Source organism: Pelecanus crispus, chromosome 1 (assembly GCF_030463565.1).
Source record: "Pelecanus crispus isolate bPelCri1 chromosome 1, bPelCri1.pri, whole genome shotgun sequence".
In the NCBI taxonomy this organism is placed as follows: domain Eukaryota; kingdom Metazoa; phylum Chordata; class Aves; order Pelecaniformes; family Pelecanidae; genus Pelecanus; species Pelecanus crispus.
The window spans coordinates 194,211,514-194,499,871 of NC_134643.1; the positions used below are offsets into that span (position 1 = coordinate 194,211,514).

Here is a 288,358-nt window from a genome sequence, read left to right on the forward strand (position 1 = left end):
GGCAGGACACATGCTTTATGCACAGCTGAGGAGCTACAGTCCATGAATATTCTTCAGAAAGCCTGGCTCTTCAACAGGATAGCAATTACACAACACAGTAAAATGAAGCAGCTCCAGCTGTAAATCACGGTTATTAGTGTGTGTTCTGGGATTTGCGTCATGAGAGACAAGAAGTAAACTGAAGTTAGATTGTCTGAAAGCACAGAAATGCTGCCAGTGGTTCCAGCTCTTCCCTGCTCTGGAAGGGAAAAGGACTCATCTGACAGCACCACCAGGAGATTTACTGGGTTTGGCTCTGGGTAACACAGAGCTGAAGTTACTGCCGGCTGCGGTTTTGATTTCTAACACCGCAGCGTATTGCAGGTAGAAGCATTTTGAGCTTGTTTCAGCACACAGGGCCTGATCCTCTCATCCGTGCAAAGGTCCTTCAGCAGTAGGGTCCCTCCTGCTTCACATCCCCCAGCACAAGAAGGAAGCCCAGGCACCGCTGCCCTTTGCAGAAGCCCAATGTCTTAGCAGAGATCAGAACAGTATTGCTTACAAGTGGCAAATAATGCATAACTAATCCATTAGCCCCTAAACACAGTGCTAAAGGTCGGAGTCGCAATGCACCCAGTGAAACACGAGTGGTGTAAATTTGCAGCAATACTGAGTAACTAGTTGCTGTAGGTTTAGAGCAGAATAAATCACTGAATCACAGGCAGTCCCACTGAGAAAGAGCTGAGAAGCTCTCTGACGTCTCCCCCTTCCCTTGAAGGAATAAACTATACTCACGCTATTCTACTGAGCCTCTTTTTTATGCTGCGGTCTTGAAAGTATGCATCTAGAAATATAAATGCTGTGGTAAGTCTCAGGAAAAATGCATATATTCATAGAACCCTCTATTAAAGCTACAAGTTTTGAAGTAGAGATTTATGATGGCGTAATCTGAAAAAATAAAGAAAAAGAGATAAATGAATGTGAACATTGTTTATGAAGGGAAAACAGAGAATGAGAAAGATGCCAAGAGCTAATGCTTTCCGCATTGACCCTGCTGAAAGCACAGTCCTACCAAATGCCCTAAAACCCACCTGCCTGCATGCTATCCATAGGCACCTTGGCAAGAGGCTGCCTGCACTGCTGCGCTGTCCCCCTATGGCATTTTTAGTGTCTGCCAGCCCAAAGGTCTGCGCCGACACCCTGGGGTGGGGGCAGAGGGGAACACTGAGTCCCGCTCTCACCAGGACCAGCTCAGCAGATTATTATTTTTTTTTTTTAATTAAGGTATGTTTTAGTATGGTCTGGCCAACAGTTGCTTCTACATTTCAGGAAAGTCTGACTGCAGGGAGGGTTGTGGGGCTGAAAGGGGAGGTCAGATCTGCATCTCTCCCCTTTGCCCTCACCCACCCTTGTGTTTCCACCCCTGCCTGCCGTGAGGAAGGGGACAGCCCTCAGGACACCCTGCAGCTTCCTCTTCCTCCCTCCGTAACCTCCCTACCGTGCCAGGGTTTTTCGTGCAGGGGTTTGGTTTTCACCTGCTGGGTGAAAGGGAAAACACGGGAGGAGAGCAACAAAAATGGGATCAACAAAGAAACAGGAGGAAATGGTAAAACAGCACCTGACAGCCACAGCAGGTCCCCAGAAAAGCTTCCCCTCCGTAAAAGCCCAGACGGGCATCTCAGGACAGGCTTACCTCTCTGGGCAAGAGCACCCAGAAGAGCAGGAGAGGAAAGCCCCCGCCGAGGGGCAGGCAGAGACACGCTGGTGGGGAAGCGCCCAGGACACCCTCTTGGTCCCCAGTTGCCCTGAGGGTCGGTGGACCTCTTCCCCTTGTTGTCCCCCTGTCCCGTTGTCCCCCTGTCCCGTTGTCCCCCTGTTCTCTCCGGCCACTGCTGTCACTTTTCCCAGGGCCGTAGCAATGGGGCAGACAGGGAGATGGGGGCTCCTGCCAGCTTGCAACCCTTCCTGGAAATTTTGGCAGGGCTGCGGGAGCCTGGCGCCGGGCTTGGGGGATAGAGGGTACAGGGATTTGCCATGATGGAGGATGTGTGAGACTGCATCTGGAGAGGTTGGGACTGCCTGGCTTGCTGGAAGCAGGATGCCAATTTGTGAGCTTGTCGCAGGGAAGGATTGGTACCAGCAGCACCTGAGGCATCTTGCCCCAGGAAAGCCCTGAGAGAAGGCAGGTGAATTGCCCTTGTGTGTTTCTCCACAAGGAGAGCTTGGGCATCTCACACTTGGACCCATCCATCTCAGTCATAGTGGACAGTTTCCACCCAAGGGCTCCCTCGCTGGTGATTTTTTCGCCATGTGCTGCATCTCGAGCCCTCTCTGGCATGAGCTGCCCCCATGGTCCCCAGCACACCATCATCCTCGCCCTGTCTGGCTGCTGGTGCTGGGGTGTGGAGTGAATTAGCAACCCCTGCTGGCCTTAAAAAAGGGCTCTCCATCTTGGTGCTTTTTAGGTCTTTATATATATATATGCCTTTCCCTCCCCCCATGCAGAGGTGAAATAAGGTTGCTTCTTATTCTGGCAGCTGAGTGTCTGAGCTGAAAGGGCTTGGGGTCCTGGAGAAGTTGCAAAGGCCAATGATTCAGGCAAAAAACCGCTTCTTTATTTCATTCAGAGATTTCTTGAAAGAAAAGCCAGGTTTAAAGGGAGCACTTGCTAAAGTCCAGCTGCACCGGTGTTGTCAGGAAGGTTGCGGCCCCGTATCTGCTGTCTCTAGCTGTGTTTTACCCTTTGCAGCCAGTTCCTTTGAACCCCTCCTTGAGACTCTGTGGGATATTTTCCACACCAGCCACCATGCTTGTGGTGGGCCCAGGGGATGACCTTACAATATGCACAAAGAGGAATTCACCTTGTGCTTGGCGGTGTCTTGGTGGTGTTTTTTTTTTTGTTTTAAAGGGAACAAATGACAATAGATGAAACAAAACAAAATGTGACAAGGTCAGTGGCCGCGCAACCAGGCTGCCTGCAGAGCCCTCTGCTTTATGTGCCCTTCAGCTCGATGCCGCAGCCTGGTTTTCCTCTTTTGCGGGACTGGCAGTAAATATTGAACCAAAATGTCAGTGGGTTTGACCTTCGCATGTGGTCTGAGAGGTTACAATGGATAAGTTGGTGGCTGGAGGGCCAGTGGTGCTGGAGGAGCTTTCCCTCTCCCAGCTCCTGCTGCAAAGGGTGGGGAGAAATTGCCAGATGATGGTCAAAGACATGATGCCTGGGGCCAGGGGCTCACCCCCTTGCCTGGATAGCCATCATTTAGATTTTCACCTTGTGCCCCCAGAATTTCCCTAAGGGCACCCAAATGTGGAAGTTTCTCATGCAATGGTGCTGTGAGGTGGGGGCTGGGGCATGGCTTCCCACTGCAAAACAAAAAGTGTTTTTGTGGAGGCAGCGGGCATTCCCAAGTGTGCAGTAATTTAAATCAAAATCATGTATTGTACAGTACATACCTCTAATATACTATAGCTTTTATAATTGACTTAAATTTCTCACTAGGAAAAAGTCAATTCTTGCATTGCAGGGCAGCCAGAGGAAAGAATGCTTTAGTATGCTCAGCAAACAGGGACCTATTTTTAATCCAAAGGCCCTCTGTTAGTTCTTACCTATTTAATGTAAAAGCAGGATTTACTACACATACAACTTAATCCCCTTTTTATATTTGCACAGAGATCCCGGAGCATGTGTATGAACAGTTTTTGAGATAAGAGAGGGAAGGCCTTGGGAGTCAAAGTCATTATTTTTGCATGAAGTATTTAATGCTAAACATAAATATTGAGAGGACTGAATTCCCATGCACTTGCAGACTTCACTCTTGTGCTCCTGAGGATTTTTGCTTTACATCCAATTATTAAGAGCATGGTTGTAAGTGAATGAAAAAAAATTACAGGAAGCCTTTAGAGCAAAGACACTTAGCAGGCTTCATTTTCCAGTTAAAAGGAGAGACAGGTTATAGACAAAACAGAACCAAAGGTGGTATACTTCTCATCTCCCTCAAAAGAGCGTGGCTAAGGACTGGATGTGCCAGGCAGTAGAAACCCAGCCCTAGGAAAGGACTTTCTCCAGTGATGACCTCGAAGGGGATTGAAGCCAGCGTTCCTGTGGTGCACATTCATCAACGCCGCTCATTGTAATTCGCATGATTTATGTTCTCACAATCATGATTAGGTGGCAGAAAAAAATGATCTACATGCAGGTTGACTTCAGAAAGTGACATTCTTTGTCCAAATCCAATCAAGCCCCGCGGCAGGCAGTCCTTTTGATTTAGCATTAATTTTAATACGTGTGGCTCTGAAAAAAATCCTCCTGGCTTTGGAAACCTCGGAGATGAAAAGACTATTGGGTAAGTGCTGGGAAGAAGATTATCTCTGAGAGCTGTCGTCCCTTCCTCCAGAGGCAGTTTTGCTGGAGTGAAGAACCGGATGCTGCACTGGCATGGCATTGTTTTAAAAAAACTTAGTCAAAGGCAAGTTGGTGGGGAAATTTACTTCTCCAGACATAAAAGCGGTTCCAGAGGAGCTCCACCAGAATGGCTCATAGAGTTGTGGGCTCAAAAGTGCGATGCAGCGAAGAGCGGACTTTTGCCTTACTGGGGGCAACGTGATCTGTTTAATTTTGTTCTTTTGCTTCTAATGGCTGTAATAAGACTGGCAAAATGCATCTACCTTTGGATGTAAAATCCCTGATTCACTTGATGTCACTGTGACTTCAGTGGGCCAAGATTTTATACTGAAGCCTCCTGCTGCTGCTACTCAAAGCTTTCCAAGGTAGTCAAATAACAGCTTTGTTCTTGACTGCTGACAACTGGGCTCTTCGTTGCAAATCAAAGAACAGAAATGGGCAAACTGCACGGGTATCAGTCTGATTCTCACTCCTAAACTGGGGCAAAACAGGAGCGTAGAAACCCGGGCAGCATCTCTCCCACATATCTTTCTGCATTGCCTTGTTATATCAAACTTCAAAAGCAAATCTTGACCAGCACTAATGAGCAAGAACAGTCTGTGGCCAATCATTCAGGCAAACACCTCAAGGGATTGGGGAGGAGGAAATCAGAATAAATGTGTTACTTACCTACTTCAGGCTGAGAGAAGGAATTTGAACCCAAAACTTGAGTTGGGTTCAATCAGACAAATGAACAAGAGCGTTTTTATTAGCATGCTACATACCGAAATTAAAGAACTGTTCTCTCCTAATAACTTTTTTGAAACCATTAACCAGTCACACTACGCTGGTGACAGCTCTTTCCTATGTTCTTGAGTGGTTCCCCCGCCCTACAATTTTTCTTCTGTGAACAGAAAGCTGTAGTGCTGATTGCAAAGGACAGATACCTAATTATAGGGCTTGTTATTAGTAGAGTCTGGGAAATAAAAAGTCTGCAGTTCATATAGTGTAGAGAATGACGAAGCATCTTAAATCACTAATGTGACTCAAAATGGGGTCTATCAGAATTTGCACATTTTACCCCCATGAAATCTGTGGGAAAGCCTATTTGCAGCAAGATTTGGAATGCTTTGCACTTGTTTTTCTTGACTTTTGCTGAAGCTAAACTTTGAATGTTTTCTTGATGTCTTTATCCCATCGGTCTGTCAGTCAGGATCACAATGCCCTTCATGGAAACCTATCAGCGCATTCCATAATCCAGTGTTTAATAGAAGTCTTGAAGGAAGACAATGTTTGACAACACCTCAAAGGCTGCACTCAGGCACATCCCAGCAAGTTTCTGGGACGCGTTGTCCCTTTGCTACCCTTGGTGCATGCTCATGGGTGATCACAGCATCGCAGGCTTGTTGTCCTCATGTGTGGCTGACGGGGAATGACCTTGGGAAGGGACTGTAGTGGGGCTGTTACCAGTCGGCACACACATCTGTCCCTGCTAACAGTCTGCTTTATAGTTGCATTCAAACCAGATATATCGTTTAGACTAAAACAGGGGGAGAGAGCGAGAAAAGAAAGCATCCAACAGTAAAGAAGTGAGGGGAAACAGGCACTTATTTCTATGTTGCTGAAGGCTTCGTAAAGATAACAAGCCATTAAACTTTATAACCAAGGTCTCAGGGTAGTACTGGGTTGGTTTTTTATGCTGCAGTTGCCTGCGCAAGTTTTGGGCTGCTTTTGACTCATCTCCTCCCCTCCTGTATTTTCCTCCCTTCCCCCTGCCCATTTCTGTGAGATGTTCAGTCCTTTGAATAAATTGCAGCTATTCATTTCTCATGGGCTTATTGTCAAGTCCAGCACCTGTCTCTTAAGGACAGTCCATCAGACTGAGATCACCTCATTTGGTGAGGGTGTAAAGCACATCTGGGCTTGTCTCTTCTCAGTGGATGTTCCTAGAAATCTTCTGTGCTAGTACTCACTCGGTTAACGAGCACTGTGTCTTTACAGCCTGAAATACCTGACTCCAGAGTCCCTGTTATGTGACACATGGTATGCATGGAGATGAAACTGTGGATTTTTTCTGAGATTTTAATTTGGACACAGATATAGAGGAAAGGGTTGTTTCTAATTCCAGATTGTTCAATTTTCACAAGAGAAAATATAGATCCTCCAACCTTTCTTCCTTCTCACACCCTCTTTTGGGACTATTTTATCTTAAGCTAATTCTAAACTTTGGTGAAACCCCAGAAGAGACACAGCTCATAATCAGCAAGTGATGACTTGTGAGACATAGAGGTATCAAATGTGAAAGGAAAAAAATGAAGAAAAATAAGCAGAAAGAAGAACGATACATTCTTGGAACAGGATGAAAGGAATCAGCCTTTAACATAATGTGCAAAGGAGTAAGAGAGCAACTTAGGTTAGAAGGATGTTGCAGCTGAACCCACCTAAATATTTGGAAATCTTGGTCCTTGTAAGTTTTGTGGGAAACCCAGGGCAGTGTCCCAGAAGAGCAATAATGTGATCTTGATGTTGCTAATGAGCTGGTGGCTGTGGGATTCTGAAGCAGCTGCAAATGATATAAAAAGTTTACCAGGGAAATTGAAGATGGGAAAAGAGCTGTTAGTGGAGAGACTGACAGAATTATGTTTCAAGGATTCTGGTTCTCCTTGACATAACATGTCAAAAGCTGGAAATATCCAGGCATGGGCTGTAAACAGTTTTGACAAGCTGATTGATGTGGACATTAACCGAAGTTACGACATAAAAGATATGATCCTGCAAGTGCTTATTTTTCCCCATGAAAATGATTACCACAAGCACTTTATGCAGTGACATGTATGTGAACTTGTACCTGTGGTTTCTCAGACACACTACAAAAAGATGGCAGCATAATGAAGTGCCACTATATCTATCATTTATTTTATATGTATATGCAAGTGACAAGTATCTTTTTAATAAACTACATGGTCAGACCAGATTTTAGTTCAACTCTTGTTACCACATCTGGCTTTTTTTACTTAGGAAGTTTTTCAGTGACTGTCATTTGGAAAAAAAAAAAAAAAAAAAAAAAAAAGTTGTGTGATGTTCCTTCTCAGGTACTGGTGTTTTATATGCATGATTTGGAGGAAATGCTGCTTCATATTTCTGTGAATGTCTGTACTTCCAGTGCTATGTATTTTTCCCCCCTAAGAACACAGGTATCCCACAGAAGTTTCACTTGATATTAGCATTCCCCTATATCTCAGAAGCAGTTTCTTTAGCAGGCCTCCCAGGAGATCTGCAGCTCAGCCCTAGCCATCACCCAAGTATTGCCTATGTTTTGGTGGCAGTTGTGCATCAGAAATGGCATGTTTCAACAATGGGGCAAGCAATTTCTGGTTTCATTTGCTCAAACATATTTATTGCCTGCAAATTTTTGCCTTTAAACAGCACTGCCTGGGGTTTCCTCAAAGGAGGAAATGTGAGGGTTATATGTAGGTGTAAATAGAGGTGGTTGGAGGTGATTTCTAAGGGCTCAGTGTTTGGCAGGGTGAAGCTGGTGCAAAGAGAAAGAAAAGGAGATAGTGGCAGGTAACAGAACTGATAGGACTGTAAGGGCTGCTAATAATCCGTCTGGCCAGAAGAGCTGGAGGTAGCTAGCTGTCTAGTTGTCTCTGCTTTTCTCTGCTGAAGCAGAGTTTCATGAAGTAGGTGCTCATAGTGTGGTCTTTTACTCCATACATAACAAGGAAGCACATTCTGGGAAGAAAATTACAGAGCAAAAGTAAATATGACAAAAAAAAGACAAATAATTAGGCAGATGTCTCATTATTTGTAGGAGAGCATCTGCTGTCATCAGAAAGAAACTTTCTGTCTCCCAGGGGTGAGAAAGAAATTTGACCTCTATAAATATCCAGAATCCAGATGGCAAATAAAAAGAACCCCTCTTTTTTATTTTTTAAACTGTCTTTATTTTTAGCAAGTTTTATGATTGTTGAAGGCTGGGGGTTAGCAAGGCTGAACCTAGTCAATGAGACTATGGAGTACAACAGATAACAGTATCTTTGATCAATCAGGCAAAGCAGATAAAGATGCACTGCAAAAAAATTGGCCTGAGTGCCACAGAAATATCTTTTTTCTGTCATTCACCAGTTCTTGGGATAAGACTTGTAGAAATTAATCAACATTGGGGTGGAAGGTGAGTGAGATATGGGCTGATGACATGTACCTTGTCTGTAAGCTTACGACAGGCTTTGGTTCAGTCATTTCAGATGAGGCTTCCCAGGTCACTGGAGTGCCCCGTTCTGCCTCAAAAAGGCGGTGTTGGGGTGCTGTCTTCTTATTAGTGTCAGGTAGAAATCTTTGCTCGAAATAGGACGACAGTCTCCAGGTACCTTGTTAGATACAGAAGATGTGACAATCACAGCAGCAAATAATACAAAGCATTTCATGGCTGAGGAAAGACGTTGCTGTCTCATAAAAAAGGGTTTGCAGAGATTCTGCAGCCAGGGCAACTATTCTTTTCTATGCAGTTCAAACTTGTGAATAAACATGCAAGCAGACACACATTTAGAGGACTAGTTGTGCAGCTTTCCACAAGCTACAGACTAATAACAACTTGGCTTTAGACAGGAACTACTGACCTGTTGTCTTTCTATTATAAGTATGGAAACCAGTGTCCTTGGCATTTGTCCATTCAGCAGTGAGCACCATGGTACTTGGTCCGTGATAACCTGCAATGCACTGGCAAGTATAAACAGTATATCACATTCCTGATACTCTGTCTATGCATAAAGTGACTTTGGTAAGACAGGAAGAATAATGTCAGCACAATGTGTAACCTCAGTATTTGTATTATGCAAAATGGTGTTTCATTTAATGGGTTGACTGCCACATACTGTATGTTTATCTTGTACAGAAAGTCCAGGTGGCTTATGGTTTCTCCCACAATGCTCAGGGGTTAAATACCATGCAAAATATTTTAATGGGCATCACGTATTTCTGCCACCTCATCCCTGCTTACAGTTTGAAAGAGATGAGTCTTTTCCCCAAGCAGAAGAGGCTTAGCTTCGCTTCTTGCACAGCTAGCACTGCTCAGACCAGGAGTGATGACTGGTGGTGTCTGAGATGGCTGGCAGCTCAGTCACATAACATGACTTATGTTGTAGGAGACACCTTGCAGAAGACAGTATCCCTTACACTGTAAAACAGAGATTCAAAGCTTATGCATACATAAGTGAGCCTGTTGGACAGCACACATGTTATGGTGTTCTGCACCCCAGGGCCACCATATCAGAAACCTTGCACAAGGGGTGGTTGCCATTGCTTGAGTGCACTGGAGAAGAGCTGATGTAAAAAAGCCACTGTATGGGAACCAAGGACATGTGAAAGCTAGTAGCACACAGCTAATGTGCAACTGCTTGGTCACAGAGCCTTACACTTGGGCCCAGAAGGGTTGCCTCCAATACTCCTCCCATCAGTTGTGGTAGCAATCTGCCTGCAGTTCATGTTTAGCAGTGCAGGATGGGGTTACAGCTGTGTTTGAGGAGTGTCTTTCCCCATCTTGTCACATGCCTTGACCCACTTAAGCCTTTTTCTCAGACTTTGCTCACTGAATCGTTGACATTACAGTAATGTGAACATCTTCAGGGAATTTGTCCTTTCACCTAGCTGAGATCTGTGCTTTAACTGAGATCTGTGCTTTTTTTCCTTTTGGATGGTGTCGTGGTTTAGTCCCAGCCAGCAACTAAGCACCACACAGCCACTCGCTCACTCCCCCTACCCCGATGGGATGGGGGAGAGAATAGGAGGAGTAAGAGTGAGAAACACTCCTGCGTTGAGATAAGAACAGTTTAATAATTGAAATAAAGTAAAATGGTAATGATAATAATATAATAATGATAATAACAATAATAATATACAAAGCAAGTGATGCACAATGCAATTGCTCACCACCCGCCGACCGATACCCAGACAGTTCCCGAGCAGCGATCGCTGCTCCCCGGCCAGCCCCCCCAGTTTATATACTGAGCATGACGTCACATGGTATGGAATAGCCCTTTGGGCAGTGTGGATCAACTCTTCTGGCTGTGCCCCCTCCCAGTTTCTTGTGCCCCTGGCAGAGCATGGGAAGCTGAAAAGTCCTTGACTAGCATAAGCAGTACTTAGCGACAACTAAAAACATCAGCGTGTTATCAACATTCTTCTCCTACTAAATCCAAAACACAGCACTGTGCCTGCTACTAGGAAGAAAATTAACTCTATCCCAGCCGAAACCAGGACAGATGGCTAAGAGTGAAAGCGCTACATCAAGTAAGGAACAACAGTAATAAAAAGTAGCGTAATGTTTTTTAAAGCCCAGTAACTCCTTACTTGCTCTTGCTGAGATAAACCTTAGTATGAAGCTTATGCCACTGATGGGACTGTTCAGCTGAGCGAGGCAAAGCAGCAGGGACATTATAATTAATAATGCTTAGCAGGAAACAAGTTATTGTGCTTGGGGCAAGAAGGGTGAAAACTGTTCTCTATTATTTTTGAAGAGTTAATTGGTAGTAGGCAAAGATTTGCTGTGTTGAGCCAGCAGGTGCTGCTTTATGACTACGTTAATGTTAATGATATCCTCTGGACACGTATGAAGACAGTTTAACCTATTTCTTTCTCATTGCATTTCTCTGAGGGGATGTGTGCTCTGGTTCCAGTTATTTTTCGAATGCCACCACAGAGCACTTGGACAGACAGTGACCCTGAATTTGCACAGATGTCTGCAGGTAGTTTTATAAGACCAGGTAACTTTTGTAACCTCCAATCACCCCAGGACAGACTTTGCTGACTAAAAGTTGAGGGAAATGGGTAAAAGGGGCTGTTTCTCTGGCATAAAAATATTCCTAGGGGTTGCATAACATTTCTGCAAATGCCCGTTTAACTGTGCCTAGGTGTACTGAACAGTAGTACCTGGGATCCAACTGTTTATTCTCTTCTTTTATTACTGAAACGTCTCTTCTTTTGGCATACCATGAAATTACTCTGGCAGCAATGTAAACCCTGAGATGAACAGGTGCTAAAATTGTGTTCCTCTAAGCAAAGCGTGCTGTGGCCCATCAAAGTATGATACATGCTAGAAAAGGTAAACCAGTGGCTCCACAGAGCTTGAAATGGTCTCGTTTCCCTTTCTCCTCTATATTCCTTTTTTTTTTCTGTGCTTTTTGTATATCTAGTTTGGCAAACCTGCACTGTCCAGCAATAGGCTTCAGACACCCTTCAAGCTGTTTACATTTTTAATAAGATACTTGGTTTGTGCAAGCCCATCAGCTCCAGTCAAAGCCTGGGTGCAACTGTAGCAGGCAAAAATGCTGTGGAAGGACAGTCCTTGGAGCTGGGTGTGGAGCTGTTTGCAAAACTCAGGTGACAAAGCTACTATCTGAGAAACCCACCGGGTAGGGAGTGTTTCTGAAAGCCAAGCCTGATTTTTAATAAGATTACCAGATGGGTCCTGTGCCCTGTTAGAAGTCTGCCCCCACAGATCTAATGATAACAAAATGGGAGAACAAACCTTGCATGCCTGTAAAGATCGAGGGAGTTGTATGCAGCAGTTTGCCCATTAGAGCATGGGTGCAGCTCCAAGCAAGCTATTTCACAGTTTCCTGAAGGATGAAACATGGGTATTGGTGTATGCAATTTTAGGGAGACAGGCCAAAATATGAGGCAGCAAGGGGTGGTACATGGAGTTAAGCGCAGAAGTTGATTAACGAGGCAGGGAGGGAAAAGAGTGAAATCATAGGAAGTAAAGTGGGAACCTACATACTCATCCTTTTTGGAAATGGCATCTCGAGGATGCAACACTGTTTTGTGAGCTATAGGAATAAGAGAAAGAAACCAGGAGCAGCAGTGACTGGGGAAGACAAAGAAGAAGACGTGCAGAGTAGCTGATGGAGCTGGGCTGTGGTGACGACCTACTAGGAAACCCTGTCCATCCCACAGATCCAAACCTAGTGTTTTGGGGTCTCTAGGCTCCTTGGTAGTCAGCACATACCTGTGAAACCCACTGACAATACAACTATCTCCTTGTGGCATACATGTCTCCCTATTGGATGGCTTTGTGTACAAAACAGTAACTTGGTATTATTGCTATTGCAAATACACCCTATTTAATTCAAATTGTGGAGATGTTACCAGTCCTGCTGGTGACACGGGTAGAGATCAATGTGGTTGTATACAATAAAATTTTCTTGGTTCATCTCTTTAAAAATGTCAGAAAATGCACATGCACAAAGACATGTCAATTGAACATTAAGGCTGTAAAGTCAAACAGTTAAGAGACAGGAATGCCTGAGCTTGACAGTATTTCTAAATGAGAGATGTCTTTCTTCCCTGGTAGGTTTCCTCTGTGCTCTGCCGTTTAATCATCTGGGTTAGCATCTGAATGTTTTTTTTACATTGTTTTCATGATTCTTCATGTAGCATTGTTTATAGCATGCCATCTAGTAAATCCTAATGGGATACTAATTTTTTAAGACCTTAACATCTTCTTTACAGCTTTTAAAATAAAATGAAATGGCTAGATTTCAGTTAAACAGATCCTTATTAAAGCAGGAGCTAGTCTGATAATGACTTAAATTGGTGCTACGTGGCTATCACATGTTATTTGATAAGCATTCCATTACAATTAAGATGTGGCTAATAGACAATTAATATACAGGATTACGCACTTAGCTAATTAGATGATCTTTTTTTTGTTAGATTAGAATGTACAGGACCCCATAAATCACTATTAGAGATTGTTTAATAAGCCTGAACCCTCAATTTTCTCCCTGTCAATCAGGAATGGAGCCGCTGACTTTTTGTCTCACCCAGCGAGGCTTCTTGTCACATGGAGGAACTGCTGCTTTCAAAATGAGATGAAACACCCTCGACTGGCAAACCTCATACCCATTCGCAGGACATCGCAGCTCAAGTCTGTGCTCTCTTGGTCTGCTCTGCTTGTTGAGACCTCAGCTCCTGCCCTTGCACATGAAATGGGATGTTCCTTGGTGTTTCCCCCATCCCCACACCTTTTGCAGTCTCTTGCTTAATGCCTGTGAGGGAGGGGGATTTTGCACATGGCTTTTTGTAACCCCTGTGAAGAAGGTTCTTATTTTTAACATGAGTCTTTCAGTTCTACCAAGCTGTCCTGATTTAGGTGTCCCAGGCCATGTAGCAGTCATTGCCTTGGCAGCACCTTCCCTTGCAGGGTGCACGTGTGAGCCAAGCTGAGCTGGAATGCTCTGCTGGGGTGTGAGGCTCTGCTTTAACCACCTAATTGAGGAGGTTAACCACTGCAGACTCCTCTGTGGTCAGTGCAGGGAGAGACACCTACATCTTTAGGAGGTGGCACGCCGTGTCTGCCAATGCTGTGGGCCTGGGAAGACTCACCTCCAAACTGTAGACACCTACTTTGAGATGTCTACATGTGCCTACAGGACAGTGAAGCATTTAAGCTCTCCTGCAGTCAGCAGAGGCCTAATCAGTGCAGTAATGAGGGCTGGAGCATCACTTGACTGATGAGCCACCAAGGGCTCACGTCTGGTGCCTATTGCTGTTTGGGGTTTGTGGGTATCAGAGACCAGGGCCAGCAGATTTGGCACAGCCTGGTGGCAGGCCTGCCTCTCGGAGTGGCCCCTGGAGTCCATGCGGGATACCCCACGGTCACACATGGCACATTGAGGCGACCATACCCATCTAATTTGTCCCGGTGGAGGGGAAGGCCAAAGAGCTCCTTTGGGTGCAATGTCAGCTCTACCCCTCCATGGCCCTTAGTGAGCGTGCCTCCCCCCTCACAACAAAAACAAGGGCACCTATGATTATTGCTGCTAGTATTTCCCCAGCAATAAACAACTAATGGGCTTTTTCAGCAACACAGACTGCTCTGTAAAGTTTGGTCAAACAGAAGTAGGAGAGTGATGCAGTAATTGCGCTGTGAGTATTTTGTTGGCAAGGCTCACAAGCAGTGCATCACAGAGACACAACACAAAGGAATAGCGTTGACAGGCAATGGCTTAGAGTTGACCAAGAGACTGCACATGGTTTTGATATGGTTTTTAAAATATTCATGGCTGAAGTAGAATGAAAGCAAGGTGGGAATGAGATCTAAGGTGAAACAGCACAAAGCCTGACATCTCTGTAAGATGTCACTTACTAGCAAAAGTCAAATGTTTTGCTTCAGCTTGTAAATGCTGTCTGTATTACAATTGTGGGGGTAAGTAAGAGTGGTACATAGGGCTTCTTTGCTGTAGTGCTCTTCATGTTCAAAGCACTTTACAAGTAAGAATTAATTTCTCTTGACAGCTTGCATCAGAAAGTCAGTATCCCAAACTCACTGACAACCTGAGGAGATGGAGGTGTGGAAACAGGTGACTTGTCCAATGTCTAAACTGAAATTAGGACCAGAGGCAAGGTATAGAAGTAGATATTTCCACCTCTCATTCCAGCTCTCAGCTGACCCAACCATCCTGGCCGCTGTTGACATGGGTATGCAGAGTCTGGTATTTTGCACAGCATTGCACATGTGAGGGTTACGCCGAGGCACACTGGCAGCAGCACTGTCATGCTGTACCTGGAAGGACAATTAGTTCGAATAGATGGTGACATAGGCATATGTTCCTCAAGACATTTAGCTGTCTGAAAAAAACCTGTTCTGGAGGTTTTCATTACTGATTTTCACACTGCTGGCCAAGTGCACTCATCTCTTCCTGGGCAGAATACAATGCTGAGATATCACCACCTCTTCCTCCAGAGACTTCACTGCCTCAAAAACTGAGAAAACAACATTTTTACTCCCTTTCTAGTTACTGAGGTCAGGAGATGATTCAAGATCACTCAGATATGCAAGAATCCTTTTAGTGACTCAGTGGGATTTGCATCCAGGCTTAATGCCCTGGAGAACAGTGGATGAGTGTGCAGTGAGACCAGCTTGCACTGACACGAACAGAGGCTGGCGTTTCAGAAGCACAGATGTGTTTGGGGTGGTAGAAAGTGGCAGTGGATGCATTCAGTTTTATCAAATAAAGATTTGGGAATATAACACGGTTATAAAAAGAGAAAAAGACAGAAGATGCTCCAAATTCAAAGAAACATTATGCTTTTACTAAAAAAAATGCCTAGATTATTTTGATTGCAGGCACTTTAACAGGTCTTCTAAAGCCAAAAGCAAAGAAAGGAAAGGGCTGAAATTTACTGTACGTACATCTCACTATTCCCAATGGGAAGGAGGCTGGTATGGGGTCTCCAGGGTCCTTCCTGCAAGATCTTCATGGCAGCAGTTCAGAACTTGCTCTCCCCGCCGCTTCCAACCCATCACTGGATGGTGACCTCTTGCACCCCAGCATGGAGCTGAGTTTCCAAACCGGAGAATATTATATGAGGGTGTGTGGAATCATCCATTCTCTCCCACTGGAACCTTTCCAGAACCAGATAATCTCTGAGAAGGACAGCAAGGTCAGCTGAACAGCCTGGTGTAAGGTGTGCAGGTAGGACAGGGAATATGGCTTTGGTTCCAATTAATATTTAATTCTTTGTATAGTGAAACAGTTTCACCTGGAGAAACTGAGTAGTCTGAAGCTGTGGACAAAGCACTCAGCTGGGAAGTTAGTTCAAACCCTTCTTACAGAGCAGGGGTTACTTGTCACTTGGCAGGAAGGGGAACACACTCAGCATTATTTCTGCCTTTGTAATCTTGTGAATGACATCTCAGTCCTTTTGAGAGTCCAGCTCCGAAATCAGTGTAGCTGCTATCTGCAGGGAGCTGTTGCAGGATTTCCAATTCTGATGTGCACGTATACACATCTGATGATATTCACTAAATTTGACCCAAATACATTAGTATTTGAAGTCATTATTTTCAGCAAATAAATGACTTGCCAGAAGAATTTTATCCAACTTTAAGGAAAATATTGCGTAAGAAAAGGTGAAGGTACACTGATAACTTACTTCTCAACAGCTCTGGATTAAGCAGGCTTTGTCTGCTGATCAGTCCTATGCTGCACTTATCTCTGTTAACTCAGTTTCCAATTGGCTCTTAGACCTTAAAATGTTCATCAAAGGTCTGTTTCAGTGGTCCCCAGCCTCAGTTCTTCAGAAGTTCAGATCAGCCATTTCAGTCACCTCTTCTGAAAATCAGTTGCACCTGGGTAGCACCCTTAAATTCCCATCTGACAGCAAGCCAAGCACAAGTACCCTATGATAAAATCTTTTCCTTTCTCTTTTGAGGACACTTTCCTGCTTTCCTGTGCAGAATCCTGGAGCTTGAATAAAGGAGAATGCTCCCTGGGGAGTTGCCATAGTAACCTGTGATGTTTTTTGTTGTCTAAGATTAAATATAAGCAAAAGAGAAATTACAGAGAAGAATTTTATACCTGAGTTTATCATCTTTGTATAACACCAAAGCTGAACTGTACCTCCAACTTCCTAAAGCAATAACAGTCACCTTGAGACTGATGTCAAGTTGGTAATTTTCACTGGACAAGAAATTAACTGCTGTATTTATTATTCAAGAACCCTGATTAGAAAAAAAAATTCCACATCTGAAAGATGTAGCACATAAGAAAGAGAATGAGACCATTAGAAATGTAAAGACACGGAAGTGGGAATAGCTGCTACAAATAATATCTAAACTCGCAATGCATGAATGCCCGGCGCATTCTATTTTCTTTTTAATAGGGTTCAGTGATAGTCTGGTCTTAAAATTACAGTCAAAGAAAAACTCCAAACCCATGTTGTCCTTGGAAAATAACTTCAGGTCTCATAGCGCATGCAAGGAAGTGCTTTTTTAATATATCAATATAAGTTCAGCAACAAACATAACTTGAAGATTCAGAATAAAAACAAAATTTGTTTTAAGAGGGTGTGACGGAGGAAGAATCCACCCAAATTGTTCTAAGTTACGAGCATCAAAGGCAGATCGGGAAGTCTGGGATCAGGAAAGGGCATGAGAGCTGAGCTACCAGAAAGGTAATTTCCATGAGAAAGAACCAAAAAGCGCAATGCTGGGAAAAATCAAAGACAATCCTTGGAGGCCAGCGGGGAAGGAGCACAGAAGTGGGTTATGCAAGGAGGGTGTACAGGAGCTCCCAGCCTCCCCTGGGCAGGGGGGTGGGTGGGTGGCGTAGTTCTGGGGCGGGTCCCCCCCAGCGCTTGCATCACAGTCGGTCCCCTCTGTCTCCCGCTGCCCCCGGACACCCCGGCAGCAGCAGGACCTCAGACTGGGCTGCTTGGCAGGGGCACGGGGAGAGGGAAGACCACGGTCCCCAGCGAGCAGGTGAGCACATGCCAGGGTGTATTTTAGCGTCGCCGAATTATCCAGCCTGGCTCAATTTCATGTGGCTTCCCCCCAGCCAGCTGCCCTGCTCGCCCACCCCAGCTGCCCAGCATTTCCCAGGATTATTTAGTTCAGAGATGGGGGGAAAATGATGTGGGAGGTGGGAGAACTTGAAACATCTCTCTGAAGCCTGGGTCGATGTCTCCCCTGCAGTGCAAAAGAGCTGACAGAGCCGCTGTCAAGTTTAATTGTCCCCAAGATAATGTCATTCAATGCCGTATATATTATACATTTCTGTTTATCCTGAAAACATGCCATCTGAACACTTTAAATATAAGTGACTTTAACAACTCTAGCTGCTTGCCTACGATACGCAGTGATAGCGGCTTATGATGCCGGATGTTTTCTGACTCTCCTCTGGACACTTTAGGGGTCTGTTCCCCCTGTGGCAGATTTACCTCCCCACCTTGGGGCTGTTGGTGAAAACAACCGGACTGGGCACCCTGAGGCAACGGGACGGGTCGGAAAGGCTGAGGGGGAGAGGGTACAAGGAAGGGAGCGATATATGGCTCTGAACATGGTGTGAGTGGAAATGAAAACCTCCAAAACCGAGAGTTCTGTGGGAAATCCCTTTTAGCAGAGGAACAATATTATGAAAACTCAAGTCTGATGTGAGGTAAACCAGCTGGTGATGTGGAAGACAACACTGGAAGTCAGGCAGAGACCCCATTGCAATAAAATCAAGCGTTACTGCAAACAGACTTATATTGCAATTGCCCTCTCCTGCATTAAGGGATTTTGGATTTTAAATGCAACCAATAATTCTCTGAGCATTTGGACAAGCTTGGGAAGGGGGTGAAGGAAGCATCTATGGATGCTTGCTCTCAGAAGTAACCTGGAGGAGCCCAAAGATGCAGTGCTGTGTGGTAGAGATGGCAGGGAAAGGGGGAACAGCAGTTTTTGGAAAGGAAAGGGCAAAAATAGGACAGGGGGTGCACAATGTGATGGCAGAGCTGTAGGGTATGAGGAGCTTGTGTGCGGTTGTCACCCCGTGCCTAATGTTCGGGGCAGAGACATGGGAGCAAAATTCATGAAGTTAAAACTCTCCTCACCGATGGAAAGGCAGAACTGGGTTTCCCAAGGGACAGGACGGCAGCTGGGGGACCTCAGTGGGGGAGAGGGGTAGATCTGGGTGAAATTTGACAGCCAACTTCTTTTTTTGGTTTTTTTTTTTTGTTTGTTTGTTTTTTTTAACTAGAAAAAGGTGCATTTGTGCTGTTAGAAACACTGTGCAGAAACCCTAAGAATTCCAACAATTTGGTTATAAAAAATAGTTCAAACTCAGTTCAAATGACTTCATTGTGAAAATCACACAAATTTAGTTTTGATAAAAATTGCAGAAAATAAGATATTCTTTGGCACAAACCATTTTTTTTTAGTTTTGTTGTTGTTGTTCATGACTGAAATCCTTCATTTGGCCAGGTTTACTCATGACTAGGTGATTTAAGCCACAACATTTCAGGTAGAGGGAAGGAGGGAAGAGTGTTGAGCAGATAAGTCTGAGGTTTCTGTGGCTGAAATGAGAAGCATTGGAGGTATGGCCCCGCAGTATGGATTTTAAAGAGATGGGTTTTCTGGTGATGTGAAAAAGAGGCAGACGGACTGTAGGAAAGAGATGAGCAATCACTATTGCAAGGCTAGAAAGCAAGAAAAATAATGGAGCTATCAAAGGATATAAAGAAAAGAGTGATGGGAGAAATGAGAAGGAAAGATGGAGAATTATCTATGGGTTGTGACAGTTTTTGGGCCATGGTGATGGGAACTTGCCAGAAAAACACACAAAGAGTGACAGAACTCACCGGGTCCTGATATCCAAGGGCTGTGGTTTGGAGTTTTAATTATTTGTGCATATTGTATCACTTGCTGCTCTTCTTATTCACAGTTCTGTGGATTTTAAGATCAAAAAGCACAACTGCCACTGCATTTTTCTGGTGTCCTATTAACACAGACTACTGAGCACCAACAAGAAAAAGCTGCTCTCAAGGCCAATTTTTCACTGTGAGCCTTTAAAAATGTTTTATTTTGAAAACTTGGTTTCAGCCCCATAACAATTTTTAATTCATTTGTCTGTCAGTCATTTGGAAACAGGCTATTCTGAGGTGCAAGATATTCTTACATTTTACTCCCTTACATGTCTGTAAAAATGAGGTAGAGAGATAAGAGTCCAGGTTTTTATACCAAAGCCTGTGGTGCTGCCATAGAGCTGTTTATCTACCAATGCTAATTTTCTCAGCTTCTGTAAATGATGTTTCTGGTATATTCTTACCTTTCAGAGTCAAAGAGGCAACATGGTCGACTGTGGGAACTGACTTATTTGCTTGTTCCTGTTGTCCAATGTACTTTAATTCTGACCTTGAATTTTGGCAGTAACGCTGTGCATTTGTGTTCCCTGTTCTTTCAGTTGTGATCAAGCTTCTCCAGCCCCGCTGCGTCATCTACTCCTTGCCAGTGGACAGTGGCCTCTTGCAAAATTCCTGGAAGAAGTCTTTTCACACAGCTCTCACTCAATTTACTAAAGAAAGGCCATGTCTGGTTTCGATCTGACAAACCAGAGCATGCAGTGTACAGAGCCTGAGATAGACTATATCGCCCCACGGATGAAACTGAGGGATGAGATGTTTGTCTTTATTGATGGTAAATGGGTGAATGAGATCTACTGCCAGCCACCCTTTGCTTCCCACAGGAAACTCTTTAGCAAGAAGGCACAGAATGAGTGGAGCATCTGGGAGGAGAACAGAGCACTCTGGGAGGAAAACCAAGTCCTCCGGATGGAAAACAGGATGCTCTGGGAGGAAAACAAGGCTCTACAATGTCTCCAGTCACCGAACAAAGCTATCCAGGTTATTTACACTGATGCCATTCAGCAAAGCCTCCAGAAGGAAAATAAGCCGTTCCCATTCTTCCAAGAGAGGAAGATAGGCTTTCAGGTCAGCCCAGGCAACAAAGCTCTCCAGGCAGTCCAGGAAAAGAATAGAGTCTTAGAGGATTTCCAGCAAGAGAATAACATAGTCCCCATCATCTGGAAACACCAAAAAGCTGTCACAGTCCATGAAGAGAGCAAAGATGCCAGCTCAGACCTTCAGAAGGACACCGATGCCATCACAGCTGTGGAAGAAGGTAACCCTGGCCCAGCCCCCCAGCAGGAACATGAAGATAAAAAGAAGAGCACCACTCCAACCCAGAATAAGAGCAACTCTGCCCCAAGCACACCGGGCGAGTATGAAATCCTCCAGGGCCTTCAGGACTTATACGAATTCCTCCACTTCTTCCTGAAAGCGAACCATCTCCTTGGGGAGAAACAGGGCTATCACCTTCTCTACGATGTGAACAGATCCTCCCAAGAAGATTACAATAAATTGAAGCTGCAGCTGAATGCTGTGAAAAATACTGTGTCAGACATTACAACTCAAATGGAAATGTTGGAAAAGGAGCTGATTGCCATCACTTCCCCAATGTATGAAGAAGCAGGACAGAAGCTGGCAACTGAGCATCAGCTTGGAGAGATGTGAAACTCAGTGCTAAGACCATTTCCTGGAAAGCTTCTCTCCTTGTTTCAGGGAACCTAATAAAATCCCAGTAGAGCCTGAAGACATCTGAGGAACATTGTGTTATTCTGAAACTTTCTTACATTACTTAGATGTATTTCACTTTCTGATTACACACTGTCGGTGACTGTCATGAATTTGCCTAGTGTCAGGAAAACATGTTTTTCAGCATTTTTTTTTGAAGTTTCTGATAATAAGGCCTAGATTTTCAAATGATAATTCATGCTTTTCACACTTAATTCGAGGTACCTTATGTTGGCCATACTTTTCAGAGGGATGGGCACTTCCTGAAAATGAGGATCCCAGCTGTGAGCTGAATTTGGATCCCCAGTGGTCCCTTTCTTTCTTATGGCTAGCGAAGTTCAATGGCTGAACTGTGTCCTGCCATGCACCAGCCAACCCCCTCTCATATAGGGTAAGCAGTGGATCAGGGAAAATGCAGCCTCCCAGAGGAGGCAGGCCCATGAAAGACAATGGGACACAGAAAAATACACTGTATGTGCCATATATATATTTTTTTTCTTGTTTCCTTTTCCCAGTCCCACATTCCCACTTAAATTGTTGTCTCTTTCCCTTGTTTAAAGCTGTTCCTCAGAATAAAATCCATCTCTTGCCTCAGAGTATAACAGGACCATAAAACAAACATCACCCACCAGAACAGCATGTCCCCTTCTGCCTTGGTTATCTGTAAATTACCTTCATCATTTTGTACCTTAATTAGGCTTAATTCTTCTCAAATGGCCTTGTTTTGGTACACTTGAATAATCCTACTGATTCCAAGTGAGATTATTATTTGCTGATAAATGGCACTTCTAGGATGCAGTGTGTATAGGAAAGGCTGCTTAGTGTCTTATTTATAGCTCACTGCTAAAAGGAAAATTCCTGCAGACTTTGGTGGCCTTTTTGAACCAGCTCTTCTTTGTGGCCAGGAGTTAAGCATGTCTTTGTCTGCAAACAATCACGTATAGTTACGGAGCTAACATCTCTCTAGCCTGGAGGAGCATTGATATTTCTAGCGGGTATCACAGGGCAAGGGAAAGGGAAAATGCCCTGCCCCTGTGCATCAGAAGACCCTGGGCAGCTTTGTAAGTCTGAGCTGTCTTTCTGAAATCTTCCATTGGACTTGCAGACTTGAAAGCAGGATCACACATACCACAAGAACTTACTGTCACATGCTGAGGACTGGGCTGGGGTAAGCATGCTGCGTGGCTAAGCCCCGATACCCTCACCAGCCCTGCTCCATCACCCAGTGGGTCCCCGTTGGCCAGACCACTGCAGACAGGTGGGGAAGGGCTGACCTCCTCTGCGCCTTGGTCCTGCTGCTGCTTCTCTTAGGATTTTTTGCATCCTGTCCTTGCAGTGCCTTTTTCTTTGAATGTCTGATGATTTCCCTCCTTTGTTTTAAACCGTTGATAACTGATATCAGCTCAGCAGTTCCCTCGCCATGTGCTTTCTTCAGCTTTGCTTTTGTGTCTTGCACGGTTTAGCAGCCACCATACTGTCTGGCATACAGACCGGCTGATGGGACACCTGCAGTTCACCATTAAGCTGCTTTCAGCAGAACTGGCCCGTTGACTGACAGCTCAAAAATTCAGGCCTTGTCTCAGGGATACGGCCCCAGCGAAAATGAAAGGAGGTCAGGGGTATGCCCTCACTTGTGATGGAGGGGGAGAGAAAGGAAAGAGTTGTCACACTCATGTGGGTGCTCAGGCTGTGGGGTCACTATTTCTGGGGAGAGCTGCCTGTTTCTGCACCATTGCTGAACTGTCGCATGCAATCGTAGGCTGGGAGGGGTGGACAAGAAGACTACCGTGAGAAACGTGGGTCCCAGCTCATAGTCCAAGGGCATACTCGCAGCCCTCTGCTACAAAGTGCTGATGAATAAAGGAGGATCCCTCCTCCCACACATCATGCTGGGGCCACAGGAGTGAATGGAGCAGGCAGCAGGGCCACATCTCCTGCACAGAGCAATGAGGCCCCTCTTGATTTCTTGAACAGTCAGATAAGGCAGGTTTTCAGCGGCTCCATAGCAAGCAAGTAGGTTGCCAAAAGTGGCATTCTGTGGCTGTCCCATGGCTTAAGCTGGTACTTGGATGCATATCTGCTCACACCATGAATGGACACGCCAGTCTCAAGTGACCTGTTGACACAGGAGATGGAGAGCCTGTTGATATGCTCACGTTTAAAAAATCTGGTCTCAATTGTGTGGCCAGAGTGTCTGGAAATGCATTTTCCTCTCTGTCTTGGACATCCCTGATGCAGTGCAATTTGTTGCAACGTTTCAGGCAGAATACTGGAGAGTCTTTAGGTAATCTAACAAGACAGGCACAAGGAGACTTCTGCAGAGCAATTGTAGGAGCATTATTGTAAAGCAAAGGAAAGGTTATGGTGAGGTTCACCTCTTTGCAACAGGACCCAAGAAGCAGATTGTCACTCTAGTTTATAGGTCTCTAAGTGATTTGGCACCAAATTACCTAAAGGATGAATTATCTTTCACCTTGTATTTCACTCAGACAACACCAGGCCAAATACCAGCAATGACTGTTTACTTCAGAGGCTTAAAGTAACAGGCTTTTTCTTCTGCTGTTAGGGCTTCAAGATGCTGAGGCAAATCTTGAGGTAAAGGGCTGGCCCTCAGGGATGCAGGGGCAGGGAGGCCTGTGAGTGTAAGGACCAGGCGGGAAGAAGAGGGCCTGGAGCAATGGCCATTAATAGAAGGATGTGCAGACAGCAAGTTGCTCTTGCTTAATGACAGGATTATAACTATATATAGATAAATACATCAGCCCTGTGCTGGGGAACATGTTCATGCTTCTGTGCCTTCGACACTCTCCTTTTCTCCTAGCTGTCTCTCTCCCTCACTGTGTTTTAATGCAATATTTGTTAAGAGGCAGGAGGGGTTCTATGGACACCCTAATGCCAAGTGCTGGAGGGGAGTAGTGGTAGTGACAAGCTTTGGTGGTGTGTTTGTATTTTAACAAAGTGTTTTGTATCCTGTTAGAAGAAATAAATCCCTCCTTTGCCAGTGGTCAGGGCACTGACACCTGCCATGTCCCTGTATATGGGCAGGAAAGACACACGGATGTGCAGCTTTCCACCAGGTGCTTGGGAGGAGTCATCTCACCTAACATCAGGTGTCCAGGAAAGGACATCCAGATCTCAGCTAGTCACCCTGAGCTTCCTTTCTAGCCTGCAGGAAGAAATTAACACCCTCAGGCTGCAATTTATCTGACTTCTCTTAGACATCTATTTTAGGATGTTCTTAGTCACCAGCTGGAGTCACCTGTTTCTCTCTGTCGCCTCTATAATTGCTTTTGGGGGCAATTAGCTCCAATTTAGACGTTCAGTTTGGAGCTCTCTGAGTTAGAGGGGTCATATCCTGCTCTCTGATTGAGGAGCTTGGCAGTCCCGAACCGAGGGGGTGCTTCACCAGGTGGTGAAGTGGCAGAAGCTTGGGAGCATGTGCTGCTGGTCCTGGTCCCTGGCTTTGCTTTCTGTGAGATGCCTTCATTAAGCAGCTGACTCAGATCTCTCCATTGTGTGGGGAAATTATTACTTTGTGAATAAAATTGAGTTAGTTTGGGCAGAGCTTAACTGTCAGGAACACATGTATGATCCTCAGGGGAACACGCTACTTCTCCTGAATGCTAACAATGTTCCTGGAGGGAATTATGTTTTGTGAGCCCTTTGTGCTTTGATTGCTGCTTTGGATCTTTGATCTTCCTAGTTATAAAAAGTCTATACCTGGTGTATGTTTTTTGGCATGTCTCATAGAGAAGTTGAATTGGCACGTGCCTTAAAGGTTTCTCAAGTCTGTCATGTGCTGAGATAACAATGCCCGTAATGACTGCCCAGCACTTAATGTTGCAGAGGACTGTGTGATAAGCAAACTCTCATAATCCCAGAAGGTACCAAATCTCCAGTCTGTGCTTATTTGGTTACAAACCAGACAGAGTTGGTGACAACAGTGGAGGATCACTTCCTGGTGACAGGAGAAAGGTGAGAGATGACGAGTATTGCTTGATTTACCTGACTATTGCTCAATCTGTTACTCAATGTTGAAGTCACAGACAGTGAGATTTGACTGAGTTGCCTGCAGAGTGCCACAGGACCGCATGGGGACAGTCCCAAGCACTGCCCATTCTCTGCTTTGCTCCACGCTGCCAGCGAGTGGCATTAAACACTTCAGTGGGGGCCATCACAGCATCCTACAGGTCTCCATCCAGAGTGGGTGCTGGTGAGGAGGGCTGGGCTCACAGCTTTTGCAGCCTATTTAAAGTACAAATGGAGGAAAAATGCAGCAGCAAGTATTTACAGGAACAACTTGTTAATTACCATAATATTTGGGCAGGTTTGGGAAAAATTGGAGTAACCTTAATTTTTTTTTCTAGCCTGCTCACTGATTTACAAGTCCCTTGAAACTGATAGCTATTCTGGTTTGAAATGGATGGGTGTCAGTCTTATGGTGCATAATTTACCTTTTGCAGAGAGACAAACTTTCTGTCTCTCTCCTTCTTATTGTTGCTGATTAGCTCCTTATTTTTGCACTACTCATTTGTCAGTACTATTTTTGGAAAGCTGGGTTTTTGGCAAGGTCACCGTCAGCCTCTTGCTCCCCTGTAAATTGGATTATTGCCTGTAGCTGGGCTCTGTGCAAATGCTGACTTCCCTGTTCTCATTTCTTATTAAGCAGTCTAATACAGCTGGTTTTGTACTGTCTTCGTATAACACCCACCCTGGCCTTTTGTGCTTGTCTTAGCAGCCCCACTGCATGCTCCCTAAATTGCAATTTAGGATTTTTTTCGAAGTGTTTTGAGCTTCCTTGAGCCTTGGCTTGTTCCTGTTAACTGCTGAAAACTCTTTTTGCCAGAGTTTTGCTTGTGATTTCATGAAGTCAGGGATGTGCTTCAGAAGCTGTGGTACTGACCAAAACCCACGGTCTCCATGGTGGTGCAGGCTGTTTGTTGGAGTTCTCAGCAGCCCAGTCTGGTCTTCCCAGTGTTGGTCCCAGTTCAGCACAGAATTTAGCTGTAAGTGTACTTTGAAATGCAGGTTATGGTGGAAGTCATTCACTCAACCTTTGTGCTGGAACAGGACTAGTCATCTTTTTTTGACATTCAAACCTGAGCGCAGACTACTCACAATATTCATGCAGTGAGGTGCAAAGAAGCCCGGGGGGAGCAACTCCTCAGATAGGGTGCACAAAGAAATTGTAACCTACGGAGCCTGTGGGCTGGTTTTAAACCAGACAGATTTAAAACACTGCCACATTTTCCAAAGTGGTATTCATCCCACCTAGGTGGAGGCGCTTAAATGAAAGCAGTAACTGAGGCCCATGGCCACCTAAGGTGGCTTCTGCAACTGATGGAGGAAGCCACGCTTGCCAGAGAGACCCTCTCCAGGGGTGCAGGTCTTTCCCCGCTGGCTGCAGAGAGCCTGGAATGGCCAAGGTAAGGTGGGAAGAGCCCAGGCCTGAGTGATGGTCACATCCCTTAATGTACCCTGAAGGATACCAAAGGAAAGGGAGATGGGGAAGCCGTAAGTGACTTGGCAGCGGTCACTTGTCTCACTCTCCTGTAGGCAAAAAGGAAAAGCTCATTTCCTGAACCCGACATCAGCTCCCTAGCCTGATCCTGGCAGTTCAGAGCCTTTCACCCAGCCTCGGGGTTAGGGATTTAGCCACCAAGCAAGTTTTCAGCATTGCATCTGAGGGTTCTGTCCTGTGCTCCTTGAAGCCCATGGCAAAACTCCAGCTGAGCTGAGCACCAGCAGGACAGAGGACCGCAGTTAGTTCACTCAAATAGCACAACCAACTCACCAAACTCATTGTAAATATATACATTTTAGCTTTTCAGCCTTTCTATGCCTCTGGGTTAATAGTTCTTTTTGTTGTTTTGGGTGCAAAAGGTAAAATTGCAGAATTTTCAAATTATCTGAAAACTATAATTGACAGAAATGTTTTCTAAATGCAAATTGAACATCTTCCTTTTGATTGTGGGCTATGCCAAAGCTCTAACATACATCTTTGATCTTATGGCAGTGTCTGGAGAAACTATGGGATTCTAATACAGAATAATAGATTCTCATCAAGACTTCTAGCTTTAGGAAATTGTTTAATCTCCATTCTCAGTGGCTGTTTCTTTGATGCAGCTGTGGCTGAAGGGTCCCAAGTGCTGGGAAAAACAGCTCACCAGCTCAGAACAAAGCTGATTATGTAAATTGTGCATTAAGATTCAGCTTCGATTTAATTTTATTCTGTAAATAAATATCCCATTAACATCCATCTGTTAAAAGTCAGGTAAAACATTTTCAAAACCTCCATTTCTATGGCAGATGTGACTGTACCATAAATAGTGACGGGGTGGTGGCATGAGGATGTCAAAGTAGAAAGCGCAAAGCACATTTTAAGAAGCAAGGAAGATGATAACATTTAATTATAAAAAAAGGCACCTTGTCTGATTGTTTGAGACAGACAGTGCTTCCATTTGTGTTGTACTGTTTGCATTATGTGAAATGCTTTCTCTGATCACTGTCTCCGAGATCACTAAGAATTATAGCTCATTAATTCACTTTAAATACAAAACATTACTGAATGATGTCCAAGCCTTTTGCTTAATATCTTTTTATTTCAACAACTTACTTGTGAGTAGTCATCTTCCCTTGGTCTAGCTGGTACTCCACTGCCAAAGATGTAAAAGATTATACTGATCAGGAAGAGAATGATGAACCCTGTCAGGTTTTCTAAATTACTCTTCAAAGAGTACGAAAAGGTTCAAGTGCTTTTAACCCATAGCTATTTTTAACTATTTTAAATAATCAGAGATTTCATGGGCACTGCAAAAGAGCACTCGAGAAAGAAGCAGGTAGGGGATTGGAGCAGATTTCACTTATACTGGGAGTATAAAACTGTGTGTCTCTGTCAGCTGGAGATCAGAAACAGGTTCCTTATACATTCTTTAACATCCTGAAGGAGGAATTGTAACAGTGCTAATTTAATTCCATAAAGAGAATGGAAAAGTTCTTTTCTGTGGGACACGCTGTAGGGAACGGTCAGAGGTAGTGCATTGCTGTATGCCTCCAAGGCGGAACAAGCAAGGAGAAATTACAATTCTTCAAGGTCCTATCAGACCTGAATGCAACCTTCCAGTGCTCTGCTATTCCACCTAAGCTCCTTGTTTATAGGAAATATGCACCATATGTGCAAACCTTTACTGCTCGGTGGAAGCTAGCCTTAGGCATAAAATTACATGCCTCTAAATACCTAATTGTTGGTACAACTAAATACCATATGCCATGCTAAAGCTGACAGTCTAATTCCCAGTAAAACCAGTGTGCGTTAATGCTGCACTGAAACCTTTTCACGAGAGCAAATAAAAGCAGAGTCTGGCACCAAGTTTCAAGAATGGTTTACTGCTCAATTTAAATGTGTTTGCAAATCCGAGACGGCTCACTGGTTCTCCAGGTATCAGCTATCACAAGCTGTGTCCTCATTCCTGTCCAATTTTCCAAAGAAAGTGTGAGGTCATGGGGACTGTAGATACAACTGAAGAATAATATTGCTGATATTACAGGCTCTCCCCATGCATCGGTATGCAGCAAGTCTGTTTTGACTGTACATTTTCTCAGCTAGCTTAGGCTTTCATCTTCAACTGGATTTTCTGGTGTTGTGTGGGTGTTGGGCAAGGAATAGAGGGCCATGCAGCTTTGGTCACCTCCCACGTCCCCAGCTGTCACAGGTGCACTCAGATTAGAAAAGGGAGGTTATCCCACCCTACCAGGACAGAGCCAGAGCTCTGATGGGGCAAGAGTGACCTCTGAGGAGGACATGGTAGGAAGGGACCCTGAGCTTTGCTGTACTCAGCATTGCTACCCTGCCCATTGCTGGTGAGGCTATCAAGGCCAGTATAGATCCCTCCTTGAATATCTGCCCGTCCCTTCCCTTCTCCCCCATGGGAACTGGTTCTTCTCCTACCACACCTATAGGTGTGTCTTGGACAGAAGTGTCTTCTTCATCACTTGTCCTCTAATACTCCCAAGGCTGCAAAGATACCAGCTGTCTGGGTAAGCTGGACTGTAATAGGGGAAGGTGGTTTGAACATTGCTGCTGCAAGCAAAGCTTTGCTCAGGTGCAGTCTGAGAGACCCTGAGGGGTTTTTTGGCTCTAACACCACGTGTGAAATACAACACACAAACACAACCCTCCTCAAGAAGGTTGAACACCTCATCTGTAACATTATTCAGGCTGATGTGCTCTGCTAAAGTGGCGAGGGGGGGGGGAAGCAGCAAGTGACTGGAGCATTAGACTGACCAAGACTGCCCAAGAAAGTACTATTTTGTGGCATGGACATCAGCTATTCTGTAAGTGGAAAGCTCAGACTCCTCCTAGGAATAAACACAGATAGAGCATGGATGCACACAGTCCATGGAGTTGTTCTTCTCCAGGCAAATAAACAGCCACAAACAAAGCATGTGTTGCATGATCTGTACTCTTTTACAACATATAATCAAGGTTTCATCTGGTCTGGTTTTCACAAGATTCAGATGCAAAACTTAAATTAGTCTTCAAAAAAAAATTTGTATTTCTCTACTCTTGACAGCCCATGTCACAGATTTGCTCTGCCCCTCTGCCCATGATGCGACACCGCAGTTATCCATTTCCTCACCACATTCCTAATCTCTCCTCAAATCCTTACCCATTCTTGTCTCCTAAACCCCAAGAGCCTTACCTGAGACAAGTTACTGTAAGTCATATAACACACATGTTGAAATTGATACTTTTCTGACGGATGAGGTTCCTGGGGACCCTTGGGTGTGTGACTGCTTTTGCTGGTATCTAAAACCGGGCTTGGATTTCAAGCCCAAAACTGGTTTCAGGAAATTACTTGAATGCAGGACTGATCAGGGCTATTTCTGTTCCATTTATTTACTTTTGGCAGGGAAGAAAAGTCTTGCCATAGCTGATGCATTTTCCATCTTGCAGCAGGCAGAGAACAGTAGGACTCTTGGGGCTGGGTGGGCTTGGTGAATGCCCCCTTCACTCTGTGCTTGCAAAGGGACATTTCCGATTCATTACGTGTTGCCTATCCAGAATGAAAATCTTTTAAAAAGAGGATTTTTAGAAGACACATGTTATTCTAATCAGATGCCTCTGTGATCTTTGCAGCAGAGAGGCCAGGGATTGTTGGCAAGCTTTATTGGGTATGACTTAAATGCATTAGATTAGAAAGCACTCAATTTAGCTGGTTGTTTTTCCTCATTTGTTTGGCTACTCCAACCACCTCCCCCTCCCGCTCCTTTATTGTGATGGAGATGCTGTGAGGCTGGCATGCAGAAAAGACTACATGTCAGCGTATTCAGGGTCCTAAAGGCGAGATGCATCTATGATTGCATAGCACAATGATGAACAGAATTCCAGGGCTTCCTAATTAACCTATCTAATTTATCTTCCCACCATATGGTAAATCGGAAGTTAAATACAAGAGAGGAGTAATTCAAGGCCTCATTTTCAGAAGGTCAGCCCTGCAATTTGCACAGACTCTTTCCACCTGAGATAGAAACGCAAGCTCAGATAAAACTGATGCCACCTCCAGCTATTTGCTGGGGTAAAGGGGAGTGGGGAGAGAGGCAAGTGGCAAGTACACAGGGAAGTGTTTTGCAAGTGCAAACATGGAGGTGCAATTTTTACAGGTGAAAAATGTCATCAGGCAAAAGGGAGGGCAGGCTTTGCCCCATTTGAAAATGTTTCCTCTGAATAATCTAGCTTCAAGATTTCTACCACTGCAGCTTGGGGCTAACCTGTAAGGTGAGTGCAGCTACAGGGCTGTTGCTCCAACACAGTGGGACTTGATGTAGCTGTAGTTCAGAAGTGCATAGTGGTAAGAGAGCTGTGCTACGCTAGTAAGACCTGCCTTCTCCTTTTAAACCTCTTTCTTAGGTCTTAGCAGGACAGACTTGCTCAGACATGGAGATGTACTAATTTCTCTGCATAGATGTTTAGGAGAGCCATGTATGGCTGAAGTCCTTTGTGGTCACCTGTACCCAGCTAAGTTCTCCATTGAAAGGGAGATATCGTGTTAGAAAAGTTGGTGTTTTGAGACCCCGTATAGATTGCAAGGAGTCTTTCCTCCTGAAGGCAAAAGGCATATAAGTTCTGGCCCTGCAAGAAGCAGTTTGCGGGGTGTGTGAGGGCTGGTAGATTTAGGCGAAGGACCTGATGACCAAGGCTTGCAACCTCCTGGGGTATCAGCCATCAGTCCTTAATCCTTTACCTCATCCACTCCCTCCTTTGAGACCCCCAAGCCTCCCACCATAACAGCACCCAGTAACAGCTCTATGCTGCTCCACTTCTTTGCTGGAGGGGAACACACAGAGAAAGGAGGCAAAGGAAGGGAGAGGGACGGGGAGGGAGCCGTGGGCCATCCCGAGGACTTGCTCCCAGCCTGGTGGCTATGACAGAGGGGCAGGCAGCAACCCCTTGCTCTGGGAGACACGGGGTGAAGGCAGAGAACAAAAGGCAGCTGCCTGGTAATTCTTTTTAAAGTGGTTTAACAAAAGATATCCCCAGTCACAGAGTCTCCAGGAAAGGGATTTAAACACATGCAAAACAGTCTGAAGGCCTGCCCATCTTACCCTAGGGCTTGACGTGCCCTGGAATTAGGCCAGGTTCCTTGGCAACTGTTTCTTGGTCTGCAGAAAGTGACTTAACCGCCCGCTGCACCCAGCCTTGGAGAAATGAGTCTTGGGACTTGGGCTGCAACACCGCAGCCTCACCCAGAGCTCAAGCGTCGCTTGGGATGACCTTGTTTACTGGTGGACTGTTCATCTACGGCTATGGTTTTTCTTTCTGCCTGGCCCCTGGCCCTCCTGCTATTAAGCTAACCAGTATGTGCGCCCAGTAAATACCCCAGGAAACACTATGGTCAGAGATGTCCCAGTCATTCGGGGAGACAGGAGCCCTCTTGCTTCTTTAGCACCACAACTGTGCTGCAACAGACTGAGGTATCACTAACACAAGCAGTGACAGGGGAAACAAGGCACTTGTGCAAATATACATATCAGAGGTAAAATGAAGGTGAAGAGGCACAGTTCATGCCTGGTTAATTCTTTTTCTGGATCAGCTATTTCCAACATAATTCCAGTTCCATATATATATAAAATATATATATAAGCCATACATACACGTGTGTATGTGCGCGCACACACACTCACATACACACACACAGAGGTGCATATATATATATGGAATTCATTACAATTCATTTCCAGTTCCTTTAAAGGTGTCCAGGAATAAACAAATAATGCCCACTCGCAAGACAGGTTTCATGGATATTTACAAAGGATAACTCAGGTATGCAGCAATAAGGTTGGTGATGGACAGTCTTGAAAACACAGTCCCAATAATACTTACACGGCACTTTGAAGCTTCACAGTGAGCTGAAGACACAAATAAATCCCGTGAACTGAACAGCTTGGTAGCGCTACCTGCCTCTTTCAAATGGATTACAAAGGAAAAAATGCCACCATTATCAGCAACCAGCTTCATTTTTTCACTGAAGAAAGAAGTCAATGACTTGAGCTCAAAGCAGAAAATGTGGGGTTTTCAAGTTTTAAGGAAAAAATAAGCTTACCCTTGAGGAAGGCTGTGGGGACCCATCACGGCCACTGTGAAGGTGTCCAGCATGGGAGCAGGGGGTTTCCTCTCTGCTGCCTGCACAGGGGACCTGTGGCAGCACCCCACAAGTGCTTATTTCCTTGGTTCTAAAGGAAGCCACAGTAATTGGCTTAGATGTAAACATCTACATTTTAAACCATAAAGCTGGGTGAGAGAGATCTGTTTCCTTGTGCTACAAGATTTGCTGCTGCGAAGTGCAGCTTTCTGCATAAAGAAAAGCTAACGACAGCAAAAGATTGAAGAGGTTCCACACTATCATTTGTTTCCCTTCTCTATAGGAAGAGATAGCTTTAGCACAGACAAATTTTTCCATCCTGAAAATGTTTACAAACCGTTCTACTAATAATCCATTGAGTATTTGAATGCATGTTTAAGTACTCTGCTGAATTAGGACCTGAAGCAAACAAGTTCAGTCTACAGCAAATTCAGCTGGTGAAATGAAAGAAAAAAGAAAAACAAAAAGCAACTAATCTATTTTTGTGTTGTCTGTGACAACGACTAAAATGAAACCCTGTAGGATTACATTTCGTGAAATTACAACTCGCAGGAGAGGTAGCAAGAAAATGGTCGTAAGTCAGTGACACATATTGCTTGATCCCTTTTGGCTCCATGTACACTGGCAGGCAAGAGCTCTGCACAGCCCCACAACTTCCATATGCTTCTGGGACTGATGCTACTGCTGATGCTGAAAAGTGTTTCTGCATGATCCATGTTTGCAGTGTTATTTCCTAATACGCAGTTTGCTTTTAGGTAGAATCTGTTGAGAAATTAAGTTGCGAGCAACCAAGCTTGAAGCAATACTGCAAACGGCACTAAAGGTTCCTTGCAATACGGTACACCTTTCAGAGCAATATACTCTGGTTTAAAGGGCAGGTGACAAACAATATCTTCGCTGAGTTTTTCCCTTCTGCTTTAGCAGCTCTGAGAAATTATAACATCTCTTGCACTCCTTTCCTCTCAGAATAGAACTTTAATTTTAAATTTCATAGTATGCTGGAAAGAAAACAAACAAAAGCAAATGACAGAATAAATCTACCGGGGAAAAGAAAACGATGGAGAGTCACTCCAGTGACTTCCAAAAGTTAGAGGTGTCCACTTGATTGCATGGGTATTATAGTTTTCAAGTGGTCAGAGCTACCTTGCTTTATTACTGTTCAGGCATGAAGGTTTGGCTTCCAGTTTTCACTTTAACCTTTCTAAACCCAGAATTTAAAAAAAAAAAAACAAACCACATAGAAAAAAGAAAAGCTCAGGTAATAGCACACTTCCCGAACTTTGGCCTGCCAAAACATACACCCCACATTGGTGGCTCACACACCATTCATCTGAGCGAGCGTTAACAGTGAGGACAGAGCACTGAACATAACATTAGCAAATCATTTCAGTCTGACAGGGCTTAAGTTTACTTCTGCTGCAAAGCATGACCAGTGCTAAAAAAGAGGGCACTGTAAGCAACACCCCTTTGGATATCCTCACGTCTTGTTTTCTCACTGGCAACCTTGGAAAGCAACTGAATATCCTCCTGAAATGCATGCTATAGCTCAGCAAGGAGTTTTGAGCTCAGTGTGAGAATACTGAGTGAAATTAAACAGCCCTGAATTCTGTCAAGGAGGTCAGACTAGACAACTAATTCCTTTCTGGCCCCAAAATTTATAGAATCATAGAATCATAGAATCATTTAGGTTGGAAAAGACCTTTAAGATCATCCAGTCCAACCATTAACCTACACTACCAAGTCCACACTAAACCAATTAAGTGTAGACTAGACTAAACCATGTCCCAAAGTGCCACGTCTACCCGTTTTCTGAATGCTTCCAGGGATGGTGACTCCACCACCTCTCTGGGCAGCCTGTTCCAATGCTTGACCACCCTTTCCGTGAAGAAATTTTTCCTAATATCCAATCTAAACCTCCCCTGGCGCAGCTTGAGCCCATTTCCTCTTGTCCTATCGCTAACTACTTGGGAGAAGAGACCGACACCCACCTCACCACAACCTCCCCTCAGGTAGTTGTAGAGAGCGATAAGGTCACCCCTCAGCCTCCTCTTCTCCAGGCTAAACAACCCTAGGTCCCTCAGCTGCTCCTCATAATGCCTGTGCTCCTTATGAATTTTGGCACCAGGAGCTTTAAGCCAGAAGGAAGTCTTTATCACAGGGGATTTCTCCGCTGGCTTACCACCATTGATCCGGACCTTTTGTGGGGGACCAGACACTATTTGCCTAATAGAGAGTGGCAGAAGTTATCTCTTTAAAACAGCTGCAGGACTGGGAGATGGTGAGAGGGTATTCTAGATGTCAGACTCCAGGAACAGCAAGAAATGTCTCCTTTGAGGCTGTGTCTTTAAGATGCATATGGATTTAACCAAGTTACTCAGATACTGCTTCTCAGACAGTGATTTATGTGGGGTTCAAGGAGATGTGATCCAAGCAGAGGATCACAGTGATGCTGTCTCTGTTGGACAAGAGAGAAATCTTCCTTGCCTGAGTGTCCTCTCTACCACCAAGGTGTGATAACGCCGGCTCAAGCTACCTAAGCTGAAACTGCAGTGTGGAAATCATCAGCATTTCTCTTGCAGTATGCAACTGCAGCTTGGAAAACAGCATCACTCTTGCTCTTTCCTCAGGCCCCTGGGAATGTCTGATGCCGTCAGTGAAGAGTGATGTAGGTATATACAACTTCACCTTAGGAGGGACGGATCTTGGAAGGACTGACCATGTCTGTCTGGATTCACAGGGTATGTTTGCAGGGAAAATCTCAAGCTCAGATGTGGTCACCATTATTCCCACTGATGGCAAATAGGCCCCTTCAAGGTGTGGGACCTCTCCTAGAGCAGAGGTCCAAAAGAGGTCAGATGGGTTCAATGCTAAATGTGCCCATTTCTCCCCACAGACAGGGATGGGAGTTGAGAGTGGGCTGTTCAGGTGGAGACAACTGCTCTGTTGGCACCCCAAGCTAGGTGAGACAAATCCTTGGCCCTTCTTCCCCAATTAGCACCATCCCATCCCTCCAGATCAGCTTCACTGATAGAAAGCTATAATGGCCCGCCCATGTCAGCATGCCACAGAGGTGGGTGAGAGCATCGGTCACTTCCTAGCAAAGAGGAAACATCTAAAAGTTGTGCATGAGTACATGCATGTGCAATAATGAGATCCCATGTATTATTTGGTTTATACTGAGTGCTTAATTGGGTGCACGTGCTCCTGGAAGACAAGGTGCACTAAGTCAAGAGCCTCAGCTCCAGCTCCAAAGAAGGAGGGTAGGTGACTCCAAGGATAGACTGAGAGAGCCGAGATGTGAGATGATGACTAGCAGCCAGTGGCCAAAGTATGTCCGAGAGCCTTCCCCGCTCTTCAGAAGAAAGGAGGTGGACGGGCTCTAGCCTCTCATCCAGGCAGAGGGTAAAATTCTGAACCATGTTTCTTTTCCAGGACAGTCACAGCTGTGTCCTGTAATGCATCATTTGCTGGCCTCATGTGCACACCTCACAAGTTCATCCCAGCAAAGACAAAGCTACTCAGGCTAGTCAAATCAAGGAAATAATAATTACTTGTAAAATTACTGCAAGCTGATTTTCTCATTAAAATTTCATTAATGTCTTTTTTTTCCCTGACTGTGCTAAATCCCATACTTTTAAAAGCATCTCATTCTATTATACTTCCATTAACACTAGCCACCATATTAATAGCTTGAAAACACAGGCTGGTACATTTGTGCTGCTAATGAGCACCGCCCTCCCCTTCTCAAAACATATTTATGTCATGCAAAATAAATATTACGGCTAATGCTTTGCATTCCTCCCATGGATGTGTTTTAAAGACATCAGCAGGGTTCCTAGTTGATCTCAAAGGTCTCATCCGTGTTTGGTTTGGAAACAAAATGACACCTAGTTATTATTGTCTCCATCCGAGCACGGTCAGAGCCCAGCTGACAAAAGAAAAGTGTCACATTAATGCTGGCTGCTACTTTGTCATCTTCTCTGGGCTTTGAGAAGGGTTGTTTTGCAGGCAGAGGCTTGTCCTGGTGCCCCTCAGCAGGGCTTGCTGGGCGCTCCGGTGGCATGGGTTTCTGCAGTGGGTACCCTGCCCCGTGGTGGCTGCGCTTCTCCAGGAGGGTTTCTCTGCTCCATCCATCCTCCAAAACTGGTCTTTTCCTGCTGAAAACCAGCAGCCCTGTATGGATGCACTGCTGAGCACAGCAGCTCGAAAAGTTGAGGGAGGGAAATTAGTCAAGGATGTGTCTCGCAATGACAAGGAACCGTTGGCACCTGTGGGAGCTGGAAAAAGCTCCTCTACACTCTTTGGTCCTTCCCTGTTGGTTGTGCAAAGAAGGCGTGCACTCCTGCCTCTGCTCTGCCTTGGGTGTTAGCCAGAAAAAAATGCAGTGGGGGCATACAGGAGTGAAGGATGGTGGGAGGACGCCGGAGGGGAGAGGAGTGTTTCACCACGTGTTGATGTTGAGCATCTTCTGAACACCTATGCCACTGGCTGCCGCCTGTGTCCCCATGCCCGGAGGACATCAGCCATCACAGGCCCTGGCTGTGGGGTGCAGGCTCCTTGACTCAAAACACATAAATGCATCCCTCCGGCATGCTGCCGAGAAAGCAGCCTTCATGGCCCATCCCGCTGACGTTAAAGGCAGCTTTTAGGGACGCAAAGAGTTGGCTGGATCAAGAGACTCAGGGAGATCAGGATCACCCCTGCTGTGCGCAGATCACGCAGAAAATAATCCCATTAAAAAAAGAGCTCCTAATGACCAGAGGAGTGTGCGAGGCCCAAGGAGGCAGAATGGCTCTCCCAGGCAGCATGCCCACTTGCTGTAGATTCACACCGGTGTAGGTGGGAGGAGGAGCTGACAGATTGCTTCAGTGTCTTGCAAAACGGCATTTAACCCCCAAGGGCTGGAAAAGGCCCCCTTCACTCAGCCTCCCTGGTCGTGTAGGTAGGCTTAGCGTGCTAATAAAGCAATCAGAGCACAGAGGCAGCCTGCTCTGCTATGCCAGTTACTGTGCAAGCCACAGTGTTTACTTTCTTATGCTTTCTTAATTAGGGGGAGAGAAAAAGCAATATCCATGCACACCGTCTCCTGGGAGGAGATTGAATTTTAACACGTAACTTAAGGAAATGATAGAGTTATCTTTTTTCTGGACCCAGGCTAATCTCACCTTTCCACAGGGGGGGATTAGGGTTAGGCTTGTAGGATTTGCAGTTTTAATCAGAGAAGCCTCGACAACTTTCATTGTCTGCTCCAGATTACTCTGGCCTCTCCATATCCTCCTATCCATGTGAATAATGAGGAGCCACAGACTGAATCCTATCTTACTGATACTGCCGGACTTTTATGGCTTTATGGAAATCGGCAGTAACTTAGGCTGCTGCCTCTCTTTTCAGAGAAAAATGAAGGTTTTGTTGGCATTGGGCTCTCGCCCCATTCCCCTCAATGACCCAAAGGATTTAGAGAATTTAATGAACTTTTTTCTACTGATGGTGGGGGCAGCAGGTCCAGTCCTGCCTGACTTAAGTGATGGTTGATAGATGGCCCAAAGCAACAGCAGGAGAGGAGAGGAGAGGAGAGGAGAGGAGAGGAGAGGAGAGGAGAGGAGAGGAGAGGAGAGGAGAGGAGAGGAGAGGAGAGGAGAGGAGAGGAGAGGAGAGGAGAGGAGCTCTCCAGTGAAGTCTAACTCTCTGACCTCACCATGGGTTTAAGCTCACAACCTCAGAGAGCCCAAAGGTTTAAGGGGAAAAAAAAGGCATTCTTCAGGACTGGATGATTCAAGAAATTAATGAATGATTATAGAGGCTTTGTTTTGTTTTGCCTACAAAGTAATATTGTTAGTAGATGCCAATATATTTTGGCAAACCACTATTTATTTACACAAGATGGAAATGGAATCTTATTCCGTATATTGAACAAACACACCTGGCATTTTCCTGGCTCAGAAATCCCATTCTGGTGAGTTCTGTGACCAAAAAAATCTCATCTCTCTCTTTGCACAGCCAACCTACCACTGCTCCACTCACTGCTGCCAGTGCCCTCACAGGGCAAATATAAGGGATCAGCTCTTCCTTGTGCAATCAGAAAACCCCATGACCCACATTAACCAGCAATGACCAGACCTTGAGGTGAAGATAATTTTCTTGATTGAGGAGCTAACACAGTGTTCACCTGCCCAACAACAGAAAGAAGCTTAGTTTTAATTTCAGCTGGGATGTCTGGGAAGAAAACATACTTAAGAGAATTGCAGACAACTTTTCTTTTTCTTAATTAAAAATGTATTTTTTTGCTAGCTTCTATTTTTTTTTTTCCCTGAAGAAGATATTTTGTGGTCATATATTGATTTTGACCATGTTTTCCCATTATGCTTCAGTGAAGTTTGAGGCAGACTGTCTGGTTATATCCTTGAGGGAGGGAAACAAAGGGGGAGAAATACAGAAAGACCTGAAAGCCCTGACCTTTTCAATCTTCCAAAGGACCTTTTCAATCTGTTTTGACATAATCCCCTGCTGTGAAAACCATCAGAAGCCATGGGATTTCTTGTAATGAGAAAATTAAAGCAGATTTCAGAACTTCAAAAACTCTCGTGACACCAAAGTGAATTGCCACCCTCCAGCCATCCCTCATGCCTTGTACAGCCAGGTGCTTCCACCTGACTTACAGCTGGTCCTGAGTCATAGCTTGCCTGCTGGCCACCACTTATCCCTCTCATCCTCATGAAATGAGTACTTTAGCTTACATTTAGCAGGTCTGTCCCAAAGATGACAATAAGCAGCCCCAGAAGAGGGCTGAAGAGAGGAGGTAAGGGCTTCCTCTGCCTGGGAAGTAGAATGTATGTGTGGGAAAGAGCCTGGCTTGGGCGTCCTGGAGGCAGGACATACACAGATGTGCAGCAGGACCCAACAGCTGGGGACAGTCCTGGGTCCGGTTTTCTAGATGTAGACATGGTAAAAAAACCTACCCTCTCACCTTGGAGTGGGTGTGAGGGTCCCTGATGTCCCACATGAGGACCTCCTACTTGCTAGGGAAAATGGCCCTGAATGATTTCTCAGGAGCAGCAGTGATCCAGAAAGAGGGAAAGCATGTGCACAGAAGGTTTTCTAAGTAAAAAAAAAAATTAATTACTCCCTCAGCATTAGTGTATTTATATGGATTGCACACAGATGTGCTTATGTTTGGGGTTGGATACTCTCAGCCTAGGGATACCAGGATCTCCATCCACTGGTGCATGGGGCTGCTCTGTATTCCCTGAGGTGTCCTGATATGGCCAAAAAGGGCCCTAAGAAGCTGGCATTGTAGTTCCTGGGAGAAAAAACAAAATTTGCACAAGACTCTCTTGTAGTTGTGCAAATTGTTTTGCATTAATCTCAGTCATGTCAGTGATCCTGGCAGGGTGATAACTGGCCTTTTTCCAATTTCTCCTGTGTTGCTTGATGTAGGACTGAGCAGCTTTCAGTCAAAGCTGATATTTTTATAAATAAATCTGGAAGCAAACTGAGTTTACATTCAGTCTCTTTGTCTATAATGCAGTTTTCATTGATGCAATAAGTTTGCAGAATGAATTTCTTCTGAGAGTCTTTATTATATTTGCTAACAAGAGCAAGGCTATTCCACGGGAGCATTTCTACCATAGTATTTTAAATACAGAGATGTTTTAATCTCTCAGCTGCTCTCATTAAACTTGGTGGCTTAAAAAAACGTGACTCCATGTGGACAGTTGCAGGCATGAAGAATATATTATTTTTCAGAAATACTCATATCCTTCCTGGATCCACCCTTGTTTTGCCTGTAGCTCTGGGAAAACCACTTCTGCTTTTTTACAGATATCTGCAGCCTCCTGCATTACTCTGTCACTTCCAGAAAATAGGATTTCTCACCTACAGATGGTGAGGAGAGAGGAGGATAGCCGTGAACATTAGGTTGAAATTACTTGTCAAGTTTGATCAATTCATAGAAAGACAAAAATCCCTTTTGAAAAGGCACAGTTGATTTTTGAAGATTAGTAGCAGTGTCCTCGCAGCTCTGTTGTTTGGGTAAATTATACAAGGGTGCAGTTTATTACCTAAATGAAAGATACATTTGCATGTAGATGGTACATAAATTATTTCATTCTGTGCTGGACGGTGCAATAAACAACCCCACCCCTATACACACACGCACAGAAATGCAGACACATTCACCTACCCGGGACTTATGAGACAAGGGGTGGTTCTTTTCGTTGTGTTTTCTTTTTCCTTTTATTGCCTTGTAAGTATTATTATTTGACAAAGCACTAGGGAAGGAGTACATGAGTCTATTAAGGATAACAAAGCTCCATTATGACCCAAAACTCAAGAAAGTAGACAATAAATCTTTCATAATGTGGAATAGCTGGTCCCTAGCTCTTCAAGCAAAGGAGGAGTTGATCTCAAAATGAACACTAATCTGAATCCTGCTGTTCTTGTGGTGACTTCTTGTTGCAGCAATTTCTTCTTACAATTTAGTCATGTCATGATGCATTAATTACCATCTGTGTGGTTCTGTTTAATGGGAGCATTAAGAGACAATACCTGTTTTGTTCCCTCCCGGTGTAGTATTTATAGGACACAAGTGTGCGTGTGCCAGAAAACAGCTCCTGATCTGCTGCATGCTTTATGGTCCACCGATGTAGGCTGTTAACAGGCAGGCAGCTGGCTGTCTCCGACAAGAAAAAAAGATATGTTTCATAAACACTTTTAGCTTCCTGCTCTGATTTTCAGCCTGGTTTCCTTCAGAGATGTGGTTTACACAGCCCTGAGCCATACAATGTCCTCATCGTGCCCGAACTACTGGGCAATTTTGCCTGGGTGCACCAGAGCGACAGCCTCACCACCAGCGGCTGTATCCAAGGCTGGATTTTGGTTCTGCTGTGCCCGTGCTCCTCACAGATGCGAGCAAGCCCTTCTCTCCACCCCATCTCTCTCCCAGGGTGGTGAGATGTCTCATGCACAGGGAAAGTCCGTGTGTCAGCTGCATGAGCAGCCGGGGCATCAGGCATCCCGTGAAAGCAAGTGTCCTGGGCTAGCCTGGAGATGCCAGGTGGGTTTCAGGAGGAGAGGTGACCAAGCAGAAGACAGGGAGCTCCCAGTGGTGCCTGCAATGGAGGAGAGGCTACTTCACGCATGCACTCCCTGGGGACAGTGTAGAGTCTGGGAAAGGGCCGTGAGGCTGCAGAAGTGTCCCAGGCTTGTGGAAAGGTCCAGCTGGAGCTTGCAGTCCATCTGTTGCACAAGGCACATGTCTAAACTTTGGGGTGGAATAAAAAAAGTGTGGATACTTCAGCCCCCAGAACATACAAATTGGGAAAAATCAAAGTATTTCTCTGTAAGAAAAATCCCGAACCCCATCTTGGGCTGTGTGGAAATCCACCTGAAATGTTATGAAAGCCCTCTCTGACCCACTTTGTTTGCTGATCACGTGCAAGCAGCCTTGGGAAAAATAAAGCAGCTCTTGCTTCTAGTTGTTTTCCCCTTTGTCCATTAACATTTCATTTTTGCAAGATTAAGGAGAAAAAATTGAAGACCCGAACAGCCTCGTGTTTCTGAACACTCTGCAGCAGCAAAAAGAAACAAAATGAAACAACCCCTTAAATTATTGCGTTTTCAAAAAGAATCATCATCTCGTCGTACAGACGGTATGCACCAGGCCCTCATTAGCATCCTGGGCTATTTTTAGCCCCTGTTCTTGCTGCGCATGAAATTTGGCTATATTAAAGGAAGTACTGCACTGCCTTCCCCAAACACGATTTCGGTCCACAAAAAGCACTCTGACCTTTCCTGCCTTGGGTTTGAAGGCACAACTGCCTTCTCTACAAACTCACAACCACTCCGCAACCACTGGGGTATTTGTTCATGTGGAAGTGGAGGAAAATCACCTGCCAGATCTCCCTCTTCCATCATCAGCTTTTTTTTTTTTTTTTTTGTCTGCCCTGAAGAAACTTGTTAATCCTGAAAGAGGTGGAGTCCTCCTCTTTAGACCTTGTTGAAATAGAGTCTAGGATTGTGCTGGCAGGCCAGAGAAAGCAAGGACAAAAGAAATTAAATTCTCTGTTTGCTGCTAAACTGGAGACCAATGCTAACCCACAGCCCAGGATCCTCCTTTGGTAACCTTTTGTTATTGCCAGCTGGTAAATGAATGAACTACCCGGGGAATTTTAGGATACAACAGGAGTGCAAACACAAGGCACCCTTCACTTCTAGCCTGCAGTACTTGGGGTAGGTTTCACTCTAGTTTTCCTGAAGATTTGAGCCCCCAGCAAAGAGCGGAGGTTGATGTGAGCAATGTAATGACCTTATTCCTTTCCTGCCAAAGTAGGTGTCTAAACAGCTGAAAGGGGTTACATCCTCGAAGTGCCCTACCTCCACCCTCTACAAGGGAAACTATGGGTGACCTGTGTAGACCCAGGTACTTATCTTCCAGGTGTCTAAAATCAGAGAGGACAGCATCCATGCTTCATGTCCAAGGGGAGAAGATGGTTCCTGTAGTCCCTTCAAGTCTGCTTTAATTTACACATATGGCAGGGAATTTCAGGTGCCTCCACTCTGGATCAGATACAGTTTTCTTTCACTGTTTTGCTGAATTATTTAACACTACCTCCGTGTCCCTCATAGCTAGGTTCCAGAGGAATGAGTGGTAATGAGGCAGTAATTTGTATGAGAGACAACAGGTCAGCTGAAGGTACCCTGCTCTGAGAAGAGGGTGGAGGTTGCTCCAATAAACTATGAATATTCATCTTGCACATCTGGTCAGTTTTGATTGATCAGCTCTTTCCAAGGCAATTTCTATCAAGCTTCATGAGTGCCTGAAACAGGTTTTGGCAATAAGAAAGCAAAGAAAAAGATTGATGTTAAAAGGAATTGACAGGCAATAGGGTTAGAGATACTGGCCAATTCTGATCTTGCAAATAACCCACCTGAAAGGAAAGAATTAATCTGTGAAGTTCCTTGACAACTTACGGGGTAGTGCTAAAGTCAATTCCCTGTTAACTGTCCAGAAGAAAAAAACAACACCCAAAGCCTGCAAGCAATGACGAGCAGCCTTGTGTTGTTTCCGTGTACTCAAATGACAGAAAGATTAGAAAACGCCAAGAACCCCTTTTTTTGTTTCCCCACATGACCAGCTTTGGGCTAGACACAGGACCAAAGCTCTGATTCCCACGTGGGTTTTCAAGCTCCCGCCACCAAACACAGGCAGTGCTGAATCCAGCTCACAAGAGTAATTGGGGACAGCCCAAGCTGGGAATAGTGGGACCTGTGTTTTGCCTTTGGTGATGGTGACACTTTTCTTTTCAAACTGGTTGTGACTGTAGAAGATTAAAGGTAGGCAATAATGAATTGTAAGGCAAGCTTTTGCAGGCAGTGCACTTTGGCAATTGTTCTTTTCTTCCTAATATTTCATTTCTACCCTCTCATGATGCACTACCCTCTTCATAAAAGTAGCCTTCCAACACAAGCAGGTGATACAAGCTGAGAATGCCAAATAGGATTCAACAGCGTTTTTCATGGCAGACATTGTGAAATGTTTTAGACACCAATAGAAGGGTTTATTGCTGCTCTTTCATGTAACACATCATCATAAGGATTTCTAGAAAATTATGTACATTGATCCAGATTAAGAAATTCTCTCTGAGGCATCATTGCATGTTAAAGCAGAGCACTTCATACAATGTAATATATTAACTCAGTGTAAAATATCTGGGGGAACACACTGGAATATGAATGCTAACAAATACAGGTATATGTCAAAAAAACATATAGAAGAAAACACTGCTTAGGATTTGTACAGTAAATTTCTTACCCATTCCTATGCCACTTTACTTAAATTCCAATCTGGCATACCTCACCTGGGTTCAGTCAGGTTATCCATGCTTATCTTCAAGTCTGTGCTTAGTCCTTCCCTGTACATTGAAATGCTTAAGCATATGCATAGATCTCCTGACTGAAGTCCTAGGAAAAAATTGCTATGCATTGGTCCTTAAATGAAGCAGCTGCTTTAGGAGCTTTGCCATCGTACGGCTCTCAAGTGGCACAGCCATGTACTGCTCATCCAAAAAAGAACAGTTTCAGTTTCTCAAAGGATTAATTTTCTAGAGGCATTAGCAGAGTGATACTGCTTGAATTTTAAGAGAAAAATGGGCTTTTGAAGATACTGTCATTAAAGCTCGCAGATGGACACACCTCAGCATCTTGGAGGTTAAGCTAAGCATTGGGATTAAGTGACCTGAACTGTAATTAAATCATGGAGTAGTCACGTTCCAGAAACCCCTATTCTTCTTCATAGTCCTCTGCTGAGCTTCACGGGTGCCCACCTTGCCAGCCCAGCTCCAACCACTCCTTATTGCACTTTTTGATGCTTCTTTCTAACTAACTGAAACTGGAAGGCTATCTCACAGTCTCTTGCTGGTTTTCTGCCTGCTGTGCGCTTTCCAATGCCCTGTGCTAGTTTGCCTTAGGGTTAAATGTGTCTATCCTGGGAAATGACACTGTGTCATGACATGTGGCATCTAACACAAGGCTGAAGAGACAGCCAGGATCCCCAAACCCTTTGGGAATATGAAGCCTTGTGCAATTATGTTGACATAACATAGAAGTGGTTTGAGTTAACTTTTTCAGCTGGGAGTTTTTAAAAGAATTAATGTGAGGGGCTTTAAGCACTGCAAGGGGATGGGATTGCTAACTGCAGAGTAATAAAGATAGTTTTGTGGGGTGTTTGGGCTGGAAGCAAGGCTGCTTGCCAGGGAAGGAGACTGCTCTGGGTGACAAGGGGACAGCCAGCTCTTCTGCCTTGGGGGTGGCGACCCCATCCCCATGACGGTGTTTAAGCTGGGGCTGCAGCCTGAAGACTATGGTCCAAGGGACTGAGCACCATTCTCAGCATCATGCACCACCATGACCACAATCAAAATCTCCCCCAGACAAAGTGATATGAATGCGTTCATCACTGCTGGATGACAAGAGAGCAGTAAGCCACAGGCATTTTAGTGACAATGAAAATGCTTCCTAGCATCACCACTGTTATTTCTGCCTTTCCCTAGAGGACTTGAGACCAAACATTTGTGTGGCTGAAGACTCAGGAGGACCTCTCCTGATCACAGCCTCACGTGGGAGCTAGCCAAAAGCACCGTCTAACTACACAGCCCTTTTCCAACACACTCACACTTTACAACAAAGTCCCCAAGCCAGCTCGGTTAGCGCTTCTCTGATCAGAGACAACTGCCATTGAGTCTTTTAACATGCAATTACACTTTGAAAGGTCACTCTGTGAAAATGGTGCCATGAGGCTCCATGTTTATTGACTCCCTTACCCGGGCAATTTGCTCAGTTTACATGTAAAGAATAAATGCTGTTCTTGGCTGCTGCCCAGCCCAACAGGTCTGAAAGCCAAGCTGTGTCAGCTTTCTGCCAGGGCATTATCACCAAAAGTAAAGGTTGCTCCAGAAAACCTCTTGACCTGTAGCCCAGGAGTGTTTTTTTCCTGTCACATTTACATTTGGGCTCTTTGTCATAATCCTCCTTATCAGCATCCCCATGTCTTCGTGTTTTCAGCTGCTGATGAACTCCACCACTCCTTGTATCTGAGTTAGATTTTGGTGCCATTTTGCCCCACTGTCAATTTTCACTTGCAGCGTAGCTCCTAACTTAGCTGTGATGGTTCAGACCTGTCTCTAGAACTGACTCCTGCTCAAGGCAATCAGGAGAGGAAAATGGGGTTTATCATGTTAGACAGTATACCAGCCTTGTAGAAGGCTGCAATCTGTAGGGTTAATTTAGCTCCATGATGGGCAGCTCACCCACCATGGGCTGAGCAAGTGACTTAACCTCATAAAGTAGTGGGACTATTATGGCAGGATGGCTTCTGATGCTTGTGCTGGCTCACCTGTAGTTGCATCATGGACCTCACAGCAATGCAGTGTGAACGTAACTGCTTTACAGATCTAGGGCTGGAAAGGATCATTCTGATTTTGTGGCTGAATAATGCAGATGGGGTTTCTGCAGCAAGCCTGCACCTGGGGAGCATCATCAAGTCTGGAGAAGAGCTACACTGTGCCTACACAGAAAAGCAGTCATGTCAGTCACTGAAGAACTGAGAGCCCAAAGTGTGGACCATTTGACCTGATAGACATTGAGTCTGAATGGGAAGTGCAACCATCACTGCACAGGCAAACTTCATGAGCCATGGTAGGGCTTTCACTTAGGTTGTAACTTGAGTGAAGATGGAGTGCATTTTGCAGAAAGAAATCCTCTGTTTCTCTCTGGATGGGAGGATCGCTGAAGTTAAGGCTTATATTCAAAGACTTCTCAGCATTTGGATCTGTGCTGTTTGGAGTTTCTCTCTATGCACAGCAATGGGCCCTCCAGGATGGACACCCCCGTGATGCTTCTGTGCTGGCCTCAGTGGCCTGGACACCTGCATGGCCGGTGACTCAGCTCGGGTTCCTCCAGGTTTCCAGCTGAGAGAATAAGAGCAATCAGGATCAATCAGGAGACATGGGTGAGATGCGATCCAGCACAGACAGTATGATTAAGTGTTGGCTCTCAGTACACTAAGGGAATATCTCATGCAGAAATGTTTTTTCGACATGACTTCTCAGTGTATACATAACCACCAGTCAACACGTCAGTCCTCCATAGCAAGCTGTAGGGCCGGTGAGTTTGCCATAACCCACAGCCTGGCTGTCAACATCAGCTGGTACAGACGTACACTGCTGGAGGGCCCAGGTTTAATCTCCACCACTTTTCAACGTGGGAGTTATCACACACAATCGCTGTACAACAGCAACAACAATTTACAGGCTGTCAGGAATGCAGCCAGTCCTCCTCAGACCTGGGGCTGTCCCTGTCTTTTGCCAATCCAGCAAAGGAGCCCTGTGGAGCCTTACCCAGAGGAGGCTGGATAAATCTCCTTGGCAGCTCTCACACTGGTCACACCATTCAGTGGATATTTATACTCTCTTTTTTGAAGTCCCAGTTAAGTATTTCTTTGCAAAAACTCTGGAAGTGACAGAGCAGGGGCTGTGACGTGCTGAAGTTCAACCCTCTCTACCTACTGAAATCCTTTTCCAAGGACACATGTCACAAGAAACCACTGCCCAGAGGTGACAGCAATATATTTCTGCTTCACTCAGGACTCTCCTAGCTAATTTTTTTAGTTCAGCATTTCTTTGAGTAATCAGGGTAGCCCTGAGACTGTCACTCTTCTGGACATCTTCTTCCACATCTCAATAAGACAAAAGCACAGACATCACCTGAAGCTCATTTTGAGCAATGACCCCTTTCAGTATCAGCTGCTACTTTTAAAGATGTTATCAGCCCTAAAAGGCCTCCCTGCATTATTATTTTATGTTAGTATATTATACTATTATTCATTTATATTACTGTAGTTCCCAGAGACCTTTCTGTGGATCAGGACCCTACTGTGGAAGGTGCAGTAGCACCTAGCCATGTTTTGTAACCTACTGGCACCTTCAGAAGCCAGAGAGGAACCCGTATCCTGAAATAGGAGCCATCTGATGGAGATATGAATAGGCCTAATGTTTCTGTGCAAGATCCTGTTTTAATTCTCAAATCTAAGGGAGGGAAACACATCAATTTTGGCTGCTGTTGGACTGAACATCTCTAGAACTGGTGGTATCCAGTTCTGTGGTCCAGCCATTTGCCACCATTTATTAGGAGAGACCCAAACTGATCCCTGCGGGTGTATCTAGTGCTCATTCTGTGAAGGGCAGAGGCAAAGATGTAGGGCTTGCCTGCATCCCTCCCATGCACACACACTGATGAGCCTAGCAGAGCCTCAGTGGAGCCTCGCTGTCTCATGCCCGAAAACCATCTTGGCCTAAAAGTCAATATTAGTAGATTTTGAGAGAACAGTCTTAAAGTCATCAAAGGCTTCAAACCAGCTGCCTGACAGCTGTTATCTTCAATAGTTGAAGCAGAGACTGTAACATGAAGAAAGTGTCTACGTAGGTTGTGCTTGCAACTCTGGATTCACCCTGAACAGGTAGGAGATGTAGCGCTTTCCCCACAGTCTGCTGGCCAGGCAGACTGGTCTGAAAAGAAAGATCCTTTCCAGGCTTGTTTCATACATGACAGTGTTTACTTTACTTTAAAGTGGTCTTCCTTAGTACAGAAAGGAAGAATATCTGGGTGTCTCTTGAAGTCAAGCCAATAGGACCTGACTGGCAGGGAAGTGACTCTTGCTATGCAGACATCCAGTCTGCGGCAATAAGGAAAGTGCTTTTAAGATCACCTGAAAACTCTGCCCCAAATCTCATGTTTGCATTTGAGTAAGTTTATTTCTTTGTCTAAAAGCTCTGATTTTTCAGCCTGCACCACATGGACGTTGAAGCAGTTAATCACTGTTGCAATGAAAGTTCAAAGCCATTTATCTTCAATAAGGTTACTTGATGCAATTTCTAACAGCAAGAACCCCTCAGTCCTGGGGCTTTCTACAAGATTAAGTGATGTATTCAGATAGGCAATGTCTCAGGACGATTTTCAGTACCTGGAAGATATAAAGCTCATTCTCGAAGGACAGCAGGCTTTGCAATTGGTGTTCCCATTTGCCTCCCACTAAGGTTTGTTAGGCTCTTTTTTGGAGCCTGGCATCCCTTTGCGAAAGTACTGTGAGAACAGCCGTCTTTGCAATGAATGTTAGTCCTCATCCTTCTCTTGAAGATGATCACTGCCTGCTAATCCTTCACAAGCATGTTCTGGAGGGGCAGAGCCCAAAGGGGGATGAAAAAGCTATGCATTAGTCTATTGCCTTTGTGGAGAGAGAAAGAATGAGTGATCATAGTCCTAACCAAGGGTATGAGGTATAGGTTTAATTTGATGTTCTGCCAAAGATTTTTTTCAGAAAATACTTGCCTACCTTGGTGAGAGTCATACAAGTGAAAGACAGCAAAACTGTGAGGTGCCAGGGCTTGGAGGAACCACAGGCAGCTGCAGGTAGCTGGGTACCCACCAAACCCAGACAAGCTGTGGGGCAGGAGAGCAGCTGGGTGTCTGCACTCACCATGCAGTGTCGGGGCCATCTGCATGCAGACCCACAGTGCCAAGGGCTGATCCTCTCATCTGCACTGCTCCAGGGACAAGGATCCCAGCAGAGGAGAGACCTTTTTGCTGGATGGAAGGTGCTGATGTGAAGTGACACGTCTCTGCACAGAGCCTCAGCTCCCTGCTGGTTTGCTATTCTCAGGAGTTTTGATCATTTCCCTGACAGCCCCTGCTGTGACCTCACTCTGAGTGGTTTCCGTTGAGTAATATTTTCATCTGGAGGTTGAGCTCTGCTCTCAGTTGTATGTACCTCCTGTGTGTACCTCCTGAGCCTGCAGGCGCTGCCCTGTGCTACCCTGCTGTAAAACCCCCTCGTTTTCTGCAGGGTCATCTCTGCAGAAGATGAATCATCTTTTTTTGTGAATAGTTTTAGTGATGATATGTATGGCAGAGTACAATCTTTGTTTCCCGCCCTTTGCCCAGCTGGTATGAGCATGCAGAGTTAATTGGATTTAAAAAAAAAAAAAAAAGGATTAAAAACTTATGCTTCTGTCTGAACAGTTCACAAGCTGCAGCTCCTCTGTGTGAGAAGGCGTTTCTGATCCAGCTGAGCAGAAGTGCATCTCTGTGTCTGTTCTGATGAACCCTTCTCTCATCAAGGTGTTTTTCAGGTGTGTTATGAGCTAGAAAAGCAGACCAATCACCTACACTACAGTACTGTCAATCAGGCTTCATTCCTCTGGTGCCCAAAGGACAGAGCTATCCAGCAGTACCAGGCAATTTATTGTAAACTATTCATTTTTTTATAACCCTTTAATAGTCCAGAATTTACCATCCCTCCTTTCTTCAGTAGCTTACTGGCCTGTATTCATGGTATGAAATGTAGGATGGTATGAAATGTAGGATGTGATATCAGAGTCCAGTGGAAAGAGAACTACTGCCCTACTTCTCAGCAGGTCCTCCGGCTGGCACTGGCACAGCAAGATCCTTTGTCATCTTCAAGATGATGAGACTCGGGATGCTTCAACTGATTTATAAAGAGTCATGGATGTATGATGTGAGCTTAATTCATAATGGGGTTGAGCTGAAAGCACTAATGCTGTTTTACTGCAGACCTGACATTAACATTCACACTGTGTCTGATGGATAGTGCAGAAGAACCAAAGTAGGTTTTCTAGTGGGTCTGGTAACAATCCATCTGGCTGAGCCTGATGAAATTATTGTTGCAATTTACTAATCTGGGCACAAGAAAATCCACCCATGAACACAGATGTGTAAAAACTCTAACCCCCCCCCCCCCTCCCAAACCCATTTTATCTATGTAAAAAAAATTAAAACAAAATAAAGAGGGAACACTGCTCTCAAGTAGGTAGGAAAACAGAATTTTGCAACACCTGCCTAGCAGTTTTGCAAGACCTCATTTTCTCCTGCACCAAAATAAGGGTACTTCCTTACTTCACAGAGTAAGTTCTTCACATTTTTGAAGGAGTGAGTGGATATAATATGTTATAAAAGTGCAAAATATTAGAGTACAAAATGAATTCTAGAAGCCCCAAATTCAGCCCAAATTTGTTAAGCCAGGCTACAACTGCCTTTCAGCCATGAGTAGAGAGCTGTAAAAAGTGCTATATTATGGGCACTGAAAGAGTGCATGTAAACTGAATTTCATTGTTGATCCTGCTTGCCAACATTTTAGGATTTATGTCCCATCATGCAGAATATTTGCTTCACCTTTGCTTTATGGCAGTGAAGGGTTGCTCATAGGCTTTGAATTATGATGGAATTAGAATGTCTTTCATGGTGGAAAGTCCTTAAATATACCCTTTAACATTTTAGTTTTATGTTGAGATGCTTATGAAGGCTGGATTTAGGTACCATATCACCTTTCTCCCCAAAATGTGGCCTCCTTTTCTGTACTGGGAGTTTTACTGGGCAGATTTTCATCAGTACTCCAATGTATCTGGATTTCTGAAAGCCCTGCCAGAGCTGGGACTTTGCAGCTGTGGAGAGAGCCAAGTGAGGAGGATTCTTGGTTGGCTGCAAAGAGCAGTGAGAAAGATTTGAGCAATGGCACCCAAGAGGCAGAGCAGGAGGAGGCAAGCAGCACCATGGGCTCTGCAAGCTGGAGGGGGAAGCCCAGGTTGAGAGCTTGGGAGTGGGCTGAGAAGGGTGGCCACCAGATGAGGACTGGGAAGGAAATAGAAAGGCTGAACTTTTGGTGTGGTCATGAGAAATCCCTGGGAGAAGGACATGTGGGATGTGACGAGGTCTGTGTTGGGGAGGTCAGATTTCCACTGTGCCTCCTGCCTCATCAAAACCAGAAAACCAGGATGCTGGCAAGGGATGGAAATGCCCATCCTGGAGAACTGCTGCTGTCACACTCATCCTGCCAGAAATACACTGATCTTTTGACGAGGGGCATGCCCAAAAATACCAACAGCACATTCTTAATTTCAGTAGATATTTCAAGAACAAAAGGTGCCAACTAGCAAAATTAAATAGTCTGAAACAAGTGAATACCCAAGGAATATTCCTTCCCCTAGAACTCGTTGTGATCAAACTACAAAAGCAGCATTACATAGGTCTCTACCACAGTGTACAAAGACCTCAGGAAGTTTAAGCAAGACGAACTGTTTATATTGGGGTTTTATTGCTTTTGCTTTGTTTTAATTCAGCAGCAGAATATTTGCCTGAGGAGCTGGAGAAGCCAGTTAGAGTCCACAAAAATGCCAATGATTTCTTTATTGCCATCATTTAGGGAAAGGGCAGCAGTTGCTGGTTCTGAATATTTAACATCACAGGAAAAAAGCAAGCCACTCTGAAGCCTGTGTGTTCCAGCAAAGCACTGCAAACCAGTGTGCCCCCTTGTCCCCCAAATTCTGAGGTGGGAGAGCCGTAAAGGTATGCCCCAGCTTACTCTTACAGGGACTGAGACTTCTTCAGACCTCAGCTTGCACGGTCATGAGTAGCCTGTTGAGATCCTGGCTCCTCTTTGAGCAGTGACCTGCTATGAAAGCTCAGGTAAGGAGACGAGGTGCACCTGCAACTCAGAAGGCATTACCTGCATAGCATTCATCTCAGGAAAATTGCGATTTGTTTTACTTCACGCGTTGTTTATAATAATTCCCAGGAGAGCAGCAGGTGGGAGACATTAGCATCAGAGCTTTTCCCTACCCAAAGCTAGCTACAGCAAGATGCCTTCTGAAATGCTGAAGGACTGTATTTAGCTCGCTTCCTCCCTTCCTTTGTTTTCCAAGGGACTCAAGCAAACAGCCTCAATCTCTCCAGCTACTAACTGACACAACCCACCAGATGTTTCTCAAAAAAGCATTCAGGAGCAAGCCAGACCACAGCCACACATGGACAGAAGGGAAACAGGAAAAGACAATTTCCCATACTTCTTGTGTGTCACACTCACTGTAGAGCCCCTTCCTTCAACACGTCGGCCGCTGTGGTGGGATTTCACTGCTGTTGTTGGCTATGGAGGAAACACACCTGCCTGCAGATGGGACTGAGGCCAGGAGATGGCCAGCACCTGCCTCTGACTCTCCCCAAGAAGCCATCCAAGGGAGAAGCTCTTAGAGAAGCCCATTTCTTCTTGTGACCATCACCATCTGTGAAACACCCTCAGCAGAAAGAAAGGGACCATCATCACCCCCAAGTATTTGGGGGGAGGGGGGGGAGGGGAAGGTTATTTTTAAAGGAGAACATTTCAAATCCCTAGCCAATTTGCAAACAGATATTCCAGCTGCATTGTCTTTAATCAATATTTAGCAGCACATGTTGTGGATCTTACTGGCACAGAATTCAATAGCAAGATCAGTACACAATTTAGGACCTTCCTGATACTTTATTTTCTGAAAATCTCTTTTTGAATGCTTAAGGAAACAGCAGCTAAAAAGGTCAATGCCCCGATAGCTGGCTATGGTTATATCCATCCTGAAGTCAGACCATATAGCAAGCTTCTCACTGCCCATCATGATACAAGAGTGAGATTTAACCACGCTCACAGTGACCACCCACTAGCTGTCATCCCCGATTTAATGCAGAATGAGGCTTCCGAGACCCCAGGTCAGTGGAGGTGGTGAATTTTTCTTCTGAAACTTTCATTGTCTGGATGGTGAATGTTGCTTTCTCAGAAGCTGAAGGGAGCTCTGAAACTGCAAGCTCCCTGGGGCTTGGTTGTGACCACAGTGTAAGAGTAAAATCACTGTTGCTAGCATGGAAACCTGGGTGCTCTTGTCCCTTAGTGGAATACTTTACCTTTTACCAGGCACAGGGGCCTCTTTAGTACCAGGCAATTAGGCAGACAATGAAGGAAACACATTTGCATAGCATGCTCATGCCACAGGTTTGAACCACCCTGGCTGCATTTTCCAGGAGAAAGTGTTGTTTCCAGTGTTGCTGGAGAGTGCCAATAAATTGATTAGCCTCTTTAAAATTTCTCATAAAATTGTATTAACAAAACGGTAAATACATTACACAGAGACCGTAACCACAGGATGTTTACATAATGCCCACTGTGGACGAGTACTAAATACCATAAAAGACCTGAGACCCCCCCGAGAAGTCCGCAAGTTCTGGCTCTCACAAGGCAGCTAGAGCACCATTGTTTCTCCTCCTCCTCTTCTTCCTCTTCCCCCTCACATTTCAGCTTCAGCGTTGTGAACTTTGCTGGTGGTTATTGCGATTCCTATCGCTAGGCTTCCGTTGTCGGAAAAGAGCTGAGCCAGGGAAGTGTTCAGCACAAGGCAATCCCCATCAGAAATGACAGAGTCAACACACTCCAGTACCGACCTGGGGGTCGCCTCCCACTTAAGGCGCCTCTGGTTCCTGTTGAGCTCAAGCCGGTAGGTGAAGTTGTCGGCTTGGGTCGGCGTGCCGATCAGCATCATCGTAGCGAAGAACTGGGGGTGGCCTTCATACTTCTCCTGCTTCCTGAGGACCAGCAAAAACTGGTGGCCAAGGCAAGAGTGCATGATGATCCAGTCCGTGGGTGCGGGCAGGTGCATGTCCGTGGCCAGGAAGACAATCTCTGCCCCCTGAAGGATGTTGATGCGGTGGGTCTGCCTCAGGTGGGACACCACCACCTCCAGGTGCCCTTCCCATGGGCAGGAGAAGAGTGGGCACGTGCAGGGAACCAGCTGGGGGTCATGTACTGCTTCGTGGTGATGGCAGGGAGGAAGGATGCCTTGCTCCACGGACGTCTGTGCAGCTGCACAGCGGGTTGGTGCATACTACGAGAAGAGAGAAATTACACGTGATAGCAGGTGGACCAGGAACCAGTGCAGATACACAAGGTGCAGACCCCCTAGACACCAGCCACCTAATACCCCACCTAAAAGAGCACCGGTGGGAACACCAGGAACTCAGCACTGCTGAAATCAGCCTGAGATCAGGGGCAATCCAGGCTTGGAGCTGCACAGCAAAAGGTGCTGGCAGTTGCCTTGTTCTCCAGGAGAAGAGAGAAACTATTTGAGCCATGATAAGTCACTTCAAATGAAAGTGATGTATGTGTTTAAATAGCAATTTCATTAGTTTGGGGGGAAAAATCTGATTAAAAAAAAAAAAAAGCCCAACAAAGCAAGGACAGCATGGGGCGCTTTATATAGTTTAGGCTCTTGCAGCTCTGAACAAGGGAATGAAATATGTATGGCTTTATTATTCTTTAATGAAACACACCGGCAAAAACAGGCATTTCTCCTGAAACAGTATGCTTTATAACACCCATAATTTGTGAAATAAAAGTCAGTTTTTATTGTATATGATACCTTCATTTTTTTTTGTCAATGTATTTGTGCTTAATTGATGTGCTTACCTCCATAAATCTTAAATGGCTCTCAAAGGTGGATGGATGGGAAATTAACAGCATTTTTTTACTAAAGGAAATTTGGATTAAGGTAAGGCAGCTAGCTGAAAACGCAGAAGCTCTTGCAGAATAATTCCACATGAGGACTAGGAAGCAAACTGCTCTGCCTCTGTCAAGTGGATGTTGTTGAAGAGAAATGAGTAAGTCTTATTCAAGCAAAAGTGTAGCCACATGTAAAGCTATTCAGGAAGAGTAATGGCTCTCTGCAATAATTCTGTGGGTAGACAAACCCTAAGGCACAGGCATGCCAGTCATGATTCATCCTACCTAATTTTAAGCATTTACTTCAGCCACCTGAGATGGAAACCCGGTTACCTTGGACTGCCTCTGCAGTCAAGAGGGGGAGGCAGCCCTTCCCAGTGGCAGATTCAGATCTTAGCTGGAGGAATTCACCTCCTAAAAGTGGCACCTGCTGCTGCCAGAGTGACTAAGGCTGAGATCCAATCTCTCTGGTTGTACCTAAATTTTAGATGCTTAAACATAGAAGGAAAATGTCTCCCTCTGAACTCCTTTGGAGATGCTTATAAGGACTAAAAGAATTAAAAGTACATATATATATATATATATAAGTACATTTTGCTTTAACATGTTTTAGAAAGATTCATGGATACTGCTCCATGTCTCCTCGTTTTAACATGTGTACCCAAAATTACAGGAACAACAGTATGGTTCTAAGATCTAACAGTTGTTCTCCTCCATGCCACATCCAAGTCATAGCAGAATTGGGCTTTGTTCAACTATTTTTGAGCAGACATTTGCTTTAACCAGGGATAAGCATAGTCCTGTATAATGGGTGCCAGATACGTTGCAAACGGTGCGTTGTCTCATCTCTCTGTGGGTACTGTGATGCCTTTCATTACAGCCTTGTTGTGAGAGTAAGAGTTCTTACTGCATACAGTCTTTCCCCCTAGAACTTGCACTTCTGCTTTGCAGGATGTTTTGGAAGGCAATCTCTTCGGTCAACTGTCCCAACTCTCAGATGATCAGGGCTTCCTTTCCAACCTGGATGACAAAGTCCTGGATCTCCGTTCAGGATTTCCATTTTCTCAGTAGCTGCCAAGGGATGTGACGGGCAGAGCAGGGTTGTGATCTCTGCTGCTGCGTAGTGCATGGCTCTTCCCAAGACACTGGGTGTCAAAGGAAGATGTTTCTTCTTCCTCTGACATTTGAGATGAAGAATAATTGACTATTTAAGCCCTATTATTGAACCTTGCAGCTTTTTCTTGGGAGAATTATTACTTCCACAGTACTGTTCTACTTTTTCCTTCCTCATTTTCTATTTGTTTTGCTGTATAAAATTCAAGAATATAAACTTTCCAACAAGATAATGAATTGAGGTCAGATAAATGACTGTCATTGTCTGGGAAATAAAACAGGTCATTATAAACTAATCGAGGTTTGTGGCTTTAGCTGCCTGCTTATCATGGTGGGATTGCTGGAGAGGACTGGTTCACACTTAATTCTACATTAATTTTTGCATCCCATTAGGATGAAAGTTATGGTTAATTTAAACTCTTTTGGTGAAGGAGGCTACTGCAATGGCAGATCGTAAAAGCCTTTTAAAAAATCCCTGAAATGCTAATTGCCTCATAAAATGAATTCTAATCTCCCAATCTAATACAGTGGGTGTGAGCAATTACTTTCTCTCACCAAACTGTTAATGCAACATTAGTGATTATACTAATTAAAACTAATGAACTCATTCTCACATGCTGATAAACCTCTCAACCACTCGACAAGTTCCAGCCTTCTATCAGTTTTATTTAACTCCTCTTTAGGAAGATGAATCTTAAATTAACCTCTTGAATAACATTCAAAATTAGGTTTTGAAATGTGAAGCTTTATAGACTGTGTATAATTCCTCTCCAAAGATTACCAGAGTCAGAGAAACCATTTCCACCGAGGATGTAATTGAATTTAGAAATGCATTCTCCTAATTTGATAAGCATGGAGAGCAATGGTAGCTCATCCATCTAAACTGTATCCAAGGTAAGAAAATACAAGTATCTCCAAAAATCACTTTATGATGAGCACATTTCTATGGCTCAGGAACTGGGAAAATAAATCACAATGAGCAATTTATTCAATGTATCTTTCTTCTTTCCTTCATTTGTGATTTTGTGTGTGTGTGCGCGCAAATAATTGAGAATTCCCTTTCACATCTCATATTTTTGAAACATTTCCGTCAATCACTTCAGCAAAGGATTTTTGGTCTGACTTTGTTCAGTTCAGGTTTACTGAAAATTCTGGAAATCCAGCACAAACCATATGATCTATTTTTATTCTCTGACTAGGTAAGAATCATCCTCAAAAATCCAGTTTCTGAATTATTCAACATTCCTGTTTCTAAATTCTAAATTTTGTAATATTCTGAAAGAAACATTTAAAAATTCCCTGTTTCTGTGAAAAGAGGTCTCACAGAAAACTATTATTTTACTTTTACTTTTGAGGTATGAGTGTAGCTATTGGGGTGTCTGTGCCCTTGTTAGTCTTTCATATGGCTGTGAATAGAACCTCTAAAATTGAAATGCAAAACAGGCATATAATGGTCACCTTGGGTGCATTTAAATGGTTGAATAAATATTTATGAACATTTTTTTCCATGTTTAATCTGCTCCAGTATTTACTTTCCGTCATTTATTGCCCAATTACCTAATAAAATCAGGTTTATTATATTGTTGTGTCAGTCCAGTATTATTCTCAATTATCTTTTAGCCTGTTGGCCAATTTCAGTCAAATTTAACTGTGTGACAGAAGTCTCAAAGGTTTTAGTTTTCAACCAGTTTTGTGAGAAGAAGCAGCAAGGTAGAGAAGTATGACCCTTTCATGGCTCCAGGGAGGAACAGCTTGCCACATGGGCAATATTACAGTGTCAGACAGGAGAGAACCTAAACAACTGCAGCTTGATCCCAAATGTATTATAGAAACCAGAGAACCCACATGAGACAATGTCTTTCTGAACAGGAGAAAAGGCTTCAGCCAGAGTGCTCCTCATTAGATGTCAGATAATCCCATCATGAGACACCAAACCGCAGGAAACCAGGCTCTGCTGCTCACAGAAAAAATTCTTTTTAATGATGCAGCTTATTACAGTGTAATTCTCTTTAAGAACAAGTCATTTGGCAAAGAGCAATTTATAAACACACCGTGTTTTTCTTACGGAAAAAAGAAAAAAAGGTTATATTTGGACCCAGGGGACAGAGCTTCTGGGTCCTGCTCTGGCCTTTCGTATTGGGTTTGCATGGCAAGGTTTTGGGAGCAAGGGGGGCTATAAGGGGGGCTTCTGTGAGAAGCTGCTAGAAGCTTTCCCTATGTTGGATAGAGCCAATGCCAGCTGGCTCCAAGACGGACCTGCTGCTGGCCAAGGCCAAGCCCATCAACAATGGTGGTAGTGCCTCTGGGATAACATATTTAAGAAGGGGGAAAAAACCCAAAGGGACACAAAAAACTGCAGCTGGAGTGAGGAGTGAGAACATGTGAGAGGAACAACCCTGCAGACCCCAAGGTCGGTGCAGAAGGAGGGGCAGGAGGTGCTCCAGGCACCGGAGCAGAGATTCCCCTGCAGCCCCTGGTGCAGCCCATGGTGAGGCAGCTGTGCCCCTGCACCCATGGATGCCCACGGGGGAGCAGAGATCCACCTGCACCCGGGGAGGAGCCCACGCCGGAGCAGGGGGATGTGCCCGAAGGAGGCTGTGACCCCGTGGGAAGCCCACGCTGGAGCAGGCTCCTGGCAGGACCTGTGGACCCGTGGGGAGAGGAGCCCACGCTGGAGCAGGTTTGCTGGCAGGGCTTGGGACCCCGTGGGGGACCCACGCTGGAGCAGTCTGCTCCTGAAGGGCTGCACCCCATGGAAGGGACCCATGCTGGAACGGTTCATGAAGAACTGCAGCCCATGGGAAGGACCCACGTTGGAGAAGTTCATGGAGGACTGTCTCCCGTGGGAGGGACCCCACGCTGGAGCAGAGGAAGAGTGTGAGGAGTCCTCCCCAGAGGAGGAAGGAGCGACAGAGACAATGTGTGATGAACTGACTGCAACCCCCATTGCCCGTCCTCCTGTGCTGCTCTGGGGGAGGAGGTAGAGAAAATCAGGAGTGAAGTTGAGGCTGGGAAGAAGGGAGGGGTGGGGGGAAGGTGTTTTAAGATTTAGTTTTTATTTCTTGTTATCCTACTCTGATTTGACTGGTAATAAATTAAACTGATTTCCCCAAGTCGAGTCTGTTTTGCCCATGATGATAATTGCTGAGTGATCTTGCCCTGTCCCTATCTCCACCCAGGAGGTTTTTTTCCATCTCATTTTCTCCCCGCCTGTCCAGCTGAAGAGGGAAGTGATAAGAGTGGCTTGGTGGCACCTGGCATCCAGCCAAGGTCAACCCACCACAGCTTTCTACAGACTTTCTGCTAAAAATACAACAAACTGCTCTAGGTGTGACTCATCTGTTCTAGCTTTGATGTTTGAGGAGTAGGTGGTTAAATCTGAAGAACATCAGCTCCTTTTACAGCCCATGCAGAGCCCTGGAGTGCAATTCACTTCGTCGCAAGAGATGCTGAAGGAACATCCCCCCCCCCAGACACTGCTCTCTACACGCAGCCAGCACCAAACCCATCCGTGGGGCAGACCCACAGAGGTTTTACTGGTTTCTAGATGAGGAGCAGAGGGGCACCCCTATTTCAGTCAGGAGAGAGTTGTACCACTATGGGCTTCTCCTGCTGCACTGGAGACAACACAGTCCGTGGAGAGAGAAATGGATGCCTGTTCACACGAGGGTGTAAATCCACGTCTCCCAACCACCATTACACTTCCAGTCACCAGTGACTTGATAGAAAATCCAGGGAAAGGTTGAAGAGTAGATCCAAGAGGTAGAGATCTCCAAGATCTCCAAAAGGTAGAGAAGACGCAAGTGTATCTCTGAGTCTGCAGCTGCAAAGCTGAGGCCCCCAAGCAGGAGAGAGGGCTTTGGTATTGCCACTCATGCTCTGGGGGAACTTTTCTATTTTAGCTAGCAAAGACTTTAGGTCAGCTATGGTAAAATTAGTGGAAACAGGGGCAGCAACCCACGCTGCACTGCTGCTGGCTGAGTTCTCAGCCCTGTGGGGTGCTGGCACCAGCCCTGCTTCTCTGCTGCACATCGGCACAGCTTCAAATGGGAGACCAAAGGTGGCTGCTGCCCTGAGCAGCCAAATGCCTTGCAATTAAAGTCCTAACTTGCAAATGGGGAATTTGCTCACTGCAGACCCCTCAGGGTGAGGGAGGGTTGAATCCAGTCCTCCCACCCCCTAGGAGAGGACCCGGACCCTGATGATCTGAAGTAAAAGGAGGGTGAGTAGCACTGCTGCATTGTAGAAGAATAAACCCAGCTCAAGTCTTCAGAGTGAAGGTTAAATATCACCTTTCTGCACTTTCCAGTGTTTCCCAGTGTTATACTGGGAGCCTGGATGCCTCATTCATACTTGTACTTACAGTAATGCACATAACGCACAAAAAAATCAGCCTTTTACATGCTCATGAACAGTGCAGCGTGAGCTGAGAATATCCCAAGGAGTGAGGGCAAGGACTCATTTTCTGCCCAGTCAATAAGGGTTTCTGACAGCAAAGCAGATGCTGTGAATAATCACCCTTTTCCAGACATTTCACATCTATATAACTGTGGTTTACCCAGTGATCACACACAACTTTGCAAACACTCATTAATTCACCCATGGGCCGGGTGGGCTATTTGCTTGGGGAAGTCGATGGTGTAGTCCGACAGCCATCACAGTAGCGCTTCTGGGCAGGGTCGCACAGAAAATGGCAGAGATGAAAATAAAGCCATTGGACACGCCAGCCAACCTGAACCAGCAGAGAGTGCTCCCTCTTTTCCCCGGTCCAGCTTTAGCCCACCCTGAGACACTGCAACCTAATCCTCCTCCTGAGAGGGAACCTCTCTCTGCACCTTCTGTGGATCCAGGCTCTTTCCTCCTCAGCCACAGCTTTCCTGGCTGGATTACAGGAGACTTGGCAGGAGCCGTGCATGTTCACGGCAGCCGTGACCTTCGGTGGGAGCCAGGGGTTGAGAGGGGCTGTGCTCACACCCCCTGTTACAAACCCACCACTTGTGCCAACCTGCTTTCTGCTACGGCTGACTCTACTCCGAGATCCAGTTTCCTATCGTGTATAACTCTGTAAAACTTGCATTGTTTGGGATAATACCTGATTCAGGCTGACTTTAAAATATATATTAAAATATATATATATGCAGTTACGCAAACACACACGTATTTATATATAGACTCATAACACTTGCAGGTCTGTTTAAAATATTTCTTAGTGGGAAAAAAATGCAGTGGGGAAAAACACATTGTTTTGTCCAGCTTAAACCATTCTGGTACCTTTTTTATTTTAAAACATTCTCTGTGGGTGGGACTTGGGGGATGGAAGCCTATGCATTTTGACTAGGAGCTTATTTTTGCTGTCCTTGTGAAAAGAGTCCCAAATTTGAGACTGCATATTTTTTTAAAAACTGTCTCTAGGATTTAGTTTTATCATGTTTTTTTTTTTTCTATGAGGCTCATTGCTGTGTCTGTGCCTGTTTGTGCATCACAGGCGTCTGTCAGCTATGAAGTTGAGCTAAGGTACAACGGCAGTATTGTTTTCCTGTTTAGGGTCAAGGAATTTAGGTACAGAGAGATTAATGATCCAAATGTATTGACCATATTTTGTTGCCCAGCTTATATAACACAATATCTGGTTTTTTCATAGTAGAATTGCCTCATAGTGCGCTTAATATTTTCAAAATCCAGCCTCAGTTGACCTCAGATGCAGCTACAAGTGATCAAACTATCCGCAAATCAGGTCTAAGGTTTTAGGTTGAGCCGCTTGGGAGCAGAGATCATCTGACTGGGAGCTATCCATGAACAGCTTGCTGTAAATGACCCTCCAGTATCATACACAGCTTTCTAGGCAGAGGCATGAACGGAGTCCAGCTCTCCAGGGCAATGTGGTCTTCCTCCCAGCTACAGGACCTCCTTGCTAACCTGCCATCACTTATCTCCTCCATCACCCTACGTATGGCAAGGGACAACAAGGGATGCAGTCACTCTGTAGGTAGGTGAGCAAACTGGAAACATGCCATGAGAACTTAGTGGCTTTTTGGCTTTGACCTAAAGATTTCTGCAGGCAAGGAGGGACCCGGGCCTGCAGCTTTGGGATCTTTGAGTGAGAGCTCCATGGCAACTTTCAGGGTTTCTGTTGAAACAAATTGTTTTTTTCTTTGCCTGTAAAATGTGCCATTTATTCGGTTTTCTTACTGTCTTCCTGCTCTTCCCTAGCTTCTCAGGGTCTGATTGCTTCTTCTCATCTGTATGGAAACTGCCTCCAATATTTTTATAATTCTCAGCTTCTTTCTGCCTCATAAAAGCTTTGCCACCCACAGACATCCACCTCCACGTTACTTACACCCACCACACAGGGACAGATGCTCAAAAGAACTATAAAGGTGACATGAAGAAACTAGTGAGTCTTTTAATCCTGGTCTTCATTTAATTTCTTTTCTGCTATTTTTTAGTATGCTAATGAGATTTTGTAAATCTCTCAGATGAAAGAAAAGAGAAGGAAAGGAAAAAAACCCCTCAACCTATTTTGTCAAAAGCTGTACTTCCATATCTGAAATTAAGAAGTCCAAGCCAAGGCTTATGTTGGGGATTTATTAAAAATTTTAATTACACAAAATCCTATTCATTATAAATGCATCAGTTGAATTTCTTAAGTACTGAATATTAGTTGCAGCTTTTGCAGTGGAAGGATTTGTTTTCCCTACTATCATATGGCAGCAAGAAGACAACTTCAAGCTCATTTTGTTAATCTCAGTTTGCAACATAATCAGGCGTGACTTGGTGACACAGTGCATGGGATGTGTTAACGGCTGTCCTCATGCTAATTACACACCTCTGAGTTTGCAGAGAAAATGCCGCTTTAGTACATGTCCACACTGGAGCACCACACTTCTCTGTATTAGAGGACCCCGAATTTTAGATGAAGCCACATATTTTTAGAGGTATTTTGGAAAAAATAAATTTGTGTTTGTGATAGATGTAACAAAAATCTATAACAGCATTTAAAATATATCCCAGGTGGAAAGAAAGACATTATTCTCAAATTAAACCCCTTTGCTTGCTTTTCAAAAATCAGCATTTTCAACATAAACTGTCATGCAGTCTTGAAGTGCAAGCAAAAAATATGAAGAAACTTGACATTCTTCAATATATTGAAAACAATGTAATTATAATGAAATATAAACTGTATCCATACTAAAGCATTTCAGTCTCATAGATGCTTTCTGAGAGACATCTAGGTGTAGACACTGGCAGGGTAGAGCAAGGTCATGCTCTCCAGCTCTATTGTTTTAAAACAAAATTTGATGAACCATTCCCAGCCCATGTGGGAGGACACCAAAACTTCCCCTGTTTCAGGCTGAAGGGAGATGCACCACCTCGCTGACCCTCAGCCAAAGCTGCAAATGGGTCATTGTTGTGGTTTAACCCCAGTCAGCAACTAAGCACCACACAGGCACTCGCTCACCCTCCCATCCCCTGCTGGGATGGGGGAGAGAATTGGAAAAAAAAGTAAAACCCCTGGGTTGAGGTAAAGGCACTTTAATAGGTCAGCAGAGGAAGAGAATGTAAGAATAATGATAAAAGAATATACAAAGCAAGTGATGCACAATGCAATTGCTCACCACCCACAGACTGATGCCCAGCCAGTCCCTGAGCAGCGATCGCTGCTCCCTGGCCAACCCCCCCCAGTTTCTATACTGAGCATGACGTCATATGGTATGGAATAGCCCTTTGGCCAGTTTGGGTCAGCTGTCCTGGCTCTGCCCCCTCCCAGCTTCCTGTGCACCTGGCAGAGCATGGGAAGCTGAAAAGTCCTCAACTAGCATAAGCAGCACTTAGCAACAACTAGAACACCAGTCTGTTATCAACATTATTCTCAAACTAAATCCAAAACACAGCACTGTACCAGCTACTAGGAAGAAAATTAACTCTATCCCAGCTGAATGGACACTCAGACAAATGATCCCAGCTTAGCTGCTGTGTCTGCTGGATCTTACTTTGTGGCTAACCTGAGATCACTTTCTGTGCTTTCTTTGAGGGATAAAATACGTTGAGTAGACACAAGCAAAACTATGCACGCAGGCAATTCCTGTGGAGCATCTGGCACAGTTATTTGCTAGCCAAAATAAATGAAAAGCATGGAGATGAAATGGATGAAATGGAAGCATCTGGACCAGTGGATGTCTGGCAGGTTGGCAAGTCGATCTACATAACCGGCTCTGGGGTAATTGCCCGGTGTCTGCTCCAAGGGCTTAATCAAGGATGAATCTTAGCTTTAAGATCTGTAACAACAGAAAAAAGGCATCCTGGCTTCGAGTGAAGACAGTATGAGACCATGACTGTGGCAGCGCATAGGACCAGGCACGCTCACAGTGTCCAGAGCATCCTTGTTCAGTGCAGATTTACCCTGCACCCGTGCTCAAGCTTGTTGTCTTTCTGCTCTCTGTTACTTGGCTTTGGGACCCCCTGACAGAAACAATGGCTTCCTGGAAATTTTGAAGGGCTTTTAAAACTAAGGGGAACAATAGAAGACAATGAACTGCTCCTGTTCCTCAAGGGGAAGCCCACAAGGGTGCTCTTGCCAGTACCATTTAATCCCTTTGCAGAGGCACTGAAGCAAGGAGCTGAACTAAGGCTGTTTTGTTTGTGCAGGAGCCTGTGACCATGGAGGGAGTGGAGACAGACTCTGCCTCCACCACAGGGAGCTTCTCTGAAACGCAGATGGCTACTGGGGACAAATCCAGACCCCGGATCCTGAGTTACAGTTACCATCAGCAGCAGAGGTGGAAAGGGCAGGCAGCTGCAGGTCAGAAACATGGGCTTCCTCCTCTGCTGGTAGTTCAGAGATAATCTGATTATTTGCCTCTCCATTTCAGTTCTGAGGGACCCTGAACCTCCTCCTGGCAGACTGCCCACTCTTGCAGAGGGGCTTTAGGCACTATGGATACAGAAGAAGCCAGGCTGGAGAGAGGGACGTGTCCTCAGGACCTGATTTACTACTTGAATTCCCTTTGCTGCATTTTAGGACTGGGTACAATGCAGTGACATTAAACTGTAGTATAGAGTACTTGATGTTGCATTGCAACTGCTGAGGCACTGGGGCATGGAGAAGTTTACCTTCTTCTCCTTGGACCAGGAGATGTTATACCTTGTTAAAGCAAGGGTGATGCCTCTAAACACCATCCCCTTTGGCCACACAGGGAAAGCATTGGAAGCCAAGGCACAGGCTTTCAGCTTTTGCTCCAGAAGGGCGGTGTGTAACCACTGTTTATCGCCAGATCGCTCATGAGGAAATGTTGGTTGTGGCTCTGGGTGATGTAGTGAATGGCCTGCATATGTAAAAAGAGATAATCCAAAATGTAGAATTATCTGAAGATTCACTTCATCCTTTATCCACTTTGTATTTTGTATAAAGCCTGTTAACAATGTGCAAAACCATTATAGGCTTTAATTAAAAGCAAAGTGATAAAGTAGTTCCAGGCTGCATCTGTTCTGCCTGATAGGGGAGGCAGAGTTCACAAAAGCCCTGTGTCTGACCTGTTGATTTTATGTTTTACATTCACACTGAGGAAGAAATTGATATGGAAAAGGAAAAAAAAAAAAAAAGAAGAAATTATTGCCCACTGTGCTCATAAACTTTCCAGTTCAGACTGGCTCTAATAACTCATCATCCAATATTCATTTACAAGTTACTACAGTAACAGCATGTCTCCAAGAGGAGCAGATTTGCTGGTGTCATCTGAGATAATTAGACCAAATCCACCCTGAGACAATCGAAATGCTTCCCTTCCATCAGGCAACCTCCAACTATCACAATTATATGACATTTAAATTTACTAACTGCTCTTCCAGGAACACACCCCAGGAGTGCCAAAGGACGGCACAAACATTACTGGTCTGCTGGAAGGAGAGAAGGGATGAGGTGGTGATTGTTAAGCAAGGACACAACCTCTCTTGTTGGGACCCACGTCTCCAATCCCATCCACATACACCTCCTGGGCAAGGATTTGCTCCGTGGTCTATGTCACATTGCTCTTGCAGCTGTCACGGGATAATAAGCAATTAAGCCTATGTCAGGCAGGTCACAGCTGAGTTCAGATCCTGGGCTGGGGCCACATAGGTGGAGCAGGGAGGGAGCAGAGGACACCCAGTGCTGTTGACACTGGCTCCCTGTCCTGTCTCATAGGTTGTGCCCATACCTACATCTCTGTAACAACTACTGAGCAACGTATCAGCCATAAGATACTCCTCATTTTTGGTTAGGACTTTCTCCTGAGAACTGTGTCTGGTGGAATGCAAGAGTGGCTTAAAATCATGTCTTTCTCCCTCCTGCTGAGGCACCGCTGGTACTGGCGACTGACGGGCATCTCAAACCTATCCACAATGGCCTGGTGTGGTGGAGGTCATGCTCAGGTTTCAGGAGCATTAGGAAGAGAAGAGGGGAAAACAAATTGTGCCGGCCTCAGAATAACTCTTCTTTCCCCCACACATCCCTGTCCCTTCTACACTGGTGACCTAGCCCTGAGCTTTCAGCTTGCCCTTGCTCTGCATACCTGCAACATGAGTGCGGCGTTGAATGAAAAAGTCTCCCTGTTACAAGACAAGACAAAATTCATCATTATTCCACTGTCAGCTGAAAGTGTGTATTGAGTTTGTGCAGTCAGTCTTAAGAAAGGGAAAAAGTCACAAAGTAATCCAGAAAACCAATGCGAGCCATTAGCTGTGGGCATGAAAAACAAACTGCAAGTCTGGGGAAATTTTTTTAGTTTGTGTAATGTATGCTGCTGCTTCATTGATATATTCTTTGCAGTAAGGAAAGGGACATTTCTGTGGGAACATTTGGCTTGTGTCACAAATACTTCTTTTAATTTTGTGCAAATCATAGCCTGTTCCTTCTTCTTCCTCCCCCTCAAATTCTCAAAGAATAGTTCTTCCAGAAGTTTTCTTCATATGGGGAGGATGCAGGTGAAAAGAAAGAACAGAAAGGGAGGTTCAGCTTAGCCAGAGAAGACAATGTTCCACCTACAGCAAGAAAATTATCTCTGTTAATAGAGTGAAATTTTAAAGGGTTTTGTTGAAGGAAAAAAAAAAAACCAACAAAAAACCTTGTAAGTTAACATTCATGGTTATGGAAAGGTACTGTATTGACAGCCCTCAAGTTTGCAGTGCTCTGTCTGCAGAAGGAGCAGAGCACAGAGAACAACAGCGTTCATTTTTAACCCAGCCTGCCCTGTCAAAATGCCTCAGATCTGAGACAAAGAAGAGGAGGAGAGGTCAAGTCAGTCTCCACGCTGCCCCTCCTGCGGCATTGCCCTTTTGGGGAGGGAATCCCCTGGTATCCCCTAGCCCACCGGCACTTCTGCTCTGACCTCATGTGCTACCAGCAAGAAGGATCATAGAATCACAGAATGGTTGGGTTGGAAGGGACCTTAAAGATCATCTAGTCCAACCCCCCTGCCATGGGCAGGGACATCTGTCTTTAGATCAGGTTGCTCAAAGCCCCATCCAACCTGACCTTGAACACTACCAGTGGTGGGGCATCCACAACTTCTCTGGGAAACCTGTGCCAGTGTCTCACCATCCTCATCATAAAAAATGTCTTCCTTATGTCCAATCTAAACCTACCCTCTTTCAGTTTAAAAATATTGCCCCTTTTCCTTTCACTACAGGCCCTGGTAAAAAAAAAAATCTCTCCGTCTTTCTTATAATCCCCCTTTATATATTGAAAGACTGCAATCAGGTCTCCTCAGGGCCTTCTCTTCTCCAGGCTGAACATCCCCAACTCTCTCAGTCTTTCTTCACAAGAGAGGTGTTCCATCCTTCTGACCATTTTCATGTCCCACCTCTGGACCTGCTCCAACAGGTCAATGTCTGTTTTGTGCTGGGACCCCAGAGCTGGACGCAGTACTCCAGGTAGGGTCTCACCAGAGTGGAGTAGAGGGGGAGCATCACCTCCCTCGCCCTGCTGTCCACACTTCTTTTGATGCAGCCCAAGATATGGTTGGCTTTCTGGGCTGCAAGCTCACATTGCCAGCTCATGTCCAATTTTCCATCCACCAGGATCCCTAAGTTCTTCTCTGTAGGGCTGCTCTCGACCCATTCATCTCCCAGTCTGTACTGATATTGGGGTTTCCCTGACCCAGGTGCAGGACCTTGCACTTGGCCTTGTTGAACCTCATGAGGTTCACACAGGCTCACTTCTCCAGCTTGTTTGGATGATATCTCGTCCTTCTGGCACATCAACTGCACCACTCAGCTTGGTGTCATCTGCAAACTTGCTGAGGGTGCACTCAATCCCACTACCTATGTCATTGATGAAGATATTAAATAGTATTACTCCCAGTACAGACCATTAAGGGAGACCACTCGTTACTGGTTTCCACTTGGATATTGAGCCTTTGGATGCTGCCATCTAGTCAATTCCTTACCGATCTAACAGACCATCCATCCAACCCATCTCTCTCCAATTTAGAGGCAAGAATATTGTGGGGAACTCTATCAAAGGCCTTAGAGAAGTCCAGGTAGATGATATTCATAGGTGTTCCCTTGTCCACTGATGCAGTCAATCCACTGTAGAAGGCCACTAAATTAGAGAGGCATGAGTCATTCTTGGTGAAGCCATGTTGGCTGTCTGTTATCACATTCCTGTCTTCCATATGTTTTGATGTCTTCCAGGAGGATCTGGTCCATGATCTTACCAGGCACTGAGGTGAGGCTGACTGGTCGGATGTCACCAGGGGATGACAATGTTGTTCATGGGGAAACCATGAACAATCCAGAAGCTAGAGACCCATCACCCAGCAGAGCTGTAGCTCCTGGAGTCTAGTTATTTTTAAAGTCAGGGAGGTCCTTGCTGGAAATCTATTGGTATAGGCTGATAGGCTGTGCAGCTCTGTCTGCAGCATCACAGGCTCTTCCTATTGTCTCTGGTCTGTCTGGCTCTCCATCCTAAAATTTCCTATTTCAGTGGAAGTGTAGCATTGGAGAAAGGGGAGGCAGAGGTGGCACATTTCTTATTCAAAGCCATTCTTGCACTTTAATGTCCCCCTTCACACCCTCACTTGTCTTGTGGGAAGGTTTTATGTTTTAACTTCAGCCAGGTCCTCCCCATGCAGGCAGCTTAATACAGTTCTTATAAACTTGTCTGGCTGTACAATATTCCATACCTTGCACATCATAAAAGTGAATAATTGTACAACTATTCTAATATACTTATGGGTTTTGAGGATTTGAGAATGGGGTGGATTTTTTAATATATTTTCAGCTTTCTATAGAGAGCTTTTTATAGAGCTTTCTGTGTGACATGTTATTGAACAAGATGACAGACCACTCATTTCATCACTTCAAAGGTATTTCAGCCTTTCTTTCCCAAAACAAACCTCTCTCCTTCTTCCCAAAGGGCTGCCAGGGCTGGAGGGAGGAAGTGTGGTGGCTTGGGGGTGGGACACTGAGGGAAGGTCTGCTCCTCGTCTCTCACACTGCAATGTTGCCTACCTCCTCCGAGGCCAGTGTGCATGTGTGCAAAAGAGGGCACGGCTGCACTGCCCAGGGCTCAAGCCGCTGAGCTCCTGGCTGCAGTCCCAGCTCCCTGTCAGGTTGTGACCCTGAGGTGAACAGCATGGCTTTGCTGCAAGGAACTGCACACCCCTGTGACAACCTGAGTCAGTTGGGATGGGCATTACATGCACTTCTGGTTTTGTGTAGGGCTAGGAGAGCTCTGGGCAGACCTCTGGGACCAGGCTTAACAAGGAAGAATGGCTGTGGTGTTTTGTGCAGCCTGTCAGGCCAAAAGCATGAATCCCATGTGTAGTTACTGCAAGAGAGACACTCACACTCCCAAGAGGAGCTACTCAAATGTTTCTGAGACTTCACAGGCAGCTACTTGCTCAGTGAAGGCTGTTAGGCACCTTCCTGCCCCTATCAACATAGCTTCCATCAGTCTTTAAAACCCTTAATTTCCCTCCTTTCCACCCTATGAGCATGCAGTGATGGCTCACCCTGCAATTCCCATATCCACAGAGAGTTTATGCTAACTTGGAATAACATCCTTTTAGACCCACAGGGCTTGCAAAACCTTCAAGGAAGGATACCATTACTTACCAAAAGAAACACCTGTGACAAACAACCAGAAAAATTTTGGGTGAGATTTGTCTCACCTAAATGTATAGGTCTAAAAGATAGACATGTTCAAATCTGGGCTACTCACCTGAAGATCCCTTAGTAATGGAGATAAGATGTACCTCCACAGAGCAATTTTCATCCCTATCTTGAACATCCCCATCTTCAGGGAAAGATGAAATTACCGTGCAGCACCTACAGGAGATGTTCACTTCTTTTCCGTGGCTAGAAGTGGAGCTGGGGTCACTGGCCCAGAATTGGACATCAGGCTTTAGAAGTTTCACCACGTTCAGTATAGCAGGACAGTCACAAGTCGGAGTAACAAAGGGTGTCAGGAGACAGCTGCTGTGACTGTTTAATGGGTGATTATGAGCTGCCTATTTGCCTAATGCAGAAAATCCCTTGAGCTGACACATATTCTTCCCAGCTAAGGGCTGGTCATCCTAATTTTCAGGCCTCTAGATTTAACAGTGAAATAAGACTAATTTACAGCTCTTGCCATTAGGAGGACAAATTTTCATCTCCGTCCTTCGGGTGAGAGGCACTATAACAAATGAATGATTACTGACCCATGATACCTATTAGAGATTGCAGTTGGGTCATCTCTTTTGTTGTTTTAACACAAGAAATTAAGAGCCCTAGCAGGGCTGTCACAAAAATTGAATTGATAATGAGATGAACACTGCCTTTACCAGAGGCTCTTTCTAGAATTACATGCGGGAAAAGCTCAGAGATGAGAGGACCTTGAGCCATGGGCCTGAATCACAGATCCCAGCAGGACTTTCAGCTTGCACTGGCTTCTTCCCATTGCTACCTGGAACTGCAATTTAGCTGCCACACGTTGGACTTCATACAGACAAAGGAGCAGTTAGCCATGCACTTGCTTGGCCATTTTCCCTCCACTGCTGCCTGCAGCTAAATTGCCCACCAAAGAGGTTTTGAATCAAAAGGGGGTCAGTGGACAAGACAGTTTGCTCCCAACAGCAGCTGCTGTGGCAGACTCCTGTGCGCTTAGACTGATGCTGACTGCAGAGAGGTCCCTGCTGCCAGGTAACAAAGCTGGTCTCCTTCAAAAGCATCCTCAGTGCTTTCAAGTTTTAGGGGAAATACTGAAGAATGTCATGGATAACCTGACTCTGAGCCATGTGAAGGCAAATTTAGATGCTAGCAGTCCTGCAGAGTCTCAAGGTCAAGACATACATATTTGGCTTCTGCTCAGACCCTCCTGCCCCTAGAGTGAGTGGGCTGTACATCACGCACGTGTAGCTCAGCACCACAGCACCTGTCCCAGTCTGAGACTGTGCTCCAGCTGCACCCTGGACCCTCGGATCTGCCAACCATCTCTGATCTAGCAGCATTGCTCCTCCCTGCAACCTACACTGACACATCGAGAATTTCCCATCGTGCGACATAGTGCCCTGCCATTGTCTCATGTATTGAAGGAAAGAAAACTGTAAGAATTGACTGCCACTTAACTACTAGTCAGTCATCAGTTGACTAGTTGTTCCTTTTTCTGATCTAACATAAGGTGGAAAACTGTCCTGTTGCCCTTAGTTCATAGAGGTCTATTTAGCGCATCCACAGGCAGAGAAAGTACTCAGAGCAGTACCCTACCCTTACTTTGTGGAGTTGGGTTATATCTTTCCTCTCCACACTGGGGTTTCAGCTTAGCACTGGATGGAAGGAAAACAGAGCTATAACTCTTTCTTCTACAGCAGACCAGACTGTCCTGTTTTCATGGGCTCAGGAAAACAAAAACAGTAGCCTCTGCAAGGTTGTGGTGTGACGCTATATGGCAAGACCCGCTTCAGATTGAGACCATAGCCCAGAAGTTAAATGATCAATGAAGGACTTAATATCTTCACTGCTCTCCTCCCTCCACAGCCACTTAGGCCAGTGTACTCCAGCACAGAACAGGGCTGTATGAACACAACTCCTCCACCACTGCAAACCAGAGCAGACCCAGTACTCACCAGCTTAGGATGCAGATCATTAATGTCACCCATGTTTTGGGTCTTGCCCAAAGTGCCCAGTGCTGGTAAGAGCAGCTAACTTCAGGGCAGGCATTGGGGAACCTGTTTCCACAGAAAGTGCAGACGCAGTTACAGTGGGAAACTTCCCACTCCCTTTCCATTGCTGCAGTCCCAACTCATTCATCACAAATGCTGTTTCCCCAGAGCTGCTTTGTCTCTCTGGTGGACTTGAGGTTGTGAGGTCAGCATTGCAAAGTTGGACCTGAAAGTTACATCTCCATTTTGCTTCCCACGTGATCTTTCTCCTCATTTATTCCTGCTGCCTGTTTTACATGAAGATCTGCTTTAGTTTTTGGGCTTGCTCCAGCACCATTTGCTAAAATTATATCAAGTATTGATTGCTAACAGATATATTACAGGGGCAATGCTATTGAGGATACATTAAGTAAATGGAGGAACAGGCCCATGCTGCTTTCTTCCTTTCACTCTGTTGCTATTTATCAGAATGGCAATCATCATCATCAGAGCTGTACAGGATCTGAATCAGCCATGGCTGGTCAGAGATCATCCAAATTAATAGGTTACGGAGAAGACTCAGTGTTGTATTAAATAGCTGTGGGCCCGGTACTGCCTGTAGTTACACAGATGATCTTATGAAATGAGAATGGTTCAAGGAAAAAACCTTGTGATTCAAGAACCTCGACATTGTGGTGGTCTGTCATACTGCTCCTTGTTTCATTTTCACTTATTATCGCTCAATATTTTATTTCCTTCTGTACTTAGAAAGGTGCCAAGCACTGGTGACAGTGATGGCTGGCTAGTATTTTTCAAGCCATGCAACCAAGGCAGTGAAGTAGAAGGAACAGTAAGAGAACAGAAAAGGGGAAACACAGTCACAACTCCAGGTGATGAACATCAGGGTGACACTGTCAGAAGATGAAAGTGAATGTTTCTGGATGAGAAATTGAGGTTAAAAAGAATTTTAAGCAGCAAATTTACACTAAGATATGGAGCAAGGTAAACTACAACTCTTTCTTAACAGTCAGATGTGAAAATGAACATCAGTGACACCAGTATCAACCTAAACTGAATTGCAAATTCCCTTTTGCTGGAGTTCCTTGCTACTGGCTTTGCACAGGTGACTGTAGTTGAAGGAATGCAGGCTGAAAAAATCAGAGAAGCCTGTATATGAAATAACATCAGGATTAAGTTAAACCATCTGAAGCTGTAGAGTGGCACAGTTATAGCTAAACTTCCTTCCCAGTTCAGTCTGTCATTGTCCTGATTCTGGCATAGCTTGGCTATTTCTCTCTCCACTGCCTGTAAGGGGTGTTTTCAGCTCCTACACTCAGCTGAGACAAATCCCACCCTGCTCCTGTCCTGCTTTGGCTCCTGAGCTTCCTGGTCACCCTCAGCCCTTTGATTCTGTCTCTTCCTGATCCATCTTCCTGGCCCTACACTGGCTTGTCCTCATGTTGCCTCTTGTTGTCCCCATATCCTTCTTCAGATTAGTGCTTTTATGAATTTAGGCTCTCCTAATAACATCTCTGCTCTTCCCTGAACTGTGCCCTAACTGAGCCACGAGACAGGACCATCAACAACCCACTCTAACCCTAGACTGCTTTCAGGATCTCAGCTAGCCAGCTGGAGTACCTCCATGCCCTTTCTTTTCTGTGTGAAGATGTACCTTGACACCAACCCTCTAGCTGAAAAACTCTGTAACACCTGGTCCCTCATGTGAAAGACTCCATGCAGCAAAGCAAGCATCCCTCTTTTCACTATGACTTGCAGCCTTTAAAGGACAATGATGTACAGGTCTTATGTGCAAGGCATAAAATGCTAAACAAAGGAGGTCTAGGGACACATCTCTGGTTCCAAGCTCAGGTGACACAACCTGGCTTAGAGACAGACGTTCGTTGAAGGGAGACAGGGCAGCCTGAAACCATTCCAAGGAACAAGTGGTGCAGGTGGTCAAGGTCCAAACCTCAAACCCAGACCTCATCTCTAATTTATCAGCCTTTATACAGGTCAATAAAACAGGCCAGGACCCATTCCCTGGCCCTGAAGACAAGTAGTACAGCTTGTGTCTGTGGTTCAACTCACCTCTCACACAGGGTGGCCTCTGCATTGTGCCTGGTGGGAACAGTCCCTGGTCTTTCCGAGCCCATCAAGGAGAGGGTTTGCTGGCACAGGGAAAATCCAGGGAGAGTGCTGGCCATCACACAGCATGGATGATTGCAAGTTGGTGCTGTGGCCTTGGCCTGCTGCGGCTTGGTGGATACAGCTGTACCCGAATTTCCTATGCCCAGAGGTGGCTCAGCTTGCACAGGAGGGAGGCAGAAATTCACATCAGGGGAATCCATGTGCTGCTTCCCAAGCCCTTGAAGGTTAATGGCTGCATAAAGACTGTCAGCCTTCAGGGACATCTTTTGGCACCTTCCCTAAGCACTCGGTCATTTGGAAGAGAAAATAATAAGTGCTTTCCTGTGGAGGGCTTTTTCTTTTGGCATCTTATGTCAAGATGCAGTTACATGTCAGGTACGTGTTTGTTTTCATAAGGCACTATGTAAAAAACATCTCTTCCTTCAAGCACACATTGTGTCAGCAGCTTTTTTAGACCGATTTCAACTCCTCAGCCATACCGCAACTCTTCTATGGCTAGAAGAGGGCATTCAGGCTTTACCTTCCCTGTCAGCTGAAGAGTCACACTGCTCTGCAAAGTGCCCTTGAAATCAATGTGGTTGCTATATTAGAAATACTTAGCACATAAATTGTAGGACATGGAGGCAGTGCATGTTACAAGGCATGATAAGTGTGCAGTGAACCTGCTGTACAAGCTCATTTCAAAATCTAGCACAGACTCCTTGCTCTCCCGCCTGCTTGGTTCAGGGCTTTAAGGGAGAGTGTGCTTGGGACAGTCTGTGCCTAAGCCCATCCAAACTCCAGTCAGCTGGAAATGGGGCTGAGCTTTCTCACACGTTGTATTTTTTTTATGCTGATATACCCACATTGCAGGTTTGATGGTAAAATGAGCTTTCCCACCTAATTTGTGCACTTTCGCCTGAATCTCAGCACGTTACTAGTTGGGCAGTGGTTAAAGAACAATAAAACAGGAATGGAAGTGGCATACCCACATTTCAGTAGGTGCCTCCACAGGGCTTGATTGTGTACACATTGATAAATAATTATAAATGGGCACCTTATCCTGGAATAGTGAGACAGCAAGGGAAAGAATGGGATCTGTGCAAGTTTTCATGTGCCTGGGCATTTGAAAGCCAAGAAGACCATGGTAAAGATGCACCCAGAAGGTGTTTTTGTTTCCAAGCCCACCAAAGAGAGCTATATCTATGCATGTAACAATTAAAGGCATATCTTCCATGTTTGCAAACCTGAGCCGATAAAGACAAGCTCGTTTACCAGGGAAAGTCTTTCTCTGTGAAAAACCTAGAGGCTCTTTAGATGTGCCAAATTGATTTCTTTGTCTTCAAGTACGAATATCAATTAAGCTGAGGTTATGTCCTAGCTTAAAAGCAGGGTGAGATTTATGTGAACAATCAGTTTCAGTTACAGGGAATTAATCTTAAGTGTATAGTACGGGCATAGGAGTGCGTTGCTTTGCTTTTATGTAATTTGTTTCCTGATACTGGAACAAGGATCTCTCAAGTAAATTTGGCTTCTCATTATACATCCAAATCCCATCAGCACAACTACAGACACCTGGCAAAGGGTCACATTCAGTTGAACATGCTCAGCTGTATGCAGGTGACATCATGTTTCAGTGAAGGCACCTCAAGGTTTTGTAGACATTGCTGGTAGAGGACCCGTGGCTCCAGGGAGAAAGCAGGTGCTGAGCGGCCAGAACAGGTCTCGCTTGCACTGGAGCAGTGCATTTCTCACTTGGCTGCTTTACTGTACTACCACTCTCGTTGTTTCTGCTATTATTATTTGTCTGACACTGAGCATAACAGGTACCTTGAAAAAGGACTGTACAGAAAGGGTGAACCACTATAAACCCAAATTCTTAGCTGAACAAAGCCAGTACAGCTCCACTGCAGCTGTTGCACCTCCACTATGAAGCTGGGCTGCTAGAAGCAGGGAGACACATGGACAGCAGAGGCTTTCACAATTTGTGTGCTGATGTGAGGGAAGATAAATTTAGGATCCAGTCCTAGTTTTTGTAGATTGTGTTTTACAGCAGACAGTCAATAGCTAAAAAAAAACCCAGGCTGCAGTTCACTGTTTCCACGAGACATGGGTATGGAGTCATATTTCTTCTACCCCAAGATGTTTGTGGGTTTGCATGATGACCTCACTTCAACAGAAACAGCAGAGGGCGATCCTTGCCCTGATCCCTTCCACCATTAGGGCACTCCTGTGGGAAGTAGAAGATGCGGCTCTCACCCCATGGGAGAGGCTTCTCACTTCCAGGCTGCTCTGCAAGCAGTGAATGAAATGTAGACTGAAAGCTGCTGCCAGGGAGTGGTGTCTTCTCCTGCCCTCCATGTTGTCAGTCTGTGTTGCGTACACTCACAAATTAAATACAGGATCTAGTCCCTTGGGGAGCATGGGAATGCCTGATTTTGCACCCAGAGAGGTACAAGTGGGAGACTCTGAGCTGAGCAAGATGGTGTCCTAAGATGTCAGCCCTTTGGGGTGAGGACACACACTATGAACATTACCACATTTTCAGTGCCAGCTTTGGTGTACAGGGGCTCTTATGGTGTCTAAGTGATCAGGTGAATCTTTTGGAGTTAGAGACCAAATAGCATCTAATTGTATTTTAGGAGCTGGATCTTGCCCTGAGTCCCCAAGAGGTCATGTTCATGGACAGGTAAAGCAAATATCACAATTTGCCCCTACACTGGCTAAGGCACCATCCATCATGGGAACTTATCCATCCCCTACATACTGGGGGACCACTGAAAACCTTGGGTATCTCAGTCTATTGACTGCAGAAGAGTTGTTCCGCTCTGTGACACCACACTCGAGCTTGCACCAAATGGGTCTCATAGAGCTAGCTGAGAAAAAGGGGACAACTTGAATGAAGATTTTGGGAAAATGCATTCAAAACGAGGGGCCAGGTACTGGAGGTCTCTACTATGCCAATGGGAGCTGAGCCTAGTGGTGGCTGTGGCTGCAGAAGAGGGTGGGAAGAATGAAACTAGACTTGGCCAGATTAGAGGTTCAGTCTGAAATGCTTGCACAGGGGTTCCCTAGATGTGGAGCATGTGATATTGGTGGGCTGCAAGCCTGGCATGGTGCCAGGACCTATCAGTCCTAATATTCATCCTCACCAGCACTACTGATCTTGGTGTCTCGTAAAAAATCGCTTATGGATCTGCGCATCCATAAATTGCTTATGCCTTGATACACTTGTATCCTCCACTCTTCCTACAGATGTAGCTCTCTGTGGTCCAGGAATCCAGTGCCTGGCTCTGGTTCAGCCCAGCTACATAGCCTTGGCTCAGACCGCTGAGGAAGAGCTGGCAGAAAGTCTGTAAGAGCAGGGACTCATGAGATGAGAAAGGTGAAAAGGCAAACAGAGGTAGGATTGCTGAGATGGGGATAGGGAACAACTCAAGGATTCAAGACGAAAAAGAGCAACATGGGAAGATATAAAATCCGAGATGGCAACACAGAGAGTTGGAAACTGAAAACTCAGCAGCACTGAGGACCTCTACAAGTGCAGTAGAAACCAGCCCTTCGCCACCTGATGGCTGACTGCCTGGCCAGTGGGGACTCTTCAGGTGTCTTACTGGGGACACTGAGCATACTAATGCTTAGCCTGGTAGCACATTAAATCCCAGCTATCTCTTGTCTGTGTCAACCAATATATAACCGTGTTATACTTCAAAGCTGTGTATATCCTGCTTACAGAATCTCTTTGTGCATAGCAAAAGGTGCCTGAACAAAGTGACCTAGAAATGGAGGGTTACAGTTTCCTCTCTCCAGCATAGAAAGCCAGCGTGACCAATAGAAGAAAATCCGGTTTCTTTGTTCTTGGTCTCCCTTTTAATCTTCATCATCCCTCCAGCTAATGAAAATGAAACACTTGCAATGTGATTTGTTAGTGTTGGGGGTTACCACAAAAGCATAGGGGTAAAAAAATGCGGCCAGAGTTGTATTTCCACTCGTACACAAGTGGAAAGTGATGTATGTAGTATGTCATCGTGTTAACTATTTTTAAGGACAAAAATTCAGATTTCAGTAAGAGTCACAGAACAAAACACCTTTGAAAGTGTGGACTATTTAGGTAGTGGAAGGTGACAGGCTGCTGGGCTGGAGTATCTATGATCTCAAAAAGAGAAATCTGGTTAAAGTAGTATGCTCTGTGCTTCAGAGTTTTGAGATCACTGAAAGGTTTCAAAAACAACTCAAAGAAAAAGTGTGATTCTTCTTACCTAACATCACAGGTTCACAGGCATCTGCATATGATCTAGTCAATATAGGCTCTCCTAATAGTCAAAGTAGATAGATAGTCCTCTGGGGTCACCTCATCTGCTTTTGCATCTACTCTAGGCATGCCTATTACCCTCCACAGGGTAAAATGGGATCCTCCATTTAGTCAGGTATCTTCTGTATTTGGCACCAGAAAGGAGCACTGTGCATGAAGGAAGGAGTCACTGAGGGTGTGGAATGAAATCAAAATAAGGAGCACTGGGTCTGTCTGGGATGGAGTTAACTTTCTCCACAGCAGCCCATATGGTGCTGGACTTTGGATTTGTGACCAGAACAGTGTTGATAACACATAGATGTTTTAGTTATTGCTAAACAGTTCTTGCTCAGCATCGAGGTCTCTATTTCTCACTCTGCCCCTCCAACAAGTTGACAGGGGGTGGGTGAGAGTTTTGGAGGGGATAGATGACCCCAACCGATCAAAGAGATATTCCACAACATCATGCTCTTCAATAAATTGGGGGGTAGTCTTCCCAAAGTAGTCTTTGCTGGACATTGGTCTGCTGATAGAAGGTGGCAAGTGACTGCATTTGCATCACTTGTTCTTTGTTTTCTCTTTTTCCTTCACTTAGTAAACTGTCTTTATATTGACTCGTGAGTTTTTCTCACTATTGCTCCCCCGATTCTTTCTCCCATCCTGCTGCTGTGGAGTGAGCAAGCTGCTGGTGGGTGCTTAGTTGCTGAACAGGGTTAACCCACCACAAAGGGCAAAAGGGCAAGAATTGTTAGTGAAGATTGAAAGGAAAGGAAACCAGAAAATGGATGTTTGCGTGCAATAAACCAAACTCCATAGTCCCCTGGCAGCATTGCTGAAAGAAATGGGAATGGCACTTCCAGGGCCCTGGTGCCACAGAACAGGCAAGGAGCCACAGCCTGAAAGTAGCCATTTTTCTGGAAGTTTGTAACACCTGGTTGCATCAGACTTGAAGCAACGTTCCCACTTTGTATGAGGTCTTGGCAGTATTACTATTGTAATCCTGAAAATCCTGTTTGAACAATGCCAACTGCGGGGGCACCCACACTTAACAGTTTTGCAAACAAAGCTGAAACATGACCCAAAGCTAAGACCAAAAAAGCTGAAAGTGGAAAAATTTGAAATACTGAGAAAGACACATTTGGAAACAAACTTGTGTTTGTGCCGTATATGGAAAAGATAGTCCACAGCACTGAGCAACCTCTGCACTCAATCCATCAGCATGGAAAGACCTTGCAATACAACACTGAGACAAGGCAGAAGTGACAAACATCAGATGACCTGGTCCCTCCATCCATTGCCATGACACAGAGAAAACGCATGGTATGTAAAGAGCCCAAATGATAGCAGCAACCCCAGACTTATGCTAGAAACACCTATAGGAAAAAGACTGTAGGAAACATTCATCCGCAGAGTTTCAAGAGCTGATGTACATCACACAACACTTGTCTTCAGTGGAAGAACCACAGGAGCAACAAGCAGTGCGGTGCACTGGCAGCTGGAAGTGCCAGGGTAATTTTGTGGTTTGCATCAGGACGACCAGAAAATAAGTGCATAAGAAATGAGAGGTCAGGGCAGCACATTGGCATGAGGCCAAGACCGGCACGCTAGCTTTGTCAGAGACTTCCCCGAAGGAAATGGGCTGAGCCAGTAGCGAAGCTGGTGAAGGGTCTGGAGCACAGGTCTTATGAGGAGTGGCTGAGGGAACTGAGGTTGTTTAGCCTGGAGAAAAGGAGGCTCAGGGGAGACCTTATCACCCTCTACAACTACCTGAAAGGAGGTTGTAGCAAGGTGGGTGTCCATCTCTTTTCCCAAGTAACAAGTGATAGGACAAGAGGAAATGGCCACAAGTTGCACCAGGGGAGGTTTAGATTGGATATTAGGAAAAATTTCTTCACCAAAAGGGTTATCAAGCATTGAAACAGGCTGTCCAAGGAAGTGGTTGAGTCCCCATCTCTGGAGGCATTTAAAAGATGTGTAGATGTGGTGCTTAAGGACATGGTTTAGTGGTGGCAGGGTTAGGATATGGTTGGACTCGATGACCTTAAAGGTCTTTTCCAACCTAAAAGATTCTATGACTCTGTAAGACTGGAAGTGTGGTCTTCAGCCCCTGCAGATGAAGGTTAACTCAACCTGTGGTAGCCTGTTTACATCTCAGGTGTAATGGCAAAGGCAGTGGCTGAGCAGCTGCCTACTGCCAGGGGTGAAGAAGGGGGCTGTAGGCATACAATAACACCATCTTTTTAAAATTAGTTCTTTCTTGACCTCTGATGGAGAACTACAGTGGAGGAAAGTGGTAATTTATACCCCGTGGCCAGACGAGAGTGCACACATGAAAGCTCAGTGGTGTTTGTCTCCACCCAGACCTGCTCTGGGTGAATGCAGAAGAGAAGTGATCTTCTCTTTAACCTTTCCATACACGTCCGTGGTGTGAGGCCATCCCAAAATGCAGCGCAGATGTGGCCCAACTGCAGGCATATTCAGCATCACTTATATCATGTGTCTCTCCTCTGATGGGCATCATCCTACAGCTCTGCCCTTCCTTCCCTGCTGCTCCTGCCCCGCTCTGGTGGCACATAGCTCTGTGTCGTGGTTTAGCCCCAGCCAGCAGCTAAGCACCAGGCAGCCGCTCGCTCACTCCCCCTGCCCCAGTGGGATGGGGGAGAGAATCGGAGGAGTAAGAGTGAGAAACACTCCTGGGTTGAGATAACAACAGTTTAATAATTGAAATAAAATAAAGTAAAATAGTAGTAGTAATAATAACAATATAATAATAATAGTAATAATAATATACAAAGCAAGTGATGCACAATGCAATTGCTCACCACCCGCCGACCAATACCCAGACAGTTCCCAAGCAGTGATTGCTGCCCCCCCAGCCAACTTCCCCCAGTTTATATACTGAGCATGACGTCATATGGTATGGAATAGCCCTTTGGTCAGTTTGGGTCAACTATTCTGGCTGTGCCCCCTCCCAGCTTCTTGTGCACCTGGCAGAGCATGGGAAGCTGAAAAGTCCTTGACTAGCATAAGCAGTACTCAGCAACAACTAAAACATCAGCTTGTTATCAACATTCTTCTCCTACTAAATCCAAAACACAGCACAATGCCTGCTACTAGGAAGAAAATTAACCCCATCCCAGCTGAAACCAGGACACTCTGAAACCAGCATGATGCCCACAGCCCACTCCAACCCTCTGGTCTGCAACTTGCTGCCCATGATGCTCCCCATGCTGACAGCCAAATCTTGGCCCACCAGCCAACGCTGCAGCAACATGTCTTTAGGGCTTCCTCCCTGCCTCAGTTACTATTATTATTTCACAAGAGCTCCTGATGGTTTGGGAGCATCCTGGTACTTTCTGACCTTAAGCTAAACATCCCTATGACTGTATTAATGTGTTCTTGTCTGGTTGTGTATGATATGAAATGCTTAGGAGGTCTGGCAGCCAAACATGTTGCATCAATAGTTTGGCAGCTTGCTGCCCGATGCATTGGGTTTCCTGTGGTCCTCCACCACACTGAGGGGAAGCTGTGTGATAAATCAGATATGATGAACCCAGCCTGATCTGGTACAACCACAGCGACCAGGTTTGGGAATCTCTTTTTGTATAAAGTGCACTTATGGAAACATGGCAGCCTGTTGCTTCCAGATAAATGCAAATAAAGAAGGAATGACTAAAGTGGGTTGCTCTTCCCTGCCTTTGAACGTGATGAAGGACACCATATTAACAAGTCTCCTAGCTGCCACGATAACATTTCTGAGCATGGAGCCAGCACTAGCACCCTCAGTGTCTCCTTTCCCTACCTCCTCTGAGACAAATTGACCCTGCCTAAGTAAGAAAGGACTTTCCTAATCACATTAGGATCAACTTAGATGGCAGAGAGGGTAACAAAATTAGAGCTTTTAAACCATTATCTCTTCTTCATGAACATCTGCGTTGATACAAGCCAGCTATGGCTGATCTCATTATAGCTTTAAAAACAAAATATGTGATGGAGAGCTGTTCCATAGCTGTAAGAAAACCATCAGTCTTTTTGTAAGAGGCAAGAAAGGGCTCAAGCCCAGAGTAGTTACATTCTGTTTCTTAATTTTAAAATATAAAATGATCTCCAATTCCGCAAATCTTTTCCTAGGCCCCATATGCAAACTAATATACACACATATACCTAGTCAGGTAGTGTGCCTATAATTTCATATTATATGTGTCATGCCATAGTGTTTTAAACCTGTTGTCTGTATCCTGTCTGATGTAATAATTTATTGTAATATTTCACATAACCAGAGTTGATATATTGTATGGAGAAGGCAGGGAGCGTGTCTGATCTCTTGCTATGACAGCAATAACTGAAGTGATATGGTTATTGTACTCGGAGAGAAACATGAACTCTGCAGAAAAACTGGACTGGATGAAATAGGGGATAGGACTGGATTTTGGCTAATGCAAAGTAGACACCTACATGGCAGAGGATACAGTGGTCAGGAGTTTTAATGTGCAACATGTTTTTCTTACAAGCAATAAATAGGAACTGTTCACATATTTCTTAACATAAATCAGGAAAAAATAGGATGTTTTGTTGACTTATTCAAAGTATAATTTACTGTGGAAAAACACTGTCCTTTTATTTATATATTTACATACATACACAAAACCAAGAAGGTCAAAAATCAAACGAAAATATTACGAATTGCATTACATCAGACAGATGGGCCCAAAACACAAAGCCAGTGTCTGGAGCTGGGTATGTTCAGTGCAGAGGGATATACGGCTATGTCCAGCAAAAGAAGATCAAGTAGCGAACCGAAGCACTGGAGGTCTGATCATCCACATACCCGAATTATCAACTCACTCCCTGCCTCTGTTTGCACCACTCCAGCTACACCTCTCCAACGTGAAATTGCTATAGCAAGAGATAACCCTAACCAGTTGAAGAAGTCATTGGCATTTAGCTTCAGGCAAGAGATTGCTTCCCATCCCTCTTTCATTCAGCAGTATAGACATAACCCACCAATCTTGGACTTTGATACTGTACTTTCTCTGTGCAAACATCACTTCTGCAGTGCATTTATATTGATGTGGATAAATGCACATGTGCATGCACACACACACATACATCTTCTTCGTTGCTCCAATTTGGCAGAAACCTGAGCCTAATTTGGAAATGTCACAGCTCAAATATAATCCCCCAAAAGAGTTTGCAATGCAGATCACTTCAGCAATCTGGTTCACAGCACATCCCCAAAAATGGTAATATTGGTAAGAGACTGAAATGAGAGAGCAGAAACTTTTAAAGCCAGCCTCACCACTGAGGTCTGTTATGAAACTACCGTCCCCATCTACAGACGTTGCATTGCTACCTGGCTTTTGACCTCATTAAATACCAGATAATTAATCTCCAAATACTAGATTTTCACTCTGCCCCAAGACATTTCAACAGGTTTTCTTAGCAGTGGCCCTGAAATGATGATTTCCTGCTCTCAGTGCTGAACATGCTGTGCCAAGCAGTTTAATGCATGTCCATTAATAGTGGACCACTCTGTTTTATTAAGGGGAAGAAAAAGACAGGAGAAAAGTACAAGCCCTGCACTATCATCAGTTTTGCAGTGAATCCAAGAGATCAGAAAAATGCAGATTCAACCACTTGAGCTCAGTCGTGCGCCTCTCCTGCCCTGGGGTTGTCACCTGCCCTGCAGGGAGATGGCCATACCCGTCCAAAGGGAAGGGACCAAAACCCAGCCCCCCCTTTTTGGCATTGAAACCACCTCCCACTTCCACTCTCCATTCTCCAGTTCTGGTTCAAGGTTTCTCAAGGAAACGAGCACAATGCACTCCCCATTATGAAATAGGGTCATAAAACTTTGTTGTAATTTAGTCCTAAGTAAGTTCTACTACAGATTTAATTCAATCAAGACTTCCCTCTTCCTCTTAAATAATCAGCAGAAGGCATTTGCTGTAGGTGTCCCCTCTGTGACCATCACTGTCAGAGGCATAGCTGGAAGGCAGCGTCCTGTGGGTGATGCCCAGGCACTGCCTTCAGGGACAAACAGAAGGCATCTTGCATGAAATTTGCACTTTTGCCCCTGGAGACCCAATAATGTCTTCATTTTTTCTATGATTTGGATCACAAGTTTAATGTAATCTTGAGACGATGCAGCACAGATGTGAAAGTAACTTTCTTAATTTATTTTCTAAACTGTTGTGGCTGGCACAACAGCCCTATCAGGAGCTGAAATGTCCTTACAAAGATCCTGTGAACTGGGGTTCATGTACTTTGAGGTGAGACAGGGAATAGTGTCTGTCCTTCAATGGGCACCTTTTCTGGACTATAAATGCTATCAGCTGACATTTACTTTTCTTTTTTTTTTTTAGCACTGTATTTCTGTTTGTTGTATGTGTCAGGTGCCTGGACTGATTATCTCTGGAAACAACATAATAATAGCTTTCTGTAACTTCAAAATCAAACGTTTTTTGATCAACTTCAAAAAAAGCCCCTTCTTTCTGCTGATGGGAGGTGTGAACCTGTAAGTGCTGAGCCCCTGAGACTTTTCCTGACTTCAGAAGAGGTTTCATCTCTCCTTCCACAGAATTACTGAGAACGCCTCCTTAATGAAAAGAAAGGACACTGGGGCTTTCTCCTTTCTGTGTTGCAGACCTTGCTTTAACCTTAGAAAGGCCTTGGTTTTTCCAGCTCTAAAACATAGGTGACGGTATTTATAGGCAGACTGGGAGTTTCTACTTCAGGAACATTTTATGAAAGCCTGGCTGTGTGCCAAAGACAAGCATGATATTTTCCAGACCAATGCACCATGGCCTCTCTACGGCAGAAAAAAAAAAAAAAAAAGTACAAGAAGATCGAGTCCCCTGTTTCGATATTTAATTAGAACAGAAGTGGGGCATTAAGGCATTGTAACACTGCCAGGCTGGTACCCCCAAGGCTGAGGGAGCGGAAAGCCCACAGCTGATGTCCCTGATGTGGGATGACCAAGGCTGCTTCAGGAACCTGCAGAAGCAGATGCTCTGCAGGGAGAGCGCTGTCTGTCTGCTCCTGGATGGGGAAACCAGCTGGATGGGTCAGGATGTGACTGGGGGAAAAGTTAAGGAGTAATCTGGCAAAATGGGGCAGGGGGAGGGTGCTGCAGCTACTGTGGGAAAGCAGTGGAGAGAGCTGGGGCTCTGCTGTGGGGGGGTAAGTGGTGTGTGCAGACATTGCTGGCTTTTACAGGGTGCTGAAGCACCAGTCAGTAGTTTTGCAAGCTGGGGTGACTTTCACGAAGCCTCAGAGGGCATGAAGTGCTGATCCAGCAGTCGAGATGAGCTGTAACCGCACCTGCAAAAGCTGGGAGAGAGAGGAGCACAGGGGAAAGCCACCGTGGAGGGAACAGGCAGATGCGGTCAGCAACGAGGGAATGCAAGGTTATCGCAAAACTATCCTGAAGAAAGGGAGTCTCACCGAATTGATACAAACCTCTAGTGTCAATCAGCTGTAATTGATTTTTCTGGGGTTATTTCATTGCCTCCCCTCCAACCCCCAGCAAAGCTACTCTGGTTTTTTGCAACAGACACAGTGTTTCTGTGGGGATATCAAAGTTCTCCTGAGCAGGAGGGAAGGAATACTTAATTTCCAGGCTTTTCTGTGAGATCTCGAGTTGCTGCTATTTTGTCAACATTCAGGAAAAAGAAAACACTGAACAGGCCTTTCCCAGGTTCCCCAAAGCCCTTGTGAGGTAATCAAATGTAGTCTTTTTTTTCTGTCGACAGTACCTTTTCTAAATATATCATATTTTGCCCATGGAAGTGTGATCTCTATCAATGGAAGTCATTGTGTCCAAACTAGAGGTCTTTCTAAAAGATATCAGGGAGCTGAAGTTATGGCCTTAAGTTCCTGAGAAAGGATCTTGGCTTTGGATTTGTGCAGCTGGCCTGGTTAAGTTACCATAAGAGCATCTTCTAGCTTTAAAGGATGTGAATTTATGTCTGGGAGGCAAGAAAATTTCACTGTTCCCTCACCAAAGTTTCACCCTGTGTTATATCAGCAATGTTTCAAAATGGGATCCCTCCTTTCCCCTGCCCTTCCCGCTGGCTTCCCAGGCTCCCCCTGGACACTTGTCCTCAGTGATGGATGAACATGCTGTGAGTATGCAAAGTCAGTGACAAGCAGTGGAAGATCCTCAGCCTTGCGACTTGCTCTTCATTTAGGCCAAAGAAGACACAAATGTGATGCCCTGCGGTTCCTGGGGTTGGTGGCTAAGAGGCAGCTCAGTGATCCCAGGGGATGGTGGTGCAACCCTCATTTAAGGGACCGGCACTGCACTTCCCAGGAGGACTACGTCCGTGAGCACGATACAGAAATGGAAGAGCCATTTAATTTGTGAGATTCCCATCTTGTCCGGGGAGCTACAGCAGAAGGAACTCTTGAAGGATCTCACTGTTACTAGGTCCTGACAGACACAAATTCCCTTCCCAATTAATATTTGCTAGTGTGTATATATTGCTTAATCTAGATCTGATGCACAGAAACGTGTTGTTCATGGTAACAATTTCCTCTCCCTTCATGACGACAGGCCAGGAGCTTTATGAAAGTCTTTGGTACCTGCTGTGTCTACAGAAGGGTTGATTTATGATTCGCTTAATTAACGTTGTTCTATTGCATATTGATTTTCTGTGTGGTTAATAGTTTAACTTAAAAATGATGTGAAGGCCATAACTACATTAAGCCTGTATGAACAGCAAAACACCCCGACATAAAGCAAAAAATTGTTGCTGACCTGCAGCTGGTGCATCCTCTCTCTGAGAACCTGTTTAAGCATCATAGCTAACACATTCTCTGAAATAATTTTTCTCAGAGGTGAGCTCATAAGCAAGCTAATTAAATACGAAATTGGTTATTGTGGGTGCATTTACTGGGCATGAAAAAGTGATGCATGTCTGACATTTCCCTCTGTAAATATACTTTAAATAAGTCATTGGTAGTTAATTACCATACTGTAAAATTAAGGCAAATAGATGTATTTTGGATGCATTAAGGCAGCTGCTTTATGATAATTAAATAACATCAATGGGTTATGCTTAGATAAAAATTCTGGAAAATCGGGAGCATCACATCACGGTATGGCATTTATTGCTTCCCCAGGCATAGTTTCTGGATTAGAGGAGGTGCAGAGGATATGTCTACATTAGGGATGAGGGCAGCACAGAGCAGGAAGGAGGGGGCCAATTTGCAGCAAGATGTTGTATTTTGAGGACGACGTGTCCACACCCCCTGTTTCCTGGCCATGAAGTTTGGGGCAGCTGCCAATGCTACGTGTACACCACAGGCCGCTTCCCACCAGGGTAGCGCCCATGCATGAGCTGCAGGGCACAGCTCGACGCTTGGGACCTCGGGGGGCCCTGCACCCCTGCTGCTCTGGTCCAGAGGAGGATTGACACCTTTGAGCACATACATTTCTTCCCTTCTTCAGCTTTGGGACTGGGTTTGAGCGGCAAGCCCACCAGAAAGGCAAGCTTCCTCCTCTTGCTCCTCTCTTTGCTTTGCAACAAAAGCAGCTGCCCAAGGTTGATGGGATTTGTGCCTTTTTGGAGATTTGGCCACGACACTGTATTGTGTCCAAGATGCAATTCAGCAGGTCCCATGTGCCTGGCCAGCACATGAGCGGCCTCAGCTTTGTCTTGTATGCTGGGAATGAAGATAATGCACAAAAAGAAATATTTAGCACTGTAACAGCCTCAGTACTCATTTCCTGTCGTGACAGGTATGTGGAAAATTAAGGTCCCTGGCAGGACAAGGGAGCATCTTGCCTTTGACAGCGTAGTACTGTACATCTACTATTGCCTTCCATGCCCCTCCATTCTTGTTTTACCCTGTCCTCAGGCAGTGCACAGTACCTCCTTGAATTTTCTGCCAGTTAAGAACCTCCTGAAGATCATTGAGCTGCAACTTTTTTTATTTGCTGCATGGCATTAGGACATTTTATTTTCTATGAGAATTACCCCCCGCCCCCCGGAATTAAACCCCTGAGACTGGCTGGCTGTACTGCAGACACTGCGATTTCCGCTTCTGCTTCAGCTCTGGGAACTCATTGTACTTGGGACTGAACGAGGCGCAGTCTAATTGCTCTTGTGCATGGGGAACCGCCAAGAAAACCCAAAGTGATGAAAAGCGTTTTTGTTTGTTTATCAGTGAAGACAAAGCTGGTGAATACTCCCACACATTTATTTTTTATTGGGTCATTGGTGTGGCGAAGCCTAGATGACTTGTGATTGACCTCCCGAGGGTTTTGCCTTTGCTAGGGAAAAGCACAGAGGTTGCTGCACTGACACACACCTTTCCAAAGCAGTACCTTCAACCTTCACCTAGGTGGCTGAATTTTACTTTGGTTAGAAGCTGAAAGTAAAAGGTGCCTGCTCTGCCATCTTTGTTAGGGAAAAAGTCAAGACGTTGGTGCAGATCTGCCCCACAACCCCAATGCATGATGACAAGGGAGGTTAGGGGGGCTGCACGTGCCTTGTGGTGTCTACCTCAGACCATCGTCTTCTGTCTACCTCCATCTCATCCCGCGGTCCCAGGTGGAGCAGGCATCCCTCCGCTTCCCTTCTGAAGGCAGGCGGGGACAGCGTGCTGCGTAATGCTGAGGTGGCGTGATTGCTTCATTCCCTCTCAGTGGTGGCTGCATATTAACTGTGGATTAATGAGCCCTCTAAGTATTACTTAACGCTCCTAAAATCCTTTATATTTTCTACTTAGAGTAAAATCATCATTAAGGGATTAAAGTAAAAAAAAATAATAAACTTAGCTGGCTACAATTAAGCTTCAGCATCCTCATTTTCAGTCTTAGATATTTACGGCCTGACTGTGAGATGGAAAGAGCATATCCCCCCAAGCCTCATTGATACCAAAAAGATCGTCGGCTTCCCAGTGTTTTTGGCAACAGGACCAGTTTTGCAGATGGGTCCCTCACACACAGCTTAACCTACAGCAGGAGATGTGACTACTTTGGCCTCCATCCCAAACCACCCAACTGATGTCAGAGAACATTGTCCCCCACCTCATTTACAGAGAGAGAAACCAAAGGCACAGGTGCCTGCAGAGCATCCCAGCTAGCTGATCCCCGCCGCGGCTCCAGCAGCGCAATGGGCTGCTGCAGCACGTGGATGTGCCCGTCAGGTTTGGAGGTGGATAAACCATAACGCCTTGGTAGGATGCTGCAGCGAACAGATCCTGTCTCCTGCAGGGCTTATTAGTTCAGGCACAGCACCTGCCTAATGCACCTATTTATTCACTAGGCTCAGCCTGGCTCATATCCAGCCTCTGCTGCATCCCTGCTCCATCTTTTATCGCACCCCAGCTCCCGGGGTGTGCGGGGCAGGAGACGGGCAGCCTGCCAGCGCTGTTGGTGAGCTCAAAGGCTGTGTTTGTACATGGAGGGGAAAAGTAGTTTGGGGTACGGAGGTGAGCACAGCAAACTCTCTGTCACCGTTAGTTGTAGCCTGGGCTCAGAGCATTGGGTCAGTCATCACTGAGTGCTCTCCAGGGAGCTCAACCTGATTTTGCCCATGAACTCAGGAACAGACGCTCACTGGATGGGTCTTGGGGAAGTCTGGTGACCCCCACCAAGAAGTAGGGTTGTTCCCCACCAGGGACACAAATTACCCACAAAAGTGGACTTAGGCTGCAGGACTTCTTGACCATGGAGGGCTGGACTAGGTTCTTGCTCATCTTTCAATGCTCAGCTATTTGCAAACACCAGGTGGCACAGGTCTTACCGGAGTGCCTGAGCTGTAATTACGGGTCAGCCAGGACTGGAGCTGGTTGTAACGCACTGCATGACTTGCCTTGTAGAGAGCATCAAGGTCCTTTTCCATGAAAAACAACTCAGAAGCTACTTGATCTGTAAGTTTCTTCTATGTTGTAAAAGTCAAGAAGCAAAAGTTACTTTTCCAAAAAATGCTGAAAGGCTGCTTTCAGCATCAATTAATTTTCCCTATGAGTGAGTAAAGAAAAGGTCTTCCCTTCCCCAACATCTGCTTCATCAGACTGAGTTCTCATGCTAGAGGCTGTTGATTGGCCTCTGGCAAATTAAAGTTGCTTTAGTTAAAGCAGCAAATAGGCAAAATACCCAGACGCAGCCTGGATTTATCTGTGAACTGGGATGTTTTTTTCTAATCACTGGCTTACTATTAAAAAATCATTAAAAGCTTAAAAATTATTAAGAGATACCTCACCAGTAAGCTCGTGTTTAGCTGCAACACTAAATTATCTCCAGTTGCCTTGTGAAACTCCTGGAGATTAAACTGGCTTCAGATCTGTTTTCTGATAGTGCCTTCATCTTTTACCAACAGCCTGAAAGAAAATTCAGTCTTTATAATCAGTTATTTAGAAACCAGTGGTTATGTTTGTGCAACCTTGCATGACCTTAACATTTTTGAGTCTCTTTTTTGAAATATTTTCTATGGCAGAAGAAACCTAGTAAAAGGGGTTTTTTTTGTTTTTAAAGGTGTACTTTTTCCCATATGATTTAGACCCTTTAGATTCCAGGCAGGAATTGTAATTGGATGAAAGATTCCAGTTTGGGTGTAAGCGGGAAACCAGAGGAAGTGATGGTGAGTTTCTGCAAGCATTTGTGTCTGGTTTCCTGCCACACTTTAAATCTTGACCTGGGCATAGCCATGAATTATCTGCAAGTAAACAAAGCCCTGTTTATAAGGAACATGCTCTTGCTGCATTGTTGCCTTCTTCGAGTTTGAGTTCTGCCGAGGTTGGCATGTGGCTGTGGAAAACATGCCTTTTTACCCATTCCCAAAAGCACAGATAATGAGAGGTCTAAAACTGGGTACATGTCTTGAGTTAAATATTTATATGGGATACTGCTTGACTCAACAGGGGTAAAGAGGTCTCAAAAAAACATTTGCCAGAATGATGGCAGAGAGGAAACTATTGCAACTATTTTGTAGGGCCACATCACAACTATTCTGTAGGAATGTGAGGAGAGAAAATGAAATGTGAACATCTCCCCCAAGCCAACAAACCTTAAAAACCAGCAAAACATTCTTCAAGGACCAATGCCTCAGGCTTCTGTCAGATATCCCCTGGTGAAGCTTGCTGCAGTGGCCTAGGAAATTCCTGATCCCAGTGCCTGCATGGCCACTGCTGGGAGTCACGTTCCCAGAGCCAAGACAGCACAAGGGAACATGTACCTGCATTTCAGCTGCCTCTTCAGTCTGACATACTAATGCAAATTCTTTTAATAAACCCACAAAGGCTTATGAAATGGGTTGGGCGTGGCATGAGGACCAAGCTTTATCTCCCCCTCTGCTGCCCCTGCACCAGGGAAATGACAGTTTTTAAGGGACCAACAAAGTCATGTGGGATGGCAATATTTTAAGCTGCCCCAACAAAATACAGCTCACCCGCAGACTTCCATACTGCAAACCATGAGCTGGCCTAAAAATGCTGGGTAAATCAGGATTTCCTCACCTCTAGTGATGCTATCTCATCCTAAGTCACCAAAATCTGTGCAGCACCTCTGGCTTTCACTGATCAAAGATAAACAGATACAGGCTCTATCAAGCCTGGGAGCAGACCCAGAATCCAGGCAGGGAACAGGAGCAACACTAAGTAAGCAGCCCCTCTGCTTTGTACCTCTTTGCACAGCTAATTAACACATCTTGCATGCCAAAAAGTGGGTCTGAATCATTAGGGATCACGTCGTAGGGGGAAAGTAATCATGAAGCAGTTAACTGAATAAACCCAGGGAAAGTTTGTTCTGCTGGCAGTCATCCTGTAAGGAGAATGAAAGGCAGATTTGTCCAACTGGATTACTTGTTCCACGTGACTTGCTCCACGCTATTTGCTCCACTCAGTGCTCTTCAGGAACATGTTTACCCTTGTGCCATTGTGCAAAGTCTTTTCCGATAGATGTTGAACAATCTGTCCTCTCCCCTCTAGTTTGTTTTGTATTGCTTGTAATTACCAATAAGGGTGCTTATCCCAAAACACATTTTGAAGTATGTCTTAGTCTCTTTTGCCATTCCTCATCTGCCACAGTGACCTCCTTTCCAATCTAGACTGATTTAGCTGGTAATATCCCTGGGCTTTGGACTACCATAAGGATTTGCATTTCTGATGAGTTTAAATTACCAGATACTTGCTTAACTGGTATAGCTCCATACTTTTTCACTGGTGTCAGTCTCCTGTGCTGATCTTTGGATTCCTGAGTGTGTCCCACATGTCTGTCTGTCTGCTGCCTTCACTCTTTTCAGATATGTCTTTCAGATATGACTCTGGCTTGGTCATTGTTGTTGCAAACGTTTGATGATTGCTCTTGAGACCCTTATACTGCTGCACCCCTCATTGCACACCAAGCTCTGTTTTTATGTAGGATTGCAAGGTCAGAACAATTCAGGTGAGAAAGGACCTCTGGGCATTGTGTTGTCCAGCCGCTGCTCAAAGGACAGTCAACTGCAAAGATAGGTCAGATTGCTCAGGGTCATAGAATCATAGAATCGTTTAGGTTGGAAAAGACCTTTAAGATCATCAAGTCTAACTGTTAACCTAGTGCTACTAAGTCCACCACTAAACCATGTCCTTAAGCACCACATCTACACATCTTTTAAATACCTCCAGGGATGGGCACTCAACCACTTCCTTGGGCAGCCTGTTTCAATGCTTGACAGCCCTTTCCATGAAGAAATTTTTCCTAATATCCAATCTAAACCTCCCCTGGTGTAACTTGAGGCCATTTCCTTTTGTTCTATCACTTGTTACTTGGGAAAAGAGATGGACACCCACCTTGCTACAACCTCCTTTCAGGTAGTTGTAGAGAGCGATAAGGTCTCATCAAGTTTTTGAAATCTCCAAGGATGCAGATGGCAGAGCCTCCCTGGGCAGCCTGTGCTAGTGCCTCACCACTCCCATGAGAAGGACTTTTTGCCTCATATCTAGTCAAAATATCCCTTGTTTTGGCTTATGTCTGGTCCTTCCTATTCTTCCAGTGTGCGTCTCTGGGAAGAGTCTGGCTCTATTTTCTCTATACAATCCTATTAGTTAATCGTAGGCAGCAATTCCTTTCTCTTCTCCAGGCTGAGCAAGCACAACCCTCTGCCTCTCCTCTTCCATCCTTTGCTCCATCCTCCTGACCAGCTTGGTGCCCCTCACTGGGCTTGCTCCTCTGTGTCAATGCTCTCCATGTGGTGGGGAGCCCCAAACTGGACTCAATACTTTGGATGTGGTCTCACAAGTGCTGAGCAGAGGGTAATAATCATTCACCCGGACCTGCTGGTTCCACTGCTGCTAACACAGCCCAGGATGAGATTGTCCTTTGCCACAAGGGCACATTGCTGGCTCACTTTCAGCTTGTCCACCAGGACACCCAAGGCCTTTTCTGCAAAGTTTCTTGCTATTCACTCAGCCTCCAGCCCACACTGTTGCACGGGGTTATCCTGTCCCTGATACATGACCATACATTTACCTTTGTCCCTCTGTCTTGCCTAGCAATGGTGACAGCACCCATGGTCTATTTGCTTGCTTTGCCTGAAATTCTCTGTTGTCAATCAGTCCAAAAAGTTATTCCCTACTTTTTTCTTGATGGGAAGTTCCTTCTAGTAGAAATAAATTGAGAGCTCTCACCCTGCAGTTATGTTGCCAGACCTTTTTTGCTGTATCTGAAATCTCCCTCAAAACTTGCTTTTTGGACCTGGGAAGAAGATTGTCTTACCTGAACCTGTGTCAAACAGTAGTGAATATAATACTTGGTGTTACTGTGCCCAAACTTTCTGGCTTTATCTTAAAAAGACAATTATTCTGATTGGGCTTTCTTTTGCATAAGTCAGAGGAACTGTAGGGTATTGGTGGGGTTCATTTCATCTAACTTCAGCTAGATGAAAATGATATGTCCATCCCAAGCAGGTCTTCTGGCTTCCTTGATCATCGGTGGTAAGAAAGGCAGTCTTCCTCTGAGGACAATTCATCTCACTGATCCTAGACTCAAAAAGATGTTGCATCTCAGAGATGTCCTCAGCTCTCAGGTAGTACAGGTAAGGAACTCATAGTACTGCCCCACAAGCAAAGCCTGGCCCCACTGGTCTGTAGTGTGCCTTTTCATACTATGGGGGTCCAACTAGCAGAGATAACACATCCCTGTGTGCAACCAGGCATCCTCATCTGAGCAGACGTGGCAATACAGCAGCGAGACATCCAGGCACAATTCCCTGTTAAAAAGGAAGATGTCTTCAATCCACCCTGCACTCTTCAAAAGAGATGGATCAGTTTGCTGGACTCCAGCAGGTTTTTCATATGGTCTTTTGCTGGATCAAGTTTGATAATTTTTAGAATAAGTATGTCTGAATAAGGGTCTGATCCTATAAAACATACATATTTTTGAATCTGTGCACATGCTTGACACTGAACCCCTGAGTGGTATTGCTGAGTTCAGGGCATTACCATGCTCACTGCACTTGCTGCCATCCTGCCATTTCCATTTCAGCCTCTCATTCCTGCAAAGCCTGATGGTGACCTTAACCGCCCCCTTACCCCAGCTGCCTTATGTAATCTTTGTGTGGTGGTTATTTACTCCATTTTCACACTTATTACTTTGCTTATTTTCCACACAGCAGATCCTGAGTGGAAGAACATTTTCATCCTCTGCTGATGTGGTTTTCTGCTCCATAGCAGCCGCCTCCTTGCTCATGTATAGTATTTGCTTTCTGCACAAGGGGACGTTACTGATTCATGTTTTTCTGTCTCATTTATGCTCCATTTCTCTGTTTCTCTTTCCATTCCAGCTGGCACTTGATACGAGAGAGTGTGTGTTCTTGTGTTTAAGATATTCACAAGGACCTGTGTCTCTTTTCCACCACACATTTCCCAGGAGTTGATAGGCAATTTGCCAACCACACTGGAGCTTAATATTTCCATGTATAAAATACCAGTAACATCACTAAAGCTGTGCAGATGATTTATTTTTTACTGGGGAGGCCACTCTGGCAGGAAAAGGGATTTCATTGCGGATCAGCTCAGAATGAATTGCTTTAGAAGAAAAGACTAGAACTGAAAGCACTACATCTGGTATGGAAATAACTGATTAATTCCTTTCCAAAGTTGTTTCAAGCATTTCTACCTTTTAAAAAAAAGTACACCAAAATAAACACAGAAAGTACTCAGAGGTCTCTGCCATTCTGCCCCAGTGACACTTTCATGTCGTTGTTGAGACTAAAGGGGAGAGCTAAAGATAAATCCATTAATGTTACATAAGATGCTCAGAAATGTCTCTAAATAAATAAAAGGGCTTCAGATTGTACACTGTGTATGTGTCAGGCAATTCACTGGTTGTGCCAGGACATTCTTGTCTCTTTGGAGGAGAACTCTGTGGGAGAGCTGAGCAGGAGTCATTCAGGTGGCTATTAGCAGCAGGTCACCCAGAGCAATTTTCAGGACATATCCATGCACCACTGAAATTTTGCCGTTCAGCACAGCCCTCAATAATCCCTGGGGGTAAAAGCTTCGTGGGAGGTTGTGAAAACCAGCTGAGGCCACTGCCCTGCTCAGCTCTGCAGCATGGAAGCAGAAGGGATGTCTCCCTACTTCGGCAGTGCACACACCAGACTGTCAGCTTAAATCCCTCCTGAAAGTGGATTTGCACCACCACACCAAAGTAGAGGGAAGCTACTCTCTTTTGCCAGCACTGGTGAATGGATTGTGATTTGTGGTTCACTGAGCTGGGTGAACAACAGGCACCCGTGGCACCCCCAGCCAGACCTGCCTGCTCAAACCCTGATCCAGTGCACAATAGCAATTAGGTTTTGCAGCCATGTAAGACACTTGGCTTCCTCGCCAGCTGCACCAGCAAGTGGTGACAGCAGCATTTCACTGGTTTTTGTAGCTTTCCTCATCTTGCTGGTGACCGTCTTAAAGCAGGACTTCATCTGTCAGTAGGTAAATTGGTAGCACCGAACAAGCTGAGGATTGAATGATTGTGATTTCTTCTGAAAGATCTTAGAGGAAAACAAGAGATCCAAAGTTGCAGTGAAATTAACATCACTAATTTCAGCGGGAGTTAAAAAAGGCCAAAATTAGGTTATTGAATGACAGATGAGGAGAATCTTTTGCTTTAAGACCTTGGTATAGCAAGGAATGGGAAGGATGAGGAGGAACAATAGTGCAGAAGAAAAGGTACTTAACAAAAAGAGACAAGCTATGGAAAGAAAAAAAAATAATGCAGTCTGATAAGGTGTGTAATGTCTCAACATCCATGCTTTCTGTTTCCAAATAAAATGTGTACATTTGTGGTCTGGGAAGTTGCTCCCACTTCCAGAAGGACCTAAGTGGAGATCTCAGGCCCAGGCTCTCCCCAGCTCCATCAGAAGCTGGACACAGTTTGGCTGAATGTGGTGGCTCAGCTCTGCTCGCCTCTGTTGCAAAAATCACACCAAAAGCAGGCTCAGCATATTACCTAAATCTTGTTCAGCTCTCCAAAACAATTCTCTCCGTTTTGGTGGCGCGTGCACCTCCTGGCACCCACTTCCAGTAGCTCCAAGGAGGACCACAGGCTCTACACTGTGCCGTGCCATGCCATGTGTGCCAATGCCAATGCCACCAAGAGGTGCTGAGGGCAGCCCATCACAGTCATCGCTCCCATGGTCATTGCTCCCATGGTCATTGCTCCCACCACCCCGGGGGAGCCGCGGTCCTCGCCACCCCAGCGTCCTGCAGCCAGAAGAGCGTGGCTTTGTCTCCCATGCTCCTCGTTACCTCGCTCCGTCCCCAGTAAAGCTGGGTAAAGACTGTCTCCCTCATACTCCCCCCCCGAAATTATAGCAGAATTCACAGTTTTTCCCTCTTCTGCACCAGGCTGAGAGATGCTGGTTGCCCATTGTGATGGGAAGGCTCTGGGGGTGCCGGGGGTGACACCCAAAGTCTCAGCCCTGAGGCAGGCAGGACAAGGATTAGGGTCTTTCTACGGTGTAGGAAGCGCCGAAACGCTGGGGAGAGAGGGCACAGCTGCAGCAGCTCCTTTCCCTCACTTTACTGGAGCTCACAGGATCTGCTGTGCTTCCTTTAAACTCGATTTCTTGGATTACTTAAGAACCTCAGATTGTTTCTGGGGAAATAAAGGAAGTTTCTAAGTGTGCCCAGCTAGGTGCGCTGGGAGGTCTTTGATACCGGGAGAACATCTTAATTATTAAACAAGTCTGAAATTCTGACTTTGAGGCAAAATTCATGATGCGTGGGAACCTGGCCTCAGACTTTTTAACATCTGAGCCTTGCAGGACCATGCTCTGTGCTTGGCTTCTCTACCGAGGCAAGCAGCAACGTGTGCTAATTAATGCCAGTTGTAGGAATGTCCAGATGTGACTTACATCCGCTGGGAAGCAGACTGAGACCTCACCACTCATTTCACATAATCAAGGCTTATATTAAAACATCCCTCTTTCCTCCGCACCCCATGTGTTAACCAGAGCAATTGCTTTGGGGCAGTATTTCTCCTGAGGGATGTATCTGGGCTGTTATGTCTAACCCAAAGGGCTGCACTGAGAAATTCTTGATATACTGAGGTGTATCAGAGTGGGTGGATTAGAAAGCGATATGTGGTGGTGTCTGATGGCTACTCCTCACCCCTGCTGTCAAACACCCTGTCAAGGGGAGAGGCATTTCTCTAGTATTATAATAATGGCACCATCTCCCATTGAAACGTCTGACTCGAAATGTCCTTCAACCAGGTCAGATTTATTATTGAAATTCACGCTCAAAATCAAACACGGGTAGGAAAGGACTTGATGCTTACCCACTCTATCCCATCTCCAGAGCTGTAGCATGACAGGCAGTGCCAGTTAACAGCAATAATTAATTTTCCACAGTGGGTTTGGGGCGGGAGAAGGGGAGAAAGAAGGCAGAGCATATTAACACAGAAACCTCTGAGTTGGTGGCTCTTCCCCTCCCTCTCCCTCCACCAAGGAGATGCTGTAATTGTTACTCTGGGAGACCACGCTGGAGCTCGGAGCTGCCCTGCTTTGCGGTGCGCTTGGAGCAAAGACCATGCCATGATCCCATGGGTTGTGCAGGTGCATGGGTCTGCGAGCTCAAGGTTAACGGGTTATGGGAGAGGGGAGCTCCCGGGACCAGGAGGCAGCAGTGGTGGATGGAGAGCCCCTGGGGAGAGCTGCAGGAGCATGCTCTGCCTCGCCTCTGCAGAGCACCATTACGGTCAAGTCTGCAGGCAGCTGTGGACACACAGACAGAGGCTCCTGGGGTCTTTTGTGGTCAACCTGGTTTCCTGTTTTGCCCGCTGAAACCCCTTCAAACAGAGGCAGGGCTGAAGGAGGGGTGGCAAAGCAACACTGCTTGCTGCCATCTGCATCCCTACAAAAGGATTTGACGGTCTGAGGTGCCCAGTGTTCATGCAGCCTGGGCCCACAGCTGAGACAGGAGCCAGGTGCCTTGCCAGGAACCTGGGTTTGTAGGTAGCAAGGGGGTTTGCAGCCCCTCTCGCCATGGCCGTTGCAATCCTGCTGGACATTGGGGCCAAACGCCACTTGGGCTTCCAAATTACAGCCCTGCACTGGAGATTTGAGGGTGCCTGGGCTGAGACTGTGACTGAGGGTGTCTGGGAGTTGTTAGCAGCAGGTTTCAGAGTCCCTCTCCTCCTTTATACCAAATAAATAAATAAATCTTGTGGGGGTATAATGCACTTTAATCCTGCCGGGGATGAAGCGGATTACAATGCTATTTGGCTGGCCACTGTGTGCGGAGCCAACCTGTTATAACAGGATTCAAATCCCTTCCCTAACTCAGAGCAGATTTGCTTGTTGCTTTAAAAAATAGCTAGAAGACATCTTGGCCCCATAAACCATGCTATGACCCTTTTTGAATATAAGATTGAACTATTTATGCCCTCCTTTAAATATGCTTCTTTTTGTAATTCAATGAGATCCTTGAAGTCCTACAGAGATGGAGATGGGTGGTTTTTACAGAACATTGTAAACACACTTTTTTACTCTTTACAAGAGCATTTTTCGCACTCTCCAAAGAGTTAAAGTTGCATGTAAAAAGCTAGTAACTCCTTGAATAAAGAAGATCTGTTTTACCCAGCCATACACAGCACCTCGCAAGGCATCAGTGCCGGGCTGGGCTGTGATTGCACTGCAGTCCCCTGCCATGTACGGCTGCTTTTTGGGGCAGGGACCAATGCTAACTAAGGAGCGAGGACACAGCCACCCACCTTTTCCTTCTCCCCGGTGTGCAGCTAGCAGTGCTAACTGGGGGGAATTGCTATTAACAGGGGGAAAATGCAGAGGAATTCACTGAGCCTCATCTCAGCAGGGACCAACGAGCCCTGCTTGTTTCTTCCACGCACACAGAGCACCTTAAAACTTTTCCTGCATGCTGAGGCCTGCAGCCAGCAGCATGAGCCGTGCTCCTTTAATTAATATGTCCTTGGAGAGAGCAGCCACATAGCTGGGGAGCTCTGTTGGCTGGCCATGCTTCTCCAAGGGGAGACGTCAGGGCAACCATACGCTTGAAGGAAGACAGGTTACAAGGTAATGCATATAATAAGTTCGAGAATGAAGGTGACCTGTAGAAGTGCGGTAAATATGGGATTTTTCTATGCTCGGCAAGTGAATTTTGATTCCAGCATAGCACCACATTGTAAGGTGCTGCTGCCACGCCTGGGAAAGCTCATGGACAGACAAAGAGCAGAAAGGGGTAAGAAGGACTAAAAGGTTCCAAAACAACCCCCACCCCGATTCATACTCCTGCCAAACAGGCAAACCGGAGGTTGGCAGTTGCAAAATTGTCTTTCCTTGTTTAGAGCTGCCTGTGTCAGCCTGTTGTGCACAGGGAAGATAGCAACAGATCAACAGAGGTGTCTGTGCTGACACTCTTACCGTCTTCTGCTTTAAGATACACTGAGTCGCTCATCAGCCTTCCCAGTTAATGAGCCTTTCGGGTTTCTTTCTAAGCATGTGCTTCTCTGCCAACCTCCGTACCTCTCCTAAAGGAAGATGGGCTCTGGTCGTGGTCAGAGGTCCAGGCTGTGATTGCGGTGACAACATGCTGATATAACTTGACTGGAGGCCCCCCTTGGTCTAGCTATGGGTCTGTGACAGCAGAAGCTGGTGTAACCTTTCCCTGGAGGGTACCAGGGCTCCCCTGCCCTCTGCTGCTCACCGAGTGCTTTACATGATGCCAAATCTCTGACACACGTATGTGGTCACCAACCATGGGTCCTCGGGTTTGGCTGGATCCCACCACCATCCCTGAGCACTCCCCTGGATGGAAGGGGTGAGAGTGGAGGTCCTGCTGCGGTTTGACTTTAATGGAGTTACACACATTGGCGCTGATTGAGGACCTGACCTATGTGAGGGATGTCAACGTGTGTAATCACACCAGAATATGATGCCTGTCATTTATCATTTGCACCAGTCAGCTGAGAGCCCCCTCACCTGGGTGCTGTGGAGATACAAAAGAAAATAATCCCTTTGCAAAGAGCTTACAATTTTGGAGTAAGCACAAACATTTAAGCCTTGAAAGGAAGGGAGACAAATGACATTGCTCCTAGCCCTTGTTTCCTAGCAGGCTTGTATTCATCGACCGCGAACGTTAATACAGTTTTCACTCTACTTGTCAATTGATAAGATAGATTTGGGGGCTGTCAACAAAATGTTATAGTTGAAATGACCCAGCTAGAAATAATAGACTATGAAACATCAAAGTAGTCATAATACTGTAAACCACCACAGAGGAATATGCTCAGCCCTTTCATTTTTAATGGTCCCTCAGGTGTTGTTTGGTGTACGGGACAGTTTGGGGGGGGGGCTTTCCCTGTCCCAGCTTTAGAAGTCTCTGCACCACGTTGCTGGAGTGAGCAACCACAACCTCCCTGTGCATCCCCAGGGGAACAATGGACACCCTGAGAAGCAGGTTCAGGTGGCCTGTCTTTGATACCAGTTTTTGGACAAGGCTCCTCACTGGCTGGAGGTCACCACCTCTCCACCGCCAGGTAAGAGCAGGTGGGGTGAGATGTCTTGCTCAGAGACAGCTGGCGTTGGCCCACAAGCTCTTACCACTCACTGGTGCTGGTGGGTGGGCGCTGGTAGTGCCGTGCTGGGCACACAGGAGTCCAACCCACCTGTCTCTTCTGGGTGCTGGCTCAAAGCAGTGGTGCATTCCTTACAGAGCTGGCAGGAAACCAAACCCAATGCCTTGAGAGCGGATCACTGCTAAAGCTTGATGTATTTACCTAGCTGGATGTGAGCTGGGTAACTCGGGAGCACCTTCAAAGCATATTTCACTCCCGAGTCAGAGGGTTTTTTTCAGAGAAGGGAGGTTTCTTGTCAGCTAGTCCCATCTACCTGGTGTCTCAACAGGCTCATGTGGGGAAACACATGCCATTGGCTTCCCACTGCAATCCTATCGCAGCAGCAACTCCCACTCAGGTCAAGATGATTCTCATTGGGGCTTCACTGACATGTGGGACCTTTTCCTAGAGGTTCCCATTTGTTTCCAAGAGAGTTTTGCATCCCGTGCCTACTTTCAAGAGCTGCCAAGGCAGTACCAAGATTGCTTGTCTCTCTGCTAGGCTTTGGGTCTGATCAGTGAAGAACTTGGCCATGGGGGATTTTAATACACTGAAATGCCCTATGTGTTTAACAGAGAGGAACAGAAACATCAACTTTTTTTGGTATGCTCAAAGGTAAAATGCTGTAGCTCCTACAACAGCAAATCTGCAACTCAAGAGGACCTGAACTGATAAATTCAGGTCCAGTCCTAGATGCCAGTGGAGCAGTCAGTGAGCACCCCTCTGTGTGGTTATGGGACCTCATCAGACAGAGCCATTGGCACTGAAATTGTATTGTGACCTTCAATAACCTTTCTTCTGCTCAGTTTTTTTTTTTTTTTAATAATTAAAATTATAGATTAAAGCAGCAGCAGACAGTCACATAAAAGGGGTCGAGCACAGAAGCATTCACTTACAAAATCTCCCCATGCTCTTAGGAACGCGGCTATTTCTTCTATCCATTTGGATGGCCAGATCTTTTCAGATAATGACAGGGCTGCAGGTTTTTTAAATAGCTTGTGTCAGCGGAGGAGCGCGATGCTGGGAGAGGCGAGCCCACACCCGAGCAGTCCGTCCCCTGGGAGCACCTGCCCCAGCCAGCGCTGTTCGATGGGCTGAGCACAGCCTTGTAGAAAAATCCACCCAGAGCTGCCACCCTGCTAGAAACAACCTCTCCCTGCTGAAATGCAGCCTGAGACTGGAAATATAACTCTGGGAAATCTGCCTTTTTTGTAGGGGGATGCTGCTCTGAAGAGGAATTTACCCCATCCGCCGACCTCCCAGGGGAAAGATGCTCCCTGCAACCCCTCGGAGTTCCTCGTGGGAACCCCAGCAGAGCCAAAGATAAGTTGTCCTGAATTAATTTAATTTCTGAGCTTGTGTCGGGCTAGTGGAGCAGCATCACAAGTCAGGTCCACAAGGACATCCCGCAAAACAAGAATCACTTCATTAAAGTTGGTCATCCACTACTCTGATAAAGTAATTAAAGCCTCCCAGGCGCTTTCTCCCCCTGCTGCTCCTTCTCTAGATACAAACATCAGGGCTCTGGCATAGACGGAGCTGTTGACACTTTGTCAGTGAAAATCCAGAAGCATGTGAGTAAGAGAAATTTTTTATGGGGACTATAAATAGTTTTGCATTAAGGTAAATGTATTCTCCTGCCTAAAATAGATTCACCTTGTAAATGGCTTAAGGACACTTTCAGCACCGGAAGAATGCCTTCAGACTCCCCTCAGGAGACAGAAACCGTCTTTTTCTGCAAAAAAGCAGACAAGACCAGCAGCCGGAGACCCCTGCGCTGCTGCCCCCCCCTCTTCCCACTCCTCACTGCTGGGCAGCAGCCGGCTTTGCTTGGGTGTCAGCCTGGGAGACCACCCAGCGTCCTTCCACCAAAAAAGGAGGTTAATTCATCCAACTAACTTTTCCAATAATTTCCTCCAGAGACTTGCAACACACGTGCTTATTGCATGGGTGAAAGGGATGAGGAAACTTTGGGGAGGGGGAGCGGTGACTTCCCACGATCGCTTGGAGCAGCGGGTTGCTTCCCCATCGCTCCGAAGGGAATCATGCAGCCAGACAATGCAAACATCCTCTCTACCAGGGCTGCAATGTGTTAACAGCACTCTCCCCTTGCTGCCACAGCATCGTTTCATTCCCTGTGGAGAAACACTGTCGGGGGAGGGGAGGACAACAAGATGTCAGAAGAGAAAAAAAATATTTTTAACTTACCTTTAGGCTGTGCGTTGGGTTGACGACGCAGACAAGTTGCCCGGCGGCTGAGAAAACCCTCTTTGCCTTGTAGTGCTGAAACCGCAGGTGAATAAGATCTAACACAGCCCCAAAGCACTGGGTGAAGAAAAGCATCACAACTTTTGGCGTTGCTGCTGCTGCTGCTGCTGCTGCTGCTGGCGGTGGGCAGGGGAAGCAGCGAGGGAGCCCCTGAGTCCTTGAGCCCGGGGAGGGAGTGCAGTCGGCGAGAGCTACGCTCTGGCACGGCTTAGCGTGCCTTCATATTCATCATCAAAATAAGACGGGAAGAGGCTTGCAGCAGCGGGGCGGCCAATGGAAAGGACAGAAATGTTATCCTTGAGGTCCGGAGACAGCCAATAACGAATGCCTCCCCTCCAGAAACTCCCTGATGAATTGAGCCTGGTGGAGAATGTATTATTGAACATTACCATACATCAGCACATTGCATTTATCTTGTGATTACAGCCAGTCATACGTAAGGCTGTGGAGATATGCAGGCAAAATCGATTGCTTAACGTCTCCATTTATTAATTGCCTTAATTTAACAAAAGAGAGCTCAGATACCAAAGCTAAATATAAGGCGCAGGGAAGAAGCCCACCAGTGAAACTGTTAGCAAGTAGCAAAAATAGATTAAGTAGACTATGTTTTACTGAGGGAGAAAAATCAAATGTGCAAAGAGAGTTACAGTTCCTTGCAGGGGTTAAGCAGAAGTAGAGCTTGCTATATAAATAGATTCACGTCTGTGCATTTGCAAGCTTTGATTTGGATTTTCACCACTCTGAAGTTTTCTAAATTTTATATTCTGCTACTTCACAAGGGTCCCAGCACACAAATAACATTTCCCCCCACCACTAAAAATAGGAGAGGTCAGGTCTCAGGTCTGGTGTAACTTGGAATAACTCCATTTAAAGTCAACGATGTTTTCCTGATTTACACTTGCTGGTGGATCAGGTCCGTTGGACACAAAACATGGTAATTACTGGATGCTGGAACTATCAGAGCATAAAAAGGCACAGAGCATGCTTCTAAAAATAATGAAATACATGATGCATGAGAGCACACACAGAGAGAAACTTGCACTGAGGGAAAAGTGGCTTCTAAATCAACAGAATAATTAAACATGCAGAAGGCTTTTGCTTGTCATTCATCTGCATATCGGTGGGCAGGAAATTACTAATTAGCCATTAGATCGTCCTGGGCATTAAAAAGGAATTAGGGAAGTGCAAGGAAAATAACATGCTTTTGCGTATTATTACCAGTGCGTATCTCTGTTGGTGGGCAGGGATCCTTTTCGAGCCATTGAGTCTCATTAAACTTGAGTCCCCATAACCGGGTTTTCTGGGAGGTGAGTGCGCCGAAGCAGCCAAGGGAATCAGAAAGCACATTCATTTCATGGGACAATCCTGTGTGATATGTTGCTCTGCTTGTTAATAAATCAAAGAGGGTTAATTTAATTAGCTCTCTGCCAGAACTTCCTATCAGGGTACTATTTAGGCTTGCTAGCTAAGTACTCAGATGGCTTATTTAGCCTCGGTAATCCTTTTTCCCTTCAAAGCAGAACAGATAAAAGTAGCTTTCCTTTCTTTTTTTTTTTTTTTTTTTGCTTCTTTTTAAACATGAGCCCCGTGCTGGGGGTGAGGCTGCTGCTTCAGGACAGAGCAGCTCCTGTACAGCGCGGGCTTCAGCACCGGGACTGGATTGCCACAACTGCCTTTTCCTAAAGCAATACTGCAACGCTGGCTCTGCCAGACTGCGGAGAGCCTGTGCATAAAAAAAATACAAGAGGAGGCCTGAGTAGATAAATAAGTGGGAAATTGTGAATGCTGGAACAGCTGACGACACTCCCCACACACACACAAAAAACATTAACGATGGGAGGAATATGTATCTCTCAGTTCTTAACATTTGCTTGTAAATGAGAACAGGAGATAATTTTTTCAGCGCTGAGAGACACTTTGAGAATATTTTCAGACAGACTTGAGGACAAGTGAGTGAATTGATTTGCTTAAATGTATCCTCTTCTCTGTTCCCAAAGTAACTGTGAGCATCCAGCTATTTATTATTTATTTCTTCCTGATTTGTAGTTGGTAGCTGCACAAACACTTCATACCAACAAATTTCAGTCTGCAAGTTATCAGTGCATGCATTCAGCCATCAAAGCCTTAAATGAGCAAAAGGTCCTTGCTATTTACCTTGGTTATCACCACCTAAATCCCCTGGGATTACTTCTGTTTGACTGATTGACTCAACTGAATGCCTAGGCTTGGGGGGCATGACCACGTTAGTGGGCAGCAGAGATGGCACCTCTCATCCGTGCCATCCAGCCAGCCTCAGGGCTCTGGCAGTGCCGTGGTCCGGCCCCCCTGAGACCCAGCTGTCTTCCTGGTGGGGCAGGAGAAGTGCCCATGATCCCACAGGAGCACAAGGATGTCTTCAACCTAAATATACATCTCGGCCACCAGGCTGGTGTACAAAAAGCGTTGTCGTTTTTGCAAAGAAAAGACCACCTTCAAGGGTGGGCAAGGGACCTTTTCTGTGCCCAAATCCCCGTATGCATCTGTGCCCATCTTGCTTTCTACATGTGATCTTCTGAGGAGCACCTCCCCACCAGCAGTATTTGTGGAAAAGGACTAAAATGAGTGCTCAGTGCCTCTGAAGGTAACTCCTGCTCAGTGCATTGGTTCACATTCATGGCGACACTTTTTGAAAATATTTTATTGCCCATGTTGTTCATGTCCCAAGACCCACACACAGCACCCACTTACTGCATTTCAACATATGACTTAGCACCGGCTTGACAAGGGACCCTACATCTGCCGAGCCAGTGGACTTGGTAGTGTTAGGTTAATGGTTGGACTTGATGATCTTAAAGGTCTTTTCCAACCTAAACAATTCTATGATTCTATGAAAAGCTCAGCAGCGTGGTCTGGTGTGTGGGTGTGGATCCAGGTCTGTCTTCTGCTTTTGCACACAGGGGCTCTCAACCAGCGTAACTATTAATTTGAATTCGTGGTGGTCTCATCCACGCTTGGAGACGCAAGGTCTGCTGCCCTACCTGGCCTCAAACCATGGAGCGGTCCCTCAGTTGTGTTATTTAGCTGTATGGATACAGCCAGAGAGAGAAGGAACAAGTTCACGTGCAAGGGGCACTTGATGAATGCCATTTAACTGCTGGTTGCAAATTTCTGGTGACTGTAGATGTTATTTCCAACATAGTTAATTCTGTAACATGCAAGTGTGATGTGGCAAAAGGCCATAGGCTAAATCTTCATTAGGATCCAGATTTTACCAAATTAGCAGCTCTAGTGGCATCCCCATAATACACATGGGATTATAATGCTCTAACAGCTCAGCTGCTGGTGCGGCTGCATCAGGTTAGCATGATAATAGGATCAGCTAGACATAAAAACTGGCTGCAGCGGTGCTAGCTTTCCAGTTTGCCTGCTTTGCTTTCGGTTCGAGCTGCCAAGGTGAAAGGGAAACGCTCGTGGGCAACCGCAGGTGTCAAGGCACCGTGCGACTTGGCAGGACAACAGCCTGGGAGATGCATCGCTCAGTCCAAACCCAACATTAAATTGCAGGGCTTGGGTTTCAATTGGTTTTCTTTATCTTTCTGACTGGGCGCTTTTGGAGGTGACCTTCCTACATGCTGCTCTCTCTCCCTTCCTGCTCCACCAGACACCACAGTGAATCCAAGCCCCTTCTCGTCCCTGCTTGCATAAACCTGGGGGAGCGCGTCTCGCTGACATCCGTGGGATGACTCCCATGCAGATGGCACCAGGCTGCCCTCCGTTACTGACAGCCATAGGGGAAGCCTAACCTGCCCCGGACAGCACTGGCACTAGTCTTTGTCCCAAGGACGGGAGAGGCAGATGCTGTTCAGGCCATCATTAGTATCCATTCAATCAGCTTTTTGGCCTGCTTGTGTGGCCCCATTACTGACTACTGGTAGGATTTCTGGCAGTGCTGGCTAATGCGGGACGTATTCTGTCTCCACTACTTGTATTTCCCTGCACCCTGGGGCAGGGAAGGACCCTTTTTACACCCTCAACCCTGTCTTCTAGGGATGCTAGTTGGCTATTTAAACAGGTCCCTGCCACCTTCTAGCCAAGGTGTGAGTCCATTTTCTGCCTGGCTAGGGGCTGGAGGAGCAGGATCCATGCCAACCAGGTACTTCTGTGAGTGCCTACATCTGAGTGCATCAGCTCAGCTCCTTTTGTAGTCTTGGGGGGAATGGGGGACGCTGAGGATGGCCAGGACATCAGGCAGTTTTCTACATCCTTTGGATGCAAATTTAATGTATGAAGCTTCATCTGCTCTCCTGGGTCTCACGGCAGGTTTTGAGGAGGTGTCTGCACTGTTGGTTATCATTTTCCTCTGTTGTCCACCACACTTTTTAACCAAGAATATAAGGAAAGTCTCACTAACTCAGTGCAATGGTCCCTCCAGCCTAGCACCCTGTCCACAGCAGTGACTACAAGAGATGGCATTTCGAGTCGGCTCGTAGGCAGGGGCCACCACCTGCTGTCCATTCTCCTGGTATTCCTTCAGCACCTACAGCTGTCATATTGGGGCATTGGAGGGCACATCCCTAAGGAAGCAGAGCCAGCAATTTGTAAAACTGGGAGGAGTGTTGTAGCCCTCTAACCTGCCCCCTGTAAAGCACATGTCGCTTCATATCAACTGCTTTGTGTTTTGGTTGGAGCCCATCCTTTCCAAAAAGCCTGGCTTTGAAGTTTCCCACAAAGGAGACCAGTGGCACCTCCTGGTAAGTTGTTCCAAAGGTTATTTATCTTCACCACTAGCATTTTTTTATATTTCCAGTCGGAATTATTTTCCGGCATAAGCTTCTGCCTGCAGCAAGTCATTGTGCTTTCCCTTGCTGAGCTGGGGCAGCCTGTGCCATCACAGACCTTCTCCATGTAAAGACACAGTTTTTGCCTAAAACCTCCTTCAGCAAATCAAATAGATAGATCGTGTTTCCTTTGCAAAGCACCTTTCTTGCCCAGGATCAGGTCACTCTTGCAGCTTCTCTAAGTATTTTCTCTACCTCCCTCTCACCTCTTCTTGAGCCTGATCTGCTCCTCTTTGCTGATGAGTGCAGAAGCAAAATGACCCATTTGGCTCACAGCATCACCGTGCACTGGTTACAGGTGTGACACATCCACTTCTTCGGGTCCCTGTTCCCACACCTCCTCTTTGCTTGCAGGGCAGATTTCCCATCTCTTCAGCACAGCCATGTGGGAGCCAGAGCTGCCTGTAGGCAGGGAGGAGACCACAAACCTCCCTGGAAAATGCATGCAGGTAGTCCCTCCTCTCATCTTCTCTGGTGTCTACAGTCATCAGAGGTGAGAACATCAGTGAATCTTTTTTCCTCTTTTAAAACATGATCTGTTTTCTCAAAAGCAAAGTTCTGTCAAAATTTGTTGGTTTTACAAAAGTACTTTATTTGTGGTGAATTATTTTGCCAAATATGTTTTCAAAAATCCATTTTCACTCCATGCAGTGATATAAAGAATAGATGCACTGGAATTGTACGGATGCTTTAAGCAGAAACTGATCTTAAACATCTCAAGAGTTTTTATTTTATCAAAAGGACAGCTTTTATTGGGCAAGAACTATCAAAAGCAGTCTTTAAAGCAGTTAAATAAAGTGCCAATTAAGATATCAGTGATAAATGTCACAGATAATCTTACAAAACTAGGGAGAAAATGGAATTTGCTGAACTGGAACCACTTTCACAATTCTGAGCTTCTTCCCAACATTTCCTCAGCGCTGCCTTCCTCCTCCCTCTGAGCAGCTCACCTTCAGCTGTGCATGGTCATCATCCTCGGAGCTACTTTGCAACGCTGCACATCCAACACCATCACCGGAATAACTGGGGATACACACGGCCATCATTCACATGTTTGGGCCATGTGTCCCCCATCTGTCACAGGTCAAAAGTCATTTCTGCACCCCCTGGCCACCTGCAGAGCATCGTCAATGCACAGCTGCTGAGCTGGGCTTTTCCTGCTAATCTGCCTTCAGCAGAAACTTACATTTCCCTCTGGTATTGAAGGACTCTAATAAGGCAAGAGGTGTTTTTCTTTTCCTCCTTCCAAAGCCATCCTTCTTACATTAATATTAGCAGTACATGAGTTTTCTAGTTGCTGGGTCAAGAGGGGAATTCTTCATTTCTCCTTGGGGGACATTTGCTGCCTAGGGAAAAAGGTTGCTGCCTTCACCTTCTTAATTTTGTCCCTTCACACCACTGCGTTTGGTATGCTGTCCCTTCCTCTGCTTACTTATTAACGGGAGACTTTATGGCAATATCTCATGCCACTTATCTCTGCAAATGTTATACCCAAGAGAGCATCTCCTTTAACTTTCACCAGCAAGCCAGCAGCTCAATAAAGACACTTTACATTTTCATGCTGTTATTAGATAAAGTAACTGCCATAATTTCCTATTCATAGTGGCTGCCTGGTGTCCACATTACCATAAGGACGTATTGCTTTCAATTGCCAGCCTAACGCAGTGCCCAGCAGAGAGTCCTGCTGCCCTGGTCCATACCAACATGGGATGTGGATGGACCGTAGCTGCCTCGGTCGCCTTGTGTCAGAGAGAAAAAGCACCAGGTGCCAGTAGTGATGGATGGAGTAGGCTCATTTTCCTGCCATCAGCCTGGGCAGCAGCTTGTTCAGAGGCAGCCTTTAACTCTGAGCAGGTTTTAAGGGCCAGAGAGTTTCTCATTTGCCACGGAGCCCACCTGAGAGGCTGTCTATGGTCATGCTCTGTGGGCTGGTGTTTTGCTCCCAGAGCTGCACTCAGCCGGGGGAAGTAGCAGTCAGCAAATCAGTCTGGCGGCAGCGCTGGTGTCACCCTTTAATCTTCTTACTGTGCTCTCAGCTCCAGTGCTGATTTGTAATCAGGATGCTGGGGGCCTCCCTAGGAGCTTGCTAGAGTCACGATGGGTTTTTTTTTTTGGTCCAACTGCTTTCAAACAGGTGCAGAGACACATGCACAGAGTCGTGTGAAGGACAGGCAGGTAGCAGGGACAAGACAGACTTGCTGTGCTCATGTCAAAGTGTGAGCAGCTTCTGGGAGTGCGGATGAGCCCTGCTGAACCAGGTCATGCTGCTTCTGCCTCCCCCCGTTGGAGGAGGAGGACCTGGGCAAAGAAGAGGTGGAGGGCTGCATCCAAACAACCCAGCAAGACAGACTGAAGTCCCTGCTCTTCTGCATCACAAGAATGATAAATAATTCAGGCTTGCTTCAGAGCTTTGGATCCTACATCCACATTTTCCTGAACTTGGACTTTTCTGTCTTCAAAATCTGGCTGAGGCAGATTCAGGAGGTGTTCATCAAGGATTTTCCAGCCATTGGAGGTGGCACACATCTTCCTCTAGCAGATGTCTATGCCTGAGTTAGCCAGCTGTGCCTCCTGAGATAGTGGGGAGAAGCAGCTCTGGGGCATCTCAGGTTAAAGGAGATATCTAAAATGGGTCAGATGACTCACCACCTAAAAGTACCAAATCATCTCCACTGATTGTACACCTGTGACTCTCACAGATGTAGCACCACATTCCTTTGTAACCAGGTGAGATGAATCCCAAGCCCAGCAACATGGGCTTTGCCACACAAGCAGCAGCTCCAGTGCATGGCATCCTGCAATCCCACAGAAGCCCCCACATATCCCACCTGGACAGTGGGTGCCATGGCAGGGGCTGCTTCAGTGAGGACCTGCTTGTCACCGGCACTGCTAAGCCAGCACTGCAGGAGGGCCAGCCCTGGCCATGACTGGGGGAGTAGCCTCTGCAAGGGCTTGTGCTGCTGTAGGGGTACGTGCACAGCCCACACTGCTCTCCCTGGCCACAGCATCCCCCTGGCCTGGCCCTAGGGAAAGCCCCAGAGCCCAGGTGACTCCGAATTAGTCTGAGTACATACCAGTGCAAGAGCCTCTGTGTCCCCTCCAGTCCCCACCCTGCTTTGGACAGTGGAGCTCCCCATTGCCAGGCAGACCCCTCACCAACACAGACATGGGCTGGGAATGGTTGGGCAAGCACCAACTAGGTCTAAATTTCAGACCCCTTTTCTAAATTTCTAAACCCTTTTCATGAGATTCTCTGGGACAGAGCACAGCAGTAGCCTCCCATGTGGTCCTGGTGAGCCCAGGGGCCACCACCACTACCTGAAGGTCTCACCAGCTCCTGCCATCTAAAGGCTTGCAGATCCCACTGATGACCACAGGCTGGGTGGGACATGTAGCCTTTCCAAATCTGTATTTACTCATTTGAAAAACATGCCTGACAATGCCAGTGTTGCTGAGGTATTGCTGCGAAGCTCAATTAGCTAATGGCACAGAGATTCAGAGAACGGCGTGGATGGGAGGCAGTACTCAGTGCCAAGTGCTGTTAAGATGATTACCACATCCTAGTGTATCACCAGAGGCACCCATCCCTCATGAGCTGCACCCTGTAACACCTTGCCTGGACCATGTCCTTTCACATCTGTACATGCACCAAAGGCATCCTGGCAGCTGGTGGAATTTTTTCAGCCCACAGACAGCTAAGGTTGAACAGACAGCTAGGTCAGAGAAGGTGCAGGGACTCATCTGCCCAGAAAGTGTGCACAAAAACGATTGTTCAACAAGAAGGGCCTCACCTGGAGCACCAAATCTTCTTCCCATGTTCACATGTGGTGCTCCCATGACACAGGTGACATTTGTAGACAGGTATCCAAGAGCAGAATTTCACTCTTAGACCATTTATTTCACTATCAGGATCTTCTCAGGAGGAAAAACCAGAGGTGGCTAGTCCTCCCTAAAACGAATTTTTGGGTTTCAGCTTAATATGCCCTCGCAATTATGCTGATGTCAGCAGAGATGAAGCAGACCGATGCCTGCCATCGCCAGATGGCCAGTGCAGTGAAAGCCACCCAGCTCTTTCTGGGCTACGTCCTGCAGCGACTATTTCTTTCTCTGCACCTGGACTAGCATCTCATGAGCTAGAGTTAGGTGGTGACGTCCAGGACCCACATCACATCTGTCTTGCCTTGATTAACGTGGCAAATACCAAGGTGAGAAATGATGGGGAGGGTTGTCAAAGTATGACCTCTTTTTACCTCCTCTTTGCATCACAGCTGTGCCATGCTTCAGACATGGTTGGAGTCACGGACAGGGCAGAGGATGTTGGTAGAGCAGTGAAGAGGGACAGGGGGAGAGGGGCAGGAGGTGAGAGTTAGGGGGCCAGAATATGTGCCTATAGATAATCCACCACCCTTGTGTGGTAGAAGGAGATATACCTGGAGTTATTAACCTTGGTTATAAACCCTTAATTCACTATTTCCTTGGAGCAAGACGGAGCAACTCCCCTTCATGCTGGTGGGCATGTCACCCCACCGGGTCCCTCTGGGCAGGTGGTTTCTCACCAGTATAGGTTTTCAACAGCACTTGAAATAAATTTAAAATATGCGGCACTGGAAATGACAACAACCAAATAAATATTTGCAGCCATCGCACTCTTGGTTTCCCTGGGGAGACCAGTTTTAATACTGAGAGTGTTGGCTCTGTTTTGGGGCACAGCCACAGGACAGACCTTATTGCTTTTCTTCCTGCCTTTGTAAATTTAACTAAATTAATTTGATTTATATAGCCAATAAACGGGCGCTTCTGTCCCCTGCTCTCAGACACAATTGTCAAATGGACTGTTCCTGCAGCCACCTTTCCACCAATAATAACAATGTCTTTTAGTTGAAAATAATCATTTAAAGGGGCAACTGTCCTAATTGCCTAATGTCTTAATTCCGGGTCTGTTTTCCAGAGAATAACTAATGTTTTTCATAACGAGATCAGTTACCATCTCTGGGGATACAACCACCTTCTTCCTGGAATGCTTTTCATGCCGGAGGACACGCATTGAAACCGAGAGCGATATTGTCAGAGAAAATCCCAGCTGACGCTACACGTTTCTGACTGTGATACAGCTCACTCCCGAGAGGCAAGTAGAGCCTGACCTCAGAACAGCCAGCAGAGATCAAGGCTGCAAGCTCCCAGCCTGGGATTTAGCTCTGCTACTTTACGCTGAAGGGAAAACTCCCAGAGCCTGCTCTCCAAGAAGATTTTTCTGGCAAAGTGAGTGTTTTGAGTTAAACGTCTCAATGTGAAAATATCCCTCTGCTGGCAGTAATAGCTGAGGGAGAGTTCCCAGGGTGATTTGTGTGTAACAGCACTGGGACTAAAACTGCATGCGTTGCTAATCACTGCACATCAAAGAGTCAGGCAGTAATTTAAAGCTTGATTTCTTTTGGGGGGGGGGCTCAGTGTTTCAATTTCTATTTGGCATTTCTTACCGAAAAAATCTGAGCCTTCAGGAAAACTGAGCATCCAGATAGCTCAACACGAAACTTAAAAGCAGGTTATCAAGACCATCCTGACTATATCTTGACCCATTACTAGAAAATAAAGAACTCCTGTGGATATTTTGCCGGCGATTAGCTAGTGGGCAGCAAACTGCTCCTCCCCAAGCCCTTCCACCACTGCCACCTACTCACCGAGCTATCGCCCTCAATCATGGAAAGCCCCACTGAACAGATGAGCCCTGACCTGTGGCCTCGAGGCCATCGTGCTCCAGCTTGGGGGGTCTCAAGAGGTTTCCTTCCACTACGCATGCTGCTTTACATTTTAAACGGCAATTTATAAAACCACGATACAGCTAACACTGAAAACCCAACTTGTTTGAAAGCAATCCCTGCCATGCAGCGTGACAATGGCAGGCCTCAGCATTTGTCTTCTCTTTTTTTTTTAATGTAAAGATACCAAATGATCAGCTGACTCTCCTGGTGTTATTTCACCTCTCTGTATGAAGCAAGCCCATCAGAAACACTTTTCTTAATTACTCAGCAATCCCACTGAGATTCATTTATCTCCGGGGTTAAAATATGCCAGGCATTTAAAGTGCAAACCAAATGATTATATTAAAAGTTTGCCAGAAGGACTATCAGCATTTTATGTGTGTAACATCCCTGTTCAAATGATTCAGAAAGGTGGCTGTGATATATTCCATTTAATTATTTCTTTTGATGGTTTTATAAATGTGCTCTCTACGATCTACAAGCAGTGTACATCTCGATTATATATGACATGTTTGTTTTTAACTAAAAGCAAATCAATAAAGAGACTCCACTTTTTATTTAATGTTGCTATTGGATGGCTGCTCACAATAAAAAACCCACAAATATTAGTTGAATCATAAAAATCCAAACAGGGTACTTAACAAAACATAAAAAATAGATGCCACCCTTTGTTTTGGAATTAGATTATAAACCATGCCCCTGCCTCTGAAATGCAAAGCAGCAGTGCTGGAGGATAAGGCATGAAGCAGCACCTTCACCCCTCCGCCTCCCGGAATGGTGGCTTTGAATCAAAGCTTGAGAGGAGCCATCCTGCCTCAGAGAACACCTACCCCCTGCCCTGGCCCCACAGCCCATCACAAGAAAGGAGGAGCTGTGAAAAATTGCAGTCTCAAATTTGAGATCAGGAATTTTTTTGCATTTTTTTAGATCTGACCCTCATTCAGCCCCTGATCCAGTGTGCAGCCTGGGGGTTGCCACCTCGATGGGATTTCTGCTGTGCTTGCTGAGGGTGAGATGCTCCAATGCACGATGCATTCCAATGCATTTAGCATTGGGTGCTAAATTTCCCTCTTGGAAAGAAAAAAAAAAGCACATTTTGGTTCCTCTGAAACACTGCTGGAGGCTTGGCCACCCTGTGTCTCTTGTTCCTTTGATCCCTGGCTGAGCCTATACGGGGCCCCTTGGCAAGAGGGCAGAGGTGCGGGCTTGGGGACAGCAGCAGCCATGACATGGGGCATGTACCTGCAGCAAGATTGGGCACAGAGAGGGTCTGGGTGCTCCAGGGTGAGGCAGGGGTGGGGAGCACCCATGGCACCCCAATATCAGCTGTAGGGGCACTCACAGCCCACATAGGTGTCCTCAAGCCCCTTAGGGAGTCCAGCCTTTCCCAGCTGATGCGTTTTCCTGACGTGGTTTTCACTGTCACAGACCCGTTTGCCTCCCAAGCCTAGCCTTGGAGCGGTGATTACTTGCCTCCCATGGCATGTCTGGAAGTGGCCACATCCATGGATGAGATGGGCTCCTCCACCTCAAAGGTCAGGGCAAGGACAATGGTGAAGGAGGAAAACAACACCCAGATGAATACACACTTAGCAGTTATCGCTAATATTACTGGTTTTCATCATGAGAAAGGTGAGCAAAGAAAAGGATTCAAATGGCTTTTGCTTCTTGTACATCTGTTTTTTCCACCATTTGCCGATACCTTCAATTAATTTCTCCTGGAGTAGAGAAAGCCCTTCTAGATCATTTTCCAAGGCTTTGTAATTAATGTAAGCGGAGCCCTGAGGGGTGTTTGATTCGTGTTAGAGTGTCAGTCTCATTTACGGTTAATTTGGGATGGATCCACTCCACTTTGCTTTGCTGGACTGTAGCATGGAGTCAGATCTGTTTATGAGATGCACTTTATTACTAGCAGAGGTACCCTCAGGGCACCACATCAATTTACAAGTACTTAGTTGCTGCTTTCTCTTAACCCTCTGACTGCCGGCATATTTGCATTTTGTAAGCTAAATAAACAGTATTCGGTGGCTGATTGGGGCAAATAGCCATTTCTTTAGCTAGTGGATCCGAACTAACAGGATGGGAGTAAGGCAGCCACCCATATCCTAGTAATCCCGTCATTGCCCCATGGTATTTCAGCTGAGGATTCCTGGGATCTTTATGTGACAGTGCAGGGGACAGAAAGGGCATGGAGGTGGGTGGGTAATGAGTATGAGAGCCTCCCTCTGCAGATGGACACAGGGGTTGAGTGACCCATCGCTGCCTGCACAAAAAGTCTGGGCAGTGCCTGGAAGAGAGCTTGGAAGAAAGCCCACGTGTCCCGAATTTCAGAGCTCTGCTCCCCTTCCCAGATCCAGCCTTCTCCTGCTTCCTAGATTCAGAAGTAAATGGGGAATCGTTTAGGTGGTTTCACCCGGACACTAGAGCACCACGAAATCCTGCTGGGTCTCCGGGACATTTAAACGATGCTGTGAGGCTTCCGTGGGGGCTGAGCCGGGGACTGCTGACCCTTTGACCAGGTCACCGTCCCTGTCGGTGGCAGGGAGGCAGAGGGGCCTTTGGGGGAAAGGAGGCAAAATAAACAGAAACGAAAGAGTGTAAAAAAGGAGCTCAGGCTCAGGTGTGACTCGATCTGCTAGAGTGGAGAAGAAAATTGTCCCTGATGTTTTCCAGTGAAAAACAGCTTTTCCACTCAATAAACATTTTCAAGAACATGTTACTTCAAATGATTTCTTCATGATCTGAAAAGTTTTCATTGCCAAGAAACTCCCAAATGTTTCCATTTTTCAAACTCTGGGTTTCTCATGGAGAAACTTGAAAAAACATCAGCACTGACAACAAAAGTCCCTAATTCCATAGGGGAAAGAAAATCCCCATCAGCTCTGGCTGCAGTCTAGAAACAACTCTGCAGATAGGACCGAGGAACAATTTCCCATCCTATTTGCTCACTTCACTGGCAAGGAAAACTTTTCCCTTGCTTAGGGCTGCAGAGCAGGCTTCCTCCTACATCCTCACCAGAGGGAGTAAAGGTTACACCATGTAACACAGGGCAGAGGTGATCACTCAGTGTCCCTACGTCAAGGTTAGTCTTCTAGACTCTTAAAAGAAAATAATGTGAGAGGAGAGGAATGGACCCCCATTGTAGCAGCTTTTGAGCCATTTTTCTGCTCCAATCACCCTTCAATGAAAGTTGGGGCAGGAAAAGCCCAGAAGAGAGGGGCAGTAAAACAGGGATCTATAGAAAATGATAACAGAGAGAGCATGTCAAGAGGGTTTAAATAGACAGCTTACATCAGACAGAGAAGTAAATGCTGTTAACAGAAAGCATTTTAAAGCCTATGGTAAATGACAACTATGTTCCTTTGTGCCTTATTATTAAATCGTGTTGGATTAATCTGGCATTAAGCGGTATTTCTGTCTCTTTCCTCTGTCACACAGATGCATCATCCCTGTGAAGAACCTGCCGTGATATGTTTCACATGAGCTTCAACCAGCAGTGTGGGATCAGCTTCTGTTTGCAGAGGTTAGAAGTGGATTCCTCTTCCCTACTGCTCTCATCGACTGTTTTTCTAGATATTACATGGAAAAAAAGAAGTTTGCAAAACCAGGGCATTGAGTGTTCAGATTCAGCTTGGCTGGTTCTGTTCTTCCTAATCAAAATCTGACTATCTTGGAGAAATTTTCTCCTTGTGAAAATTGTAGTGTACTGTCACCAGACAAAATTGTGATGTTCCGCCTTGGAGAAGACAGTAATGAAGAGGAAACCCTCCAGAACACATGTTCTCAGGCGCTCTGGGATGTCTTGGGAAATAAGGAGTGACGGGACTCAGCTACACACAGAAACAAACAGATCCTTTAAAAAAGTCCACTTCTATTACAGCCGCACTGAAGAGTGAAAGGAACAGCCCTGAGGGCTGTGTTGCTCCTGTGGAAGCGGCTCTAGGCCTGTCAATGAAAAGTGATGGGTTCTCTGCAAGATTTTTCCACCTATCTCAGGTCATTTGGACAAGTTTCAATTATTTTCTTCTGGACTTCAAAGCTGAACTAAAACAAAATGTTAAAATAGCAGCAATTCCTGGAAATTCTCCTGAGCTTTCTGGTATGGTCCTAGTAACATGTATCGGGAAGCAGAGAATGACTACATAAAGCATTTGGCATTGATTGAATATATAGATTGGTGATGTCTCAACTTCTGTTTTAATCTTCCCATTACCTATGGCATTTTTTACAGGGAAAGCCTTATTATTTAGAAAACAATTTCTATCAGCCTTCAAACAGATGAGAAGCTGCAGCATCTTAATGGAAGGTAAATGACTGGTGCTTTCACAGCCAGAGCCTCTCCCTGGTCTGATGGAAAGGTTAACCATTTAGCACCTCCTCAGTCGGAACAGCGTTTTCCAAGCGAATGAGAATTTGGCAGAATTTGTCACAGTGTATTCGATAGTGGGACAAGCTTCTCCACATCTGCTGTGAGGGGTAGTTACTCCATGCCAAAGTGGGCTACATTTTGAGCAGCGGGGAAATCCTATATGGGGAGAGCATCTGGCAGGGGAACGACTTGCAGGGACACGTGCGTCGGTGGGCCACCCCATCTACCAGTGCCGATGGCCCCGGTTCTGGTGACAGCCACCCCTCAGCTGCCAGATGGGGTCTTTTGGCCACTGGAGTAATTCGGGTGATCTGTCCCCACCTCCTTCCCCTGAAGCAAATGAGCAATTTCACTTGAGCACCAAAATCGGATTCCAGCTGAGGTGTCTAGGTGGGGAAGGCAATTGCTTTAATCCATTAAGCTACTTTAGCTCCCCGTTTTTATCTGAAACTCACAGACAGAAAGTGTCACTGGGAACTTGATGGACTTAATTACTTAGTGCAATCAGCATTCCCGGGTGCAAATTGGGGTTTCTTGGTTACCTTGCTTTAGAGGGAAATGACCAAAAAGAAAAGGCTCTATTACAACCTTGGATACACCATTTTGGAACCAAATCCTCATCAGACAATCTGTGCCAGCCAAAAAGCAACTCAGAAGAGGATGGGGACAGGAGTGGTGTGGGGTGTTTGATCTGAAAATGGCTGCAAGCCTGAAGCCCGTCTGTTTTTAAAAGCCAAGCAAATCCAACATAAACACTAAAAAGCTTGGAGCCAGTTAAATCAGTCAGACTGCCAGCAGATGCTGGTGTGACATGCTGATTTTCCTGTCTCTCGTTGTTATTTGGCAAACCACAGAGGCTTCCCATACCTCCACACTGAATCCACCTGTCACAGTTCCATAATTTAAGGTGCGCACCAACATCACAGCGTTTGGATGACTGCAAGCAGCATGATGCATAATGAAAGTAATTTTTTGCAAGAGGCTTTTAAAGCCCCCCCCCCAGCTATTATTGTGCTTAGATTTTGGCAAGGGGGAACTCTTTTGACAAGGGGGAACTCTTTTGACAAGGGGGAATGCTAAAACCCACCTCCAGCTCTGCCTGTGGGTGGGCAGCAGACACGAGGCTCAGACGATCCCCCTCCATCCTGCATCCTTGTGCTGCTGCAGACCCGAATTTCCACAGGACAGTTACAGAGGGACTAGGAATAATTTGGGAAAGGATGTGGAGCTGGCAGCAAACGTGGGAGCAGGTCCCCAGGCTCTCAAGTGAAACTGCTGCAGCAGAGGGACCCTGTCCCCAGGGCTGAGCCTCAGGACGCCTCATCCCCACGCCAGGCCCCTCCTCAAAGGCGTCTTGAAACCTTGACCAGGTGTCCCAGAGCCCTCATGTCACACCCCCACCACACCAGCCAGCTTGACACAAAACCTAAAATGCTTCATTACCCTTCACGAGGTTATTAAAGGCAATGAAATGGGGGACTCTGGGAGGTGAAGGCTACTTCCAGTGTCACTAAATCAGGGAGGGGTGTAACAGCTGAACAACGTGCCCTCTTACAAAGCTTTGAAAGTCAAAGGCAGAGACACCGGGAAGATTTATTGCTATATTGGACTTTATAATCCACCTAGGCATTTTCTTCCATAAGGGGTCCCTTCTCTGTTTTGCTCTCACACCCTGACCAGGTGCCAGGTGCCCAGTTTCCCCGCTTCATTCCCTGGATCAGGAGATGACTGCCCTTTGGTAGCTTCACCCCTGCCTGTGTTTTAATGGGGAACAATGTTCAGCCCCTTATGTCCGCTGAATCCGTCTCAGAACAGTGGTCATTACCCAGAGTTTCCCTTCATCCATCCCGCCTGACTTCTTTTTCCTTATGCACTCAATCCTGGGCAGGGGGTGGTTCTTACTTTTTTTTACCCTCTCATTCTTTTTCCCCTGCAAGCTGCCAATTTCTGGATTTTCTGGCCCTTGTCTCACCTGAGGGTCAGGGCGACAGTCACCAGCCTAGGACTTAGCAGGCTGGCAGAAGGGACAGACCAGTGGTGCGCTGGGGGAGAGACCACAGCCGCCTGCAGAACAATTTCCTCACTTATATAGCCCTGAGTCCAGCTCCAGGCCTGAGTTCAGCACAGCGTTCCCTGTGTTTCTCTCATCACCCACAAAAAAGGTCTCCAACTGTTTCCTAACCCCATGGCCGTTACAGTTGTCCCCCCAAAACTGAGACGTACTGTGATTGAAAGGGGTTTTATTCCGCAGCCCAGCCTCTGCTCCCCGGACCCAGGGCACTGCTGGCTGATGGTTAATGGTAATAGCAGCGTGGATGAGGACCGGGAGTACATTGAAGGCCCCCTTGAAAACAGGGGAAACAGATGTTCGGAAGGCTCACACTCCTCATCGTTAACTTCAGAATGTAAATGCCTGCTAATTCCTCATTTTATTGCCCAGCCTCACACTCAATGTCAGAGCGAACAGTCCTGCAGGGATGCTCCATACATCAGCTCTGAAGGGCACGGCAGTGGTGGAAACGTACCTAAATAGGAGAGGGGAAAGGGGGTGGGGGACCGCTGTTGCAGCTGGTGGGCTGTGGTTGGGAACAAGAGGGTCTCCTGAGCAACTGTGAGAATATGAAATATCAGGGTCTGACAGCAGAGGAGGGAAGGGGGAGCCCTGTCCCGGACAAACAGGACTACCGGAGTTGAAGATTATCCTTAGCTGGATTCCTGACCAGTTTTGGTGTTTAGATTTTTTTTCAGTAAAAAGTCACAACATGTTTTTGTTTGAGAAGGACCTTGTGAAAGACAGTTCCCTGAATCCAACATGACTTTTCTGGGAGCTGGGTCTGTCCTGGAGAGCAAATGATTTTTCTCTGTGTAGAGGGAAGATTTTCAGTACCTGATGAACAGAGGTCTAATAATATCTGTTCTGTCATTTTCTCACTCTCTCGCTTCTTTTTTCAGACATTTATTCATACTCTTTCCCCTTGCTTTTCCATTTCAGCTTTCCTTCCCTCTCTTCCCAAGCATTGTCACTGTTCAGCACCAGCTGACAGTGCTCAGGACCACAGATGTGGTGGTGAGCTGGGGGGGATGGGGTTTTGCAGTCTCTGACCTTGTCACTTAGACACTCCATGCTGAAGCTCACACTCCCTCAGGATCTAACTCCTTCTGGACAGGAAGGATCCTGCAAGAGGAGCATTCATAAGGAGATTTGACTGAGGACAACACATGAACAAGTTAGTGGTGTTGCGCCTAGGAGGTTCCAGCACTTACTGCAGCAGCTCAGCTGGCCTCTATTGCAGCAAGAGGGACCAGGCATTGCTCATGGAAGACGGTGTAATGGAAAGCAAGAGCCTAGAAGACATAGGACATGCAATGGGGTCCTCCAGCCTGCAGCATGGAGGAGTGGTTTACTGGACCTTGATGCACAGCAGAGAGCACTGCTGATAATATTAAAGCTGGATTTACAATGCAAAGGCTTAACTAGTGAGCTGTATTTCCATGCAAATGGATTTCTATGAATGCATGTATGGAAAAACAGCAGCATGGATGAGTGGAGCAGAGCTGAGGCAGGCAGCGTGAGCAATTTACTGTGTTAGTTGGGAGATCAGTGGAAACTCCTCTCATGTTCTCTTAATGTCTAGAGTTTCGCTTAATAACCAGAGAAAACATGCGTATTTATTCTAACCTTTAACTGTGCATATGAAGTATAGGTCAAATATGTACTTGAAGACAGCATGACCACAGTGGTATTCCTTGGGGATCTCAGTAATAAAAAGGCACCTAAAAGTTTTCCACTGAACAGGCCGCTGTATATCATCATGGACACTTGTCCACACTTGAAGTGTGACACTTTAATAACTATGAAGCAACTGGAAATAATAATTGAGAAGATGGCTGCCTAGAGCAATATTAATTATCTGTAGCAAATACATCAAGCCAATACGCTGTTGTACACATAAGATTAGCTTCGGCTAGTACATTAAAAGGTCAACATGAAACGAGGGGTGGGAAAACAACATCTCTGATTTGTGGACGTATGCTGTAGACAGTCAGGAATGAGGCATTCCAGCCCTCATCCCAATGTTTATAAAAGCACAGGGGTATGTTATTCTAATGAATCACTTCCAATTTATGAATTCCAACTCATACTCGCCAAACACAAATTGCGTGCACAGGTACAAAGACTATTTTTGATTAGCAGCCAAGACCGGTGCCTGAAAAGGCCACAGACACAAAGGGACTCTGCAGCTGTGCCTACAACCACGATAACATCTTGGCTGGGAACAAATCTCCATTATCCTTGAAGAATAAAAAATGCACAGTAATCAGGCAAAGGAGATGTCCAAAGTACGGTTAATTTTGGTGGGGCATATTGATCATTTTGCAGTAGTAATGAAGTGAGGCAATATTTAGAGGTCTCCAAGGGTATGCTTATCAAGAAGGTTTTGCCTTGGTGCTTCAATGTGATGCATTAGAGACGTGGACAACATAGAGAAACCAGTCAACAGACCACTAAATGATGATCTATACTATGACCACATCCCTTAAGTGCAAGACTCTCATCAATATTCAAGCGTGTATAGCAAAAGACCATAAAATAAACCTGTAAGATGTCAAAGGCTAGTCACAGAGGAGTCAGGCAAATAAGGACTTCACCTCGTCTAGACACGCCCAGGCTTTTGGTGAGAAGTGGGGGTGTGCAGTATATTAAGCCTGAAGCCAGCAAGAATTCAGACAAGATAAAACCCTAACATCAAAAATATGGGTATGCATGAATGCCTTTTTGTCATATTGCTACTTCCATTTCATAAATGCTTCACCTAGTCTTTTTGAGATCGTTTCATACAAAATAAACGTAATCACACATTGAGTATAATATTCTGATCATGGGATGCAGGTATACACAGAGTCAAGACCTCCGAGTTGGGTGTAAGGATGGAAGTTGGTCTCAGGAGGGACAGGGACTGGCGTGGAAGTGACTGTAGTGACAGACCAATATCCCTTCTGAATTACTAACACCAGACATTCAAGGGCGAACTATTCCTTTCCAACCTTTCTTTTTCTGGAATCTTTCTCTTCTCCCAAAAGATGTAACATGTACGTTAAAAGGGAGTTGAAGACAGTAGGTAACTTCTCGTGCGGGGAATTATAACACCTTTCGAAACGAAGGTTTAATATTAAGTATGGGCACCTTGCTTCATGGCTAAGACCTGAGCACTCACTACTAAAAATGCCATGAAGCACAAGGGCAATCTGGTCACTGCCTTTCACTGTTGCATCAAATTGTATCAAGCATAAAGTTTATTCAACTCATTAATATGAAGAGATTTTTGATCTTGTTTGTCTTTTTAGGGTAAGCAGATGACATCAGAGTTTGCTTCAGATTCTGCCTTCCCGATCAGCGTAACCTGCCTACTACAGATAAGTGTGACAAGTTTAATTTATGCCACAACCGAACAGTGATGAAAAACGTTGAATCTAAATAACATTTGCAATATAGCTTTCTTACCAGAAGAGGAAAGAGCACGGTAATTCATATATGCACATACACTCACTCATACACACACAGCCACTGAATCTTACGACATTATTGATGAAGATGTTTGGCTTTGTTATTTTTAATGCCTAAAATATCTTCTTTGTTGGATGGCTAACTTTAATGTCATATTGGTCTCAGATTTCCCCCTGAGGGAACCTGCAATCTGTATTAACAACCCAATTCAACAGAGAGGCCCATTTAACACTCTTATTAGCTCAGTACGAAGATTAATTAAGCAATAATCTCTTCCAAACAGCTCCTCATCAGTGGTTAATAACATGTTTGTTAGTTAACTTCCTAAGGCTAGATCTGTGATGGGGAATGTTCTAGTGAGCTGGTTAACTGTTTTAGCAATTGTTAAAGGTTTTATTACCGATATAAATTGTACTTCACGATTTGTAACAGGAGCAGTGTTCATAAAGAGTTATCTGCAAAAAAGCAGATTTAACCACGTAGATAGAAAGCCAGTCATTTAACCAGCGGGGGTCTAAGACTCAATTAGAAAGAAGGCCATGCTGAAGATAGCTATATCTTTACAATGGTCTTCATGATATTCTTTACAATGTAATTTTAAATGCATCTAAGACTTCTGTTGGTTTTTTTAATGTTTTTATTTACAACAGCATTCTATTGCCATCTAATAACCCTTCCAGGATTCCTTTTTCAGAAAGCGCACGTGGATCTGGCAGCCCACAAGCAGCAGCACATGCCAGCAGTGGAGGGGAAGAATGGGCCAGGGGCGACAGCTAAGAAATAATTGGGATCCGGCTATATATTACCCTGCCCACCACTAATCCAGGTCAAAAGCTGTGTAAAAGTTAATATTTGCAAGGCTGGAAAGAAGTTTTCCCAGCTCTTGATCAGTAAGTAGTGTGTGATGAATTGCAAAGCTACCTGAGTCTTGCAGAAGGGAGAGGAAAAAACCCAACAATTCAATTTAGTTTAGGCTTACACTGATTTCTCCTCCATCCCTTTATGGGATGGTGTCAGTATTTATCAGATTAAAGTATGTTACTATGTCTCCAGATAAAATATCTCTTTTGGAGCTGGAGGCCTTGTGCTTTTATGCTGTGCTTGAAAACAATGACTTCATGTAAATCCTCCTAAAGACGAATCTTCCAAAGAGTCACCTCTGCCCACGGGCTCTGCCTGAGGTGGGATCAGCCACAGGGCAGTGGCCAACAAGCTGATACTCTTCGCTGGGGCTGCCGCCGCTCCCGCGCACAGCCAGGAGCACCACGCTGAGCCCACGGAACCCTCCATGGTATGGAGGCCACCATGGAGGCACCCAACTCCGGACACGCTTCTGCATGACGGCAGAAACTCTGCTGCTTGTTTTAATGTAAGTTTAAGGCAGATGGCTGCCCACTCTTTGCTCTGTCCTGTGGCCAGACACACAAATTACCCCCTGAAAACTGTAGCAAAAAGGTATATATGTATTTCAGTAACAATCAGAGACAAATGCCAAGGAAACTTCTGCTCTTTAGCTAATATTCCTTTTTTGATACACAAATCAATGCCACAGTGTTTAGGTACTTTTAGAGCAACGCAAAATATTTCTAAAGAAAAAGAAAACCCCACCTGATAAATCCTTCTCTGTTGTTCTCAAGTGAAGAGCTGAAAATCAATTTCTACGGTTCAGAAGCAAGCAGGGAAGGAAAACATCTTTCCAGATATTGGATTTATCACTTTGGTAGTATATCAATTTAATAATGTCATTCTCTTCGCAGTTCATATTGGTTTATACAGGTGAAAATTAGAATTGAATCTCCCATACATAAATGTGATCTTTCCTTTCTATCCAGATGTGCATGGCTGAACTGAGGCTGGAACTGATACATGCCTGTTGCCAGCAAGAAAAAAGACTAACTCTGAATTTCTCTCTCCAGTTTCCTTATTTATTAACTACCCAGTACATTTTATTACAGGCTCCAGCAATTTAATGTAAAATCAGGCCAGTTTATGCTCCTATGGTATTTGAGCAGTATTGAATTGCTTTTCCTGAAACGGTGCTTAAGCGGGACCCTAATTTGAGTGTTTCCTTATGAACGAACCTTGTGGTTACACAGGTTACTCCTGTGATGACTTTTCCAAGTAGATGGTGTTGCCATTGGTCCTGCATTCCAGGAAAAGGCTCATGTGCCCATTCAAACATGTACAATGAACAGAACAGCTCTGTTTTTCACAGGTTTAGAAACGCTTTAAAAGCCGTGTTTATCAGTCTTTTTTTTAAGCTTCAGATCTGCTAATGTTCCATGCTTCCACCTGGGTCAGAGGATGCCGTGATTTACGCTAAGCTGTCATCAGACAGCACTCCCCATTTTTTATGTATAGTTATGAATGCGGCGTTAACTAGATCAAACAACAAGATAGAATCGTGCATCACACACTGCACGCGCTTTAGAGTCTACTGATGAATAGGCGAGGCCATCTTTGTAATTTGTGCACTAAGAAAGAAAAAAAAAAGTGGGTTAGATTATAGCAATAAAAATGGAAATTAAAAGGATGAATACAGCAAATAGATTATGCTATCATTCCAGAGCAGACAGCGGAGAAGTCATGGTTGCCCATTTATGTTTTGACAGTTCATGCATCAGATGAGATTTGCAAAGAGGGGTACCACTGCTCAGGGAAAGGGGAGAACAGAATAGTTGCTGCTAAGCGGGAATTTAACAGTGCATTTATTATCTGGGCAACTTGCTTTTGGATAAGCTGGCAACAAAACCTTTTGCATAAAAAAAAAAAAAAATCCAGATTATGCAGGAAAAATGCTGCAGTCGGGTATGTTATCTGTCAATTTATCTCTCTCTTAGAGTGGTCTTAACCAGACACCTCAAAGGAAAATTCAAAAGCCATCAGATAGGATCTCCTCATTTCTACCAGAGTTAGACACAGGCTGATGTAGCCTTCTCAGCAGGTCTCCAGAGGTGAGCAGTTTAAGCCCACACATACAACACCCTGCAAGATTCAAACATGCCCAGGATGATTCCTGAGCGCGGGAACGTGACTGACTGAGTCTGAATGATTGCGTGACTGAACCTGGCCCGTCCTAGCCTGAATTCTCCCCACACAAATCCCCTGTGTGATTTGGCAGCTGGGTCAGGGGCTTTTCCCAACAGGCAGTCATCCCCTTTCAGGAGCTAGGACAGCTTGGTCACACAGAAACAAACTGCTGGGTACCAGGCGCTCACAATGCCTGAGAGCCTTCCTCACTGTGTATAAATTCATATAATATAAGCTGTTACAGACACAGTCTCGGTTTACCGCCCAGGAACAACTATATGTACTTGCAGCGTGCTCAATCCTTTTGGAAATCTTGCTCAGTATTAGCTTCTGCAATGTCCTACAGCTTGAACTCTAAGCCTAATTACGCACTGTGAGGAAAACAAGAATTTCCATTTTATTACTCAATTTTGCCACTCTTTAATTTTACTGAATTACAACTTAGCTCTGTCACAAGGAGCAGGAAAAAAGTATCTTCTGCCCTCCTTTTTCTGGACCATCGTTTCATGTATTTTAATCATTACTACTATTCCTGCTTTCCTTTCTAAAGACACGGTCCCAAGAATTTTAGTAACTTTGATATGAGATCTTCTGTGCCTTCCCTGAGTTCTCACCCGTTTTGCAGTAAGCTTTCTTGCATTAGGACCCTACTCAGAGTGCAGTTTCTACCTTTGCATACATCATCTTTTCTGTGTATTCTTCTATTTTTGGCTTTACACACGCCTCTCTACATCAGGTTGAAGCTTTCCATGAACTTCTGGCACCGATGTTGCTAACTTAATGGCACTATAAGGTATAGAAGTTGATTAAATTTTCCCCTTCACTGATGTGTCAACTTGCACATCTTGATGCTGACTTACAGAAGGACTTGAAATGAACCAAATGAATGGGCCACATGGCAGAAAACGCATCTCCTTGGGTTTTTCTCCAGTTTTAACTGTGATTTGCAAATTTTCTAATCTTCCTTCTCAGTCAACTCCTTTCCAAATCACAAACGTACAGGGAGGTCACCCACTGTGAGCTATTTGTGATGAGATGTGATCGTTTAATCCTCCGTTTTACCTTCTGTTTCCCAGCTAATTTTTAATTCATGTCATTTCTTTATCCTTCACTTGCTACAGCTTAATGTTTGCTAGTAACCTTGTGCGAGACATTTCAAAAATCCTGTGAAACCTCTTGCAAACACATTTTCTGTGAGCATGCAAGAGACAGACACGGGAATCATGCCTAAGATAGAGGCAACTGCAGGTTTCATGCCGACACAAAGCACCTTTGCAACTCGGAGAGAAGGTAAATCTTGTGCGCACCTATTCAGGTCCTTAGGGGGTTTCAAGTATCCATCTTAAAGGTACATATGGGCAGCTTAGGCTCACCCATTCTTTTGTGGACCTTCTTCAGGTTTTTTCTCCCCTTTTCTCACTTTCCCAGTTTTTTAGAAGACAGCAATCATAACCCATGCTTCTCCTCACTTTCAGGGCTCCCTGTGTCTGTAGGTTGAATCCAACTTCTGCAAGCATAGGGGAGCAGACCAGGAGAGACCAGGCGAGGATTCACAGGTACTACAGAGAGTAGCAAAACCACTCCTCTCCCTGCTGGAAACACCCATCCGGAGCCATGTTAGGGCTATACTGCCAGTTTCCAGAGCTCTTTCACCAGGGCATTGTGCGCTCACTAAGTGTGCACACTTAGATATTTCCATCTCCATCATTCTGATGAGCGAGCTCCTGGCTTGTAGACATGCGAAATCTCACTCCCAGGCTGACAACTACAACTTACACACTCAGTTCTGTCCCAGTTCTGTTTCTACTACTCCCTTCCTCAAGTACTTTCCACACGGCGCCCCAAGCACCCCTCTTATACATAATATATTCAAACAGCAAACTTAATCATGAAGTAGATGGAAAAGAGCATTTTCCCTTGCCCCCAAAGCTGCAAGCTGTCTTAAAATCCCCATCCACTACCTATTACTTCAGTCATCCCTCTTGTTTAGGAATTGCATGTTTGCAGCCAACACAACCCTTTCACATGTGAACACACACTTAAAATCTGGCAGCCCATTGCTTTGTATCTCAGCAGTTTGTTCTAGACACTTCAGTCTTTAAAAATAATACCTCAACTTCATTACTAAGGGAAAAGCAAGCCTGTGGTAGGTGTATCCCTGACAGTGAAAGCTGATATCAAGAAATTAAACTTCCCCAGAATGTACTTATCTTCCCTCTTTCATCTATTGATCCCTACTGATAGGGCAGAGGCTATGAAACTGGCTGTTCTTTATAAAAGACTGTCTTCTTCAAAAAACTTTAGCTATTTACTTTTTGAATGCTATTTTAGCACTTCTCTCCACGTACGTTTGGACTCCTTTATTGATTTTGATGGGACAAATTCCCAAAATCTTAAGAGCTCAGTTTGGTGTAAGAAACCCCTTGCATCTTGATGCTTGGCCATATTGCTTTACTTCCAAGTTTAGGGCTTAGTTTAGAGCTGCTTATTATTATTGTAAGAGTACATTTACCATTCTCAAGTGTGGTGGGTTGACCCTGGCTGGATGCCAAGTGCCCGCCAAAGCCGCTCTGTCACTCCCCTTCTCAGCTGCACAGGGGAGAGAAAATACAACAAAAAGCTTGCGGGTTGAGATAAGGACAGGGTGAGATCACTCAGCAATTATCATCATGGGCAAAACAGACTCGACTTGGAGAAAATCAGTTTAATTTATTACCAGTCAAATCAGAGTAGGGCAATGAGAAATAAAACCAAATCTTAAAACACCTTCACCCTACCCCTCCCTTCTTCCTGGCCTCAACTTCACTCCCCATTTTCTCTCCCTCCTCCCCACCAAGTGGTGCAGGGGGACAGGGAATGGGGGTTGCGGTCAGTTCATTGTGCGTCGTCTCTGTCGCTCCTTCCTCCTCTGGGGAGGACTCCTCACACTCTTCCCCTGCTCCAGCATGGGGTCCCTCCCACGGGAGACAGTCCTCCAAGAACATCTCCAACGTGGGTCCTTCCCACGCGCTGCAGTTCTTCATGAACCGTTCCAGCATGGGTCCCTTCCACGGGGTGCAGCCCTTCAGGAGCAGACTGCTCCAGCGTGGGTCCCCCACGGGGTCCCAAGCCCTGCCAGCAAACCTGCTCCAGCATGGGCTCCTCTCTCCACGGCTCCACAGGTCCTGCCAGGAGCCTGCTCCAGCGTGGGCTTCCCACGGGGTCACAGCCTCCTTTGGGCACATCCCCCTGCTCCGGCGTGGGCTCCTCCCCGGGTGCAGGTGGATCTCTGCTCCCCCGTGGGCATCCATGGGTGCAGGGGCACAGCTGCCTCACCATGGGCTGCACCAGGGGCTGCAGGGGAATCTCTGCTCCGGTGCCTGGAGCGCCTCCTGCCCCTCCTTCTGCACTGACCTTGGGGGCTGCAGGGTTGTTCCTCTCACATGTTCTCACTCCTCACTCCAGCTGCAGTTTTGTGTCCCGTTGGGGTTTCCCCCCTTCTTAAATATGTCATCACAGAGGCACTACCACCATTGCTGATGGGCTCGGCCTTGGCCAGCAGCTGGCTGGCATTGGCTCTGTTGGACATAGGGGAAGCTTCTAGCAGCTGCTCACAGAAGCCACCCCTGTAGTCCCCCCTGCTCCCAAAACCTTGCCATGCAAACCCAATACATCAAGCTGTCTCCTGACATTGCATTAGAAAAATAATTCCTCTACTGCACTGCCCACAAAACCTTACCTACTATATAATGTGTGTGCCAAGACCAAGCATTTGGTAACATCTTCTTTGGTTTCCCCTTAGCATTATGGTGAAGACCTGTGTAGTAAAAACAACTGTTTGCACAAAGACCCTCTGAAAAGCAGTCGGACCATTGCTACAAAACAAAGAATGTTCCTGAACTCTTTAAGCTGGTAGCATCTGTTTGAATTGCACATATATTGGTGTGCCCTGCCTGGTACAGGCAGAGCAGCTCCAGCCAGGCTGCTCTCTGCTGAAGGACATCACCACAGCGGAAAAGGGAGAACAACTACGTCAAGGCAATTCAAACAAAAGCCTTAATTTAGTAAAATTGTCTGAACTCTAACACTGTCTTTGAGTACACTGTGCAGATGGCCCACTGTCAAAATCTGTATCTCACTCCGCTAGCTGAAGCGGTAATAGCTTGAAAGTACTGTTTGAGATAATGAACATGACAACATCCCAAGATACAGGTCACAGCCCCATTTGTGTCTCGAGGCTCTAAAAATCTGCCGTCTGTGAATCTGTTACGGCTGCAAGAGCTGGGCATAGTGTTTCACCTGGGTGAAAGCCTGCCTCATCCTACCGGCGCACACGGCAGCTTGTTTCTTCTGCGGCTCCACGTTCCAGACTGCACCTCGGGGATGCTTAAAACTAATTTATCATCCAACTAGGCACAGCATGGGCTTAGCAGCAGAAAGGGCTGACATCTCTACTTTGGTACAGGGACCGCTTTAAAGTTGCTGCCACAGATTAAAAGGAGAAACCGAGCAGCGATAGAAGCTTCTCCACATTTTCAGACTTGGAGCCTGAGCACACAGGGGCATCCGAGGCACGCGTTCAGCCCTGTCCTCACACCGCTGCCTTGAAACGTTACAGGCTCCTGTGTACCACCGCGGAGCCTTGCCAGATGAGAAGTGGACTAAAAGTCTTCCATTCTCCTCTTTCTCTCCTAGCTTGATTTTGTGTGGAAAAATACAGAGAAAGGAAGAGATAGGATAAAAGGGCTCGAAGACCACATCAGAAAAGTGATTACCGACACATGGAAGGGGATGGAAGGTCCTGAAGCAAGTTCACCAATTCAAACAAGTTTCACACCTTTTTTTTTTTTTTCCCCAAAATTGGCATGTAGGCAAATCTCCTTTTCCTAAAGTTAAAGTTATTGTAAAAGTACCTGAAGACAGCTTTGTAACTTATGTTCCCTGTCAGAGAGAATACCTGCAAAACTAAACACTATTTTATGTTAAAATGAAGACAAAAAAATATACCTACACAGGAACTTCACGCTTACTGGGCTCTACCTGTGCACTAACTCCTGCCAGGTGAGAGAGGAATTGCTTGAAAAACCTTAGTGCTGCCCACAGAAACAGGCGTGTTTTCTGCCAGAACCATAATGCACTCCTGCACTCATAAACACTGCAAATCAACTCAAACCAAAAGTGTGTCAGAGGCAATTTCAGCACCTTTTCTGTATAATTCCAACAGCAGTAAAGTCAGCACTGGCTTTGACCTTCAATGGCACGCCAGCACTTCATGAGATACTCATAGTAGCTCATCAAGCCTATTTTATTTTGCATTTTCTAAGGTAATGTGAAATATTCTTCTGCAAACTAAGTGCATATACACACCTTGACTGCTTTACAGGAAGAGTGTTTAAAGTAAGCACAGTGTAATTAAATGCCACACAGTGAATCTATTTTGTGTACTGCAGTCTTAGACAAGGCTGTTTCTAGCTATCAAACATTTTTATGTCTTTTACAGACAGAGATTAAAATAGGCTTTAACATAATTGGAAGCAATGATCTAATACTTTCAGCTTAAAGGCAGCATTATTGTAGCTATAAAATAGGTGAGAACACATTTAAATGCCGAACAGAACAGGTTTGTTAACTCTTGCTCAGGTTAAAAGTACTAGCGTGTTTAAAAGACACACTTATTTTTTTATAAGCCTATATAAAATCACCAATGTAATTAAAAATAATAGTCACCGAGTCCCTTAAAAATGTTCAACAAGTGAAAAACTTAGGAAGATAAAGTTTTGCCTGGATCACAGAGTTTAATAAGAATCAAACAAATGGTAGAAATTTCTCATGTCATTTATATTTGATACAAGTACATATACACTAGCGTGTGGGCACTTACAAAAATATAAATAACCCCCCCTCACATTTTCTTTAACAGCAATTCTTTAAACGTAGCATAAGAACATTTTACTGAATGCTTATGTACTAGGCATTATAGGAAAGCAGTATAGTAAGAAAGCTTTGTATTTGAACTGAATTACTATTCATATTGAGGCCTTTGCTTGAAGCCAATACAACTGCCAGTAATCACACTAGATGCGAGACAGGCCTGCTGTTAAACTGCACAGTCAACATCCCACCTCAGTGTGCTGGTTCCAAGCGGAGAAAAAGGATAAGAAACTAATATAAACTACCTGTCAGAAAATTTAGTGGATCATAACTCATTTTCAACATGAATGAGAACAATGAAAACAAGTCACTTTGCAGCAACCCAGTATCAAGGTTAAAACTATGGATTTCTTTCCCACTCTCTATGAGCAGCATTCAAAGGAACAGTTCAGGTTTAAACCCAGGAAAAGTAGAGAGGTGTATACAGAGACTTAGCCTGAAGTTTTAGAAGTCTCAGTTTCACATGGAGGCCTCCAAAGACTACCTAAACATACCTGACTGGTACAATCCAAAGATCCCACATAAGATTTTAACTTCTCAAGCTGAAAACAGTTCTTACAGCTTGACAAGTCTGTGATCAGGCCCCTGAAATCTGTAGCACTCAGTAAAACAACACTGCTCCCTGCCTTTATTGCTAACATCCAAAACCTCCTGAAACTCAGCAAGTGTTAAATACCCTCAGGTTGCTGCATGGGATTGATCTGCCCTGATACTTAACAATGTAAAACACATGCGCTAGTCCTCCTTTTGTAAGCAGCAGGCATTTCTAAAATGCTGTTAGTCTCATAAATAAAGGCACCTAAAATGGGTCATAAATCACTTCCTGGAAGTTTTTTTACTTCTTTTCATCAACAAGAAGGGGAGCCTTAAGTGACCAGACTAGATTTTTTTTTTTTTTGTCCAGAAATTATCAGAGGAAACCTACGCTAAAGATGGATAAAAGCTAGTGTTTTGTACAAATCCAGATCCACACCAGAGGCTGCTGTGATAAGAAAGGGATTTGGAAAGTGGAGGTAGGCAGACTCCCAGGAAGCAAGCTATTTCAGAAATTCTGGACGTGTACTGAAGGACCAGGGTGGTGGTGGAAAAAAACATTTATAATGAGGAAAAAGATACGCAGACAGTTTTCTTCAGTTTAATATCAGGTGGTGTTATAAACTGCTAAAACCAGACATCTTCACATTATTACACTTGATGCACCATAAAACAGGCTTATGTTACAGTGTAAGATTCAGTATTATAAAACTTGCAGAGAACTTCACACAGAAGTCTTTATTTTTTACCCCTTTTATTCACATCCAAACCCAACAATTCTTATCTGTGTACAAACGGAGTATTTTCTTCCATCTTCTACAGCTGCTTTCCAACCAACCAGTTCTAAACATCAATACCAACACTGGCAGTGGGACATCAACTAGGAAGTGCCACCACGGTCATTGGCTCAAGACACACACACTTCTTGCTGGATAGCTGGCTGGGGAATTTTACTATCTTCTGTCTTCTCCTGCCCAGGAACTTGGCACACAGTCTTTCGTTTGAATAACCGTAGACTCAACCGTAACAAGTCACTGTCCATTGCTGCAGAATTTGTGTAAGTTTGTTTTGTTGCACCCTGTTGAAATTAAAAACGAAAAATAAAAAAAGAACGAACTGAAAACAGTGGCTTTTAACATGCAAGCTGAGAAATTAACCTCAAGTACTCTCAATAATTAGAGGTTTAATCATACATATTCACTAGAAAAGACTTTGAGAATTAATGATTTTTCTATTAGCATGCAAGATCATAAAACCTACTGTAGTGCAAAAAAACTGGCTAAAATACTTTTTTCTTTCAATTTTAACTTGGAAGAACAGAATCTTACAATTCTTATAAAAGTACATGGAATCTTGAGCAGGAGAATTATTCAACAATTGTCTTTGAAATTGTATTTTAACCAATTATTTTTGTTATGTATTCTCTAAATACATCTCCAGAATTCAAACCCCAAAATGAGAAACACCACCTACCTCTAGTCTCCATCTTAAGTTAATCTCTCATCCTAAGCAAAAAACAAACACCCTCACCCTACAACCTCCTTAAAGTCTGTTCTCTATTATTTAAAGGACTAGGTCTACTCCAGAACAAACACAAAAATTATCTCCCTAGAGAAATGCTTTGCATAGCGGAATCTATGTTTCCACATTTTGCCCAAGCACTGTAAATAAACCACTTGCCTTTTCATTCTTCATTAGCTGCTTACGAATTGCAGAATCCCTTCGAAAGCACAGTGCTTTACAGCAAGGACCCAGATTACTGAGAAGACCTGCTCTCTCTTCTTTTCGTAGAAGTGCAGCCATGTTCAAGGCCCCCAGTTCATGTTCAAAAAGGCTTTCTGCATCTAGAAAGAATTGATATTTGCAGAGATCAACATATACATGGTATTTATGAACAGCAATATACAGTAGTATGAAAGTCCTTAAAGTTTTACTATTTGTATTTCTGCCTTCTAAACAATGTCAAGGTTTGGGAAAAAAAAAAGAAGGATATTGCAGTTTATAAAAGGAAAAAAACTAATAAATCCTTCACCATTTAAAGGGAAGGGCAGGTACCCTTGTATGTAGCTTCAGCACTGGAAAGCAATATTGAGACAGCAATCACTGAGAGGCCTAAAAATCAAGCAACAGCTCTGGGACAGAAGAGGGGGTATCGTTTATGGTCAGACATGTGTGATGAAACATGTTTACTACTAGCGATAATCAGGAAGTGGTCTGTTTCACTTCTCCGCAAGACATCAGATAACTGTACCAGTGTCAACACAGGGTCTGTATGGCTATGCAGAAGCGAAATATGACGACGTAGATAATTCTTTTATCCACAGGGGATGAACCTGGAGAACAAGTCAACACATGCTAATGAACCACCCCCTCCTACTGGCTCATCTAAAACATTTCTAATAGCACTAAGAGTGGCAGGACTAGTCCTTGAATATATTTATCAGAAGAAACAGTGTGCAGTTAGAACACCTTAACCACTTTAACAAAAGATGGATCCTGAGGTGAGTCTTGTTCCACAAGTCTGTTTCTACGAGATGCAGACAGAGACAAAAAGAGTGCACATGGCTAGACCACAGTTCATTGATTTATAACCCTTCTATAATAAATAGGAAGATGATGATATAATTTGGGGGGAAGCCCCCCACCCAGTAAAGTATGTAGCTAAGTCCAATCCAGCCGTCTCTACATAGTAAAACACTGGGTGTTTAGCAGAGAATCTAACACCTAACCAGAGACACCAGCAAACCTGGGGAAAATTTAGCAGCTAAAAGCAAAGACTGCTAGCGTAGTTTGGCAGAATGCACACAGAAGAGAACAAAGATGCATTTTTAAACCACTCAGAGAATTTGGACGAAGCTAAGTAAGACTAGCTTTTAAACAAGGTGAAAAGAAACAAAAAAGTTACATGAGATCAAGGGCAGGTTAAAGAGAACTGCACTGAAGTCATCAAGACAACCTCAATGGACAATCAACAACACAAATAAGTGACAAGACACAAAAAGGGCGCTGGTAGCACCGACAGCTTGTAGAGTGCCTTGGTGCCAGACGCTGAGCACATCTGGCAACTAAGCACGTCCATATCCTTAACAGAAACAATTCCATATAATAGATAGAGGGTAAGGCAGCTACAAATCTCGATTCCATCACATACTACAGATTTTTGTTTCCAAAGAAAATTAATTAAAAAAAAGAAAAAAAAATCCCTGAAACAAGCTATCATTTCCTTCTTCCCTGCATTTCAGTGTACTACCAGAAACTTTTCATCCACAAAGAAGGGAACACCAGACTCAGGAATAAAACAGGGAAACAAATTATACCACCATGAAGAATTCCAATGTGAAAACACTACGTTTTCACTGTGATGAGCACTGAATATCTAGCTTACATTCTTTCACTTTTCAGGGCACCATATTGTGCCTTAGTTTAGAGTATATATGTGCTGTGGCTGTGTAATCACTACACAAGGAACCTTCACCTAGCAGATTTCAGAGGAAATGCACATGCTTGAAAGCCTACTGACAGTTCTACATGTAGCAACTCTGACGCTGAGGGACTGTGCACACCAAAGGAAAATCAGCGGAGACACTTCAATCCCCTGTCCTCTCCAGAGCAAAGTTCTGCTCAATCCAAGTACGCTTAAGACCGCCCAGAGGCAGTGCTGGAGAGCCTCCTATTATCACTGTGGACTTTCTGTCTATTTCTAGAGAAGCATGCAAGGACTGCTGAGGTTATTTCAGGTATCACTTTAAATAGCCAGGTGGAGTGATTCTACACCGCAGTTCCTGTTGCAGAGAATCCCTGGTAAGAAGCGTTGAAGTATACAGCAAAATTCAAGCTTACAGGGAGACAGACATAGTTCATACCTTTACTATATCAGACAGTTTGCAAACTCAGGAAGACTCAATATTATATCAATTACATTGGTTATGCAAATTCTTAAGCATAAGAGGATTTTTTTTTAAACTAGAAGAAAGCGAATACTGCATAGGAAGAGCTGCAAATACTGCAGTGGGATGTTTACAGTACTTACTAATACCAAGTACACACCTCAGATTATACTATGATGCATTAAAAATGTTTGCATTTAATTTGACTTTAAAAAAGTAGAAACAGTAGCAACAGCCCACTATTAACAGTTACAAAATTTAAATTGCTCAAGCAAGCAGTGACATTCATGTAGATTAACAAAACTGCATAAAGAATAATGTTGCAAAGAATTAAAAAGTATTGTTTCAAATTAAGAACTAGAATTTACAGGGGGGGCAGGGAAAAATCAGAAAAATCTGCTATTCCCTAAAAACAGGCACTCCACAGATACTATTATTTATAAGCCATCATTTTCTCACATTTAGATCCTGGAATAACTTCCACGGAGATCTTACAGAAAGCAAATGTTTCATAGTCCTAAAAAAACAATTCTACCATGCAAGTTGTCACAAGCAGCTCAACTGGTTCCTGGGATGCCAAAGAGGGAAAATCAACATTCTCTCTCATGGAAAAGCCCTGCTTATAATACAGTTCTGTAGCGAACAGCTCTGGTACAGTTCATGTCCATCCCATCTATCATGCCTGTCTTACACCACACACTTTGTCCAAATGCCAGACCTGTGTATTATTTAATTTCCCACTTCTAGCAGAAACATAATATACAAATTTCACCTCGCTCCTTCATTCTGACCCCAAAACTCCTATGTATGCATTCTGGAGAGGGTCTCAGAAGGAAAAATAAGAGGACATGCAGAGGACCTTCAGAGAAAATAAGAAATCTTATTTCTTTGTCACAATATTACTGCTAATTCACTGCAGAAGATATTTAGCTCTCAAAAAAACTGCTGACGCACTTTAGGCTAGGAAAACATGAATGGTCTCACAAAAAGAATGTTCCACTAGGATGAAAAATTTTGTTTAGTCTATTATTCAAGACCTCCTCACCACTGTTGGAATTAAACCATCAATTTGACTGACATGCAGATGTACCACATTCCTGTAATTTCCACACAATACTCACTATACACTTTCTATGGTTTTGAAACCTAAAATAATGAACTAACGCACATTTCATAAGGACTTTCACTAAGTACAAAAGACATTTTAATCCCTGCAGAAACAATTACCTTTAGGTTTTTCTAACGCTCTCTGGCAAGTCTCTTTAATTTTGGTGAAGAGTTCTGGTCCTGCCAAGCGCTTGGAAATGCCAACTCTCAACATAACGGCACCTGGTGTGAACTTTAAGAGCGCAGCCCCAGGCTCCCGTGGTTCTTTTGGCTGCTTTGGCATAAGACTGGACCAATCTACATCTATAACATCCACAGGATCTGCAAAAACATTGACAGAGAATGAGTTATCACATCATCATCCCTTACCACAGTTGATTAATTTCACATGCTGTGTGCATCCCTGTCTCCTAAAAGCAATATATATTAGATAAACATTTTTCTGCAGTTCTCAAAGCCAGATCCTTGGATGCTTCAGGTAAGAATGTCAAAAAATCACTTAGATTGGTGGAAAAAAGGAGCATAAAAATATAAAGCTTCTTGGATTAAAAAGAACACCCCTGATATTCTGCTTCATTTTTATTGCAACCCCTTTGTGGAAGGCTGCTTGGACCCTGCTTAGCCAGCAGATTTGGACACATCACTTACCCATTCACAAAAGTCACAGTACAACTAAACGTGCTATGACAGATCCAAATTAAATGCTTAAGAAGCTAGTATTTCATCTCTGGATGCTGGATATTTTTTTTCAAAGGAGAGATACACTATTTATTGAAAAACCATACAACTGTGTTTGTCTAGTACTTTTATCATAGAAAATATGAACACTGATCATATAGCCTGGATGACCCAACTGAACTTACGACAAGTACAAGATTCCATGCTTCCCAGTGCATTTGGGAAGCATTCAAGCATGGACAAAATCTGTTCATAAAAATATCGGTTCCAAATAATGATCAAAATCAAACGGGATAAATGAAAACATGTTTACAAAAAACAAAAAGCTTACCCTTCTAGCTATATAAAACAAAATAAATATCACTTCACAATACAGCTCTCGGTAGTCTTTACTTACCTCTATATTTCTCAGGCTTACTTGACTATTACAGAACAAATGAGAAATACTGAAGAGCATATAAATTGCATTCCTAATTCAGAAATACTGTCAACATCGCAATAGCATTATATGCTAACTGACCTAATCTTTATATTCAAATAATCATAAAGGGGTTTTGCTATACTTTTACCAGGCATCTTCTCATCCTCCTGTTGATCCTCCCGCTTTTCAGCATCACCTGCCAGAATTTCATCCAGTTCATCATCACTGATTGGCTCGTATTCTCCTGCACCAGACCCCAGTGACTGTACATCATCGATCTTTGCTTCATCTTCTCCTCCTGCAGAGACAGATATATACTGTAGCTTTAAAGCAACCATTCTTGTTTCCTAAACACACTTTAAGCAGCCTGAAAACAAAGAGGTTCAGCAAACTAAAATGGTAGCTTCTGGGGACAAGTATACTCAATATGAAAGCAGGTATTAACTCATGGAAACAGAAGTTATTTCTCCCATACATAATGTGGCAATTTGAATTTTACATATCTCAGTCATTTTTTTTGGTGCAGTATTAGTCAAACTGCACACAGAAGGCTGTATTCAGAAGAAACATATGTTGATTATCTGATATCTGATATGTAGTTAATGATACAAATCTCAGTTAGTGCCACAAAGCCTTTCAGATACTTTTGCACATGAATCCAAACTCAGGATTCAGTCCAAAGGCTCTACAAGAGAAAGAAGTAACAAAACCCCAAAATACAAGATGGTGCAAGATATCCCGAATGAAGGAATTATTCACAGAGTTTTAGACTCTTTGTGGAAGTCACAAGAAGAGCTTTTAGAAAGCCATGCCAAACTTCTTCAGCTGTTGTTACACTCCTATCCATCCACATACTATATGCATATACAAATACCTGTGCTGTATGTGTAAACATGTTCCTTAAAACCTGTAAACATAAGACACTCAAACATTGCATTCTGCAGTTCATGAGAGGAACATCTGAAGTTATTCTCTCACCTCCAAGACTGACAGATCAATATATATATACAGACACATATACAGACACACATACATACATATAAATACATACACTATTCAAGCATTCAGAAACCCTATTGCTCTAAACTCAGGCTTTCTTACAGTTCTCCGCCATGGTACTTGCAATGAATTGCGCCATAGAAACTAGACAGAATTTACAGGGGTGCTCCCCTGTGGATGATTATTCTAGTATTTTCCAGCTCCTTTATCCAGAAGGGAGACCGCCTCTGTTTTAAGTTGCCCCCATTTTCTTTTCTTTTTTTTTTTTCTTGCTTGCCTTTCTAAAAGCAAGGGGAAGAAGAAAAAAAAAAAAAATCACCTCAACTAACCTAAAAATCAGCATGGAAAAAGCAAGTAAAAGACATGCTAGCAGAGTATAGATTAAATACTCGGTGCATTGGGGGAAGCATATAGCATCTTGGGCATTATTTAAGCCCATTCCTAGAACACACACATTAGGGTTCCAGACATTACAATAATTCAGTAGTTATATCCTCACGCATTTTGTTAGACAACATACTACAGTAATTTGTCCAAGTAAATACCAGATACCCCCTTAACATCATCAGATTTGGAAACTGTATTTAGTTTTCTACAAAGATTTTCCTTTTAAAAAGGAAAATAAGGCGATCTCTACTAGATTTCATTTTGTGTCATATGATTTTAAATATTTAAATGCCTGTATGATACATCATCTGCCTCCACACTGATCTACCAGATACACTAGCTCACCATAACTACGTGCTTGGATAGCACAGATGAACCATTAAAAAAAACATTGCTGTATGAAGCAATTAAAAATAGTAATAATGCATAGTTCTCAATACACAAGTAAAAAAGATTACTTTCTCAATTTTGAATTTCAAATCAAAGTTCAATAATTTCTAGATTATAATCTGATGACTACCTTTACTGCTTTTTCACACAAATGTACTTTTATATTAATTCTGCATTAAAAACACGACACACTAGTCAGCTAAAAGGAGCAACGTAAACAGGAATAATAACGTAGTGAAAGACAACAAAGTACACTAAAGCTTCGAATATCATAAACATGCTATTTATAGTATGCTTTAATAAAATGGAATGCCATCTAATATTTTACAGAAGACCTTTTTCTAAAAAAATGCTACTAAATATACCATAACTTCCTACAGATCATAGAATCATAGAATCGTTTAGGTTGGAAAAGACCTTTAAGATCATCCAGTCCAACCATTAACCTACACTACCAAGTCCACACTAAACCAATCAAGGGTAGACTAGACTAAACCATGTCCCGAAGATTATAATATTCAGAGAATTTAGAACACAACCTTCGAAAAAAACACAAAAGAATACACATTAAAACACTTACAAGAAGTCTGCTGAAAGGCTAGACCTAAGAACACATTTAACATCTACAGCCTGTTCAGTTACAGGTGCTTTCGGAAACAGATAATGTACCTAGGAATAACCTTTCACCAACTCTTTTCTGAAGTTGCCACACTGTACTCTTGATTTATTGCACCATTCCTTCCTCTAGCTTAAAAATCGCTGAATTCTGTCCATTACAGCAAGACAGAACAGACTTTCCCATGCTCACTTCAAATACTATCTTTGACAAGTGCTTCCACTCCACAGATAATCTCCTTAAATGGAACTTTCTCAACTGTACCAGTCAACCCTAATGACCACTTTGCGAGTAATCAGGTAAAAGATGTAAGTAGTAATAAATATTCTTCATCATCCTCTCCAGACAACATTTGATTTAATGGCCCAAATTAACAACGAACACTACAGATAATTCTTATTAAGAATTCAAATATGATGAGACAATGTCCTCTTATCTTGTGTTAAACTACGAAAGCTTAATTCATTTGTTTCTCTCTCTGCTTCTGAAGACTATGGACTTTAGGCCTTACCATCCCAAACATCCAAAATTTCCAAATCCTACAATACCTTTTTTCCTCTCAACAGATTTTAGAGAAGAAAACTCCTGCAAATCACCAAAGACACCCCAACTTACTGAACATAACCATAACGTACACCAGTTACTCTGGATTTAGACTCTTGCTTCTTTAACATTGTTGATAAACATTGTAAGTACTTCCCAAACTCCCTCCCTATCCATACAAAGCTCAAGCTGTCTAATCCAGTGTTTGTCCCTTTATTTATTTATTTATAATCCTAAGCACATTTTCCCCAGTACCATTAGGGCCAGCAAATTGAAGCCACATTTAATAACATTACCTTGGGAACGCCGTTTTTGGACTGTTGTGCCAAGCCATACATATGTTTTACCTACTAATCAGACAATCATTTCTATGATAATTGGGCTCTGCAGAAAAAAATCCCACAGAACAGTTCCAATTCAACATTCATGTTTTTCACTCGTTACCTGTCACTTCCAAACTGAGAAATAAATCTTACAATGATCTAACAAGGCAATCAAATGTTGGTGTTATTCTTTAGCAAACTACCTATTCAGAAATGTTACACCTTGGCGAAATTATACCTCAGATCATTTACATTTCTTTGCCTCAAGACTTTAATAAACAACACTAACATTAACACAATTTACACTAAGAAGATGCTCACCAGAATTCTCTCTTATTGTGTCTGCTTCCACAATAGAGAAGCTGGAGCCAATACACCTTTCAGTAGAAAATTATTCTAATATAGCTCAGTTCAGCACTACACTAAAAGGGAAAGAATAAAATATTTGACAGTCCAGGTTCTCTCCCAGAATATCTCACCTTCTAAACTCTCTACCTTTTCGGTGTCATTCCCGTCTTCAAAACTTTGTAAAGGTCCTAAATCTTTGTCTGTTCGTTCCTTCTCAGAAGCCACTGAATCGCGACAAACACCATCGAATTCCTTTTCGTGATCTCTGTCCAGTTTCGTTTCACTGTGTTTTGTTGATTCTTTTTGAGAGGAGATGTCAAGAGTTCTGTCTCTCTCTCTTTCAGCAGTATCAGGTAGTTGTCTGTCTCTCTCTCTGTCCAGCTCCCGTCTTTTCTCCCTCTCCCTCTCTCGTTCTCTGAGTCTCTCTCGTTCCCTGCTCCTCGGCCAGTCTTTGTCAACATCTCGGTCCCAGTCTCTCTGTCTTCCCTCTCTCCTGTCTCTCTCTCGTTCTCGATCATGTTCATGTCGATCTCGCTCCTGAAGCCTTTCCCTGCTGTCAAAGGACCCAGATCTCGAATGGACCTGACGATCTGATTCAGGAGAACTTCTTCTTGAACTGTGGCTTCTTGAATCTTGACGATCTGAATGAAATATTTTAAATATATGCATGACTACAGCACATAAATGTAATGCCATTTTACTAGACCAAAGCATTTTAAAGATTCAGGTATGAAAATGTTCTTCTCAAAAGCATCACCTTCAAATTAATAATGCCTTCAGATTGCCTATAGATTTAACCTTAAAACATAAGGTACTTCTCCCACTCCCCAAAAAGATTTTTAGTGGCTACTTTCTACTATGACAAAAGCCAAACTGAAGGTACATCATTTTAACTCAGAAATTTGAGGGGGGAAGAAGAACCTTTATCTCAAAATTCAAAATTTTCAAAACATGTCTTCTAAAAACTAGGAATGCCTTGGCTAGCAAATGATGAATTCAGAAAACTAATTTCAGGCATGTAACCATGGGGAGAACAGAGAGCTGAAGTGCTTTAGGAGGAAGATATTTTTCTACTGATGCTGTTTAAATTTTAATACATTTTACCCATTTTTTTTTCCCAGGAACTACACAAAATAAAACAAGTCAATTGTGATTATTTTGATTTGCAACAAACATGATTTCCATATGCATTAAAAGTATGCCTAACAGGAACCATGACAGATTTACCTCAGTGAAAATAGCTCCTGAGATGATAATGGATCTCTCTCCTAGAGAGAAGAGACATTTTCATTTTGCACAGATTTCAGAATTACCATATCAAAATGAATGCTAATAATGAATTTAAGAACATTATTTAGATGATAAAACCACCTCAACATTCTGTTAGCACAAGCATTTTCTCTTTGTACAAGTTTTTTGTCCTACAAATTACTTCATTCCCCAGGCAGCATGAACTATATCTGACTGAATGTTTTGGTGTAAACGAAGTGGTAATCCTTCCCGCTGAGGATCAGCTTTTCAAATATGGTAACACTTGCAGGAATCTTAATTCACTCTGGTTTTACAGTGAGTGGCAGAGAGCACCTCCCTCTCCCTTCACACTAATTACAAATGCAAAGAGTATACAGACATGTAAGAATTATTTGGAATTTGTACCTTCGCACCTTTATAGAGAATGATAGGCCAGTCTCATTAAAATATGTCTTATTACCTGAAGATGTGCTGCGACTGGGTTCCCCTCGTTTCAACTGATCAATTCTGGACTTCCGCTCTCCAGTGATTTCTAAGCTTTTCTTCTCCCTGTCCCTGTCTCTAGAGCTACTGTGCAGGATCCTCTTCCGTCCAGTCTGGTCATCTCCACTGCGATGAGCTGACTCATTGGAAGGGGATCTAAGTCTACTTGAGGCATGGCTCCGATTGCTACCAAGGCTGCTGCTGCGCTTCTGATCCATGGGTTTACGGTGTGGTCCATCGTCTATAGTAACATGAGGGACTTCCACTTTTTCACCCCTCGTCCTGTGACTTTTTCTATGGGAGTCCTCAGTGCTTCTTTCTGGAACAACAATGTCACCGCGTTCAGGAACATCTTCATCTGACCAGTCACTAAATGTTGTATCTTCTCTTTTTGGGGGGACTTCTGCCACAGCTTTCTCAGGTGGTGCTTCAACCAATTCTTCTTTTGTTACAGGGGGAGTTCTTGGGCCTTTCTTCTTTTTATGATGTGGAACAATTTCTTCATCGGAAACTTCAGAATCACCCTTGGACCTCTTCCGCTTTTTCTCTACATTTTTCTTTTTTTGACCTTTCTTGGGTGAAAAGACCTGGCTTTCCTCAGTTGTTGATTCATTAGCATACCTTTCCACCCCACTGTCATCATCTTTCTTCTTCTTTGTGGCCTTTTTCTGTACTTTAGACTTCTTCTTACTGTCATCATGCATTCTATCAGAAGCATCTCTTTCTTCAGAAGGACGGTGTCCAAGATTTTCCTGAACCCTGGACCGGGAGCCTTCTGAAGCATCTGGCTGCTCTCTTTGCTTATCTGCTGAAGAAACCCTCTCTTTAAACTCTGGTTCTTCATAACGCCGGGAGCTTTCCTTTCTGTCCGATTTTCGCTCTTCTTCTTTCCAGCGACTCTGCCGCTCTTCTGTAACGTGAGAGGGACTCAGTGACCGGGATTCCTGTGGCCGCACAACCTGGCTCAGAAGTCTGTGCTTTTCATCTACAAAATGGGAAAAAGGATGTACTTGTATTGTTTAGGAAGGAGAACAGGTGAACATTTGGTATCTTGTGCATGCCAAAAAGTGCCAATCAAAACACATAATTCATTATTTCAGTTACATCTCAAGTTCTGCTGCTGCTGCAGCAGCAACAGACTATTTCCATTTTGGTAAACATGCACCTTAAACAACAGATGTGGAAGTCACTATCACCTGGCAGACGTAACATATAGTGACAAAATGAAGACAAAAAGACAAACATATAGATTAAGAACAATGATGTTGCTCATAAAAATAAGGGGAGAAGGACACATAAAAGCTTCCCCATGTTTTTTCTATTTAAGATTGCAAATTATTTTTCATAGGCAGAGGGTAAGCTGGATCCCACTGCAGAGATAGCCAACTCCTACTTACTTTTATCCTCTCCACTGTTGTAAGCATCACTATCAGGAGAGTGCTCACGGCGACGTTTCGGTGATGGACGAGGACTTGGACTACTTTCATTTCTGTGACGCTTCCTTCAAAACAAACATGTACAGTCAAATTTCTTCAGGATTCTTTAAAGAAAACATTCAGTTATTGAGTTTATCATCAATACAGTCCCTGAAGTCTAAACACTTCATAGAGAAGACAATACATCTAAGGATGCCAGGAAGTTTTGTAGTTTTCTAAGCTGTTATTCCATAACTTCAAATATGATCAGTTTTCTGATCATACTGTAAGATACCTTAAACTAAAACTCTAACATTTAAGACAACTATCTTTTTAGCAAAAAGTTATGAACGACTATTAAGGTCAATTTTTTCCCTGTGGCAATGGATCCTTGCAGCGGGTTGACCGCAGCTGGCAGCTAAGCCCCTACCTAGACACTTGCTCACTTCTCCCCCAGTGGAATGGGGGAGAGCCCATACTAGATGATTTATAGGAATCCAATTCTCTCACACAAAAGCAACTAATTACTGCCAAGCAAAGCAACCATTCAGGGCAACACTGTTTTGCTTATTATTGATGGAACAACAAGAATTTTATTGTACTAAATGAAAAAAAAGAAAAAGAGTCAGTGCTACACACTTAAAGGAAGCACCACACACTTAACTTGGGATATTGTTCACACCTTCACTGGTAGCCTTCTGGTATTGAAAATTTAGTAGTGCAAAGGGTAATGTACGTTCCACAGAAATTTAATGAATAAAGGTATGAACCCTGACCTAGTTAGCTGTTATCTGACTTTCCAGGCTTCAAAAGATACCACAGTCCGCTATTTTACTTCCAAGAATGCCGGCATCATTAAAGACAAGGCCACGCAAGTATACTTAGTCAGATATGGTCTGACTCAATTGTTAGTTTCTGAGCAGTTCCACAACTCTGCGCTAACAAAGCATCAGATTAACTTCACTAGCCCAGTACTGATTTTGGGGCCACCAGTATGTGCCACACAGATGCAGGGTAGACAGGGCTCAAGACCACACCTCTGCATAAACAGGGTATCTTCCCCCTTATGATACTCCCCTACTTACAAACTTACTGAAATCAACAGTAAAAGACTGCCTTTTTTTTCTTTTTCTTTTTTTTTTTTTTAACCAAAGTAACATTCAAATCAACTCACTTGGATTTTCTTTCCTCATGGACATCTCTTGAACTTCTTTCTTCTCGGATATCTTCTCTCTTATCCCTGCGGTCTTCCCTTCCTTTTTCTTTGTCATCCCAGTCTCTCTGGCGGTCTCTTTCTTTATCCCTGTCCCGACCTCTCTCCCTTTCTCGTTCCCGCTCTCGATCTCTTTCACGCTCTCGCTCCCTTTCTCGTTCCTCCCGCTCTCGCTCTCGCTCCTTCTCCCTCTCCCTCTCTCGTTCCCTTTCCCTGTCATGGTCCCTGTCTCGGTCACGCTCGCGGTCCCTGTCTTTGTCCCGCTCTCTCTCCCTCTCCCTCTCCCTCTCCCGAGCACGATCTCGTTCCAACTCTCTTTCCTTCTCCCTCTCTCTTTCCCGGTCTCGCTCTCTCTCCCTCTCTCGGTCCCTCTCCCTTTCTCGCTCTCTCTCCCGGGCCCTTTCATCTCTCCTATCATCAGACCGATCTACCCTTCGCTCTTCTCTTCTTTCATCCCGCTCGAGGTCATCGCTTCGTCCTTGATGTCGTACCGGGGAGCTTGCTCTCTGATCTGTGAAGAGAGGCAGGTTTGACTAGGAAGTGCTAAAGGGACATACACCACTTCTACTACACTGATAAAAATCCAAGAGCTTTTGCTTTCAAAATCTAGATATCGGTTTGCATTAAATGAAAAGCAACTCCCTGCAGAAACTTGGAAATTCTCTTTGGGGAAGGAAAAATACAAAAAGCAACTAACTTTGAAAGATTTTTTCAATATTTAGGCAGTGGGCTTTCCTTATTTTAGCCAAAAGTTACTACAAAAATTTTATTTTCTACCAGACTTTTCTGAATGGCTTCAAAAGATAATTATACACCTCACAGCCTAGCTATTACTATTGCATTACTCAATGATTCAAAATCTGGTACAAGGTCTTGAAAAAGCTCTGAATGACATACATATGAAAATGAAATGTTAAGACTTCTGTACGAAAATTTTACTTCCTAAAGCTATTAAGCGTCACGGGCTTTACAAGAACGCACACCATTTATAATACATAGTAAAACTTACTGCAAAGAGAGAAATACTAACCTGCCTTATCACAGAAGAGATCCCTGCACAGAAATACACAACCAAATCCATAAGAAAGGGAGAGGCAAGGATGCAATACAGCAAGCGGAACTACTGGCAGTTTCCATATGTATTCACTACAGAGCCTTACAGTTTTAAAAGCTGAGTTTTTCAATGTTCAGACAGTAAGTTTATATAGAAAATGACTGATCCAGAAGGACAGTGAAACCTGATTTATCTAACAATATTTACTCCCCACAGACTTAGCTGCATAGTTAGTTATATTTTTGATATTTTAAAAAATATTTCTATAAATTTTGACCACTTTATAACAACTTCTTTGCTGATGTTAGTAGTATTTGAATCACAACAAATCAATAAAACTATTTTTCTGCAATATATATTAAAAGCACTATACAAAGGAGAAAAAAATGGCACAGAGGTTGGTATTTTTCGGTCCATTACTCTGAGGCTGAGTGCGCACTTTGCTGTAAATTGAGACAATGTCCACCAGGGGTGAGCAGGGAGAGTTTGAGCAGGACTAAATCAATAAGACATGCATTTCCATCAGTTTAATCTATTTTCATCTCCAAGTGAATTAACAATGACTTAATGCTCCCCTGTTACCAGGTAAAATTAAAAGCAAACTTGAGTGACGTTTCTGCCACAGATGTAACACTTCTTTTTTAAAAAGGCAAATCATCAGTCCATGCAGTTGGTTCCATGAAAAGGTTTCACACTCTTTTAAAGGTGCCTATAACATTAGTATGCATGATAAATCATGTTATAAGTATTAGATTTTATACAGAAGTTCTATAACTCCTGTTTGTTATGTCAGTTTTGGTGACAAAACATCTACATGAAACGCTTACATGAATCAAGATACTGGAAGTGTATTAGACAATTAAACATGGATAGTCAGCACTTCTTACGTGAGTTTATTATTTGAAGTGCTGTTCCGGTGGTTGTTTGGAACACCTACATATTTGCCTTAACTGAACAAAGCCCAAATTTCCAAGCTTACATTTTAAAATCACACTAAAAAGATTCCTTACATATCATAGAACAAAGTATCTACCAAAATCTATTTCCATTTTTCCCTGAATGACAAATGTTAAAACTGTAGTCTAATTATGGAAACTACGTCTTGAGTTGTAACTCTGAGGAGGATTTACTATTACAAAAAGCAATCTAAATTTTTAAGGGAGAAACAACAAATCTTATCTCCATTCAAGCTCTTTACATTTTTCCCCCCAAAGGGAAACACAAGCCATTCAAAGCAACTTCCCTTCTAGAAATTTATCTTGTTGTGATGACACATTTTTACTTCTAAGGGTTGTCTTTCCCTATTATTTTTTTAATGTTTTTCTTAATTTATTAAGAACTCTGCATGATATGAAAAGCACAAACTACATTATAATATATCTAGGATTTATTGGGGGTGGGGAGTTGGAAGAGATAAAAGCTAGTCTGCAAAAGCCAACCCCCAGGACACATTCAGACCACAGGATTTTTCAGCTGACAAGAAAAAGGAAGCCTGGAGATTAGGTTTGTTGAAATCCTGCCTTGAAGATGAGACAGAATCTAAAGCAGAACCTGTCACAAGAACAAGCAATAATAGATACATTTCAATGGACCAAAAAGCACCTCACAAAGTACCATACAAAACACCTCTTAGAAAAACTGAAGTTAAACAACAGCTAGAACATATCTGTCACTTCCAAATCAAAACTCAAGATGGGGGGTGGGGAGAAGACCCCACTGTAATTTTGTATTTATTCTTCACAGCTCCTCATTTCATATCCATGCTGTTTTCATTTGCCTGACTCCTCCTGTTCTCTTAATTGGTGAGCAATATAAATATTTTCCGGAGTGGAAGTTGGTGCTAAGTTCCTTAGATACAACACAGTACTCTTTCAGGTGCAGAAGTGTGACATCTTGCATGCTATGTCTACAAGAACAGTCTTGCATACTCTTTCTGGGACCACTGGTACCTGTACCAACACTTACTAGGCAATTATTATTGACCACAACAAAGCATTCATCAATATTTAATTCCCCAAGCAATAAATTTTTTAATTAATCATAAATTTACAGTCACTTGCTTAAGTTGTCACTCAGTCAGTCTAGTAGTCAGGCCTTCCCCAAAACACCCCTCACATAATTTACAATGCAAAAGTACTATGTTTCTATACAGACAAACAGAACCAGTAATGAAATGTAGTCATGACTAAACTTACACGCATATGTACGTGAAGTGGAGGAGGTGGCGAACAGGAGGAGGAAAAAATGTTTTACATTGAAGTTGTACAACGAAATCTCTTGAAGAAGTTTAGCTTGTTTAAAGACTACTTGGATGAAGAAAATCAGAACATGCCAAAATCTAGCCATAGGAAGGGAGAAAGGGCATAGCATTCATGCATATGCTGCCAATGAGAGATCATACAACAAAAATTAACTTACATCAAGGATAGGACTAGTGTCAGTGTGCTGTCTCAAATGAGTTATTTATAAATTAATATTATGGGGGCAGAAAAAGGGAAAAAAAAGGAGAGAGAAACAAACATGCACATTTGACTACACATGTATGTCTAAAAATATACATTAAAATACCTCTTTCTCTGTTGTCACGCCTGTCCCGGTCACCATGCCTTCTTTCAAAGGAGGAATCCCTTGCTTGTTCTCGACTGTCATAGCGATCCCGATCAGTGTAGCTACTCCTTGATTCCCAGCTGTCATGGTAGTTTCCACTACTGCTGTGACCATCAACCTGGGATCCTCTAGTCCCCCGACTCCCTAATAGAGATGTTTCAATATAAAAGATGAGTTCCCACATGTAAGGAAATCCACTGATATTTTATACCAACTAAAGTGGGAACTTCTAATAAACTTGAGTTAACTGTTCATGGAGACAGAAATGGTAGTGTCAAAATCTACTTAACCAACAACTCTCAAATGTCACGTTTTAATTGTTAAGCTATTATTTTCAAACTGCAAACTCAAGACTTTCTAAAACCACCATTCCCTGGTGGCAGCATGAGGTCTCCTGACTAGGAATATAAGAGTCCAAAAACCAGTTCATATTTGTTCTGAGAAGGATGTAAACTTATAGACAGTGCAGCAGGACTAAGCATAGAAAGTAGAGATCATTTTTCCTGTAAAAATTGTATGGCATCTTCCTAATGAAAATGTCACAATAAGCCTGAGAAAGCCAAAACATATTTACTATAGATGATTAGAAGGTGATAAGTGAAGCTGTTCTACAAAGTATGTCAGGCTTTCAAAAATACTGCCAAAGGTTAAAATCCCACTCTGTTTGGTCAATCAAGAAGTGCAGGGTGGGGAGGTGAAAGATAGTTTTCAGGTACCTAAGACACCCAGTTGCTTTTGAGAGAAAACAAAAAACCTGCTGCCCAGTACTTTGAAACACACTGCCCCGTACAAATCTTCCACTACACATCAGCCTCTTATTTATGTTTGTAGCCCATGGGAAAACCTAGGGTTGCAGAAACATTAAATAGAGTGGCGTAAGGGCTAGGGTTTGTTTTAAAATGGGATGACAGAATACCAATGTTATGTCACTTTAAAGAATGGAGAACACAAGTGCTGTAAAATTTAAGCAACTGCTCTAGTTTAGCAACAATAGAATTGACCATAGCTTTAAAAGCATGAACTATTTGGCAGCACTTCCACATCGAATATCAAACAAGATAGTATGAATGTCAATATTCAATCTCCAATGATGGGGACACTTATTATTTTTTTAAATCACGCAATACCCTTGTCAGATAATTCTGGACCTCTGCCTCGACTTCTGCCAGTTCTATCACTTCTGCTCTCATTTCTGGAGTCACTTCTGGAGTCATTCCTTGTTTCAGCACGAGAGCTCTCCTCTCTGCCATGGGATCTTCCATAGCTGCGCGAGTCCTCCTGATACTGGTCATCCTTTTTATGGGCATCGCGACTCTCTCTGTCTCTGTAGTCATGGGAATCTCGAGTGGAGCGTGAGTCTCTCTGATCACGACTATCTTTGGTGTCTCTGCTATAATCCCTCGTATCTCTGGAGTCTCGAGTGTCTCTGGATTCCCTTGGCTCCCTCCGATCTCTGTTGTCTCTTGTCTCCCTCCGATCTCTTCCATCACGAGACTCTCTGTCATCTCTGTGATCCCTGGAGGTACTCTGCTCCTGGTCATAATCACGATCATCTCTTGTTTCTCTTTCTTTTTCCCTTTTCCCTCTCGTTTCTGTAAAATGTTTAAAAGAATGTTATATACCTAGCTTAATCAGAGCAAGCAAAAATTTAGCACACAACACTAAAATAATACAGTCAAAACATACTTATGACATATGCACAGAAAATCAAAATTAATACCCAAGTAGGACAAGATCATATTGGGTATCTACCTATACATTCAGTAAGCTTTAAAGATCTTTTCATGAATTTGAACCTGTACTTTACAAATATTTACCTGTTCAAAAGACAGTAAGTATAATAAAAATAAATTTCAAACATATTAGAGAGCAAGCAAACTTCAATAATTTTAAGGTAGAATCATTTCTCCTCCAATCATAGATTCCTTTTTTCTTTCCCCCCACACACATATTTTCAGGAAATTTGTGCTATATTTAGACCACTTGCTTTTAAGACCTCAATGCTCTGCTAAAGTGTTGGTTTTTTTGTTTTGGGTTGTTTTTTTTTTTTAAATTACATATTTATAATGTTACTGCTACAGGAAGGCAAGTTTACAGCCAGTCTAGAAAAAGCTGACACATGTACTCTTCATAATCTGTCTCTTGAGAGAAACAGCATGTTTGCCCATCACAAATTGCTCAAACAGCTTTACAAATTTCCAGAGGGAATGACTTTGTTTCTTTGCACACATCTCACTTAATATCAATTAAAAAGACAATAGACAGAGCAATTAGTGAGGACTGGGTTAGCATTTGGGCACCTCAGAGAAAAGAATAATAGTTACTTACAGGTATCCTGCTGTCACTCAGCTGATCTACTAGTATATACCTGATACCAAGAGAAGATCACTTACCTACTGACATAACCCTTGCATTACACAAGAAACACCTAGACAGATGTCTACAGGATCTTTAAAATCAGCTAAGCCTACATAAGCAGTCCTATCAAGAATACTCCATTGCACAGTCCCTGAAAACAGCACCAGCAGCACAGGAGCGATAATACAGCTAGTGTTTTCTTCACCCCCTAGCCATTGGGATAGGTGCAAACAATGCTACAATTTGAAAACCAAGTTTCAGAACGAAATTTACAGACAAATGAAAATTATTCTGAAGTGCTATTTTTTATTCATACCATCCCGCCTTTCGTGGCGCCTATCATGAGACTGTGAAGTCCGATCACGATCATGTCTTCCCTTTTCTCTTCCAGGAGATCGGTGTCTCGAAGGGCTTCGCTTCCTCTGAGGAGGAGAGGAAGAGTGTGGGGGATAGGGAGAAGATGATCGCCTTGCAGGCGGGGAAGCTGTCCTTTGATAGGATGGAGAAGGAGTTCTTTTGCGGTGTGGGGAAGGAGAATGTCTTTGAACAGAGGAGCCTGACTGTGACGAAGAGGAGTGATGCCTGGAAGATATGGGAGAATGATGCTGACCTGATGGGGAAGCAGACCTGCAAAGAAGAGTTAGAATAGGCACACATGTAATAACTTGATATGAAAGGTTCTCACCATACCCTAAAAAAGTGATTAAAATAATTTGTGCATTCTCTACCCTCTGTCTGCTGAAAATAAGTGCTTTTTCTAGAAAACATCAAACTAGTCTTCCCTTAAGGGTACCAGGATATCCTTTCAAAGTATCCTTATCTTTAAATGGCTATAGTTTATTTAATATCCAAGAAAAAGTTGTCCAATCAGAATTATATTACACAGCTAACAGAATGCTTTTTTTGGGGAAGGGAGGGCGGAGTCAGAAAAAAACATGATCTTCTCCCCCACCCCCAAACCAAGAACAATTGTTTTCCTCAATATAGAATGCTTTTTGGAGTTCATGGTAAAATTAGGAGAAAACTTTTACACAGTGTTATCTAAGGGGAATTTTTCTTCTTGTTTCCAAAAGCATTCAGCTTTTTAGAAAGCAACAGTGTATCCTTCTTGTGCACTTTTAACTTCTTTTATTACAAGCATTGATCTTTAAACAATTTTTAGGCCTATATCCTGAAAACCCATATGCATATCTACTTAAAATTTTAGCAAACATGAATGTTTACACAAACAGGGAAAATGCATATCTAATGGAATAAGAAAAAGTATACAAAGTGTCTCTCATCTTCAAAATCCCATCACTTAACTAAAGATCATTTACACAACAGTAAACAAATTTCCTCATAATACGTTATCTCATGCACAGTCTAACATGGACAAAAACACACTTCAAGACTTTGAGCTCAGTAGTGGGTTTTTTTCCCCCGTTATCAGCATCAAAGCAACTTGCAAGTATCTTTTCTCATGAAATATGCATTGCCCTTAACTCCCAATTCCCTTCCACTCCACAAAATTCCAGAGACTCCAAAGAGGAGAGCAGGAGTCAGAAAAACCACACATGGACAATACATCTTCAAAAATCCCACTTAATTTTAAGTAATTTAGTTCCTGTTTTTGAATGTCCATATACAGTGTTGGTGACTTCAAATAAACATCCAGATCATAGAGATGAAGCTCTCAGTTTCAGGTGACTCACAAATGAGGGACTACTTTACCAAAGGCAGTAGTACCTCCCTGCAAGCTTCTGCAATAGCCCAGCAGTTGGTAAAGATATATATGTAACACAGCTTTTGCTGAATATCGTGCAAACGTCACAAGAAATTCTTCTCAGTGAGACAGCTGATGTAAGTTGGGCTCTGAAGAGAATGAGCACTGGAATAATTCAGGTTAGCAGGCTTACAGCTTGTCATGACACTATCCAAGAGCCAATGCACAGTTGCCCAGCCAATGCTACTCAGCAGTGAATCTCCTGGCTAAGGCTTCTTAAAGACCAAGACTCTGCAGGTAAAAAGATTCTCCTCATGTCAAGAACACAGAGCAATGATTCAGCTTCCAAAGAGCAAAGCTTTGGGAACAGAATGCAAAGTGAAATCACTGGCAACCTAAGGCAGGAACTCAAGTCTGTAAGGAAGTCCTTTTTGGTTAAAAGACAACATGCTGGAAATCTTTTAATATCAGCACTTCATCCTTCCTTCCAGTCAATGTCAGTGACTCAAGAAAACTCCCATGGAGTAGTATGCTGATTACCATAGGACCAATCTCATGAAGATGGTGGTTTTACAGCCAAATTCCACTACAGAACCAGATATATTCACTAAATGAAGCATCTTGACTTGATTGTTGAGGCACTTCAGACTTGTCAATTAAGAGAAGTCAAACAAAGTTTTTGCAGGACAGGCTGAAACGATGCTTGAACTCAGCCACTTCATCTCTACTACATATACCCAGAAAAGTGGCAGAAAGAAAGAAAAATATATAAAACCAGCCTTTGGAAGACGCTTAACTAGGACACTCTGAAGAACAGGCTGCATGTATTTTTTCAATTTAATTCACACTGTGTCTGTAAGCTGGTATGCTCAGATATTGCCAGGCCTGGAGACTATCCTACCGAGATGTGTTTATGATGGTCAATGCTAGAGAATATTTGGACACCTCAACTATAGACTAAGATTCTGTATCTCCTTGTCTGAAGACCTAAAAGTGCATAGGATCCAGCTGATGCGCTTCTGATGTGGCTTAGGGGTGCCTGTAATTTCTATACACAGTCTGACCTCCAGGATACTTATGTGTAGCTTCTTTCATCTGGAAAATTAAGAAGCCTCAAGGTCCCTCCCCTTGTGCATGCTACCAGTAAACATTCCTCATGGATGGCAGGACAGAGGAAACTCATTTCCTCTGTCTCCATGGACATATACTCATGCTGGCTGCAGCTTTCCATCACAAGAGGGAAGGTCTGACCAACAACTGCTCCTGAGGAAACAAGTAGCCTGCGTGCCTTTAAGATGACAATTTGTACACATTATCACATACAAATGAAACAGATGGGAATTAGTAGTAAAATTTCCAAAGTACTCAAAGTAAAATTCTGTCAGGGTCAAAATGACTGACAGCATCTAATATAATGTCATGACTTACCATCTTTAAACTAAGACTGTGTTTACTTTTCACCATGAAACCATTGTTATGAAACACAGGATTACGAAAATTGTCTTGCATGGAAGGCTATCAATGGTTTGGAGACAAACAGAACATTTCAAATATCCTTCTCTGCTTCGAACAGAAGGCCCATTTATCTTCCCTGCTTAACATTCCCTTGCACAACACTCAATACGTCTGCACAGAACCCCAAAGCAGGCAGTGACGAGCAAAATATTGGAGTAGGTTAGAAAAAGTGGGGAAAAGGGTACTGCAAAGGTATTTTTCAATTGCATTACTACTGCCAGCTGCAGGGGGAACAGACTGCTCTACTCCCTTCCCTATAAACAATCCAATTTAAAGAAAATGTCCATCAGTGACATCTAGCTTAATACAATACATTGTTCCAGCTGAACTGAGCCATCACAGCAGCAAAAGAGCTTGCTTATGACTCTTAGGATTGCTGAATGCATGGGGTTTATTTTGCTTGTTTTATCAGCATGCACATATATATGACATCTGGTGTCTTTCCCCACCCTTCATCAGAAGTGCAGAAAATAAGTATGCTTCCCTCTCCATTATACAAACATAGGACTGCAGTAGTATTTAGCACTGCCATTGTAAACCTAAGCTTACAGACTCCTTCAGACCAAAATAAGAAGCCTCCTACTTTGTTTTTAATGGGTTGTAAAAGACTTTTTTCCTAAGGCCCCTAGAACTAGCAGGATGGTATCTTCCCTGAAGCTTCCTGCAAGAAGGGTCTCTGAAATTGTCCTCATATTGTACTGTTTAGCCAGTTGTGCTTGCTTTTCAGGAAAGATGTGTAGAGCCAGGATCTGTGTATCACTTTACCCATTTTAGAATGGAGAAACTCTGCTCCTTCCCCATCTCCAAGATAGAAGACTTCTCACATTTTCTACTTTTTAAGAAGGGGGAAGGTGAGGAAGGAAAAAAAGAAGTTCCCAAAGGGTCATAGACTATGTCTCGTATCAGACTTCTGAAGTTCTGAAGCCAAAACATTTGAGAGGAACTGACAAATGGAAGCCTGCACCATGACTTCTGTTCTTGACATGAGAGGTACTCTCAATGTAGTAACTTGGCCAACAAAAAGAAAAAAGTCTCAGAGCCCAAGTGTTTGAGGCACACACATACTCACAACAGACACATACAAACAAGCAGTCAAACCAACAGAGGAAGTTTCTGAACTAGAACTATCCATGGAAATAAAATCTATGCAATTGACCTCCCACCTGCGAGAGGGTGAGAAGTTATGTTTGTGAGTGGTTGACTTGGCTGGAGCTCGGGAGGTTTGTCTTCGCCTTGCAGCAGGCGGTGAATACTCCCTGGAAGGGGAAGAATTACTGCCAGAATGATCTGCAGGACTAGGAGAACGCTTCTGTCTATGGGAGCTTTCAGAGGGATCCCTGGGAAACATAAAAAGCAGCTTGCTTAACAAGTATAATATGGCATTAGTACATTTCTAAGTAATTACAAACAACTCCAAGACAGAACCTGTGCTTACAAGATCAGGAACTATCTTATAGAATCATTTGTTCTATTTATAATTTCATATCCAAAATTACCTTAAGCTAGCAAAATCAAGAATGCAAGATATGCACCAAATTTCTTGCTAATCACTGGACTGTAAAATACAAAACTAGAATATGAAAAAACAAAAAATATATTCTTGTAATTTTATCCAATATTTCATGTGGTGGTGAAACAGAATTCCTCTCAATGGAGAATTATCTTGCTACCCTATTTAAAAATCTCTGTAATGTCAGAACTATTTAAGAAGCCTCAAGCTCACAGACATTTTCAAATACTAATTACGGTTGCAAATGAATGAGAGAGATCTGTAAGAACCTTCAAGTATTTAACTTACTGTACATCATGAAGATTTGACATTTCTTTCTTAATTTTTATTATTTAGGGAAATGTCCTAGTTTTGGCTGGGATAGAGTTAATTTTCTTCCTAGTAGCAGGCATAGTGCTGTGTTTTGGATTTAGTAGGAGAAGAATGCTGATAGCAACAACTAAAACATCAGTGTGTTAAGTACTGCTTATGCTAGTCAAGGACTTTTCAGCTTCCCATGCTCTGCCAGGTGCACAAGAACCTGGGAGGGGGCACAGCCAGAAGAGTTGATCCAAACTGGCAAAGGGCTATTCCATACCATATGACGTCATGCTCAGTATATAAACTGGGGGGGGTTGGCTGGGGAGCAGGGATCGCTGCTCAGGGACTGGCTGGGTATCGGTCAGCGGGTGGTGAGCAATTGCATTGTGCATCACTTGCTTTGTGTATTATTATTAATTATTATATTGTTATTATTATCATTACCATTTTACTTTATTTCAATTATTAAACTGTTCTTATCTCAACCCAGGAGTGTTTCTCACTCTTACTCCTCCAATTCTCTCCCCCATCCCACTGGGGTAGGGAGAGTGAGCGAGCGGCTGCGTGGTGCTTAGTTGCTGGCTGGGGCTAAACCACAACAGGAAAAAAAGACAAAAATCCAACACTTAAATAAAAGGCTGTAGTCACCACAGCAATACCTGATTATAGTACAACGATAAGCCAAGTAATCTCTTGATCCTTTCAGCAATATCTAGAATGTTCTTTCACATTGCTTACAAACTCCTTCCAGTAATGGAGAGTGCAAGCACAAAGGAAATAATATATTTTAAAGTAAGAATGGTGTAATTTATTTAATCAATTAAAAATACACAATTCACTGGTCTTCCACTCCTCAGTCTTTGCTATGCCAGTTACAAAGTAAACACTTATGAACATGTACCCTATTTTCATCAACAGAATACAGGACTTAAAAATGGAGATGTATTTTTTAACTTAAATGGACACCTATGCTTCAGAAAATAACGGGAATAGTCATATTAGTCTGGCGGGGGGCGGGGGGAAGAGAGAGATAAAAAAGTGAAGTAATCCTAAAATTGCAGTAGTCTTTGACTACTTCAGAAATACTTTTAACCTGATGAAGATTAGGGAAGTTTAAACATGCCACTGCCAATTTAGAAAGATATTAGTCCTCTAAGATTTCAGAAGAGCAGGCAAGCGGACAAGTGAACAACTGTGATAAAGAATTGCTCCATTGGTGAAGGTCCAACTTCCTGAAAAGTACTCAATCTTTTAAAAGGGTATTTTACAAACTAAGTTATGTAATTATAACTTAACAATCTGTTAGTTATAGTCTATCAATCTATCCGTATTACTCATTAAATATTTTAAGTGCGTTCTGGAAAGGTTGTTGGCAAAGCAGGTAGAAATCCCTTATTATTCAGTGTTTTATAAAAGATAACTTTAAAAGCGAGGTTACATTAATGTTAAAAGCTAATAATACAATATAACTTACCTCTGTTTCTCTTTTTTCTCCTTGTGCCTTTCAAAGTCACGCCCTCTCTCTTTCACCTCCCTTGCTTTTTCTTCTGAACGTTCTTTTGCTTTATGTTTTTCTTTGTGTTTTTTCCCCAGGGGAGTTTCCTCTTGCACTGGAGGAGGAGGACTAGGGGTACGAGGACCTTTCTTTTTACTCTGGTTACTTTTAGAACTCCTAGAGATAAATTAACAGGGGGGGAAAATGAAGGACTGCCAACTACTTCAAATGATGACTTCTCAGATGTTGGCAGGAAAGCTATAATGTTACGGGCCTTGAAGCTTTTAGGATAGGATTCACCACTCCATTAGCAAGCAGTGTTCAATAACTGTACTTGACTGAAGGGTGAATGCAGATGGTAAAAATTCACATTGAGGTCTTCCATTTATAACCTGTATTTCTGAAGCAAGTGAACAGAAATAGGAATTGCTCCCATTCAGACAGAACCCATTTTCAAAGTTAAAATGCCATTGCATGAACAGCACACATCAGAGGACCAGGACTACAGAGTTCTGGTCTGTTTATCTTGTCTGTTTAGGCTCCCACTTCTGCAATGCAATACCCCAATCACAAGCACAAAATGACTTGAACAACTCGTGTCTTTGATTTAATGTTGACTACTTCAGGCAGGATAAAGCATCCAAATGTTTTTGAATATGCAACTCACAATATGAAATAGTATATATTTTTCCACATAAACTACCACTGACATAAACCCTATTAAACTAGGTAGGACTGCACACTGAATGTCAGTAGCATACTAGCCCACACTGTACATTCTCGTAGCAGAAACGACATTGTTTTGTCCTTTTGTTTTGTTCTTTTAAAGGTGATTTTTGCTTAGCAAATACAGATGTGTCTGCTTACACTGCTGCAGTAATTTCTTTCCTATCTCAAAGCTGCAAACAGTGATTCAAAAGGTCCTCCAGCCAGCAAGAACTTAGAAACAGGTTTTCGAGACTGACTTTTTGTGGCAAGGCGCCCAGTTTGAACTTCCTGTGATTTTCACATACCTTTGTCCTTACTTCCCCCCCGCTTCTTTTCCCCTCCTCTATTCTGAGAAATTACCTGCCTTGAAAGTGAAACATTATTTCCCAAACAGCAATATGCAATACCAACAAAATGTGCAGTTGGTCAAATTTTAAACATTTCACTTCAGTCTAGAGGAGCTATTTCACAGGCTGCAGCATCTCAAATGAAACTGCTTCCCACTTTTTAATGGTTTATATTTTCTCATCACCTCCCAGAGACTCTAGACATTCAAAAAGACCTGCTTGTAAACCACAAAATTAATCAACTGACAACTAGACGTATATAACAATTTTCTGCATAAGATGATTCACAGTGCACAGTTTAGAGACCTTCCCCTGAAGTTATATAATCAAAAGTCCTGAAAGCAAGGAAAATGAAAACATATTAATTATGAAAACCCCAGTAACCAAAATCAGCATGGTTCTCTGTTCTCACTTTCTCGCAAGATGCATCTACATACTGACCTCTGCTGATCCAAAAGCGGGGAAGATACAGCAGATGCTTTCTTATCTTTCTTACTAGCTGAAGAAGATGATTTTGGACTGGATCTTCGTTTTGGAGATTTGCTAGACTTTCTTGGTGATGGCGATGGTGATAATTTAGATCTAACCACCTCTGGAGAAATCTTGAGGAAAAGAATATATTAACCGATAAGATACGGATGCCCAAAAGCTTACCTCTATGCTGATATACGTGTCAAATATGTAAGTTCAGTAACAGTCTACATCTGAGATCTTAACCATGTATACATCTACCTCAAATAAACTAACCACATTGTTTTCAAAGAATAGCATAAAAGGAAGACGACAGGAAAAGGGTGGGGGAAGAGAAGATGATGCACTCTGTAATACATTATAAAAACTGTAACTAGAAGTTTAAAATCAGTACATTTCCAATTAGCACTCAAGTTTGTCGGAAAAACAAAGACCTTCTTTCAGGCTTTTGGTTTTTTTTTTAAATCTTCCCCAAAATTTTACAGTTTCTAACACTTACAGCTTTGTCCCTATCACTCTATTTTACTCTGCTACTACAAGACATGTTGGAAAACGAGCTTGGCAAATGCCTTGTGTTTTCTTCTACATGTCTTCTCCATTAAAGGTCTTATTAGTTTTATATCATTAAAATGCATTAAATCCTACTCATTTAATAGTCAACTTCATAAAGCAGAAAACTTGGTTATGGTGCTGGATGATTGACCAGATACTCACAACTAATATCCAAGTCACATACTAAGTTATACATGTGCCAGTTATTTACTACCATGTAACACAATAGTGCATTTGTAGCCCAGGAAGCTCAAGTCTTCCAGGAAACAATTAGAAGCCTATGAAGTGGCTGACTTATTTTTTTAATTTCATATTTACGTAATACAAACCTCTTTTTTAATGACTATTTCCTCTCGTTTCTCCATGTTTTCCTGTTCCAGCTTCATGAGTTCTCTCTGAATCTTTTGGCGCTTCATTTCCAAAGACAGCTCATGGTCATAATCATAATTAACATCTCCATTATCTGAGTCTTTATTTAAAAAAAAAGTAAATAGATTAGTAAACAATTACATATGAAATAAATAATAATATTTAACATACTGGATGCCAAGCATAAATATTTCCATGACTTAAGCACTGCATGAACAGATCAATGAAGCTAAGCCAAATCTCTTCTCCAATTATGTCTGTAAACCTGAAATAACTCCAGTTAGTTCCATACAACCTGCAGTTAAATTCTTAAACTTCATTTAAAAAAAAAAAAACAACCAAAAAACCACCCCCCCCACCACCACCTTAACTTCTTTCAGAGACTTGCATCAATTACTAAGCTGAGGCAGCACAGGAAGCCCAGTAAACCATTTATTTATATTTAAATAACAAAAAAAATTAAAGGAGTGTGTCTTCACAAAGACCAAAAACATGTAGAGCACTACTTAATTGGGAAATCTCGCATGAAACAGATTTAAATAGAGATGCATGATACTAGAGGATTTTGTTTAATAGAGTATCCCACAAATCAATTGATACACTTATTTAATTACATCTACAAATTGATTTTAAAATAAAAAGTCGGCATGACCTCTTTTTCTGGATAAATGCACACTTCAGGAGTTTATTTCTGTTTTTAAAACATTATTACTGTTTGGTTTTCACATCAGAAAAGGTCTAATTTCTTGCACTTTTTCATTAAGTCATGGCTAGTTAATATCATATGCTTCAAGCCGAAAATTAAAGCAGTTTTACTCACTCTGTTTACATTTCTTATTTTGTTTGTGGCTATTTAAGTCTAATGCTCAGAAAGCACATTAGAAAAATAACTGTCAGAGAAAGATGACTTCATTAAAAAGTCATTAGCTTTTCACTCCCCTTCCTACACACAGGAACTATATAAAAGGTTTTTCAATAACTAAAGTCAGTCTACAAATTCCCTCCATGTGTCATGAATGCATTGGAACAGCTTACAGAGAGGTGCAGTTCCTAACAGCATAGGTTCTTTACCAGTCCATCCGTCTGCTTCAATAGCACTCATTAGAGCTTAACAGACAGCAATTCCACTTCATCCACATAACTGTGATCAATGCTATTTTGAAAAAATCGTAATTCTCAAGCTGAAAGCCTCAGTTTCTAAAACTTAAGACATTCATACTATATATTTATATAGAACTTGAGTTTTTTATGTTCCGAATTTTTTTGACTTAAGATTCTATTTCCGTGCATACGTGTCATAGGTCAATGTTTCTTAACTCATGCTGAAAACAAAATTTAGAGAGGAGTGAAAATACATTATGGCTACTTTTCTATTCATGTATTGTGCTTAAGACACAGCAAACCAACATTTGCAACACTTATAGCACATACTATAGAAAAGCTACCTACTTAATGGAATTTATAGAGGTGCTCCATCCCACAACCAACTTGTAGTATACTTTATTGCAAACACATTCATCACATCTGAATTCACTCAGAATGGATCAGGATTCCCATCTTCTCTTGCAATATTGTAACTACTTCTGAAACACTGACACTTACAAAACTACAAAAACACCACAGTTCATTAGAAGCTGCCATAATTTCAGGTGAACCTGGACTCTAACAACAGCAAAATTCAGGAGAGAGAGGAGAAAACAGACAGTCTTTTCCTCAACTGTCTGCATATTAAATGGATAAGTATTATCAACAAGGAGGACGAAATCACCTTTTAACCATTAAAAAAAAAAAAAAAAAAAAGAAAACCACAAACAAAAAGCCCCACCCAAACAAAAACGACTACAGAATGTAATGCAAGACTCTTACCACTCTTTGAGTGTATTCAGAACCTAAATAGTTCACTGATTGCTACCTTCAGCTGTTGTTATACTCATTCTAATGGAGCCCTTGTTAATGAGACAGTTCACACCATTACAAATCATGCAACAAAAACCTGCTGACTTTTGAATTCAAAGGAGTTTCTTTCTCTCCTCAGACTGACCAGTTTCAAAATTACTTTGGGTATAACTTGGATTCAACTAGTGGTCTAAACGTGAAAGGTTCAGTCACTGAGTAGCCTATGGCCAAGTTCCTTGTGTCTGAGGAGTCAAAAAAGAAAAAAGAAAAAAAAGCATATGTTTTTAAAATAAGTTGGTTTTACCACTGTAGCAGTCCAACTCAGTTTGCTTCTTTGCTCTCCTCCAAAAATAAACATTAATGGCTACTGCATAAAAGTATTCTGCTTAGAGACCAAATCTTTAAGCATTCTGCTTTGCATATAGCCCAGTAATCTTGCAATTCTTTGAGCTGTAGGGGGACCATTAGTTTAATTATACTTACCTTCTCTATTTGTTTCCCAGTCCCCATTTTCCTCTTCACTTTCTGGTGTTCTCTCCTTTGTAATTTTGATATCCTCCTTTTCTCTATGTCTTCCTCGTGAAGACTCTTTCTATAAAGGGAAAAAGGCTTCATTAGAGTAAACAATTTTATTTTAAAAGAAGCCTGAAGAAGCAGGTATATTTTACATAGTATTTTGGCTGTTTCTTTTTTATAGTACAGAAAGCATTTTCCCCTTTAGCCTGTTGAACAAATACCTTCTTAAGTAAGCAAAGACTCCACAGGCAACATGTTCTAACACAATTTCAGATAATCAGTATGCAAATAGCAGATGGGGAAAGAGAAGAAAGGATTCATAAAATAAGAAGGTTTAAAGGCAGGGCAAGAATCGAGCACGTATCAGAGAATAAAGTTTAAAACAGGAACTGAAAGAACAAGTCAGGTTCTTAAGACCAGAAGTTTAATGAACATTTAATGAGTGTAATTTTAACAGCTTGAGTAAGAGTTCTCAGCTGTAAGAAAGAATATTTACATGCAAGGCAGATGAGCCTCAGAAGCTGAATCATTTAACTCTCCAGAGGACAAAGAATGGCGGGGCGGGGGGGGGGGGTGGTGGAGATAATAAAAAAAACAGAGTCCCTTGGCTGGCAGAAGGAAGGGGAAAAAAGTCTAAAGCAACACACTGGAATCAAGTTTTGTTGATAGCTTTATATTTGAACTTTCACTGGCCCTGAGTTATTAGACAAGTCCAACTATTGCAGTAGCACCCATTTTGCATGTGGCAGATGGTCCTGTGGACACCTGAGGAAGCCAGAGACTATTCTTACAGAGAAGACGACTATTTCAAAAGGCAACTGAACCTGGGCTGCTCTTCTCCCCCTGCTAAATTCCAGTAGTAAAGCTTCATAGTTGCGTCATTGCCTCTGCTGAACTGACATTCTCTAAACAATCTACCCGGGCTCAAGTGGAGTACAGGACAAATTTTTTTCACTATTTGCAAAAAAAGAACATTCAAGCTTAGAAGTATCTCAGGTTAATTTATTAAGTAGGAAATCAGAAAGAGCAAATAATGAAAGTCTGTCCCATATCCCTTTTGTTCTCACCTCCCATAGTGCCTTCTTTTGTCTTTGGGGGATTCTTCAGTGTTGATATGTAGGAACCTTTGTTTTTATGCCAAGAAAAGGAGATGCCTGAGAATTTTACTAGCTATTCCTTATTGGGACTTAGATCTTGACTTAATTGAAATGCTTAACATCACCTTAGAAATACAGTAAGGAAATAACATAACATTGTGGATAGTCACTCCCAAGCGAGTAAACTTCAACTATTCCTTTTTATTCACTAACAATGTTAAAATCTTATCTCTAGTTTAATGATGTAAACGATGACAGAACAAGCACTGCATTTATTTTACCTAGTGAACTAAAACAGACGCTTCAACACACAGTTATCTTCACGCCTCTCATCGCGATGCATTCAGTGTATCATATTCAAAGCCTTAGAAGGTTTGGAAAACACTGACCGGTCGCTACATAACATGAAGGAACTTCACATTAAAGAACTAATTTGTGTCATGCTTAATTTAAAGCAGCTTGTAGAATAAGGAAAAAGTTATTTTTTTTCTCCGTTTCATGACAGGATCTCTAAAATGATGCACAAGATCCTAACCTATCAATTCGTGTTGGTTGCTGACATCAACTGCAGACAAGTCTACATCAACTACGCCATCATCACAACATGTACTAAAGGCATTTCAGTCTAAGAGCAAGAATTGTACTACACTCCAAAGCAAGTTACTTTAAAAGAAAGTTACTCTGATGAGATCTGAAAATCTGTAACTTTATCAACAAGCCTGTCCTGCAACCATGCTTTTTCTTAGAGTATCTTAATTTTTCTAGACTGCCCTCCTTGAAGGCTGCATCTGTTCTATTAAACTGTGTACTTCTGCTATATACTCCAACTAATTCCTACGCTATAAACAAACAGTAAACATAATTTCTTAAATACAAATACTAGTTTCTATTAATTCAACACTAGTTGTTACTAGCAAACTGAAATACGCATGTTAGGACATCCTCTATATACTGATTTCAAAAAACTTCTCAAAAGCCAATTCCCCAAACAACTCGTCAGCAAGAGAGCATGCAGATAAGTCAGAATGTTTCAAGACCAATTTAATAACCCATGTTAAAAATACTACACAACCTATATGTATCTCGCCTACATCTCGAAACTTAAAACCAAACACAAGCATCTTGAAACAGCCTGTATTTTCTCCTTTCAGTGGAGAGATTCAGTAGTGGCACAATCATACTTCTACTGAAGAACTGAGAATAAAAGCATCTATGAAAGGAATTTTATTGAATTACTGAATATAGGGGAACGGAATAGACAGATTTTATGCAAGCATGCTATTTTACAAGTCAGGACAACTTGATCCAAGCCCGTTCATACACTAAATGACTTCAGTTTAGTTGTCAGGAAAAAAGATTCTGGTAACACTGTATCTTGAAAAACAAATTTCAGTTCAGAAATTGAGTATGTTTTCCTGGGGGACACAAATAAAAAATGTAAGTTACAATGGTTTAGAACACATTTGAATTTTCTCATCAAAAAGTCTTCAACATATTCCTTTTATTGTACTTGTTCCACTTACAAAGCATTTAATTCTGTCATACTGTGGGGAATAAATACTTCCTTCATATCCTTATAGACCGTCTTGTACTTTACATACTTTTTTTCATGTCTCCCTTAACAAGCCAAAAATAAAGTCAGTCAAGCTCCTAAAGGCCAATAGCATGTCTTTCACTTGTACTTGAAGATGCTGTATCCACTTCAGCCACACCTGTAAATTATTTCTCTTCAGACTCTGAAAAAATGCCATTTACTAGATGAGAAACAATAAACTTAAATAATTATATTATTATGTACTAAAAAAATTGCAGATTGTCCTCAGAGTAAACAACAACTTAGTAGACTTTGTCTACGCTGTTTTCAGGTATGTGCTCACAGTTAAACTATTTACATGTGTTGGATAGATGATTACAGTTTAATGTTGACATTCAGGAGAAATACTACTTAAGAAAGGGGGGGGGAAAAAAAAAAAAAAGACATTATGGCTGAATTCTGTGAGATTTTATTTAATTTAATGTCTACTTAAGTTGAAGTTCCACACCCCAAAACATATGATCAGCACTCTACAGCACAAGACTTGACATCTACTTGAATGAATTTCCCACTAGAGCCAGAAGAGTTTGGCCAAGCATGAAAGGACTCATCCAGTCTGCAAAACATGCTTCTAGCCAAGAAGTGTTATTTCACCAGCACCGATGGAGATAATATTTATAAGACTCTTAGAACCTACAATTCTTACAAGGCAGAAGCTTCAGCTTCAGCCTTACCAACACATGTACATGCAGCAGCAATATAAACTAATTCAAAAGCACAGATTCCTTTAAATCTAGAATAAGCTATCATGTATTACAGCTAGAATCTTTTGGGCAAGCACAGTACTTTTTTGCTCTAGGTATAATACTTTTATAGTGTAAACTACTACCACACTACACAAACATACAAGAAAATGAATCTGAAGCTTCCCTGAAATGGACAGGTATTGTTTCCATTTCAGAGATGGAAGACAATGCTGACTTCCATTCCAGTGGAGATATTCAATAGCCACAGTGACAAAAAGCACAGTTATGAAGCATGTGATACACATTCCTTACGAAAACCTTTCCTAAATGTACATTAAGTTCTTCCCACTGTTTCTCCCAAATCACACACATCTCCCAGGTATTACTTCAGGTAATACGTCATATACTCCAATGTAACTGTCTTCTCATAATATGGAGAAAAATTCAACATAAAAATTTCCAACTAAATACTGTAACGGCAGGAGCCTTATCTAATTATTTGTATAATAATTGATACACTAACATACAGTGCTGAAATAATTCCGAACACAAATCGAGAGACACAGAAACAACCGAGTTCAATGTAGTTGTCCACGTAACACAGTATATTGTCTCTGAAAATAACAGTACAAGACATGAAGAAATAATAAAGGATATATTCTATAAGCTGTCCATACAGGAAGTTTCTTCCTAAATGCATACAGATTGTACTAGTTATCTTATATCTCCAAAGAACAAGAAATCTCTTCTAAAAAGATTTTATACTAGTTATACTGTCTCAACTTCTTGTGGAACCTATTCAGGTTTTTGACTGTATCTTCTGGCAATCAGGTAGAATTGTCGTACATAACACAAATAGCATTTCCCCTTGTCATTTTCAAATTTGCCACTCTTTCTACTGGGATAAAGTATGAATATGACGCATCTAATTTACATTCTCTCAACCATACATTATATGCGTTCGCCACATGTCCTTTCTTCTCTCCAGTCCTTCTCGCCTCCTTGCCCACTTCAAAAAGACCTTTGACTGTACTTTCTTGCATACAGGTGATCACAACCAAACAGCATTTCAAATAAAACTGGACCATGAATTTCTACAGCATAATAATGATCATTTTCTATTCCATTTTTATGTACCTGAGTGTTTGCTTCTGCAACTGTGACTGCACTTTGAACAGATGGTTTCATTGAGCTGTCCACAATAACTTATTTTTCTACTGGATGGTTTCAGTTACTTTTAAAATATTAATTCAGGATTTTTTGTTTTAGATACTTTCTTCATTATGCATTACCTTGCACTTGCCAACACCAAGTTTCATCTGCCATTGTACTGCCAAAAACTATCTTTCCCCAACCCCTTTGTATGGCATTCCTCAGACTTTAGTCATCTCAACTACCATTTTTATAACTTCTGCAAAGTTTGACACTTGGGATGTCCAACATTTTTTCCACATTCTTAAAAAGTTACAGCTCTTTAGATCAAGCACCCTAGCATCCTCTGTAACTTCATCATTTGAAATTAAATTTTCCCCTTAGCTGGCTTCTAAACCTGACAATATTATACCTGCTATTCTTTGACTATTGATATGCCTCAAAAGCCTTGTTTCAAAAGAAGCTATTTAAGGTTTTACCTGTATCAGACAGTTTTCTCTTAGCCACTACTCTCTAGTAGTGGCTAAGTAATTGAAGTTTCAGGCTAGTATACTGGTGAAGCACAAATTTTGTCTGCAGGAACAGTGCTGCTTTTTTTTTTTTTTTAAAAACATAAGTATGAAACTTTTTATGGAACAAGCTACTTTTCAGTATTTCAAAACAAAGTTAAGGTTTCTTATCCAGCTCCTCTATTATCCCAAAAACTTTAATAAGAGATGGAAATGTCAGATATTAGATCTCCACCATAACAGTAGCTCTAACGATGGAGCAAGATTTTTGCTAGTAGTTCAGTCACTTCAGTCTTCTGTTCTTTTAGATATTCTGGTTCTTTGCAATGCAACTCTTGACTCCTGTCCCTCTTCATCTATTTGTTCCACAATATTTTCTTTGGATATCCTGTATTTTGAGAGTTGCCTCCATGCAACTAATACAAAAGCTCAGTGGTTTTTTTAGCCTTCTGTTTTATGAGATTGAAGCAGAGGATTTTTTTCTATGTGCTGTGCTTATCCTGTAAATAATTCTTTGGTACTTTAACAGACCTACTAATTCTCCGATTCCTTTTGATTCCTGCTTCCAGTACACCTTTACTCGGGGGTTTAGTTGTTTAAGAGTATTTTATTATTACATTAACGGAACACTATAAAAAGCAGGGTTAACTAACCAAAAGTAAGAATTACATCAAAATTAGAGTTGTACCAGGAGAGAAGTTACAGTAAATTTTTAATAATGGTTGGAAAAAATACTTTTCCCACCAACCGTGTACTCGATAACTGAACAGTTTATTCAAACTATTAGAAAATAAAAGAAACACATTTAAGTAGAAGAGTAAAAAGACTGAAAGTTTATACAAATTAACAGCAACTGAAAACATGATCGGAAGATAAGCCATTCTGTTAATTTAATGATAGCAGCTGCTGTTGATTTCTTTACACCTGACATAAAAATTCATTTTACACAGCAAGTAGGAACAGACCGAGAGGAAAAAAAAGAATGCTGTTAATACCTGCAGAAGCAAAACTCATTTTTCACAAACAAAAACTTTTAATCATTATTCATATGAAGATGGTCTTAAAAAACATGACGCAGGAATACACTGGTGCAGGGTCACACTACCAACTCTGCCCCTATTTGTTTGTAACATCAGGAACAGATAACACATCGAAAAATAAGTAACTTCTGATATTTGAGGGGTTGCAGAAGGATGATTAGAAAATGAGAATGGTAATGAATTAATTTTTTGCAAGATCAAAAAATGAGCAGTTGAGATGGTTGATGGGTATGTGAGGAGGAAGGCAAAATGAACCAGCACAATGGTAACTGCATGGTCTCAACAAAAGCAAATTTGGGATGAACAACTGGAGTCAGGATGCATGTAAACAATGGATATGAGTAAGTGTTGGGGGAAAAATAGTAGATGATTGTAACAATGGTTAATATACTTTCTTGGTAATAATCAAAGAGTCTGCACCGTTATTAAATGCCTGTTTATCAGTATTTATAACATATTTTAGTCTGCGGGATTTGTAAAATCTCTGGGAACCAGAAGACCAGAAAGTGCTATAAAATTGCAAAATAATAATACAATTGTTAAGACACTTCATAATAAAATATGCCACATGCTACATAAAAAATGATCAGTTCATTAAACATTTTAAATATTACAGGTCACCATGATCAGGTTTCTAGGACACACTGCCCAATTGCTACTGAGGGATTCTGGAGTTCTGCAAACTCCATTCTTACCCTAACAGGAGAGGATGATTCCTCTGTACTTCGTTTCTGTGGCTCTGCCTCAACGTCTTGACGTTTGTTCTTCATTCTTTCCCGAAGATCTCCAGTGGGTCTTTCTGGTGATCTGTATAATACAGAAACATAATATAACCAGTTCTATGGGACTATTTATTAAAGGAATACAATCTGTCTTTTAATTATTTTTTTATTAGTATATACAGAGAGATCTAAACCTCCCACCCAGAAGCAAAGTGGATGAATAAAAAAATACTCCATTCTAATGGGCTTAAGCATTCTAAAAACCCAGCTCTTTCAGAACATCAAGGAAGACTTGACTCTAAGAAGAAAAATTACTTGCATGACTCAGTTACTACTCTAGATCAGCTTCAGGTGATCCTATCCAGAAAAGGTCATCTTTTTCTGACCATCATGCAAATGTGTTTCGCAATCATTCCTACCAAGTCTTCCAAGATATCTTTAGCCCTCTCCATATTCTAAGCTGCACCGATTTTATAAATAAATAAATAAAATATATATAAAACAATTAATGCAGAGTCAAACTACTGCAGACTAGCCATGATAGTCACACAGAAGCACAACTCTGAATATGGGTAAGTCTGCAAGTGGAGATAATGTGACCTAGGTGCCACCCTCCCATGACCCTGGTGAAACTGCCACACAAAAAAACACTGTTGCAAGACCATGCACCAGAAATTCAAGCTTGGAGGCCTCCTCCATTTTCCATCTTGCAGTAACATAATTATTTTGTTATTTAATTACAAAATATTGTATGAACTCTACTAGTCATGCAACTTTAAGGTATATTATCTGTAAAAGGTATAACTGATGTGGGAAGGCAGGGGGAACATCCTACACTACCACAAGACATTTATATAATTTTGTCACCTCTTAGTATGGATTCACAAGTTCATTTACCCCTTACGGGTTAAAAGAGAACAACTGTTGTATACAAACAAGTTCCTAAGCAAAGGGCATGTAGGAGCTGCTTCAAATGATCTTTCAATTTGAGAAAACAGGTTTTCTCTTCATATAAATCTGTCTTGATATTAAGTCTGGTACTTCTGCAATGGCTGTTAGCTGTAATTACAGATTCTTCCGTGAAATGGTTGTATGAAAGTACTGGATCTGTACCTATCAGTTTACACTAAAGAATCATAAAGAGATACTGATGCTGCCTTAGTTGATTAGAAGAGTTATATATAATATTTGAATAATGAAATTTGCGTGTTTTGTTTTTCAGACTGACTTAGGGTTTCCATTTAGATCTCCCACCCTTCCTCTGTCACATAGTACACAAATGGTAAACTGTCTTTCACAGTTTATGCATACAAAAATCTAAATTAATATGATTTAATTTTCAACCTATGCATATTTGAAAAACAGTAATTGGCTTCCATTCCTCTTTTGCAATGTTATCTATATTTAAGTCTTTGAACTGTGTCATAAGGTTTAGCGTCTTTGGCTCTAAGAAGAAAAAGGACCAGTGACTGCTCTCATTTTTAAAGGCATTTAATTCTTCATGAAGTTGTAAATACAGGTCAATCTAGATCGGAGGAAAGATACAAAACAGTAGCGTGCTGCTTCTTTCAGCACTAAGAAGGATCAAATAATATCCAGCATACAAATATAAACAAGCTCTCTTCTTTGCATGCATGACTATATCATCTTTAAAGTGTCTGGCTTTAGCAAAGGTTATGATTCAAGGTGGATTTTTTTCCCCTCCCCCACCTTAGAAAGATAATTCCCTTGCATTACCAAAACTCTCTGAAGCATTCCAACCATCAGCTACCTCGACAAATAAACTTTCAACATTAAAATGGCAATTCAATGCCTTAATTTTTAATAATATTTCAGCTATGGCACAAAGGATTTGGATTTGTGAAACTGAAAATTAATTTACAAGGCAAAAGGGTTATAGATAATGTACTAGTAACATTGTTCCCCAAGAGGAGCAATTTCAGGAAAAACCCCAGTATCTGAAGGAGAAAGCAAGAGAACTTACACTGAATGCAGCTCATGTACTTTCTAGAGAAACATCTGATATTTTAATACTTTTTTTTCTTTTTTTAAAAAATTATATGTTGGAGTGTAAAAACATCCAAACCATTTCACCCTCAATTAACACCTTTTTCAGTATGGGAGGGGAAAAAAAAAAAGTTATTTTGTTAAAACATTATTCAAATCTACTTAAAGATTACAAAAGTTATCAAGAAATCACAGAAATGAAAAAAGCTATAGCTTCAGGGTTGGGGTTTGTTGGTGGTTTTTTGTTTGGTTTTGTTTGGGTTGAGGGGGGTTCAGGTTTAGAACACTGGAGTGAAGTCATGGTCACCATCCTACCACTCCTTCCCAAAAACCGTCATAAACCCCCCAAAAGTCTAGTAAGACTGAACATTTGTCAAATTTTAAGAAATAATTACTCAGGAAGCTGTGACTTTTCAGATACTTTGGCTTAATGCGCAGAAAAACAAGCTGGTCTACTAGCTGATTTTTCTTTCAGGTGTACCACAATTTTAATTTTTACACAATGGCTTATTTTCTACATAACCTTCCTCCACTCCCCCACAAAAAGGGATCTTTCGTTATTCCAGGTAATGCACGCTGATGAATTTCAATAGATAATTACAATTTTACCTCTACAGTTTAAGATGATGTGGCTAGACTGCAACTGGTAGAACCTTTCACACAAAAGGCTCCACAGCATTATCCCTGTACACTGAAAGAAGAAAACCACTCAACAAAACATTTTTTAATGACTTAGTATTTTGTGCTGGGCTCATCCTTTAAATAAGGCCTAAAATGCAGAATTTCATAATTTCAAATTTTAAGCAGTGCAGTTAAGTGATTTTAAACAGCATTACTTCCCACAACAGTTCAGTTCTCCACATTGAGCGGCTTGGTTAGGAAATGCACGTTCATAACAGCACCTTCATTTGCTTCTGTACCTCTTACAGTGTCAGGAACAACTACCTAGCAACAGGCACACATTACAACACACCTGTCTGAGAATATCTGTGTGTATGTGTGCATGTATACGCACACGTGTGTGTATAGGCAGATAATTATTAGTGTATAAAGTACATACTGTAATTGAATGCTCCTGAAACATTGTCCTGTTTTTCAGTATCCTAAACAACAATATTTGAACCTTGAAAAATCCGTATGTTCTCACCTAATATTGCTGCTGGTTTGTTTTTAAATCCAGTGTAGTGATCCGGAATGAAGAGAATCAGACAGGCTAAGAGAGGGATGCTACAAAGGCATAGATCCTGAAAATAGTGTAAGAGAACCAGCAGGAAGCTGCCAAGCCACTAACCAACAATCTACAAGTGGAGCAAGAGAGCAAAATTCCTTGTAGAATAGCACGTTTACTCACAGCTCTTTCCTTGATCGCTTCTTCTTACTTCAGATGCCTGGAAGACTGACAGGTCTATTACTGAATTCTTAATACCTTCATCAGGAAAGCTTTGTATGTAAAAACATGATAGATTTTATTTTTGTAACAGCAAGATTAAAATTCATGCTGTGAGAGGCAGCATTAACGCTGAAACAGAGTTACAATGAAACCAGATTTAAGAGTCTTTTTCACACTTTAGAGTCAAGTTTTCCTACTGTCTGGTGATGTTCTGAACTATGGGAGGCATTATGGTCAGACAAAACCATTAACAATGAGATTTATTTTAGACAGGTATGAAATTGAAGGAGCAAGGCTGAAAGGCAGCAAGACGTGCTCTGTCCTACCAAACTACTTGCAAAACAGACAAAAGACTTAACCAGCATGCCTGGTTGAACACGTGTGGACACGCTGCCATTATGTTGTCCCAGATACTTTAACAAGAGTACTGCTTGAACTGAACTGATGTGGAAGCAGCATTAGCTTGGCTTGCAAGAAGCCAATAAAATTGCACTCAAAATACCTGGATAACATTTGTAAAAATCTCTGTAATGCTAAATGGCATGAAAATGCCAACATTTTATTATGTACATAAACCAGCTTTTTCTCTGCCTGGCCAACAGCTATCAGTAGAAACTTCTGAAGACAAGCATGCTTTTTTCATTTATCTGTTTTGGGGGGGGTGAGGGGGTAGGTAGGGGTTTCCTCCCCCTTTCATTTTTAAGAACAACTTTATTAAATGTTCAATGTATCAGGCAAATAAGCAGCAAGATTCATCTTTTGACTTTTTCATTTAGTCCTAGTAAAAAAAAGTTAGCAATAAAAAGAAGTAAATCAACATTATTCTTAAATGTCAATGGTGACAGTGAAGCAGAAACGCAGCTTTAATCATTAAAAGAAATGTCACTTTTCTTCAAATGACCAAGCAGAGCTATGCACTGAGCGTTCCAAACACTGAAAGCAAGGTGAAAGTGACATTCTAACAGTTTTAAAATTTAATCTCTACCAGTAAATCACTCCTTTGTCCCATTTGGAACATTCAGTACAGAACAGAGTAAAATCTTTTACACACCAAAAGAAACATTAAACTCAGTGATATATTTTGTATCCCAGCTGCTATCACCTTAGAAGCAATGGAAGATCAAACAAGCAAAGTCAAGATCATCCTGAGAGTATGCCACAGGAATAGGAAAAAGAACCAGAAACAGAACCCTAACCTCTTGCCAACCTGCCTGTTGTTGCTTTACACTTTGATGCTTCAGTGTGCCCATCCATAATCTAGAGGTAACATTGACATTACTGCAGCACTGAGGCACAGTTGTTTGTAAAATGTGAAGCCTTCATACAAAGAGGTACTATGCTAAAACTATACTATCTTTTTGTCCTTTATAGCAAGAATATTACAAACTTACTGCTACATTTAGTTTCAGTTAAGTAAGGCGTTATGCCACACAAAGGACAGTCAAAAAACCCAACACTTTTAAATTATAGTAACATATGAAGAGGCAGAAAATAAAAAATACTCTCTTCTGAAAAATGAAGTAACTTTTTGGATCTCCTCCTATGATATTTGTTCTATATCTGACAGATAAAGTCACAAAACTATGTTTTGAAGGAAGTGTTTTCTCACAACAAGAGCAAAAGGATAGACACCTTATTCATCAAACAATATAGCGAAGGCAGAAGGGCTGCAGGTATGTGAGTACTGCTGTAAGTAGTTCCAAACCAGCATTTTAGTAAAGGACAGAAAGGTATATCAGAAGCCGTAGTGACTACACAGGAGGAAAGAGAAAAAAAAAAAAAAAAAAAAAGTATTAAGGTACTTGAACTTCTCATTTCAAGTAACATAAGAAGTAAATCTGCATCCAGCGGACTCCAATCATCTTTTAAGGCTACACACACACAAAAATCCTGGGAAAACCCACTGCAAGTTGCCAAATTAATTGTTTTGAGCAGCTTCACAATGCAATTGATTATTGATAAAACATACCATTAGGCACACCACAGCATTCATTTTTTTTAAAAAAAAAAACAGAAGACATAGTTGCAAAAGCTATTTTCCTACAGCATGTGAAGAATTCAAAGTGAGTTCTTGATTTACCTTCTATAACTGCTGCTATAGCCTTTACCTCGTGGTGAAGGGCCATGTACGAATCTACATGTGTTCCCATAGAGGCAGTTGCCAGTCTTCAGCCAGTTACGGCACTGTGTCTAAGAGACAGACATTACTGGGTGAATTTCACACTCATTTCTGGAAATACCATTGGTGTGAGTGTGGCAGAACAAACAAATGACTCCACATTAACTCCCACTTAGCTGTAATTTCTGTCCACCAGTAATATAACTAATTAAAAAAAATAATCAACAACGAGCATCAGGTCTGGCAGAGAAAAATTTAGGTTGGTGGAAATACTATTAATATGTACAGTACTACTGCTCCTGTCCAGAAGCTGGGACAACACACGTTATTTGAAATTTCTAGTATTATCGTGTCGAACATCCATGCGTTAAGGAGTTCTTTTCACCTTTGCTAACATCAGTGACATTGAGTATTTGGTACTTGTGAGCTACTCTTTCCCACCACCTAAATCCTGGAAAAGAAGATGCTGGGGTGGGGAGGAAAAGAAGAACACTTTTACAACTCACCTCTGCAGTACTTCCAGTGCTGGGTCCAAGCCTTTCAAACACACTGGGTCTTCGGGATGTGCTATCGGATATGGTCTTGGTATTTTCCACTGTGACCTTCCTTCTAATTTTTGACATTTTGTACTACTTCAACCAAAAAAAAAAGCAAAACTGTAAAATCCTTCAGTCTGGGGCTATTGACACTGAACTCGCATGAATATAATAGTATGATATACGTTGTAAGAGTTGCTGCAGAGGTGATGAAAGAAAAAGAAGTCATAAATGAGTGAAATGTATCTAACAACAAGGAATGTCTCTGATTTGCACTAGTCAGCTGAACACCAGTAATGATAATTTTTCATTTTATTTTATGACCTGCTTTGGATTCTTCAGCTTCCCTTTGGGAAAGATCATACAACATGTTATTCATTTAGGTAGCAAACACCACACAGAACAGATGCTTTCCTTCATCATGTGCACGAACGCAAGTGACTTCAAGTGAAAAGAACCTTTAATGTTACTTCACCAACCTCTCAGAAACAGGTTCTGACCACTAAAAATGGCTCCCATTTTAAAAAAGAAATCTCCAAAAATGAGAATTTTTTCCCCCTTTGTTGTGTGTGACAACCTACTGAAAACCACCTTGATATAATCCACAGTCTGTGTTTGTTACTGGTTTGTTTCCTACAACTATTTGGAACCACCTGAGTTTAAGAAAAAAACAAACAGAAAAAAAACTAAAAAAGCCTTCAACAGTGATGCACTTCTTAAGCTTCTCAAGAAGTAACTCCTTTCATTAAGAAAAACAGATTTTAAAGCAAATACAGTGTAAGTTTGATAAATAAGTCACAATTTATCTTACCTGAGAAAGGAATGAATTATTGAATATAGAAAGAAAACCATATTAAAAAAAAAAAAAAGAAGATATATATTTAGCACTAGAGACAGGTTGTAGAAAAAGGGCAAAGTGGGCTCCAAAAACTAGTGTCCATTCTTTAAGTGCTACTTGATCTACACAGAAATAAAAGCAATTTGGGAAAACCTGCCAGTTGCTGAATGATTTATATACAGCTCAAAAAACCACCATTTTGTTGTATCGCAAAGTGCCATCATTCTAGAGCTCATCAGTCAGTATAACATGATTAACCAAACACTAATCTCCTACCCTTCTGCTGCCTCTTCTGCTCCTATCCACGTGTCACTGCATTCGGAACACACACACTTAAGCTAATTTCTCACACACAAACAGGTTCCAAATGACAAAAAGCTCATCCATACAGTCGGAATAATACAAATTTAAACTAAGACCCACCAGACTGCATTAATACAAATTTTCACTGATCTGATCAGCAATATATTCCCATAGCATTCAGATTGTAAGGTTCCATTCTACAGCAAAAAAATTTATAATGTATAAATGTGGACAAACGTACATAAAACGTAACACTGCTGTAACTTACATTTTACACTTGATACTTTGATAATACCTGGTTTTCCCCCTTGCTCCTTGGTGAAACTTCATTATCTGAATCCTATGGTTACTTCAACAAGACCTCCCCAGAAATCTGACACCTGTGCACTTTCTGCAAACAAAACTCTGTGCTGAAGCTCTTGCTAAGCACTTTAGCTCCTTTATAAACAACAGAAGAAAGCTTATGTTATGTACTTGAGAGATTTCTCAGCTCAGCTCTAGTGACTACTTCTCCAAGCCTTTGATTAGCTGAAGAATTCTCTCTCATACGTAAGTTTCAGATAACCAAGATGCTCAGAGAGGGCAAAAGTTAACCATGTAGTTTATACCAGACATTAAAAACAATGGTTAACATCAATTAGTGGAAGCAGACAGTGAAACAGTAGAATTTGCCAGTAGTAGGAAATTATTTGGGTTAGTAAAAACTGTGGAGAATAGAGATTTCCAGAAAGATCTAATTGAGTTAGAAAATTGAGTAATACAACAGCAGATGAAATGCAAATAAATATAATGTAATGCACACAAGGAGAAATGATTTTATCTAAATACTCGATGAGTTCAAATTAGTCCAGTCTTCTGAGAAAAATAATTAGGAGTCATTGTGGACAGCTCAATGTGCAGCAGTAGTTATAAAGTCTGACAGGATAAACCATTAAAGTTAGGAAGCAAAACAATACCACATCTCACCTAGCTGAGCACCCTTCCATTTCAGGATTGTTTCCCACTGTATTTCAGAAAAAAAACCCACTGAATTTGTAAGGTGTCATGCAGCTACACCCTTTAATAGAGGATACAAAAATCGACTGACATATGCAAAAGCATTTTTAATAAGACAATCATATACCAAATACAGAATTTGGTTTAAGTATTTACAGTAAAAAAAGCCATATCTGAAATAAAAAGGGTTAGAAGAACGGCACTGGCAATGGCATAGGGAGAGGGTTCAACACATGAAGGACAGATAAAATGAGTGCATCTAATATGTAAGCACAGTACACACTGACATGATAGCAGCATACAAATACAAAAAATTTACATTCATTTTGCCTCCAAATTTGAACGTCTTTTGACTTTCAAAGAAACAGAGGCAAAACATCTTTTTTAAATGTTACTTGTTACCCAGCAAATAGTACCTTCTTGGAATTAACCTCTACAGGAAGTCATGATGATGACTAGGCTTAAAAGGATACTTATAAACATGGAGAGGGTGAAGTGGGTAACATCAACATAACTGAACAGCTAATTTCATTCCAACTACCTACTTCCCTATATTTTGGCCCGTAATTTCCTATAAGGAAATTAAGAGAACACCATCCAACCCCAAACTTCTAAGGTTTGTAAACCCCCCTATTTTAAATAAAATAAAAACTTGGAATGTGAAACAAAAAAATCGTACTATTTCAGGTAGCATTCTGTCACTTCTACCCTTACATTCTGGCCCATATCCACCACTTTGCAATTAAGAACAGGTACTTCATTAACAGAAGAGATATTTCATTAGAAATTATTCTAAGCAAACAAAACCAGCATGCTGTGACTGCACAGCATATTACTTTCTGTATGCACGTATTACCACATGAAGGTCTCACTCCTGCAACCAGAACTGCATGAGATTTCACTGTTAAGTGAATGTAGCTGTTATACAGGCTGCGGGATTAGAGTCTAGACACATTATTCAGAGGCAAACTGAGGAATTTTCACTATGTCAAACATTACATTTGAGAGACTGTATCTGAAAATGCAGTCGGTCCCATTTTCATTCTTCAAAGACCAATCAAGTTAGAAAACTAAAGAGACTATCAAAACCATATTGAAGCTGAAATCTCAGATGCATAATGGCAGTTTTATATTACTGACAAGCTTCCTTCCTTATAAACAAGTACTGTGAGGGGAAAAAATTTAAGTGTTTCATTTCCAGATTTTTCAGACTGCACATTAATGGATAATCAAGAACAATTTAAATGGAACACCCCATAAAAATTCCCATAACCAGCTCAATTCTCCCACGTTTTCATCTTACGTTGCTTTACTCTTGATGATCACAGTCCTGCTATCCATCCCACACTGATGGCCAGTGCAATGATTTTCCTTTCCATCAAACGCTTGTGTCTCTGAACTACCATCTCCTTATCAAACACTCATGTGGATTAGACAGCACTGAATATCAGTGTGGATTGAGCCCTGAGCATTCATAATTCAACATTTCAAATAATTACTACCACGATGTTTTTTAAAAAAAGTTTCTAAGTAGAAAATTACATACTTCTCTATTTCAGGTACATGACGCTGCATTGCTAAATCTACTTCAGGGCACTGAAGTGTGTGCAATTTCTGAAACAGCTTACTAACCACTAAGTGGAATTAACTTTATACTCCTAAAATAAATTCTGTAGTTAAGGTTTTAGCTGTAAAGTATCACTTTTCCATACACAAATCAGATCCATGGAAAACTTTAATAAGAAATTAGAAATATTTTAACACAATAACTTACTCACAGATGAATCTATGTTATTCTTTAAATGGAGTAACTTTTCCAGGGTGAGAGACAATCTGTTAATGACATTAATTATACTACCATTTGAAGTAAAATATATCTCAGAGTGTTACTTCATGAATAAATCTAAAATGTAGACACACTTGAGAAAAGTGAGTATATACCTAGTGGGCACTAACCCAGTAACTGAAATCAATGAAGCATGATATGATTGACACAATAGTCAGTGAAATTCTGTATTTTTATTATCAGTAGTCCTACATTTTGGTGTCAAGCATACTTAACATTTTTCTTCAATAGAAGTATGATATTACATAAGCCACAATCAACAGAAACACATCTGAAACACCCACTTTTCTGTTAGAAAAACCTAATCCAGTCCTCTGCAAAAATTAATCCTGCTTCTACAGGAAAACTAGAAACTGAGATGTAACAGAACAAAAGCAAAGCTCACAAAAAACTACAAGGAGATAAAATCTCTTAAAGAAGTCCAAGACATCACTAGTAAGCATGTCAATGTCTGTGCATGCATACGTGCACACCACACACAAGCTAAACATTATGCCACTTAAGAAAATCCTACCTGTGAAGTGATAAATAATATGCCATTTAAAACAAGAAGCAAAATTTTATTTTTAAAATCCTACAGAAGTTCAGACACAAACTGATTATAACATTCTAGGATAAACTAAATACCTGTTGACAACTAAATAACAGCTTAGAAAGAGGAAAATGTCAGTGCTTCCCTCCACTTTTCCAAATGAAGAGCTTTTACCTGAAAAGGTTTTGTTTCTGATTACAACATTAACATTTCCATGTCACAATACTAATAAAATAGTGATATTTGAAGGAGATCCACAGGTTTACTACCTAAAAATAATGCTAAAAATAGTAAAACACGTTGTTAACCAACTTTTAAAAAAAATAAATACTGGTTGCACATTTATGTGATGTCAGTCTACCACTCTTCAACTCACACAAAGAAGCCTGTTTGACAGAAAACTAGAAATTATTCCAAGTTTACTTTAATAACTCCGTGCTGTTAACCCATCACCGTATTAACTTGAACCTATACCTCTAATTTAACATATGGTTATTTTTCCATTAGTAGTGATAAGCAACTGCTAATTATGTCTTCACAAGTATAAAATCATGGCTGGCTTTCCACATGTACATAAATAAATTAAAACATCAGGCCCTAGTATCACAAAAGAGAGTATACAGTATTCCGTATTTTGTCTAACAAAGTCCTCGTACTCAAAGAAGATGTTTCACCAGACTAAGGGACAGTCTATGCAGACTGGTGCGGACAGATCCGAGCTCACTCAGCCTTCGTACCGCATTTGCTGGATACACGTTATCTGCAATCTGTAAATTGGATCACTACATTAGCATGTTGTCACACTCGAGCAAACGTGCCGAGAAGCAGGGTGTATTATCTCAGGCACGTATAGCCATACTTCTATAGTTTTCAGATACACTCGGTTCGTGGGCTGAGTCTGTCCACTCCCATCTGCACAGAGGCACCCTAAGTGTTTCACCAGCAGAGCAAGATCCCTTAAGGTCCTGGTCGCTAGCCTACTATCTGTCACAATCTGTTCTTCACACAGGCTTGCAGAAGGTCGACAAGAAATCAATGGTGGAGTGAGAATCCAGCAGAGAAATCAAAGGTGAGGACCTAAGCAGACCATCCTTAACACTAACCCAACATGCCCAGTCTACAAGTTCTGGAAGGGATGGGAGTTAGCTGTAGCCGCTATCTAAAGAAATGCTGATGAGTGAATTTACATGAGCGAAATTAGTAGTTCCCCTAAGCGCATAAAAGCAGAAACTCTTTTACTGCCAGAAAGTGGAAAAAGAGCCCCGTTGAAGTGGAAAAAAACCCCACGAAGAGGGAAGATCCAAGTATCTGGGAGGCAGGCTGCAGCACGGCCACCGGCTGATGGAACCGCGCCCCGAGCAAACGGCTGGGCGGCCGGCACCGCCAGGCACTCACCCGCGGCCCCCCGCCGGGCCGGCCCCCCGCCGGGCCTCCCCCGGCCCTCCCGGCCGCGCCCCGCTCCTCGGGGAGCCCCCAGGGCGGCCCCCAGCCCCGCACCGTGCGAGGCCGCCGGCGCAGCCGGGAGCGCGGCCCAGCTCCGCAGGCCGAGCGCCCCCGAGCCCGGTCGCCCCCGGTCCCCCCCGGTCCCCTGGGCCAGGGCAGGGCGGGGGGGGAAAGGGGCGCGGGGGGCCGCCGCCCCGCCCCCTCCCGCCTCACCTCCCCTCACGGCCCTCCCCTCTCCCCCCGCCTCCGCGCCCCCGGCCGCACTCACCTGCTCCTTCCGCTGCCGCGCCGCTCCCCGCCGCCTCCTCCGCCGCCGCCCGGGGCGGAGAGGGTGGGAGGGGGCGAGGGGGGAGTCCGTCCTCCCGGGCCTGAGCGCGGAGCGACACGGAGAGGAAGACGGGGAGCGGGGCCCGCTCCCGCAGCCCAACGGCGCCCGCTGCTCCCGCCCTGCCCCCGCGCGCCGGGGCCGCTGGGTAACCGTCGCCGCCACCACCGCCGCGCGCGCCCTTCCCGGCGGCCCTCGCGCCGCCCGCCGCGCCGCCGCCGCCGCCGCTGGTGATGACGTCGCAGCGGGGAGGGCAGCGTCGACGGGCCGGGCGGAAGCGGCAGCGCCGCCATGTTGGGGGAGGGCGGGGAAGGCGGGCTGGCGGTCGCGGTCTGCCCGCCCCGCGGGTCCTCACAGGGCCACGGCGCGGCCGGCAGCTCGCTGGGTTTTGGCGGTCGCCGGCAGCTTTGGGAGTGCCCCAGGCGTTTGCCCGGACGCCGTGGTTTTGCCAGTCCAGTTCCTGGGCCTGGGCCGATCAGTATGGTGGGTATAGTAAACAGTGTGGCCGAGGTGCAAAAAAGAATCGGAGCATGGTTGAGTCGGAAGGGACCTTGAAAGATCATCCAGTCCAACTCCCCTGCCATGGGCAGGGACACCTTTTACTAGATAGGTTGCTCAAAGGCCCATCCAAGCTGGCCTTGAACACTTCCAGTGGTGGGGCATCCACAGCTTCACCGGGCAACCTGTGCCAGTGCCTCACCACCCTCATCACAGGGCCACAAAAATGATGCAAGGGCTGGAGCACCTCTCCTACGAGGCCAGGCTGAGAGAGCTGGGGTGGTTCAGCCTAGAGAAGAGAAGGCTGTGAGGAGACCTTATTGCGGCCTTTCAGTACTTAAAGGGGGCCTATGGGAAAGAGGGGGAGAATCTTTTTAGCAAGGCCTGTTGTGACAGGACAAGGAATAATGGATTTAAACTAAAGGAGGGTGGATTTAGATAAGAAATTTTTTACAGTGAGGTTGGTCAAGCACTGGAACAGGTTGCCCAGAGAGGTGGTAGAGGCCCCATCCCTGGCAACATTCAAGGTCAGGTTGGATGGGGCTCTGAGCAACCTGATCTGGTTAAAGCTGTCCCTGCTCACTGCAGGGGGGTTGGGCTAGGTGACCTCTAAAGGTCCCTTCCAACCCAAAGCATTCTATGATTCTGTGATTCATTGTAAACAATTTCTTCCTTATGTCCAATCTAAACCTACCATTTTTCAGTTTAAAAGTGTTGCCCCTTGTCCCGTCCCTACAGGCCTTGGTATAAAGTCTTCAGGCCTATGTTGTGCTGCACAAACCTTTGGCCACATAGGCCAATAGTATAATAATAAATAATAAACTTGGCCAGCAAATTGTAGCGGAGGAGCCTGTGGGTAGCTCGCACTTGGTATCAGTGATTTGGCCACCTGTGTGTCCTTGCCTTTATCTAAACATAGAGCAAGAAGTTCTCATGTGAACATCCTTGCTGTCTGACAGTGGAAACGATGAGTAGAGTTGCTTTCTTGTAAGGAAGTCCAGTAATGGCTCAAATGACCGAAACGGGGGAATGTGTTCTATGGATGGGGTCTGCCCAGCATGCTGCATGTCAATCAGAGGCTCATTCGATGCTACATCACCTGGACTTCCCACCCTCTAGAAGGACATAAGATTCTATTTTCCCCTTACAGTGTACACTGTATATATATAGTGCACTGAACTACTGTTGTAGGTATAGGTATATAAGTATGGTTGAAAAAAACTGATGTATTCTAAAATAAAGTATAGGGAGTGCAGTCATTCTTTTTTTTTTGCCTATATAAAAATAATTTTAATAAAGCAGCAAGCTTTTTTATTATTATTTGAGCTAAGTGCAGTCATGCTAGAATAAACTGTATTCAACATCACAAATTTTCACGAACGTGTTGAGCTATCTCTTTGACAGCAGAAAGTGCTTCTAAGCAAGTTGGTCTAATTTCTTTAGGAGGAAGCAAAAATCCGTAAGTTCCTGTGTCCCGAAGTTCAATGGTAAAAGAATATTTAATGCCAAGATCGTAAGCCCAGTCGTCTGAACCTCCAGGAGCTAAATCTATGTGAGGAAGGGAAAATAGATAAGTTACCTGAAATCAGAACTTCAGTTTCTGTTCAAAAGCTGTCTTCTGATGCTAGCAAGGATATGCTGTCATGTCTATTGGTTGTAGTAAAGTCATACTTACAAATTGTTTGTGCACCAGCACCAAGTTTGTAAGTTTTCTTTGTTGTGTTCATTATAGCTTCAGCTGCTTTCTTTGCCAGACTTTCCTGCAATTAAACAAAACATTACTAGTTTTATACCCTTATGATAATAGTTAACATTCTATGTATGCAGTTAGGATTTGCTTACACTGTGCTCTGGATCTCGCATTAGTAAAATACTCTTATAAAAGGCTCTAAAAAACCCACAGAATGTGGTTAAAATTCTCAGCGTATGCCCATGCTACAGATTGCATTTCTGCTGTAGCTAGATAAAAAAATATAGATGGGATCTTACCACCACTTCAGGCAGCAAACTGTTGTCAAACTATTTGTTCCCACTTGTCTCGTATTTTTCCTTTTCCACCACAGTATTTAAGTCACTGCTGATTTATGTAGTATTGACAAAAGCAACAGAAAAAGATTTCCATTGAGGGAATTCTACTCTTAAGCCATTGTCATGGTTTAACCCTGGCCAGCAGCTAAGCACCACGCAGCCACTCACTCAGTCCCCGTGCCCCAGTGGGATGGGGGAGAGAATCGGAGTAAGAGTGAGAAAACTCCTGGGTTGAGATAGGAACAGTTTAATAATTGAAATAAAGCAAAATAGTAATGATAATAATAACAAAATAATAATAATAATAATAACAACAACAACAACAACAACAACAACACCACCACACAAAGCAAGTTATGCACAATGCAATTGCTCACCACCCACCGCCTGATGCCCAGCCAGTTCCCAAGTAGTGATCGCTGCCCCCCGGCCAACTCCCCCCAGCTTATATACTGAGCATGACGTCATATGGTATGGAATATCCCTTTGGCCCGTTTGGGTCAGCTGTCCTGGCTGTGCCCCCTCCCAGTTCCTTGTGCACCTGGCAGAGCATGGGAAGCTGAAAAGTCCTTGACTAGCATAAGCAGTACTTAGCAACAACTGAAACATCAGTGTGTTATCAGCATTCTTCTCATACTAAATCCAAAACACAGCACTACAGCTACTAGGAAGAAAATTAACTCTATCCCAGCCGAAACCAGGACAGCCATAAAGAAGACTTAAATGGCCAGAATTAGTGCATCTCTTTCTGCTTTACAGGGAAGGAGTCACAAATGCATTATTACTGTTCACGCGCAACTGTATGTTTTTTATTGCAGTACATAAAACAGTTTGTTTCTGGAAATTAAACAGTAACCAAGACAGCATAAGAATATATGTTATTTGGAGTTATTTTGTTCTGTATTTACATTACTGGATTTTTTCATTTCTTCTTCTGAACACACTGGCACTAGTTACCACTGGCAATGCTGTATTGGACTGTCTGGGGTTTTGTCTAATGAAGTAGGATGCTTCAGATGCATTAATTGTGCACTTTTTACAGTCCTCTTATCTAGACAACATTTATTTTTTAAAATAAAATGTTTTGTAAAATGTGTTTTTTAAAAATATGTTGTGACATGGGAGATGCATAAGGTTGAAAAGCAGTAAAAATGACAGCAGTGTGTGCAAATGTCAATCCTGTATCTTTATAAACTCTCTTACTGTCTGTCCTTATGTCATATAGCATATGAAATGGCCAGTCCACCTCAGACATGTGCTTTCTTCCCATATGGCAAATCCCAAAGCCTGCAAATCTGCTTTCTGGTCTCCTTTATGTGATTTCTGCTCCTTTCTTACTGCTAGGCAGGAGTCCTTGCTGCAAATAAAAGAATTCTTGGCCTCAGCACTTGGAGCTTAGGAAACGCCAAAAGTGGTCTAGGAAGTGCAGGAAAGGGAATTCCTTGCTCTAGGGAATTTGATGTCTTTACATAAGAAGAATATGACTAAGCTGTCCACCTACTCTTATGGCTTGGTTATTCTGTGTTAGCAAATCCCATTTTAGCCTGGATATCCTTTCCAGATCCAGACAAACCCAGAGTTTTATGGTCAGTGGGAAAAAGCAGTGGCTACTTTTTCTGTTTTGAACTCTGCCTGTCTTCTAGGAGAGTTTTTACTGTGTGATTTGGTGGTTCAAAAATGTAAAATTCTACATAAGCAGGATATGTTTTCCATGCTACCATTAGGACCATTTTAAATAAGTATCCCTAGCGAAAACCTTAATAAAAGTAGCAAATGTCCACCAGAGTACCTCATTGCTTAGGTATGTGGAGGGTATTTTTCAGACTTACACAACCAAGTAATTTCAGAGTTTGTGTAAGCCATACAACATTATCAGGAATTTGCACAAATATGTTTTCAAGGTGTCCAAAAAGCCGAGATTCTGCTCTTTTAGCAGGAGCTTCAACATATCGAGGGTTGTCGATGTGTTATCAATCTGAAATAAATATTTTCATTTTTCCGTGGTCTTCAGAAGAATCTTGCTGACTTACACAGGGCTAGACCAGCCCAGACTTCTTTAAGTTCTTAAGAACATCAGGAAAAATCTCATTTCCTAATTCTTGATCCTCAGACCACTGTGACTCCTTCATTACAAGCCTAACCACGCAGGGTAAGATGTTCTGAGATACAAGTGAAACTTCAGGAAATGGGAAGACTTACCAGCTCATCATGGTCTTTGCTTTTGTCCATAGTGTAAGAGTATGGAAACAACACCAACTGGGAGTAAGAGTGCATGGTTATGTAGGCTTTAATAATGTCTTTGTGATCTCTGACAAAGCGAGCCATTGCTTTCACTTCAGGCTCAGACTCTGGGTAGGGTCCACAGTATGTCTCCTGACATTCATAGGGAGATGCTCCTTTTCCTATAAAAAAAAAGTGCACAATGTTACTCCTTAACATCTTTCCTTCTGGATTTCTGTTTGTCTAATGAAAAAGCCGAGTATGATGCTCATACACAAGAAATCGTGGACTATGCCATGCTATCGAAAGAACTCTCATGCTTGTAGGACTCAGTAGGATTCCTCACCTACTATACTCTTGAAGAACATTGGAGAAAGTGAAGAAAAAAAAATCATTCAAAGACTGGATAAAAAGTCTTAGAGGAAAGGATGAACATGCTCCATTTAAATTTATCAAAGACAAGATCATGAGATCCTTTCTTAAGATCTAGAAGTGCTACAGGAAAAAGGCAGTTGTAAGTGATTATTTAATCTTGGTGGAAAGCAAACTGCCCATTGGAAGTTGAAGAAATAAAAATCAAAATGAAGGCTTTTAAGAATGAGGGAAACTAGGCACTGAAACAAGTTACCAAGAAGACAACTAGGATTCACAATTTTGGCTGTCTTCAGAATAAGACCAAATAACTTTCTGTAAGCAGCCAGGAACTTTAGTGTTAAATGTCAGCTCTTCGTATTTTACTAAATTTTGTAAGTTTTCCCCTTTGCTACTATCTGTAGTTTAAATGGACATTTTATCCCTAAATGTTATGCAGAAATAAAGCTCACTGAATACTTTAACACCCACAAGACTTTCTTCATCCCTGGGCATTGGGACACCTTAACAGATGTCCGTCTTCCAGAAATCAGTAATGTCAGCTACATCTGCAGAGTAGCAGCCCTGTAGAAGCAACGCATGCTATTATCATATGATACAGAAGAGAAGGAAACATCTTCTGGTGCCAGTGATATCTAGGGAAGATCTATAGCATGCCACAAAGTAGTTGGGAGCATATCTGGACCCCAAAAACACTGAAAAATTTTGAGATATGTGTGTTTTAGTTAGTTAAAAGTTGCGAGGCTCCCTACAGGTGTATTTGGGTGAAATGTAGTTGTGATAGACAGACTAGGTGATGTGGTGATACCTGGCTGTCGATGTTAAGAATAAACCTGTATTTTCATGCATTCAACTGTTCCACAGATACTGCAAGCCCCTTTATAATATCAATGGCTGAAAATAAATCCTCAGATGACCTACACCCTTGTATGACACAGCAGAAGAAGCAGAAATGATGTAGTGAAGAGAGCAGGCTGTAGGGGAGAAGTGGCAACAGAAACACTGCATCTGGGAGATGCAGGCTGGGAGGTCAGAAACAAGGGTACTGGGGCAGAGAGGGCTGTGGTACCTTTATGTTCTGGGATATATGTACAAGCCTTAATGTTTCTGAATAGAGGGGGATTTCACAGACAGTCCATGAAAATTCACACACATGAAAATACAAACAATTCCTGGCATCTATGCAAAATCATGCAAAAGTGACAAAATGAGAATGTTAAATTTTACACTGCTCTGTTCTGTTTTGCACAGAAGTGAGTACTTCCCAAGGAAAAAGGCAATGAAGAATCTGTTGGCTGGCAATCTTGGATGAATGTTCTGTCTGCTTTCCTAAATTCTTGATCATACTGAGAACAGCCAGCTGAGGAAATGATACAGAAGGTATGGAGAAAAATTTGAGTCTGAGTTCCAGTCAAATTTAGTTCCACAGAGCAAATTCCAAGTTAGTGCATTGCTTCTAGTGGTGTAATTTTGCTTTTTATTGGTTTAAAAGAAAAGCATAAGGTATCAGTGCATTTGGTATATTTTGCTTTTCATAAAAACTGTGAGGGCTTTGTTCATGAAGTTCATAAAGTTGTTATCTGAGCAGCTGAAGAGGAAGTACAGATAAACACAGCAGTACATTTCTAATTAAATGTATAGATCTAAACCCTAGAATTTTGAGGTGGCATGAAGTGTATTCACAAGCAAATCTGAAGCCAGTGGAAGTCTGAATATTTCACACCCCTGACAAGAACTCTTCCCTGTTTAAAAGTATGTGAGTAAAGATTAAATCGCAGGTTCCCAGAAATTTGGGGGTCATTTCCCATGAACATAGTTGTGTTCTTATATTCAATTGACACAGCTAATAATAATTACAACAGTATTATAAAGTGATAAAACTCCAGCTTGGTTCTTCTGAGGATCCTGTTGAACTCCTGGTGTTTCACATAGCTACAGCAATAATGGAGATTCTGCAGTTAATATATTCTGGATCAAATCTGTTGAAATTGCCATCAGTTGCTAATGTATCTGAATCAGTAAAAACAATATGTTTATGCTAAGAAAAACAGGGATTTGTTTTTCAGTATTTTACTGACTGTGTAACTAAAAGAAGTAGAAACCTGGGGAGATCCTTAAAATAATCTGTTTAAGTTATTGTAACCTGACTTCAGTGCTTAGATTCATCTGTACAGTTTTTTCTCTCCAGTGACCCTGCAGGGTGCTGAGGCTTCTCTCTTCTATTTCTCTTCCATTTCTAAGGGAGGGGCGTAGCATGGCTGAAAACAGTATGAATACTTCCCTAGTTACTCAAGTAAGATGTTCCAGTTTTGCCCTGTAAGAAGGTGTACGTTTTGTCCAAAAACTTACTTAGAGAGGAAGCACTTCCTAATCTACCTGTATTCTTCTGCTCTTTGTAAAGTAGAATCATTCTCTGCTTCAGAAGTTGTTCACCACCAAAAGTGCTTGACAAGTAGAATACGCTACATTACATAACCTTTCCCTGAAACTAGTATCTGTATCACACAGTTTTTTGCTGTTATTCTTTCAGGCTTCTCCAAGTTCTGTTTTTATGACATATTTATATTGAATATCACTTTTAAATCTATGTATTTGGTCCCCATCTTCATAATTCTGTGCCTGAAAAAATGTATGTTTTTCTCCATATAATAGCCATGGATGGTAGATAAACATCTTTATGCCCAGGTTAGCAATAGGCTAAAATGACTGAAAGTCATACAGGACATTAGTGTCAGTACTGAGTGAAGCCAGATCTGATCTATAGGGTAACATTTTAAGATAGCTATTCTGCAGACTATTAAAAACCTGTCAAGTACTAAAGTGGCTGCGGGTAAGTAAATGTGATATAGCCTTAACAAGAAACACTGAGAGCCAAAAAATCTTGGTCAGCTAGGCATTACTGAAGGATGACTGAGGTGATCAGTTCATACAACATGGTGGAGCATCTACACAACTGGATGGTGCAATAGGCCTTGGGTGACATGGCAAAGGCCACCTCTTCCCTCTTTCCTTCTTCCCACCAAGAGCCTGCACCAGGTGTGTCATGGTGTGATGCAAGAGGCAGGATCCAGGGTCCTGGTCCCCCTCTTGTCATCGTGCTGGGAAGAGGTTAGCCCCCAGTGTGGCATCTGGGGAGGAAAAATCCTAAGTCCCAACAAAAAGCATCTCAAGTTGGGGATGTATTCCCCAGTTCATAACAGATATTCAGCTGCATTTGTCTTTATATCAACTTTGTGAAATGGTAAGTAAAAATGTTTTCAAACTAAAGAATTTTAAAGGCTAAAAGTGAGGCAGGGGCACAGTAGGAAGGAAATGATGTCATACCACACCAGCGTGCATCAAAATTCCTGTTCATGTCAGTACCGATGCACTTGCTGTTACCGTGCGATGAGCGGCTTTTTCTCCACAGCCGGTGCTATGGAAAGAGACACAGAAGCCATGTTCAGGGAAAGAGCTGAGAAAAGCAATGGTTAGTTAAATGTGTCTTCCCACTTCTGCCTCTACAGGTTATGTGCCAATGAAGAGGCAAAAGACCAAGGAAGATTATAAAACCACAATCTGATTGCCAGCAAGGCTGGATGATAAAAGGAAATGTCGGGTAGGGTAAGAAGTGGTCACATCTGGTCTGATTTCAATGGATTTGGACTGTGGAAGGAGGGGAGAAGACATGCAGTTTGGCCAGGTATGTGAGTTTAGGAGTTCAAGTCCAACCTTTTCTGTAGGCATTGCTGACAGCATGTGGAAAGTTGGAAATTTGGTGTGCAGCTGTTGAGGTGTATATACGTTGTTATCCAAATGTAGGCCAAGCTGGGTTGAAGACTGAATGAGTAAAAGAGTGGAGGAGATTTTTTTTTTAACTTGAGTGAAGGATCTAAAAATCAAAGAACCATCTCAACGGCTTGGAATTTCTAACCAATAAATAAAATCCTAGATAAAAGATACCTGTTGTACCTTCATTTATCTGAAACAAAAAGTACTCAGTGAACGGGGCTACCTTGCAGGAGGAAGGAGTGTGGCTGTGCCCTATGTGATGCAGCATGCTATTTGGCTTGTGCTGGATTGTGCCAGTATTTGTAACCTTGCTGCTGAAGGCTGACACAGGCATTCCCTGACATCTGGAAATATTAAAATCCCAGGATGAGATTCTGTCATTTCCAAATGCATTTCCAGCAGCTTGGAAGACACAAAGATACTGTGGGTCAAATGCCAATTAGTTGCAGTATTTGTAGTGATTTAAAATAGGGCAGAGATGCAGAAATTCCAAGCACAGATTAAGAGTATGGGGCATGCAGTTCCAGGATAGAAACGATGCCCTAAGCGTGCACACTGACAGTTCCTATAAACAGCACATCAGTACGTTGCACAGCCTGTCAGAAAAGCTCTACGTACAGAGGGATGGCTCCACGTGTACTCATAGCCATCCACATTCATCACAGGCATGACGTAGAAATCAAAGTGCTCCAGAAGCATTGTCATGGTCTGATCTCGCTCACGCACATGGATGGCCTGTAAAACACAGGGGAAACTTATTAAAAGCATTCATAATAGTGGTTTTCTCACCTTCCTAGAAAGGCACCTGATGGTATTTGTAAAATAATTGTGCAATTATCAGACCGGCTACCTTCTGATAGAGGCACATCACATCACAGAAATTGCTAAATAGCAAAGTAGCTCTTTGGTTAGAAGTGCCAGGGAGAGGGTAGGAATTGAACTGATACAGTCAATCAGATACACCGCAGTTCTTTAACGTTAATGGGTAGTCATGAGATAGAATTGAAGCCTATTAATAGGAAGGTTTGAGCTTTTGCTGCTTGTATAAATTATAGGAACCCTCCCTCTCACCCAAAATCTCACAAAAGTAGCGTAAAATAAAGCAAGCCTCAAAATAACAAGTAACATTTCAGATGACTGCTGTACATAACATTATTTCTTCTGGTTGCATTGTGAGTTCAGTGCAATCGTATGCCAAGAGCCAGTAAGATCTACATTGGTAAATTTGCCTCACAGCTTATTTTGAAAGCCTTAGTGATACCTAACCTGGTTGTTGGTCCACAACACAGGGATAAATTTTAACCTAGATAAGTGGTTTTGTTACTATTAGAATAGACTAAGTCCTTAATCATATCTTTTTTTCCTTTATGCCTTGCTTAAACTACCTTCTTTCATTTTAAATCCTTCCTAGTTTTCCTTAGGCAATGGACTTTCTCTGACTAAATGAGAAATGTCAATCTTTCTACAATCTTAACAACAAAATTAAATGATAAAGAGTGGACCCATTATAAAGAATGCCTAGGATTTGTAGGGAGAGCTAGTGGTTTCCATGTCTGTGTGCAGATGTGTATTAATGTCAGATTTTAAAATGTTACTTGATGAAGTGATATACAAATAAAATTTGAATTTAAAACACGTAAATTAGATCAAGGGGATGGAGAACCTAAATGTTCAGCTTGTTACTTCTGAAAAATGCTGCAGGGACATGTCACTGGCAAAGTGACAACACAGATGGTAATTATTTGGAGCAGCATAAAAAGGGCAAATGCATTCCCCTCCAAGGGAACCTTGAAGGCTCAAAGTATCAGTGGGTCACAAGGTACATTCAGCTGTATCTGTCCCTAACTCCTGCAATCTCCTTTCAAATGTTATAGTCATTGAGGTTTTATAGTTATGACCGAGGACAGAAATAAACACATTTATTATTGTTATTGTTATTATTATTATCATCATCATCATCATCATTATTATTTAGTTCCATCACAGCCAAACCGTAATTCATGTTTTCAGGACTCATCTATGTTGTTTCTCTGGCTTACAGTACTGGTGATTGTGAAGTCTCAATCTCATCTAGCTTATTTTTACTGTGAACTTTGCTTTTGTGAAAAAGTAGCAAAAGTCTCAGGACATGAACTGAGCAAGCTGAGCAACCTTGTCTGGGCCAGAAAGTCCTTAGGAGCCTTTTCCTGGTCCATACTAGGAATTGGGCCAGCAGCTCAGCATAATGAGTTGAGCAGAGATGCCTTAAATTCAAAAAGACTAATGCAACATATGTTAAGATCCAGGTGCAAACCATAGACGTTGTATCTTTTTGGCGTACCTTTGTTCACTATCCTGAGCAGTCTAGATATTAAAGATATTAAAGATCAGATGTGGCCACTGGTCTGCAGCTGCGCATCAAAGCTGGTCAGGCTAAGCCCATACTACAGTCTCATCCCATAGTGATTTACTAGTTTCCATGAACTGGTACTTTGCGTGTGGCTGGCAGTTGTTGGGCATGTTCTGGAGGTCTGAAATGAGGGTGTCTCTAGCAGGGATGGTACCTTCAGAGGAAGGTGGCTTGTGTGGCCTCATTCTCTGAATGAGGCAGATCCAGAAAAAAGCAGGAGCATGAATAGAAAATGCAGAGGCAGGAGGCAGAAGGGCAGTAGCAGCAGACACAGCAGCAGGTGACCATCACAGCAAATGCTAAGTAGAGATCACTGGTGTGCATGCTGGTGTGGAGCTGTGCTGTGCCTGGAGCAGGCAAGTGTGGGGTACCTGCTGCTCTAGGAGGTCACATAGGGAAGAGCCAAGGGCTGTAGGACAGCTTGAGCTCACTCTGGGTGTCTTCTGATCTTCTCCAGGCAGTGCCACCTGGAGAAATATGGGCATGAGCCAGCATGTGCTGCATGACCCAGAGCCAAGATCATTCCTTGGATCCATGTGGCAATATAGACATAGCCCTAGTAGATTACCAAATACTTGCTTTTCTCCTGGCATGCCCTCTCCATCCCTGACTGTTCATAATTCTAAATGTCTCTGTTGAATTTGCTGCACATAATTTGAAATTACTTTCACACTTGAGAATGTATCTGAGCTCTTTTGCATTCAATCCATATGACTTTCTGTGTCTCTCACACACACACCCCTCCATCTGCTGACACACACATACATGCACACACACTCACTGCTACGTATGCAGCTTGGACACAAATCTCATGTGTTGGTCTTGTGGAAGTAAATGGATTAAGATTTTGTTGACCTTAGAGCACAATTGGACAGAGAAGGTAAATGGCATCAAGATTTTTTGCTTTGCTTTGAAAACAGTAATCAGATGTGATTATCTACTCACATGGCCTATGAACCACAGGCAAAAAGCAGGAGAAATCCATTCTCTCGCGTGGATACCACAGTCAATCCATATGGCACTTTTGGATTTCCCCGGGCTTTTAGAAAGCTGGCAAAAGAGAAATTGTATTAAAATGTCACTGTTGTAAAGTGTACCACATGAAAGTGGAAGTGGAAAGGGTAACCAGGATGGAAGAAGCAGCACCTGTCTTGTAGGGAGAGCTTAGACTGACCCTGGGCCAGGATACTGCTGTCAGTTGTGTTCGCATACGGTCAGAGAGGCATATTGAGACTGCTTGCAGCAAGTTTCTAACATAGACACCAAGACTACAGCAAGACCTGAGGTCAAGTGAGTAGATCACCAGCTATGCAGGGCAACAAACTAGATTGGCTTCATAGTTAACAGAGGAGGGTATCCACCATGCCAGTCTTTCATGCCTTTGGATGATGGCCTAGGTGTGATAACTTTGTGACCCAACAAGGAACCTAATGTGGTCAAATGCCTTTGCAAAGGTAATGCAATTCTTCTTACTAGAAGAATTTAGGAAACTTCTAAAAACCACAAAAATATGCATAAGTATAGATTTAAGAAAGTGTTCTGGCCAAACCCCATCACTTGCTTACATTAGTGCTTGGAAAGTTTTTGCAGTAAGTCACAGCTGTACCTTCAGAACATAAAGTGGTCTTTTTTCATATGATGATCCAATATGTATTTTCTGGAGGAGGTCAGAATGGACTATCACTACTTCTTCCATCCAACGATATATCTGCAAGGATGAAGTTCGTAAATAGATTTCTCTCTATTGTTTTCCTTCATCTTCCTCTGAAAATCCTGCCTCTTTAGCTGATGGGAAAGAAAAACTAGCAATTCAGCCCACTTACCACTTGCCCGACTCAAATTTCTCTTAAAACAAACAGTAAGATACAGTCACAGCACAGTCCAAGTATAGCCCTGAAATTCCTCTTTAGTTCTATTTGGTTAAATTATTATTAATTTCATGTTTTAAATATTTATATGTTGTTTTGCGATTTCATTTTGCTTCTGTATTGACTGCATTTGAATGGCAGTTTGAGGCAATACATGTATGAGAGATTTTGTCTGGTGCTTTGTTCTTTCTCTATGAAGGCATTACAGTAAATAAAACTTTCAGTGGTTGAGCAATACTGTGGTAATTATTTACCTGTTGATGATTTCTTTCCCTGTCTCCATTCTCAACCATGAGACAAATTTCACCCCTTGAATCTACAGAGGATTACAACAAAAATATCTTACTTCTTTCATCGAATGGTAGTTTTCATAATATGATGAAGATCTGCGTGGGTTGACTGTGTCATTGATAGTCTGTTTTTCAATGAGTCCTTGAACATCTTCCATCAAGACTCTGAATAACAAAGAAAGATCACGACCTCCTGTTAAATAAGTGACAAACAACTTTACAGAAACATTAATGACAACAAATAAAAAATACATACTTGTGTTGGATGCTCTGTTGCCCTAGCTGAGCTTTTATGCTATTTATGCTGGATGCCCTGACATAGAAATGGACTTCTCTGTCCTTCTTGATGTTTTCAACCACAACGGGTTGCCAGAGAATGACCTGCAAAGTTTCAAAAAACATTTTATTTTTTTTCTAAGGAAAGAAAAAATATTCTTACTAACATTTAATAAGTATTTTGAAAACAATCAAAGCATATGTTTTCAATTTAAGAGAACACTTGTAACAAGCAGTTTAATGTTCCCTGTGTTGTGTTATAGCATTCTGCTACTCCTGGAAATGAAATGTGTGTATTTAAGAAATGTTTATAATGACTTCTGCACATAAATTCATAAATCAAGAACGAAGACAGGAACATAACCTTTTCTGAGATAGTATTTCTAGTATAATAGATATGTTTAGCTGGTTATTATGTTACATGTTTTCAAGTCTGCTGAGAGTTATTTTCCCTGAGGGTATTTGGAGAATTAATGAAGATCAGACCAGTCTTTGTAGTTATTGTATTCGCTGATGACTTTGATCAGGGAGGAAATAAATGCCAGAAGGGGTTTGAATATAAGTCAAGTTGAAGCAGCAATACAGAGATTAGAAATGGGAGGAAAATAAGAAAATGAGATTCTTCTTGGTAAAATTAAATCTTTTACAATAATAAAATCAGAAGCCAACATATTCAATAAAAGACTGACATTTTAGAACCAGTAATACCAAAAGATCGAGTGGTGACCCTAGGCAGGAAATTAGGCATGAATTTACAATGTGAAAAAGGTCAACATAATTCCTGGATGCATTTTTGAAGACATACAGCATAGAGTCGCCAGACAATAGGGTTTATTTTTTTCCTTTCTGGTGCAGTTGCACCAGGAATATTATATTCAACTTAGGGCACCATGTTTCCAAGCATGTATCAACTGTCAACTGTTTACCTCACTCATTTCTCAGAGAGAACGTGTCTGCAAAATCATACAGAAAACTCATCCATGTTTTTAATCAAGACTTTGGAACAATAAATGGTAAAACATTTGGCCTCTGGATATATTACTGCAATGTGCTATACAAATGGTTGAGCCATCTCCAACATTATTGGCAGGGTAGCGACAGCATCGCATGGCTCGGCATTGTTTGGAAAACCCATCCAAGAAGCAAGCTGGATGCTTAGCTCCCCAGCACTGATTTCCCTGTTGCCCTTGCTAGCTTGCTGTCTGCACTGATATGCACCACTTCAGATTTAGTTTCTCTTTGGTGTAGGCATTTTTTGAATTGAGAGTAAAGAAAACTAAGGAACTCTGGATTGATGCAGCTGAGGTGGCAGAGGAGCAATGAATGGGGGTAAATGGGAAACTTTGATAATGCATACGATTATTGGTCTCTCTACCTCTCATCAGCAGTGGTCAATACTGCCCCAGGGGCAGCTACAAAAGACTCTGCTGTAGATGTTCCTGCCTGGGACCCTGTCTGGGTCTTTTGATGGATGCTACATGCACTGTGTGTGCTGTAAGAAGAAAGCATTTCCTTTGTTTTAGGTTTTTGCTTTCCAACTTTTGCAGGAGTAGCACCTATAATTAGCCTGATAATTCTTCTTGTAAGATGCTAATTTTCAATTGCTTCCTCTTTGCTAGATTGTAACCTTTAAAATTTGTTGGAAGCTACTGTTTGTGTCTTCCCTTTCCTTTTCCTTTTCCCTTTCCATTTCCCTTTGCCTTTCCCTTTGCCTTTCCCTTTGCCTTTCCCTTTGCCTTTCCCTTTCCCTTTCCCTTTCCCTTTCCCTTTCCCTTTCCCTTTCCCTTTCCCTTTCCCTTTCCCTTTCCCTTTCCCTTTCCCTTTCCCTTTCCCTTTCCTTTTGCCTTTCTTTCTCCCATTCCCTTTACCTTTTCTTATAACTTGCACAATTAATATCCATGGGAAAATATGGCCAGTTTATAACCCTTGAAAAATGTTCAGTTTGCATATCCGCATAAGTGACTTGGTAGAAACCACCACGTGCTCTCTCTGCACTGAATGTATTGCAGTTGTTCTTCATGACTTGTTGAGGCTCCTGTGTACAAGAAAGTGAAGAATGACAGTGGTGAGGAAAAGATGGAGGAGGGAGATTTATTTTGGTACAGCAATGGAGATGGATATGTGAGTTGACTTGTGGAGGTGGAAGAGGGCAAGGAAGGTTATCAAGGTTTGTGAGAACTAAGGGGAAGGATCAGAAGATGGTAGTAGGGACAGTAGACTAGTAGAATTTTGGGCTGGACACAAAATGAATAGGAGCCAAGAAAGACAGAGGAAGATTGGACATAGGCACCATTAAAAGATCTCAGTCATCCGAGACACACCCTCAATCATCCTGTAAATTATCTTGGTCAAGGCAGTGGTTACACCTTTTTTGCAGAGTGTTGGCTTCAAACTGGGAGGATGTGATTGGGCAAATACTTGCTTTTGAAGAGGAAGAGATGCCTCATTTTAATTAAATACTCTATTTTTCAATGAAAGATAGAAGTAATAAAAATAAAAGTATTGCTTAAGAGATTTTTATCTTCTAAATGCTGATTTAAGAAAAATACAACAAAACCCCAGTCCTGATCTTCAAAGCTGTGCAAGTCATATAGGTCAAGATTGCATTGGTCTAAAGTGCTGAGGTTCCCTAGCAAATGTATTTCTACTTACTGTGTGTTGGTGCTTTGCCAATTTCACAGTGTCTTAATACACAAAATCAACTGCAGAAATCTGAGCTCTGATATAATGCACTATTATAACATTATGAAGGAGGGATGTCCTCATGTAAATCAGAAGGTAGTGGAGCAATGAAAACCAAGCATTTTCTGAGTTGCTGTATTAGGACAAATGAAAGAAAGTGGGCTAAATCTTTCTCCAGGGCAGGGAAACAGTATTAGTGCACTTTGGGGAAGAATTTGGCCTAGAGACCAGAGAGACAGAGGGATCTGTTTACCTCAGTGGTGTTCAGTAAATCCTGAAGGGCTTCAACCTGTTTGTCTGTTCGTGGGCGAGCCGACAAAACTTCGTCCCTGAAAAACAAGGGTATTAGGTAAAGCACAGGTACTTGGAACTACTCTAGGCCATGCAGAAGTAGAGAAGCAGGCTTGGCCTTTCTCATCTTCCTTGGCTGGGCTGCCACGAACTCAAATGAGATTCAATAGTGAAGATGCTGAGCCCTGTTCCAGCCTCTGCTTCTGCCAGTCAGTAAAAACCATGAAAGAGGTGGTGCAGGGCTTTGGTAGCCAAATCTGAGATCGCTCCTGGGAGCTGGCACCAGCACAACAGCAACCAGCTCCAGCTAATCCAGAGTGCAGCAGCACCAGTGGAAAACTAGCCTAGACCAGGAAGACAGCTCTTCTGTTCTCCCCCGAGTTTCTCCATCTCAGTCACTGTTCAGCAGAGACATGAGCCCTCCCACTCTGGCAAAAGCCCTCCCAGTTTGGTAAAAGCCAAACATGATGTTTTGTAGATGTGCAGAGGCTACTACTATCATCATTCCTACTCCAGTCCAGTTTTTCTGATCTCCTCATTTCTGTCCCTCTGCCAGGTGTGGTTTCAGTTGGTCTATACCACTGTCCTCCCCCTCTTTGCCTGGTAACTTATAGTCCCCTTCTACTTGAGACCCATGGTCCAGACATACTGTACATGAGATGGCGCTTCCCAGCTACTCCACGCCTGACCCCACCATCAGTGACAGAAGTGAAATTCACTTTCTGGAAAGAAAAAAGTGCACTTTGCATTGTAAATCCAGCCCTGATCTTCAGTGCGCTGCAAGCCATGTAGTTCAAAATTGCATTGGATAGATAATTAAAATAATTTGTGTGTGTAGAAGGAGGAGATGCAGGGGAATGTCAGACCCCTATTTCCATTTTCTGGGCTGGGGTGGTTCTTGGCCCTCTAATCATGTGGAGTTGGTGGTAGTGCATAAACCAGGCACTATGGAAGTCCCTGCCAGCCCTGTCTGCAAAGACTGTCCTGAAAAGAAAACAGGCAGGGCTCTCAAAAACAGTGTTTTCAAGCTGCCTAACATGATTGTCACAACTCATTGTTGTGACTGATTTCAAGCAGAGACCTGACAGCATCTGGAAACCAGGTGATTCATCTTTTCTACTTTTAGCCAGGCTCCGAGAAATCACTGTTGTTTCTCATGCAGAACCAACAACATGCCAGCCCTATTTTTGCCTCCGCCATCATTTGACAGAGCATTGAAAAGCAATCAGGGATAGGCAGGGTTGGCAGTTTACCTATTTCTTTAGGCAAGTGCACTCCAAAGCATGTGTTTGGGGCTCCTTTAAAAGTGAATTTGTCTTCTCGTATCTGGGGAAGTCTTTTCACAGGGGAGACCAGAAAAGGGCTGCCGCATCTGGTTTTGTCCTATGATTCCCACAGCCTGAGAGCACCATAACAAGGAAGCTGGTATGTACTTGTACCCCACCATTTGTGGCACAAATTTTTCAGCTGAGTGTGGTAAGTACTGGACAGGTGGTAGCTAGCAGCAGTTCTATAGCTCTTGTTGGTAGGACCTGAATACACTGAACAAGTTGATCCAAGTTCTGTCCTTGCTCTTGTAGTCATGTTTAGCATGGGGAGCATTAACAGCTATAATTGTAGTCATTGGGCTTCTCAGTTCCTCTGCTTCGATTTAGCATTATACCCTCTTTCATCTGTCTTCTGCCCCACTCCTGTTAGAAAACACCCAGACAAAAGCTGTAATTATTGCCTTTATACCAATCTCAGAAACAACCCTCCACCCTTTCCTTGCTCTGCCTGCTGCCCTGCAATGGCTGGACATGTTCATCTTGAACACACTTCTTTTCTTTCACTTTCTGTCCTCATGCCCTGCTTCCTGCGTTGCTCTTTGAGTTTGTCCTTAAGAGGCTCCCTCTCATTCCCCTCTTCCAACTTTCTGCTAGGGTCCCACTGGACTCTATCACTGTTCCCCATCTCTTTTTCCTCTCCCTTTTAATTCTGGGTAAACAGAAGTCTAGCTGCCATCCCACACCACAGTGCTTAGGTCTTATCTGTAACTATGACAGTGAGTGGGATGCATTACAGTTCATTTTAGGTGGTTTTGATATCTTCATCTGAGCTAATCACTCTCTTAATAAAGAAACAGGCACTTTCAGGGTCTGGTTAACCTGAGCTGATTTAGATGTGTGTGCTAAACTGGAATGATTTATAACCTAAACACACACATTTTTCTCCACTAGCTGTACAGGAAGGTGAAAGGGACTTGTTCCTCTGCAGAACTGTGTAGAAATCCCATATAGTCAGGCGAATTCCATCCAGGGGCCCTGGCCACCATCTCATGGACAGGTATAAATCAGTACCGGCTCTCTGCAGGCATCTCAGTCTCTTCATCCCTCCTCTCCATCGCATTTCTCAGTCACTAGGAAGGCCGTCAGCATCACATATCACACAGGCCCACAAAAAACAAGGCATCAGTATGGATATGTCTCTCCGTCCTCATAGCCTGGCTTCATTTAAACATTGCATATCCTTTCTGACTAACAACTCCAGAAGAGAGGCCTCCCTACTTGTCTCCAGCTGAATGTCTTACCCTGGCTCTAGCAGGTAGTGTCGCTAGAGGAGTGCTGCCAGCATCTTCTCCTGTTCTCCTGGACCATGTAAGCTGTTCATCTGCCTGGAGCACAGATGTCTGCCTGTGGGCTCTCTTTTCTCCCACCTTGCTGGCTCTCAAACAGCCTCCAGCCTTGCCCTTTCCCTACAAGTGGGCTAGGTATCTTTCCAGTGTTAGCAGCTCTTTCACAAATCTCACAATGTTGGTATTTTTCTTAGAAGTCCAGATGCAGTAATCACACTATAACCTTGCAAGGGGTAGCTTTAATAAATGACCATTAAACCCTCCAACAGTAGTACTCAAATAAAAGTAAAAAGTCAGATCTAATATATCACCTTTAAAATCTCATTATTTTAGCCATTTTCATAACTGGGGCTGGGAGGGTTAGATTCATGCTTTCGAGTGGGAAATGCCATATTCTTCTGTAAGGGCCAGATATTCAGTGTTTTGTTTGAACATGAAATAAATGAACCTTCAAGTAGCACAGAGCAACATTGCTCCACTGAATTCACCTGAAAATGTGTTTAACTGTACCCCTACTGTAACCCTCACACCTCTGTAGCAATCCACAACAAAATATGATTGCAACACAAATGGAGGAGAAAGATCCTCTTTTTAAGGCATGAAGTCAAGAGGTGTTCACCTGTCACAGGTCTGCTTGTGGTGCAGAGTCGCAGAAGGACTATGAGACATAATTCACTATTATTTGTGTAGGTATTTCAGTCCTGGGAGCAGACTGTGTTTAATCGTGATTCCTATAGGTTGTTCATCTTGCTCAATGTCACCACATGAGGGGCTTATCCTTTTAGTTCTACCTATTAAAACATTTCAGGTTTTTAAACCAGCTGTACATGTAGAAAATAAAAGCACTTTGGCTGTCTTCATCTCTGACATATGTTCTCATGTTTTAACAAAGGATTTGGTTTCAGGGCATTTCTGAAGTTTATCGATAGGTAACAATACAGCTGCTTCTGAAACATTGTACAAATACCAAATGGTTATTCAAAAATGATTTATGACTGGAAAAACAATCATAAAAGCTGCTTCAGAATGAAAACAGATTGTTACACTTTCTGAAATGGTTTCTCTCTCTACCTCAAGAAGTAATTCATTTAAGGTCTTGTTTTAAGGCAAATGAAGCAAATTATTTTTTCCCATTAAGTTTCAGAATGCCCTTTATTGGCATTCAAAAGCACTGAATGAACAGAATTGATTTGCACTTAGACCAAAAAGAATAGTTTTAATATGATTAAAAATGTAGGATTTATGGATGCAAAGAAGACTTAGAATAATTTCATTTCCTCCACCATCTATATGTTAAATTGAACCACATATCCAATTACAAGAGCAATAAATAAATGTCAGCCTTTGCCACATGTTTTCTTATGCAACTTGGAGTTATTTTGCTTCAATACTTTCGATGTCCCACTCATCACACACTAAAAGCCCAGTAGCACCATCAGATATTTACCTTGGAAGAGTGAAGACATGTGTCTCTTGAATCCAGATAAATAGGGTAAAAAAGAGCAGGTAAAACTTCATCTTCACAGCATCCACAATGAAACCAAATGTAGTTGGAAAGCCAAGGGTTCAGGACCCACATTATTGATTTCAAAAATGTTATTTAAAGAGTGGTTAAAATTTAATACTCTCTCTCACCTCAACCCCAAGCTCCTGGTGGCTAAGTCAATATGACACAGCTCCCTGGAGAGGTCCTGCATGTATTGATGTCGCCCGTCCACAAAAGGATAAGGTACATTTTGGACATTTTCATATTGACAAGTCACTTTTTCATCTCAGCCTTTGTGTCATTTCATTGAGGCTACAAATCACAGACATAAGAAAGAACACCAAGCGCAATGTTTTTGTGATTCTCTAATATTTACGGAGGTCCAGCAGCATGCTTTGCATTCAACACTCCTATAGCATATCACAGCCAAGCGGGAAGCTGGGTGAAGGGAGTGGGAGTGAGGTTATTAAGTCCAAATGGAAAAATCCTGAGCAGGAAAGTTTCTTTTGCTGGCATTTGCTAGCAGAGGAAACACGGAGCAAGTGGGACATGATACTCATGCTGTTGAGAGCCATTCCTCTAGTTCGGAATGGAGCACATCGAATGGGTCTCCATCTTCCACAGCTGGCCTCTACCTCTTTGGTTAACACCCGACCCATCCAAGGATTTCAGGTTGCTTGTGTTGCTCCATGCCCTCTTTTCTGTGACATTCTGACATGCATATATTTGCCACATGTCACACTGGCTTAGCTTTTCAAAAAAAGTACCAGTGACTCTTCATCTCATTATTATTAATTTTTGCATGCCCCAAGATTTGCCTCCCGTATTTCTATCCACAGTTGTCCAGGCAGGACATGCTGAAAAGCTGAATGAATTTGACATGTCCAGAATAGATGATCTCCATATATGTCCTGTGCTCATGGGGAGCTAAACCACTGACACCTTACCTAGATTTTGTAGTTCCTATTTTATCTTTTCTAGATGTTCAAACAAATAGGAAGTTCTGGTAAGGTACAGAGGCCATTCCCGGCAAGGGCAGTGGGCAGCGGGCAGCGCTCTGCCACAGGGGTTGATTTTTAAACTGATGGTTCAGATGCCCTTCCCTCATGGAGGCAAAAGGAAGCTGCCAACAGAGGATAAAATACAGGAGTCAAAACTTGGTCATCCAGGCACACTTTCATCTGGAAATGCCTGATGCACAGATACAAATTTAAAGAAAATTTGGATCTACTGAGATAGGTGTAGCAGAGGAGATTGAAAAGCTGACAGAGTGGCAGTGCTGGTAACAAAAGAAAGAAAAGGATCATATTTCTCTATGTCTTAAAGTGTTAATTAAGTGGGAAAAGGCAACACTTTCTGCTATCTACCTGAGAAGAAAGTTTTGGACAAATGGTAGGTGTGAGACATTTTTGTATGTTGATTGCTTTTCCTATGGGTTCTCTGGCTCATCTGCAAAGAGATAGTTCACGTGCTGTTCGAAAGCTGCTGTTTTCCTACCTGCTTTTTGGTTTCTGGTATGCACTGGAAATATTTCACGCAAAAAAAAAAAAAAAAGGAAAAAATGGGTGTCTGAGGAAACTAAAGGCACTAGAGAAAATTCTGAGGGAAGGGCAAACCAGAGTCTTGTGGTGGTTAAGGCGTCACACAGGTTAAAACACAATAAATGGAGGAGGAAAGATCAAAAAATAAACAAAAAATAGAATGGAAGATGTGACTGACCAGGAGGCAGAGATGTATATCCCCATGCCTCTTGCTTGTCTGAAAGCCTTAGAGGTCTCATGACTTGAGGTAGGACACAAACCCATTGCCTTTCAAGCATGTGCTGGACATTGCTTATTTGGATAAATCATCTTTCTGCTTTTTTTCCTTACATTAGTATCCAAACAACACAGACTACATCCTGCTCCACTTACACAGCCTGTCTCAGCAACAAGGTCATGCACAATGTTCAAAACCAGTGCCACTGGTCACTGTCCTTGGGTGACTAAATGGCAGCTCCGCACCCACTACAGCCCCTAGCTCCATCCCAGCACTGCCACCTCACCAGCAGCAGCCAAGCTATTCGGATCTGGGTGCCTAAAATGAGGTTCCTGGTCAGTAAGCACCTCCACAAAGTGGACTGATTTTTAAAAGCATGCAGCCTCCCATCGCCAAGATATTCGTACTGTGTAACACATATTTCATACACAAAGACAATTTCTGTGACAGTTCAGTCTCCGAGCGGGTCAGATTTCCTTTCCTGATATGTTCTATTTATACTGCACTGCTGTGGTTTGCTCTAATGAGCAACCAGCTATACAGTGATTACCCCCAAAGCCTTGTGAGCTGCTGAGGAGCGCTCTAGCCCTGCCCAGGCAGAACATCAGTAAAAAAAACTACTGACATAATAGAAGCCGATGGGAATGTATTTAGACACCAAACTTAAGCATTAACTTCCCTGCTTCCACCCAGCTGTTAGGGGTCATCATTTGTCCTTTGACTTATGTTGACATTCCCCCGATCTGCTTGTCTCATCCGCTTAGGAAGAGAGAATCATCTCCTCTAACGTTAGCCCTTCCCAGTGCAGACCACTGTACCTGAGCGAGCCATCTCGTGCCGCTTGCATGGGCACCGCAGAGAAATGGGCACTTGTTGGGACCAATTCATCTGTGACCTCCTGTAGACATCTCAGAGCGTAATGAAACACCTGGTCCTATTCATGGCCACCAGAGCTGGGATGACTCGCTCAGAGGTAGGAGGCTGTGTTTGTGCCAGTGAATCCTACGGATTCTGGCTTACCTCCCTCCCTCAGCTTGGACACTTCAGGTCCTTGTTATGGTCAGACGCAATTTGCTGTGTTCTGGGCTACAGAAGTCATAAATTAAGATATACTTGCTCCACCTGCAACGGTAAATTGTTTCTTAATCAAGAATTTCTGAGAACCTGGGAAGTATTTCCTAGATAAGCTGGGAAGAAAAACGTGGTCTTAAAAAACACTGTAAAGGGCAACTATAAAAACAACTGGGTTAATCAAAATATTTCATTTTGATAATTTCAACTGTTTGATTTTTACTCACTTTAAAAGCTTTTTCTTAATTTTACTGAAAATTAACTAGGATTACTATGCATTTTTTTTAAGACCTGGAGGAAATAAGATTGAATTTAGGAGCTGTTGCAAGGGGAAATTTCAGCCACTTGAAAGCTTCCTTTCTCAAACAAAAATATTTTTCTCTCATTGGGAAATTCGTCAAAACCAAGCCTTTCCAGCAGCCCTTTTGGTTTCTGATGAATCATCATTCCCTGATGAAGAGCTGCTTGGTTGAAAATTCTGGCTGAGTTCAAAGGTTTTGCTGCACCTGGATTAATTATTACTTCTACACTGGGTAGACCATGGGCTATGCTGAACTGGTGCCTCCAAGTGTTACCGTAGCAGATGTGACCAGAAGCGCCCCCCGCCCCTTCTTGGGGTACAGTTTGATCAGTGTTGGTTTCTGTTAACTTTTAGAGTAGCTTTGGGACATACACAGGCTTTTATTTAAAAAGGAATGATCAGGTCCTAGTTTTCAGAGCAGATAATTAACAAAGTAGTCTCTTGATTTCTTTGTTGAAAACTATGCATATGGGAATTAGGACAGGCAGTATATAAAACCCCCTGGTGCCATTACTATATTGCTTTTTGAAGTATAATCACACTTTAAAGGCAATTCTAAAGAGATATTTCCACTATTTTGGCTGAACCTGCTGTCCCTCCCCTCCCTCTCCACACTGACGTGTAGTAACACCCATGTCCTCCTGATGTTGCATAGGTGTTGTGCCTGACCCAGACCAGGCTCTGGCACATCTTTGTGTGGTGGTTTAAGATGTGCTCAAAAAGGTGGCAGCAGAAGAGGCCAGGCACCCACGTCCCAGCTAAGTCAGGGTATCATTGCTCAAGCACCCTCTGCACCAGCGTAGTTTGAGATGCTCGGCTGTGCCCGGCCATGATGCTGGGCTCCTGCAGCTGCTCTTGCTGGTGAAGGAGAGCCAGACCCCAGAAAGTGGTCAGACAGAACATGTCAAAGGAGGAACTGCTTGAAGTCTTGCAGCCAGATGGCCTCCAGCAGTTGCAGCAGTGCTGCTGAGTAATCTCCAGTGACTTCCATTCCTGGCATCCTTGGCTTTCAGCAACCAACTGCCACAAGATTTCCTCTGAGCTCAGCCAGGACCTAAGTGTGGCTGTCCTCTTTGATGCCAGGGCTTGCACAGTATCCAGCAGCAAGATTTTAAATAGCAAGCCTCATTCTGCGTCGAGATTCTCAGATGTGAGTGTGTATTTCAGCACGTACCAGAGCATGTACCAACCTCGGCTGGTACTGTCTGTCAGTAACAGTAAACCTGTTAACAAGCACACAGAAGGAGCAGCAGGAGGGGAGGTCAGCTGTTATCAGCAGCCACATCCCTCAGATCCTTTCCCCTGTTTGGGATCAGCATGTTCTGCTATTGTTTTGATCCTCCAGAATACTCTTGTTTCCAGTTAATCAGCAATGAGTCCCTCCAGGGATGGGTAATCACTCCAATGGATCCATGTGACTGAAGCAGAACACAAAAGCCAAGTGAGTCTGTGCTGTCCTCTTGATTCTTTAAATTCGGATTCAAATGCAAAATTAATCTCCTGAAAAATATTTACAGGCTCTTGCCCTTTTTTTTGTGCGTTATCACTACTAATGAGGCCAAAGGTAACTGGTTAGCATCCTTCCTACATGAGGCAAAGGACGACTAAAATCTAACTAAACTCTGATCTCTGTTGCTTGCTGCATGATGCAGCTGAGTGCCGTTGCTCATGAACCACACAAGGATGCAATTAGTTTAACAGCTCTTTATTATGAATGCGGCAGAACAGAATTAGAACTCAATTTACAAGTCTCCCTTTCAAACCCATTCAGCCGTTAAGGCCGCATCATCTTTCAGTTTTCCAAGGCATATAATTGATAAATGATTTCTCCCTGCACACCTCAGCGCCTCATCTTTATTCATGAACCAATTAATCTCCGTAGGACACTGTGATCATTTACATACATGGCCAATGTCACCAACCTCTGTCATTTCATTCTGGAAACAATTTTGCAGCCCATGAAACCACCAGGAGGGGAAAATCTGGACTATGTCTAAATTTCTGTGGTACTGGCCTTTCTCCCTCACGTCATTCCAAAATACAAAAATCAGATGCTACCTTTGCTAGAAAAATGATGGGTTAACCTGGTAGGAAACAGACCTCTCATCCCTGTGTGAGTGGTGTCCAGGCGCTATGTTTCAATTACGGCTGATAGGTATGAGCAGAGGCTCAAAATACATGTTCACTTTGCGTTTTTGAGTACTCACTTATGCCAACCTACTTTCTTAATTTTTTTATTCTACTCTCCTTGCTGTTTGGCTTTCCAGGGTCAGCAGAGAGAAAGATGCTGTGGTGTACGTGCTGTTTTGGGGAGGTGAGGAGGTGTCTGTACTGGTTAAACACTTCCCTCGTGAGTTCGGTTTCCTGAAGGTCTATTATCAACTCCCACCCAAACAACATGTTGTCCTAGTGACTCATGTTTTCTTATTGCCAGTAGATATTGATTTATTTGCCAGTATCTTAACAAGGAGCACTTGCAAAGCAAGTTTAACTTTGTTAAACAAAAGATATCAAAAGGAGCCACAGGAGCGCTCCAGGCAGAGCTTCTCAGCACTTGAGGAAGGTGCTCCAAGTACCACGTATGGAAAGCACACTTCAGCTAAGTGCAAGCGCGTGGATGCACACCTGGCCCCCTCTCTAGGTCTGTAGGTATGTATGTACATATCAGGAACGCAATTAGCCCTGGAGCAGTGATGCGTTCTGCCTGTCTCTGAGTGCGTCAACAGTATTTGCTGCTCTTCTCTGCGCTGCTTGCACTTGCTCCCATTGCTTGCCTGGTGTCTGGCAGAGGTTAGAAGAACAGACCCTTCCTTTGGGCTTTTGGACCTGGGACCTGTTTGGAGGATGCTGGGACCTGTTTGAGGATGCTGGTGAAGAGAAACTCTGTGGAGCAAAGCTCCTGCCCCCTTTCGTTCACCCCTCTCAGCTGGTGTGGTCCCCACCTTGGAGAGGCACATCTTACTCTCAGCCCGTGCTGACCATCAGTCTGCACAAGCAGATCCACACTGCAGAGAGACTCATCACTGTCCCAGCAGAACAGCTACTGTGCAAATGCATCCAAATAGGCACTTGGCTTTTCTTCTGTCCATCCAGGGATGGGGAAGAGGAGAGGTGAGCTTTCCTACAGTGCACTCTGTTGCAGTTGCAGACACCCAGCAAAGCAGTGACACCGTTGTATGGCTGCTCCAGCCCAGCATGGTGCGACTGCTCTGGCAGCTGAGGGCATCTGTGCTGAAAGCTTCTGCAATCTGCATCCAAGGACCATGCTCTGAGAGACCCGTGATTCCTGTTTGGGGTGTCATTTCCAAACCTTTAGGAGACCACTGTAGGCTAGAGAGGGATTTCTGTCACAGTGCTGGGTGTCCCCCTGCCCAGAGCTTGTATGAGAAGTGCAGAGTGAAACGACCTCGTGAGAATTTGTTCCTCTACTAAGCAAAAAGCCTCTGGGTGTTCCCAAATGGATGCCACCAGGTCAGCAGAGGCTGAATCTGTATTAGCAGGTTGTTCCCACATGCTGTAAAGCTTGGCAAGCCAAGGAGGTTTCTGACAGTACAGGACCCATTAGCACCGTTCACAACCTCTACAGTTAGCAGAACCTATATTCCTAGAATTTGGCTCCGGCAGTGAATTTGAGATGTTTCTAGAGGCATTTGACTGTTCTGCAAGGTCTGATCGCCATGTGGGCAGCATCGCCCCACGACGGTCTGAGAAGGATTGTGACTGAAGCATTATGGGGCACTGCAGCCACTTTTCCCTGATGTGAAATGTAATTTGACAGTGCAGCAAGCAGTGGAGGTAGGGCTGGTAGTGAGGGCCTGCATCCATCCTCAGAGATCTCTATTTTCGACTTTTCACTGATGTGGCTGATCAAGCCTTTCACTGGCATGTTACTCAGCCACAGGACTGTTTCACTAGTGCTCAAGCAGACGCAGGTCTTGAGGAGAAGGCATGGAGAGGTGATGCCCCTAAGGCTTATCCGCCACCTCGCAGACGTGCAGGGTGTTCTGCTACAGGGCTGCAAAATCAAGGGAGGACATCTTACCAAGAGGCTGGTCAGAAGACATTTCCCCACCTTAGTGACAAACCAACACATGCTGCGAGGTGTTCAGTTTACTTAACTGCAGTGAAGAGCCAGGACAACTTCATAGGCTGCCAGAGGTGCCTGGCAATGGGACATTGCTTTTCTGCCTGCATGAATCAAAGCAGCACCGTGCATGTCAATCACCTGCTAGGAGATTTCCTGGGCAAATGTGTGGGGTTTCTCTCCATGCTTTGTGTGTTCACAGATACTCGTTGCTGTATTCCTTTAGATCCTTAGCATGTGCACTAAATGAGTGCCTGCCCTGAGGGAGTTCAGTGCTTATATGCATGATCGGTTATGTAGCTTTCTGCCCTTTTCACAGATTTCAGACATATCATTACCTGTGAGCACATGGCCTGTGGGAATTCTGGCCCTTCTCAGCTTTGGACAATTTATCATGGATCTGTAACAGCAATAGTACCTTGCATCCTGGGAGCAAGTTAGGTTTTCTGTAAGATACTATTGCCTTTAAAAAGTGATCAGGGCATAAAAAGTAAATAAGATGCAATGAAAAACAACACTTTAAAAATAGTAATTTTACTTCAGAGCTGTGTGTTACTTCCTGAAGAGCAAAGGAACCAACAGGAGAACAGTATGGTTTTCCTGGTGGCAGAAGAGAACTGCCACCAAGCACTGATATACATAAAAAATATGAACAAAATGAGAATGTTACTAAGTTATTTTGGTCCTAATTCAGAGTTTGCCCACACTAAGCTATATAAAGTCTATCACCTCACCAGTATACAGAGCTCCCTTATTTACTGACTTGCTTAATTAACAGCTTCTGAGGTTTGTATATAAATTTTAACTCTGATGTTGCTCACCACACAGCAGGCAATGAGGCTCAGGCATTCAGTGATGCTACTCTCTGCTGCTCACTTTGTCCGCTTGCCTGAAAAGTACTGGACTTAAAGTGGCTGAGTAGGTTGGAGGAAAACACTCCCAAATTCTTGACAAGTCCATTCTCCAGATGGTGGAGGAGGCTGCCAGAAGTGGCGGAAGATGGGGAGCTGGAGCGTCTCAGTAGCCACTCAACACACGGGTTTGCAAGATTGGAGGCACCAGGATCCATTTCTCCATCAAGCCGAAAGCAGCGGCAGCTGAGTACTTGCTGTAGGACCAGTGCTGCTCATGTGTTTTTTGCAGCCACCTACCAGAGACAGGGTCCTTTTTTCCAAGCAGGCACCAAACCGAAGCTTCTGCGTGGTTAGGCAGCAATGGACACCAAGACCTGAAGTTTATGATCAGGCTTACAGCGGAAGTAAGCTGCACTTAGAAGGAGCAGTGATGTCAGGATGGGTTTTTGGTTCAATTCCATCTTGGGAGGAAGTAGAAACAGAACTTTATTTGTACAAGAGCACAGCAGCCAGCCATACTGCTTGCTATCTCCTTTCTAAAGCCGGGATACATGATTTCTAGACAAGATAGATGATTTACAAGAAGGTGTAAAATCCTCATCATGCACCTAATTATGCTCTACTACACTATGGGGGCATATTTCCTTCTGAGTCCATCTGGTGATCAGACTGTACCCTGAAGCATGTGGATTGATTACCCTCATGGTTTTTTCTCCTAGTTAGTCTAACTGCTGATGCTTTATTTTTATTCATATGAATGTCTAAGCCTTTTTGAAGCCTTGAAAATTATAATTAATTGTGCAATGAAAATCAATAATGGAAGTGCTTACAAAGCCAGCTTGATTTGGGAGTGAATCCCAAAGACAGCTGCTTTCTCTAAGAGTGATGGAAAAAGTTGGAGAAAAGCAACAGAAAAAAAATTCCAGATCCTGGTTTTTTGTGATGTTTGTCATGGGTTTAACCCCTTCAGCAATTGCTGGGAGCTTTATTACATGTTACTATTACAGTTCATGAAAGCAAAACCTCAAGTCCATCAAAAAACCAGGAATACCCAATTAAACAGAGGTGCATTGAAAAGTGAAATCGTTTATGCTCCTGTACCAGAATGTGGCTATTCCCACACATTTGGGTCCTTGACAGCTTTATTTTTCACAATAGGTTATAGAGATCAGGATGAAGAACTGGTAAGGCATTTACTATAGCATCCCTGCCTATTCCCTTTTGCATACTGACAGGTGCTAGCATTTTGCCTAGGGTTGAATATCCCAATTTTTCTCCATTTCCCAGAGGAGAGCATTTTCGGAACTCATGCATGCCAGTCTCTAAAACTCCAGATAGAGTGACTGCCATCTCGTGGTTAGCTCTCCCTGCTGCACTGGTGCCAGGGCTGGTGCCAGGGCTCACCGCTGGTGCAGAGCTGCTGGTTGGGGTTCAGAGATAGTGCCCCAAAATGCAGCCTGGGGACAGGGGACTAGGAGGGCGGGCTGTATGGCAGGCTCAGTGCTAGGATGCTGAGGAGGAGGAAAAGCAGCCCCCTTCACAAAACATGCTTCAAATAACAGCATACATCACCTGGCCCCTCTCCAGAGCCTGAGCTAGAGGCAGGTTTCGATCTCTGGGGACACTGAGGTCCTACATCGTGCCTATGGGAAGTGCCTGATGTGTGAAAGCCTCCTCTCCCTGCCTCTCTCAGCAGGCTCCTCTAAAAATCCTACCCCCGTGCAAAAAAATGAGTTGCTAAGGGCTGGTGAATGGGGGAATGCTGTGTCTGAAAGTTCCTTCCTCTCTGTGGGGATAGCAAGTGCCAGCATTCATTTGGGACCAAGGGAAAAGCCCCTCCTCGCACCCTGGTGCTGCTGCCATCTCCTATCCATTGACTACTTCATCCCTCACGTCTGCCCCTGAGTCTGGGGTGAAGGCATCTCCCTGAGATGGGGAACCCAGAGCAGGGCTGTCTTCAGGCAGGATTACCTGGCTCTTTCAGATCTACACTGTCTATCCAGCCAAAAACAGCCCTTGCAGTTTGCGAACATACATGCATGCATGCAACACACACAAAATACACGGTCATCCTGAGGGAAATGCTGTGGTCACAGTTTCTGCCTGCAGTTTCCTCTCTCTGGTTTACCTCTGCTGGACTCCCAAGTCAAACAACATAAGGGAAGAGCAGCCGCCTTTTCAGTGCCACCCCTCTGGTATGGCAACAGTGGGTCCTACACTTAGAAAGAGGAGGAGCAGCGTAGGGGCCGTGCTCTGATAACTCCCCTTTGATGGGCAGTAAGTTGGGGTGACATCTCCTTCATGTAACATTCGAGATGTTCTCCTCCTCTGCCAGCATGTGGAAATATTGTGACCAGATGGGATGGGTCTTGGGATGCTGTTCCTTTCCCACCCTGTATTAAGTACATAGATTCATGAGAGGAACAGGACAGACAGATCTGATCAGGAACAGGATCTGACCTTTAGTACAGAAACCCAGTGGCACATTTGCATTGCAGAATACATAAAATATATGGGTATATGAGCAAAGGAGGAGGATGATGGGTATTGCACTGAATGGGGAAAATCATACCGGGTCAGGCTGCAGGTCCAGCCAGCAGTGTCCCATCTTTGGCAGTGTCTCAGAGTGGCATGTACGGAAATGACCTAGGAAATAGTTCCTCCTGCTTTCTGCAATCTGTGGTTTCAATAACAATATGGAAGATACAGCCTTAGCAAGCCCACAGTGTTTTTTTTAATTAAAATCTGTCCCTATTTCAGCTACATGATACATACTTCCCCATTAGCACATGCATTACTAAAAGTAAAGGTTACACATTTGGCTTTATAGAACACTTTTTTTGGAGATACTTCTCATGTCATTGAATATCGGTTCCTTATTAAGGCAAATCTGAAGGTGCTGGAGGGGAGGGAGGGGGAGAAGGAGGGAACTGAGACTGTGTCAACGGGATTGGATTAAGGCAAAATTCCTTCCTTCTGCATTGCACCACTATAAAATCCACATAAAGGCCAGAATATTAAATGACTCAAGCCAAGGAAGAGATTCAGTGCAAATATATCCCACTGACTATCCACAGACTAGGTAATTTGAGGCTAGGTCCTCGACTGAGGTAAATTGACAGCGTCTTATTAGCCGCAAAGCTACGCTGATTTAGCTCCATTGAGGATCCCAGCCTGGGTTCAGAGAAGCATTTTAGTATGTGTTTCATATGCAAGCACACATTTAAATGCTCTCCTGCATCAGGGCCACAGCCCTTTGAGTGCAAGTCTGTAAAGTTAACAGAGTTTAATTTTTATTCACTACATAAATATGTCATTCTGCATCCCTTTGGTTCACTTCTTATCTTATTGCTACTGAGTGTATCCCCTTAGTTTCTTTAACGTGGTTTTCATTTCTGTCATGCTTTGCAATCTGCTTATGCTTTAAGTGTATTATGACATAAAGATGAATTATCCTTTGGAGAGCATTTCTTGCAAAGGTTCCAGAGTTTGGGTGTTCTTGGACGACCAGGTTATGGTATGTTTTTTTCAGTGAGTAGTAATGTACTCTGTGAGTAATGCCACTGACGGCAGAGGCATAACTTGCAGAGAAAAGTACTGCTCAGTTCATATACCAGCAACACATAGCAGACTCCAAACACTTCTCTCTTTCCAAAAGAATTTCCTAAGAGGATCCTACCATTCCAAAAATATAGTCACTAATACTTGCATTTGCTTGGGGGAACCCCTTTTGTTATCCCAGGTGCAAACTGAAGGAAAGTATGGCAGAAATGCTACCAGAAGCATGAAGACATTTTCAGGCAGAAGCAGTATATAACATTTCATAATCCTAAAAGCTGTCTGTACCTCCCAAGACAAAGATCTCCAGGTGACCTCTGACAGAAAACCCTGGTATCCGTTAATAGAAGGATATGTATAGGCCTCATTATTGAAAACTTACTCAGGAATATGAAATGGTTATATCTAGCAAAGTGGAAAATAAGGCAAAGAAATCAAGCACATATTACTGTTCAAAACAAAACACTTCCTGGATACGTGTGGATGCACAACTTTTGTATGACCTGGAACCGTGTATTACATTCATGCCTTGAAAGCATGAACACCCTGCATATTTCCTCGATAGAGAGAAGAGCATCCAGTTTGAGGGAATCAAAAGGGTGAACACCAGGCATCAGTTCAAGTCTTTTGTGCTTTAAACTTTCTTCATGCCTTTTCCCATAAGGCAAGCAAACACTGTCATGACCATTTTGGGTTTTACTTCAACCAGGTCTTCTGGAAGGGCATACACTCTTGCTCCAATTTTTCTCGCCATAGAGATGGCATATCTGCATTGCAGGGGTGAAAAAAACAAAATGAAGAAATAAATTAGTGCAATAGCATTAATTTTCCCTCTGTTAAGAAGTTTTTTACATGATCAGTACCAGAGTGGGTTGGGAACTTTCTTACTGATTCGTCAAAATTAAACTTTTCTATAGGAATGTATGAGACAGGTTCATAAATAACTAATTTGTAGTAAAAGGTAGAGTGTATTCCCTGATGCTTAGAGCACTGACTACCTGCAGCATGGAAGACTGCAGGTCAAAGTCTGGTCTGAAACATTTAGTCTGCCATCCCCTGAAAGATTATCCCAACAAGCAGCCATTCTGGTCTTCCTCCCCCTCAATCTCTGCTGCTCAGTCTTCACACATGAACAAATTCATGAGGATGGAAAGCAGAAGGATGATGTTGGTGGCAATCAGTGTTTTTGGAAAATCAACATTCAGGGACTTCTCTTCTGCTTGAGTTGTACCCAGAATCTGCAAGCTGACCTTCCCATCTCCCTCCTCAGAGTGCACTGTTGCATGGCTACTGACTGTTCTCCACTGGGTATCTCTTCTATTTTTTCATGAAAAAAGCTAGAAAATCCCAGGTTCTTCCCGCTGCAGAGCACATACGTTTGTGAAATTCTCCCCAAAATGCAGAGAAACATGCGGGGAGGTGTGGGGGGGAGAAAAAGATGGGAAAAGAGGAAAACATCAGCAGAGGGATGAAGAAATTAAGTATGGAGAGAAGCACACGTAGGATTGCAAGGAAAGAAAGAGAACAGATGGTAGGAAATGGAAGGGAAAAAGAACAATGGGAAAAGTCTTTATAAAAATGATGGCAGCTCTGATTGCCTTACAGTCATCCTTTTCTCTTTTGTAGTTGCCACATAGCAAAGGAGAAGCTAAACTGATGATCAGACCAGGAGGTGATCTGTTTAACTCTGAAAGGAAAGGGAGATGCCCCCAGGACTGGCTGTCTGCTAGAAAATGGTTTGCACTCAGGAAAAAAAAAAAAAAATCAATATCCACATTCATAAAATCAGTTTTTCAGGCATGAATCCTGTCCTCCCCCTTCTCTCTTAAATATGTCCTTGTTCCACCTGCACATGACTGAAGAGGTATCGTGACCTCTAATCACTGGTTTCCATGGCTCACTATTGTTGGCATTGTTCCCTGATCTCTGAAAGAATTTTAAATTTAATAAGAGAAAATAGGAGCTTGTGAAGCCAAGTGATTTTGATCCCTTCAAGGGAATTATAAAGCAGGAATTATAACATTACACACTTCATTTCCATTGATAGTCTTTTTTACTGCCTAACTCCTAGCCTTCATGCTTCTAACTCTGGAGGTATTTCTCAGTTGAGGTGGTGCCAGATGATAATGATAGCAGAGCAGTTTTCAAAGACAGAGTCAGGCAAGCCTGAGCAGATAACTCGTGTTAAGTGTCACTTGGCATGAACATACTTAGCATTATTTAGTTTCTCCTCATCATTCAGGTCCTCCGTTTTCAAGAGGTCATATTTGATTGATCCTGGTTGAATGGCATCAATGAGATCCAGGACTGGCATGCTGGTGCTGATTTTGCTATCCTGCATAGATGAAAAATACAATTAGATGCAAGAACAGGATGACATCTCCCACAAAGCCAGAGTCTAGGCTCAAGAGCAATGGACAGCTCAGTCAAATATCACTTAGATCTTCACAAAGGACTGCTTAGCATCATTTTTCATCTAAGGCAGACTAAGAACCCTTTCAAGGATTTTTTTTTCCCTACCAATGGATGAGACATCATTAAATCAAAAGATGGGGTGCTGAGCTAGTGAATTTGCTTCCTGTGGGGAGATGACATTGATACACATCTACTGACGGGAGGTACGAGGGGAACCAGCTGTGTGACTTCTGAGCTCATTATGTGAAATCTGATGGATCTGTCCTTGCCTGGTGCAAACTGCTGATTTACATCCACTGAATGTTCCCCAGCTTGGGAAGTGTCTCAGATGTGTTAGCAAAATTGGAAGCCCCCTGGAATTGGACCGTCTCTGTGTTTATAAGATGCCTTGCAAAATAAGCCACCACCCCTGAATGGTACTACCATATTATAAAAGTATTGCTGCTGTTCTTTTTAATACTGTCATTTGTAATTGCTGTCATTTAATAATCATCAGCACAGCAGTTCTTGCTTAATTCCAGTGTTCTGGTTTCAGCTAGGATAAAGTTAATTTTCTTCCTAGTAGCTGGTACAGTGCTGTGTTTTGGATTTAGTAGGAGAAGAATGCTGATAACACACTGATGTTTTAGTTGTTGCTAAGTACTGCTCATGCTAGTCAAGGACTTTTCAGCTTCCCATGCTCTGCCAGGTGCACAAGAAGCTGGGAGGGGGCACAGCCAGGACAGCTGACCCAAACTGGCCAAAGGGCTATTCCATACCATATGACGTCATGCTCAGTATATAAGCTGGGGGGAGTTGGCCGGTGGGCAACAATCACTGCTCAGGGACAGTCTGGGTATTGGTCGGCAGGTGGTGAGCAATTGCATTGTGTATCACTTGCTTTGATTATTATTATTATATTGTTATTATTGCTACTACTATTTTACTTTATTTTATTTCAACTGTTAACCTGTTCTTGTCTCAACGCAGGAGTGTTTCTCACTCTTACTCCTCCGATTCTCTCCCCCATCCCACTGGGGCAGGGGGAGTGAGCGAGTGGCTGCGTGGTGCTTAGTTGCTGGCTTGGGTTAAACCACGACATCCAGTCATCATTCCTGGCTCCATACTTTGATTTCCTATGTCAAACTGGCATTCAAGGTGTTTGCTGTTACGTTCATATCACGTTTCTGTTACCTTTTCATAATAAATCCCTTCAAATAAAATCTCTATATCTGAACATGCCTTTAAAAGGGAATGAAAAATAATCAAACTATGTAGTTAATTATATCATACTGTATTGTGTGCATGTATACACACTGAATAAGAGATTCCTAAGTAGAGACTTCCAACAAAAAACTATACCTTGAAACTGGAGATGGTTGAATCCTTCCCGGCTGCAGTCAGTGTTTCATTGACCCAGCTGACAATGATGTCATCATTCACCTTCTCTCCACCACCAATGTCTTCGAGGATACTCAGGGTGTACCTTAAGAGGGAAGCCAGGATACCTGCATTTGCTCAAAGTCTACTATAACCTCAGAACCATCCTGTACGTGCGCAGCTTGACTGGGATCACCCCAAAAGTCCTCTTAGAGTTTATATTTCCCCGCTGCCCACACACTCACAGTATATATGAATTATATTATAACATGCTAATTCATTTATTGGGGCTAATTCATCTATTGGGTCTAATTCACCCCCAGTTCCCTAATCACTGTTTTGGGATTGTCAAAAGATTTTGATACTCAAAATTCCTACGAGGTCCCTCTTAGTGGATTTCAGTGTAAATGATTCATTCTCACAGTGCCTAAAAATAATCACTGACTTTAAGGCCAGAAGGGAATTGTTATGCTCATCTAAGACTGGCCTTCTGCATGAACACAAGCCTGGAATATTTTGCTTATATGTCAGCATACACCTTGGAAAGACATCCCAAATTGATGGCAAGTAATCACCACATCCCTAGATTAATTACCTGGCTGATAAACCTATACCTTGATTTGTAGAATGAATTTAGTCTGTATTCAGTTCCTAGCCACTGGGTCTCTTTACACCAAATCATGGATCTCTTAAACACACACACAAACACACACACAGAGAATTACATTAAAGTGGGGAGAGCTACTGAGTTGCATCCGCTTCAGGTAGCAGATTACAGAACTTCTACATCAATTCCTTGTTTCCAGTACATTCTCCCCATTCCCTGATACAGAGACCTTTCAACTTCTTTTTCTCTCTTCCATGCAATGAACATTTATTCATGCTATACAGATAGTGACAATAATAATCTTCTGCATGAGCTGACAGCAATGTCCTTGCCCACAAGATAATGTGCTTCCTGATCGCTTCTCTAACTAGGAGAGAGCAAAAGGTTACTCTGTCTTTGCATATGAGTGCAAACAGAGGAGTGAGAAAGCTGTAGCCTGTAGAGCCTTCTCAGTGATGGCATCAGGAAACTATTACAATGCAAACTGAATATAACAAAGCACTCTGAAGTTTGTGTCTGACTGCCATACCTTCTCATCAACTGCCAGATCAAGGCCAGTGTGAGCGTACGGTTTCCTTCATTCAGATCTTGCCCAGCGATGCCAACAAGGGAAAATTTGGCTTGATTCTTTCCCAGTTCCACTGCATAGTTGCAGTTTTCAAGCTGTTAATGACAGGGTCAATTCATGTGATTCAGAAATATAAGGAAAAAAATAAAACAAGACACTGTTACTTTAAATTCTTTGGATCGCTTAGCCCAGATCCTCCTGTGCAAACAGGAGCTATGGGGCTCTGTGATAATACAGCCGTTTGACTACCAGCAGCCAGTTCCATCCCAAAAATACCACGGTAAACAGTTAACATAGAAGGAAATGTTACACTTCATCATCAGGGCCTGAAAAACAGATTACCCTGGAAAATATGAATTTGTGGCTCATGGGTACCTCCAGCATCATGGCATTGCACTGAGACAAAGGATTAGTGTCCTAGTCAATTTTTTAGGTCGGTTAATTACTCTGGCCTAACTGGATGGAATTACTCATCCAGATAGCTGTGAGAAAGCTCTGTATTTAGCAGCAACTCTGTGATCGGTTCTTGAGGCATCTGGTCAAGAATGCTTATCATCACTGTCTTCATTTGATGTGGAGGGCAGTGATGCAGACAGCTGCAATTAAGCTGGTGCCATATGACTTGCGGTGAAGATGCATTATAATTGGCAACTAAGACAGTAGCAAAAGTGGTCTGCAAATACAGTTTTTAAATATTGACACAAAAGGTGTCAAGTCTTCTTACTTTACAAATACTGTTCACCTGTCAACAGAGCCAGTGAGTTAAATGTATGCTTCTTTTTCAGGACGAAAAATTATTCACTGACTAGACAAAAAATCATTTAATGTGCTGTACTTGGGACTTGAGAGCAACACAAGTGCCCACGTTGCTGTTTGAAATGATATAGACATCCTTTGAGGATAAGGCATCACTACTGGAGCTGTTCCAGCTTTTTGTACCTTCTTCATGTTGCCACCCAGTTTAGGATATGGTGGTTTGTTCACTCTGTTCCAGTCTACTGGCACTTTGATCTTTTCATAGAGCTGGAAGATAACCAAGGCATCTGACAGGTCACTGAAAACAATAAAAAAGATATATCATTGTCCAAAGAACAGAGGAAAGGAACCCAACTAAACTATTAGTAGAGGTAAACTTAGTTTCCTAAAAAAAAAAAAAAAAAAAGCACATGTTCTTCTAGGGTCCAAAAGTGTTTATGTTTTTGTAAACAATTTGCTGGCTGTATTTATCATGTGAAGGAAGTGTAATAACTCCTCTTACCTATATAAGTGATTTACACGTGGATTAACACCCAGGGAGTTCATCCAGTTCCTGAACGTCCTCTCTTCCCTTGTCTCGCCTAAAACAACAGATACATCAATCAACAGGCCTGCAAAACACATCACTCCAGTAAAATAAGTGTCTTGTGATGAAACTGTAACTCAGAATTTACAGCACACTGAACCGTAAACAGAAGGAGACACTGGTTGATATGTGAAATAAGAGAGCACGGTGCAGCATGCAATATTTCTTCATGCCCTATATATTATAGTATTTAGGCAGATTGGCCTTGAAATGCCTTCAAGAACTCAAGAACAGCCTGTGCCCTGGCATGAACAGTTTCACTATGAGGCTGAGAAAGAAGGACCTGAAGCCCAGCAAATGATCCATACAATGATGGTCCTGACCCCAACGCAGAGCAAACAGGCAGCAGGTTTATGCAAGATCTGGTTTTTAAATTGTATTCTCAACTAAGGGAATGCCAGATCAACTCTAATTTCAACTAACAAGCACGCTCAACAGTCCATACTGGTTCAGACATCCCACAAACATTTTTGTCTTTTAACATGTGCTATCCACAGAACAGACCCTCAAAATACCAGAAGCTACATGGAGGTAAAGAGCAGCCTCCCTTTCTCAAGGCTGCCTCTGCTAACGGTGCAGTGAATACACATCTGAAGGACATAAGGTTAGGTTAATGTATCATCAACTCAGAGCTGGGGATGTTGTGGCACAGGTGGCCAGAAACATCCTTTATTTGCATTTTCCTTACCTTCAATAGAGCTCCAGTCGATGTCCTGGTTCTCTGGCTTATGCAGGGCAGGGTATTTGTTGAACAAGTTGGCGATAAAGGCCAAGTTTAGCTTTGGGTTCCCCCGGACAACGTCGGTGGCCGTGACGAACTGCCGGCAGCCCAGCCGCTCCGCCTGCTGCAGCATGCACTCCGCTCGCTGGACATCATCCTTCTCCTGCGCCGGCAGAAAACAGGGCCATCAGCCTCACCCCACTGCCTGGCGCTGCACGCAAGACCCCCTCGGGGTCTCCACGTGTGGAGCTAGTTGTGGGGCTGTTAAAGCAGGTGCTTGTCAGATTTATAGCTATTTCCTTTCCCACTTTTACTAGCGGCAGGTCTGTGTTTTCAAATGGGCTTTACCTACAATCCAGCCATCTCACCATATTGCTTTTACAGCTATATTCCATATAAAAGCGGATGGTTTGATGAAATTCCCAAATAAATGTATTTATACTTGTTACATGTTAGTAGTTTATCAGTGTGGTTCAATGGTTGTTAAAGTTTCAACAATAATATCTAACAAAAGGCAAAACACATCTTTTAATTCTTTGAAAGCTTTGATTTCTGAAATACAAGATCATGTTGCAATGCTAAAAAGAGTTTGCTTGTTCTGGCATCCCGGTGCAACTCTGTGTTGGCCAGCAATGCAAGTAACAGACAGAAAATATTGGCATTTCCTCTAAACTTATCTCATCTTACCCTTAATCCTGACATGTCAATAGTAATAGCTGGAATGCCTTCTTCATCTCCCTTGGGGGCAACTTGGTTCAGCAAATGGTAATAAGCTCTTGAGTCCTGTGACAGACAGAGAAATTAAAGGGAGGAAAAATTAGATCTAAAGCTCAGGTTTTGCATGCCAGTGCTCCCCTGAACAATGTGCCTGCATGCTTCGTTTTTATTACATCAATCATTGGGCTACATAATTAAATTAATTAAGCTGGAAGCACTTAGCAATTCCTACTTTATGCTGTATTTGCCAGATCTGTTTCTTCCCTAAGCCAATATATATATGCTGCAGAACCCTCAACGCATGAGACAAAATGCTGTGTGTTGCACTTACAAAAAGGACAGCAACAACAAAGAGATATCAGAATTGACTTAATCTGAACATTAAATTAGATGTAAGAAAATGCATACCTTTATAACGCTGTAGAAGTCAGGCTGCTGAGCATTTAATAAAAGAAAATGCAGAAGGAGAAAGCAGATGTTTAAAGCAGATTTCAAAGCAATGCTGGAACATTTATGGAAGAGAAAGCATAGTTTTCAAGGACAAAAGTTAAAACTGACAACAGTATCAGCATTTTTCAGGCAAAAGGGCAGGAACAAGACAAGGGTTTAACATGTTGTGTCTTTAATCTTTTGTGAAATGTAGTTGCTTCCATGTGTGGAAAATATTAATCTTACTTCAGAAATAACTCAAAGAAATGAAAATAAAGCTACGTGTTAGGGTCTAGGGGCTTGACTAACTAACGCAACTAATACTCTTCAAAATACAAAGCAGATTACCTGAATTATTTTAAATCTTATACATCTGTGCGGTGGGGAGACACACTTAATTAGAGAATGGCTGTAAAGGCTGAAGTCTTGGCCTCTGAGAGGTAAATGTGCACTTTATTTTCCAACTGTAAATATGGTAAGTGCGATTTATCTTCCAATTGCAGATTGGATTTGCACTCTAGTCCTCTTGGCCAGCCTACAGAAAGATGCAGAAGACTCCATTCCCTTCCCTTTCCATGGATTTTCTCCAGTCACCTCCACCCAGTGAACCAAAAATCTGTTACATTAAAAATTGTGTTGTCGAATGTGACTCTCAGACTATCCTGTTGCCTTTCCTGGTGGTTTTTTTCTGTATGTCAAGAAAGTCATGGTAAATGACTTTCCATGTTTCAGTCCCTGGTGAAGCCTACAACCAGGCATCTCTGGAGCAGAGCTTTTCCCATGCTACGCTGGGAGTGGGCAAGTTGGGTCATGGCTGGTGAGGTCAGTGTGCCGGCCAGCCCCTGGCTTGCCTGGAATTCAGCTCAGACACCCTCCCTGATATTCCCCCTACAGCCCTGGGATGCTGTCTGGGCCTCACACTGTAGCTTTAGCATCTGAAACTCATCAGTGTGCACCACTGAAGTTCAAATACATCTGTCTAGGAAGAATGAAGGTCCTACAGAGAAAGCTCCGCTGAAATCTGCACGCACAAGCCCATGAAGTCCCAAGTACATGGTATATGCTGCATAGACTAGAGAGCCATCCTTGCAAGTGCCTCTCCATCTAGCTATATTATTTTGATTAGTCCTACTGAATTAAAACTTGCAGGTAAGTGCATGCAGGTTATAGCAAAGGTTGGGACAGAGGAGCACATAACCCAGGTGCTGTGGGGGAACTGGAAGAACCCCATCCTCTTCCCCTACGCCAAGTTACGTGTCTAGGCAAGGTCCAGCCTTTTCCAAACCAAAGCCAGGTCAAGAGGTATTTAAGAACATCTAGGAAGGAGGAGAGCAATAGAGGCAGGGAACTGAAAATACAGTGGTAGAGCCCATATGCCCTGTCCAGAGCCAGCAGCCATTCCTTTCCCAGGCATTTGGTGTGCTGGGCCTGGCAGTGGTGACTGGGACATTGGGAGGAGGAGGAATACTACTGAGCGGAAAGGTAAACCCCACTGAAATTACTTTATGTACCCAGCTCCATGTGTTCAGTGGAGCAGTCTCAGCTGCTTGGATTGTTTCGGTGCACAATCCCTGTTTGGAGGACAGAGGTTTGGGTGTGGAGCTGCTGTTTTGCTATTGTTGGTCAGTGTTTCTCATACCTTGATGTCTGAGCTGAAGTTGTTGACTTTGTTGCATCCTGCATTCTCCAGGTGATAGTTTGCCCACCTCAACAGCAATTCCTCTGGAGACAACTTCATCAGATCCTCCAGGGTCTCTCCTTCTCTCAGAAGAGCAATCAAGGCTAAGCAGGGAAAAAAGAAAAAATTAATGATGTTCTGAATACTTGTAGAGGAGAATGTATAACTATATTCTCTCTCTTACACATTTTGCTACTCTAGTTTCTAAAAGTGGGCAACCAAAGTGTTGCCAAAATTCAAGCTGGGTCAGCATGACAGAGGACATAAACAGAAAAAGGGTCTCATCAATAAAATGAGGGCAAGGCTGTTAGTTGTGGATCTAGTAGTGGATCATATAGAAATGCAAGACAATTTTAGTGTGGTCTAAAAACTACACGATTTCCTTGCCTCAGATCTTAATGAAAAGATGATGATGTTGAGCACAGGGGCAAGATGGGAATGAAAACATGAACACAGACTTTCTGCAGTTTAGAAGAAAGAAATCTCAGTGACCTTCATACTGAAACTGGATCTACACAGGTATTCTGAAGAACTTGCACATAACTTCATGGGCTCATGGGCCAGTAGGGTTAACTCATCTGTCAGTTGGAGAAGATACCCTATTTATATAGAAAAATTAACATAGTAGTTGTGTTCATAAAAGGAGGAAGAGGCAGGAGGGAAGGATCGACCCTTGCAACTGCAGGATGTTCAGCTGATCCCTGAAGCATGAAAGGCTTTAGAACAAGTTTTGAAAAGAACAACTATTAACGTGGAAACTAATTGTTAATGTGATAAAAAGGGAGAGTGTGTCACACTACTTTGATCTCCTTCTGATATCTTTTGACATTCTGTGAAAGAAATACGGATTTGCTATGTAAAAGAAACAGTGGAGACCTACTATATCTGGAGTTCCACAGATAATTTGATATAGGGTGCTATGGGGTTAAACTGAGCCAGAAGGAGATAATAGAAGCATTTGGAAGTAGACAGTGGATTTTATGAAGAGAACAATGTTAACACTGAGAGAAGTAGGCTGGAAGAAGGATTCTTGTGGAGTTGATTATGGATTGATTTTTGGATTAATGTTTTCAGGTTTTTTGCATCAATTATCTTGCCACAAGTACTAGCAGTGTGCTAAAAATTTGATGATGATATTCACTAGGTGGCATAGTCAATACAGAGGATGATCAGGAAATCAGACAGAAAGAACTAGATGACAGTAATAAAAATGGAATGTAATTGAATAGTGCCATGTTCAAAGACATTCACTAGGGAATTAATATGAATGACTGCTATTAGCTAAAAGCTCATACGAACAGAGGATGAGAACAACTTGAGTGTATTAGATGTCTTCTGAGCTACTCTGAGCCACCATGTGATATGACCAGGGGAAAACCAAACATTATATTAGTGCATTCCAGGTATTTCCCATAGAGGTTGGGATGTAGTACTGCCTTGACACCATGTGTTCATGAGAGCTCATTGGAAATACAGTGTCCCATATTCAAGAAAGGGGAATTTCACCTGGAACAGCTGCAGAGAAAGGCTATCAGGGAAAGAGAGAACCTGAAAAGAAATCAGAATGATCTTGGCTTGTCTACCCTGACAAACTGAAGTCTGAGATGAGAAGTGAAAGAGAAAATACTGGAAAGGGAAGATTAGCTATTAAGCAGGGTAAGGCTACCTACAAAGGAATGAGAACTGGGAACTCTGGAAACTGGTGGCTCTGGCTATGAAAGGGATAGAAATGTGCAAGGGGTGAAGCAGTGAAGGTAACACCTGCATGGTAACTGGACGAAAGAAGTGCCGCTGTTGGTTGAGCAGACTATCCAGGGGCACAGGGAACAAAGCAGCAAGATGAGGTGCCTTGTGGACTGCATATACACACCCACGGCCTCACGCTGAAGCTACTTCATGGAGAATTTTGGCATTGGGGAGACACATCTGGAATGCTGTGTCCAATTTGGGGCTCGCCAGTACAAGAGACACTGGCAAATTGCAGTGAGTTTACTGGAGGGAGACCAAGATGATTGGGCTGGAGTACATGATATTGTGAGAGACTGAAAGAGTTAATGCTTCAAACAATGTGGTGAGACAAGTTGAGGTCTGCAAAGAGACAAGTTAAGGTCTCCATAGCACCAGACTGGGGTCTGCATAGCACCACAGGTGAGAAGCCCATTGGCACAGAGGCAGGAGGGCCCATTGGAGGATGCGCAGTTCCGCCTTCTACTGTGCCTTACAACTCACCACATGTGACCAGAGTTCATTTGAGGAGGGGGCTCACAACCACCCAAAAGACCCCTCGCTACCACCCCCCCCAATTGCACCTGTGCAGAAGATGAAGAACATTCTGGAACAAGAACCGTGTAAGTCCTCAAGGGGGTGAGACTAGAGGTGGGGACTAGCCTATAAAAGACACAACTTTTGAGGACTCCATGCTGCTGTTGCTGCTGCTCCAGACCTGCCTCTCCCACGCGGTGCCGGCACTGCTGGCACAGCTGGAGGCCCTGTGCTCCAAGAGCAGTGTGCCCACTACTGAAGGACTGCCACATTTAACTGTCGACATCACGGGATCCAAGGGTGGAGATATCTCTCTCTTTCTCTCTCTCCTTTTCTTCTTCTTCCTTTCCTCTTGTAAGTATTCCAATTAGAACCCACGTTGCCTACCATTATGCTATGTTCAGGTTGCCTGCCGTTACACTTTCCAAGTTCAAGTTGTTTTTTACCATCAATAAAGTGTTTAATCGATCATTCGGTGTCGTTTCACTTTAATCGGGATCAAGTGCACCCTCAGCAAGTTTGCACATGACACCAAGCTGAGCAGTGCGGTTGACACACCAGGAGGACGAGATGTCATCCAGAGGGACCTGGACAAGCTGGAGAGGTGGGCCTGTGTGAGCCTCATGAGGTTCAACACAGCCAAGTGCAAGGTCCTGCACCTGGGTCGGGGCAACCCCCGATATCAATACAGGCTGTGGGATGAAGGGATTGAGAGCAGCCCTGCGGAGAAGGACTTGGGGGTACTGGTAGATGGAAAGCTGGACATGAGCTGCAATGTGCGCTTGCAGCCCAGAAAGCCAACCGTATCCTGGGCTGCATCAAAAGCAGCGTGGCCAGCAGGTCGAGGGAGGTGATTCTGCCCCTCTGCTCTGCTCTGGTGAGACCTCACCTGGAGCACTGCGTCCAGCTCTGGGGCCCTCAGCACAAGAAGGACATGGACCTGCTGGAGCGGGTCCAGAAGAGGGCCACCAAAATGATCTGAGGGCTGGAGCACCTCTCCTATGAGGCCAGGCTGAGAGAGTTGGGGTTGTTCAGCCTGGAGAAGAGAAGGCTGCGAGGAGACCTTATTGCGGCGTTTCAGTACTTAAAGGGGGCCTACAGGAAAGATGGGGAGAATCTTTTTAATAAGGCCTGTTGTGACAGGACAAGGAATAACGGATTTAAACTAAAGAAGAATAGATTTAGAATAGACATTAGAAAGAAGTTTTTTACAATGAGGGTGGTCAAGCACTGGCACAGGTTGCCCAGAGAGGTGGTAGAGGCCCCATCCCTGGCAACATTCAAGGTCAGGTTGGATGGGGCTCTGAGCAACCTGATCTGATTAAAGCTGTCCCTGCTTATGGCAAGGGGGTTGGGCTAGATGACCTCTAAAGGTCCCTTCCAACCCAAAGCATTCTATGATTCTATGAATTTAGCCCAAGGTAATCACAGAACCACCACGATCCTCCCTGGGCAGCCCAGTTTGGATCGTGACAGAAATATGAGAAGAGGATGAGAAAACTGGGTTTGTTTAGCCTGGAAAGAGGTCTGAGAGGGGAACAAGTATTGTCTCCAACAATTATAGAGAGGCCAGAGCTGTATTTTCCCAGTATGCACAGAAAAAGGATGAGAAGTTACAGTCACAAGGTGCAGGAAGGGAAATTCCAACTAGATATAAGAAAAAAATTTCACAGCAAGAGTGGTTGGGCTCTGGAACAGGCTGCCCAGAGAGCACTGGAAAAGGCTCTGAGCAGCCTCATCTAACCTTGAGACTGGTACTGCTCTAAGTGGGTAGTTGGATGGCTGAACCAGAGGACCTCCAGCGGTTCCTTCCAGCCTAAATTATTCTGTGATTCTGTAACTCTGACTTCACAAAGAAAGAGGAGATGTTTGGCAATCAAGAGCAAGAAAAGAGCAAAGCTTCCTGAATGCAGTGTAGCATTTTCTTATGCCAGATTTAGTGCCAAAACACCAATATACCTGGGTGCAGACCATCATTCCTGGCCCAATGAGCATGAAATTGTCTCTGCACATACAAGCCTACACACAGCCTTGGACTTTGGAGTGCTGGAACTTGTGAAGAGCTAAGGAAATCAGAGCAGTCAAGAACACAGGCAACAAATACTTGAAGGAAAAATTGAATCAAGAAGTTTTTAAAGAGAGGTTTGTCCTAAAGACTGCTCAGTGATAACCATAGAGCACTGAAATGAAGATCCATACATACCTTCATTCCTGCTGATCTCTATGTCAGCGAAGAGTCCGATTTTGATGACTTGCCATAAAAGACCCAAAACCAGGTAAGGTTTCCCTTCTTTTAAGTCTTCAGCTCCAATGTTAACAACATGGCACCCAATGGCTGAAGCAGAGTTCAGGGCCAGGTTCAGATTTTCCTAGGGAAAGAAGAGAACTTCTGAATGATGCAGTAACTGGAGAGCTGAGGATACTGGAAGGGAGCACAGCCAAAACTAGTGAAATCTGTGAGCAGCTTCACTATGAATGCATTTACGTACATGTCTGACCACATGGAGCAGGGGAACACAAAATCTCCTGGGATTACAGGTAAGTTCTGGGTACCAACACGAAGATGGAAAGGACCTCTTTGGCAAAGGTGTAAGACACCATGTCACAAAGCATAGGAGCTCAGAGCATACATCTGCATTCATGGTGATGTCCTGGCTCAATCCTGGTTATCAAAGCCAGGCTCTCCCTATAGCTAATGCACAAGCACATGTTCAAGTGTAGACTTAGCTTCAGTATGAGGCAAGCTCTCCTCCACTCAGTCTTGCACACATGGAGGAACAAGGGAGCTACAACCCAGTTGACTGGCAGATATTCCAGGTTCGGCTCTCCCTAAGTACTATGCAAAAGCCCTAACACCTAAGATACAAATAAGTTGCTAGCTGGCAATGTATACAAAAAGCACATGGTCATAGGAGTCAGTGTGAATAAATCTGTTGAGTTTTAACCTTGCAGTTCAGCCAAGGTCAGAACTGGACAAGCCTAGATATTTTCTTTTTTAACATTGGAGCATGGAGTCCTGGTTTGGGAGTGTTCAGTGGAAGCAGAGGGATTCTGTGATTCACAGTGAGGGGCAGAAAGAACATGATATTTCAGGAATGTTATGTTCCTTCACCACTTCATTCCCGTTTAAAACAAAAGCTATAAGAAAATCTGACCCACAGGTCTGCACTATTCAAAAAGATGGCTTGGTAAACAGAGGGCAAGTAAAGCAGGCAAAGAAGCCTGGAAAATGTAATTTATCACACAGATTTGCAATTTTTCACATGAATTTCATCACTGCTGACATGACAGAGATTTGATTAGATACAAAATGCAGAGAGAGACAGTGTAAATTCTCATAAGCTAGAAAAATTGGAGCATTTCAAATTAATTACCTTTTCTCCACCAGACAGCTGTAAAAGGGTTAAGTTAAAGTGGAAGCTATATTGATCAAATCATGTCTACGTGAGACAGGGATTGATCTGAGCTGCATCACTAAGCTATGCTGCTGACCAAAATGATTAGAACTGAAAAATGTGGTATACAGCATAAAAATCCAATTTAATGGCTTCTGAGCTTACTTGAGCCTGGCTAATGTTCCATCAAATCAGAGTAGCTGAGGGCTAAACTGGGTTAGGTTCATATCTATTCCATATATCTATTTATATTCTGTACCCAGATACATAGATGCTGTTCATATAAAAATATCTTTCTACATACCACTGTGTGAGAAACACAATAAATTTTAAATAGGTGAAAATTAGATTTTTGGTCCAATTTTTAAATCATATACATGTGCACATAATAGAAATAAAGAAGGGATTCAATATTCAAGGTGAAATAGCATGGTTGGGCTCGATGATTTCTCAAGGTCCCTTCCAACCTAAAGCATTCTATGATTCTATGATTCTATGATTGTAAAAGGCAGGCAAAGGCTACGGTCCCATCTCAGGCATGTTGCACACCACAGTACTTCCTGAGTCACAGTTAATATTTTGGTTAGGACATCAGACTGCAACACAGCAGTTGTGAATTCAAGTCCATGGCTGTGCCTGTGCGACCTTGGATGTGGGGTTCAGCCTTCTGAGAGCTACTCCAACTGGAACTGGTCACCATATTACGTGGTTGCTCTTACATTCGTATGGCACCTACCACAAAGGGATCTAAAGCTTTGAACTGGTAAACATTATACATTGGCTTAAGTGCAAATACAAATACAGGGTTTTTTAGTCAGATTGCTCATATGTTTGGAAAGAAACAGAAATATAAGTATTTATGTTTTTATGATGTGGACCTGAGCATCTCATTTTGCCACAAACAACTTTGCCTGATGATTGTGTTGGGCAGGATCATGGCATCTCCAGCCTTTGCTCCAAGAAACTACATCAAAGCATCCTAAGGGGAAAAGCAAAGAATCATATTACATTTTAGTACCTGTATTGTGAAGGGCGTGAGTTTCTTTTTGTTGATTGTTCTCTCATCAATGGTATCTGGCACTGAAAAGTTGATCATCTTACTGGAAATAAAAGAAAAAACAAGAAATACACTACTAGCTATGTGCACACAAAATACGATATAGCTTTTGTCACTCCGCTGTAGCACAAGTCAAAGAGCTGGAGAGTTGCTGAACAAATATAGATAGTCAGCCTCTGTTTTTACACGTACACACGAGGGCACACATGCAATACTCGAGCAATTCTTTTGGGTCACATACAGATTGTACTATAGGTGTGAGGCCAAGAATGCCACAAGGTGAAGTTGTGCTAGAAGTTTATTGTGCAGAAAATTTCTGTGAAAGCATTCACTATCTTGTGCTGCTTCATGTGAACCCCCAAAAGTCCTTGGACAAAAATAAAACCAAGTAACTCGTCAAATTTCACTGAATTTATCTTGTTGCAAGGGTCTGGAGACAAAGAAAAACTCTCATTTAACACGAAAGAAGCTTCATATTTTTAAAGAGGAAAGAAGCAAAAAACCTAGCATTATTAAGGCCCTGAATCTGCAAAGATTCATGAGCTTAATGTCCAGTCAGCAGCTTCCGTTTAAGCAGAAGTGTGAGCTCCTGCAGACTCACAGTTCCCATTTGTGAGAAAGGAAGGTGTTATTTACCAAAGCACTATGCCATCACCGACTGCCTGGAAGAGGTCATCTGTTTCTGGATTCATTGGGACCACGTGTTTACAGTCAGGGTCCTTCTCAAGGGCTTTATTAATCCAGTTGACAAAGGCGTACTTTTCTTCCTCTGTGGACACAACATCAAATCCATCAGTTTGCTGTACAATACCTCTACCGTCATTTTACCTACAAAGGCAGAACTCCTGGGGAAGAAGACTCTCCCATCAGTGTGACTGATCAATGAACCCCTACAAGGGAAGAGGGATCTGAGGAGAGAGGCAAATGAGCTGAAGACAGCAATGGGCTTGAGCTGGTTAATGCTCCTTCCATACTCCTTCCCACTGACTGGGGTTGCCCAGTGTCACGAGGGCAGGCATATTATAGAGACATATAATGAAGTTCACGTGATTCAACTGTATGTTGCAGTTGCTGTGCTCTGCTAAGCGTAATTTGCACTTGCACCATACCTTGAATGCATTGTTGTATCACTCTGCTAAATAGAAATCCCATGTAACTTCAAATAAGTTCAAGTAAGTGAATGCTGTATTGTACGTTACACCCTCTACATATGGAATATCTAGAAGAACCTGGCCAGGGTGTATTGGATTCTGAGAAGGAGCATTCAGTGGGTAATGGGCAAATGTTCCCTGTAGTCCAACAGGGCTGTAACGTAGCTATCCTGTACCAGCAGCAGCTCACACCACCCCCAGTAGCTCAGTGAAGTTGTCCTCTGTGCTCAGGTGGGTGGAGACCTTGGAAGCATCCTCTGCTCTCCCTTTCCCAGAGAGAGTTCCCCACCCCTGCCCCCAAAGAAGACAGCCAAGGGTGGGACCTCCTCCCTGTGGAGCTGCTTCAGAGTGGGCTGCGCCCAGGAGGCAGCAGAAGCCAACCATGGCTGCTCCAAACCTTCAGCTTGGAGAAACCGGCTGGGAGAAGAGCCCTGATGGAGTCGTGCCCTCTTTAGAAAAAGGTCAGGAACCATTTGGTTATGGGTGAGTTTACAGAGACACTACCAGAGAGCTGGTAAAATGTACAAGGAAATAGGCTAGCAACAGCCAGGAACCTGTGCCTTGCCAGCCTCGCCTGAACAGCCGCCAAAGCTCACCAGGGCCGGAGCACCTGGGTTTGCACCGAGATAAGGTGCAGATGATCTCTAAGGGCAGACGTGTTCCTAGTTGCTATCGGTATAGGACAGCTGTACCTACCTGAGTAAGAGTGTTGTGTGCCGGCACTGGACTGCTCGGACATCCCACCGATAGCACAGATCCCCTCCTTTTTGTTGATTTGTTTTCGGAACGACTTAGCAACATCATCACTCTTCAGGCTTTGGAAAATCTTTCAAGCACAAGAGGCAATTTTAAAATTTTGGAGAATTAAACCAAGCTAAGACAGTGAGCTCTTGGGCCAGAAGACACGTCCTCTCTGCTTCATACATAGGGGAGCACAGCTTGCGTATTATTCAGTGGGTTTCTGTGTAAAATCTGTGTATCTGCTGTGGTAGAACGGGATCATACACAGCTTTTATGTTTTCCAAGCAGTGAACAAAGATCACCTAAGTAACAGAAATGTACATGCTATGAAAATACAGAGCTAAGATGTGCAGAGGAGGGCCTTTAACAGTTTCAGTTTGAAGAAACGCTAAGTAAAATTCTGTTAGTCCTTCCCAAAGGAAATTCCACTATTTTAGCATTTGCTTTTGTCCCAATTCAGACCAGAAAAAGAAGTAGCTTTTTCATAGAAAAAATGCCCCATAAAGTTTTCAGTTTCAATCTGCTGAAATTTTTCATAACCATCTAGCTAGAACACAATATTTTTGCAACTTATAACTAAAACACTTCATCCCATTGCATCAACCAAACCAAGACATGAAGTCTGTTCAATACACAGCTGCATTCATGTAACTTGTCCCAGTTAATTGCAGGATTTCTAGTTCGGTTACCTCCTGCTCTCATCTTTTGCAGCAAGGGAACTCCTCGGATTAACTGGGTGCCTATGAGACCTCATGCCTGTGCCTCTGCTGTGCCCTGGGGACCACCTTGAATATCCCGCCTGGCATCTTACTTACTAAATAAATAACATCTTACTTACTGAAATAAATTCATCAAAACTGATCCTGCCATCCCCCGTGGTTGTCAAGTTCTGAATGAGTTCTCTGGCTTTATATCCTGGGAGAGGGAGATTGGCTGCCTTCAACACGTCTGTTAAATCATTGGTGTGGATGAAGCCATTCCCACTGATATCTGCGAAGATTAAAGCAAACATTTAGATTCTACATCAGTCTAATGAAATTTTACGCACACAAAGGCTGTTGTTTTTATTTTACCTGGGGAAGTGTACATTATATATAAAGATTTGTTATCCTGAAATCTGGTATTTTCAACCACTGCAGTGTCATTCACACCCAAGAAAAAATCACAATCATCATTTAACAAACAAAAACTTACAGTGATGAATTTATGTATTAGACATATAGCAATATCTTAATAGAGCTAAATTTAGATGGATATAATTGACTTTCCAAGGTTTACATATAGACAAATATGTAAGTTATTTATAAAGGGGGTATCCTGTCTACAGAACAGCTAAAGAAAACGGAGTTGCCACAATACAGAGTTACACCTTACACACGCATATATTCATAGATACACCTTGTGATTTTGGCCTGTTTTCTGCATCTAATATCATCAGAAGTCATGAGTTTAGAGGCTTGGAACTGCATATGGTCATCCTTAAAATAAAAACTTGGGTGTTTCTCTACGATGGTGCTAACACGGATAGTCCTGCTAAGCCTGTTACAAGATCCAGGGCCAGATTTCATGAGAAGATCACCAATATGGGTTAGATAGTCCTTTCTTTTCTACCGGTTTGTGAAAATCACCACAAATAAAAAAGGAAAATTAATCTATTGCGTGGAGAGTTTCTGTTAAAATGCTATGGTTATGTATATAGTTATATATACCCATATAGTTATATATGGTTATATATTTATATTTGGTTTTTATGTATCTGTGTGTTTCTAGTTCTGCAGGCTCTTTTTCCCCAGCCCAGAGGCTGAGGTGATTTCAAAGAAGCATGTGCCAATTTCCTGCGTGGTAAGTTGCAATGTGAGTCACTCGTTGCATGCAGCAAAAAGGCACTCAGCTCTGAGCATCAGTAGCACAGGGTATTGCAGATTGCAAGGAGCATCCTATCCATTTCTGAAGTCATGCAACAAAAGGATCTGGACTTGGAGAGGGGAATGTCTGGGAGAGGAACGAGACCTTCCTTCCAGCATTTGCCTTGTCAGTACATCAAGTGCACTGGGCACACACAGTGACCAGATGTTTAAGGTTGCCAGCCTGGATTACTGTGTGCTCAGAAATCAAATGATCATCACCTGAAGCAGTAAGGGCGACTGATTAACACATAATCCAGTGAGGCTGACAGATCTGCTAATAAAAGTTAAGTGAGCTGTGAGAAACAGAAGGATTTTTCTTAGAATTTGGGTAGACAGTGATGGATTGGCATGACTTTAAAGGAGACAAATCAGATGAGACCTTTAAAGGCTTGGAAAGCAAACACACACTTTAAAAATATATAGGGCTTGAAAGGTAAAGGCATTACAAATTTTGTAGCCATTTCCACATTTGTCCTCTCCAGGCTCTTCCTCCCCAGAGGGAGTACTTAGTTTACATTAAAATAAAACCTTTTTGCCTTCCAAATAATTTTCCAGGAATAAACAATATTCTTAGGAAAACACCTGAGAGTATTTCCAACATGCTTTTCTCTACAGCTTTGGAGATTATTTCATAAACCCTGCTGCTCAGTGCCCTGCCATCTCTCTCTGGTAAGAGGCCATTGCTCTGCAGCACGCTGATGTGGTTTCATCTAGGAGGTCTGCAGGGGCAGGAAAAGGACTTTCTGTGGTTTCTGTGACACAGCAGATCAGCACTGGAGTAAGCTCTGTCTCCTCACGGCTGTGCAGTACATGAGAAAAGACCCTACTACGGCTTCACACTTCTGCAGCATCTTTCCTGTTTGCTGTACTAACCGACTTTGCTGAAAGCCTCTCGTAGCTCTGCCATCTCCTCCTCCGAGAAGTGCGCTGTCGACGCCATTTCTTATTTCTCTGAGCGGCAGGTCTGCAAGAAGAAAGCACTTGTTTTTATTTGGTGCCTTTTTGGGTTTGTAATCGTGATGAAAAAGAGGGGTTTTCACTTGGATTTTCAAAATCTCGGAGCAGTTCCCCATAGCTAAAAACCCAGTTCCTCTCTGCATTCTGAAATCAAGTGAAGGGGTAAAATCCAGCGTACATGAGATACAGATCCATGTCCCTCCTGTTGTTTTTTCAGGCCCTGCTCAAAATCCCAACAGTTTTACTTATACTAATTTAATTGGAATGAAATCTTACCTCTGCTAACTTTTGCTTCTCATGGAGAAGAAAGTGGACAAAATTGTGCTGGTTCTTGTTATTCCCCCTTTGGAAACACAATTCACCACGTGCTTCTTCAGCAGCGCTGGCACAGAAGCAGCAGCCCTGTCTGCTCCCTGGGCTCTGGGTTGGAGCCCGAGCCCCGGGGGATATTTGCACCGCCTACCTTTGGGTACCTAATGAGGAGGCTGGTCACCCTTAGCGGGTGGATGGATGGAGGGAAGCTCTTTCACAAGGTGTTCAGAGCACCAGGTCGGGCTCCCCAGAGGGCTACTTCTCTTCCTGGCTATGGAGAGAGTTTAGGGACTTGCCCCCCAAGGTACCTAAGTTAGTGCTTGAGGTTGGGTGGCACTTTAGGAATGGGTGGCTGGAAAGAGTTTTCCTGCCTATCCTCTCATCAAAGATACAAACCAGGAGGAAGGATTAGACTTTCCCTTTCTACACACCTTTCTTAATAACCAGAGAAAGGTTACTTCCGTTTGTCACATAATTTAACACATTGCCAGAAGATGCACATTGTACCACTGCTTTTTCATGCACCTACTGTCCCTTGGATCTATTCATGAGGAAACTGTTCAGGAGAAAGACTATCTATTATTCTATATTTGTGAGAATGACTCTAGTGTCCTATGTCTCTTTAAGTATTAATTAACCAAGCAACTATTTAAATAGAATGGAATGGAAACCTGAGTTGATCCTGGAAAGTGGTTGCTGTAGCTACAGTGTTCAAATGCGGGAAAAAAAATCAGAAATACCTCATTCCCACACTAAAGCCAACATTACATCCTGGAGTCTTGGGTTCCAAACTTTGCAGAAAGATATACTGGGGTAATTTAAAAAATTACAGATTTGCTCTAGCTCTCTACAAAGACACAGAGTTGTGTACAGCCTATCTGGGCTTCAGCTTTAATGCTCTCCTGAACTCATGCATTGATTCCTTGCATCTCTGAGAACCATTATGGACATGGCTTTGAAATAGCCCAAAGGCAATCTCACATGGTTGGCTTTTTGTGTGCTATCTCCCTGTACTATCATGCACCCTTTATCTGCCTCATCACTGTGATTTTAGGGTGAGGACAGCTGCCAGAGAGAAACCTGTTCTCTCACTCTAACCTTCGTAAGTAGAGAAACGCAGAATAATCCATAATGCAGCCGCTCTTGGGGCACAAGAACCCATGTGCAGTTTTCAGCACAACAGAGCTGGTGATTGCTACTGAAATACTAATATAATTATTAAAAGTGGTTCTAACCACCATACTTTCAAGGATTACCTGTAAAAATCCCTGTGATCCACTAGCGATATGGGTTATGTATACTAGGGTAAAATTAGATCCAGTCTTCCTCCTTAATCCTGGTATCTTTCCTACCTCTAATTCCTCACTACCAATCTTTTTCTGTTGCATGCTGTGTGTTTTTGCAACATGTGGATTACCTAAAATGCACCTGGATGCATGAAAATCTTACACCATCAGCAAGAAAATCCATATTCCACTGCAAGATCATCCTTTCCAGTCCAGTCATTTCATCAAGCAATATAATTTGCAACACAACGTTTAAGAGCATTAAGACTGTTATAGAGCTTAACAGACAAGAAACGCCACAGGTTGTTGCCTATGACATTACTTTTGCAAAGAGTTTTATAACCTCGAGAAATTATCACCAACATAAACTGGACTTTTCTTGATTGCTTGAGAAGTTGTGGCCTCTGATCGGTAACTAACTGATCCGTTAAATACAGAGAATCCCATTAATGCTACATACGTTTACATGTATACTAATAATACACAATAGGATGAAGGTTTTTGCTGTAATGAACCCTTCTGACATCTCTTTTAGGTCAATATTGTAAAGGTGCCTATGCTTAGCCAAGAAATCAGATGAATCTCTGCACTGAGCGCGAGAACTGGTCCTTGATCACCCGAGGAGTAGTTGTACCCAGGCGACGGAGTTAGTCACTGCCTGCTCTAACACACAACTGACTTTCTTCTGCATTTTCTGTCCCTTGGTATCTCTCGATTTCAGCCTGTCAGCTGCACCCAGAAGCCCTCTGCGAAGTGTGCAAAAGCCTTTAAGTTTACACGCAAATAATCAAACCCAGAATTTTCAGATTAAAGGCTTCGAAGTTATTCACAATTAAAAATCACTGTCATTTCTGAAATTGTTCAAGTAGTAACAGAAAACATAGGGAAATCAAGAGAGTAAAAGTCCAATGCTTTAGCAACACACAGCAAAAAGGAGCAATTCCACTTTTTAAAAGCTACTTTTTGGTATATAAACTGCCTATTTTGCTTAGATCATTAAAAGTAAATGATGATATTTAGGCACACAGAAATGTAAAATGCTTCTGGGTAATGCTGTGGGAGGTCAGACGCAATATTTTCCTTCTGGTTTTATCAACCAAGAGCAGAGTCATTTGCTTCTAGGGGTCAAACACTTCCAGCACTTCACCATCCTCAATGCAAAGTGAAAAAACCTCAGGCATCCCATCAAGAGGGCATCCAACAGCCGTAGGTGAATAATTCAGTTACTGATAATCCACAAGGCATTGTAAGTATACAGTGTACTGCTCTGCTCCAAACCGTTTGTAAAATCAGTATGACAAGACATATGCAGAGAAAAAAATGCAGCAATATATATGTATAACAGCAAAGGAGAATATGTGGCAATATGAACAAGTTCGAAGAGCTTCTTTGAAGGGAATAGCTGTTGAGGAGCTGAGGGAGGAGCAAAGGGCAAATCAGCTGATGAGAACCAGGCAATGGCTTTGAGCAGAGAGATGTATGGCAAGAAGCAAAGGGGAAAGCTGGGCAGGAGTGGGGCATGGCAAAAGGAAGGAGAGTTTGAGAAGGGACAAATGCAAACAAAAGCTTAGCTATCAGCAGAAATGAGATTTTGAAGGTCAGCAGCAGCTGGGAGGAAGGATCATGAACCTGGTGTGACCAAAGATCAGTGAAAGAACCGAAGTTCCTTAGAGAGAACAAGATGAAAGTCAGCACATGCTCAGATGTGGAGGCAGGACGCTGAGGAGGGGAAGACAACTCCATGGGTCAGAGCAAGAGAGACAGTGGAACTGCCAAAAAGAAAGAAATGGAAGGTAATAAAAATTCAGAAGGAAAATAAAACACTCCTTGAGACGGACTGAGCTTTGGATGGCATCAGGACATCTGGATTACACATTGCCTCGACGTGACCCTTCGTTCTTGCTTGCCAAACAGCATAAACCCACTATTGCAAAAGCAAAAATAAAATTGTGCAAATACACTGCTTCTTCCCCAGAAGACTGTGGAGTTACAAGTTAATGTAAAAAAGAGAAAATGGTCTCACCTAAGCTGCTGAGAATCGTAACAAACTGATATTCAAAGAGCCTCTACGAAGCATTCCCTTTCCTGCTGTTGTTTCCAAACCAATACATTACAGCCATGCTGTAAAGCCTCGTTTTATTTAACCTTATCCTTAGAAGAACCTACTAGCACACTGATGTTTGAAGAGATCTAATAACAAACTATTTTCAGTCTGGAATATAAAGGAAGAAGTAAAATAATCTCAAACCTGAACATTACTGCTAAATTGAAACACAACGATATTGATGTTCTTTCAATCTCTTTCGATTTTGAAGCTGTAGTCTGAGAAGCTGCCTGGTTATGTATTACTTGGCAAAGTGTGCACCCACCGTGCAATATAAATAATAAATGGCAAAGCCATTAAAACCGAAAGGTTTCCATGACTTGTATTAAATGGTTACCTTGTTTTGTATTTTCCTCCACTTCTTTGGTGTTTAAGCTTTACTGCAGGCAAGGCAATGAAAACCTTGAAGACGTGAAACCATACTTTACAGCTAGACATAAAGTTGCACCTTTCCCCAAAGCAAAAAAGCAAATTTCATGAGGCAACATTACATTTCACAAACACACATTTAAGTCATCAGGAATGACTTAACTGTGAATTTGATGTCAAGAAAGTTGTATAAATTACTAATATTTACTCACTTTCTGCCACCAGGACTTTATTTTGTTAATGTACTAGTACTTTGTTAATAATACGATAACCCCTTTAAGCTGTTGGAGGGTGATCAGATAAAAGATTGCACATGTGTTGCCTGTCATATAAACTTCCCTATTTCTTCTGCCATCTTCTCGTTAAACTTGTTTATTTTTTCTGGAAGTGATGAAACAACAGACATTTGCTGTTGCAAAATACAGCTGTTAGAACTGTGTGGGACAGCATAAGACTGTGTCCCCCTCCGCACACAAAGCTCTACCTTTTACTTTATCAGAGCTCACAGCTCCAGTTCCCTTTCTTTTCTCTTTCTTGTCTCATCCACAAATTCAATTTCCACATGTTAAGGGTTGGGGAATACTTCCCCAGCTCTTTCCTGCATTAGCCTTTCTTTCCCAGCTGATTTCCAAGAGGCACCACCAGCAGTCCTCCCCCAATGCACGGCCCACCCTGGACAGTGCCGCCAGCAGGCAGGAATAAGAGGAGTGGCCCCAGAATTGTGCAAAAAGTCTTGTGATAGAGCTGAACCGTCTTGCAGGCCAGAAAAATATAAGCGAAAAGGGAGGAACTTGAGCATATTTGATCTTTGTCTCATACTTCTTGCACCTTTGGGGCCCTCCTCATTCCTGGTTACTCATCAGAATATCCCTGATAGGATATTCCTCCCCAGAAATATTTCCCTCTACCTTTCTCTCATAAGGTCGCACACACAAGTCCATATGTCCATATGCATTTCTATTCAAATTATGTGTCTCAGCTTATTTTGTACAGTATGGAAGGGCTAAGGAGGAGACAAGAAAGGAGATGATTTATGAGTTAGGGTCTGATAAGTATTTTCCTTCTGGACACAAGTTTTTGTCATTTTTGTTCTCACTAAGGGGTAAGAAAAAGAGAAATTATTCAGTGGCTCTTATGTTGAAAGAAGAATCAATGCTATAACCACAACAGTTGTGGCCTAGAAGTTCCTCGATTTTAAAGTTTCATCAGCAAAAATGACCTTCAACTAAAATGCAACAGGCAAAGCCATCTTGTTGGCAATCAGCCAAACATATTCTGCATAATCCAGAATAGTTTATCTCCCAGTTAAACTTCATATGCTCAGCATATTTGCTATTATCGTGCTTCTCTCTCTTATATTCATTATTATGTGGTGTTATTCTTGCAGCTCTGATCAAAATAATGTGCTTGTATCCCTGCACTAGCCAGGTGATCCATAGTGCACCCACAGCAAAGTAGGACAGTGGCGTTAACACTAAATTTCCCAGCCTCACTGCCAGTTTGGAGCAGCGATAATTTGCAGTGATGGCTCTAGGGTATCCAGCCATCTTAGACAAGAAAACAGTCCCATCCATGTCCTTTATTCTTGTTTGGCATCACAGCTTCCAGGCAGATTGCATGGACATTTTTTTGTGATAGTTTTTCTTCTGCTAATGATGTAAGATAAAAACTAGAATCCATATGTCTCTTCCTCGCTGGTGAGTTATTCAGCTAGCCAGCTACTCACCATGACTGACAGCATCAGCAAATAACATCAGGTATTGAACCAAGTGTCATCAAATTCATTTCTTGCACAACAACTTTGAAAATCATTGAAGAAGGATGAAGAATTACAGCATCTTTGAACAGGTGAGGAGGTTCATTAAAAAAAGTTGTTGTAGTTTAACCCCAGCCAGCAACTGAGCACCACACAGCCGCTGGCCACTCTCCCTGCCCTGGTGGGTTGGCGAAGAGAGTCGGAAGAGTAAAAGTGAGAAAACTCGTGGGTTGAGATAAGAACAGGTTAATAATTGAAATAAAATGTAATAATAATAATAATAATAATAATAATAATAATAGAATATACAAAGCAAGTGATGCACTATGCAATTGCTCACCACCCACCGACTGATGCTCAGCCAGTCTCCAAGCAGTGGCCCCCTGGCCAGCTTTCCCCCAGTTTCTATACTGAGCATGATGTCATATGGTATGGAATAGCCCTTTGGCCAGTTTGGGTCAGCTGTCCTGGCTGTGCCCCCTCCCAGCTTCTCATGCACCTCCGGCCTTCTCAGTTGGTAGAGCATGAGAAGCTGAAAAGTCATTGATTTAGTGTAAGCGCTACTTAGCAACAACTAAAACACCAGTGTGTTATCAACATTATTCTCATACTAAATCCAAAACACAGCACTATACCACTTACCAGGAAGAAAATTAATGCTATCCCAGCCAAAACCAGGACAAAAGTTCATTTTTCAAGCCGTGCACTTAGTGTATGACTATTTCCCTACTTAAATAGCTATAGATACACACAAGGATAAGAGCTTTTTCTAATTTCCTCAAAGGTGCTGAGTTAAATTTTAAATCCTAAAGTAGACAGAAACATACTTGGCTCTATTAGCAATGTGTAACTTGGATATTACAGTACCTTCAATCTGGGTGGGATCTTGCTGCTTAAATCAGCATACAAAATACAAAGAGGTGTCTTTCTGAAGTTATGGCAAATAGTTCCTCCCTGGTACATGATAAAGATTCACAGTTTAGCCCACAAAAAATTACACTCTTTGCCTTAAAGGCATTTTAAGAGACTGGTGCCCGCAACAGCAAAATCTCACCCTGTATGCAGGCACTGAAACTGTTAAGCTGTTGCACTTCACATATTTTATTTTGTGTACAATTTGAAGAAACACAGAGAAAAGACATTTATTGCTGTTCAGAAAGCAACATGGTGATGCCCATGAGTTATTTTCTTAATGTTCCATTTTATAAAGGACCTTATTTGTCAATGCGATGCCTGAGTCTTAAATCAAATACGAGTCAACAGGGCTTAGGAAGGGAAAATCCACAAAGCTTGTAGACAAATGGAGATCTCTCTCCAATATACCTCTCAGTGGCAGGGAGGGCTAATCCTTCAAGGAAATTGAGACATTGAAGAAGCAGAGCTGTGAACCCATAAATACTCTCCTTATGTGTCTTTTATCTGTCAGATACACCCTACCAGGGAGACAGCATATATGTGCATATTCTTTTTCAAAGTCTATAGCATTTTTTTAAAAAAAGAAAAAATTGATCCATTACACTGTTTTTTGTTGGGTCACTTGTGTTTTCTATCCCTTTACTAACACAAGCTAGCTAGCTTTTAAGTGAAAACTTTTTTCCATAGAAAAAGGAACATTTTGATTCTCAAATGCTTTCCAGTGATTTCTTTTCTTCTTTTTTTTTTTTTTTTTTTTTTTTTTTTGGCCAAAGCTGTTTTTCAACCAAGCCAAATTGGCAAACATCTTCAGTCATTCAGCAGATGTCCTATTTGGCAAGAAAAGCCCTGCCCCACCCAGTTCCACCTCTGCTAACTAAGGTGGGGGAAGAGGAGAGCATCTACAGGGGCTGCTTTGGATACGCGTACAAGGAGTTACCCCACCTCTGACCCATCACGACCAAGGTGGAGGATGGGACACAAAACCCTGGGACAGACAGATAAAAGCCTCTCTTCCTATTCCTGTGAGGTAGTCATCATACTGCAGCCCAGTGACAGAAGGTCAAGTCACGAAGTACTGACTCAATCCCAAATGTCCTGTGAAAGCCCGGTATCTGATACAAGAAAAGGAGAACATGGCCTGTGTTTCCAGCTTATTAGCAGGAAAACAGTTCCTCTGTGCATGGAAAATACTAAAAACATGTTCCAGCTGTAAAAAAGAGGTGGATATATTATTTTTAGATACAAATATATATTTGCATTTGACTGATTCCACCCGGATTTATGAATCCGTTGCTGTTGCTCGCATGCTGAAAGCTGTATTCTGTCCTCAGTTTTGCAGGACTCCTCACTGATTTCAGCAGGGATTCACAGGGGCTTAGCAAGTGAGTGATCAGGCCCTTCCACCCACAAAGCCAGACCACAGAATGGAAAGCACATCTGAACACAGCCCTCTTTACGGGCTGTCCTGCTGCTGAGGACCCCCTCCTGCGCTGGTGCCATGCTGGGAGCTGTAGAGTCTCTTGAGTGTGCAATGCAGAACCAAAGCAAGAACTGGAGCACCAGGAGGCACAGTCCTCTTGTGCCCCTTTCCTCTGAAGAATAATTTGGCCTTATGGTGTGGACCCTGAGCCCCCACTGCCAGGCACCCCTTGTGGCAGCGTGCCACCCTCTTCCTTGTGGGCACTGCCTCCGTGTCTGGGACACCCCGCTAGCCTCACCTCGGGGCGGCGATTTATTAACTGTCCTACATCTTTCCCCTTTTATAACTGCAAAGATGCACAGAGAGACCTGTGCAGAGCCCCCAACTCCATCTTGCAGCACAGCTGGTTTCTGTATCCTAAATGTTGTTTCAGTTTTTTTCATAAATATTTTTCATTTTGATAAATATTTCACGTTTTGCATCAGCATTTCACTGGAGTCTGTTGTTTTGCATGAAAGGGCTAAGAGTACGAAAATGAGCTTACATTTCTGAATGCACTGTACTCTCCTGATCTCCCCCATCTCCCTCCTTCCCGTTTACTCAACCTCTTTCTAAAGTTCTTTCATACTTTAGAAAAAATATATGGTGATGACTTTTACTGTAGGATTTCTATCAAGGTAGCTCTGCTCCATGCTACACAGCTGCGTTTTACGCTGCTCATGACTGAAATCAGAAGGAAACAGGATAAAAAAAAATTGGTAGCACAATACAGCACGATGAAGTGCATGGTATGTCTGTGAGCAGGGAGAGAGAAGCAACACCACTAGACTTGTTTAAGTACAATGAGTTTCATATAGGATCTCAAACATTTTATAACCATAACAGTTTTCAGTCCAAATCCTTACTTGATTTCAATTAAAGAAGCAGATTCAAAACCGGTAATGTAATACCTTTTTTTGACCTATTGCATGGTCTTCAGCTTCTGAGCTAAGTAAATCTGGACCTCATGGTCAGGATTGAAGCAGAAATCCCCACTCTTGTTACCAGCAGGCAGGCAGGTACTTCCCAGTCCCTCCTGGCTCTAGCATCCCTCCCCGATGGAGTTTCCCGCCATGGAGGGGGTTTCCACATCTCCTGTCCGCTCAGGAGAGTTTGCCCAGCCCCATCCCGGACCCCCTGCAGACCCCGTGGCCCCATCTTGGGAGGGCAAACCACTCATGCCTGACAAGCGAGAGGGGATGAAGGTGAATCATGCTGGAGTTTCTCTACATGAGAGGTTTCAGGGGGTGATCTACTTTTGTCAAGATAATCAAACAGCCATCTGCTGAGCACCCATCTGGCATTTCTGATGGCACAATCTTGCCTGCCATTTGCTAGAGATCATCTTCACTTGACATCTGCAGCAGTGAGAGGTCAGCGGCCAATGCTGTCTGTGACTTTGGCTACACTAACAAAGACCTGAGGTCCCATTTGCTTGAAAAGTCAAGTTACTCATAGGCTTAAGGGTCAGTTGTACAGACGGCGTTCAGACCAAATGCACATGCAGAGGAAACCACTGCCTGACAAAAACAGCAAGTCTAATGCTCTTAGCGAGCAAAAAGTTAAGCCCAAAAACTCCTGTTCACAATACTACCACCTAAAATGCCTGTAGACCTTTGCAAGTCACAGTTCATCTACAGCCTGAGCTGAAATCCCAAAGAAGACAAGGGACAAGCCTGACCACCTTCAACAGTCAAGATCTTAAAAGGCAAATATAATGTTAGGACCACCACATATCACCATTTTTAAAGCAGAAGTCCCTACTATAATCAGGGTCCCTCATGAATCAGTTTGATTTATTCTCTGGAGAGTAAAATTGCATTTATAAAAGCCTAGTATCAATGTCCTAACAGGCAACAGAGTGTATTGTAAACACTATGGGCCAAAATACATTAGCTTTATGAATCAGTGCTTTTCATCACTGGAATTAGAATTACCTTTTTACAGGGATTCACTCTGCAATCTAACTAATGGCTTCGTACTTTATCACACCCTACCAAACTAATGAAATGCCAGCAAATGCAAATTCAAAGACTACCACTCTACTCAGTCAAAGACCTCTCTGCCCAACTAAATCCATCAAACACTTTCCTGAAGGTCAGTAGAAACACCACACACAAGACAATTGGAAAATGCTTCACGCTAATACAAGACCTGCACTGCTTTTTCATGGTGACCACAATTTCCTGTGCAGTTAAACTGCTCGTACGTGCAACGAGGGGAGCTTGCTAAAAAAACAGCAGGTGCTGTGATCTTACCTCCGGGGCTCAAGCGGTGGGTCCAAACTGCCGGAGCAACTGCTCAACAGCTGCAAGTCCAATGGAAAGGGGAGAACTTCTTTAAAAAAAAAAAGCCAACTTTTTGTAGGTTGGGGAACTGCGAAGTAGTATGTCGAAACAGGTTGCTGTGTGACTAGGAAAATCTTCCTTTTCTGTAGAGCAACTAGTCAAGCCCAAGACTGCAAGCCCAAGACAGAGCCCAGAGAGGGAAGTGACTGGTGACAAAACGTCATAGTGAAATAGATTTTGTCTTTATAAGGAAATCTACCCTTCTCTGGTCTCGTTTTTTACCTCGTTACTCCTACAATAGGTCCACTGAAGCTTCCGCTTCAGTTTTAGCCCTCTTCAGTTCCGTTCCCTCTTGCTAAGCACATGCGTGCACGCATGCACACACCAAACACCTGTCTTTGGCAATTAAAAGCAGCCACATTTTAGACTCGCAGAGCAACAAGGTCTGCAGTCCTGCCCCGCGCTCACCGCAGGGCTGGCTGCAAAGTCAGGCTGGGGTGCTCAGGGCGCTGTCTCCAGGGATGGAGACTCCTCAGCATCTCTGGGCAATCTCTGCCAACGTTTGACTGTCCTCGCTGTGAAAATTTTTTTCCTTGCGTGTGGTTGGAATTTCCCTTGATGAAACTTGTGACCTTTTTATTCTCAGTGCGCACCTCTGACAAAAGGCTGGCTCCATCTTCTCTGTAAGTTCTGATTAGGTAGGTGTAGACACCAAAAAGGTCCCTCTCACTCCTCTCCTCTCCAGACTGAAAACGTCCAGCCCTCTCCACCTCTTCTCAGACCTCGTGTGCTCCAGCTGATGACCATCCTGGTGGCTCTCTACAGTTTGTCAAAGCCTTTCTTGTACAGGAGAGGCTCAAACAGGACACAGGGCTCCTCACGTCACCTCACAACTGACACCGATTTGAAGGACACGTTTCCCAGCTATGCTGAGGGTCAAGCATAAAGGTGCTTGATGGATGCAAATATTAGCTGTCTTTCAACCCTGGTGACGCAGCATTGCGGAAGCCTTAACAGAACTGAAAAGACAACATCAGTAGATAAAAGTGATTCATCAACCCTGTTGGGATTTTAAGAAATGCCCTGCCTTAGCAGCAAAATCCCCACCACTTTCCACAGGCTGAAGAATCATCCTTCAGCTTTTTTAACACCTTCTGTTCTGACTTTTGCCTCTGAAAACAGGCAGCTGAAAAAATAAGCAAAATGAATGGCTTTAATGAAGAAGCTGTCATTCACAAGTCATCAGACCAGCTGGACCATCAGCAACATGCTGATGTAGAGAGCTTCAGGAAAACCTTCTCATGAACAAATTCCCATCCATCCTTGAAGCACATGTACATTTGCTGTACTCAGAATTACATTGAAACATGTTCCAGGCATTTTTGATTACTTCCTTCTACTAGAAAAATACCTCCCCTATGGTATTTCATTATTTGATAGAGTGTGCCACGGCTCCTCTTCTCTGTTTTCTGGGATATTTAACACCAGCCTGATGGTTTGCCCCAACTTTTTTCTTACAGACTTTTTTCAAACCCTTAATTATTTCTGTTGCTCTCCACAACATCTCCTTGAATGCTGCAATACCTTTTCTGAGATAGGGAAGAGGGAACCAAATGGATGCATGCCTTAAATCTAACATCTTGCACAGGAAAACTAGGGGTGGGTGTTTTCTTATCAGAGATGTTTGCTAAGCACTCTTAAAATCCTTAACAGTTAGAGAGGGGTGTTCCTCCAGTTGCAACCAAAGACATTAGGAAACAGCTAAGATGATCATCTACAAATTAAGTACCATAAATTAACATGCACCATGTCCAATCACTCACAGAGGGAGGACTATAATTATAAACAGACCCTGCCCCTGAGCCACAGCTGAACAGGTCAAGAACAACCCTTTCCCCTCTGTTGTCACCACTAAAACACTTCAAAAGCCTTGCCCCTTACCATCCCTGTGCCTGAAGGACCTTTCATTGGACCTATGGACCTTTGCAACGCTGACACTTTCATCGTGCTGCTGGTGCAACGCAGCCACGCTTCGCTGCACGTCAGCCACACCATGTCAGCACAGGCTTCAAACCCTTCTACGGCTTTTCTCCTCCTCTCCTCTGCTTCTGCCTCAGCCCCACAGCTCTGAGCAGCAGCGTGCATTCACTCCTGCCTCCTCGCCCGCCAATGGGCTCTCACCTTCCTCCCCTTCACCCCAGGTGCCTTGGGAAGCCTTAGGAAGGGCGGTGACTGCCCGCTTTCTCCCGTCATCAAGCTCAGATATTTCTTTGCAAGGTAAGCGGCAGCCCAAAAAGCCTGCAGGAACCATTGATCCCGTTTCCGCCAATGAATGGGAATTATATTTTGAGGAACTAGGACATCTGCCTAAGAAGAGGTAGAGCAGCTTCATCTTACTTGGCAACATTGTGTTCTGGCAGCCCAGAGGGGGTTTGCAGGGATCCCCAACTGAGGAGGGAGCTGGGGTCTGCTGTAGGTGAAGAGTTTCCTTGTGGGACCTAGGGAAGGGTATTCCTGCGGTGGCCTTTTCTGGCATGACCACCTCTTGGCTCTTGTGTCTGTAACTGCCCACTGCAGTCTCCCAAGACCTTCGCCTTCCTGCAGGCTGCTTCTGCTTCAGAGAATGAGTTTCTCCAAAAGCCATTATTTTGCAAAATCACACTCGTATAATGCAATGCCTTCCTTGCCACGGCTGATACAGTCACGGGTTGTGGACATGTCCTCCGTCCGAGAACTTACACAGGACAGGAAGGGCATGGTGGGGAGGAGAGCGAGGACAGCAGCACAGATCTTCCAAGCTGACAATGGCAGCTTCCTGCAGGCCTTGCAAAGTATCTTTGTTTTAATGACAACACAATTTTAAATTCTTTTGAGGGGAACCTCCTGGTCCATGAAAAACTAGGGCAAATCAAAATTAACAGAAATTATTTAAAAGGGACCTCATTTAAACAAATAATATCTTGCTCTTATATAAGTACAGAGGACCTGATCTAATTCCCACTACAGTTTGATGTGACCTGAATCACACCTTTATTCCATGTGCCCCTGTTCTTGTTCCTGTTAGAGTCAGTGACATTTCCTGTAGCCACTAGTGATTTAGGTACTGAAATGCCTACCTAGTTTCTGAAAATGGACCCTGAGAACTTAAATGCTGTTGAAAGGTAAATGAGTCTTTGTGAAGCAGGAGTTATTACTCTGATGGCATGTGCTCAGGTGGGGGGAGGTAATTTGACCCACTGCTGGGACTGCCTATGTTAGCAATGTATCCTGAAATGCCACGTGTGATCTCTGCAGGAGAGAGAATACTAAAGACTGGGGGCTTTGCAGAATGCATGTGAAAATAATAGCTTTTACGCTGTATTCTTCTTGCATTACATCTGCCAGAAAAAGCCTTGAGAATGCAAAGCAATGGTGGGTGATCCTATTGAACTTGTCACAACATGGATACTGGGGTCTTTTGGGGGTGGAATCATGATACCATGAAATATCTGTTGGTGCAAGAAAAGCATCTCACTCTGTTTCAATCTGTTCATGCAGGAAGGAGTGGGGCAGACCTACCTCTGCAGAGCTTCACCTCCAGCTGGAGTCTGCCACTGTGCTCTCCCTCCCTGGGACCTGGGATCTCTAACCCCCATGCAACCATTGCCCTCCACACCAGGACCCACCAACCCCCATGGACCCCCTGTATTGGCATTCCCAGTGGTGCCCGGCACAGCCGCTGCGTGGAGCCAGAGGAGGAAGAAGGTAGCATGGAGGGTGATGGCCCATGCCTACACAGGTGTGAAGAAAACGAAAGGAAACCTCCACCACATAGCAGAGCTGGCAACCTCCACTGCAAATCAGCCAAAAGGCATTTCCACTTGGGCTGGAAGGGACATCTAGGCTTATATGCTGGCACGTCTGGAGATGGAGGCATGTAAAAAGAAGTTCTCTCATACTGAAAAGTGTGGGTTTGGTGGGGTCATTCTGAGAAGCAGTGGCTCTCCAAACCTCACCCTTTCTCCTGGTGCTGGGCACAGGAACGGCCAGGAGGATAATGTCCTGTTAAACCTAGGCTGGGAGACTGGTTTATGATTTTACATGCTTGTGCAGCTTTTGGTTTCCAAACCCTTAACTCTGAAAACCTGTCTTTGAGTCTTCTAAGGAAATCTTTATTTTGGTTTTACTGACAGGCTGTCTTATTTAGCAATCAAGATGAGCCACAAAGATCAAATGATCTACGAGTAGACTGTTTCTGCAAAGCAAAGCAAAAGATCACTCCTAAGCAGCAGTTACAACCTACAGCCAGCCTAGAAAGCTCTACACTCCCTAAAACATATCTGCAGGGGCCTAGGAGAAAACAGGGCTTTCTGGCAGAGGAGGAGACAGGGCAACGATCAGTCACTGGTCTTGGAGCAGGTTGTTCCCTCAGCAGAAGGAGCCAAACATCGCTGTGAAACAAAAAGCAGATAGCTCTGAGGCCAGGGATGAACTTTGAGCTGTCAGACTTAGTGCCAAAGTCCCCAAATCATTTGCTTCGAAAAGATCTCCTGCACTGAAGTGACTGAGTGTGTCTGAAAGTTTTCCTTATGGCTCAGTCCCCAAGCCCTTGCGGTAAGCGCTTAGCCTTACTTAAAAGGCACAAGGAACAAGATTAATTTCCTACAAGCAGTCTGAACTTTGAAGGAGAAGCATTTAAGCAAGTGAAAAATGAAACAGCAGGAAAAAAAAAACCTATAAAATGAAAGCAATGATAAATAAATAACATGAAAGTGTACACCCCACTACAAATTCAATAGGCTACGCCCAACCATGAATTATTGAGTAGAACCATCCATTTGCTGCAACGGGGAGTACGAGTGAAATATTAATAATGGTGCATAAGCTAATTTTAGGTTTTGTGGGGGAAAGAGAAGAATGGGTTGGGAAAGCCTGGCCACTGTTAGCCAACCCAGCAGCCACAGTCCGCAGCCTACCTCTGGGGCTGACTGCAGTGGGAGGAGGGCATGCGCCCCTGGCTCTCCCGGGAAAGCACCGGAATCCTGCGTCTCAAACAGGAGCTGGCAGTGACTCTGCCAGCTGATTTTTTCAGAAGGATATGGGTCTAGAAGTGTCATTTGCGGAGGCTGTTGTAACAATACTGGCTCTCATGTTTTGGGGTTTTTTTGCACTCCTGTGAAAACTGGAATTTTGGTTAGAACCTGACTCAGCCCAGAGTCTGTCTCCTAGCTGTTCTGGTTTTCTTCCATGAAATATTTCACCTTTGTGATGGGGGGGAAAAGTATGAAACATGACTTTGGTGGCTCAACTGGCCAGAGGCTTACAGGAGTAAAAAGCATGGAGAAACAGATGGGAAAAAATGTTTTATTTTCAATTATAATAATTATGACAGGTTTTTCTTTCAAAGCTGGGAGGAAACAAAGTAATGTTTTTTGAAAATCTGTATCTGGCAAAAGCTGTCTCATAGTTAACCAACCTTCTCATTTATCTGTTACACTTAACAGCCTCAATCTCACTGAAGTTTTGGTGAGTGAACCTTAGGTGGCTTTGCTGCGGTAGCAAAATGGGCCTCCTCAGCCCCCCCTCCCCTGTCTGCTATGTGGGCGCCAGCTCTGCTGCACACCCGGGGCAGCTGTCACGGCAAAGATAAAGCACTTCTGCCAGGAAACCCTGGCGCCGCCACCCCACCACCAGAATTTCAACTACCTGTCTTCTGCTGCAAACTGGTGCAATGGCAGGAAAAAACCCCATGATTATAAATGAAGCTGCTCTCCCGAACAAATTCCCCACAGGTGGCTTTTTGCCAAGAAAAGAATAATTCAATTTGCTTTGGATCCAGAAGGAAATCTGCACACAAACACCTGTATGACTGAACAAAGTGTTGTGTGCATGCAGGCACACTCACATACATACGTTCTTGTATATTTTATCATTATGTTTTGATTTTATATGTTTTTAAATGTTGGCAATTTTAACCTCCTAGGCTGTTTGCTTTGCTTTTAGCTTATTTTTCTTTTTTTCCACTCAGCTTCTTTAAAAGCTATATTCCTCTTCCTCTTTTTTTTTCACATTTCCCTTTATTCTCTCATTTTCCCTTTGCACATTTTCTACTTTTTTTTCCTTTCTCCCTCTACATCTTGCCTTTCCTCACTCCCTGACTCCTACCCTAGCAGTTTCTGCTCACTTGCCCTCATGCAATGCTTTTCTGCCAGTGTCTTTCATAGTTTTTCTAAGGCTATTCCTCTCAGAAGCCCCACTTCTTTTTGCAGACTCTTGCCTGCATTTTCCAAGCCTGCGGGTCAATGGCCCGAAATTCTGCCACTCAGAAACCCATACAAGCAGTTTTTAGTTCCCTGTTGGGAGGAGAAGTTCACTTCCCCCAGGCGGAACTTGCTGTCTTTCTACAGCACATCCCCCCCAAAAAATCTCAGCACAGAATCTGGAGAGGAAATGGCCATACTGAGGGGGGTTCATTTCGAGCCTTGCCGTGGTTGTCTTTGCAGAGCTGGCTCTGCTTTTGGCTCTGCCTCAGGGGGCCTAATAGAATCATAGAATCATAGAATCGTTTAGGTTAGAAAAAACCTTTAAGATCATCCAGTCCAACCATTAACCCAACACTACCAAGTCCAACACTAAACCAATTAAGGGTAGAATAATAATTTTATGTTTCCTGGCTTGGTGGCTGGATTATTTTTAATGAAAGTAAAAACTAGGAATCATTAAGGGTGGAAGGGACCTCTAAGATCATCATTCCAATCATCAACACACCACGTCCACTAAACCATGTCCCAAAGTGCCACATCTACCCGTTTTCCGAACACTTCCAGGGATGGGGACTCCACCACCTCTCTGGGCAGCCTGTTCCAATTCTTGACCACCCTTTCCGTAAAGAAATTTTTCCTAATATCCAATCGAAATCTTCCCTGGCGCAGCTTGAGCCCATTTCCTCTCGTCCTATTGCTAACTACTTGGGAGAAGAGACCAACACCCACCTCACTACAACCTCCTTTCAGGTAGTTATAGAGAGCGATAAGGTCTCCCCTCAGCCTCCTCTTCTCTAGGCTAAACAACCCCAGTTCCCTCAGCCGCTCCTCATAAGGCCTGTGCTCCAGACCCTTCACCAGCTTCGTTGCCCTTCTCTGGACACGCTCTAGCACCTCAATGTCCTTCTTGTATTGAGGGGCCCAAAACTGAAATACAGTATTCAATGTGCAGCCTCACCAGCACCGAGTACAGGGGGACAATCACCTCCCTGCTCCTGCTGGCCACAGCATTCCTGATACAAGCCAGGATGCTGTTGGCCGCCTTGGCCACCTGGGCACACTGCTGGCCCATGTTCAGACGGCTGTTGACCAACACCCCCAGGTCCTTTTCGGCCAGGCAGCTTTCCAGCCACTCTTCCCCAAGCCTGTAGCATTGCATGGGGTGGTTGTGACTGAAGTGCAGGACCCAGCACTTGGCCTTGTTGAACCTCATACAGTTGGCCTCAACCACCCTCTGTGGGTGAAGGATGAAAGCCAGTGCTAGGCTGACCGTGTGCTGTGCTGGGTGACATCCTTTCACTCAGAAGGAACATGTCCTGCATTGATGAAGCTGCAGGAAGACAAGAAAAGGACTGTGGATTTGTTTGGGGGTTTTTTTGGTGGAGGCATTAGCATGGAAATTGAACACAGGAGGTATCTGAGCCCAGGCTTTCTGCAAAGGCCTTAGGTCATGAATCCTTAACAAATTCTTACCTGGTGCATCTCTGTTTTTGGAAAAGGAATGCATAAAAGGCCACCCTCTTTCCTGACAAATCTAGTCTCAGTAATGTTTTTGCATGGTGATTAAGAAAACCTCCTGAGTCAGAGCTTGCAATTGGGATGAATCCTTTCCATGACATAGATAAACTAACAAATACCAATTATAGCTGGTTTTAGCTGTAATTCTGCTTCAGCCTAAGCCCCACAAAAACCCAGTAATGATTTCTTCATGTTTTCACTATCAATCAGCTTTGCTTATGTCAAATAAGCAAAACCAAGCATTTTTTTTCATCTTTCTGGTCAAGCACCTTCCTGTCCTAGTTGTTGACATTGATATCTCTCGGAAGCTCAGCTGAGATAAGGTTGAAGAGATGTGGATGCGCTCTGCAAGGCAACTGAAGGGTATTCATCTGAAGATATGTTCCTATTCCAGAAGTCTATATAGAGCAGTAGCCGGGCTTTAACAGTAACAGTGGCCAAGACCGCGAGGCTTTGCACACCAGAGCAAAAGTTTGAGGCAGCCTGGACAAGTTTTAGCAAACAACGTATTTAGCACCTGACTAAAATATGGTCAGGAGGACACTCTATACTGGGACAGAAGTTAAGTTATCAATCATACAGAAGCACGTATTGTCAAAGAGAAAACTAGACTTTAATTTTGTTGACTGCTTAAAGTGCTTTGAGGGAAAACAGAGAGATGGAAGATCCGCCACTCGAAGGCAAGTGTCAAGAGTGAAGTGACAGATGCATCTCAGATGGCATCAGTTTGTTGCACGGATGCTGCTTGTGTTGCTACCAATGGATACCATACAGGAGCTGCCTACACTGCTAGAAAATGGGCAGAGCACATCCTCAGACAAGCAGAGGAGTTTCTCATCTCCTCATCCTCACCTGGCTGCTCAATTTTCTGTGCTGCTGTGGCCAATGCACAGTGAAAAATAATGAGGCAAAGTCATCAGGTGTGTTTCCAAATGTCAGAAGACTCAAAAGAGCCCCTAAACAACTGTTCTTGAAAAGCAGCACAAAACATTACCTCCTGAGTGTTACCTAAAAGACAGATAAACTTGAAACAAACATTAATTGCTCTTTTGACACAGCATTCAAGAGGCAGAGGGGAAACTGAAATGTTAAACAAATTGGTAACACATGAAAACTCCACAATCATCTTGATCTTGTGTGTGTGTGTGTATTTGTGCTGGTGGTGTCAGGAATTCAGAAACCAAGGCCTTCTGCAGGACAGAGCCAGGAGACAAGCCCGGTGCTATCCAGGTGACACACACCGGTAATCCCAGCAAGCACCCTCTTTGCTCTCACAGATCACGGTAAAAGAACGAACTCTTCCGGGCAGCTGCCCAGAAATCTCCCACATAAGCAGCCCAAGGAGCAATAGTGTTCAGCCATATTCAGCTCTGCATCCCACTAAATAAATGCACAGACCATGGCATCCTTGCAGGTCACCCACAAGTCAACAGTGAGGTTCGTTTTCCCAGGCACTCACTGACCTGTAGGATGCCAGAGCACACAACCCACCCCCTAAACCAAAACCCCAAAAGTGACAGTGTCACTAGTCCTGCTCCCAGCTGGCTTTGCTGCCCAGTTTCCAACCCTTATTGTACAGCTGAGCTGATGAGCAGGATGGCTTTGGAGATGGTCTCAGCGAGATCTGTCTAGCCCCTTCTTGGATATTTATCAGTGTTGCATGCAATGAATGGCCAACTCCATCACCTCTGAGCTCAGCTGTTCCCAAACAGCAGGGACATAGACCTCTGAACACATTCAAGATGAAGGAAACCTCTGCAGATGACACCACTGGCCAGCTTATGTCATGACCTGGAAGCGGGCAACTGGCTGGTATGGACAACCAAGACATGGCCAGCAGCCCTGCCGGTACTCCCCCCTGGCCAGGCAGCTGAAGCTGTGCCAAGGACAAGACACAGGCATGCAGGGAACCTGAGGCTGGGATCGCCCCGGTGAGCTGGTGCTTGCCCTGTGGCAGCAGGAGGGAAGGGGGGAAAGTGGGTGGTCGATGGATGGGGGAAGGATGGAGCCAGACCAGCTGAGAGCCATTCGTAGAAGCTTATTCTCTGCCTCAATCTCCTCTGCACACCCCATATGGGTTAACTGAGGGCACACAGAGGAGGAATGGGCACCGGGAATACCACCTGAGCAGTAGGATTTCTTGGTGCACCATCAGTATGAGATTATTTCCTCCTGCAGCTCCAACACCCAGCAGTGCTGGTGGTGTTTTGCAGGCTCCACATGTGGGAGGACCGAGCCAAAGAAGCTGCAAGTAAGTCCTCTGCAGATCTCCACAGGCAGGAGTACCTACACATCCACCCTGGGGTTGCCAGTCCCGTTCTGCCAGGTATGTTCCCACTGAAGCCGGTGGCAAAGATGTGCCTGGCAAGCTCTGCCACGGTCAATATGTACAGACTGGCCATGAAGTCCACTCCAAAACCTGGGACCAGGTACAATGAACCACCTTACTGCTCAAGGATGAAAATGGCCTCAGTCACTGTGAAGTGCTGGCCAGAAACCATCCTCCCTGGCACCTCAGGTTTGCATAAAGGAATGGGTAATGTGGTGGGAAATTTTTCTTCCAGAATGTTCCTGGGTGTTCACGTTTTTTTCCCTTCGCATCTTTGTGTCATCTTTGTTCCTAGGGGTGGTTTCTACAAGAGCTCCTGCAGCCTCTGAGCGCTGTGGTTCCAGGAATGAAGAAAGACAGAGGATAAGAAAGAAAGCTTCCCCAAAGGGCTTGCGCTCTCCCAGATGAGACAGAGAGGGAGGTAAGAGAAACCAGATATAGACAGACAGAAGGATGGTTTACTGCACCACCACCATTTAAAGAGCCACAAAGGGTGGGGGGAGAAGAAAGCAAGAGCATCTTCGGTTTTTATTTCAATCCCCTTTGCTAGCCAGGGCTGAAGGACAGGCACACAGGAGAGGTGGAATGAGACTGAGATAAAAGATTGGCACAAATGACCAAATATCTCAAGGCAAAGAGGGCTGAGTGTCAAGAGTGGCAGGAGCACTCTGCCTGCTGGTTAAACTTGCTTTGGCTGGTTTAATGCTCCTTCAGGCATTTCTTTGCCTTTTCCCACCTGGTGAGTTATGAGCTTCACATGAGCAGCAACGAGTTTCCTACGTGACAGCAACTCTACATCCTTTTCTAAGCGTTAGTGTGGAAAGTATCTAAGTTTCAGGTATAACAAAGTATGTTCTTCAGCTCTTCACAGCGTTACATATTACATGACTGAGTAGTGTGTAATGAAATACCCACTTCAGCTGTCAGAAACACCAGGCAGCAAAACTATAGCAGAGCCAGGTGAAGATCTCATGCTGAAGAAAAATCGCAACAGTCTGGCTGGTCCCTGTCCCTGCTCTGCATGTGAGCTGTTCCTGCAGCTGCAACAGGAAGAGGAAGAAAAACTGGGGGGTGGCTCTGATGGCCTGCAACGATCCACTACAAACCAATCTTCTCCTAACTCATTTCACAGAGAAGACCCGCTGTGCTCCTGCGCAGCACACTGATACTGTAAGTGTGTGCTCAACTGCATGCTGCAGGCTCTGACTTGTAAATCACATTTAAACAAGAAGGTTTGCAGGTGCTTTTTCAAAGACTAGATTTAGTTCAGCCTGTTCACATTTCCTCGGTAGTTTCAGCTGTATGTTGTAATCTCTCTTTCCTCCATGGCTGAAGAGCTGTTACCTTTCATTTTAAACGTAAGCGTATTTCCACATCCCAGTCAGATTTCAGTACTGTGGGCTTTCTCTACTTAAAGCTCAGGGACACCTTTGGAAGGTGCATTTCTGGCCATGGCCACATGAATGAGGCACTGTGAGGACAGCTGGCATATGAACTCTGATGCTCCAGCTACTCTATGCCCAAGGGTATGTTCCAGCGATGAACACAAGAGATGTTGACTCAGGAGTGAGAGAAAAATTACTGTGCATTTACTAAAATCCCGTGCACCAGCTGCTCTGCAGCCTCCCTGCAAAGTTTTATGGTCTCCCTTCCTTCCCAGCACATAGGTACCTGCAGCCGCAAACCCCAGCTTTTACTAAAGGCCATCTTTTCAGCAGGTCTTCCTACCTGCCCTTGCAAAATAAGTCAGCATTTAAGCAAAGGCTGTGTGCTTCTGCCCAAAATTTCTGGGACACACCACTGTATGGGTTCTGTGCACCTGGGCCAACACAGGAGAGTCCTCAAATCCCACCACAAGGCTCTGAGAGGAAGGATGAGAGGATAAATAGATGGCAGATACATGGTGGTCACAGCCTAAGGGGATACCTCTCTTGCAGCTACTAGGATTTCTGGTTACCATTGGTTGCACAAACCCATTTAACTAAGGCCATGTAGACACTGAAGGCAGAAGAGTGCAGAAATACCTGAGTTTGCTTAAAGAAGCTACCTCAAATGCTAGTAGCAACTGAGCTGCCGCTGCCTAATGTATTCTACTTCTCTTATTTAAAAAAAGACACGTTTTTAATATATGTATCTGAGAGCGCTCTCCCATGGTTTGAAATAGTGGTCTAACCACTGGACAGTCCTTCCTCTTCTGACTTTCTGCTTGCCTATGTGGGACATGTAACTGTGAAAGTAGATGTTGATGAAGTCTGGACATTGGGATACAAATGAGAACTGCAGGCAAAGGCGAATGCTTGGACACTCAAAGCTTTGCAGCAAGGGCAGCCAGACGGGGTTATCTAAAAATTAGTGTAAAATGCCAATCCTCACCTGAGGGCTGCCTTTGAATTGGCTTGAAAAACTGTTTTTTCATCTATGCGTGTAGCATCCACACAAAAACACTGGGGCTCACTGGTATATCACAGCGTTAAGACTGCACTGCCTTTTTAACTGAACGAACACCCAAAATGAAAAGAAGGCAGGGGAAGGGTGGTATTTTTTAAAAAAAAGTGATTAATATTAACAAATATTTTGATTCCTTCTGATACTAGAAATCAGATGCTAAATGTGTCAATTATCCTGTTACTTACAGGAGATTGAAGGTGGGTCTAAAGGATCTTTAGTAAGGACATTTCCCTTCTCTGATTGACTATAAATCCCTTTCTCATTTTCTGGGAAGTATCTCTCCTTTGGTATCTCTTTTTTGACCTAGCAATCTCTCTGAGGCAAACAGACAATATAAGAACTATGTTTGCAATATAAGAATAAAGAAACTGATTACTGCCTCATCCTGTAAAACATTGATCATCACCAGAAGGATGAAAAAAAAAAAGCAGGACTTTTTTTTAATAATTTATCCCAAATGCCCTGTGCATACTGACACCTCCAATACTACCTAAAACCCAACAGCTTTTGCAAATATCAGGCTTCCTACTGACATGCATATTCAAAGACAGTTTCTTTTTAAATAGTTTATGGATGGTGTTAGTTCTGAGAAACACGTTCTCATGAGCATGGGAGACCTCCAGGGGCCGATGACCCCACCTCATCAGGAAGGGTACTCCCCTTCCTCCGCCCCAGTGTCCCCTCACACCATCTATCCATGTGAGGTCTATGTTATTACTGCACCACTTCGCAGGCAGCAGATGCCCCCAGGCTTATCACTTGATGGCACCGCAGGTCTCTCCCACCTGGTACAGGGGAGCCTGCTCCCATATTCAGAGATGGCTTCTTTACGGGGGCAACCCCACCAGCCAGCTTGGCAAGGCGTTTGGCTTTGGGTACCTGGTGAGGAGGATGCTTTCCTCTGCTTCTTGGTCTTTTTTAGCAAGGGGAGCTAAGCTGAGTGTCCAAGCTAGGAGTTACTCTGCCTAGACTTACAACAGAGCAGTCGGTGAGGACCCCCCTGATGCGCAGGGTCCAAGCCGGTGGGAAAGCATGCTCAGGAGAAATGGCAAGGTGGGTATTTTAAAATAGAGCTGTTAGGAGAGACTAAGTTGGGGGTTTTTTTAGAAAAAAAAAAGCATGAACTACTTCATTTTAATTCATAGGCAAAAATAAATGTCCTGACATTGTTGCTCATTGCGTGTCCCTGCTCACACTTCCTGTGTTAATCACAGTTCTGATTAACTTTGCTCATTAAAGCCAAGCTGATCAAGTCGCTAACATGCAAATCACCTCACTGTGCCTGCAAAACGTAATTCAAGCTATTTGCACTTCTGTTGTGTGGTCTTTGCTGTTTTCTCTAACCCTCAGTGGAACTGGGTGAATTCTGAGATCCAGAACCCAAGGATTTCCACGAACTTCTAGGCTGCGGGTCTTCCAGAAAGGCTGGATGCATCCTCTTCCCTGGGACCTCGAGGAGTACAGTACGGCTCTCTGACAGGAGCTGCTCAGCACTTTCCAGAGACACTTCTATTTTTTTCATGTCTTAAACTGGGTAATATGAAAGCTAAGTTTTATTTTGAAAACTCTGGCCTGCTTTTCACAGGTGAAAAAAACGAGGAGCAAAGTCGTGACACCTGCCTGTACATAAATCAGCAAAGATATGGGGAAGGGAAGAAGAGAAAAACAGTCTGCCAAAGCTAACTAATAGGAGCCAGTTACATTTTCAGGAGTTTATTACCAATATTTTGTTATAAAAAATCTCACAAATTGAGTTTCACATTTCTCTTTACAGAATGTCAGGCAAGCAAGGACTGTATACAAAACAACAGGGCATAAATGCTAGAGAAGTTTGTGGATGCTTAGGAGTACAGATGCTTTTGAATTTAAAAGTAGGGTAAAAGTTGTATCATTTGTAAAGAGATTTTGATACATAGCATAAATTATTTATTTTCTTGTAAATGCGAAGAAGCATTTGTCTGTAAGATACACTGAAATCTCACCTTTTGAGTTCTTCCCATAAGCAGTAGAAGAAAAATTATATTGACAACTTCCTACAGTTGTTAATTCAAAAACTTTTTTATATAAAAATTAGAGAATGTTCTCAGGTATCTTTACATGTCATGAAACAAGAAGTTGTTTCTAAAGATACTATTTTTATGTACGTCTTCAGTGATTCAACCTGAGACTTCTGCTTAACAGCAGACACTGGGGTCTCCATTTTTCCTTCCTTGTTATTTAACGTGATGACCGTATAAAACTATTGTTAAAAAAAAAAAAAGAAGCAGTAACTCTGGCTTTATTTCAGAATTTTTTTCACTCCATTCCACTCTTACCCAGCATACTGGCTCCCTTTTACCAGTACACACAAGAAAATGAAACGTTTTTTGTATTTTTTTTCTGCTCTGAGAGGGATAGGCAATTCAATCCTAACATGGCAGCAAGCATTTGTAAAAGGTTAACAAAACTGCTTTCATTTCAGGTTTAGGCAACACAACACTACAGTGACAGGAACTGTTATGGGGAAAGAAATTCCACTTTCATAAGAAATACGGCTATTTCTGCTTACGGGAACAAAAACATTTTGTAAAATACTCAGGTCTCCAAAACAAATATTTTGTTTACTGCAGTTTTACAGTGCTTTAACTTTGGGGAAATCAATTCCAGAAATGATGCTGACCTCCTTTTCCAAAAACTTTTGGACTCACTGATTTAAGCATGATGTGAAAGGCCTGTGCTGCCATTCTGCTGTCCCAAACACTTTGACACTAGAGTTTTAACCACACTTTTCCATCCTGTGGTACCCAGTTTAAAGAGGCTGAAAAGAAAGGACCGCGGATGTGTTGGCTGGAAGGGACCTCTGGCGTTCATCTACCCAAATCTCATGCTCAGTGGGTTACATTAAAATGCAATGCTACAAGGAAGGAAACTTTTCTGATGTAAAAGCATACGTGATTACTTAGCTCTTACGTATGAGTGTTCCCAGCTAAAACGGTTCACTTTCTGCAGGATAAGGGCTTGCAAGAACAAAATGAAATGTGTTGACCTCCTTGTGAGATTTTCTTTAAAGAAAAAACCCTACAACTGCAGTGGCTTCCTGAAACAGTAGTAGTCAGGGGCGTACACTCACAATCTAATAAAGGTCTACTAGTGCTAAAATATGACAACAGGAAAGGAAGAGTAGATATAGAAGGTTCAATAATGAAAACCAACCACGATAAATAAATTTTAAACTAGGGAAATGTTAACTAGGGAAATATGTTAAATACTGATTCAGAATAAAACCCTAAAAATAAAAAAAAAGTATAAGGATGATCACAATAGAAAGAGATTAAATATGGCTAAAGCAGATTAAAAAATAAATTAGGTTTATTCAAAATGCTGATTAAGTGGACTAGCTGTCTCCCTATAAGAGAGAAGGAAATTAATGCACTGTATATACTACGGGTCACCAGGTCACTAGGTAGGGTAGGAAGGAAAAGAGGAAGCCTACAGACTGCAGATATTTACACAGGGAGCATTCCCCTCCCTCACACTGAGCATCCGACTCAGGCCCCTAAGCTTGCACACAGCGGGACCAACTTCAGGGCTCCCGAGAGCCGGCTGGGTCGGGGGCTCTGGTCGGACGCTCTCCAGAGGGTCTCTTCCCACAGGCAGCACAGGGAGAGCCTGAGAAAAGCAAAATACTGAAAGAAAAGCAGCAGATGTTGTCTTTGCAGGGTACACCATCAATTTAGAAATCCATCCCTCAAGTCCACCTTGTAATGCTATTACCAATTTGTGAATTTTCCAGTTGTGTGATCCCTATGTCGCCAATACTAAAGGTCAGTAGGAAGACTAGCGGCATGGTTCTAGCTTCTTCTGGATGAAAATCATTCCATTTTGGTAACCCACACTGTTGCAACTGGTATTTATTTCATCCAGCCCTCAAAACCAAAAATGTGGATTCTCTGATAACAAGGAAAATAATATAATTTCTGATGAATGATTGTATTTTCATGAGAAAAATCTGTGGGTTACCTGTAAAATAAATAAATAAATAATTATGTAAATGAATAAGTCTGGTTATTTAGCAATTGTACGGGTTATACATGTGCATGCAGAGGAGCAGAAGACGTTTATCTCTGAGTTCCTCCTCTTGATCTCCTTTCCAACACAGCCCTGCCTACAGTTCCTCGCTGCTCCTTTCTCTGATTTTGCATGGATGATCAGAGGGTATCAGTTATCTGAGGACTTATTTTTTAGCATCGTACCTTTAATGGAGCAAGGGCTATCTGAAGTGTGTGTTGCATACGGGAAAACTGAGGAATTGCAGGTCTTTTCCTAGAGACGGTGATGGGATGCGAGAGAGAAAGCGTTAATGGTGAGGAAGCACCGCGTGATGTGGTGGAGTGGGAAAGGGAGTTTCATCTGAGTTTCATCTTGTTTTCTAACTCAGAAATAACATGTATAGCATACTCCATTACGGGACTGCCGCTGTTGCTGACCTTCTCCCTCACTATTAGTACATCTTAACAATCAGTAAAAGAATAGAGGGGTGATTTTGGAAGCAGCTGGTGGAAGCACCATCCAACCAGTCACCCAAGACAGATCACCGATGGAGATCAGCGCCAGACACTGCTGGGGATCTGGCCACAGCCCCTCCCGCGTCTCTTACCACACCAGACACCCGCTCGGATGGCTGTGCCACCACCCAGCTGCTGTCATGGCCCCTGCCATCGCCGTGGGAAGGGTCTGGAACAGAAAATGGAAAGAGGCTCTTTCCCAGCAGGGAGAACTCACAGAAGCTGTTGAGTGAGGCAGCGTTTTAAGCACAGCTCTTGTCCCTGCCTTTTACGCAGAAATAAAAAAAGACAGGCCTTGATCTTGCAAACACAAAAGCCACATTATTCCTCTCATCGGAAAGGAGAAAAAAACCATTCCCACTGAAGCTTGGAGAAGTTTTGCCAGGAGCCCTTATAAGACCAAAATTTCATCCCGCTTGCAAATTACAGGATGTGAAACTTCCTTGGGAGAGGAAGCCTAAATCACACTCTTTCATATTCAACCAGCAGGGTTTCCAGTCTGGGGTCCGCACACTACCTAGCACTGGCCCATACAGACATACGGACACCGCTGCAGACCCAGGAGATGGCACTGCAGGGAAGGCTTCCCCTACCACCCCTGCCAGCGGGTACCTGGCAGAAGGGACCTGGCCAAGCCCAAGCGTAGTACCATCATCTGCTGTACCTGGGCCGACCCGATGTCCCACCCGCCAAATGCTTGGCTTCGTGCATGTTAGTGAAACTACTAACCCTGCTGAAGTCCGTGCTCTCTTGAGGAAAAACTACAAATTTTGGCCAGGGTTTCTTGGATTATCCCTATTGCCAGTCAAAAAATTCCACATTTTGTGGGGAAGGGAAAACTGCAACCCAGTATTTCACTGTCAACAGCATGAACACATACAAAATGTTTCAGTAGGAGGATTCTGGTATCCTTCGGGTATCCTCCTAGCCTTCCTCAGGGTGTCATCTTCAGTGCATATGCCTACATCTGACCAGGGGACTTGAGATTTATATTGGGTTTGTGTTTTGGTAGCAGAAGGGCTACAGGGATGGCTTCTGCTTCCCTATGTCTGATAGAGCCAATGCCAGCTGGCTCCAAGAGGGACCTACTGCTGGCCAAGGCCAAGCCAACCAGCAATGGCAGTGGGGCTTCTGGGATAATGTATTTAAGAAGGGGGAAAAGAACCTACACAACTGCGGCCAGAGAGAGGAGTGAGAACATGTGAGAGGAACAACCCTGCAGACCCCAAGGTCGGTGCAGAAGGAGGGGCAGGAGGTGCTCCAGGCACCGGAGCAGAGATTCCCCTGCAGCCCCTGGTGCAGCCCATGGTGAGGCAGCTGTGCCCCTGCACCCATGGATGCCCACGGGGCAGCAGAGATCCACCTGCACCCGGGGAGGAGCCCACGCCGGAGCAGGGGGATGTGCCCAAAGGAGACTGTGACCCCGTGGGAAGCCCACGCTGGAGCAGGCTCCTGGCAGGACCTGTGGACCCGTGGGGAGAGGAGCCCAGGCTGGAGCAGGTTTGCTGGCAGGGCTTGGGACCCCGCGGGGGACCCACGCTGGAGCAGTCTGCTCCTGAAGGGCTGCACCCCGTGGAAGGGACCTGTGCTGGAACGGTTCATGAAGAACTGTAGCCCGTGGGACTGTCTCCCGTGGGAGGGACCCCACGCTGGAGCAGGGGAAGAGTGTGAGGAGTCCTCCCCTGAGGAGGAAGGAGCAGCAGAGACAACGTGTGATGAACTGACCGCGACGCCCATTCCCTGTCCCCCTGTGCTGTTTGGGGGGAGGAGGTAGAGAAAATCGGGAGTGAAATGGAGCCGGGAAGAAGGAAGGGGTGGGGGGAAAGTGTTTTAAGATTTAGTTTTTATTTCTCATTATCCTACTCTGGTTTGACTGGTAATAAATTAAACTGATTTTCCCCATGTCAAGTCTGTTTTGCCCATGACGGTAATTGCTGAATTATCTCACCCTGTTCTTATCTCAACCCATGAGCTGTCGTTACATTTTCTCTCCCCTGTCCAGTTGAGAAGGGGAGTGACAGAGTGGCTTTGGTGGGTACCTGGCATCCAGCCAGGGTCAGCCCACCACAAGATTGTCTGGGCTTCCAAGTCCGGATGCTCACCCTGGTCCTACCTTAACTCCAAACCCAAAGGCAGTCATGAACACCCCCATTCTGCCTCCCACAGAAGGGGGTGCCGTGGCGGGAGGTGGGGTGCCGCACTGGCCAGCCCTCGGACCCCCAAGCACCACGCAGCGGGTGGCCACGCCTTGGAGGAGATGCAACCATCGCTACTGTGCAAGGACGGTGACACCAGAGCTGCCCAAACGATCTTACAGCCTAATGGGGGAGAGCTCTCCATTTGGCACGGCGCGCGTGTAAGGTGTATTTCTTCGTTGTGATGTTTTGCTTTGAATCTCGTCCCGCTAAGCGTAAAAGCCAATCATAAAATAAATCACCCGGGCACCGTATTGATTTGTCAATGACGATTACATAAAAAAATGTAAATGCCTCAGTGTGTTACATAGCTAATTCCCCTCTGGCATCTATTATGCACGTTGCGGCCACACCTTTAATTTCATTTACGCAGTTTCTTTTGTGGAAAGACATCCAAATTTTTCCCTTAGCCTATTCCACTCACTTTCCGCAGTGGAATACGTGCAAAGGAAGAGCAGAAGCAGAGGCAAGAGAGGGAAATTGATTGCTGCCAGCCTGGTAGGGAAACGTTAACCTTGCAGGCAGGGGACAAACAGCAGAGTCATCTGCAACATGCAAACCAGGTTCTTCATTTCCATAGTGAGGCAAAGGAAATGCCCTTCAGAAATTCTCAAAACTATTACCGCTATAAAGAAGTTGTCTTTAGCGGGACCCTGTGGACAAAAAGGGATTTAAAACATAAATGCTAAGGTTAAATGTATCAGCTGAGCAGTTTTTGACACAGGAAACGATGCTTGGTGGTCAGCGTTCACGTAACACAGATGCAGACTACTCATCGGTCCCTAAGTGCCACCTAATGAGGTCGTTTTCAGCTAACAGAGATGCTAAAACTGCCTCCCCTCCGGCGTCCCACCCCTCCCTGTCCTGCCCAGTCCCCCTCTCCGCCCTGCTCCACCTTTCCCAGTCACTCCCAACACACTTTATACCCAGGCAAAATTTCTCTCACGCTTAGATCAAACGGGGTTTGCCTGCACCAGGACTGCAGCGCCGGGTCTATTGCTGAAATTGATTCTATTCCTCAGGTTAATCTGAAGAGGTTTGGCTCAGCTCGACCCAGTTTGCACGACGAACCCCCCCCCGACGGACACCTGCTACCCCGCGGGCCGGCAGCGGGCCGCTGCTGTGCTCGGCCGGAGCGCCAAACCGGAGGCAGCGGAGCCCCTTCTCCAGCCCCCCCCCCCCACCATGCAGGCTCTCCCCGCCGGGCTCCACCGCCGCCGGGACCCCCGCACCGCTCTCCCCGGCCCCTCCCTGGCGAACATACACGCACGTATGTATTTATTAGCAAGAGAACAATGGCAATCTCACTCTACAGTTACTCCCTCAAACAAAATGGCATCTCAGTCCCAAGGAGGTAAGGATTACTGTAAGAATAGTTACCAGCCAGGAGCCGCGCTGCAACAGGCGATGCCGGGCGCCCGGGGCGGGCGCGCTGCCGCAGCCCCCGCCTCCGCCCGCTCCCGCCGCCTCCGCCCCCGCCCGCCCCCGCCTCCGCCTCCGCCCCCGCCGGGCCCCGCCGCGCCGGCCGGCCCCGCCCCCGCCCCGCCCACTCCCCGCATGGCCACGCCCCCCCCCGGCCACGCCCCCTTCGCCTCGCTTTGGCGTCGCCTCGCTTTGGCCTCGCCCCCGAGGGCGGGAAGCCGCGGTTTGGGGGGGGAGGGGGGAGGCGGCAGGGCCGGGGCAGCCTGTGCGGGGCGGGTGGGGGGGCCGGCGGGAGCAGGGAGGTGATTGTCCCCATGTACGCGGCGCTGGTGAGGCCGCACCTGGAATACTGTGTCCAGTTTTGGGCCCCTCACTGTAAGACAGACATGGAGGTGCTGGAGCGTGTCCAGAGAAGGGCAACGAGGCTGGTGAAGGGTCTGGAGCACAGGCCTTATGAGGAGCGGCTGAGGGAACTGGGGTTGTTTAGCCTGGAGAAGAGGAGGCTGAGGGGAGACCTTATCGCTCTCTACAGCTACCTGAAAGGAGGTTGTAGTGAGGTGGGTGTTGGTCTCTTCTCCCATGTAGTTAGCGACAGGACGAGAGGAAATGGGCTCAAGCTGCGCCAGGGGAGGTTTAGGTTGGATATGATTCTGTGAGGAAAAATTTCTTCACCAAAAGGGTTGTTGTGGTGGGTTGGCCCTGGCTGGATGCCAAGTGCCTGCCAAAGCCGCTCTGTCGCTCCCCTTCTCAACTGGACAGGGGAGAGAAAATATCACAAGAAGTTCGTGGGTCGAGATAAGGGCAGGGCGAGATCACTCAGCAATTACGGTCCCAAGCAAAACAGACTCGACCTGGGGAAAATCAGTTTAATTTATTACCAGTCAAATCAGGGTAGGGCAATGAGAAATAAAAACTAAATCTTAAAACACCTTCCCCCCACCCCTCCCTTCTTCCTGCCCCCACCCGCCACCCCCCCCAGGCAGCACAGGGGGACGGGGAATGGGGGTTGTGGTCAGTCCATCACATGTTGTCTCTGCTGCTCCTTCCTCCTCAGGGGAGGACTCCTCACACTCTTCCCCTGCTCCAGCATGGGGTCCCTCCCATGGGAGACAGTCCTCCATGAACTCCAACGTGAGTCCTTCCCATGGGCTACAGTTCTTCATGATCTGCTCCAGCGTGGGTCCCCCACGGGGTCCCAAGCCCTGCCAGCAAACCTGCTCCAGCGTGGGCTCCTCTCTCCACGGGTCCACAGGTCCTGCCAGGAGCCTGCTCCAGCGTGGGCTTCCCACGGGGTCACAGTCTCCTTTGGGCACATCCCCCTGCTCCGGCGTGGGGTCCTCCCCGGGTGCAGGTGGATCTCTGCTCCCCCGTGGGCATCCATGGGTGCAGGGGCACAGCTGCCTCCCCATGGGCTGCACCAGGGGCTGCAGGGGAATCTCTGCTCCGGTGCCTGGAGCACCTCCTGCCCCTCCTTCTGCACTGACCTGGGGGTCTGCAGGGTTGTTCCTCTCACATATTCTCACTCCTCACTCCAGCTGCAGTTGTGCAGGTTCTTTTTTCCCCCGCTTCTGAAATATATTATCCCAGAGGCACTTACCGCTGTTGCTGGTTGGCTCAGCCTTGGCCAGCAGTAGGTCCGTCTTGGAGCCGGCTGGCATTGGCTCTGTCAGACATAGGGAAGCTTCTAGCAGCTTCTTACAGAAGCCACCCCTCTAGCCCCCCTGCTCCCTAAACCTTGCCATGCAAACCCAATACAGTTGTTAAGCACTGGGACAGGCTGCCTGGGGAAGTTGCTGAGTCCCCATCCCTGCAAATGTTTAAAAGACATGTAGATGTGGCACTTAGGGACATGGTTTAGTGGCGGACCTGGCAGTGTTAGGTTAATGGTTGGACTTGATGATCTTAAAGGTCTTTTCCAACCTAAACGATTCTACGATTCTACGAATGGATGAACCAAAGTAAGAAGTCCTGAGTGTGTGTACAGTGTTTGGAGATGTTTGCATGGTGATACTGAGCTGCCCCTTCTTAGAGGCAGGAGCTGAGCCTGGTCAAAGGTTTGTCTGTTCTGCTTGCATTGGACAGTGCTCTGCAAGACACCTTTTAAACAAAGATGTAAAAACTATGATAAGAAGAAGGGAAAATTTCTGCTTGAAGGTGCGAAAGATTCAGGGTGAAGAACAAAACCAAGCACAATGTTGTATCTTATTTGTATTGTTTATTACACTGTACTGTTACTATATTGCTCAAGAAAATAAATTTTTAAAAGGGTACCTCTGTAAAGAGTTTTGCTCTGAGCTGTTACACTGAACAGATGCTTTTTCCTGGTCAGCATTAACCTGGTTTTGATGCCGTGCAGCAGAAAGTTCCTGATATTTGGTCATGGTTAGAGCAGAATACAACTGTATCAAGGTTTCTTTTGATCCACATCTGAAATCGCTCTGCGCCGCTCTCCTTCTTCATGGTACGTTTGTTGTAAATTATTTTCCCCTGCTCTCTTCTGCCCCTGACTTTGCTCTTCTCCCGTAGCAAGGTCTCTGCCTGGCAGAGTTCATCACAGACACCTCCTTCCTTTGCTCCTGTATCCTTTGCTCCGCTCCTGCATATTCACCGTGCTGAATTTCCCCACTACTATTTTTCTTCTTCCCTTCTTCAGTGTTGCTGAGTCTTGTTGTCTGGTGTCTTGAACTAAATTAGACCTACGGTAGTGACCACAGCCATGTTTTTGCAGCTACCGTCTATACTTCTCAGTTCTGCTTTCATTTTTTACCTAGGATCTCACCAACTATAATGAGATTTTATCTCATGAGAAAGTGCTGTTCCCTCTCCCTTTGGCTTCCATTTATCCTTCCTGTCTCTAGCAGCTTGAACAACTCTATCTTCCTTCCCTGCCAGAAACAGTATGGTTTCTTGTCTGCCCTGCATTTGCTCCACTGTCCCCAGCCAGTCTCCTGCTTTCCTTCTTATCCACCTCGCCCATCACCATAACTTCAGGTTTCCTCTGGTGCTTTCACCTCCTTCCCTGACTCTGAGCCAACTGAACGTGCTGCGTACAATCACTATCAGTTCTTTCGCCTCACTTCCTTCTTCATTTCTTTCCAGTCTGTTCGGCCCCTGGGTAATTTGCAGGCAGTGCTCCTCAAGGCACTGATTTCTTCTTAACCAAGCCTGAGAACATTTCTCACCCTTCTTGATCTGTCAGCCAGTTTCAACAGAAGCTACCTGTAAAAGAGAAAACAAGAGCATTTATGTATCTTTAGATGTGTGCCCTAACTGGATGTGCACTCTATGTCTTTATTTTTTGTCAATGGAGGCCCAGAGGTTGCCCAGAGGGCTTGTGAGGTCTCCATCCTTTTGTAAAGCTCTGAGTAATCCGCTCAGACTTCATAATCAACTCTGCTGTGAGCAGGAGGTTGGACTAGAGACCTCCTGAGGTGTCTTCCAACCTGAATTATTATCCTATGCTATGATCCGTGTGCCAGGTGCCAGAACCCTTATCCTGAAGAGTGAAAGGCTGGAATGATAAGATGCAGTGTATCACCAGGGAAGTCCAGGCATAGCTATAGAGTGTTTTGTTCCTGTTCTTGAAACTCATCTTATTTGGCTTTTTAAGAAGTCCTGCATTGTGGGGTTTTTCGGTTGTTGTTGGGTTGTTTGGTTTTTTTTTTAATATTATATTCTTCCTTCTGTGCCTCCAGTTTATTGCAAGGATGCTGTCCCCAGCCTCTGGTTAACATCATGAGCCATGCCAGATTCCAGTAATTTTTGTGTAGTGGTATCTCATCTTGTTGCAATGTTTGACCATTTATTCAAACTCAGCATGGCTAAAACTGAATTCCGGGCTTTCTCTTCAAGCTTCCCCTGCTTCTTCCTTTCTCCATCCCCTTGTTTAACTGTCATTCAAGTCCATTAGCTAAGTGTCAAATCTGAACTCAGTCCTGCTTTTACGCTTCAGGACTGTGTTCGTTCTTTTCATCACAGTATTTTTTTCTTTTCATCACAGTTTTATATAATGCTATGCTTCATTTAAATTAATCGTGTCCACATGCAAAATTGCACCCAAGTCTCAAGTTTATCTACTTTCAAATTAAATTATTGAAATTTTTTTTGCCTGGAGATGTCCTTGCTTCTAGCTGTATGTGACACTTTTCTTAATCTTTATAAATCTTCCTGTGAGCCATTAGTTTCCTGATGGTACTTTCAGTTTCTCTTCAAAGTCACCTTCATCAATGCTTTCTCTTCCGTGTTTTCCTTCTGATTTTCCATTCTTTAGGACCGAGTCTTTATACTGTGTGATGTCTTACATGTTTTTAGCCCTACACCACCACCACCCCACCCTGAACTCTGCAATTTAGGATGTAGATAATCTTGAAAATTACTGTGAATCAGAGATTTGCTGAGCTTGGCTACTAGTAAGAGGATTTCTGAAACGAAATCAGGGGTTCTTTGATTGAAATCAGTATCATTGTATGCATTCATAAATTAATAGGAAGCCAGAAAGAAGCATAAAATTGCTACTTGCAGACTCGGCCTTTTACCAGGGTTAACTTTTGCTCTTATTAAATCTGTTTATCCAGCAGAAAACTGTTTCCGGGAGCTTTCAGGATGCTTGACATGGAGTGTTTCTCTATTTTACTGCTCCTCCTTTGGCTCAGAGATTAAAAACAACAATTGCCTCACCTTCTGTGACAGAGGTGCTGAAAAACATTCTTTAATGCAAGCATTCCGAAGTTAATACAATAGCTCTCTTATTTTTTTTTTAAATAATATCACTGAATTATTTCCTGAAACACTAAGGATAACTAGAAAAACTGTTGAATCAGTCACTAAGAGAACAAATGCCCTTTTTGGACACTTCTGTTTTATGATTCTTTTATCACCTGGTTTATCTGAGCAGACATTTATAGTTCAGCACCTTAAGCTAGACATGACTGTTTCTTTTGTTTTGCCTTGTTGTCAGATTTTTCTGATTGTTTGAAATATCTTCAGTTGTACAGCAGGAACAAAGGCAAAGCAGAAAGTGGTTGAGCACCTAAAACTGCTTCGTAGACCTCTGCCTCCTAAGCTGCCATCTAAACTGTCTACACCAAGAGAGGAGGTTGGTGAAGGTAAATTGTACAAAGACAGTTCCTGTAGTGCATAGTTTCAAATTCCATGTGTTCTCTAAAATTAACATAGAAGAAGATAGACTGGAAGTTAAGCTGATAGTGCAAAGCAGTGTGAATAGGGCTGCAATATGACCCGTATGACCTGCATCTCTTTGGGAAGCTTTTCACGTAAATAGTGGAAGAGTCATCAGGACAGGTGCTGGAACCTGGGTCTTCCACCTATCGGGCTTGAACGCTACCCATTGGATAATACAGGTATTCCCCCTAGCTCATCCAAAAATATGAGGGAGGACTGAAAAACTGCTGCCATCAAGAACAATTAAATTAGATCACATGGAGTCAGACCACAGGGAAAGTGAGATTCAGACAAAATGAAAAAAATGAGGTTTTGGGAGATGGTCCTGCTCTTCTCAGAATATACATCATGTAAAAAGATGTATCTTGGCTTATATTATTTTAAAGGCATCAGGGATTTCTAATTAAAACAAGGGACTTGCAGTTCAGAAATAACTGGGCATTTTGTGGGCCTGTATATGTGAATGAAAAGCTCTTTGCAGTTTATATAAAGTAGCTATTGATTAAATATTTAAGGACTAACATTTAAAAATAAAAGTGAAAAACAATAACATGATCTATAATCAAAACATTTTTAACCTAAGTAATAAAAATAAGCTGGAAACTAGGCACCAATCCTGAAAACAGATCTGTAGAGAAGGGTGCCAGCATCTGAACGTGTCCACTGGCTTCAGTCAAAACTGCCAGGCCCCAGGATCTGTAGAAGTTTAGCATACAGAAATTTTACAATGTCTTTTTCATGGATAGAATAAAGTGGTATCGTGAAAAAACAATGCTGTCCCTACAAACTGGGTTAAAGAGACCAAAGCAAGCTTTTCTTTTTTCCATTTAGCTTCTGTAATTCTGTAGGAGTATCGAAATAGCTAAAACTCCTCAGTCTTCTCATAGTCAATAAGGAAGGCTAAAAGAAAGAAAAAAAATCAAAATAATTTTTATGATGTTTGAAATGAATGGTAAGTAATTTGATTTTTTGTTTTGTTTTGTTAGAATGCTGTCATACTATATTTGTTATTATCATGTAATATTAATTTTAAAGGAACAACAATAATATATGAAAAGTAAGGAAAATTCAATTAGAGAAATAAGGTTGAAAAGTCAGAAGAAACAGTTATTGGGCCCTTGACATTAATAAGCCCTTTGGAATATTATTTTGAAAGGCTGGTAAAATCTATTTCTGTACAATACATTTCCAGTCTGGCGCTGTCCAAACAGACGTAAATATTTCTGGCTCGCTACCAGAGCTGTGCTTCAATGATTTAAACCATTTTAAAAGCGATAGATAAACCTTTTATCCTGAAACAAAGTTCTGTTGTGATGGCTCTCCTTGTAGTAGTCCATATTAATGATGGATGTTATTTATAGACTATGTATTTATATAGTAAGCCTGACAAGAATCTAAGAGCTGCGCACTGAAGTTTGTTCAAGGATCATTTCTCCAAATGTAACCATTACACCTGAAAGATATTTGTACAGCAGCATGCCCATTGATCAGCAAGGAACTCTTCAGCAATGGTAATTCAATCATCTTGGTGGATGGAATTGTTTTGTGTTTTATGAAGTGTGCGACTGAGACCTGAGAGCGGGGCGCCCTGAGCTAGGGAAAAAGAGATAATGTGGTGTGGCATTAAGTGTCTTTTCCCCTGCAGAGGAATACAGACAGTGAGGAGGTAACACAATGAAGCAGTTGACTGAAAAGGCAGCAGAAATGTCAGGGGGTGGACTGTGCCCAGCAGAGCTCTGGAAGCTGTCAGCCACTGTGGTGGCAGGCAAGAGAGCCAGGGACGCAAGCCAATGGTCCCAGCTTTCTTTGAGAGCTGAGTTGTAGCAGAGAGCTATAAAAAGTGACTTCTCCTTCAGCAAGTCCCTGGAAATGAGTCTTCCTAGCAAAGGGAACAGAGCACCAAGCTTGTGGAACTACACAGGCTGAATGAAGGATAATATGCTAGGTATTTCTTTGTTGATAAAAATGTTCAGGACTAAATGTCTTCTGGGTGCAGCACTGTTTGGGAATTGGGGATGAGCTAAGGAACCAACGGACCTCCAGAATGAGGTCTTTGGGGACAGCCCTGGCAGCAAAGTCCATCTGTTGCGTGAGGCGTATAAAATGAACCTCTGCCTCAGTGGTGCGGGACACTAGGGCTCAGTGCCATCCCACCACGCACTAGTCATTGAACGGAGGTGAATAAACCAAGAAAACAGAATTTCTAAGTCTCTCGGTAATCTGTGAAGAGAGGTAAGCAATTTCAGTGAGTTCTTCAGCTGGCTGAAGATCTGGTTCCCTCTCTGAAAAGTCTTTCCCCTCACCTGAAGAGAGGAATTATATATCCTGTTGTATTACTAAAAGGATCCAGGACAGAGCACTGGCCCTGCCTTGTTCATGTGACAAATTCTCTATGGCCCATATGGATTTGTCACCCCTATATTTACACTGGAAAGTCTAGCTTCAGGTTCATCTCGCCTCTGCCTCTGCAGACAACACTCAAAAAGGCACTTGTTTCCCACTACAACTGTGAAGTCCTCAGTAGCTGGTTAATGACTAAAAAGAGGAGCTTGCAGACTGAAGTTAACATAGTGATTTTGTCCGATATTGATTTACCACTATTTGAAGCAAGAAAGCCTAAGCAACAGAAGATCCTAGGTAATTAATATTAAATATCTTAGTACCTTTTTGTTGACGCAGTATTTTACTGAAAGCTTTTCCTAATCATGTCTTGCAGGGAGAAAAAAAAAAAACAACCCTGCATTTATGTTTGTGCGGGTATTAGAATTTGCCCTCATCACTTGAGAAATACACAGTGCAAAATTATAGCTTGCAATAACTAAATGATATGTTGTGTTTTAAGATAACAGCAAATTATTATTTAAATGTGTGTAACTTTATTATAACTGATGGTATAAAGGAACTGTAAAAAGTCCCATTCTATAAGACTTTGAAAATTGTGGGCCTGTCCATCACCAGAATTTAGGAAGGCTATTCTAACACTTTCATGGGTCTTTGATCTGGTCTCCTTGTATCAGGTATAGCCAACTAACTGAATGCAAGATGAGGAACAGATGTGATTATATTGATTTTTTGAGATCTCTGCAACTTCTTTAGGTCCTACAAAACCCTTACTTCACTGGTGCTTATGCAGATAGGTGATCCTACAGCCTAATACCATGAAGGTAATGCTTTATCTGTCCCAGCCCAGTATTGTAAGTGATCCTGGGTATTTCTTTTTTCCTTCAAGGCAAGTGCCCTGCAGTCAAATTCCTGAGCTCTCAGACACACAGACAGTACTGAATCATATTTCCCCTTTTTTTTTACTTAGGTATGTTAATGTGTGTTGGTAGAAATGTGACCCAGCAGATAGGACAGTGTTCTGTGTTTCAGTTTTGATAGGAACTTCTGTTTACTAAAAAAATTGAATGAAATGGCAAAATTAAACATAGAATATAAGGTTGAGACAGTACGTAAATTTTGGTAATGTTCCATAAAAAATGTATCCATGCAGATAAAATAATGAGGGTCCTTTAAAAAAAAACCAAGCAAAACCCAAAAAACTTGTCTTTGTTCTCTTGCCCCTCATTAGATCACTGTGTATCTTTTTCCCTGTTTGTAAGAAATTAGAACAGGCTGAGACCAGTCTTTTGGCAACACTGGGATCCTAACGTGATTCCTGGACTGCAGATCAGTAGTATTTGCTCTAGAGAGTAATGTAGCTCTTCAGTAGCAGAAGGCTTTTAGTGCCAAGGCAAACTTGCTTGCACTTTGCTTTCATGGCAAAAAAAATATGTTCAGAGAGAATGAGCCTAAGTCAAGTTTCTGTAAGCCTGGACTTCCAATGCAAACCACACCAAGTCTGGCTGGTGCATTATGTTGCTTTTCCAGCCAAGGTCTCATGTTATGCAGGTTTAAAAATACTACTGATATCTTGTTCCTTCCCTTGCACAACATGATACCATCTAACTCTTCCAGCTTAAAAAAAAAAAAAAAAAAAAAAAAAAAAACAAAAAGCCCCAAAAAAGCTGTATTTATTAAACTCATGGGGGAAGTGTTTGCCTCATCCTTCTACAGTGGTATTCTCAAGCAGGTGTACAGCTATTTTTGTACTTCCACTATAAATCATTCACATGGTGGAAATGGCGTTCTGATGTGTGGTAATGATATGAAAGGCGAAAATGCAGAGTCTCAACTAATTGTCCCACTCTGGTTTTGCATGTGCTTCGGCACAGAGGATGTGATTCTGCGGTAGTTCTCACTGCTGAAGTGCGGCTCTGTAGCATGGGTTGCTTGGGCACAGCTTCAAGAGGGCAGCCGTTCCACTGGCAGGAAATCTGCTGTGCTCAGAGTTTGAGAGATGTGCTGCATTTTGGAAGAAAAAAGCAGCACTCAGAGATTTTCTGACAGATGCTTTGCTTCAAGGTTAATGCTCCTAGTTGTAGCCAATCTACCCAAATCTGTGAAAGGCTAAAACCAGCATTGTATGGCTGCTGCTGACTGTAGTTTGATCCAAAGTCTTTGCATGGGTAGGAATACAGTTGCTGTGTCACCAGGACCTAGAAGAGTGTTTTTGAGGAAGCGGATGGTAACACATGGAGGTTTCATCTTACTGAAAAGGTGTTTTGTTAGGGGGGTACTCTGATGTGTTTCTTTTCAGCAGCATTGAAAGAAGAAAAACATATTAGAGCCCAAGCATTTTCTAAGGCCTTGTCTCAGTGTTCCCTGTCCCTTTCAGGGCGGCCATCAGAGTTGGGAATAGCTGATGCTGTAGTGTTCCCTTCTCCTTCTCTTTCTCAGGCAGGTGCACCCTTCCTTATCCTAACTCTGTGTGTTGTCCAAAACTGCTTCTAAAAAATTCTGTGAAGTTTGCACACCACTGCTTCCTTCCATGACAGTGAGGCAGACTCTATCAAATCTAACTGAAACCTCAAGGAGGGAGTTCATCTCACCTAACTTTCCCTAAAGTTAATCAGATAATCACAACTAGTAATGCATGCTTCTTCCTTAACCCATGGACAACTTCCAGAAGGCAATTTTTACTACTCCACGGTAAACAACTGAGATGGGTGAACTGAATCAAGCACAAAACAGGTATCTGCTTTTTGACCATTTATAGTAAAACATAGTTTTACAGTGTCATTTGCTGGCTGACGGTTGATGTTACGTACCCATGGTCAGCTGCAAAACTGCTTAAAAAGCAGTGTCCTGGTTTCAGCTGGGATAGAGTTAATTTTCTTCCTAGGAGCAGGCATAGTGCTGTGTTTTAGATTTAGTATGAGAATAATGATGATAACACACTGATGTTTTAGTTGTTGCTAAGTACTGCTCATGCTAGTCAAGGACTTTTCAGCTTCCCATGCTCTGCCAGGTGCACAAGAAGCTGGGAGGGGGCAGAGCCAGGACAGCTGACCCAAACTGGCCAAAGGGCTATTCCATACCATATGACGTCATGCTCAATATATAAACTGGCGGGAGTTGGCAATTGCTGCTCAGGGACTGGCTGGGCATCAGTCAGTGGGTGGTGAGCAATTGCGTTGTGCATCACTTGTTTTGTATATTATTATTATTATTATTATTATTATTATTATTATTATTATTATTATTATTATTATTATTATATCTTCCTCTGCTATCCTATTAAACTGCCTTTATCTCAACCCATGGGTTTTACTTTTTTTTCTGATTCTCTCCCCCATCCCACTGGCGGGGCAGGGAGGGTGAGCAAGCGGCTGTGTGGTGCTTAGTTGCTGACTGGGGTTAAACCATGACAAGCAGCAAACCATATTGGTTGTATTTTAAGCACAGAAACTCATAGCTGTTTACTGTAGCCAGTGCAGAGGCTCTGTTCTGGTTGCTTACACTGCAGATGCAGGTATGGTTATCGTGGCTGAGAGAAGGGAGGTACTTGAGATCAATTGTGAGAAACAGTAAGTTGAGTGTACGCAGCTGTTAAGTTATGTATTTGTTCACCAGCTGGGTCTGGTCAGGAATATTATTATTTAATCTTGATTTTTGAAGCCAAGAATGCTTTTTTGTGAAATTATTTCATAATATCTGCATTCAGCATAAACCATTTTATGCTTGTGGTGGGTTGTCCTTGGCTGGCTGCCAGAGCCCCCACCCAGCCGCTCTCTCACTCCCCTTCCTCAAGAGGACAGGGGAGAAAATAAGATGGGCATTCTTGTGGGTTGAGATAAAGGCACTTTAATGAGAAAAGCAAAGGCCGCACACAGAAGCAAAGCAAAAAGAGATTTATTCATTACCCATCAGCAGGTGATGTACAGCCACTTAATGGGAAGCGGGGCCTCAGTACGCATAGGGAATGGGGGTTGTGGTCAATCTGTAACCGTTCCTCTCTGCCGCTCCTTCTCTACGCTTTTCCTGTTCCAGCGTGGAGTCCCTCCCATGGGATACGGTCCTTCAAGAAATGCTCCAGCATGAGTCCTTTCCACAGGGTACAGTCCTTCAGGAATGGACTGCTCCAGCGTGGGTTGCATGGGCTGCAGTTCCTGCCAGAAAACCTGCTCCTGCGTTGGCTCTTCTCACAGAAGAAGCCACCCCCAGCAGTTCCCCTCTACCAAAACCTTGCCACCTACACCCAATCCAATGATAAACTACAAAATCTTAGGCCCAGATTTCCTGGGACATCATTACTCCTCATGCACCCGTATATGCCAGGGCCATTTGCAGAAAAGGACCAGGGGTCCTGGTGGGTGACAAGTTGAACAGGAGCCAGCATCATGCCCTTGTGGCAAAGAAAACCGACCACATGCCGGCTGTATTAACAACAGCCTAGCCAGTAGGTTGAGGCAAGTGATTATAACCCCATAGTCAGAATTTGTAAAACCACATCTGGAGTACTGTGTCCAGTTTGGGGCTCCCCAGTGTGAGACGGATATTGACACACTCTGGCAGAGGCCCACCAAGATGGTCAGGGGGCTGGAGCACATGCCATGGAAGGAGAGACTGAGAGCTGGGTTTGTTCAGCCTTAGGAGATGCTCTTAACAGATTATGTCACTTCATTATCCATTTCTGCAAGTGTGACCAAGTGGAAACTGGCAATGACAGAGATGGAAATACCAAAACCATCATCACAAGCAAACAGTGCTGGGAGTTCTCTTTCTTGGCACTATAAAAAACATCCTACTGCTGTCTTCAGCTAGAGTCAAACTCTTCTCAGAACAGCAGAAGAGGCAACTGGCACAAATTGGAAAATGGTAAGTTAGATACAAGGAAAAACTTTTTCCCCATGAATTTGGTCCAACACTGGCACAGGTTGCTGAGAGGAGTTGTGGGTTACCATCCTTGGAGACATTCGGAGGTCAGCAGATCTAGGCCTGCTTTGAGCAGGGAGTTGGGTCAGATGATCTCTCAGAGTCCCTTTGATTCTATGTAATTCTTAAAACTATAGAAGCTTTAAAATGAATCTCTTATGGTTAAGGTCTTTCTTACTGCATTTGGATACTAGACAGGGCTTTCGCACAATGAGATTCTGAGCCATATGTGTAAAGGAATCTAGTTCTTGTACATGCAACATGTCTTCCACTATTATTTTGCACTTCTCTCTAGAAATGGCCTTGGAAGAGAAAATAAGAAAATCTGGTTCACCAGGAGAACTTTTGCAAGAGGAAAAGAAAGAAAAAGTGTATACTATACATTACTTAAAGCTACCTGAACCTGAAAGAGAAGAATGACCCTTTACAGGTAGGATCAAGAAGCATACATCACTTTTGAGAGAGAAACCAGATGGATGACATGGGTTGACAGTCATAAAATGGCATTATGGGAAACAAGATTCTCAGAAATGCAGCATGGCGCTTGTAGACTCTGGAGGACTACAACCGCTACATCCTATTGCATTAGTGAAATAGCGGAATTATAATGGAACAAATTAATCTGCAATCTTGATTTGTTATTGAAGTGACAGTGAGGTGGAAAATACAAGGCCTAAAGCACTCAGGAGAAGGATGCCAGTTCTGAACTGTTTCAGGTCGAGTACACTCCAGCACAATGAGAAGCCTGTAGTCTCTGTACTGCAAATGGTAGCTATGGAGGAAGGCAAACTGCTGCCATTACTGCAGGCCCTAATCCAATTCTACTCGAAGGCCCCTTTTTTCTCTATATGAAGACTTATTCTTCTCCCGTCAAAGGAAAAAGAAAGGAAGTGTTTGTGAAGAATCTGCAATCTTTATATCTTTAGGCAGCTATTCATGAGTTAATTGTTTACTGTGTGAGAGCTTTATCTGCGTATGGCAACAGAGGATCTCAAGGATTAGTGTAGGAGGTTTGCAGAACACTTCTCATTCAGTCTTTGTTTTCTAATGTTTGCTTTCCTCTAAGAAGTTCTGTAATGCCTAACACCCTTTTCTTATACCATAGATTCTAATGATGCCCCTGATGGCAATAGTGTGGGGGATGTTTGGGAAACTAGTTTCCATTTTATAGGAAACAAGCAAGATGAAGAGGAAAAATGGATGTCTAGGTCCCAAGTGGAAGTATTGTTGCTTCTTGTACCAGAAGATTGCTCTAAGCCTTCAGATACATCCTTTAAAGATGCTTTTACTCATGTTGCTATGTTTAATAGTCAATAGCGGCTTTCATTCAAAATATCTTTTGGCTTTGTAACCTCATCCACAGAAAAAAGATCTTAAATTTCTTACTGTACCACTGCATGAAAAAGAAGTGCTTAGAATGGTTTAAAACTCTTTTCTTAACATTAGAGTAGCTGTAGGGATAACTGATTTACATGCTTTTCTTCTATAGTTCCCTTGCCTTAAATTCTCCATTGGTTATTTCTTCTTTTCTTTTGTCACACCTTCTTTCGCCATTTCCTCTGTACTTCTACTGTGTCTCATTTTCTTTCTGATGCATCCTGCATAATTTTCATGGCACTTGCTCAGCACTGTACCTATTGCCACAGTGTAATTCAACCTAAGTTATGTCAGCACCATACAAAGTAGCTGTCAGATGCAGAAAATGAGAGCAGGTGTCTCTTGCTTTTGGTAAGGAACCAGAGATTTAATATTTCATGGTTTCTGGGAATTTCCCTGCTGATCTAAACTTTGTCCATTGGTGGGTCTGAATCAGCAGTTTAGTGTCCTAGCTAAACAAGCCAGAGGAAGCTTCACCCAAACTCCCATGTGGGATCCTCTGCCAGAATTTATGTTCCTGCCTTCATGGAGGACACAGATCCCTGGCAGCTGGTATGAGGAAATGGTTTTCTAAACCACCTTTATATAAATGGTTTGTAGGCTTCACCCAACTGTCTGCTGCAGGCTTCCATTGGAATAGGAGTTACTATCTGGATAAGCAGGATCCTCCTTGGAGGCAGACAGTGGATTTCAGGTATGGACTTTAATATCCCAGAATAAATATATCTAGTGAGAAGGTGGATCAGGAATAACAGATTAGGGATTTGGGGAATAATTCTAGCTGGGTACCTTCTGCTTTAAATGAACCTCAATCTTAAGCAAATGCTCTGTGTAAATTAACCGTAAATATTCCACTGAAAGAATTGGAATTATTGTTCCCTTTCCTGTTCTATGATCTAGAAAACCTGTTGAAATGTCAGTATTCACAGTGAACTTGCTTGGTACCTGAAAACGTTATGCTGTGATATGGCTGTGTTCGGAAGCTGTGAGAAGAAGTATCCCATGTTGTTGTAGCAATACGGTACAAATTCTGTCTGATACCGATTTATTTTGAGGTTCTTCGGTACCATATGCGTAAAAAGTTTAATTATCAAATAAAACAGATTATGTCACTTCATTATCCATTTCTGCAAGTGTGACCAAGTGGAAACTGGCAATGACAGAGATGGAAATACCAAAACCATCATCACAAGCAAACAGTGCTGGGAGTTCTCTTTCTTGGCACTATAAAAAACAATTATTGATTTTTCACCTTCTTGCCAGCAATACCCTTATGTGGGTATAGAGAAAAGTATTTCTAGATCTTTTTTCTCTTTGCTGAAAAGTGTACAGTATATAAATTCCTCAGCTGTATAAATCATCTCCAAAGCATCTAAATCAAGGGAGCTGCTCTCCACTTTACCAACTGAGATCCTCAAATGACCCCTCCTCCTTATTTTATTCAACTTCTCCACACTTTGCCTACCATTTATTAAGAGAATTATTTGCTAACGCTGCTATCATTTTGCTGACTTTTTGAGACAGGAAAGACTAGTCTTGTCAAGTTATTTTTAGCAGACAATCAGGCCTTGCCACATACTAAAAAGATTCTTGGTTCGTGGTCATCACTGGTGAAATCTTCTTCGCTCTGCTGCACCCATTCTTGTTTTGATGCAAGCTACCTAAATTATTTTAAACCTCTTAAAAGAACTTAAATACCACAGCATTGTCCCAACCTTATGAGGGCCTGTTCACCTTCTGCATGTTGCAGAGAGCTCCAGGCTAGCCTTGAGTGGGCTGACACATCCACACAGTGAGATGCAGCTACGTGCAGGGACACAGGCCGGGTCTGCAGGAGAGCTGAGTCAGCGCAGCCCTGCCTCTCAGCTCATGCACAACCCTGCACTGCCGTGGTTGTGCTGTGTCCTTTTCTGGGGCAGGCCGGCTTCACTTATTCCTACAGTCTCCCCGCTACTGCCTGAGGTCTGAGACACCTTATTCCATAGTATACACATCTTATAACTCTATGCAGCATCTAAACGCAATGACCTCTGCAGCTTTGCTAAGGCTTCCAATAAGGGAAATAAAGATTTGTCCTGGTGCATTTTTTTTTGTCTACAGGAGAGAGACCTGATGCTTTGCTGAGGCTGGGGCTCTGTTCCTGAAAATCCACCATGTCCAGAAACTCCAGAAGTCTGTATCACTGTGTGCTGCTCTGCTGTACAGCAGTGAAGATCTGTGTGTAAAGAAATTTCAGAGTCACGTGTAAAGAAATAGGCAGTCATGCCAAACATTAATAGAAAAATGAAAACTGGGGAGGGACTTCATTTCAGAGTCAGTATTCTGGTGTTCCAGAAACTTCTTGGCTGCCATTAATAATTGGTCCAAAATTTTCCAATTGACTTATAAAAGTGGTCAACACTTTCAATTTTCTTTTAAATGTCTTCATTTCTATTTTCCAAAACACATTTTTTTAATTTGTCTAAGGCACATTGCCTTTGAAATGTCAGCTTATTTATTAAAGCAGAAGTGTAGATTCATAAAAAGATTAAATAATAATATTATCTTCCTAAGTCATCAAGACATTTCAATTTGGTCAGTGTGAAACAATCCTAAATGTTATTGATATGGCTTTCTTTTGGGAACAGGAAATATTTTTCAGCATCTTAGAAATGTGTTAGATATGAATACAGGTTTTCATGCAACTGTATAGTAAGTCTTGCTTTTCTGCTTAAAGATGTAATTACAAACTCCAGCAAAAGCAGTACTTTAAGTAAGTGATATTGTTATTTAGTGTTATTGCTAAAGAAACACCGCCCTAAAGTTGGCCTGCTTTTAACCTTTTATGATCCCATCAGCAGACTAGGACCAAAGCATCCAGCCCACTGTCTTGTCCTTGGAAGAATCAAAGAAAGATATCTGTCTGAATGGGGAATGTGACCAAAGAGCCAAACTCCCCCTTGTACACGGGGCCCAGAAGCTGCTGCCTCCAGAGCACTCTCTGGAGAGGGGAGGAAGGCCAGAGATGCGCCTCTTCTCCGAACACACTGACTGCCAGCCCTCCTGCCTAGGCCCACCAAGGAATCCCAGTGCCATCATCTGCTTTAAGCCAAAACAGGCCAGATTTCCAGGGTTCAGCTGCTGTTTTAGATACTCTGACCATTCACACACTTAGAAATGCTGTGAATTGAAAGAGGGAAGGGCTTGCATGTGAAGCAGAGCCACCATAACTCATACAGCTCAGTAAATGTCAGGGTATTTGTTCTCAGGGTTATCTTATTGCTGAGAAGACAAAGTGCTTCTGGTTTTGCTTCTACACCCTCAAAGGCAGTTATTTAAAATCAGAAGGAATTGTTGCAGCTGTTTGCTAAATTAGTGAACTTTGTTCCATATGAGGAACAGCTACTTGCAAGCTTTTATCTGTTGTTCATGAATTACACAGTTTGAAACAATTCATCAGCATATCAAATTTGAACTCCATGACAAAATCCTTCAAGTATCTCAGACTGTCTTGTTCATACTATGTCTCATGAATGTTTCACAGCTACCAATGAGAACATCTGCATTGAATTTTCATTTTTGCTGGAAGTGGTTTGTAATTTTGGTTTGTAATTTTACTGAAATATAGACAATGCTCTTTGACTACAGTCATCTGCTGCTACCCTGGGAAATCTTCAGCACTGAAGCATTGTTTTTCTTGCAAAGCAGTTTCCAGGAATCTAATAAAATTCTGAACTCCAATGCAGTATATAAATTCTCTTTCATTATAATAAGCTTCATTATTTACAGTCATGTACCTATTTATTATAATTCTTAGATTTTATTATATTGTATTGGATTCCTTAGATATAGATTTGATATGACTACAGGTAGTGTATGTTGTATAGATATACTTTATTGTGTGTCTCGTGAAAATGATTAAATCTGATTTACAAGGAACTAGATGCTAGACTATATACATTAAAGTGTATTTGAGATGATACATGACAGTAGCTAAATATTGTCTCAGCGTCTATGTAGTTTGAGATGGTGTATGTAGCAATAAGTGTATGCTTTCCAGAGGAGTCATAATAATGCAGAAGCAGTGTTCTCCTAGCAGAGTTTGTATAAAATTTTCTAGGTTAGAAATGAAAGAAAGAGTTTAATAAAGGAACAACAAAATGAAAGAGAGTTTCACCGCCTGGGCTCTGGAGATCTTTTGCATTGCATATTTGGATGGCTTGGATCCTCTCTAGAAGATGAGTATAGTCCAGAACTTGACTAGGCTGCCTAAGCTAATATATCCAGTATGCCTTAGGAAGGTTACAAAGGGAAGTCTAACATGGTTTGAACAACATGGGAGAGTGGGATAAAAAGAAAATGCAAACCAAAAATGACAGACCTTAAAGGCAGCCACAGAACTGGGCCACTTATTTC

At 43.4% G+C, this 288,358-nt stretch overlaps 5 protein-coding genes across 19 annotated transcripts; 1 reads left to right on the top strand and 4 right to left on the bottom strand.

Annotated features, from left to right (window-relative positions):
* The first annotated feature begins 20,212 nt into the window (after positions 1–20,212).
* On the top strand, positions 20,213–21,196 carry CBY2 (chibby family member 2). The gene has a single exon (XM_009480775.1). The coding sequence runs from the start codon at positions 20,213–20,215 to the stop codon at positions 21,194–21,196; it is 984 nt and encodes a 327-aa protein (XP_009479050.1).
* Positions 21,197–54,548: 33,352 nt separating this feature from the next.
* SIAH3 (siah E3 ubiquitin protein ligase family member 3) lies at positions 54,549–104,795 on the bottom strand. The gene is made up of 2 exons (XM_075727792.1): positions 104,661–104,795; positions 54,549–55,142 (listed from the first exon to the last, which is right to left on the bottom strand). Exons 1-2 carry the CDS (start codon positions 104,793–104,795, stop codon positions 54,549–54,551), a joined length of 729 nt encoding a protein of 242 aa, XP_075583907.1.
* Positions 104,796–134,060: 29,265 nt separating this feature from the next.
* Positions 134,061–185,211, bottom strand: ZC3H13 (zinc finger CCCH-type containing 13). Of its 13 annotated transcripts, XM_075712035.1 has the most exons (20): positions 185,188–185,201; positions 178,932–179,057; positions 178,387–178,496; positions 172,883–172,994; positions 166,077–166,185; positions 163,658–163,797; positions 162,747–162,907; positions 161,230–161,427; positions 159,109–159,282; positions 155,042–155,352; positions 153,495–153,959; positions 152,329–152,511; positions 148,668–149,217; positions 147,476–147,579; positions 146,056–147,063; positions 144,476–144,985; positions 140,881–141,036; positions 139,760–139,960; positions 136,326–136,489; positions 134,061–135,723 (listed from the first exon to the last, which is right to left on the bottom strand). In XM_075712035.1, the coding sequence occupies exons 2-20, from the start codon at positions 179,046–179,048 to the stop codon at positions 135,553–135,555; spliced, it is 4,944 nt and encodes a 1,647-aa protein (XP_075568150.1). In that variant the 5' UTR covers positions 179,049–179,057; positions 185,188–185,201; the 3' UTR covers positions 134,061–135,552. The 13 variants fall into 13 exon arrangements, with proteins under 13 accessions (XP_075568150.1, XP_075568164.1, XP_009486743.2 ...); XM_075712049.1 differs by lacking the exon at positions 185,188–185,201 and having other exon boundaries at positions 153,516–153,959; positions 178,932–179,201; XM_009488468.2 differs by lacking the exon at positions 185,188–185,201 and having other exon boundaries at positions 140,887–141,036; positions 178,932–179,201.
* A 1,894-nt stretch (positions 185,212–187,105) lies between these two features.
* On the bottom strand, positions 187,106–206,061 carry CPB2 (carboxypeptidase B2). Its single transcript, XM_009489326.2, has 11 exons — positions 205,991–206,061; positions 201,892–201,967; positions 198,937–199,061; positions 198,737–198,845; positions 198,129–198,230; positions 197,468–197,572; positions 194,752–194,868; positions 193,687–193,777; positions 189,970–190,172; positions 187,418–187,502; positions 187,106–187,290 (listed from the first exon to the last, which is right to left on the bottom strand). Exons 1-11 carry the CDS (start codon positions 206,059–206,061, stop codon positions 187,106–187,108), a joined length of 1,269 nt encoding a protein of 422 aa, XP_009487601.1.
* Positions 206,062–213,916: 7,855 nt separating this feature from the next.
* On the bottom strand, positions 213,917–249,621 carry LCP1 (lymphocyte cytosolic protein 1). Of its 3 annotated transcripts, none has more exons than XM_075710815.1 (17): positions 249,421–249,621; positions 238,878–238,968; positions 236,936–237,087; positions 236,053–236,182; positions 234,842–234,974; positions 234,167–234,248; positions 231,957–232,122; positions 227,453–227,595; positions 225,793–225,819; positions 225,355–225,450; positions 224,635–224,830; positions 223,863–223,941; positions 223,544–223,658; positions 222,566–222,699; positions 221,412–221,535; positions 219,866–219,990; positions 213,917–218,422 (listed from the first exon to the last, which is right to left on the bottom strand). In XM_075710815.1, exons 2-17 carry the CDS (start codon positions 238,942–238,944, stop codon positions 218,290–218,292), a joined length of 1,902 nt encoding a protein of 633 aa, XP_075566930.1. In that variant the 5' UTR covers positions 238,945–238,968; positions 249,421–249,621; the 3' UTR covers positions 213,917–218,289. The 3 variants fall into 3 exon arrangements, 2 of the variants coding, with proteins under 2 accessions (XP_075566930.1, XP_075566917.1); XR_012831062.1 differs by lacking the exon at positions 225,793–225,819 and having other exon boundaries at positions 216,477–216,490; positions 216,670–218,422; XM_075710802.1 differs by lacking the exon at positions 225,793–225,819.
* Positions 249,622–288,358: the final 38,737 nt, after the last annotated feature.

What these genes read in the sequence shown, in the direction of transcription:
- CBY2 (XM_009480775.1), top strand. Translation starts at nt 20,213, where the DNA reads ATGTCTGGTTTCGATCTGACAAACCAGAGCATGCAGTGTACAGAGCCT.
- SIAH3 (XM_075727792.1), bottom strand. Translation starts at nt 104,795, where the DNA reads ATGCTTTTCTTCACCCAGTGCTTTGGGGCTGTGTTAGATCTTATTCAC. An exon ending in ACCCAACGCACAGCCTAAAG is followed by an intron (nt 55,143 to 104,660) that starts GTAAGTTAAAAA and finishes CTCTTCTCGTAG; the next exon opens with TATGCACCAACCCGCTGTGC.
- ZC3H13 (XM_075712035.1), bottom strand. Translation starts at nt 179,048, where the DNA reads ATGTCAAAAATTAGAAGGAAGGTCACAGTGGAAAATACCAAGACCATA. An exon ending in CTGGGAAACAAATAGAGAAG is followed by an intron (nt 163,798 to 166,076) that starts GTAAGTATAATT and finishes TTTTAAATAAAG; the next exon opens with ACTCAGATAATGGAGATGTT. An exon ending in GCGTGACAACAGAGAAAGAG is followed by an intron (nt 149,218 to 152,328) that starts GTATTTTAATGT and finishes CTCTCTTCACAG; the next exon opens with ATCAGAGAGCAAGCTCCCCG.
- CPB2 (XM_009489326.2), bottom strand. Translation starts at nt 206,061, where the DNA reads ATGAAGTTTTACCTGCTCTTTTTTACCCTATTTATCTGGATTCAAGAG. An exon ending in CATGTCTTCACTCTTCCAAG is followed by an intron (nt 201,968 to 205,990) that starts GTAAATATCTGA and finishes CTTGTTTTTCAG; the next exon opens with GGACGAAGTTTTGTCGGCTC. An exon ending in TGCTGGTGCACAAACAATTT is followed by an intron (nt 187,291 to 187,417) that starts GTAAGTATGACT and finishes TTCCTCACATAG; the next exon opens with ATTTAGCTCCTGGAGGTTCA.
- LCP1 (XM_075710815.1), bottom strand. Translation starts at nt 238,944, where the DNA reads ATGGCGTCGACAGCGCACTTCTCGGAGGAGGAGATGGCAGAGCTACGA. An exon ending in CACACAACACTCTTACTCAG is followed by an intron (nt 234,975 to 236,052) that starts GTAGGTACAGCT and finishes TTGTGTCCACAG; the next exon opens with AGGAAGAAAAGTACGCCTTT. An exon ending in GGTGATGGCATAGTGCTTTG is followed by an intron (nt 234,249 to 234,841) that starts GTAAATAACACC and finishes TTTTATTTCCAG; the next exon opens with TAAGATGATCAACTTTTCAG.